The 233,219-nt window shown below is 54.7% G+C and overlaps 7 protein-coding genes, 1 non-coding gene and 1 pseudogene across 36 annotated transcripts; 5 read left to right on the top strand and 4 right to left on the bottom strand.

The window, feature by feature from the left end:
* Nucleotides 1-21,665: 21,665 nt before the first annotated feature.
* Nucleotides 21,666-37,966, top strand: TPD52L2 (TPD52 like 2). Of its 15 annotated transcripts, none has more exons than XM_074920563.1 (11): nucleotides 21,666-21,772; nucleotides 22,244-22,389; nucleotides 23,456-23,604; nucleotides 24,466-24,525; nucleotides 26,023-26,082; nucleotides 30,122-30,223; nucleotides 31,210-31,248; nucleotides 34,195-34,221; nucleotides 34,609-34,650; nucleotides 35,906-35,954; nucleotides 36,169-37,966. In XM_074920563.1, exons 1-11 carry the CDS (start codon nucleotides 21,754-21,756, stop codon nucleotides 36,262-36,264), a joined length of 789 nt encoding a protein of 262 aa, XP_074776664.1. In that variant the 5' UTR covers nucleotides 21,666-21,753; the 3' UTR covers nucleotides 36,265-37,966. The 15 variants fall into 15 exon arrangements, with proteins under 15 accessions (XP_074776664.1, XP_074776669.1, XP_074776668.1 ...); XM_074920564.1 differs by having other exon boundaries at nucleotides 21,673-21,772; nucleotides 22,271-22,389; XM_074920568.1 differs by lacking the exon at nucleotides 24,466-24,525.
* A 4,249-nt stretch (nucleotides 37,967-42,215) lies between these two features.
* Nucleotides 42,216-42,287, top strand: TRNAE-CUC (transfer RNA glutamic acid (anticodon CUC)). Its single transcript has one exon. It is a non-coding gene; the product is annotated as a tRNA-Glu (tRNA).
* Nucleotides 42,288-42,453: 166 nt separating this feature from the next.
* Nucleotides 42,454-77,072, top strand: DNAJC5 (DnaJ heat shock protein family (Hsp40) member C5). Of its 2 annotated transcripts, XM_074919864.1 has the most exons (7): nucleotides 42,454-42,624; nucleotides 59,350-59,419; nucleotides 59,637-59,698; nucleotides 64,535-64,671; nucleotides 67,028-67,241; nucleotides 69,191-69,362; nucleotides 70,090-77,072. In XM_074919864.1, exons 4-7 carry the CDS (start codon nucleotides 64,565-64,567, stop codon nucleotides 70,191-70,193), a joined length of 597 nt encoding a protein of 198 aa, XP_074775965.1. In that variant the 5' UTR covers nucleotides 42,454-42,624; nucleotides 59,350-59,419; nucleotides 59,637-59,698; nucleotides 64,535-64,564; the 3' UTR covers nucleotides 70,194-77,072. The 2 variants fall into 2 exon arrangements, with proteins under 2 accessions (XP_074775965.1, XP_074775964.1); XM_074919863.1 differs by lacking the exon at nucleotides 59,637-59,698.
* Nucleotides 77,073-93,759: 16,687 nt separating this feature from the next.
* UCKL1 (uridine-cytidine kinase 1 like 1) lies at nucleotides 93,760-116,110 on the bottom strand. Of its 5 annotated transcripts, none has more exons than XM_074920515.1 (15): nucleotides 116,018-116,110; nucleotides 107,994-108,187; nucleotides 107,268-107,374; nucleotides 106,883-107,053; nucleotides 106,651-106,722; nucleotides 105,259-105,448; nucleotides 104,716-104,777; nucleotides 99,317-99,336; nucleotides 96,947-97,045; nucleotides 96,494-96,587; nucleotides 96,114-96,176; nucleotides 95,674-95,796; nucleotides 95,234-95,341; nucleotides 94,706-94,862; nucleotides 93,760-94,132 (listed from the first exon to the last, which is right to left on the bottom strand). In XM_074920515.1, the coding sequence occupies exons 1-15, from the start codon at nucleotides 116,065-116,067 to the stop codon at nucleotides 94,056-94,058; spliced, it is 1,587 nt and encodes a 528-aa protein (XP_074776616.1). In that variant the 5' UTR covers nucleotides 116,068-116,110; the 3' UTR covers nucleotides 93,760-94,055. The 5 variants fall into 5 exon arrangements, with proteins under 5 accessions (XP_074776616.1, XP_074776617.1, XP_074776618.1 ...); XM_074920516.1 differs by lacking the exon at nucleotides 116,018-116,110 and adding an exon at nucleotides 111,648-111,999 and having other exon boundaries at nucleotides 107,994-108,181; XM_074920517.1 differs by lacking the exons at nucleotides 99,317-99,336; nucleotides 116,018-116,110 and adding exons at nucleotides 102,817-102,833; nucleotides 111,648-111,998 and having other exon boundaries at nucleotides 107,994-108,181.
* A 3,314-nt stretch (nucleotides 116,111-119,424) lies between these two features.
* ZNF512B (zinc finger protein 512B) lies at nucleotides 119,425-154,900 on the bottom strand. Of its 7 annotated transcripts, XM_074920112.1 has the most exons (17): nucleotides 154,863-154,900; nucleotides 150,497-150,619; nucleotides 146,763-146,842; nucleotides 145,913-146,041; nucleotides 145,400-145,572; nucleotides 144,979-145,232; nucleotides 144,092-144,163; nucleotides 141,728-141,862; nucleotides 140,248-140,372; nucleotides 137,701-137,793; nucleotides 136,781-136,879; nucleotides 135,346-135,633; nucleotides 134,521-134,712; nucleotides 128,015-128,116; nucleotides 126,963-127,025; nucleotides 124,133-124,231; nucleotides 119,425-123,819 (listed from the first exon to the last, which is right to left on the bottom strand). In XM_074920112.1, exons 2-17 carry the CDS (start codon nucleotides 150,615-150,617, stop codon nucleotides 123,526-123,528), a joined length of 2,319 nt encoding a protein of 772 aa, XP_074776213.1. In that variant the 5' UTR covers nucleotides 150,618-150,619; nucleotides 154,863-154,900; the 3' UTR covers nucleotides 119,425-123,525. The 7 variants fall into 7 exon arrangements, with proteins under 7 accessions (XP_074776213.1, XP_074776212.1, XP_074776216.1 ...); XM_074920111.1 differs by lacking the exon at nucleotides 154,863-154,900 and having other exon boundaries at nucleotides 150,497-150,697; XM_074920115.1 differs by lacking the exon at nucleotides 154,863-154,900 and having other exon boundaries at nucleotides 135,463-135,633; nucleotides 150,497-150,697.
* Nucleotides 154,901-165,503: 10,603 nt separating this feature from the next.
* Nucleotides 165,504-178,079, bottom strand: SAMD10 (sterile alpha motif domain containing 10). 4 transcript variants are annotated; one of them, XM_074920288.1, is made up of 5 exons: nucleotides 178,010-178,079; nucleotides 172,639-172,823; nucleotides 169,127-169,295; nucleotides 167,851-167,991; nucleotides 165,504-166,740 (listed from the first exon to the last, which is right to left on the bottom strand). In XM_074920288.1, the coding sequence occupies exons 1-5, from the start codon at nucleotides 178,038-178,040 to the stop codon at nucleotides 166,676-166,678; spliced, it is 591 nt and encodes a 196-aa protein (XP_074776389.1). In that variant the 5' UTR covers nucleotides 178,041-178,079; the 3' UTR covers nucleotides 165,504-166,675. The 4 variants fall into 4 exon arrangements, with proteins under 4 accessions (XP_074776389.1, XP_074776390.1, XP_074776388.1 ...); XM_074920289.1 differs by lacking the exon at nucleotides 178,010-178,079 and adding an exon at nucleotides 174,887-175,041 and having other exon boundaries at nucleotides 165,504-166,783; XM_074920287.1 differs by lacking the exon at nucleotides 178,010-178,079 and adding an exon at nucleotides 174,887-175,041.
* Nucleotides 178,080-188,143: 10,064 nt separating this feature from the next.
* PRPF6 (pre-mRNA processing factor 6) lies at nucleotides 188,144-214,152 on the top strand. The gene is made up of 21 exons (XM_074920345.1): nucleotides 188,144-188,312; nucleotides 189,201-189,369; nucleotides 190,178-190,296; nucleotides 190,977-191,055; nucleotides 191,967-192,143; nucleotides 192,989-193,144; nucleotides 193,876-193,970; nucleotides 194,699-194,855; nucleotides 195,063-195,225; nucleotides 198,071-198,189; nucleotides 198,858-199,076; nucleotides 200,677-200,799; nucleotides 201,680-201,801; nucleotides 202,913-203,051; nucleotides 203,979-204,098; nucleotides 205,323-205,499; nucleotides 206,346-206,479; nucleotides 206,974-207,065; nucleotides 209,716-209,830; nucleotides 211,835-211,961; nucleotides 212,756-214,152. Exons 1-21 carry the CDS (start codon nucleotides 188,242-188,244, stop codon nucleotides 212,906-212,908), a joined length of 2,826 nt encoding a protein of 941 aa, XP_074776446.1. The 5' UTR covers nucleotides 188,144-188,241; the 3' UTR covers nucleotides 212,909-214,152.
* A 1,897-nt stretch (nucleotides 214,153-216,049) lies between these two features.
* Nucleotides 216,050-220,648, top strand: C16H20orf204 (chromosome 16 C20orf204 homolog). Its single transcript, XM_074920609.1, has 5 exons — nucleotides 216,050-216,238; nucleotides 218,873-219,007; nucleotides 219,243-219,305; nucleotides 219,411-219,563; nucleotides 220,426-220,648. Exons 1-5 carry the CDS (start codon nucleotides 216,050-216,052, stop codon nucleotides 220,579-220,581), a joined length of 696 nt encoding a protein of 231 aa, XP_074776710.1. The 3' UTR covers nucleotides 220,582-220,648.
* Nucleotides 220,649-226,335: 5,687 nt separating this feature from the next.
* Nucleotides 226,336-227,730, bottom strand: LOC141967089 (ammonium transporter Rh type B pseudogene; annotated as a pseudogene).
* Between the last annotated feature and the right edge of the window lie 5,489 nt (nucleotides 227,731-233,219).

Here is a 233,219-nt window from a genome sequence, read left to right as displayed (position 1 = left end):
AGACTTGAAAAGCTTTAATATTCTTTCGCCAATCACACCCCCTCCTCCTTTAATTAGAACTTTGTATCGTATTTGAGGTCAATACTGCAATTGCTCAGCCTGTCCTTAGGAGAGAAGTGGTTTCTCCTCATAAAGAAGGAAAGAACGTGCGTGGAAAAAAAGAAGAGAATAGAAAAAAAGACAAGCCGGAGGAAAAATCGGGGCAGTTTGTGTGATTTTTGGTGTTCAAAGCGCCATAAACAAGATGCGCAAAGGGGAGGTGAAGAGCGTAACGATGCACCTCTTCGGAGAAACGTCAGGGAGGAACAACCACGTGTTTCCAGCCCAAGCCAACGTTCTTCGCACGCCACCACGCCACCGATTTCATCAAGGCAGAGGTGAGGGCTTCAATCGCGCCGCTTAGAGTTTTTAGCCGCTGCGAAAACAGGTAAAAGTCATATTCCTGTAGCACAAGAGCGCTTGGAACCGCCCCGACACGTTCCCTTTGCTTCCTTTCCGAAGAGAATGCGAGAGCTCGGACGCACCCTCCGCTGCCAGGCTGAAGGGCCACACCAGTGCTTAGTGGCCAGTCATTGTCACTGGCCCCGCAAATCAAGCGCACGTGCACTCGCGCGCGTGCCCTTGACCTCTGCCTCCTGCTCGGCGTCCCTGCGCCTCCCTGACTGCTCGCTAGAGAATCTCAGAGACCTGACTGGAGGTGATAAGCCAGCCCTCGCGTGTCCCGTCCTCCCGCTGTCCCCTGTGCCGGGGAGCGGTGACAGGGGAAAGCTGCCTGGGTCCCTGCGTTGTCCCATTTGCAAAATCATCAGTAATGCTGAAGCATTCTCATTCCAGCTCTGCTCTACCTCGCATTCATCAGTTGTAGGAGATTTTACGTTTGATAAGTTGAAATGATTTCTTGCATGTCACAGAATCAATCACAGAACCATTTTGGTTGGAAAAGCCCCTGAAGCTCCTCCAGCCCAACCCTGACCCTCCCCCTGACCGTTCCCAACTCCCCCAGATCCCTCAGCGCTGGCTCAGCCCGACTCTTCAACCCCTCCAGGGATCCCGGGGACTCCCCCCTGCCCTGGGCAGCCCATTCCAACGCCCAACAGCCCCTTCTGCACAGAAATCCTTCCTCAGAGCCAGCCTGACCCTGCCCTGGGCAGCTTGAGGCCATTCCCCCGGGGCCTGGCGCTGGGGCCTTGGCTCCAGAGACTCATCCCCCCTCTCTGCCCCCTCCTGGCAGGGAGTTGCAGAGGGCCAGGAGGTCTCCCCTCAGCCTCCTCTTCTCCAGACTGAACCCCCCCAGTTCCCCCAGCCGCTCCCCAGCAGACCTGTGTCCTTGTCACGTGGTCTGTTTGGAAGCACGTTGAGAAAACCCAAATGCCCTAGTTACTCTGTTTTTTTCCCCTCCAAAAGTTTTGTGCTCTGAAATAGAGGTGCAAGTATTCCTGAGTGACCTGTGATCTGTAAGCTCTGCTCGCAGCGATCCCCATTTCGTTTCCACGTTCTGTACACGGCGGACATGGACCTCCACCGCCAAAGCCTGTCCTTCCCTACCTGCAGCAGGAAGAGAGCCATTCCGCGGGGCCCTGCTCCTACCCCTCACGGCAGCTCTGCATCCCTGAAAATCCTGGGAACATCAACCACATGGAGAGCCGCTCGCTGATGCCGGAGGAAAGGGTTAAAGGACCCACATTCCTGTCCCTATTGCTCCGACCAAAGGTCAGGAGCTTCTTTAGGTGAAGGAAGGGAAGGAGGTGGTGCACAGCCCTGACCAGGTCATTTGAGGAGTAAACCACATCTGAGGCGAGCTAATGAAGCAGTATTTGTCTCTCTCACAGGCACATACTCCCGGTCTGTGCCGGGCAAGTTAGAATTCCTTCTCTAGTGGGAGTGAAGATGTCGATTGTATTTTTTCCATGATGTGTATTGAGGCATTTGCTAGGTTGTGGGAGTAAACACTTGGGGGAATTCTCCATGAGCTAGCAAGGGCAAGTCACAAGCCTACTAAATATGGTGAATGAAGATTACAAAAAAACCCTGGAGAATAAAACTCCCTCTTTCCACCCCATCTCCCCACCACCGCCACCCACGCATATTTTTTCTCATCGTTGTGCACTGCTGTTTCACTGCTTCCCGGGTAAATCCGTTGCCATTTGTGTGACTAAACACGTCGCGCTGCTTTAGTTTTTATTTTCTGCGCTGAAGGCCAGTGCTGGGGTGGTCCTTCACATCTTCACCACGAACCGAGGGCCGCTGCACCATCCTGCTAGAGAAAGCAGAGACACCAAATATTCAACCGGGGGGAACAGCAGGAAATGCTCTCAGGTCTGTAAATACTTGAGGGGGTGAGAGATGATGTTCATGTACAAAGTATTTGACCAGCCGCATCCCACTGACCTCCTTTGGTGCTGCTCTTGAAAGAGATTGGCTGGAGTCGGAAACAGTTGATCTTTAGTGCTCCAAAAATACATTCCCTTTCAAAGCCTCTCAAGTGGAGAAGCATCCAGGCTGCCAAATTCGGTCCCCGCTCCCGAGTCCTCGTGGCCTGGGTGAGCTCAGCTCCGGGGTGTTCGTTTAGGTTCACCCAAGGCTGTAGATGATGGCAAGGATGAAGGTGCCGGGGTGATGGCATGGCTGTGTGTGGGGGGACAGCAGCAAGCTCTGTCCCCAGACCCTCTCCTGGCTGCTCCATCCCCACCGTCCCCGGCTTCCTTCCCGAGCTCTGTCCCGTCTGGCACCTGCCCTCCTGCCTGTGGTGGCCCAGCAGCAGCCAAACTCTGGTTCTGCAGACCCCGTTGGGTGCCCAGAGCCCGCCTGGGGCCCCTTTGACTCCCACCCAGAAGCTGTTGATCATTTCAGTGCCCGTGCAAGCTCAAGCAGATCTCTGTGCGACGCCGACATCGCCCTCCTCCTGCAATAAGGGATCTCTGCTTCCCTTTTTCTGAGCTTAGGCTCTTTCCGAGGTTGCTTTCTGCTGTATTTACATGTAGCGCTCTGGCACTTCATCCCTTTAAGAGGTTTCCTCCTTTCCCAGGTAGGGATCCGGAGCAGCTCACCGCTCTGTGTTTTGCATGGTGCTCTTCAACCAGATCTTCTCCTTTGTCAGCTCTTTGCTGCCATTCACCTCTGTACATCTGGGAAGAACCAGTGCCCAGGCCATGCCTTCTTCTGAGACCAACAGCACAACGTTGACACGTTTACAATAAATTTTGATTCTTCCTTCTCCCAGTCTTTCACGACTGCAACCTTTCCTGGCCGTTACCCAGCCTGGCTCACACCACTCCCTTTAGAAACAGGCAAACCCATTTCTCTTTTTGGTAGGGCAAACCCGTTTCTCTTTTCAGCAGACACAAATAAGGGCATTCCCGTAGTGCCAGCATCCTTCACTGTCTGATCTGGCTCTTAGTTAAGCTTGAGCCTTTTTTGCTACAGTACTTCCAACTACTCAACGCACAAGAGAGGTTTAGCTGAAATAGATCCTTCTGTTCGCAAAAGATTTTGTTTTCTTCGGAACGCAAAGAAATTGCAGGGCTGCACGCGAGTCCTTTGTTTCATGCAATCTTTATAAATAGTGCGTGTAATGGAGCTACGCTTGAAAAAGGCAGAAGCAGCAGTGAAAATATATATAACTACTGAAGTCTGGGAAGTGTGGTTTGGGGTTTAGTCAGGCAATTGGTAGTTTGCCTAACGATCAGGCCACATTCAAGGTTTAGCTGGGTTAAATACGCTAAGTCGAGTTTTGCTCTTGTTTAGGCGGAGCTTGGGCACAGTCTGGCTCTTTTTGGGTGAATTAACCCCACCTCCATTCCCCCCTCAGCTCAGGAGGGCTGTCTTCAATTTTTCAAATTTCAAATTTCAGATCTTCATTTTTCTCCTGCTGTGACGTTTCTTTTTGGTTTTACCTCCGGTGTGGTGAATTTGCTCAGACAGCCCAAATTTTGGGGTCCCACGTGGCTGCGGTGGGGATAGCAGCAGATGTCTGTGATGGCTTCCCATTCTAAAATAAGAACACGAAAAATTAGGAGGACCCTGGCGAAACATTCACAAAATGCTCTTAAATAAATAAGAAGCATTTTGCCCCATATTTGAATTTATATTAAATTGCTTGTCACGAGGAGTGATGAGGCTGTCAATAAATTAGTTTATATTAGAAGCTATTTAAAGGCAGTTAATAACATTTAGCGTCACTGAGCCGTTCTGTGAGCAGCAGTGCTGACCACGACGGGTTCCTACAGGCCTGGGAGTTGCCGGGGTCATGCCGGTGGTTGTGGGTCATGGTGCGCAGCACCATCCCGCTGCGATGCCCACGGCCACCCTCTCCTCCCACCCTTCCCAGCGGGAACGTGGCTCGTATAAATGCCAGAACCCCTCTTGGTGGTATAAATGGCCCGTGTATCCGCCATGGGTGTCCACCCGGGGCACTTTGTGGTGGTCTGCACTCTCTCCTCCTGGGTTTCTCCCTGCTCACCCCAGCTTCTCCCCTCTGCCCGGAGCGGCCTGCCCGGCTGACACGACCTGTAGCCGAGATCCCGGTGCTGCCCAGGTCCCGGGGAGAGCTCGGCCGCTGTTCCCAGCCCTCGGCTCCCGCAGGATTTCCTATCTGGGCAGAGTCAGGGTCGGCAGGGAGGGGTCCCGCCGGGTGCCCCGCAGCCCCCAGCTCTGGCCCTGCTGCAGGAAGCGCTGCCGGGTGCGCGGGGTGGGGTGGGGAAAGGAGGAAAATGGGGAGTCACGGGGGGAGCCGCCAGATAAGGCTGGGGCGGATGCAGCTCTAGGCCGGGGCTCGGACCTGCGCCCCGGTCACTTCCCTCGTGCCGCCCGGCCAGAGCCGTTACAGGAGCCCAGGGATGAAATTACAGCCAGGGAGAGCCAGCACCTGAGCAGGGGCCGGGCCAGCTCCGGCAGCACATGGCAAACAGGCGGCGGAAAATCCCTCCCGGAGCCAGCTGCCCTCGGGAAGATGTTTCCTCTTCTCCTGGCTCTCTTGGACAGCCGGGCAGGCAGGGCAGGGCTGGGGCAGAGCCCGGCCTCGCCGCGGGGCTGTGGCTGGGGGGATAGCGGTGCGGAGGGGAGGCAGCACTCCGTGTCCCCCAGGGCCCCACTCTGTCACCAGCAGCGACGAGTCCAGCTCCCCTCTGCTCACCTCCATCCCTCGCGTGTGCTCAGCCCCATGGAGGAGCCCTCGCGCCCGCCCATCGCGTCTGACCCCATTTCAACCATCGGATGGGAAAATAGTGACTGTCTGCAGGAGCCCTACGTCCATCCTGGGCAGAGCTGTGATGGTGGGGCCGGCGCCCAAGCCCAGGTTTGGGGATGCTCCCAAGCAGAGGCAGAAACATTTTATATCCCCCTGGATTTGATAGTTCCAAATCTCTCCGTGCTCTCTTCTCAGCTCTTCCCTAAACCTAAGCCACTTGATTTCATTACTCCTCGGGGAGTTTATTCCCAGTAACGCATTATCTGCTCCCCACGTTGCCGCACCAACCCGGAGCCGCGATTCCTGCCCTTGGCCCCGCCGTGCCGCCCCGCTCAGCTCCTGCTCCATCCCTGCTTTTCCCGGAGAAGGCAGCGCCAGAGCGGCCGGTGTAACCTCCCCCAGCACCTGCAGCCATATCCCTGTGCCGTGCTCCTTCGCCTCCAGCCTCTGAGGGGTTTTTTGGGGTGAGGGGCGCGGAGCTGCCCCAGCAGCTGTGGGCTCCCGACCCCCGCAGGGTCATGCCGGCCCCCAGGCAGGGTGGGAGCACCCCGGCCTGCACCCCTTCTCCAGGCCCCCCGCGGGTGCACGCAGGGCTGAGGCCTGCGGGGAGCTGGGGAGGTCCTGTGGCACCGGCAGCCCTGGGGGGGTGCAGGCAAACCCCAGACCCGCTCTGTTTTCCCTGCTTGGTTTAGCGCGCAGCAGACGCTGTGTGTTTTTGGTTTAATCTGCAGGGAAATCTTCACACCTTCCTTTGCTCTTTTCCTCGCCAGCCCCTCCGCCTGCCAGCACGTCACCTTCGCGGGGGCAGCTGCCCATCTGCTGGCAGTTGCGGGTTTTTTTTAAACGTTTCCCTCCCTCCCTCTTCCTCCTCCACCCATGCAGCCCCCTCTGCTCCTCCTCTGCTCACCCTCATGGGCACCTTTCTCCCTACATTTATTGCTGGTGCAGCACAGACACTGCTCAGTGGGAGAAGGGAGGATGGAGAGATGCTGTGCCGGTGCCGGGGCCGGCTGGGATTTGACTCTCCCGACCTCCAGCAAGGGCAGTTACACAAGGAGAGCAGCTCCCAGCCTTGCACACGCGCGAGCAAACCCTGCATCAACGCCTGGGGCTGGCGGTGTCTGTCCTAAGGACGGGGTTAAGGCAGCAGACACGTTGCCTCCTCTTTCAGCGAGGGGTTAGAAGGGGTATAGCTGCATCCGTGCAGATGCGAGCTTGTTTATTCTTACCAGATAGTTTGATGGCTTTATCTGATCACAGGTTTTCCTGAGGAAGGAAGGGTGAGTCTGAGTCACTTGAAAATGGGGGCCCTTCATCTCTGGGTATGACTGGTGGGGCTGTGGATCCTCGCAGAGCCCCGGGGTGAGCTGTGCTGGCTCCGCCGTGCTGGGTGGGCATCGCCACGCTCAGCGATAGATGCAAATCCACCGGGAGCACCGGTGGGGGGGAGGGGGGGGGAGGATGCTGCGGTGTGGGTGTCGGGGGAAACACCCAGGACCTGATGCCATCGAGGGAAGAGCGAGATCATTTACTGTGTCCGCACTGTGCAAGGAGGGGAGCTGCTGACATGATGCCCCCAAGTGCAGAAAACACCATTACAAGCAAATTGAAAGCAAGAGATAAAAATCTAGCGGCAATTGATAAATTCAACCGAGAGGCAGGTTCATGCCCTCCTAGAAGAAAACCCAGATAATTAAACTCCCTTGTTCTGCTAATGCCTTCTGTGAGGGGCTGGAGGAACCAGGTGATGCGAGCTCATCTGCGGGGCCCAGAGGGGTGCTGGGGGGGCACCAGAACCCGTCTCCCCGGGAGATGGGGAAGGGCAGTGGGTGGAAACAGCTCCGGCTCCTTGAAACCAGGGAGCTGTAGCGAGCCGGGGCTGTCCTCTGCTCCCCAACCCCACCCGCACACCAGCATCCTTCCCTCTGCGTCTCAGAAAACAAATGAATTTTCCATAAAGTGCCCTCGAAGCACTCACACTCTGCGTTCTGTGGAAACCGGGGGCTTTCAAACCTTTCTGAGCCCAGCCAGGCTCCAGAGAGGGGAGCGGAGCAGGCGACGTCGAGCTGCTGAATGCACACAGAGCCGGGCCCCTGGGGTCCAGAATTAATAGGACAGAGCAGGGGCTGTTCCCTGCATGTTTTATTTATGGGAATCAGGCCAGTGAAGTTCCCTCAGCTCACCGAAATAGTCACATCGCTTCTGCTTTGCGCTGCCCACGGCCGTGACCTTGATAAATGGGTCAGTGCCCGGCCCCCCCCCTGCCTCCACATCCCCGGGAGGATGCTCACCCCATGGGGGCTGGCCGGACTCCCTCCCCGCCACCCCCAAAACTTGGCCGTGCTGTGCCCAAGCACCTCTCACGAGGGCCGGGGCTCCTGCCACGGGCAGCCTGCCTCTGCTGCCTGCGGCTGCTGGCTCTGCCCGCGGCGGGAGCGACCCGTGGGAAAGGACCCACGGGAACTCCGCCGAAAATCCCCCAAACACTGAGCGAGCACCGGGCACCCCCCGCTCCCCCCTTCCGAGAACGGCGCGCACCAGGAGCCGTATCCCTGGCACCGAGGTGACTTTTCCCTCTCGCACCAAACCGAACCCCCGAGGCACCAGGTGGTGGCGAGGCTGGAGACCCCAAAACAGGAACCAAAAGTGGGGCTCTGTTTGGTTTCTTTTTTTTTTTTTTTTAACCTGTATTTTTTAGCCGTTTCCTGATGCCAGATCACAGGCACAGCATCACCACACTCACTGGTCCCACTGGGCAGCCCCAGGCCACCAGAGCCCAGCTCAGCACTCTGCCCGCAGCTGGGGGCCTCATCCTGACCCCCCACCTCCACTGGTCTCTTCCTGATCTCAGACCTACTGGGAAAAATGTAGAGTAAAGCCACGGAGCCCAGTGGAAATGCATTAGACTTGCACCAGCACCGCTCAGGTCAGGATACAGCCGGGCTGGGTGGCTGGGGGGGCCCTGACTGTCCTTAGGGGTGGCCGCCTCCTTTCCTCCGCCCAAGAACATCAATAAAGTAGAAAATGGCACAAAACACACGATGCTTTTTGGGCAGGCGAGGACAGGCTTCGCACCGGGTGTGCGACACCTCCCTGCTCCCGCACGGCCCCGGATTTAACCCGGGTTTAACGAGGCTCAGCACGAGCGCGACGGTTGCTCCGGTCAATCCGTGCGATTGCCGAAAGCCCGTTATCGGTCTCCGTGTTTGGGAATTACGGAGCGAGGTGGCTTTCCCAGGGCTGCCAGTGAGTCAGTGGCGGAGCTGGGAGCAGCACAGTTCCTCTCCCCACCCTCCGGCCCCGGCACAACATCTCCCTCCCCACTTCCTTCCCCCGCCGATAATTAACCAGGGTTGATTCCCCTGCAGCCTTCGGCTCTGCGGATTGATCCCGGCACAACATTTCCCCAGCCAAGTGGTGGGAGGGAGACGTGAGACCTGCACCCATGGCAGCTCCCACCACGGGAAGTGACCACGGGCGCGGGGAACTGGGGAGGCGTTTCCCAAAACTCCCATGGCCGGGAGCGCTCTGGGCCAAGGGGCAGCGATTCCCTTTGCCAGCTCAGGAAATCCTCCCCGGGGCTGCCGAAGCCCAGGGGGCTCGGGGAGCATCTCCCGCCTGCCCGGTGTTTGCTGCTCTGGAGCAAGGGCCGCTCCTGGCCCGGACGGGCCACGGGGAGGGCGCGTGGGGCCGGGGCCATGCGGAGCCCGTCAAGGACCTTCACACGGCTCCTGCCAGCCGAGGCCGACAAAAGGCCGCGGCCGCCCTTCCTGCGGCTCCGGGCCGAGGGGCCCCACCCTGACCCCGACCTCAGCCTCTCCGTGTCCTTCGCGGCTCGGGGTCCCACGCAGCCCCACGACCCCCCGGGCCGGGCTGTGAGATGCCATCGGGCCGCTTTGGGCTCCCGGGCGCTGGTGGGGTTTGCTCTGCCCCGCGCTCCCCCGCAGTGTGGGTCCGCAGCCGGGCTCATCCCGCTGTGTGCAGGGTGCTCCGGGGACGGGCAGAGCCCCTGGGCGTCGCGTCCCACCCAGGAGACACGTGGACATGACCTTGGCCCTGCCACCTCCCTGAAGATCCCCCACACAGCCCTGTGCCCGCAGTGGGGTGAGGACGCCGCAGCCCCTCGCCATCCCCTCCAGAGCTCGGCCACCTCCATCCCCAAAAATCCCTCCAACGTGGCACATCCAGGGCTGGGCACTGCTGCCTGCGGCTCTGCTGGGGCTGGGGACATGTGGAGGGTTTGTCTCCAGCCCTATCAATCCCCCTCGCTTTGCTGGTACCAAATTTCCTTGAAAGATAATCAGCAAAGTGCCCTGAAAAAAAAAAAAAAATTATGGCTGTCGGGGCCAGAAAGGTCTCAGCCTCTGGCAAGGAGGGGGTGAACCACACGACAGCAATTCTGTTCTCAGTCCCTGCACCCACCAGTTCAGGAAGGGTGGGGTGACCCAGGGTGACGGGGGGGGGTGTGTTTTCCACCTCGTCCCTCTGCAGCCTCGCTCCCCCCAGCTCCCTTCGGGTCCGACTCCATCTCGGTTTCACCGCGCAGGTGCAATATCCCCCTTTGGCATCATCTCCGACGGATGCCCAGCGTGTGGTACACAGCACGAGGCTGTTTACCCTTTCCTAAGGAAAAGAAGCATCTGAAAATCTTAAAAAAAAAGGCTAAGAATAAATTAATTAATAAAGGGAGCCATCTCAGAATATGGAAATCATTTACTGAAAGGGGGAATTAGCCACTTATAATAAACCTGGAGCAATTTTTTCTTATCTTCGCTTTGTGGCAGAGGGTGTAATCAGCCGTTTGTTATTTCCAGCAATGACATTTTTGTTCGTTAGTAGCCAGGCAGGGCTCAGATCACTTCCCCCAGCCCCTGATGTGGGGTTTTGCCCTATAACAGCTCCTTCACCACAACGAGAGGTTTGCTGTCCTGCAAGCTGCAGGGGGGGGGGTTGTACGGACCTGGAAGCGTTGTGGAGATGTGTCTGCACAGAAGGGATTTCTCCTTCCCTGCTCCAAGGCAGGGTTACATCCTTCCCCGAGGACTCGAGAGGCTTTACCCGGAGGAACGTGTCCTCCGGCAGCAGCTCTGGGGCTGGGCAGTGAAATCAATAACAGCAATGATGCTCAGCTCCTGCACGGAGCGTTACATCCTCAAAGCCCTTCACTGGCATAAACTCATTAACGACGAGGAATCCAATTCCTAGTCACACAGGTCCCAAGGATGCAGATCTTGGGGGCGATGGACCGGAACGTATTGTAATAAGAAATAGCTGCTGTCGGTGGCCCCACGCACGGGAGGGCCCCGAGGAGCTGGTGAGAGCAGATGGAGAAGGGAGGGCTGCGATGGAGACGGTCATCTGCCAGCATCCTGGCAGCAGAGCTGCTGCCCCTCCTCACACCAGGTTGGGGTAGGGGAGCCGGGCCCCCGCGCTCCCCACAGCCCCCCGGGGTCTCCCAACGCAGCGGAGAAGAGTCCGGCAGCATCTCCTCGGGGGCTCCGCTTCCCTTTGGGAGTTTCCCACCCTTCCGTGCCCGCTCTGCTCCAGCCCACCCCGCGAGATTTGTTTAACACAAACCAGAGCGAATGGAAAATTGGGGATGTTCAACCTAGATCCACTGCGTGGGATGGGGGGGGGGGGGGGCAGGGGGCTGCGAGCAGAGGAGGGAAAGGTGGGGGAGGGCTCCAGTTGTACCCAGCACGTGGTGTTGGGTGGGGGGAAGGTGCCAGCGTGCCCCCCTGGGTATTTATTACAACCTGCTCTTTCTGGGCAGGCTCGCAGCTGGGCCAGGTCTCCTCCACAGCACGGCCCAGCACCCATGGGGTGCTCTCGCCCTGTCCCCACCTCCCTGGATTGGGACCCCCCGGGACCCCTGGCACCCCCAGCACTTCCCGCCCGGCCCATCCCACCCAGACAAGGGCTGCTCAGGGAGGGTGTCCCCTGCCATGGGACTCGGGGCACGCTCCCACCCGTGGCCCTGGCCTCGTGCCCACAGTTGGGTGGGGAACCACAGCTCCTATTTCTGGTTTTCTCCCTGGGAGGTGCTTCAGGAGGGAGGACAGGAACACCCTGACCTGGTCCCTGAGGTCCCCGAGGTCCCGTCTCTGGGATGAGTCGAACACACCCGTGCCCAGGGGACGGCTGTGCTGGGAACGGGGAGGGATGTCCCGCACCTCTCCCCTTCCCCATCCCTCCTCCCTGCGGGCAGCACCTCCCTGTCCCCGTCCCTGTCCCCACCAAGCCCCCGCAGCAGCGAGGCCCCGGGAGGCTCCTTGGTGTGTGGGGGCGCGGAGGGATGCGGGGGCATGGAGGGATGCGGAGGCCGAGCTCATCCGGGGTTACCTTGGAAACGGCGCCCGAGCCACACGTCCCTGTCACCACCGAGGGACTGAGCTGCGGCGGTGGCGAGGCCAAACCCTGCTCGCTGGGTTGGGGTGACAGCAGGGGTGTTGGGAAGCGTGTGTGTCCCCCCCACAGTCCCACTCGGTGGCTGGTGCTGGCCAGGGGGAGAAGCGGCTGCAAAGGGGGCTGCGTCCTCCCCCCGGGCAGGGGGGCATCGCCCAGCCCCGGGGGGGGAGAAGAGCCCCCGTGAGGGTGGCCGGGGGCTCCCCCCGGCAGCCGGATCCCTCCCTGCAGGACAGACGCTCCCCGCAAAGATGGAGCTTTAAATAAATAACGAGCTGCTGACATCTCCCGGCTCTGCTGGCAGCGCCACGCTGGGAGCCCTCCCCGGCGGCCCCCGCGCTCCAAAACGCACTGGGAATGGGGCTGGGGGCTGCTGGGATGGGGGGGGAGAGGGGGAAAGAGGCTGGGGGGGTGTCGGTGGGTGCCCGGGCAGGGTCAGCGCTGGCTGATGTCTCCTCAAAGCCCCCTGTGGTGGAGCATCACAACCTCACATTGAAAATGTGATGTAAAGGCTGAAGGTTGGCGGGGGAAGAAGCCCCCCCGCGCCTGTTCGGGGGTGCTGGGATGGATGTGGGGATGCAGGCAGGGCGTGGGGGTGCAGGCAGGGCGCAGGCAGGGCAGGGGAATGCGACCCATCTCTTTTTCCCTGATGGAAGATGCTTCACTTGCGAAGCAGTTTGCGGAGCGGAGCCCTCCAGCAGCCAGCACAGGCTGGGGGGGGCAGGCAGGGGCCTGCAGGCAGGGTTCAGGCAGAGGCCAGGCAAGCTGAACGAGCAGCGCAGGCAGGGAGGAGAGGGCCGGCGGGCCAAGGAGCCTGGAAGGGCAGCCGCAGGCTTCAATTAGCCAAGGGGCAACGGCAGGATCCTGCCTTCAACAGAGGCTCCGTGCCCAGCCGGCGGGCAGGGGGGAGCCGTGCCCGTGAGCAGCGCGGCCTCGCACCCCGCGCTGCCTGCACCCCGCACCCCATCGCTGGCCAGGCCCTGGGGGGTGTTGAGGGACTGGGGGGTGGCATGAGGGTGCAGGAGGGCAGGGGGCTGGTGCAGCCAGGGTGGGGGCTGCCAGAGGGGGAGTGGGGCCGGACTCTGCTCCGAAAACAGCGGAGAGGAAGGAAGAAGCAGCTAAAATAAGCAGGTGGGTGGACAGGGAGGAAATAATAGTGAGGCTGATAACGAATGGGCTGGGGAAAGGGGAAAAGAACCAAAATGTCCCCAGGAAATAGGAACCGGCCCCCAGGAAGCAGAGGGAGGTCGCAGGGAGCAGTGGCACAGAGAGGGCATCCCGAGGGAGGAGGGATTGGGGGGCAGCCGGCGGGAATTGGGGGTCCTGTGCTCCCCGGGGTGTGGGTGTGGGCAGGGGAAGGGCAGGGTGCTCTGCCCGCAGCGTGGGAAAGGCCGGCCAGGAGCAGGGTCAGCCCCGGTGTGTCCCCCCCTGCTTTAGGCAGGGGGACAGCGGGAGGTGGGTGCGGGCAGAGGCACCGTGAGCATCCTCGGAGGGCGGGTGGGAGCCCGTGGGTGAGCTCCCCAGGAGTGAAACGCCGGGGAGAGGTGGGCAGCACGGAGCTCTCCGGGTGGTTTATGTGCAGGCAGCTGCCGGCTCTGCTCCAGGAATGACCCTGCTCGGTCATGAGGGGGGGACAGGGACCGAAACGAACAGCCCAGCACTCAGAAGGAGCAATTTGGGTTGGACCTGAGGGAGATGGAGCAGGGGGTGGTGGGATGTGAAGTGCTCTCTCAGGCAGGGCCCTTCTTTGGCCTCCCCTGCCCTCCCCTGCCCGCTGCCTGCCTGCAGCCCGGGGTCTCCCGCAGCATCCCCCTCCCCTCTGTCTAACAAAGGGGGGGGACGGGTGCCAGGGAGGGTGTGGGGATGTGGGGCTGGGCTCAGGGCAGACCCAGGCGCTTGTGCAGAGGGATCGGGGTGCTGGGGGTATCCGGGGGGGGGACGGACACCCTGCTTTGGGGAGCAGGAGGAGGCAGCGTGGCCGGAGCGCAGGATGCGCAGGGCCGGCTGCCGCTGCTGCCCTGGGAGTTTCCACATTAACCGCACACTGTTTGCATCTGAGCATTTTCCCCTCGCCAGGGCCGCTGCTGCCCGGGGTTATTTCCTGCCCTTTGCGCTCTCCCCCCACCGCCCCGGCCTGCCCGAGCCCGGCTGCTTCCTCTCGTCCGCCCCGGGGGCTTTCCATGCTGCCAGAAAATAAATCTCATGCTATTTTTAACAGAGGGGAAAACGCCAAGGTCTCCTCCAGCCTGGGCTGCCGCGGCGCTGAGTGCGGCCGGGCACCCCCGGAGAGATGAAGGAGGGCGAGGAATGTGCGGGGAAGGATGTGGGCAGGCAGGGCAGAGCGAGCCCCGCTTTCATCTCCCTGCCTTCGGGCAGGATTTGGGGCAATGCAGGAAGGAGGGTGCTGGGAGGGGGGCACTGGCTGGGTGCTGGGGGACCCCCTTCCCGTCCACCACGGTCCCCCAGGCCAGCACCCTTTATTAATGTCACCCATCACCTCCCTCCAGGCAGGCAGGGAGGCGGGGAGGAGGCGATGCGGGTGGGTCACCCCACATCTGCCCTCACCACCCCAGCTGGGAGTGATGGGGCGACCAGGAGATAACACCCTGGAACGGAGCGGGGGGACACCCACGCAGGGGGGTGGTGACAGTGCCCACCCTGCACCGGGGCCGTGCCAGCGCCCCGAGGGACCTGGGGCCATAGGAGGGTCCCCTGGGGTCAGGGCTGGGACAGTTGCTGTTTTTAACCCCCGTAAGTGCCTTAGGGAGGCTGCGAGCGGGATCAGCTGGCTAATGCCTGGTGGGGGCTGGGGAGAGGATGGAGCTGATGATAACTGGGGGGCACAGAGAGGCCCCCCCACCGCTCCCTGCTCCCTGAGGGTGGCTGTCCCCACTCAATACTGGGACGCTGCCGTCCCCACTCTCACCTCACCAGCATCTTTCTGGTGTAGCAACACGAGTTGGGTGACTTGCACTTTCCCATGACTCCGGGAGCTGGGGATTTATTCTTTGCAAGGCTCCTGCTAAAATCTTTTCACCTGTGCAGACCCCCGCCTGCCCCCACACCCCCCAGCCCCCCCGCCTGGGCAGGAGGAGGTCCCCGCTCTCCTTCTCCCACCGGGAGACGTTGCGCAAAGCCCACAGCCGGCGGAAATGCGGGAAGAAAAGCAGGAGAGAAAGAGGAGCCGTTTCCAAGCGCCGGGTGGGAGGAGAGCAGAAAACAGGAGGTGGAGGTGAAAATGTCAAACCCAGCTCCCACTCCCCTTCCCGGGGCTGCCTGTGCCGGGGCCGCCGCGCTGCCTGGTGGCTTTTGGTCCTCGTCCTTTGTCCCCGAGACCACCTCTGGCTCCGGTCCCTGACATGGCGGGGATGCCAGCAGGCCCCTCGCTGCCCGCGCACCCCGTGGCGTGGCCATCGCCGCCGGCACCGGGGGCTCGGCCCGTGACGGAGCTTTCTGGGAAAAACCTGAGCTCAGTGTTCCCAGGCCGGTGCCCCCGGCTGCCCTCGGTGCCGCTGTGGGGAGGGGCAGCGCGGTGTGGCCGGCGGGAAGGGCTGTTCGACACCCGTCGGTGTCAGGAAAAAGAGGGACGTGTCCCCTCAGTGTCCCCCCCCCGGTCCTGTGGGCATCCTCAGGATGGCTGGCAGATGCCCAGGGCTCGAAGGCCCACGCGGCTCCCGGCCGGGGGCTGCGCGGGGGTTTTTCTACCCGAGCAGGGGGAAGGGGGAATCGTTCTGCTCCAGCTCAGCCCGAGCTCTGTGACAGCCCCGAGCATCCCTGGGGACTCGCCCTGGGAATGGGCGATAACGGGGGTTTGGGGACCATCCCCACCGTGGGGCTCGCTGGGATCACCCGGGGCGGGCCTGATCCTGCCGCAGGGATGGTCCTGAGGGGCTCAGCCCGTGGCCAGATGGCTCCGAGGAGCCCTAAGCTCCCCGTAATGCCCCTAATTGTCCCACAGCGCAGGAGCGGGCAGCCCGGCCCAGCTGGTCCCCCCGCAGCAGTGGCTTTGGGACCTCGGGCTATTTTTAATCCCAGGAAGCTATTTTTGAGGAGAGAGGCTATTTTCCCTGCCCGCGGCTAATCCTGTCTTACTTTTCAATCTTACCCAGCTATTTGCCGGGGCCAGGCCACGGGCAGCTCCCCGCTCGGGGCGATCTGCATCCAGGAGGATTCGGGGCAGGAGGAATTGGGTGGGATGGGGTGATCCTGCCCCCCACCCCCACCCCCGTCCCGCTCTGCCGGGTCCCCACGCCGGGACGGGGCTGCTGGGGGTCTGGCCTCACACTGGGCAATGGCACTGGGAAGGGGAATGTGCCCCATTTGGGGACACAAGGTGATGGTGTGTGTCCCCCCCCAGCCCTCCCCGCGGGAGCTGGGAAGGCCACCAAAGGCTGGGGATGCCAGAGGTGACGGGGCCCCGTGTCCCCTGGGCGTTGTGGGGACCGCGGGGGCCTGGGAGCGCCGGCGAACTGGGAGGGAACTGGGAGGGAACTGGGAGAAGGTGTTGGGCACATCCTGGAGGAAAAGGGCTGGTGCGGAGGAAGGGTGAGGGTTCAGGGGGATGGGGGGGGGGGGCACAGCCCATGGCAGGGAGCGGGGTGCACATCTGGCAGCGGGGGGGTGGCAGGAAGCATCGCGCTGGCTCAGCCCCCCCCTCAGCCCTGTGCTCGGCCGCCTCGGGGTCCTGGGGGGGCCGCGCTGCTGCCAGATGTTGTGCAGCTGTCTCTGGCGCTTCCTCTCCCCCCGCGCCCCGCATCCTCCGGGAAGCTCTTCCCTGTGCTTCCTCGGCAGGGAGAGCGGGGGGGAGACACCCCCCCCACCCCGGCCCCCCACTCCTCCAGCTCCGGCTTCCTGAGCCGCCGGGTCTCTCTGCTCCCCTGTTCGTTTTTTTGCTGCTGGCTCATCTCCCCCCATCTCCTCTCCCACCTCTCCCCACCCCTCGCTCCCTTTTTTCTCCTGCCGCCCACCCCGCATCTCCCAGCCCCAGATCTCGCCCTTCTGCTGCCCCCCCTTCCCAGGCCGCATCCTGCGCTCCAGCCTCCTGCCCTGGGGACGGAGCTCGCCCCGCTCCCTGGGGCAGAGGGTGGCAGGGAGGCGTCGGGCAGCATTTATTGCTTTTCTTCCCTTTTCTCTCCACAGCATTCTGCATTTTCCTGCAGCGCAGCGGCTGGGCTGGCCGGATCCTGCTCAGCACCCACCCAACCCCGGGCCCGTGGGCAGAGGAAAGCTGGGAGAGGCGCAGCGACGGCCGTGGGGAGCCGGGGAGCCGCTGGGCGCTGGCGATTCACACCGACCGCGGGGCGCGGATGGGATTTGGGGATTAGAGCAGCTTAGGGAACGGGGCTTTTCCAAGCGGCAGATGGTGCTGGATGGATCCCAGGGCGAGGTTAGCGGGGTGGGAAGCCGGTCCCCGAGCAGCCCTGGGCAGGGCCGGGGAAAATCAGGCAGGAGTGGGGAGGAGGAGGATTTTTTCCCGGCCAGGAGCACGAGGGAGGGCTGGAGGGCCGGATCCTTCCCCCAGTTACCAAGGACATCCCGGGCTGACACCCAGGGCCGGCCACAGCCACAGTGGCAGCAGCGCAGCTCTTGCACCCTGTGCCCCCAGGAAGCATCAATTGCCCCCCAGCCAGGCTTTGAAGTTCAAGGTCCCGGGGACGGGACGTGGCTCTGTCACCCATTTGGTTCTCTGGCTGCACATGTCCCCTGTCCCCATGAGTGCACGTGTGTGCACATGCACGTGACATCACCCCGGGACCAGAGGCGTCCCCCTGCATCCCCCTGGGGGGCGTTTGGCCATGGGGATGGGGCTCGTGGGTGCTGCCATGGGGTGGGAGCGGGACAATCCCTCCTGCCCCACGGTGCTGGCAGCTCCCCTCGGCTCTGCTGCGACCAAGGAGATGAGCAACTTCACCCCAAAGGCTGCCGAGGGGAATTCCCGATGACGAGGGTGGAAACCAGAGGAGTAAAGTGGTTCAAGAGGTGACGAGGTGGGGACCAGAGAAACCCCACGGCCATGCTGGTGGCTGGCACCGTGTGCTCAGGCAGCCCCAGGAGCTGCTTCAGCGCTGAGAGCAGCCAAACGAGCCAGGGTAACCAAGAAAATAAGGAAGGGACCCATTTCCAGGCAGAGGGGTGCAAGAAGGGCTCCGAAACCGGCCCCAGAGGAAGCGGGAGGAGGCCGGCTGGGTGTGGAGAGGAGGATCGGTCCCCCGGCTCCTGAGGGCGTTTGGGGTGGGAGCAGGGGGATCCCGCTGCGGGGTGCAGGGGGGGAAGCCCAGCCACCAGCCGGGGAGTCACCGACACTTTCCGGGAAAGAGCAGGACCCTGGAGGGAACCCCTCAGGGCTTTCGGCTCAGGGCGGGCAGGTGGGTGCAGGGACCCCCCCGCAGGGGATACGGGGACCCCAACCTGCCCCGGACCGTGTGTCCGCCCCGGGGGGCGATGCGGGTGTGAGGGTGTGGGGTTGGCGCAGGCGGTGAGGCGGGCATCCCGCGGCACATGCTCCGGATCCGGCCCACGGGCCCCACGCCTGACGCGTCCTCCGGCCCCCGCCGCCGCGCCCACGTCGCCTCCGTTCAGCCCCACTCGAGAGTCCCTGTCCCGTCCCCACCGGCGGCGGCTCAGAAAGAGGAAGCGTCGCCCCCGGCGTGTCCCCCCTCCGTGGTCCGGGGGCTATTTTGGGTTTGGAGAAAAGCGGAAGGCAGCACCGGGTGGGCGATGCCCCGCAGCACGCAGGGGACGGCGGCGGACGGGGAAAGAGGAACGTCAACACCACCCCGCGCCCCCCACACCCGCCCGGGGGACGGGGAAAGAGGATCCATCTCACCTGAAACGTCAAAGGGGATTTTGGGGGCGGATGCAAGGGGGGGGCTCGGGCAGCCCCTGGGGTGACGCCTGGGGAGTAACGCTTGTGGGGAACCCCCCCGATGCTCCCAGCTCCCAAATACCACCTTTGCATCCAAAGACCACAGGAGCAAAGGAGGAGGGGAGGGGAGGGCTGGCGTACATGCGATTTTTTAATGCTTTTTTTTTCCTCTTAAGTGTGTGTTTTGTCACCAGTGCCCAGGTAAACGCCATCCTGTGCAGCTGCCCGGCATGGGTCACAGAGAGCGGGCAACAACCCCCCAGGAAGGGTTGGGACTGTAACCATGAGTGGGGTCTGGGTCTGCTGGGGAGCCACGGATGGACGGACGGACAGACATATAGATGGGTGGGTGGGTGGGGGCATGGGTGGGTGGATGGATGGATGGATATAGAGATGGAGAGACAGACGGATGGATGGGCAGACATGTGGATGCATGAACAGATGGAGGGATGGACAGACGGATGAAATGAGGAATGGACAGACAGGCAGCACAGTCACGCTGCACCCCCACTCAGCTGGAGGCCCCCCAGCTGCATCCCCCAGGCAATGCTGTGCCCCCCGAGTCAGCCCAGGGACTGGTGCCGGGCTGGGGCCGAGGGGTGGGACATATTGGGGGCTCAGCGGGGATGGGGGGCACTGCGGTGGGGGGAGCAGGCAGGGCTGGCCGTGGGCCACCACTGCTGCGTCTGGGCACCCGTCTGCAGAGCAGAGATAGCCCCAGCGGCCGCCCCTCCTGCGCGGGGACGCTCCGTTAGCGCCTCGCAGCTGGGAATCGCGCTCGGCTGGGCAAAACGCGATAGGGCTCTATCAGCCAGCGCAGGCCGGCTCCCGACGGGGCTAATAGCCACTGGCTTAACGAGCGGGAGCCAGGACTGCTCTGCTGGGCCCTTTCCAGCCGCAGGGAGGAGCGATGGGGAGAGCAGAGCCCAGCCGGCTTTGCAGCGGGCAGAAATCTAGGTCAGGGCTTGCTTTAAAAGGGGGCACGAAGCCCAGCTCGCGTCGGCTTCCAAGCGAAGCCACAGAGCAGCGGCGCCTGCCCGAGCCCGGCGCGGACGTGAGGAACCGGCGGCAGGGAAACGTCCGTGCTCACCCGGAGCATCCTCGTCGTGGGAGCTGCGGCGGCCGAGGGCGCCCACGGGTGCCGCTTCCCATCTGCGCAGCCGTTCACGAAATTCTGCACTTTGCTGGGAAACAGGCGTGATTTGTAATTTGGGCTGGAAAACAACGCGCTCCCCGGGGACACGGCGCTTTTCAGAGCCACGGAGCGGTGCCCGGGCACAGGGAGACGCCAGTCGTCTCCCAAACGAGATGTCCCCTCGCTCGCCAAAGCTGGCCGCTTCCCTCCCCTCCGCCTCCGCATGGCTGGAAGGGGATCAGCGAAGGGAACCGGCCCCAGGCCTGACATTTCAGCCTTTGCCAGCAAATGGCAAAAAAAAAAAAAAAAAAAAAGCCCCAACCGAGAGAAAAGCCCAGCAGCAGCAAAAGGGGAACTCGGGAGGAAGGTGGAGGGCACGAAGCTGCGGCTGCCAGGGTGAACAAACGCCTCTGCAGACAGCGCACAGACATTTTGCCCCCAAATTATTGCCCAGTGGTTTTGAACAAAAGCAACGATCCTCCACAAAGAGGATTTTTTAAAATATTTTTTTAACGTCCCCAAACGCAGGATCGCCCTCCGCTTCCCAACACCCTTCAAGGGCTTGGGATGGGAAATGATGTAGTTGGCAGCGTGACACGTTTAATTAAAAGCCAGCGCTTGAAGGTAGAGTGAAATCAGGCGCTGGAAGGGTGGATCTCTGGAGGACGATCCTCTGCGTCCCCACGAGGCACAGCCTGATCCCCGGCCGTTCGGCGAGGCTGGACTTGGCAGTGGGGTTTCACGCCTGGCAGAGCTGGCAGAGGCCACCGCAGCTCCCTGTGAGCCGCAGCCCTCCCGGCTCCTCCTGCTGCAGCCACCTCTCAGGGCCAGATTTTCAGAAATCCGGGCTCTGGTGAGGCCAGAAAAATCCAGATTTTTCACGTGGGCTCAGTATTCGGCCACTCCCTGCGTTTCCACTGAGCTCAGCTTCGAAACGAGCCTTGCGCTGAAGCTCCAAACTCCACAATAATCCACCCCCCCAAGCCAAAAACCCCCAAAACAAAAAGCTGAGCTGTTAAAACGCTCCGTGGCCTTCCCAGGACAAGCAGAGGCGCGGGGCAGGCGGCGGTGCCGTGCCCCACAAAGGGCATTTCCCGGAGCGCTGGTGAGCGCCAGCTGCGGACCCTCGGCTCGGGCGGCCGAGGCGGCTGTTGGAAAGGGCTCTGAAAAATTTAAGCCCGTTTCCCCATTTCTATTCGCTTCCCTTTTCACACCTCATCCTGGGCAACTCCAAGAGTGTGGGAAAGGGTCTGAAAACGAAAGTAGCTGGAAAGGAGATTCCAGCCGAGGGGTTTTTCTCAACGAGGCGGGCTGCAAAATTGATGGAAGCGGAGCAGCCCGAGGGGTTCCCCCGTGTCCTGATGAACTTCCCAAAACCGAGGCAAAACCGGAGCCCTCTCCGCTCCCAGCCCCTCTAAAACGTGCGGCCGGGGGCTGTGGAGGGGCAAAACCCTCCTGCCCCGCTATCGCTTCCCCCTTTCGGTGCCGCTGCTGCCAGCCGCAGGTGGGCATCTCGTGAAAAATCTGAGTTTTGAGGCGCATCCGGAGGGAAGTGACAGCCCCGTCCCCGCGGCGCGACACCCGGGGGCGGCCCGGGGGTGCTGGGGAAGGCCCCGGGCACCGCAACGGCCTTCGCATCGACCCGGGAGCCCCGAGCCCTGCAGGCGCTGACGGGCGGGAAGGGTGGGGACGCAGCGCGGGTCATGGCGGCGGTGAGTTATCGGGGTTAACTAAAGAGCTCGGCGGGAGGAGGCTGCCGGCCCCGGCGGCGGCTGATAAGGGCCGGGGGGTGGCGGGGGGGTCGCACGGGGCCCGGCCGGGCCCTGAGGGGCCGGGGCCGGTGGCGCAGGCCGGGGCGGCGGAGCCGGGCCCGGTAGGCCCGTGCGGCCCGTGCTGGTGCTGCCCCCTTCCCTCCGGCCGGGCGCACGGCACGGCGGAGCCCCCGCCCCGTGACGTCACCCCCGCCCCGTGACGTCACCCCCCGGCCTTGCCGCCGTTTCCGGGGGCGGGGCGGGGGAACGTGGCGCCGTCGCCGTAGCGACGCGGCGAGTGACGCAATCTCTCTGCGACCGCTCTCCCCCTCCCCGGAAGCAGCGCGGCGCTGATTGCGTCACGGGAGGGGCGGGGCCGGCGGCGGCGGCTGGTCGGGCCTGGGGCGCCGCCATGGAGAGCGCGAGCCAGGGTAGGGGCGGCGGCGGGGCCGGGCTCCAGCCCCCGGGGACTGCACGGGAGGACCACACTCCTGGTGGCGGGAGGCCCCGGGGACCGCGCGGCCCTGAGCGGGGGGAACCGGCGCGGCCCGGGGCAGCTGCTGTCCTGAGGGGGGATGCGGCGGCCCGGGGGCTGCCGTGAGGGTGGGCCCCGCGGTTCCCGGGCCCCGCTCGTCGCTTCCCCCCGTGCCCCGGGGCCCTGCCGCGGGCCCAGCGGGTGTTAGCAGCGTGGTGCTGGGCAGAGGAGCTATTTTCGACGAGTTTATTTATTCTCCCCGGTGCTTCTGTCGCTTCTGGTAGATGCTCGTGGAGGAAACTCCGCTGGGGGTTTCTCTTCCTCTTTGGGTGAAGCCCCTTTCTTCGCCTTTTCCGTCGGGTTTGCATAACGTGCTTCGCTTGCTGGCTGCTTATTCTGTCTGCCCTCTGCTCCTTGTCTGTGACAGATATCAACCTTAACTCTCCCAACAAAGGTCTGCTCTCGGATGCCATGACAGATGTTCCCGTGGATAGCGCGGCTTCGGCCCAGACCTCAGCTCCCGAAGGCCTGACTCTTGCCGAAGAGGAGGAGTTGAGATCTGAGCTTGCCAAGGTAACGGGGGCTGCGGTTGGGTTCTGCTGGGAAGGAACAAACAGGAGCCACAGGAGTAGGATTTTTTTTTTTTTTAAATTAGTTTTGCAGTGATGTTACATTTGGATCTCTCAGCTAGTTGTTAAAATGCACAAAGCTGGCAGATACTTCAAACACCGTGGTATGTTGTGTTGCTCTTTCCCAGAATGACTTAATTTAGAGCTCTAAGGAAATAAGTGGCTTTTGATGCTATGAGCTTAATCTAGGCTTTTAGCTCCATTTGAAGCGAGAAAACACTTCAGGCAAGTGGGATGCAAAAGAAACTTGCTTTTCCTTAAGAAGCTGAAACAATGGAGCACTTAGGTGCTTTGTTTTTCTACCTTTTCCTCTTAAATATTTATTACACCTTATAGGCAACTCTTTTGGTGCATATCTGTTTTTGAGGAGCTCAGAGTTTGTGATATAATATCCTAAATTTTGGTGACCTCGTAAGGTTTAAAGGTCAGTTTATTATTTCTGTCTGAAATGTAGCTGAAGATAATTCCCGCTGTTCTTCTGTAGTCTTTTGTTTCATTTGAGAATCCCATGGTGCTTCTTTGACTTGCAAGTTTTAGCAAGGGAGGACTTTGCTGCTCTGAGTGGTCACGCAGATCTTGCTGCAGTTAAAAGTAGAAATGAACCTGCTCTGCCTGGGAACAACTCGAGAGTACTTTGAGAATGTTGTAAGAAAGGTCTCTGAGGAAAAGCTCTTTGCTTTAATGACATCAGAGGAGAAGAATCCTAAGATAGAAACCTTATTTAATAAGGTTTGGCAACTGATTTTTATTTGCAGTTAAAATGACGATGCTAGGAATGAGTTCTGTTAATTCTGGTGCCATTAAATCACCACTGAAGTCTGAGCTGTAGGCCTCCCGTTCCAGCAACATTTGTGTCGAGTTGAATTGTTCTGTGTGCACCTGACCTTCCTTCCGAGTCTTTATGTTCATGTTAACAAAATCCTGCTAGTTTTGAGGGAGGTGGAAAGGTGGCTTAACTTTCAAAATTTTACTAAATGGTGATTTAAGACAAACCTCTGCCTTTCTCTAAGGTTGAAGAAGAAATTGGTACTCTCAGGCAAGTTCTGGCTGCTAAAGAGAGGCACTGTGGAGAGCTGAAGAGGAAGCTGGGTTTGACTCCCTTGGATGGGTTAAAGCAAAACCTCTCTAAAAGCTGGCATGATGTCCAAGTCTCCAATGCGTGAGTGTTTCTTGTGATGCACGTTTATTTAAATATGACTCTGTAGTAATTTATTTCCCAGCGGCATATTCCAGGGCTCTTCTGAGCGGCTGGAGGCTTTTGCTCTGATGGGTATATAGAGTAACAGGTACTTAGAAAATATATATTTTATTGGTTTTATATGTCAGTGTCTTTGTCAGCATAAACAGAACGTTCATATCTGTGATCTGGATAAATTGTTGCTCATGCAGTTTCCCATGGTGTTAGAGATCTAGATTGGCACTTAATAGTTCAGTTTGCCCAAATCTGCCCGTTTTTTGAGCTCCTGCTGCCTTGTTCCAGACTCAGGCTCAAAGAGAAGCACAAGAAGTTTCAAAGCTCTACTGCATAGTGCTAGCTCAGAAGCTATTTCCTGAGTCGTATAGCTTGAATTAAAAAGCCTGCACTTCCTAGGAAAAAAATCCGTAATATTAGTGTGCATTCCACGGTCATCTCTGCCTAAAGATCTGAAATTAGACTGTTCCTGAGCAGGCGCTAAGGGGATGGTCCCTGCAGGGCTGGACAGTGCCAGGAGGCGAGTCGGAGCTAAGTGACCCTGCACTTGTGGCCCATGTAAGGGATTCTCTGTGCCCGTAGAGATCCTGTTCAGTCTGAAACGTCTCGTATGACTTAACTGGAATTAGAAGTTCCTGACAGTGCTACTGCAGAGCAGATGGTTGGGCTGTTCATCTCACTGTTTATTCTTTCCCTTTTCCTCATCTTCCCTCCTACATCCCTGCCCAATTTCTGTTATCCCTTTGTAACTGAAATCTGTGTCGTTGTCTTCTAAAAAAAAAAAAAAAAAGTATTAAAGTGATATTCATTAACACTTTCTGTTTCTAGTTATGTGAGAACATCTGAGAAACTTGGAGAGTGGAATGACAAAGTGACACAGTCTGACTTGTGAGTGCCTCGGGCTCCTCAGCAACACCTCCTTGCTCCTTGCTGCGTGCCCCATTTGTGCTGCTCCTTGTTCTCAGGGGTCGATGGGGAGCTGGAGGCGTGGTGCAGCAGGACTGTTGTTAGCAGCATGCCTGGCTTCCAGCTATAAGCATCCCTCGGTTGCGGAGGAGATGAGTAAACATTAACTGCTATCATCTCTCTCATGGTCTTGCTATTGCAGAAGAAAAATTCCAATCAGTTACCAGACCACATTTTATTTAAAAAAAAAAAAAAAAAAAGGCAGAAAATCAACCACTGCTTCCCTTTAGCTGGTCATTGGTAGGTTAGTCTGTTGTTATTGAATGTCTTATTAGTGAACCTCTATCTTTACTGTAAAACTGTTTCTCTTCTTATCATCAGATGTGGTAGGAATCAGTTTGATTATTGCCTTTCTGTAGGGCCAGAGAAGGTGCCTGAAGGCATTTACCCGTAGATGGAAATAGGGGCTGTGCAAATGCAAATATGTACATTAGTTTTTGAGAGCTGCCAGGCAGTGGCTCTTCTGCACCGATGTTTCTGAACCTTTTTGCTGATGTCAGTACTGGAAAGCCATGAATTTTAGTCTTTGCTGTAAATACAAGCAGGTGAGAAATGTGCACAAAGAACATCGGGCTACTTCTGTCTCTAGAATATATTCTTTAATTATGTTAGACCTCCATTTGTGTTAGACATGAATCACTTTGATTCCTGCTGCATAGCTGAACATAAGGAAGCCCTTAAATATTTTTCTGCACTGAAGATTCTTCCCCTTCTGTGCCTTGTGTTGAAGGAGGTGATTATTTAGGAAAGAGGAAATGTGAACTGGGAGTATCCCATCATCGGGCAGGATGGCAGTGATCTAATGGAGGAGAGTTACACTTCTGGGTGAGGTGAACTGCCTGTGATATGGCACCTCTGAGCACTTCTCTGTGTTGTCTGCGCCGATAGCAGACCCTTGTATTTGGTCTGTACCTCCAGTGTTAATTCTCACAACCCCTAAGCTACTGGTTTGTATGTAGAGAAACATGTAAAGATTAGTAAATAAGTTTAACAGTTTGTCCAGGCCGTGCTAGGTTGGTAAAATACAGCTTTGGGTGTGGCGATCAGGTTTTTTTTGGCCTTGAGCTCAGTTCACTGCTCTGGTGCTTTTAAGACTTAGCTGCCACACAGCGTGTAGGAAGGGAGCAGAAGATGCAAAGTCTTTCAATTCCTGACACCTTCTAAACTGCAGGCTTTGTTTCTTTGTGCTCAGTGTTTGAATGTGCATAAATAAGAAGGAAACTGGGGCTTAGGTGTCTCCTGCCTCTCAAACAACAACTCTTTTCCGTCTGGATCTAAGAGAGAAGGGGGGAAGATACTGTCAGAGAAATAAAGCCTATGATACTGTAAGTGTAAAGAGACACTAATAATGTGGAAAGTGTCAAAAGAAGCATCTGTCGTGAATCTTGGCACCGTGTCTAACCTCCGTTGTGTTTGTAGATATCTTTCAGCCAGCAGCACACTGGAGGACTGGAATGAAAAATTAACTCAATCAGAAGCGTGAGTGTCTTAACCTTCAGCGTTAACAAATGCTTTCGTGACAGTCTGCTGCCACTAACATTCTGTGCCCCTGCTCACAGTCCCCTGCTTTGACTAGATCTATTGAAACGTTTCTCTTTTCTAGCTTTCACTTTTTTTTTAACCCAATAAAAGCCTCTTCTGGGAGAGGGAGCTTTTCCTCAGGTCAGTATTTGAATGATTTCGAACGCCTGCCTGCTCTCAGAGAACTGGCTGAAGCCGCTGGGTAGCTGAGACCTGTGTGCCACACGTTCCATCTCCAGCTGGCAAGGTGTGGAATAGCCAGACTGACCTCTTCTCCTTACCCTCAACACGTGCTGCAGGGAGCAGGAGCTTTTCTTCTTGCTCTGGTACCTGATGAGAACAAACAGAGCTGGAGTGTCCAAGGCAGCTGTTCTGGTGTGTCGGGGCCCCACGTGGGCTTGAACAGCTTAAACCTCCAGTTGTCAGCTGCAAAGGTCTCTTAGCCATGTTATTATTGAATGCCTGAAATTAAAATCTCATCTGGACTAAATTATGGAAACATATTATGGAAATTGGCCTTTGTCCTTCTCACTGCATCTTTCCCACAGTATGTAGGGCAATCCTCTACAGTGATGCAGTGGGAGCAGGTAGGCAGTGTCATTGTTTTCTGAACTGATCTAAACTACGGTAAGGCAGCGCTTAGGTAAGCCAGCTTTTCCTGTTCTCTGGAGTGGGTATGAAACCCAGTCCTTTGAGCTGGCTTGTTATTGGCAGTGTGTGTGAGTAAAAGGTTTTCTTCATCAGACAGGTGAAAGATGAGCAGAGATAAAAAGCAGGACTATCAGAAAAAACTTTCAAGTATGCAGGTCTGCTTTCAACGTTCCGTGTATGTTTTCTACATGAAGAAGATGTAAATTGTCACTTATTTCACTTGCTAAATAGAATGACCTTGGTTTTTCATGCTTGCTGACAGTGTGACTCCAGCAGTGTTTTATCAGAGTTCCTCCCTGGGCGTGCCTGCTAGAATAGAAAACTTCTGGTTATATCTGTTTCCTTGTACTTAGTAAGTGCCAGAAATGTGGCGGAAGCGTGCTTTTGTAGAGCACTTAGGCCTGAATAGCTGTGGCATGCTAGTTTTCCTGCTTGCTTTGGCTCTAGACAGAGTGACAATTCATGCTGGCAGGGTAGATGCTGAGTAAAATGGGGAGGTGATGGGGATTGAAGGGTAAGAGTCCAGCAACATTTTGGAAAACAAAGAGAATTTCTATTTGTCTAAAGCTCGGTAAAGGCAAAGAGTCAAGTTCAAGGAATCTAAGGATGAGGTTTTATTCTTGTGTTTTGGGATTCTTATGCAAATGCATCTTCTTTCCTGTTCAAAGCTTCTCTGCATTATTACTAAAAAGCATCCTGACCTGGACTGGAGATGGGCCTGACCCGTGACCTTACGGTGCTTTTGTGCACTGCTGAGTTTCCTGAGAGTTTCCATTCCTGGCCACTCTGCGAGCAGAGCATAGACAGGAGAAAAATCAGCCCAATCTGTCCCTAGCTCCAGTCTCATTGTAACCAGGACACCAGATGACTTAGACCGTTTGTGTACTTAGCCAGACAGCACAAATGGTGATTGCTGGATAAGAGCAAGTGAGAGGAAGCTGGGATTAATGGATAAAGGAGGATTTGAGGGTGCAGGTCTGGCTCCTCCCTGTCGGGATTTATGGGAGAGGGGGGCAGTGAAATATTTGAGTACCACGGGATGAACACCACAGGGCAGAGATCACTTCTGCAGCTTGTGCAGCCAATTGCCTGTTAGCAGAGCAAGGTTTTAATCAGGGCTCATATTTATTACTCCCAGATTTGGATTATTCTGCTGTGCTTTGTGCTGGTGCTAAGGGAAGAAAGCGAGTGATTGTGAATTTAAAGCCGTGGTAAACCTGGTCGTGTCTCTTGCAGAAGAGTAGCTGCAACTTCTAGGTCAGGGCTGAGTGTAGCTCGGATACATTTAAAGTCTTGTATAACCTGATCCCTGCTTGTCACAGATACAGTTCCACATGTGTGTCTGATGGCAGTTCTGGGTTAAAAAGCCGCTGTTCCTGCGCTGTGAGGTGGCGGTGGGCGTGGGCGCTGTGGAGGCAGGACTAGACTGGCCATCTGATCTGGCTGCTGCTGTCTTTGCTGTTCTTCCAAGTCTGTGTTTCAGCCGGATCGTTTCCTTGATCTAGACGGCTGCGTCGGCACAAACCGTTGTGCTGGCATCGTGAGGGAGCACCCAGGCAGAAGGAGCAGCACGTGAGTGCCAGATCTTCAGTTAGCTTAACAGTACTGCTGTTGAGCGTGGAAAACACGGTTGGAAAATCTCAGGCCTTTTTCTAGCTGAATGCTAAGACACGATACCTGGGAGTTTGCGTTGTGTGCGTGGCGTGATGGTGTCCCTTGAACCTGTAAACCATTCCTCTCAGCGCTGCTCTCTGCTCAGTGCTGATCTCAGAGTGGAGTGCCAGCAGCCGTAGAGTCAGCACAACATACTTTGGGGAGTGTGAGGTCTTCAGCGTTTCTGTTAGGCAGCTGTAAATCAAATCCTGTGACAGGACTCAGTGGGCTGGGGAGGAGCCCGACAGCTGAAGGCAGGGATTCAGATCCTTCTCTTCCAAAGCAGCTTGGCTCGAGGGTTCAAACACAGTTACTGCGATGGGAAGGCCCATGTAAGAGCAAGCAGCATTAATGCTGACCAGTTCACTCCTAAATTGTTCTCAGGCAGCTATTTCTTGCAAAAGATTGTGCTGTGTGAAACAGTGTTCAGGCCTTGCTGTTGGGGCACACTCAGGTTCTTCTGGAGTCGCTGAATGCAAGAGGAATTGGTCTAAAACCCATGTAGGTTATAGGAATTTTCTTTCAGGAAGAGGGAAGGTAAAGTTGATGCAGTTTTGCCCTGTTCTGCCTAAGTGTCGTGAATGTTCTTGATTCAGAAATACTTGGCTGTGGTCTTAAACAAAAAACCAACCCAACAAACCAACATGTTATATGTAATTCGGGTGCTGTGGTGCTGTCTCCTGCACTTCTTTCTGGAAAGAATGAGATGTCAGTCAGCTGTCATCGTGGTACTTCCAGCCTTGGGAGCTGAGGCATGAGAGAGAAGCTTAGGCTGTTTATGATGCCCTTCTCCTAAATATCCTAGTCAGGCAAAATGTAATCTCAAACCAAAATATTTGGAATAAGAATATTTGGCTTAAATTGTTGAACTTTCCAGCCTGAGTCTTTTTTTATAACTTGAAGAATGCCGTAAATCTAGATGTTAATCACCAGCTGTGGAGTAGCTTGGAGAAGATGAGTTAATGAAAACGGCTCAAAGAATCTGTTCCTGAGATTAGTCTCATCTGAAGGAGACAAAGGTTCTCATGTGTCTGTCTTCTCCAGCTCTGGTATAAACTCCAATGTAATCAGCTGACAAATACAAGCTGTCAGGCCTCTTAGGTATTGTGGTTAATGGTAACTGATAGGAAGCTTCTCTATCAATTTATTTCTAAACTGCAAGTTGTAGAGATAATGCTGATCGTTTTTTTTCTATACAGCGATGTTAGTCTCCCCTCTTTCCTCCATAACTAATGCTACACCAAACGCTGTAACTTCAAGGCTGCAAGGCTATTATGGGATAAGTTCCTAGACTTATTTTCTCAAGGAGACCAAAAGATAGTTGTAGAGCAAATAGGATATGATTGGTGTTAGACTTTCCACATGGAAAATCAGGGTGGGTTGGTTTGGGTGGTTTTGGTTTGTTTTTTTTTTTTTGTTTTTTTTCCCAAATAATTGTCAGATTTAAGAACACCTGGTCAAAATGGTGTAAAGTGAGTGTATGGAAAGGTTAATCCTACACTTGCTGCTTTTTTAAAACTTCAAGTCTTTGGATATATGGCAGGCTGAAGGGGCTGGTTTGGTGGAGTCAGGGCAGTTCGCTAACCTAACTTCTTTCCTTTAATATGGGTTCCTTGTTCAAAATGGGAGGGGATGCTTCTTGCTTTGAGATCCTACCTGTTAGCTCAGTTTACGATGTTTTTTTTCTATTTAGTTATAAGAAGACCCAGGAAACCCTTTCCCAGGCAGGACAGAAGACTTCAGCAGCCCTTTCCAACGTAGGTTCTGTTATCAGCAGGAAACTTGGTGACATGAGGTAAGATTTCTGTTTTGTGCTCTGGTGCTTTGATGTCGGTTTCAAACAGTAATGAGGCTTTAGACAATAACTAGGCTTTCTTCCATGTTTCTGCTTAGTTGGCAGCACGTTGCTGTTGATGGACTACCTTATTCTGCATGGCCCTGTACACTGTAGTTTAGGACAGAGTAATTATGAAAGCTTATTAAAGACTTGACGGGATAAAACGCATTGTAAGGCATTAAAATTTGATTTGGCTTAGGAGAACTGGCAGAATGTTTTTAGCACCCTTCCCCCTTTTATGGTCATGTGGTTTCACTGCAGCTTTTACATCATAGGTAAGAAACTAGCATTAAAGTTTACCTTTCCCATTCATTACTAGATGATGGAGGTGTGTTTTCTCAGTGTTACTCCTTGGGATTAGAAAGGCGTCATCACCCCAGCGCTCTGTTACGCTTTAAAATGGGACAAAGTCCAGATGCTGCATTTTATGCGGTTTCAAGCCCTGTGTGTCACCTCTCTGCAGAGAAGGGCAGCATGCCTTCCAGGCACAGCTACGTCACGTTGATGGGAAGATAGGAATTGATTCAAGAGATCGTGATAACATTAAAAATTTCTTCTTGTGGTTGGTGATTATCTAGATTCCTTAAGCAGGTGACCGCTGAAGTAATTGCAAATCTAAACCTCTCTGAATGGGAAAGTGGAGGGCTGATTCCCTTGGTTGCTGGCTGAGGTTCTTGCTCTGTGAGTTTCTCAGCTGTACAAAGTTCAAGGTTAGAATCAGTGATTTACCTGATCTCCAGAAATTTAAGCTAAAGTTTATTTCCCCGTTAATGGTGATGTCCATGTTATTCACACAGAGTACCTTGAGCATGTTTTTCTTGGAACTGAAGGCTAATTCCGAATATATATGAACTTTCTAGGCTGCTAAGGTAGTATTCTTAGAGTTTGTGTTTAACATGATGTACCAGACTTTGGACTGAACGGGTAGCTGTCATTCTTTGTAGGGAATTTCCTATTCCACTGTGGCTGGGAATATCCAAGTGGTAAGAACTTGTTGGCCTCTGATTGCACAGTACTGATTTATTCTAGTTCTGTCCTCAGTGAGTTATTTACTGTGTTCCTGGAGGGTAATTTCTGGTGTTTTCAGTAACTCACTTCTCTGAATTTGACAGAGGACTAGCTGGCTGCCTACCCTTCCCAGTATTCAAGCTTTAACTTTTCTTCCGTGGAAACTTCTAGTCATCTGGAAGAAGAGATTTACATGTAATCACAGTAGATTACAGAAACTGGCACGAGCTGTGGTGGTAACACATTTTGCTAAACTGATAAGTGAGGTGAATTTGGCGCCTGATTCCTGCAGTCTGGTCAGCCTGCTGTGGCAGAAGGCTGGGAACTGTGTTTTTTGGACCAAACGAGGAACTCCCCAACCAGTGCTGCCACCAGAAGAAGCCGTGTTGACAGGCTGGGTCCTGCCCGCTGTCTGCTGGTTGGGAGAATCCAGGTCACCGTGTGGCTGCAGAAATGTTTGTGCTGTCCCAGGAGCAGATGATGGGGGGAGGAGGGGGTGCAAGGCCGAGTGCAGAGTGTGCCTGTTCGTCCTGGTGACAGAGCTGGTACCACTCAGAGCAAAAACTGGCCGGGAAGTCAGCTCTACAAACAAGTCAGGCCCCTGCAGCAGTGGCATTGCTCGGCATTAATCACCATTTTAAACATCTGCCTTCCTTTTTATGGCTAATACCTTGAGTGATGTATTATGAAATAGAGGCGGCTTCTCTTCTATCACTTGGGAATCCCTGCCAGAGTTATTTCAGGAGGATTTTCTTTGTGTATGCAGCCCTGTGGGGGAACACAGTAATGACTTTTTTGAAGACTCAGTTTTTCTGTGTGTGTATAAACAGACTTCTGTCTCCTGCGCTGCAGTCAAGTCTTGATATTTCTGGTTCTGAGCAAGGTTTAACTCTGAGCAAAAGTTTCTGCAGGAACTGTCCCGCTTTCTACCCTTGCCAGGTGAAACTGTGAACGGTGCTCTGATACGTGGTCAGAGCTGACGAGGAGGGAAGTCTGTTGTAGCCTTGTGATCACGTGGACAAGCGGGGGTGATCTCTGTCCCCCCAATCTCTGTTACAGGCCTCGCAGCCTACACTGCAACCTCCGTTACTTCCTTTTTTCCTCTTACACTACAAATTCACTTGTAAAAGCAGGTTTATTTTCCATCACTGGAAGTGTTGAGATAACAGAAGGGATTTCCTTGTTTAGTCAGCCTTCACCGGTTGATAAATGCAAGGAAGGCGTGATGTGTGGGACAGACGCCTCCGATACACGAGGGCGTAGTCGTAATTCCATTAAAAATGCTTGGACCCAAACGCAGTGCAATACAAGGAACGTATCCCTGGGTTAATTCTTTAGGGTTGCTGTATTCTGGTCAAAATAATTTTAAGTGTTACAGCTGCAGATTGCAAGGAGACGTTGTGAAGTTAATGCGGTAACTGCGCACTATTAAGCCCGTTGCTCTATTAGCTTGCCTTGCAGGAGAAAATGTGGCTTAATTAGTGGGCAGAGTCTTTTCAAATCTTGAACAATTCAGCTTTTTCTGTTATCTCTGCTTACAGTTAAAAAGTAAATTGGCTTTTAGACGCTCTGTTCCTGCATTTTACTGACCTCAGTAATCTGCAAAATCGGGTGCTTTCATTTTGTTGCTAACATTGCCTTGGGCTTCTGCGTCCCCCAACACACTTCATGTTGTCTGATGAAGTTTGCTGCTGTACGTGATACTGCAAGCAAAATTGATGATGAAATGTTAGCCTGAGCCCCAGATGTCCCCATAAATTCCTGAATTTATGTAAACATTTAAAATCCTTATGAAAGGAGGAAAAGGGTTACTGCTAGGTCCAGGCCAAGATACTGAACAAACGAGCCAGTGCTTGTGGTATTGCATACAGAGTAGCGTGGTGCATGGACATGTGTTATCTGTATTCTCCTTTAAGCAAGAGTAAGTAGGAAGTTAATTTATTTCACATGCAAAGACAGCATTTCCAGGAGTCTTTCCTGCCAAAGATCTGACTTGGATGCACGAGGGAATGAAACCACAAAGCCTAACGTCTTCGCTCTGGCTGTAAGGAAAAGCCCTTGTACTCCTTGCCAAGCACTTCAGATCCAACATGCCGTGCCTGCTTCCTGGTGCAGAGACAAAAATTATGTTTAAGTGGAATAAAACACAGCTTCCGTCAGGAGAAGCTCCTTTAGAGCATCCTGGTAATCTTACGGGTAGAAGTAGGAACCCGTGATCTGTTATTTCAGACCAAATCACACTTGAAAATCTGGTAACCTAGTGGAGGATACTTCGCCTTGAAACCTAAAAATGGGCAACCAGGTTATGAGGTAAACATGATCCCTTTCATCCAGATACTCTTATCTTTATTGTGCTGAGATGTGTTTGTTCTCTGAGCTGTAACTTTGAGATCTGCAGGCTTGGCAAGATAACGTGCAGGTATCCATTGCAGGTTCCTCTTACAGAATTTCTCAACCAGGAGTCCTAGCAATGCTGTCTTTGTACGAGAGCTCGTGGGGTGAAGTGGGGGAAGGAGGTATCTTTATCAAATGAGCTAGTGCTTGGTAAAACTCTCAGTTTAAGAAAACAGGCTCTAAAAAAAAAAAATAATCACGTGGAAACAGTGATGAGGTAGGTAAAATGTTTTGGTTTGTTGTTGCAAGAAGCGTTTCCCTCCCCAGCACCCTGGCTCTAAGTTGCTGTAGGTGCTGTTACTGTTCTCTGAAAAATGTCTTATCTTGGCTTGAGTTAATGAAAAGTAACTGGTTTTTGCTTGCTTCTGTAATTTATTGTGGAAAGCTTCCTCCTGGGTAGTTGACTTTGCTGTCCCGTGCTCCCGTGACCGTGTCCCTGCTTACCTGCCCTGCATTCAGTGTTTAGACCTGCACAAGTGTCTGACTGTTGCTTCCCTTTTCTCTCTGCTGCCTGTGACTTCTCCCAGGGCTCACCCCTTCTCACACTCCTTTAGGTAAGACACTTCAAAGCTGCTAAAAGAGCATTTGTTTCTATGCCAGGCCGTTGCATACGTTCAAGGGGAAGCTGATGATTTCAGCCTTCCTACCCTTTTGGCACAGATTGGGAAACATGCCACAAACCAGTGTGCTGGAATGGGCTTTTTGTGTCACAGCTGCAGTTAAATACTCATGCTTACAGTCCTACATCTGCAAAACTTAAGTCCTGGGCTGCAGCTGTTAAATAAGGGAAGAGAGGGCTGGCTCTTAGCACTCTGGTTGTCCACAGCAGCCTCTGTGTGGACAGTAAGTGTTTAAAACCCAGGGGTTTGCTGCTTTTGCATGGCGTTGGTATCAAATTGTCATTTAACTTTTTCCTCCTTATTCTGAATGCTTCCGAGTAGCAGCTACTCCATTCGCCACTCGATAAGTATGCCAGCGATGAGGTAACGTAGCAAATACCCGCGTCCCCTGAGTGTTACTGGGTTTTTGATTCCGATTTGTACAACCGGTTCCCTTCTTAAGCAGACCCCAGAGTACGGGCTGACCACATCCTGCGGTTTGAGTAATTCACGGTGGGGTTTTTTTTGTTTTATTTTTTTTTTTTTACCCCATCTCTCTGGTTCTTAGCACCTGTGTTGTTCTTGGACTACGGGCAGTGTTGCAACTGTACTAAAGTCTAATAGAAATTTGCAGCTTTCAGAGGTCCCTGAAGGGCAGGGATTCCAGCCCTCCTCTCCCAACGTACAGCGTGGCCGTTGTTAATACCGGGATGACTCTGAACTTGAACCCTCTGTCTCCAGCCTGGAAGCTCAGTGCCCTTGTCCGCGTGCCCTTGTGCTGCCTTAGGTGGTGATCTCCTGGCAGGAGAAACGGCTGCCAGGGCTGGGCGAGGGCAACAGAAGCCTCTGTTCATCCTCCTTCCAGACTGACAGAGGTTATTTTATGGGTGCAAATATAAAGTGATTCTTTGGAACAAAAATAACTGAGCTGAAGCTCGTCGGCTCCCAGCGTGCCCATAGCTGAGCCCGGGGAGAGCAGCTCTGGATGAGGAATTGCCTGCTCGGTACAGAGCACTCCTCTGGAATGGTTTGCAAGCAGAGAAGCTTGTCAGGTTGTCAAACAATTGACCTGGTTTTCTTTGCTGGAAATACAGAATCCTCTGATTAATTTATCACGCTGCGGTTTTCACGAGCGTTTTTTTTATGCTCGCTCCTGTGGTAATAAAACTGCCCACCGGTATGGGCACGTGGCCGTTCCCCTGCCTGCCCACGGGATGTAACATGGGAAACTGAAGCCTTTGTTTTAAACCCTTTTCAGCTTTTCCTTTCCATTATTTAAGACAGCATGCTTTTAGTTGGAAGCTTTGTAAGACTAACAGCTAGCTGCTTCTCTACTTACTATGCATTGACTCCCTAGTGAACTAGGACTTGTTTCCTGCAACACTTTAGCTTGAGCAATGGAGCAGATTGCACGTGGTAAAAAGGTTTTTTCTTCAGAGTTTGTGTGTGGTGTTCTTGTCTGGTGTGCTTGAGAGATTTGTGCCAAAGGCTGAGAGAGGAGCTGGACGTGATCTGGGTGCTGCTGTCCCTGCATGGGAACGGCCAGAGAGCCCAGTCACGCTGCGTGGTTTGATTTAGCTGAGAACTAACTCGTCCTGATTTGTTCTTTGCCTTTTGTTTTTTTTTCCTCTCCTTCAAGGAATTCTGCAACCTTCAAGTCATTTGAAGATAGAGTTGGGACCATAAAGGTAACAATCTGCTTTGTCTTGTGAACGCACAGTGTGAAGCCTTATGCAGAAACTTTAATTTCTGCAATGTTTTTCTTGTAGACTAGTATTCGGGCAAATGGCCTCTCAGATATGTGAAGTCTTTGCTACAGTAGGTGACCTTGACAAGGGGGAATTGGTTTGGTATTCTCAGTGCTGGTTTCTCGTTATCCTAACCTCTCTTCTCTCCTTTCAGTCCCGAGTGGTGGGCAGCAGGGAAAATAGCACTGACAGCCTCCACTCCCCCTCGGGGGCTGGAGACAAGCCTCCGCAAGACAACGCTCCGTTCTAGACCCGCGATGTGGCTTTGCACGGCTGTGCACAACCAGGAGTGAGCCCCCTCCCTCCCAAATCTCCACAACAGCAACAACCCGCGAATCCCAAGAAGGGGCTGAGAGCCAGTCTGGACAGATCCATCGTTCATTCATAGACACTGCTGCTGGATCTAAGTCAAATAAAGAGAATGCAAAGTTTTGTACACAAATAATATTTTACACTAAAGTTTGTAGATTAAATGTATCACTGCTGTCCTTTTAGGAGAGCATGTAAGCTGGAGTTTCCTTAAAGTAGCTCAGAAATGTCACTGGTCTAGATAAAAACAGTTTTCCCTTGTCTGACAAAGCTTGGAACAGATACATGGCCCTGAGCAGCGTGAGGAGGGCAGTTATTGGAGAAGCCAAGTGCACGGGCTTCTTAGCTTCAGCTTCTGGCTGTATTCTCTGTTTGGGACGTGCCACGAAGCTCCCAGGCTTCTCCTGTTACTGTTTTCTCTGGCTCTCGTTGGAGTAGTTTGGTAAATGGGGTAAACAGTTATTTTATTTTTTATTTTTTCTGGGCTCCCAAAAGGGAAACTTCACTTAGTGGCTGCCTCGTTGTTACACTAATGCTCTAGCTTTAACGAAACTAAAAATCTTTATTTTTAAATGCGATGAACTTTAAAGAAATAAAGCTTAAAAAGAACAAAAAAAAAAAAAAAAAAAAAAAAGAGCTTCAGCATCGTATTAGGGAAACGCTCCCTTGGACTCTGAAACTGAATTGCAAGCCTTACATCACCTTACGCTTTACTTGTTTATGGTTTTTATTTTCTATAGAGAAGACTGCAGGGGTTCTAAAGCTGGATGTTGAGCACTGGAGTTTTGCATCATCCAATAGTAGCAGCATGCTTATAAGCCAGTTCTTGTGTTAAAATTTAGTGGCACGCTCCGTTTCCTGAGTGGATGAAACTTGCTTCTCCCTTCTCAGTTTATGCCTTCGTTCTTGGAGGAAGAATTTCTGAAGGCTGCGAGCGCCAGGGCCGGGTTAAAAGGGCCCGAGGTGTCCCTGGCAGCACGGACGCCGTGTCGGGGGGGCTCTGCTCTCCGGGGGCCCCTCGGGCTGGTACATCTGACTGCCCCTGGATGGCTTTTTAGTCGACAGCCCCAGCTCTAATCTAGGTTTACAAAACTGGCAGAGTCACGGAGCTCAACCAGTTCCCCCAGGAACTGGGAGGTTTGCTCTGCTGATGTCCAACTTCATTGCTCAGGAGCTGAAAAATTCCCAGTTTTCTCCTAGAGGCCTGATTTATTATTCTAGGCAAGGTGACTCTGTGTAGAAATACCTGGAGTGAGCAATTCTGTGCCTTAGAGGCCAAGTGGGACCTTACTCAGGTCTTTAGACTTGCTTATGTACATATCTGGGTAGTTTTAGTGGTTTGTCATCCTGGAGGCCCTGAACCCTCTCTGACCTGTCTTTAGAGAAGCAAGTTTTGACACTGCTCTGCTGATGAATCTCTTGTTTCCCTCACCCCTGCTCCCCTCCCTCTGCAGACCTGGGGCCGGGGGGATGAAGTTGCAGCGGGCAGATGTACTGGTGGGGTGTGGAGTGTCGTTTACTGGTGCTGCCTGTTTGCAACTGGCCTCGCTGCGAGGAACGGGGGCTGCTGGAGCTGCCCTGTGGGACTGTTTATACAGATAAATAGCGAGGAGACTTGTCAATAAAGCATTCCTTTGGGAGAAAACGGGGTGAATGTTCTTGTCTCGTTCGAACAGCGCCAAAGTCTGTCTGTAGGTGTGTGTTAGGGACTAAACTCCAGCTGCCTGCGGCGAGAAGCAACTGAAATGTTCTGCTCTATCCCTCCAGCTCGTTTGCCCGTCGCCTCTCCAGATGCTTTCTGTGAAGGAATGTACTAAATAATACAGCTTGCTGTTTCCTTCCCCAGATGCCAAACAGCCCCTGGTTCCTAAGACAGGCCTGTGCTTAACCAAGGGTCGGGGAGTCCCCAGCCCACGTTTATCCTCTAGGTTCCATCACGCCGCCCCCTCCCCGGTGCCGGCCTCCCTCCAGCTTCCTCGTGTTGTTTTCTGAGCTCGGAGCATGGGACTGCGGTCGTGGCCATAACCTGGGCTGTGGGGGCTGAGGCTGGACAAACTTTGAATGTGGAAAAGCAGCAGCTGTGGTGCTGGCTCAGATTTTCGCTGTGGTACCTCGGGGAATCATCTTGGAAGCTCTGGCAGTTGCTACCGATCGAAACAACACGGTGCAGGGGGAGCAGTGAATGGAGTTGGGAGCTGCTCTTCAATCCAAAAGGGAGCGGAACGGGGAAATCGTTTGTGAGAGAGGCCAGCAGAGCTCCGTAGCCGCTTGGGCGCGGTGGTGTCAGAGGAAGGATGCCTGAGTTTGGAACGTCTGCTCGGTGCTGAGGGTTTGGTTTTGGTTTTGTGGGGTTTGGTTTGTTTTGAAGATTGGCGTTGGGTTTGTTTTTTTGCTACTCAACTTCCATGTAAAACTGCATCTCTGCGCCTGGGGGTAAGAGCAGCAGGGTTGGTAATGACACCCGGTCCCCGGGAGGAGAGATGCTGCAGGGATCACCCAGGCTATGAGCTCCCCTGCGGGAGCCCCAGGGGCTTCTCCACCTCCCCAGCACCTTCCAGCCAGGGAGCTCGGGTGCTTTGATGGGAGGTTAATTAAACCTTCCCTTCGGGGTTACAGGCTTGACTGTTTTTGTCATTTCCTGGTTTCTAAGTGTGCTCCGGGAGGGTGCAAAGCCCCAGTTTCCTTCTGGGCTGGGCTATGGGCTGCGGTGTCCTGAGCAAAGGAGAAGGGGGCTGCATCTTCCTTCCCATGAAAAATCGGGGACCAGGAGCCTTGGCAGCCTCATGAGCACCTGCCTGCTCTGTTGTAACCAGGGGAGGAGGCTTTGGCAGGAATATTCCTCTTCTGTTTATCCCCTGCCAGGAGTCTCGGTGGGCCAGGGCTGCTCAGGGGAGCCCGGGGACAGCCCAGTGCCTCCTGCTGCCGTGGAGCCTGGAGAGGGTTTGTCCCGGAGCTTTTTCAGTAACTTCTCTCTCCTCCCTCTTTTTCCTGTTGCTTTCCTTAAATGAAACATCCTGATGTTCAATCTACACTAACGAGGCCAGCACACGAGACCCATCAGAGTTGGGATCTTTGCAGGCAGCGACGGAGCCAACAACCAAAACAGCGTCTCCTCTTTCCCGCTCCTCTGGTTTTACCGCATGATTTTCCTTTTTTTCCTCATCGCTGAGGACTTGCTGGGCCTCTTCTGAAGGCTCCCATGTTTCGGGGGGGTCCATGCTGAGCGGGTGTTATCGATTGGGGATGTGGTAGCTGACAAGAGGCTTTTCCCGGGGAGGTGCCTCCGGTGCTGCCGCCTGCCCGGGAGGATGCTCCCCTCTCCCTGCACCTCCCGTTCCTCTCTGCCAGCTCCCCGGGGCGATGCACGGGGCTGGGTGACATGGGCGGCCCGTTCCCGACGTGTTTCCAAGCCGGGTGCTCACACAGCAGCACGTCTGCATGGCCGGATCCCGCTGCCGGCCTCCGCTGCTGGGGCTGGATGGGTTGGGGGGATAATTTTGGTCTGTAACTGGGCAAGCACCCAGGAAACGGGAGATGAGAGTCACCGGGGAAGGGAGAGCAGCAGGTGCTGCTGAGGAAGCCCGAAGCCACATTTTGGGGTGTGGTGACACATGAAAGCGACTCAGCAGTCACCATCGTCCCCCGCCAGCAAGCACCCAGGGACAGGCTCACCCTCCTGGCTTGAAATGAAAACTTCCCGAGGGGATTTGGGATCTTTTTCTCCTGCCTGTGAGGAAGAGGATGGGAACCCTCATCCCAGCAAAGCACTGACCCCTCGCTCCTGCGTCCCTGGGAGTTTCCCAAACCCCGAAGCACGAGGTGACCCGTGGTGGCCGGGCAGCGCAGTGTCCCCTGCCCTCGCTCTCGGTTTGTGCCGTAACCTCCTGGTTGGAAAGGAGAGTTTGGGGAAGGCCAGAGCAGGCACCGGAATCCCTGAGCTGTCAGAAGGAATCTGTGTGATGTCAAAGGAGGGGGGGTGAGCACCCACGGTCCGGGCAGAGGAGCGCAAGGTGTGGAGGATTCATCGGGAGCGTCGAAGGTGGGGGGAAGCCAGAACGCTCCATCCTGCGAAGTGGGAACAAGGAGATAAACAGAATCAAACACTAACTGAATCAAACAATTACTGACTGCAAAAAGCTGGAAAGAGCCATTTTTCTGTGCTGGCACCACGTCCCAACCCTCAGCCAAAACCACAGCAAGTATTTTTTAAAGAATTTGGCATTTATGCTTGTGAGAGAGGTTGCACAACTGCTCCTGCTCATCCCCCCAGGAAATCAGCCCTGGGGCTGCATCTCCAGCCGGGAAGGCACCATCCAGAGGCAAGTGCTGGCCCAGGGCTCCCAGCCCGTGGCCCACTCACTGCGCCCCTGGGGTGCGAGCATCAGGGCTGGCCTTGTGCGGGTGCTGGGGTGGGTTCAGCATCTCTTCTTGGGTGCAGACTCTGTGCGAAGTGCAAGGTCGGTGCTGGGGAGCCCTGCATGGAGCCGGTGTTTTGGAGGAGGAGAGGTACTGGGTGTCCTCTGGAGGTCGGTGCTGGGGCTGGGCTGGGGCTGGGGACTCGCTGCTGCCGAAGGGATCCGGGGCTGGAGCGAGGAGGGTGTGGGTGTGTGATAAATGGCAATGACTCTGTTGGCAAATGGGATTCATCATCGTTCCTTTCTTTAAAATCTGAGTCAGAGGTTGCAGATGGGAAAGGCCGGAGGTGACACATCAGCAGGGCTGGGCCAGGGCAGGGGGGGATTGTCTCGTCCCATGTGGTGGGTTACGAGGGGGGTGAATCTTTTGGGTTCCCTGAGAACCTGCGTGCAGGTGGAAGGGTCGGTCTCGGCTCGGCAGGGTGGGTTGAGTCACGACAATAATTCAGAGGAACGATGGTGCTGGTGACTTTATTAACTGGCCACTTTGGTGAGTGAGTGAAGAAAATTTGGCAACAATCAGCTGATAACCATTGGGGAACTCCTAATAACCCATCAACGATCAACCCATCCCAATTCATATTTGTACAAAACTTGTATATGTGAATGTATTTAAGAAAGAGAGAGAGAGCAAAAAGAGGAAAAAGAGAGGAGGAGGGGTAGGAAAAGGGGAATCACCACCCTTGGCTCCCGTTTTGTGGCAGAGCAGCCAGCTTGGTCTGTCGGTGGCGGGTTGCCACAGACACACGTGGGGTGTTGCCTCTATAGAGTCTTTCTTACACCTGCAACACGTTGTTCTGGAAGGTTCTCGGTTTCTCTGGCTGGTACCTGCACAGTGGGGCAAGTTCTGTCTCTGCGCAACAACAAGAGGGAGGGAAAAAGAAACATCCCAGTGCCCCAGCTCCGCAGAGCTCGCTGCGCTTGTCCCGCACGGGGCACCCCACCGGAGGTGTCTGGGGCATCCCCTTCACCGACGGCTTCTTGGTTTTGAACGGTCCGTGACCGGGAGGGATGCTCGGGGCGAGCTGCGGTGCCCGGGCAGCCTTCCCACAGCGGCTGCGGGGTCCCGGGACACGCGGGATGGGGGGTGTCGAGCTTTGGCCCCGCCGGTGGGAAACAGCGGTGTTCCTCCGGGAGCGCCGGAAGGTGGAGCAACCGGGAAAAACTGAGCCTTGAGCTTCGAATTCCCGTTTTCCTCGAATTCTGAGCGCTCGTCCGGCCATGAAAGGGAGGCGGCTCCTGGGCGCAGCCCCCCGGGAACAGGCGCCGGCCGTGAAGGTGCCGCACGAACCCGGTTAAGAGCCGAGGGTGGGTGTGCGGGAGCGGGGGGGGCAGCGCCCCGGCACCCCCGAGCGGGAGCGGCGGCACCGACCGCCCCGCCCCGCGGGGCTGGCCCCGCCCCCGGCCCCGCCCCCGCGCCTGGCCCCGCCCCGGCGGCAGCGCGGGAACTGCGGCGGGCGGGAAGCGCCCTCACCGCTCCCTGGTGGTCTAGTGGTTAGGATTCGGCGCTCTCACCGCCGCGGCCCGGGTTCGATTCCCGGTCAGGGAAGCTCTCCTTTTTGCCGCGCTCTGCTTTTCAGCCCTTACTCCCCCCGCCGCGCCGCCGGTTCCCCCCGCCGCGCTGCGCACCCCCGCACCCCCCCCGCATGCCCGCGGCCCGCGCGGGTGGGGGCCGTGCGTGGCGGCCGTGCGCAGGCGCGCTGCGCCGGTCCCTCCCCCGCCCGCCGTCGGCGTCGCCGGGTCCCGCTCGGTGTCTGGCGGCGGCGGCAGCGCCCGAGGAAACGCCGCCGGGAACCGGGGGCCGCTTGACTCCGGGAGGAGCCGCCCGCACCGTGGGGCCGCCCCCGCCCGGGGCTGCCCGGCCCCCGCCCGCCCGCGGGGCGCAGGTGAGCGCGGTGGCGGGGCAGGGCCTCGCCGGGCCCGGCCCGCGGGTGGAGGCCAAGATGGAGCTGGGGCTGCCGGGGGGGCGGGAAAGGGGCGTTTTGGGGTGCGGGGAGATGGAGGGAGAGGGGGGCGGGGGGGCTGTGGGTGGCTCGGCGGAGTGCCCCGGCCTGGCAGGGCGCCGTGTCCCCCCTCAGGGAAGCCCCTGCCCGGGGGGGGGGGTGGAAATCCCCGCGCCCCCCCTTCCACCCACACGCGGGTTTGGGGGGGCTGCGGCCTCTGTCTCGGAGCTGTGAAGATTGAAGGGGGGGGAAAAAAAAACCAACAAACAAAAGGCCTGGAAAGGTGAATTCTAAATGAAAGTCATTTGTGTTCTGTGCGAGCCGTGATTCACGATGACTGTTTTTTTCACTGGAGGGATCTGGGATGATTTTCGCTTCCCCATCCTCACGTTGTTCTGCTTAATTTTTTTTTTTTTTTTTAAAAAAAACCACCCCATTTGTAACTGCTCAGATTATTATGTGCTTAATGAATGACGTATTAGCAACGGGAAGTAAATCCAGCCTTTATAATGAGAAACTTGCAAAGGCAGCATAATTCTGTTTATTTGTGCGGTGTCTTCTGGTTCTCAAATTAAGAATTCTGGTCAGGTTAATTCTGGTGATACGGGCTTGCAACTGGACGAAATGGAGACAACGAATTCGCTGATAACGCCTCGCTTTTGCTTTTATGCTTTATCAGTATCTCCCTGTTATACGCGTAGTGACACAAAGCCGTTGACTTTATTACTGGAGTATATTACACTGATGGAGCTGTTTCTCCCTCGGAGAGCAAGGTGAAAGCTATCCGTTTGACACAGAAAAGAAATCCAAACGTTTTTATCTTTTTTTTTTTTTTTTTCCTGTAGGTTTGTTTTTATTGGGGCATTAATTTTTGTGTGTTGTGAGACCTCGCTGTAGAGCTGTGTGTGCTTAATATTCCCCCTCCTGCGGTAAAGCTTAAAAAAAAAAAAAAGGCATAAATTTGGTACATCATCTGACAGCAGTATGAAATAATATAATTCTCCTAGCTGATGTCTGCCTCATGCCCTCATGCTGGCTTATTTTAAGGAGTTGGAAATGTTATATGTGTGTTTAAATACCGTATTAGTTTGCTGCTATTGAAGCAAAAACTTGTAGGCCGCGTTCACCCAGTGGCTGACCGGTGGTGTTTCACCCATTTCGTTGGGTAGATTAAGCTATCAGAAGTATGCAAATCGGAAAGGATTTCCTTCTGAAATGCGTCAGGATTGTACCTATTGAAATTCTTGAATAGTAGCAGCCACCTTGGAGTGGAATTTATTCCTTTGACCACAATTTCAGTAGAGGGGTTTTCAAGTTCTCAGGCATCTGTTGGTTGCAGGCTGCTTAGGATCAGTGTTTGCATTTTGTTTGCTTTCAGTAAAAAATGAGAGTCCTAATCTGACTAAGAGATCCCGAGAAACAGATGCCAAATTCATTTGCATGAATGAATTAGCTCTAATAATTCAAGTACGCTGTGCTCTGGGAGGGAGAAAAGAGGGGAAGCAAAAGCTGGAGTCGAAGAGAAATTGACTTTAATATATGGAGTGTAGGATGAAAATAAGTTTATTTTTATTGAGCAGCTTCCTGTGGTTTTCTCTAAGGACTGTGGAGAAACCTGTCATGATGCTGGCCGTGCAGAACCTGCTTTGTGGATATCCCTGAGTTTGGAGAGGAGATTTTACTTACATCAAACAGCTTTTTATAAACATGAATAAACGCTTCTTTCCCTCTCTCCTTTATTTCATTTTAGTGATGGTCCACGGCATTTAAATGAAAGGGGAGATGCTGCGACGTGGTCATTTTTCTCCTAAATTTTTGATCCATCGTATTGATAAATTGCAGCTGTAGGTTCAGAGTGATGGTGCGACCGAAGCAGAGATCTCCCAGCTCCACGGGGTGGCTGTGTGCTATATTTAACCACCTTTTACCAGTGAGTTCTTGAAAAAAGCAACATCTTTATAGTATGTTTTGTCTCATAGCGTAGACCACCTATTCATGTTGATTATTCTCAAGGGGTCTGAAGGCTCTTTCAGTCTTCCCAGGCAATCCTCCTCCTGGTCAGTCGTGGTGTGCCTTGTTTTACAGCTGGGTTGCCGTCAGTTGATGTGGTTTGTGGCTGAGGTGGCACAGTCATGGACCTGGCTTCAGTTATGAAGTTACCCAAGACGGTTGGAGCCTGCCAGAGACTCGTTTTGCAGCGGAGGATCAGAGCTGGGGGGTTGGAGTAGAGCTGTGATGTGGACAGGCTTTTCTTATTGTGCTGTATGAAGGCTTCTGTCAAGTCAGCGGGCGTGTTTGGATCTTCGTACTTTGGAAAAAATTGAGTGGTACCAGAATATGACTTGGGTTCCTAACAGTATGAACGTGGATTTTGAGACTTTTGGCCTAGTTTGCAGGTTATGCTGAGGTGGTACTCGTCAGCACTGATGCTGTTAATCATCTTATTTCTTCTCTTTGTGAGCTTCAAGAAGGATTTTTGTCTGTCTTAAACAGTGTTTTGATAGTGAAAGCTTGACTGGATTACTCGAGAAATCATGGTTTAGGTTAAAAGTTGTTGATATGACTTTTTTTTTTTTTTTTTAATTTATGAACTCAGTTGCCAGAATATCCTCTCTGGAAAAGTGAGCACAATTTAAGCCTTGGGAGGTGGTTCTGCAAATCCTCTCTGTCCATTGAATGACCTGACTTGTAACACCAGTGCTGTAATTGGCCTATGATAATTGCTGTATTTCCCTCTTTGATCGGTTTGCCAGTGTTTTCTCTCTTCTTTTTTTTTTTTTTTTTTTTTTTAAGGTATTGTTAATAACCAGATCAAAATATTTTTTTCGGTATGTTTGGGAAGGTAAGGCCTTGGCAGAAGTTTTCTGCAAAGCTTATACATAGGACGGAGCACTCCAGCATCCTCCCCAGAGTGTGCAAAATGGCATCTGCCAGCGCTTTCACTGCTTTCCCGTCAAACACACAAGCACGGGGATTAATTTAAGGTAATTTTAATACACTAACTGATCTCCGCAGCTTGATCTCGAGCCATGCAAGTCCTCTTCGTTTGGCTTTAAACCTCCAGGTTTACCTGTCTGGGTAGGAAACAAAGCAGCGCTGGGGAGGGATTGCCTCTGCCTGGGAAGATTTGGTTCGTCTACTGCCCTCCACCAGCCTGAGGAAAAGACCTTTCCGGGGAGCGGGTGTGTGCGCTTGGCGAGTCGCTTGGTTCCCGTGAGGTGACCCCCAGCTTGTAAGCAGATGGCACAGAGGGCTGCGGTGGGCCCGTCCACGGTCTCAGGAAATAGTTGTGTGGCCACCTGTGCTGTAAGACAGATGGGTCACGGCAAAATACAGAGGGATGAGGAACATGGCTACTGCTGAGGACCAGAGAAAAGCGTAGCACTGCTTTTTTGACATGAAAAAGTTGTTGTCCTTGTGCTCCGGTAACTGAAGTAATTTGAATTAAGCACTGTTGGTTCAGACGTGTCCATGTAAATAATTTTTTTGCATGTTTTAACTCTCTAGCTACCTGTCCTGGCCATCAAAGCCCTTCCACACATTCAGGATGATTTGGAGACTGACTGGACATTTGCGAAAGAAAGGATTTGGAGGTTACAAAGGAAATAGAGGGATGATCTTGGTGCACCTGGTCAGTGTATGCTGTCAGCAGGTGCCAGTGCTTATCATCTCTCAAGAGCTGTTTGTGAATTCTCACCGTTGTTTTAATGTGGTTTTTGTTCTTGGGGTTTTGTTACTATGTCAACTACTATGTGTTGGTGCTGGTTGGTTAACCAGTGAGTGCTTTTAATCTTGAAAGGCAGGACTGTGGTGCTGTATCTGAAGATTTACTTAGGTGGTCTGTTAAAGTGCTTTCTTAATAAAATCATACAAATCACAGTTGTTAGGAAGTATGTGTTTTACCTTCAGGAGACGCTTTGTTTCTTATTTCAGACAGTGTAGACTGATATCAAAGAACTGCATTCCGGAGCAAACATTCCTCAAAACATTGTTGGAATATTTTTAATGAAGTGATAGTACCTACTGAAAAACATACTGTTTTTTTGTGTGCGTAGAATAGCTAAATAATAATAATTATTGGTGTTGGATCACGGGGGTTTTAGTGCATTGTTGATGTGTAGGTTTTGCTTGGGAGAACGTGAATAACATTTCTTTAGCGTATATTCACATTCATTATGTCCTGGCAATTTCTCCTAATTGCACTTACCTTGTATCTGCACTGCACTAAAATGTGCCTTTTTTAAGTCCTTTTCTGCCTTTTTCAATAGTTCTGAAACACTTTCAGTGCCAGCACGTTGGGCCAACTGTAAAATTTCAGTGCCTTTTTCTTCCGGGTGGAAGTTTTTCATCCTCTTGAGCCCACGTTGGTAGGAGGATTGGAAGGAGTGTGGTGCCCAGCGATACAGTTGCTCCCATGTGAACGGAGCGAGTCTTCCAGGCCCCGGTTAACTTAGATTAGCAGCTGCCGTCTCCTCTTTCCTAATGTCCTCGAGAATTTTGTAACGAGAGTGGAGTTTTTCGTCGAAAGGTTGTTGTGTGCCTTTTTCTTTTTAATATACTTCAGTACCATGATTTAAACTTCGTTGGGTGAATGTTTGAACAAACAAAAAACTCATTGGCGTTTAGTCATCTTTCAACAAAGCACTTCTAATGAAGCTTTTCTCTTTTTTTTTTTTTTTTTTAATTTTTTTGGGTGGCATGATACTTTCATTAACGGGTAGTTTTGTGATGGTCTGATGGCTTCTGACAGATAAATGATGCCAGTAGATAGTTCTGTAGATCTGACTGCAACAACGGGCGGTATCTAACAGTATCTAATCCCAGCGGGGAGAAGTTGATAGAAGAGCACAAACTGGTGATCCAGCCAGCACCCCACGCTTCCCCCTGCCTGCCTTCTGGGCTTCCTCTTCCCTCCGAGAACATCTATCTGTGTATCTGTCAAGAACTGTTTTTTAACTGCTTGCTCTAGGAACACTGACTTGCACCATCCTGCTGTTGCTTTTGTCACGCGGGACTTCACAATCCTCGCTTGGTTTCATCTTTGTCTTCCTAAAGTTGTGTCAGGTGGCAGTGGTAGGGATTCTGGAACGGTCGTGGCTTTTACAGGGCAATCTGTAGAAAAAGTGAATATATAAGACCTGTATGTTAATAATATTTTGCAGTGCAGATAGGAAGAGTCCAAAGCTTACTGATCTTACAGTAGCCAAACACACAGTTTAGAAAAAATAGAAACTTGCATAGGCCTTTCTGTTTGCTTTTCCCCTTTTACGTCTTTACATTTTTGGCTGTATTTCAAATGAAAATATTCTTTTTCCCTGCCATCTGTCATTAGATATTTTATGTCTTAACAGGATTTTCTGTTACTGTGATGGTAGTATCTTAGCAATTTTATTTATGCTCAGAAATAGTTTGTAGTTTTGCGTTACAGCTCCAGTGCAAGGTGTTTAACGTGGGCCTTTGCCTCGGCTGGATCAGTCATTAAGGAATTTTCCTTATGAATCTGCTTTGCATGGCAGGAGGATTTAGGGATGCTTACCGTAAAAACATAAAAACCATAATTAGGTTTAAAGCTGCTTGTAGAGAGGAGGGGGACTTGGGAGCCCAGTTCTGAACGTTTTTGTGGGCAGTTACTCATGGCAATGTCTACAGGAATCTTGAATGTGCCAGGTGCAGAAAATTCATTCTACCAAGAGTAGGTTGCATCAAGTGAGATATTTATAATTTCAGGTTGTATCTAGCATTAGAGGATGGTACACAGTTAAGGGAATTTTTTAAAAGATACATTAAGAAATGTCTTAATTTTCCTTTCGTTGTCTGTAGTTATAATGGCTGTCCTGCTTCTGATATTTAGATGTGCAAGAGGGGGGATCAGTGGACAAAATGGGATGTGTTAAGATCTTGTTCAGGTACTGGAGCATGGCAGCGTGTCTTTGGGAGATACGTGACGCCGCAGTAACAGCGGGTAGAAGGGGAATAAAATTAATGAGTGTTCATGTGCTTTTACAACAGGCGTACCGGATCCCTGTGACATCATCCGGTATCTGTGCCGGGAATTGAAGCAGTGCTTGCTTTTTTAAGTTCTGCTCTAGTTCGGGTCCCTCACGGACGGCAGCTATCCGAGTACGGCTCCAGGTCAGAGCAATAACCGCTTTGATCCGAAGCAGCTGGACGGATCCGATGCGCCTCGGCTGGTTTGATCCACGGGACGTTTGGGGCAGGGGACCTCGCTGCGCGGCGCCAGCTCTGGAGGAGGGTGGGGTGGTTCAGCGTGGTCGGTGGGAGCAGTGCTTGCTGCTTTTTCTTCTTGCCTGTGTGGTGTAGCTTCTGCTGCTCCAAGATCCCCGGCTCGTCCCAGCACCCCCCGGCACCTCCTTGAGGAGGAGGGAAGGGACCATGAAATTGTTCGGTGCCTCTACTGGAATCCGAGATGAGCGGTTTCTTGGAAACTATAACCAGACGTATTTCCTATTCTAAATTGAGTTAGAAAACCAGATTCAATTACTGTTCGGAGCAGTGAATTGATTTAAATTCCAGGTTAATTTCTGAGTTGCTGTTCTTTGTGAACTTTAGGAATATTTTCCATCTGATAACTAACGAGCTCTGTTGAGCAGGGATGCTGCTTCTCCACACGTGTATGATCCTGATGTGTTTCTCAAGGTTATTCTGGTCTGAGCGGTGAAAGCAAAATAGAGTTTGAACCGTGTCTTTTCTTTAGAAAATTTCCTCCTTGTTAGGGTTTGGTTTGACAAAGCATTAGTAAGTCAGTCATTCTTTTGAAGGCCCTAACGTTGATGCTGGGAAATAACGCTCTTGCTTTGAGTAGACCATTTTTATCACAGAGCAAAATAAATGCATAATGAACAGAGATGTTTTGCCTGGACAGTAATTAGTGAAAATATTTATCTTCCTTAACGACTGCCTCTTTATTTTTTCCTGCAAAGTTCCCTGTTTCCACACTTGCTCGCTTCATTCTTGTTGTACTTTTAAAAATTGCCTTGGCACGACATTTGCCATTCAGAATTGACTTGGGAAAACCAGGCAAACAGTTAATCAAAAGGTGTTTGGAAGGCGCCTAGTTATAATTTCCCAAGCTTACCTCACTGTTTCACTGAGTGGTTTGGATAACAGTCAGCATGGCTTTAATTTTTTTATTACTGGTCTTGAAATGGAATATAGGTTGGATGAAATAACTTGGATGATGAAAATCCATCGTCTTCCATAGTTGTCCTACAATGCACAACTCCTTACCCCAGTTTCTTGCATCTTCTCTTCAAGCCACGTTTCTTCCAGTGACTCGTTCTGTTGTTGTCTTCCATATGAGGCCCAGTTAGTCCCTCTTGCATGTTAAAAATTCTTTCTATGATGACTTCCACTCTTCCTTTCTTCCTGTTTTGAGGCTGTTTAAATGTGTAGATGTATAAAATACTATTTTAAAATAACACTAAATGAGGAAAGGTGCTATTTCGCAACTAATTCTGTTCCTGTTAAGGATCTTCAGGAAGATGTACTCTTGGTTTGGGGAATGTGTGTAAGAGTAACACGGTTTTAATGTTGTATTAACAGCATCACGTCATGTATACAGGCAGACTGACGAGACATCTGCCGTGCTCTGATGTTAGTTAAGATCAGAGGGAGGAATAGAAGTATCACAGTCACAAAAACGATAAGGTTTTCTGGCTTCGTTCTCAGTTATTACTTTAGGTGGAAAAAAGACTAAATGTGATGATTCTGCACGCTGAAACAAAAAGGCATGTGCGTTTGGAATGGCAGTGATTAAATTACGCATCGGTATAATAGTGGCCTTTTTGTTCTAACTACTCAAAAGTGTGATTCCAGTCTGAAAACTTAGTTTATAAAATCTATATGCGTTCAGACGGTCCATTTCTCATCCCAGTCGTAATGTTAGAAAACTCAGTTACAATTAAAGTCTACAAAGTGTTTTTTCCTTAAGTGCCAGGTTTGCAAACTAAGTCTACGGTCTGAAATTCAAGCTGTGATTTTCCTGTTAATCACGAGTTAGTGGGAAAATCAGTAGGACAAATACCATTCTCAGTTACCTTATTATTTCTAAATTACGGGCTGGCTTTTTTTTTTTTTTAAAGCATCCACAAAATATTTTTGCCAGACTGAATGGCAGAACCGAGGACATCGTTTCTGCGTGCAGATTAAATGTATGCAGAGTGAGGGAACAGTGGAAATAAATATCAGTACTGTTTCTGTAGGAGTAGTATAAAATAAATCTCTTTGTTGGTGAAATCACACTGTATAGTTAGAAAATACCGGAGTTTATCTCCTGTAAGAAAATGTCAGTTTAAATTAAAACCGCTTTTAATCTACCCTGTGATTTCTTTTGACTATTTCTAGCCAAATGAGCTGGGTGGAGACGATGTACCAGGTTTTAGTTCCTGAGCACCTCACAGTCCAGACTGACTGGAATGGAGTTGTTGTACGCTGGTTAATATATTCTGGGAGTATTATAAGAATATAATTTTATTAGCAGCGTGTTCATAGTGACTTTCTTCACTGCCCTGAAAACTTTTGGATGGCCAGGGAATCAATGTGTCATCTCTCCCAAGGTGCTTTCTGCTGTGTCTTGCTGGGTGTTTACCTCTGGACATGGGCTCTGTTTTAGTTAACCTAAGAAGAAACAAAAATATTTGCAGTGAAGGCATGCCCCTCCAGCATTTCCCAGCCTTCAGAAAAGGAATTTTGTATTTTCCTGCCAAAACAACAAGTAAATGTTTGAGTCATATAAGCTGTGCTGATCGGTTCAGATTTTATCATGAAAATCTTAAGTTTTAACTTCTTTTATGCTTCTAAACACCCATGTGCTGGGGATTGGAGCAGGGCAGGTACAAACCTCATCTCCTTGTGCCTTTTAAACTGTTTTCTGTAACATCTGACACTACCCAGTGAGGAGGAATCTGTGGTATGATGATGTCCGAATGTCCAAAAGTTTGTTTGATTTTTTGGAGTGTTGTTTGTATCGATTAGTTTAGTAAATCTGTATTTATGACTTGCCATTTCACTTGCAGTTTTTTCAGTTCTGTCCCGCTACTCGGTGTTTGTGCACTTTGAGGTCTTGTGATCACTGGGGGAGTGTGGGGCCTTGTTTCAGATGACACTGGCTGTGGGAAAAGAAATTTGTGGTTTCTCCGTCAGTTGAGTTGTGTTTGGGGCAGAGATTTACGTGGGGGGCTTGGAGATGATCTGCTTGGGTTTGGGCTCACCCCCTCACCGTAGCACAGTGTTTGACTTCAAAGGGGGTTTATCCTCCAGCCTGTGTCCTGTTTGTAAGAGCACTTATTCCTGGTGATGCCTCGGCTTGGCGTTTTTTTTCAGGCTTAACCGGCTGGTGCAGTTTGGTGGCGGGTGGTACTCAGGCCAGTTTTGCAGCCCTTCAGTTCTTCCACGGAGTCTGGTGATGCCAGAGTGGAAAAGAGCATCATGCTATTTAAAAAATGTTATTGGTGTGATTATAACTTTAATCTGTTGTTTCTTGGAAGCGGTGATTTTGAGGGTGTTCTTGAAAGTTGTCAAAAATATTGTTTTCAAGCTTAAACATCTTTTATTACACTGTTTGCTCTGTCCTGGCATATTTTTCTCAGCTGCAGGACTGCAGGAGCGACTTCCCGTTGTGTTTGTGATGTTTGACTAGCGGGGAACGGGGACAACGGGTGCCTTTACGCCAAGGACCCGTCACCCAAAGTTGCTGTAGCTCTGCTGTGACCTGGATTCCTGAGCTGTTGGCCTGGCTTGGAGTGCCTTAACCTGACGCTGTACTGGCAAATCGCTCGCTTGCCAGCCTTGCAATAAGGAAAGCAAAGAGTGGTGGTTTGGTTTTATTTTGGGGCTGGGGTTTTATTGTTGCTGTTGTTTTTTTAACATTTCTTGTTAGTATTCTATCTTGCCTGAAAAGACAGATTTGTTGTGCTGGTTTTGCTTTTGTTTCTTCATGATCTAATAAAGAAGTCTTTGAATGCATGGTAGAACTAGCCCATGTTTTCTGTTTTTTACAGAAGGAAATTAAAATGTTCTTTTCTCTGGCATTTTCTGTGAGGAAGTGAAATAATGAAATAGTGAAGTCTCCTCTTCACTCTCCACAAAAGCTGGGAAAATACAGTTGAACAATTAGGAGAAGAAAGGATTTTTAGACATGCTTAATTTTTAAACTTTGCAAAAGCCAAAAATCTTTGGAAATGAAGCCTTCACAATTTAACTGAGTGGATACAAGTGTTGCTCGAGTAATTATGCACCTTCTTGGGCTGGGAGGACCCCATCAGATACATGAGGTGAAAGTAAATGGGGGAAAAATGTTTCTTTTCTGCCTGTATTATTAAATAAGCTTCACTTTTAGAGTAAATCTTTTAATTACCAAAAACTGATTACCCTATGAAGTAGAAAGAAAGGTTCTGATATTGTGGAGACAGTTACACTGGATTCCTGGTGGTTGTATAAAGGCATTTTAGTTTTTCCCTTCCTGATCTAGGCCATTTGGTGGGTGGTTTTTTTTTTCTGGAAACTTGGCTTTATAAACTCTGCCATTCAGTTCTGCTTGGTTTGCTTCTTTATTAATAACTTGTTAAGAGGATGACTTGTGTGTTTGGTAGGGAAGAGATAACTATTAAAGAACAAAAAGGCAGAGATTAATAACCTGAAAATAAAGTTTGTCAAAGGGAAACACCAGACTTGATCATTTTAGATCAGGTTGAAGGTATGTGAATTACCTTCTGCTCTTGGTACCGCCTCATCTTCATATTTGCTTTTTTACCCATTAACATAAACTATTCTTTTCAGAGTCGTTAACAAAAACTGTTCATGATTGAAACTGCCAAGAGTGTTTTATTTGACAACAAACCAATTCCAAAAATAAATTAAATGCAAAATAATTTTGGCCTACATTTTGCAATTTGTAGAACCATACTTTTACTTTATTTAAATTTTAAAGAGTGGGAAACTCTTATTTACCTTTTCATCTGCCTCCACAGTTGATAGCAGAAGAAGATAGCTGTGTTTCTTTTCCTGCTACTGTAGATGAGTAGAGAGGATAATCTCCCCCTGCCCTGCCCTTCCAGATTAATTTCTGATAAATATTTTTTTTCTTTCTCTTTCGCGACCAACTCGTAATTTGAAAGATGCATTCATGTCTGGGAAGATCACTGTGTCCTTTCTTTTGCCTCTCAGACTGCTTAGATGGCTTTTTTAGCTGTACTCTGTCACCTGACTTTGTTCCTTCTTTTTGAGCAGGCAAAAACCTGCCCCTGCTGTGAAAAGGCAGTGCTTAGGCCAGCGTTGTGTCCTTGACTTGTTGCTGAAGTGGTTTTGCATTCCTGTGTGTGTGTTGTACAGTTACTGCTTCATGCAATAGAAATCTCATCCTGACCTACGGAGCGGGCTGTCGAGCGGTTGGTGACAATTGATCCAATTTACTGAACCCTTTGTCACATGAAACAATAGGTAATTTTTCTTTCATCGCTGTTTAAAAGCCTGTAGTTGTCTTACCTACAGGTGTGACACAGTAGTCTAAATCCCATCTCTCTGTGAGTAAACCCGTCTGTTTCTTCCAAGACTTTTTCTACAGTTTAAAGGTTTAATGCTTTGACTACATTGGTATAGTCGTGAGCAATATGATTTTTTTTTTTTAATTGATACAGTTATTCAACCCACCTGGCACAAATGGAGCTGTACCTCTGTGTTGACACTTTTGAAGAAGTTTAAAATATTACTTCTCTAGAAAAAATGAGTGGCATCAGTATCACTCCACCCACAGCAGTGAATGTTGTGGGTTTTCTGATTTGTTCTAGTGAACGTGCATGCTATGAGTAGTTAAAGCAATTCAAACACTGCACAGATTTACAGAGAGAAAGAATTAAGGGTAATAATGAAGCAAACAGAATGACCATTTTTTCATGTTTGAAAATAGCTGAGTAAGCAGATGTAGGGTTTTTTGTAGCCTTGTGCAGTTTGTGACACTTGCACTCTGCCATATAAATTACTCTGATGCCACAAACAATAATTTAATTTTGCTGAAGGATTAAATAGTGGCAATGAAATCCTAAGTAGGGAATCCACTAAATAAAACAGGGTTTTAAAGAGTAATTCTTTTAGTTGAGGAGAGAGGATAGGAAACGTAAATCTAATACTTTACATTTTTTTCCCCTAATATAGAAAACATTCTCTAGTAGGTTTGAATCTTACTCTTGTGTAGGGTACAAGGTCACAAGTCTTTATAACAGGTTGGTCAATCAGACTTAAATGGCTAAATTTTAATCTGCTAAGCTTATTAGAGAAACAACACTTGTATCGCTGTAGTTACGTTTGTCACAAGTTTCAGTGTAACCTCTCTTTGCTGTTAATGATGGATGTTACATCAGTTTAGACTTAAATTTAGCAGAGAAGTTGTGTTGTCCCACATTCCATTTATTTAAAAACTCTGTGTTTCTATTTTTGAAAAACCCCCTATACTTAAGAGAATTTAGGGAAGAATTTAGTGTTGCAGTCTTTCACTGTTGGAGACTTATCTTCTGTTCCCAAAGGGAAGTGAATTTGGCCATAGTAAAGTTCTTTTTGTCTGCGAGAAAGATGTATGCATTTGAGTTAATTCCCTGGGTACTAAAGTAGCTTTACATCAGGGTTTGTATGTTAAAACAGAATGTTTTAACGGATATGAAATTTCTCACATGACCTTTAGCAAAAGGCTACAAACTGAATCGTATAATTTAGCTAAAAGGCTTTTTGTACTGTGGTACAAAAAATATAAGGAACACCAGAACACTTCCTCTGGATGCTTTAGTGAAATAGTAAGTGTTAGTGCTTCAGTTAATAGGTTAAAAATGACTATTTCAAGACGGCTAGGGGAGTGTTCACGAAGAGTACTTCAAAACAGGAGTAGTCTTCCGAGCGCACTTACTAGCCAGTTTGTTTCACCTTCAGCATTTTCATATCATTTTTCCAACGCTGATTCATTTGCACATGATGTGAGCAAGTAAGGATGTGAAAGTGAAGACTTGGGAGTTTCTGTTTTGTCTTAATGATTTTTTTTTTTTTTAAATATTTTTATTTGTCTTAATGGCAGCATTATTTCTTTACAAACATGATAACTATGATATAGCTCACGTACATGGCAGAGATGGATTATGAAGCCAGGTATCCTAAAGATACTTCTCTCTTTTTGTTAACAGCATATGGAGCAGGATGATGGCAATTCTGTTAATAGAACTGTTAAATAAAAATGGTTCTGCATCTGTCAGAGGAGGTTAGGGTAGACCGAAGAAACAGATGTGCTTTTTATCAAAAAGCATGGATTTGAGAGCATGTCTGATTTCTGTAAGGAGAAGGTAGTATATAGCTCTGGGTTAGAGGAAGAAAAGGTGCTGAGCACTATGGTCGCAGTGTATGGGGAAAATATTAGATAAATTGGATTCCAATTTGCAGGACAAACGAGTCTAGAAGAGCTGCTTTTGGTATGAGCAAAATGGTTGAAAGAGCAGGCAAACTTCCTAAGCGTGTTTCTTCATTTGTGTTACAAAACTTATCACCATTTTAATGTGTTGCTGCATTTAGTTTGCATTCGTGTAGCTTTGCTTGCTTTTGTTATCTTCATCGTTAATCTTTTTTTCTGATTTTCATACGTGCATATGTATTCTCTGCCTCTTCAACAATTACTTATTCCCTTCCTGAGATTTTTTTTTTTTCTTCTGAGTTTTTGTGGTTTTTGAAACCGGGTAAACATCCATTAATCTTGGTTTTAAACACTTCCGTTTCTTCCAGCATCTGTCCTTTCATTTTCTCGCCTTTTGTTTGTATTGTGAATATCATGTAATAAGGAGGAGAGATATTTGCGAGCAGTTACAAGCAGGGTATTATGTAGAGCTCTGGGTCAGTGGATCTGGCCTGCTGCATAATGAGATTGGATGGGTAGATCAAAACATCCCTGAGTCACTAAATTAGAATTGCCACTCGCACCAGAAACCAGGCGAGCAAAGCCCCGGGAAGGCAGCGTGCTGCGGCGGGAGTGAGGAACAGGGGGTGCGAAGTAGCTGGCACAGGTTGCTCATGTTACTTTGATTTTTATAAGAACTAGTTTCCTTTGGAATTTATTTTGGGTTTGTTTGGTTATTTTCAGCTGTAAATCAGGCTTTCTGCTGTTAATGAGACTTTCTGTTGGCACAGCGGAGAGGCTGAAGAAAATATCGCTGCTTGCATCTATATTAAAATAAAAATACTTATATATTCTAGTTCTGTACATGGCTAGGTATTATGTATATATGCTATAAAAAATAAAGACTTTTCTGATGGAGTTTTGATGAGGCCTGGGCCAGAATATTGTATTTGAACTATCCGAAGCTTCTATCCACCCATCATCGTATTTTCATTCTATGCCGAATGTTGACTTTAGCAGGATGGCTCATTTTGTCGAAGGCAAGCAAGTGTAATCAAATCTCCAACGTACATTTGGACTTTGCTTTCTTCTCCTGTTTCACTGACAAGATTTCCAGCAGTGTACATCCATAAATTGAGCATACTGTAGCTGTTTCTCAGTTTGACTGTCGACATTTTTGAAGCTTGGGTTGCTGACTGAAACAGGATTAGTGGTAAATTTAAAGATGGTCTTCATCTAGGTATGCAGGCAGGGCTTATTTAGGAAAAAAAAAAACAAAACAAAAAAGTGTATATTCTAGCTAGAGATTGAAAGAGAAGATTTAGAGTGACCAGAGGCAGAACGGGTGGACTCGTCCATCTAATTCTGTTCTGGTCCCCAGTGCCCTAAGAGGAGGTTTTTATAGGTTCACAAAAAAGGACATTTTGCATCCGAGTCTAGTGTTTAATGTGGCACGTGGTCCATCCAAGTGGGAAAGGTTAAATTCTGCCTGTAGCTTATGCGCTCCCTGCCTTTTGTTTTTCAGAAAAAGTCCTTTGTCGGTAGCTATCAAATGAACTGAATAGATCCATCAACAATAGGCTGATTATTTTCTTGTTGGTTTGTTCTTATTTATGGTTCTGCTGTGAAGATTGAGCAGCTTCTTACAGGCTGCATTAAATAAATTCAGTGGTCAGTAATGCCAGCAGCTTCCTGGGTGTATTCCCAACATCTCCGTTTGCCACACCAAAACCTTCTAGTTCGTGACAGGCGTGGGTTTTTTTAATTGAATGGGGAGTTTATTTCTCAAGTGCATTCAGAGCTTGTTCTTTGGAATCTGTTGAAAGGGTTTGGATGATGATTAAGCGATGACTTGCCGGGTAAAAGCTGCTCTGAAGTCCCACTTATGAAGTTTATTGTTCGGTAATCTAACGCATAAGTGACTTTGTGATTAATGACATGGATTAGATGCATCTTGTACCTGCTTAATGAGAAAGATATTTTAATCTGTTGCAGTGATTTTTTTTTTTTTTTTTTTTTTTTTTCCCCCTTAAATTTTTCCATAGCAGCATCTAGCATTTATTAGGCTCCTCTTGCCCATTCCTTCTCTTATTTTCATGTGATCAGTGATCTGGACCAACCTGTCTAACTTTGCCTTCACTGCAAAGAAGGGGGGGATGTTGCTGGCTCATCTTGGGTTCTCTTCCTCCTTGTATGCCGAAATGAGACTTGTTTCTTCTTTGGGTAATCTGCTTCAGGGTGAGGGCATGTGAATAGGATAAGAAGGTGGTTTTCTCAATGGAAATTTCTCCTGTGGCCTGGTGGCACTCAGCTACTCCGGGGTGCTCGCACGTCTCCATCGACTTAGTGGCAGCACTGTTATTAACTTGTGAAGAAAGGTGCTGTACAGACAATACTGTTTTTCTATTGAAATTTTAAAAACCCCACGCTTAGTCTTGAAGACATCTGAATGTCTCTAAACCTCTCTGGGCTGGGGCAGAGTCCACCTCTGCCGTGGCTTGGCCTGTGCCGGAGCTGGGCTGGTCCCTCGTAGGGCAGCAGAACCCCTGGGCCAGAGCTTGCAGCTAAGCTGCTTTAGCTGTCTGTAACAACATTACAGATTATCCAGACTTGAAAAACACGCTTCTCTTGTTTTAAGTGTAGATATTTTACAAATGCATGACTTGAAAAAGTCCAAAGTCTTAAACAGATAATGGTTATTAGAGCCTCTGTGTGACTGGTATCTTTATTTTAGGTAAGTGTGTGTCCTTCACATGGTAAAGGGTTTTGGAAGAGAAGCTGAAGCTAAGATAAGAGCATAAAGCCCTTGAATCTATACTTTAAAGTATTTGTAACTTACTTTGACAGCTAATCAATTCTAAAGGTAAGTATTTACACTGTGGAGACTTACGGTAGTATAAAATGTTTTGGACGCTAAAACCACTTGCGTTTTATTCTGGACTTCCACATCAAGGTGGCATTGGAGCGAAAGCATCATGAAAATACTTCAGTGCAGCCTTTACAGTGCATTCTCTGAGGCCAGCTGAGCGTGTCCTGGGAAGGTGGGTGCCTGTTCAACACCTCCAGGCTGCAGCATGCCTCCACGTTCCCACCGGCGTCAAAACTCACCTGCTTTAAGTGGAAGCTTTGTATAAGTATAGAAGGTTACATTTCTGTTATTTCACTTCCATCTTGCCTTTGGCGTATTACAAAGGATTGTTGTAATAAAATGATGTGATGCTAACTCTGCAACATGAGCCCTCAACATGAGGTAGTGAACAATTGATTTGCTTTTGTTTTGTCTTCAGGAGATTCAGTTTTAGAGGTGTGTGTGGAAGCTGTTACCGCTTACCTTAGAATATTGGAACAAGATACCAGGTAAGTGCTGTATTTGCTCATTTCTTGTAGCTAAAAAAATCAATCCACTCATTTAAATGCAAAATAATGCTGAGGAAACAAATTTCAAAGTTTCGTATCGAAATCTCTTAACGCCTGACAAAGCTGAGCTTAAAACACCTCATGTTTTTCTTGGTAATACATTCTTATATATGTTTCTCTCCTCTCCCCTTTAAAAATGATTTTTTTTTCACCCTAGAAAAATACCAGATTGTGAAAACGACTCTAAATGAATCTAAGACAGATGGACAGGATGTGAAGGCCAGTGGTGCTATTTCATTTTTGTGATAAATCAATATTTACTAAAGTACTCTTTGGCTTGGTGTTTTTATTTAGACTTTTACTAGTAAATACTGGTTGAGTTAGAATAATTTAGTTTAAGATTAACACCTGTAGTTAATTTTCTACACTGGAAGTCTTTGAAAAGCTAGTAATCTTAAATTTAACTGACATATTTTACCACGTAGTCAGTAACCAGAAATGCTTTGTAGAACACAAATCTTTCCTAAAGAACTCCAGTGCTTCCTAAAGTTGTATAATAAAGCATCAGCTAGACTTAATTTTTGTAAGAGCTGGCAAAACATCATTTCCAGGCTAGGTTCTTTAATCATCTGCTAATATGCTCTTAAAACTGTAATTGCAGAGGCCTTGACAGCACTGCAGAGAGTTTTGTGTTAAAGACTCTGGCAGGGTTGGTGCCTGGGTGGCGTTGGGCTGTGCTAGGGCAGCTGCTGACCTCCTCTTCTCCTGGCCAGCGCTCCCAGCATGGCTTTGAGCTTGTCTTTCTTAATCCTCTTCTATCTTATCTGCCCCTTTTGGGGATTCCTCTATTCTCTGTGTTGCTGGTGAAGTGTGGAAGGACTCGGAAGCTGTTTTGTTCTGGTTTCAACCAAACTCATTGCAATTTGGATCGAGTATCCATTAAGCTTAGTGATTCTCCACTGTCTCATGTCTAGTGGGTAAGTATCACTTACCATGTCAGGAGGTGGTAGATTTATTCTGTTACAGCAGGATTTTTGGAACAACTGTTGACAGCCAGATTCCCTCCGTGGAAGAAATTTCACTAAAACTGCTGTGAACAACATGTATTTAAAGGTCTGTGCATTGACAGATGCATTCACGACGTGATTTTAAAAAAAAAAAATTTCTGGTAGCTTGAACTTATGACTATACAGGTGTTAAGAAATTCTGTGAAGGCTGTACCCCAGTGTCGTGCTGTGGTAGTATTTTTGAAGTTAATGTGGCTTGGTTTCCTCTGCCCCTTCTAATTTTTATCAGTGGAGCTGAACAGCCATAACTCCTCTAAAAAGCAGTCTGTCCTCCGGTGAGGAAATTCCGAGTAAGCAGCTGTGCCTTTGTGACTTAGATGGAAAAATGCACAAAATCAATTGGATATGTGAAAAGTGGTATTTTAGGCAACTTGGTACTTGACAGTTTCCACAGGTTTGTTCATGAATAAATACTGAATACTTCAGCCTTGAAGTGAAACAAAAGTACTATTGTTAGCCTGCTTTCAGATGCCAAGGACACTGAAATATTGTTGATACTGCGCTCTGGATCGGCCCTCCATCACCACATTGATGCGAGGGGCTCCTTTCTAGCAGGGATCTGACTCCTGCAATTTGCTACAAGTGTCTGCTCCCTGCATGAGCAGTGTCAGTAACCATCGCCCTCCGTCCTGCCACGCAGCTGTAAGCATATTTTCTTGGAAAAGTTGCCCCTCGTTACCCCCTTCCAGTTAAATTCTTTGCAGCATCCTGCAGCGGGGTCAGATGAAGTTTTTATCCTCCCTCCCTGCTTCTGGCCACCTGATCTGCTGTCACCCCTTTTGCACACTGGCATTCATTGGGATGTTCTGTGAGTATTTAATTCCCTAAACTGGCAGAGAACTATTCCTTTTTCTTGGCTGTAATAATGGCTTGCCATTTTGATGAGTTAAATGCAGTTTACAAAAGGGTCAGCAGACCTGGCAGAAACTAAGATATCACAAGTTTCACAGAACTTGATAGGATTCTTTTGGGAAGATAAAATTAGTCTTTCTGAGGTTCTAGTTTACTGTTGATGTATTTAAAATGTTAAAGCTGGCTTCCATATAACCTATCAGGTTTAATTTAAGTCTTTTCAGCAAGGTGGTACCAATGATGCTTACCTGGTCGTGCTTAAAACAGTTGAATTTTCTGGTAAAGCTGACTAGTGCAGGATATTCTGGTACACAGATGGTTAAAAACTGTGCTGTTTAATCCAGGGGATTACCTTTCTTCAGAGCCTAGAGCCTTCTGAGAGAAACCTCTTCAGGGCATCCTGCTTGGTTAGAATACGGAGCAGATGGCTTGTTGCGGCTGCATACAACACTTTTTAAAAATACAGAGCAGCTTTCAGTACTGTGAATTAAAGCCACTTGTAAAAACAGTAGGATAGATAATATCCTGGTTTACGAAGTACTCTGAACTTAAATAACTTGCACCTTTATTGTCCGTTTCATATTTGAAAAGGCAAAGGTTGTGTTCCTCTTAATAATACTCTTCTGTTCCCTTAAATAACAAACTTCCCAGATGAATTCCCATTACCACCTTGTCCTCCACTCTTCTGCCAAAGCCAACGTGTCCACTTCATACTAGTTTTAAAAAACAGACACCCCACTGCAAGGAACTCCAGGTACCCTGAACTGTTCAAACTGGAGCGATTAAAGATTGCAGCAGTGTGGAATTTTATTCCTTTGGCTGTCTTTAGTCTTGACAGGCAGCCTGCAGACTGATAGACATCGCCTGGACCAAATTGAATTCCATTTTTCTTGGACAAATCGGCCACTAATTTAACAGTGGAGATTTTATTAAGCAGAACGTGTGTATACCTGTGATCTGCAGCATCTGGGCATGTTGGATTGATTTTAAAGGAAGCTCGTTACACCTAAATAAAAAATAGAGCTACAGACTTTAAACAACACAAACGTTCATAATGCCCTCGAAGCTCCAGTTGGAAGCAATGCCTTTGGAAGAGCTAAATTAACACATACAATCTCAACCAGGCTGCTTTTTTTTTGCTTTTTTTTTCCCTCCCCCTGATTTTGGATTAATCCCACAGGTCCCTGGCAAAGAGCAGCAGCAGTAAGACACGCTGCCCGGGGCTGGATGCTGCTGCCGGGTGACCGGTGTGAGAGAGCTTCAGGAGAGTGTCCCAGGAGGGCTGTGGTGGTGGTTGGAGAGCAGGAGAAGCTGGTGGGGCAGCCAGGGCAGTGGTTGGAGCAGGCCCGTGTGATTAGCTAGATTACCAGAGAGATGTCAGGATCATCAGTCTTTGACCTCAGCACTGGGACTGCTCGGGCAGAGGGGGCTGGGAGCCTGCAGCCAGGTTGACCCGTAGCTGTGGATGGGAAAAGCTGTCCCTGAGGGTTGTGCCTGGGGTATTTCTGGATGTGGGATTTCATTCCTGAAATACCTTTTTTTTTGGTTTTTTTCCTTTTTTTTTTTCCTTTCGCTGAATCAGATTGTGCCCAAATAAATAAATTATTTGTGCTGTGTCTCACAGGACTCAATAATCTTCCTCTCATACAGAAACCTTTTGGTAGCTGAACAGTGTCCTTCAACAGAAAATAAAATATATTCTCTCCCTGTCCACATATTCACCTGTAAGATTTGGGATGTGTGTTGAATTCTTACAGCATTAGAGTTTAGACCTTTTATTATTATTAATAATAATGTATAGCTTCCATATTAGGTAGCTTTTAATTAAACTCACTAGAACTGCCAAAGACTTCTTGAAGGAAACGAGTTGAGAGTTTGCTAGTCTAGCCAGTGTTTTCCAGGGTTAAACTGATGTAAAGCTGGAGAGGCCAAATGCAGAAGAGTAGTTAACAGTAGGCTCGGAGATGAACAAGAAAGTTATTCAGTGTTTCTGTCCGTGTCCTTGCCACCTCATCACACGCTTGCAGAGGCATGACGATACCCCTGTGTTGGTAGAAGCAGAACTGTTGCTCGGTGAAGTGTGTCAATACTGTGAGGTCGTGCCAAGAACTGGGCAGCACGAGATGTCTGGGAGTTTTTCTTTCAGGCAGCCTTTTAAAAGGTGAAGTGATTAACTTTGCTATGTAAGATAAAGGGTTAAATTAGAAAAGTCTGGTGCTTTAAATATCTTTTTCAAAGACTACATAATCTGATGTAGGCTAACTGTAATGACATAATCCAAAAATAGCCAATAGTCTTCTCTTCGATGCTCATCCTGGTGGCAGTTCTGCAGCTCAAGAACGGCAGATGCTAATCTCCTCAGGGTGTTAGAGGACAAAACCGTACCTGCCCGTGGCATGGCACAGGGGAGACCTCTTGGGTCTTGCACATTTGAATTTGGAGCAGGAGGTTAATCCACATTCAAGTAGCATCATTTTAACTAGAATAGATGTTAAACGTTTGATCCACGACTTTAAATAGTGAGAGGGGAGATCTCTAAGCGGACAGGCATTCCCTCTTGCACAGTGGGATGCAGAGGCCTTGTCAAACTGGGTTTGGCTACAGGATTCTGCTCAACCTGGTGTCTGCGATGGGATGGGAGGCTGGAGTTTTGGGAGGTTTGGGTGGTGTTGGGTTTGGTTTTGTTTTTTGTTTTTTGTTTTTTTTTAAACAAATGAAAATGCAAATGAAATCACCCCTGTGCAAGTGTGGTGCAAAAAATCAGCCTCAATGTAATAGCAAGCTCTCTGATGTCAAATTGTTTTTATAGGTATTACCGTAAATAAATTATCTTAAGACTAATCATGAAGATGAAATAGCTTTAGGGATGTGTTATGTAGTACATACCCATAGCTGTACCTCAGCTGTTGATTTGGGGCTTTTGGAATGAAGAGTTGAGTATATACAGTCGTAATTCTGCGGTGCCTGGTGTGTTGAAAATGGAATAGTTGTTTTCACAGATAATTCACTGAGTTTTGTCACTTTTTAACTTCCAGATATGTAAAGAGCCTTTTCAAAGCCCATCTAAACTTTATAAAAGTTATAAAAGATTATAAAAGATGAATTTTTCATGCACAAAAAATGGTTTTAAGGATGACTTGATTAAGGATGTCTGTGTTCTTCTTTTTTTAAGTATTTCTTAATCTTTTCTTGGCAGGGGCCAGTTCTCTCTTCAGGTTAGTTCAAGATGGCAGACCAGAGGCAACGTTCACTCTCTACCTCTGGAGAATCGTTATACCACGTGCTGGGCTTGGACAAGAACGCCACTTCAGATGATATCAAGAAATCATACAGGTAAAGGTTCAGGTTTTACACCTGTTGCCCAACAGCACTGATAACTTAAGTGTCCGACAGGTGGCCTCTTTATGTACAGGCTAGAGTTGGTTTATTTAAACCTTTTGCGAGAAAAACATGTAAGAAAACCAGGTGAAAACATGGTTGCTTCTTGCAGAAATTGGTGTGAAAACATGCCTAGGTTTTGGATATAAATGCTGTTAAATTTTTACATCTTATTTCCGAGTTAAAGTCTCAAACACGTGGTATCATTCTGAAAGATTTTTATCTAAAGTTGAACAGAGTTTTAAGCCAGTGTGATCAGAGTTAAATTCTTCATGTTACGTAGCCTTGTGTCTGGCTTACAGGGACCACAGATGTGCAGTACAGCCCTTTTGTCCATCATTTCTAATTCTGGCACAGTGAGGCTTAAAAATGCAAATAAGGATGAAAACTAAGTATCAACAATGACTTTTTTCCTAAAAACCCATTCAGAATTTCTTACTCTATGTGGAGCTACTATTTTAAAAGAGGGTCTTTTTTCTTTATTTCTTTTCTTGAAGAGCTAGGCACATGAACAGAGCCAAAAAAAGTCCTGTAACATCCTCCCTTTCCACGTTTCCCCAAAATCTGCTTAAATGTAATTGCTTCTTCACCATAAGCGTGAGCTACGTACTGTTTGACAAGTGGCAATGTGTTTGGCATTACACTAGGGGTCAGTAGTAATCTTTACACGAGGATATTCATTTCTTAAAGTAGTTTTCTTTGAGTCTTTAACATTTACCAGAACTTTTCGCCATTCAAAGTTTCACTTTAATACTGCTGGCAACTACATGGTGAAGTTTATGAAGAAACTGGGGCCACAGATTCTCAAAAATTACCCGTGTCTTCCTAAAAGTGGAAGTTTGAATCGGTAAACTTCAAGCCTTAGCAACTGGAAAATAATTTTACCTTCTTGGAGGAAAAAACTGCAACAAATTTTCCTGGGGAGGAACGACCCGACTAAATCCCGAGGTGAAATGTAGCTGCTTCGTACTTACCTGAACCTTCATCTGATCTTGTCTCCTCTGCTCCTTTACGCAAAGACTGACCACCTCTGGTTTTCACTCCATTTGAACATCCTTTGCTGGCCTGTGGGCTGTGGGGTTTGTGTTCATTTAGGAAGTGGGAAATATATTTATCCGTTGCACCCTGATAGTAGCTAAACCCTCTCCAGGTTTATATAACTTCCCTCTAATTATAAAAACTGTGATGATTTCAGTCCTCACTGAGGCTATGGCATAAGTGGCAGCTGTGGCTGTTATTTAACTGAACAGCATCATTTATAGTTTGAGTGTTTCAAGCCTCAATTTATTGTTTGATCACTGTGATATATTTGCATGCACGTCCAAATGTGTGCTTGCCCAAATCTTTATTTTGTGTTTGTCAGCGTTTCCCCGCTGTAAAGTTGACGTGTAAACATCTGCAGGCTTCTAGTGTATTTCTCAAATAAGGGGCTTTGTGACAATTTCTGTAGGAGAACAAGTACATTTTTTGGTGGAGGAGAACCGTTAGCATACAATTCTCTATCATTTTTCTGCTTGGGAGCACGTTTTTTCTGTTTGTAAGGAGTCGTTTGACCAGTTTTCTACTGATTTCCATAAATAGCCTGGGCCATCTCAGAACTAGCAAATTTATCAGTGCTTAATCTGATTTTTTTTTTGGTGCTATGTTCAGAGACCTCCGAGGACTGTAAAGTGCTGTCATTTAGCTGAAAGATCTGTCGTGACGAGGGGAGGTACAGTGTGATTTCCTGGTAACTCGCAACTCTGAAGCATTTTCTATTCTAGCAAAGCTTGAACTGAAAGATACTTTGTTCCTGCACAGGAATTGGTGAATTAACCACAAAGTGATTGTCTGTTCTATTTTTGTGTTCAGACACTGCAGATCAGCTGTGGCAGTTTGCTTTTATTTGTTCTTTGGTACTCTATCTTAGACTTGTGGTGTGTCTTTTTTCTGTTAGCTTGGTCTTTGCTTTAGCAGAAGCAAAACTTAACTTGTGGAAATTGCTGGATCTGAGGGGTAAAAAAAAAAGAGTACTACTTTTCTTCAATGTCTTTCTTTTTTTCCATTGGATTTCTGAGGGCCGAATCCAACGGTCTGAAGTCCATCCTGTGAACTGAGCTAGACACTGCTGTAGCCTTTTGTTATCATCCAAGGAAGAATCATCAGGGAAGTTGAATCACAGATGAAGGAAACCAACTGGAACTTGAAAGTCTCCTTTGAGTGACAGGCAATGGAATTAAAAAAAAATAAAATCAAAAAACCAGGAACCTAAATCCCAGTTTTTAATCTATAAAGTTCTCTTCTTTTTTTTTTTTTTTTTTTTTTCCTGCAGGAAACTGGCATTGAAATATCATCCTGATAAAAACCCTGATAATCCAGAGGCTGCAGAAAAATTTAAAGAGATCAATAATGCACACGCAATATTGACCGATGCCACAAAGCGAAACATTTATGATAAGTATGGTTCTCTGGGTCTGTATGTAGCAGAGCAGTTTGGTGAAGAAAATGTGAACACATACTTCGTGCTATCCAGCTGGTGGGCAAAGGTAAATAGAGATGCAAAGGGAAGTTACTCTGGGTTGGTATTTAAAATGCTTAAAGAGCTCCATTTGATAATTGTGTCTGGTTTGACTTTTGGAAATCGCTGAATTTCTCACACCTCGTAATTAACCTTCTCTTGCTGTGTTGCAATCTCTAGATCAGAAGTATTTTCATATTCTCTTTCAGTGATACAGCCCTCATAGGCAGGACTTAGATTACTAAGAGAAGCTTGAACCCTTCTAGTGGGTTTCAAAGTGATGAGGATTTGGGGGGTATTCTCTTTGCAGAATGATTTTGCAGAATGAGTCCTGACTCTGACCTTGAGCTCACACAGATCCTGTTTAGAAGTAAGCTTACAAACTTAGAGACCTCCCTGAACAAGTGTCACATCTTCAGCTCTTCTCTCAAATCACTCTGGCCTGAGACTCCGGGTTATTTGTTCACTTGCCCATCCTTGTTTCTCTTGGAGCAGAGAGAGTATCACCACTATACCAAAAGCTGACTGCAAGCTCATGTAAAACTCAATGTGTAGAAGCCTTCTGGGAGTCTTCTGCCAGTACCAAGGAGTTCCTGTATTTTACTGGACTTGAATCATTTTTATGCGTAATATGGTTCTATCTTTTCAAGTAATACATTTTAGAATTGCCACATTGACTCAAAAGTGCAAAAAAACCCCATGTTTTACATTGCACATTTCTCGTACTGCAATTGTCCAGGCTTTTGCATTCTGGAGTTGGTGTGATTGCAGTCCTCTTGCACAGAAAGTAGTAAGTAAAAGACAGCGTGACTATGAAACTGAAGTATGAAACCATAACTGCAGCAGCTTACTTTAGTCACGTGATGTTGTTCACAGTGTTTTATGGCTGATGAAACGCCAAGGGGAGGAGAAGGTTTTCGTTTCATGGGTTTATTTTTCTACCCTTTGCCAGCACTGACTCCATCTCTTGGTTCCCCTGCAGTAAGCGAACGGGAGTATCACTGTGCTGGTTTGCTAGCTTTAGAATTATTTTTTTCAAACAGTTGCCCAGTGGCCTGTTTTGATTTTGCCCGTTGTCACTGTGATAAGCACCTGGCAGGTGGGGCTGGCTTCGAGTTGTGTTGGTGGCATCTCACCTCAGCCTCGCTGTGGTGAGCTTTGTGGCTGTGTCACAGCCTTGAGTAGGTCCAGGTCTCTACTTGTAGGTACATGCTGACCTCTGTGTCAACTAGCTAGCGTAAATCTTTTCCAGGGTTATTTCTGCAAGCTATGATCTGTCCTAAACAGAATCCCAGAACCATCTGGGTTGGAAAAGCCCTTGAGGCTCCTCCAGCCCCACCATGACCCTCCCCCTGACCCTTCCCAACTCCCCCAGATCCCTCAGCGCTGGCTCAGCCCGACTCTTCAACCCCTCCAGGGATCCCGGGGACTCCCCCCTGCCCTGGGCAGCCCATTCCAACGCCCAACAGCCCCTTCTGCACAGAAATCCTTCCTCAGAGCCAGCCTGACCCTGCCCTGGGCAGCTTGAGGCCATTCCCTCGGGGCCTGGCGCTGGCTCCTTGGCTCCAGAGACTCATCCCCCCTCTCTGCCCCCTCCTGGCAGGGAGTTGCAGAGGGCCGGGAGGTCTCCCCTCAGCCTCCTCTGCTCCAGAAACTATTGTACCTCTGGATTTAAGACAGATACACTTCTTAGACCTGCATCTTCTTGCAGATGTAGAATAGTCCATTTAAACCAGGATTGTAGGAATTCTTCAACTAAAGCAGGTTGGCAGTATTCGCCGCAGTGTAAAATGTTGAGAGCTGCAGCCAGTTTTGCACATATTTTTAAACATATCTTGGTGATGAAGCGTAAACCAGTAGTTAGTAAGTTCTGTCTCTACATCGCTGTATTTTTGGTCTCTGGTTTCCATATCAAACTCGGTGGTCACGTGTGGCAGGCAGAGGTTATGAATATTTCTTTGTTTTCTGTCTCTGCAGGCCTTGTTTGTGTTCTGTGGGCTCATCACGGGCTGCTATTGCTGTTGCTGTCTGTGCTGTTGCTGTAATTGTTGCTGTGGGAAGTGTAAACCTAAACCTCCTGAAGGCGAAGAGCAGGAATACTACGTCTCTCCAGAGGACTTGGAGGCACAGTTGCAGTCAGATGAAAGGGGTAGGTAAAAACGCTGTGGGATTTCTGGAATGACCATCAGTCAGTCTCTGACCGGGGCGGTGGTGGAGGAGCAGCACGTGCTGTGCAGAGATCAGGGCAGGTCTGGCTCTGGGGGATACTTGCGGCACAGGAATTGGGTGGGAAACTCCAACACTGGGGGTAGAGTTGTTGAAAACTCCTGGAGGGTCTTCATGGAAGTTGGTGGGGTCAGCTTCCGAGCAGTAGGCATCACGTAGCTCCCTTCCCGTGGCACTGGAGTAACGTCACCACCCAGACACGTGTGATTCCAGAAAGGGGCTTTTTTACCCCAAAGGACTGGGGGTGTTGAGGCAGTTTGTGTCAAGTGTAAAGGTAAAGGATGGCTGCCCTACTAACTGTATCTAACACTGTTTATGATGATCTAGTGCTATTTCTGTGCAGTTAAACCCATCATTTAAGAAACTGTAGAGCCTTGTGCGTGCTCTGGTCGTGTTTTTGAACGGGCACTGCTGGGTGGTGGGCAAGGATCAGCTGCTCTTACCTGAAGAAGGAAATATAATAAACGTCCCACGCGTAGGCTTGACCCAAAGGGTGTTGTGCGTGGACTGAAAAGCAGCAAATTATCATCGTGCTCTTAGAGGAGTGTAAAATCGTGGTATCCAAGTGGCGTAGGGAGGTGTAACTTACCAAAACCTGTGATCCTGCTGGTTTTTCTTGGTGTGCTAAACCTTTTGTCTTCGCTTTGCAGAGGCCTCAGACGCACCTATTGTGATACAGCCAGCATCAGCCACAGAGACGACCCAGCTCACAGCTGACTCTCACCCCAGCTACCACACCGATGGATTTAATTAAGCTAAGGAAACACTGTAATTAGAATGGATTTAAATTTAAAAAAAAACAAAAAAAAACAAAAAAAACAAAAAACAAACCATGGCCAACTCAACACTAGAATCATGAACATTAGAAGTAGAGAATGGGGAGGGGGAATAATTCTGCCACAGTAAGAAGGCAGCTTTCCAACCTGCCGAAAATATTTTGTAATCCCTTCAGCCTTTTGTCACCTTTCAGTGTCGTATCTTGACGATACGTGAAGTGCTGTAGCATGCAGTATTTAAAGCAGTTTAGCTACGGTCTTATTTGTTTCCTCTTTTTTTTTTTTTTCTTTTTTTTCCCCCCCCTTTTTTTTATAGCATGTATGGAGTTATGTTAAATGTCTGTGGTGTAATGTATTGAGTTGTCACAATATAAGTGTGATGGAGACATTCTGCATTTTAAGCAGTGGTACTGGCCTAAAAATGAGATTTAAAAAGTTTCACAGAAGCCACCATTCTTCCGTACAGCTGAGCTGTCGAAGACCTTTAAAAGTTCATGGTTTTCCTTTGAGTGCAACAAACCAATTCTTCTATTCCTCCTTGTATTCCTACGTTGTTATCTAGACAAGTTTACAAAGCCAAGAACCAAAAAATGCCAGTCCTGCAGAGCTGGAGTTCTCTTTAATGCTGGTTTTCAGCTTAAATAAATCTACCTTGAAAAATTAAAAGGGAGAGTTTCCAATCTTTGAACAGAAAATTGATGAACAGCTCTAAGGCGACCTTCAGTGACAGTGTAACCGCAAACTGTCGTTTGCCACAAAACCAACTGTGAACAGGCTTGTTTGGTGGTGGCGGTGGGATTTGAACTTCAAGCACAATTCTGTTTAGTTTGAGTTCAGTTGTTTTCCTGAAATGCTAAAGACCAAATAGCGCAGGTTGTTTTTGGGGTTTTTTTTTGAGTGCATGAGAATCTTAAAGTGAAACTGGTTAATTGGTTTTCACTGAGCAAGTGAGTCAAATGCAGAGACTAAGCGACAGCATAAACATTAAAAAAAAAAAAAAATTGGTTTTTAAAAATTTGGTCTAATAATTTGAGATTTTAATAGACAAATGGGGTATTATGTGTCTTTTTTTAAACAGTTTTTATCACACACTAGCCCTTTAATTTTCTCATGAACATCTTTGTGGAGTACTTTAGTGGTTTTTTAAGAACAAAATACCTTTCTTTGTATTTATATTGTATAATTTGCACATTGTCTTGCATTTAGATTTGTTTACACCACTGTTTTTCTTTTTACTCAGAACAACTATGGGGAGACCATTGACAGGTTCCCTGTACTATCTTGAAACCAAATCATATCGGAATACTGCTCTAGAAACTGGTTTGTTGAGATTTAACTGTCTAAAAAAAAAAAAAAAAGGCATTTTAGGCAGCTGCTGAATTGCCGGGATATTTTGTTGTTAATAATCCTGCTTTAGAGGATACTGAGTCAGGATCTAGAACAGCTACCAGAAGACCTACACTTGGCACTTTTAGCAGTTAATCACAGCCTCTTTAATTTTGATCTTTATGGTTTTATATCGCAATGCCTCTGCTGTCCTTTGTATCCCCCTGTCTCCCCTTTTCAGTTTTCACCTGTTGAGAGGCTATTTACAGCCTTCCACCTGGTATTTGCTGCTCTTTTACAAGATCCAGGTGTTACTTCAGAACGGGTAAAGCACTGTCAGTCTGTAAGAAAACCACCAGAAAAAGAAGGGGACTCTCCTGCCAGAGAATTGTTCTGAAGATATCAGAACGCTATCTTTGCATGAGCTGAAAACGATGGGCCACGCAAAACGTGACATGAAACCGCGTTGAACACGCTGGGTAGAAGAACACGGTCTCGATGCGAAGCGAGGGGGGCGTTTGCAAAATCAGACTTTGCTGTAGCTGTTGGTACAAACACACGCTTGTTGCCTGCATGTGAGCTTGTTGCAGATAAGCACGATCCTGATACCACATCAGGGTCCCCAGAATTCAAAAAGAAATGTGACTTTTAATTGACTGGCTAGATTTCAGTAGCACACTTACATCACTTCTTCCTTGTCGATAGTCCTTTTAGACCTGAAATTGGTGGCTTACTGGAAGATACTTCTGACTTTTTTTAATCTGGAAAACTCTTGGGCGGCCTTGAGGACAGGCATGTATGATTTAGCTTGAGGTCCTTATTTAATTGAAGTCTTTGACCCGTTGGAATGAAATGAAAAGCGATTTTTTAGGCTTAAAAAAAAAAAGGTCATATCAACTGTTCTCGATGTCAAATTGCACACTGGAATATGCCTGAATATCTGCAGGCTTTCTCCTCTAGAAACTCAGTGGTTAAAATCGCCCTTGTCTACGCAAATTATGTTCTTAGTAAAAAAAAAAAATAAAAATTGATAGGGTTGTTTTTTTTTTTTTGGCTTTGTAAACGAGCATAGTTGACCAGGGTGACTCGTTAGAGCGAGGAAGAGGCTGTTCCCTGCGTGCTGTAGTTTGCCATCCTCCATCTCCCCACCTTCACCTAACACAAAGCCAGTCGTTTCGGTCGTTGCTCCACCGCGGAGCAACTGTGACCCCCGATACTGGGGGCTGGTTGTCGGTGTTCATTTGGAATAACACTCTTATTTCTTAACCTCGCTGGGCTGCTTGTACGGAACTTCGAAAGGCTGGTGGGAGGTGGGGGGTTGCTCTGCAGGCTCCAGACATCGGGACTGAAACGTGGGCAGCGAGGGAGGGTTAGAGGCGATGCCGTTACCCGTGTTCTGTGCTGCTTGGGGAAAGGTGACATCCGGGATAAATTTCCTGGCTTAGTTCTTCGCTTAGCAAGGCAGGAGTTTGAGAGGGACTGCTTTCCTTTCAGCTGTGTCTGTGGGCGGTGCGTGAACAGTAATTTAGTCTCTTATATGCCAGAATGATGTTAGATGCTCCAAGGGAAACTACGCTGAGATCCCAGTTACAGGGAATGACAGGAGAACACGTTTTTAGATGAATATTCACTGGCTTTGAAACTCTTTTAAGTTTGCCCGTGTTACGTTAATTTCTGAATTTAAAATCATTGTGTATTAATGTAGATCTTGAAGCAAGCTATTTAAACATGGCTTCTTTAAAACTCGTGTCATCAGAAGGTAGGTTAATGCCCACTTTTTTTTCAGCTCTTGTAGGCCAGGTACAAGAGTATCCAGGCTCTAACATGAGTTGCACTTCAGAATAGCCAAGCTCAATCCTTGTAAACACAAGGACTGAGCGGTTAAAAGCCCGGTGCAGAGGGTCACTCGGGGGTGTGGAGCTGTGCTGTCCCCTCCCGAGCTGCACGGCATTGCAGGCGCTGCAGCCCCTTCCCTGCCTCACATGCAAAATGTTTCCTTCCAAAATTAAACCTGAGCACTGTTGATCTCCGTTCAGCGCTTTGCCAGAATTAAAACTTGAGCTTTGATTATTTTTTTTTTTTATGTGGTTTTCGTTTCTTAAAAATTGTATCATTTTTTACAAGTTGCCTGAGACCTCTGTTTCAGTAGTTGAGCCAATTCCCTCTAGCTCATCAAACCTCTTCAGCACCAATTTTTTTTAGCACTTGTAGCTCCTCCTGACGAGGAGTATCGGGGAGAATCTGCTCTGCAGAGCTTCTGCTGGCTGGCGTTAAGGACCACTGACTATTCCTGAGCTGTACTGTGTGGAGAACAGCTTGTAGCTTGGGGGGGGAGCAGGGAGAGCGACTGGCTGTGGGGAGGGCTCGGGGAAGGCCCTCAGGAGGAGGAAGAGGAGGAGGATGAGGTGGTGGAGGTGCTGGACCTGCCCCGTCCTCCCTGGAGATGGGGAAATCCCCAACGCACTGTCATAGAAACGCTTCACTTGAAGTGAATGAAGGGGCATTGCACCCGTTAAATGCCAGTTTCGTTTTGTTAGTGATGTTTGTAGGAAACTCTGAAATATTTATCTGTATATAAATTTGTTCCCGTAAACCCCGGTGGCGTCCCATAGGGTGTAGATTTCTGCTGATTCCACGCAGTGATGTTTTAGAGCCATGTTACCTTTTTAGTCTTTAATTTTTGAGATTTGTAACATTTTTAAACTGCTTTAGATATTAGCGCTCATAGTGTTCTTAAAAACGTGATGCTCTTCGAGGTTCAGGTGAGCACAGCCTGCAGAAAGAGGCGGGAGGAAGGCTGGAAACACCGAGTCCTGCCGCAGGGCTCTGCTCGGGGGAGTAGAGTTTCCAAAACCCTTCGTGTCAGCCTGTAAACGCGACGGCTGTAACCAGGGCAGGAGCCTGACTGCAGAGAGATTCCTGTCCCATCCGTGAAGCGGTTCTGTGGTGCGGTGTGGAGGGACACCAGCGTGCTTTGGAGATGGGGGGGTGTTAGATCAGAGCATTTGTACCGTGTGTGTTCCCTGAGAGAGGTACCTGCTTTTCTCAACTTTGTCCGCTGCCCTTCGGCGTTCTGGACATTTCCAGATAATTTTGGAGATGTGTTTGTGCTGGCAGGTTTTTCTACCCGATGCGACTGGGCATTGGCGTCACGTTTATCAGGACGCTCTTGCAAGGTGGCCGGGGAGGCTTTTGCATCCCCTGCCTCATGTTAATAATTCTGGATGCTGTTTAAATCCGTGTTAACCTTCGAGCACTGAAACATAACCCCCCCAGCACAAGTGCTTATCGCGTAAGGTCGGTATAAACTTAACATGCTTCATCATTTGATGTCGCTTCTCTGTATCCTAGTGGAAATCATCTAGCTCGCAGTGTATTATCGCGCCGACAGCTGCTTAGAATATCTTGAGCGAAATGTTAACTGATAGGTAACAAGGTGGCAGGAAATCTGTCAGCGTTCAAGTCCTGCAAGAACCGTGGCCCGCTCCGCGTCCTGCCTTGGGAGGCTCACGCGCTCTCTGGGACTCGGCCAGACTGAAATTCCCATTTCCTTCCAAGAAGATGCTTTCTTTACCGGGAGAAACGGCGTGAGGGAAGCGCTGTCTGACGTTTGCACAAGCCAGATGCCATAAACCTGGAAGACAAACCTTCATTCGGAAATCAGATGCCAACGTTACATGCACAGTTAATTTTGTCGTCGAAAGGCTAGATGCTGGGAATTTCTGGTGGTTTTTTATATATATATATATGTATATGTGTAGAGGAAGCTCTTATATAAAGTGGCCATTCATTCTCGAGTGCTGTTGTCTTTGCTCCCTCTGCCCCACAGGCAGCCGTGTGGGTGTTCTCTCGCAGTCTGTCAGCGGTTGCTTGTCATCCCCTTCCAAAAATTCAATGATCTGCTTGCACTCCACGAGCTGCCCCTTGTCCCCAGCCCCTGCGGCCGGCGCTGGGCTCTGCCTGCCCCAACCTTCCCTTGGAGGAAGGAAGGGAGACGCAGTGGTGAGGAGGAGGGCAGGGGCCATCTCTGGAGTGACTTGGCCCGGCGCAGGCCGGGGCGGGGGCTGGTTGCCACGTGGTGGACGTGCTCGTCGCTCGAGGTGTGATAGAACACATTGGTTTGGGGTTTGTTTTTTTTTTCCTTCTTTTTCACTACGTTGTACTTTCCAAAGTGGGACTCGGTGAGCTCACAGAGCAAGGGCCAAACCCGCGCTGGAGGCTTTGGATTGCAACATCATGTGTGTGTATGTATGTATATATGCACATATGTATATATTTATACAACAGGTGTGCACCTAGTACTTGCTGCTGTTTTTTCTTTGGTGGTAAAAACACGAAATTTGGCTCGAAGTACTGCTGTGAACTCTCAGCCAGGTGAGCGGAAGGTGTGAGTTTTGCCTGTCCAGAATTGTGGTTTTTTTTCCTTTTGGCTGCAGGGGGGGAAAAAAAAAAAAACCCAAACAAACAAGGTCTGTCAGGTGAAATGGCTGGTGAAAGAGGCGCTGGAAGGATCCTGTTGTATAAATAAATGGGTGATACAGGTGGGAGAGCTGGGCTGCTGGGGAAGGAAAAGCAACTTGCTGCTGCCAGGCTCTTCCCTCCTCGCTCGTGAGTTCAGGGCTGCGCGGCGCGCTGGCACGCCCGGTCCCGGCCCGCCGCAGGTTGGCCCCGTGAGGACTCGGGGTGGTTGCAGGCCGTAGCAGTGAGGCTGGGCTGTGATCTGGGCGCTCCTGGTTGTGCTGGGCCGAGCCCACAGCCGCCCCCCGCTCCGGCCTTTCGCTCCGGGGGCTGTTGCCTGATGCACAAAACCCCGGGGGTTGCTGCCGGGGAGTATCGGGGGGGGGGGAATTCGTGGATCGCTCGCGCGTTTGGAGTTCTGGTTGTGTCCGTCGGGGTGGATGAACTCTGAGGTTTGCCAAGTCCCAGACGCTCGCTGTTTCCTCGCCTGAGCCGGGCGCTGCCCGTCCTTCCCCTCATCCCACCTGCCCCCGCTTTTCTGGGGCTGGGTGTGGACGCTTTGGTTTGTGTTTTCGCAGACAGCCGAGGCGGTTTATATTCATTTTGCATGTGAGCAAGGCCCTAAACTAAGTAATTCATGGTGGGGTTCGGTTGGATCGGCCTCTTCAGGCAGCCTGAGGGAGCCGAGGGTGCCGGGAGAGGATGCGTTCAGCGTTTGCACTGCACTTGGGGTGGGCTGGGGGGAGCCCATCTTTAAAAAAGTAAAAAAAAAAAAAAAAAAAAAAGTTAAAAAAAAAATCCAACCAACCCACAATCGAAGTATAAATGCATCTGAAAAGCAATTATAATATAGACATATATATATTTTGTTATGTTACTAAAGGACCATACTTTGAATTGTATGTAAGTAGATGTGGCTGTCTGAACCTTGTGGATTGTAACACTCGATACTACTGAGCTCCTGTACATACACGCAGTTACAGCAGAAGGAATTATTTTATGTTTTAGCATGGTAATTTGTGTATTGTATGTCCGAATATAAACTAAAATAAAGATTGCTAAGTTATCGGAAACCACTGTTGTAAAATAAATGTTTTCAACGCGGAAACACGCGTTGGGGTTTGGTTTTTTTTTTTCTTCCCGCCTCTGGGCGCTGGAACTTGTCCCAGGAAGGGCTGTGTGGGGTGTCGGGGGGACGGGGCAGAGCTCCGGGCTCCCCTCGTGTCCCTCCCCAGTACGGGTACGTCACACAGCTCCGGGGGGGTGTGGGGTCCCCGGGGCAGGGACTGCACCTGCTGGAACTGCAGCTGCATCCCTCGCTGAAAGCCGAGGTTTGGCTCCTCGACCGTGAGCTGCTGCAGCCTCGCTTGGAAAAGGTGCTGCTGGGGGGAGGGAGAAGCTGCGGGGACAGAGACCCCGGGGAAAGCGGGGCTGGGGGGTGCAGGGTCCGGCTGGGTTGGGTGCATGAGGCTGAGCCAAAGCTTTTCTCTTGGGGCACGTGTTCCCCCACAGCACCCACCTCCCCTGCCCTCTTGGCACCGGCTGAGCTTTTATCGATTTCTGTCCCCTCTCCCGTGTCCCCGGGGTGCCAGAGGTCCTGTCTGTCCCTGTGCCCACCCCAGGGTGGTCACGCAGGGCCGGGATGGCTGAGCTGGCCGAGGGGGGGGGCACACCGAGGACCCCGCGGGTTGCAGAGGGCTGCGCATGGCACCGGGACGCTTCTCCTCCTTCTCCCGGGGGCTGCCGCAGAGCAAACGCTCCCACCACGATGGTCTGGGAGCTCAGGGAGGGGGCCCGGCCTCCCTGGGGGGGCTGTGATGCTCTTGCTGGTGATGCTCAGTCGGGAAAGCTCTTACACGGATGCTCGTCTCCCCCCGAGAGCCCCCAAGCTCGGGTTTTGTTACACCTCGTCCCAGAGCCCAGCTGTGACACTAAAAGGCTCAGACTTGCTGCCAGGCCGGGAAGCGGCAGCTTTCGGGCCCTTTGCAGCAACACTGGGGGGAGGACAAGCCCCAACCGGGTCTCGGGGTGCAGGTCCCAGCTGGGGGTTGGAGCAAACCCCGTTTGTAAGAGCCGCGGCCGCCCCCAGAGCAGCGTCCCAGAGAGGAATGTCCCCTTCAGCCCCCCACGCACCCGCCTGTCCCCCCTGGTGTCCCAGGCCACTCCCTGAGCACTTGTCCTGCCTGAGGCTGCTGCTGCACCCTGCAAGTAGCAGAAATCCTCCTCCTCCTCCTCCTCCTGCCAGGTCTGGGGGCCTCAGCTCACTGCTCTGAGACCCCCCCTCCCGCCCCAGCAAAGCCCCAGCTTTCTGCAGGGGGTTAAAAAGTGCTTCTGAGCCGCTCCTGCTGCCTGTCATTGCCTCTGGTTTAACAAACTGTTCCTCCCTTTCCTTGCAGTAATTACTGCTTTTATGTATTCCTCACCTTTTCTCCATAATGGGAGAAAATGTAGCTTTACAGAAAAAAAAACCACCAAAAAACCCCAGCCCAGCCCACAAAGCGATCACAGCGCATTAGCGGCGCGAGGAGCTTTGTCCCACGTAACCACCAGCCTCGGAGAGGATCAGCCCTGGGCTGGGAGACCCAGCACGGCTCTCCGGGATGGGTTTGGTGGCTGACACCAAAGCTGCTGCTCGTGCAGCCCTGGGAGGAGGATGAGGGACCTGCGGGTCCCTGCGGGGTGCTGGTGTCTGCCTGTGTGGGTGATGGGTGATCATTTATGGGTGATACTGACGGGTTCATGGGTGATGGTGATCCCTCACGGGTGATGGTGACGGGCTTTTGGGTGATAGGTGATGATTTATGGATCGTGGTGATGGCTTCATGGATGATGTTGATCACTCACGGGTGACGGTGATGGGTTCACGGGTGACAGTGATGGGTTCACGGGTGACAGTGACAACTCATAGGTGATGATGATGGCTTCATGGATGATGTTGATCACTCACAGGTGATGGTGACCCCTCCCAGGCTGACAACAGGCTGCGGTAGGACACAACCCCGGGGGCAGGGTCTGAGCAACCCTGGGAGGGGAAAGGATCCTCGCTCCCCACTTCACTGCAACATCCCTAAGGTCAAAGCATCCCCCCCAAATCCTTTTGTCCGCGTAGGGGATGGATCCAGAGGGCTAAACATCCACGATTTTGGGGTGGAGGAAAGTCACTTTTGCCAACTTTATGTTGGGGGGGGGGGGGGTAGAAACGCAGGAGCACAAAGTGGGGCAGGTGCGAGGGTGACTTTAATTTACAACAGCGAGAGGAACACGCGGGACGTAGCGATGGGGACCCCATGGGGCAAGAGGAGGGGGGGGGGGTCCTTGGGCACAGCTCCAGCCCCCCCCCCAGCCTTCTCCGCTCTGCCCTGGCCGCTCGCTATGGGGTCAGTCTCCTTCTCCCCCTCCTCTCCCCCCCTCCCCACTGCCAAAACGACTCCCCCCCTCCCCTCATTTTCCTATACTCTGGAGCAAGAGCTTATTGCTGAGCGCTTTCTGGGCCAGTCTCTCCTCCCGGGACATCTCCAGGAACTCGCGGAGGAGGTGGAAGGTCAGATCCAGAGAGTTGGGTTTCCCGTCTCGCCTCTTGCCCGTTTGCAAGGCCCGGGGGGTGCGGGGGGCCGCGGGGGGCTTTGCCCCACGGGGATGGCAGAGTCTTTGGGGGAAGGGGCCCGGGGGTCGTGGGGCTCCCGGCCAAGGCTCCCAGGTGGGTTGGGGGGGCAAGGTCAGCCTGCGGGATGGGCCCCGGGGCCACTGCAGGGGCGAGCAGGTCTCCGAGGGCAGGAAGAGCAGGACGAGGACGGAGGCAGCCGAAATCATCCTGACCCGCATGGCAGCCGCTCCGGGGCCAGACGCCTGCAAGAGCCCCCCCGCCAACCCCGCACCCCCACATCCCCCCTGCTGCGCGGTCAGGGGGCACCTGAGGGCCTCTCCCCCCCCCTCCCCGCCCCAAGGATCAGACCCCCTGCGCAGGGACCCCCCCCCCGCGGGCAGGGGACCCCCCCCACTCCCGCAGATGGGTGTCGTGTGTGTGTGTGTGTGTGTGCCCCCCCCCATCCCTGAGACAAGACCCTTCTGGGGACAGGACCCCCCACCCCGGGGAGCTGGGACCCCCCCGCTTCCAGAATGGGACCCCCACCCTTGACCGGGTCTCCCCCCCGCGCATGGGACACCCTTTGCAGCTGGGACGGGACCCCCCCACAAAATTTGGGACACCCCCTCCCCTCCCCTCCCCGGGATCTGGGACCCCCCCTCCCGCGCATCTGGGACCCTCCTTGTCCCCGGGCATGTGACACCCCGCGGGACCCCCATATCCCTGGGACCGGACACCCCCCGTCGGGCCGGGCCCCCCGGGGGTGGGTGGGGGGGTGTGTGTGGGGGGGTGTCCCGGCTCCCCGGCCCCGCTCACCGCTCGCCGCCGCTCCCCCCGCAGGACGCGCCGCTCCGCTCCCGCCGCCCGCCCGGCGCCGCGTTATATAGGGGCGGGACCACGTGACCGCGCTATAGCCGGGGGTGCGGGGGGGTGCGGGGGGGGGGAGCTGTCCGCGGTGCTGAGCGGGCGGGGCGCGGTGGGGGGCAAGAGTCTGGGGGGGCGCATGGGGGGACACGGGGGATCGTGGGGTGCGAATCTGGGGGTACATGGGGTGAGGGTTGGGGGGGACATGGGGGATCGTGGGGGGGAGATTCGGGGGGAGCACATGGGGGTGCGTGGGGGTGTGTGGGGATGAGAGTCTGGGGGGGACACGGGGAATCGTGGGGGACACGGGGGTGAGAGGGGTGAGAATCTGGGGGGGGCACGGGGGTCCGTGGGGGGCGAGAGCCTGGGGGGGCACATGGGGGGGACGCGGGGGATGGTGGCGGTGAGAGGGGTGAGAGTTTGGGGGGGACACGGGAGGATCGTGGGGTGCGAATCTGGGGGGGCCATGCGGGTGAGAGTTGGGGGGGGTCACGGGGGATCATGGGGGGGAGGGGGTTGAGAATCTGGGGGGGACACAGGGATGGGGGGGCGGGGGGGGTGTGAGTGCTTTGGGAGTTATATGGGGAGCCCCGGGGGGGGGGGGGGGGGGGGTGCACACACACGGGCACAAATGGTTTAGGGGTGCGTGTGTGCCGGGGAGGGGGCGGTCGGGAGAGTCGGGGGGACCCAGGAGGTGTGTGGGGAGGGGGGGACACGTGGGGGGGGGGGGTGCAGCAGCACTGGTCAGCCGAGCCCCCCACTCCTGCAACGTGTTTCCAGGCTCTCGGACACGGAGCCACACTCAGTCCCCTGGAACTCCCCCACCCCGGAGTTGGGGGGGTCCCCGCAGCGGGGGGGCCCTCTGGGGTGCACACGCGGGCCTGGGGTGGGCCCTGGTCACTCTTCCCGGCCGGCACCGGCGGCTCCTTCGGAAGTTGCCCGGTAGGAGCAGCCCCGGCTCCAGCCCCGGCTCCTCCGGGCGATCCAGCTCCCGGTACGATGAAAACTCCACTTTGGGAGTGTAAACGCAATTCTGGAGCCCAGTTTTCCCCCTTTAGTGGAGACACGGCCCCATCGCCCAGCACAGACACGTCTGGGTGCAACTCGGGGGCCGAGGTTCACGCGTGTGATGCATTTGCCTTCCCCCCCCCCCGCCTCCCCGCTGGAGCTTCCATCGTTCTGCGCTCGGAGCTCAGCAATCACTTCATCTTGCAAAAAAGTGCTGCTCTCTCTGAAATTAAAATTCCCTCGTGAGGAATAAACATTTCAAGAAACGGGGAAAAAAAAAAAAAAAAAACAAACAACAAAAAAAACCCCAAATCAACAAACCACCAGAACAACCCACATGAAATGGAACTTGAATGAATGGCAAGAACCCCCACGTCCTCCTCTGGGGCAGGAGCTACCCAAAAAACCAAGAGCCTTGCTGCTTTCTGGAGGGGGGAAAAAAAAATTTTAAAAAAATTAAAAAAAAGATGGGATTTGTGGGGGTAGGAAGCTGGGGGCTCCCCCCCAACTGCAAAATAACTCCCAGGAGCAGCCCAGCGGGCGGGGGGAGCATCTGCCTCCCACTTGCTTTGTGCTCCGTGCGTTCCGTACGTCCTTTTCTTTATTGAATCATCGAGAACCGCTATAATTTCCAGCGCTCCACCTGAGCCTCCTTTTCCCTCTGTCCCCCGAAGCCTGACCCCGTGGCACAGCTGTGCGGGGGGGCTGAGCTTTTGTTCCCCCCCCCCTGCCCAGCCCAGCCTTCAGTGCTGAGGGCTGCGGGGTGCCGCTGCCCTGCCTGCAGCTCCCAGGGCATCTCCCAGACCTGGGGGGGTGCTAAGGGCAAGTGTGACCCCCCCCCCCCCCCCCCCCCCGCAAAATCCCAGGAGGAGAAGCAAGTGGCTCCACCAGCAACTGGCGCCCCAGTGCTGGGGATGGGGCTTCCCCCTGCTCTGTGCTGCCCGGCTGCTCGTGGGGGCTCCCGGCATGGTTTTGTGTCTCCTTGAAGTTGGGTCGGGAATCGATGGGTGCTGGTGCCCCCCTGCCTGCCCCCCCCTTCCCCTGCCTGCACCGCTGCTCTCTGCCGTGGGGCAGCACAAATCTGGGTTTATTTTCACGTCGGCCAAGCACGGGGACAGGTGGCCCCGGCTGACTCGGAGCCGTGGTGGCAGAGCTGGGCCCCGGCCGCCAGGCAGCCCGCGCTGAGGGGGTGACCCACATTTTGGGGCGGCTCTGCCCTCCGCCTGCAGTGGCTGTGCCCAGGTGGCCCATTGGCCGTTTTGGCTACCCCCCTGCACGCGGAGCTGGGCTTTCTCTGCAAAACTCATTTTGCCCCAACTCTCAGGGCTGCTCGGCAGAAGCAGCACTCAGGAGGGGTGAGGCGGAGTGGGGGGAGCTGCAGCAGGAGGGGCTGATGCCCAGACTATCGCCCGTGGGGTTTTGGGGGCTACCCTGGCTCGGGAGGAGCGAGCCAACAGCTCTGGGCAAGGGAGAGCTGCTCCTGCACTGACACCCTCACAGCTGGGAGCAGACGTGGGGAGAGCAGCTCGGTTCATGTTACCCCCATGACCAGCACTGGGACTGGTAGCGCTTTAGAACATTTATTCTTTCAGTCCGTGCGCTTCAGGATTAGTCATTTAATTGTAGGAAAAACAGTGAATCCGACAAGTGCGTCTTGTACTCGTGTTTTATTTAGGAAGCTCAACTTGGAAAATCTTTTCAAAAATAATATTTCTTTTCTGCTCCCTTCATAAATTACTGACACATTCAGCGCTGAAGGGCCCCGCATGCTGCCTGGGGATTCATTATCGTCACTTTTAGGGATGTCACTGTCTCTTCCTGTAGTCAGGAGTGCGAGGAGCGACATGTTAATGATGTTTTCAGGGAAGCCAAACTCACCCCTCGGCTGCGCTCGCCGGCTCGCAGAGGCGCGGATCCGGCGGCCTCGCAGCTGGTGGGAGTCAGAGAGGCTCCTAATTAGGCGCTTTCAGCACTCGGAGCCTTCTGTCTCGTGAACACCAAGTCGCACGCGGCAGCCGCTGCTTCGCCAACCGTGACGGCGTCGGCGCCGAAGTGTGGCCGAGCTTCCAGCACTTTCTCCCAGAGAATGGGGAGGATTTGCCGGCCGCCTTCCTCCCTTTGCTCCTTGGGGGCTGGTACCCGCCCTGGTCCTTCCTCACGGTCGCACGGAGCCGTGTCAGGGCTCACCCGTGTGTCGGTGAGAGGCCACGGACAAAGCTGCTCCCCGCTGGGCATCCCTGGGGTGGAGGGGGCGGCTGTGGGGCCGGCGCTGCCCATCCCGCTCTGGAGAAGCATCTCATGGGCTGACGAACCTGAGATTGACCCTTGTATTTCACCATTCTCAGGTTAGACAGTCCTCGAGGTGCCCCTCGCTTGGGCCGCCACCAAACTCCATGCCATGCACCCTGTGCCCCCCCCGTCCCTCCTCACCTTTGAGGAATTTGGAAGAAAAAGCTGAGAAGCAGCCCCTTGGCTCTGCACTTCAGCTTCTCTCCGTCCCAACTCAACCCCTGGGCTCTGCATGGAACAGCCCCTTCCCAAAAACCCGCCGGTGGGAGGCTGTTTGCCCCTGGGGCCGCCTTGATACACAAGGTCAAGGCTGTCGCAGAGGGAAAGGGGCGTCTGGCAGGGCTGAACACCCGCCTGCACACTGCTGGCAGCTCGCCCTCCATGCTTTCCCCTTCGTTTTGGCTCCCACCATTGCACGTGGCTCGCAGCAGCACCCGGGACTGTTTCTGGGCTCGACATCCCCACGCTGGGAGGGGCAGGAGGAGGGACGTGTCCCCCGGCTGGGCACGCGCAGCCGTGGCCCGGCTGAATGGCCGTGCCTGGAGGTTTAACAGCCAGCGGTGGATATTTTTGTCCGTGTTACATGCGGCACTGGGACTCAGAGTTTACAGTAGGGTTACCTGTGGGACCCACCCGATCCTCCTAACATCCCAGCCCCCCAGCCCTGCACGGTCCCACTGAGTCACTTGACTGAAATTCCTGCTCAAGCCAAACCTCCGCAGCACATGGGCATCTCCTGCTGACTCGAACTGGGCAGCCAACGGGCTTTTGCTCCTGTAAGGAACCTGTCGTGGCCCTGCAGGGTTTTTACGGGGCTCAGGCCACGTGTGTAAGACTTGTCCCCCTGCAACCCCCTGGGGTAAATGGCAGGAGGTGCCCAGGGCCTCTGAGCTGTGTCGGGCAGGGACTGCAGTCGGTGCGAACCATCTCCAGTCGAGCCACGTTCATGGACTCAGGAAGGAGGGAAGGAGAAGCAGGGATGGTCGTGATGGCCGGGGCTGTGGCTCTGCTCTGCTCAGCCCACGCCGTGCTCCCAAGCAGCCCAGGCCGTGTGTGATCCTGGGTTCAGCGGTGGAGGAAAACTTCACCCTTTTCGGTGGTGGGCTCAGGGAGGAGGGCAGCGGTGTGAGCCACGTGAAATCTTGGCCCTACTTCTCTCCTGTCTGGATATATTCTTGTTTTTAAAAGAAAGGAGGTGCATGCCTGCGGGTGTGACAGCCTCTTGGTAAGCACGTGGAGGGGCTGTAGGAGCGGGAAGGCTGCGTGTCTGCTCAAACAGGCATTGGCGCCATGTCAACACATGTAACGAGTTGGGGACAGTCTCAGCGAGGGAGCACGTGGAGCAGCCCGGCTGCCCTGGTGCAGAGATCTGTGTCTGGCTGTGTGGGGCAGAACAGCAGCTCCCTGAGCCTGGCGGGGCTGAAATCACCCCGCTGTCAAACAGGGACCCCGGGGCTCAGGGCTGCAGAACCAGGTGTGGGGCTGCAGGGGATCAACGCGCCGGGCTCAGGAGGGGTCCTGCGGGGTTAACTCAGCCTTAACCATTTTTGAGAGCTGCCCGTTCCTAGAAACACCACTAATGGAGACTTTGCCTGCACCCCAGGAAATCCTCCAGCACCTCATTATCTTCGAATTGTCTTCATGCCTAATGCATTTCCCCCGCTGCGATTCCCCGGGCCATCAGATCTCCTTCCCCGCCGCAGCAGCTGCTCCCGTGGCTGCAGACGGCAGCGCCCATGCGAGTGGCAGGAGCGTGTTTCTGCAGGGGCTGCCCTGGATTTTGAAACTCGGTAACACAAAAATCTTCTGCCTGTCTGCAGGTAACGGCAGGCATTTCCCGATTCGGCTTTCTAATGCTATGGGATGCTGAAAATCACTTCTCTGGGGAAGGGGATCTCTGGCTGCTGTTTCTGGCAGCCTCATGGCAGAGTGATTTGCCGTAAGTGCGGAAAAACGGATGTTAAAAGCTCATCAGTTAAAATGAATGAACTAACTACAAAATCAAAGGGAAGGATTTTTCAAGTCTGGCCCTGACAAGCTCCATGAAGAGGTGAGTGGGCCTAGAAAGCTGCCAGGAAAAGGCACAGAGGAACCTGTGATCCATTTTCAGCCCCGTCCTGGATTTCTGGCTTCATCTGGGTCCCAGCACATTCCCACATGTATGGTGTGTGCACCTCTAGGTACCCCATACGCAGCCAAGACTATTTCAATGGAGTGACCCTGGATTTTCCCGGGAGCAAAGGCAAGAAAAATCTTTCAGGCAGGAGCTAAGGGGGTTGCAGAGCCACCGCACAGCTTTAGCTTCTCAAATACCCCTACTGGAAATCCGTCATTGGCTTTTGGGAGTTTTTAAGCTTTGCATTATGGGCTTTCAAAGACCAAAAAAAGGAGAAAAAAGCCAAATAGAATTAGTTTCTTTGAGCAAGGTTAAGTTTTTGTCATTTGGGACAGAGCAATGAAGTAGGGGCAGACTCCTCCCGAACTCCTCCGCTGTGAGAAGGAGCTGAGAAGAAATATGGTGAGGACTTCCAAGAATAATTAAAAATCAATTCTGCAAAAGGGAAAAAAAGAAGGTGCAGGGCAGCGCCTGCCTTACCTGTGAATCCGCGTTGTCCCCGGGGAGGTGAGGCCGAGGTTGGCTCCCCCGCGCCGGCTGCCCGGCCCCGGCCCCTCGCGCCTGCTCTCCTCCACCCTGCCACCCCCACCTCGGCTTTTATGGCCTTTCTTGTCACTCGGCTGAGTTGAGCCGGGCTACAGCGAATTGCCACACTTTCTGCTGGCTTCCTGTTTGTTCATCGCGAGCGTCTGTGGTAAAATTTCCATTACACACTGGACAGACAGGGCGGCAAAGAGAAGTGAAGAAAAAAAAAAACAACAAAAAAACCCCTCCAACGCTGTATTTTAGTGGTTAAAAAATGAGAAAGCACCTGGCTGCTGTTAGAGGGAGGTGAGGAGGGATGGCCTGGCTGTGGGACCTGCAGAGCATCCTCGGGTGCCCGGGTCCAGCCAGGGCACGAAGCTGCTCTGGGTTCCCCCCTCCCTGGCCCTGGGGGGATGGAGAGGTCCTGTTCCTCAGGGCAACAAGCAGAAGACCCTCATTTCCACCCCACCCATCAAAAAATGTGTTTCCTTAATGGTGCCTCCCTGAATGGAGCCAGAGCACAAGGCAAAGCCCTGAGCGAGGGCTGAGGCACGTGTCTGCATCCCTCTCCACCCCGGCTCAGCCAGCAGATCCTCCATCGAGGTCAAACCCGGAGGGGAGAGCAGCTCCCACGTCTCGTGGCTCTGAGAGAGCAGATTTGGAGGGGACTGATTTATTTTCATCTTTTGTTAATCCTTGTTACTCCCAGAAGAGCCGTTTTGGCTGTAGAACAGAGGAAAACAAAGGAAAAGGTGAAAAACTGTCTGCCATGACAATACAGATGCCACCAACGGATCCAGGCAGGTCTGCAGCCGTGCCCCTGGGTCCGGAGGGGCACAGCGCCCTTCTGTGGGACTGGAGCAGGGTGCGCACACGGCAGGACACGTAGCCACGGGGCAAGCCGGGCCATTTCCATCGGCTGTTGCAGAGCCTCCGACAGCTCCTGCTCTGCTCCAGCTCGTTTTTCTCCTTCGGTCCCACTGGGCTGGCCCTGTCCCATCCTGCTGTGTGCTGGGCCCTGCTTTAGAGGGTGAAAACACCCCGTGTGCTGCTTTCCGGGCTGCGCCGGGCCGCACAGGTGAGCAGTGCTAAGGGTGGAGGGAGGGAGTCTGGTGGCTCAAGGACCTGTGTTGGGTGCTGCCTTGGATGGGCCATGGCTTCTTCAGCACCGTTGCCGTGCACGACGGCAGAGGGGTTGTGGAGCTGCAGCCCAGCTCTCCCTGAGCTCTGTGTAACCGCCGTGTTACCCCTGGGCAAAGCTGCCACGCTGGGGGTTTGCTGTGGCCTTGGGGTACATCTGCACGGGATCCCTGTGGTGGGAACCATCAGCGAAGGGGTGGGAGATGCTGCGGCACGAGCACCAGTGGTCGGTGGCAGCCATTTGAGGGGTGTATGTAGCCAACCAGGTGATACCCCACCAACCTGGCTCAGGGGGAGGTGCTGGTGTCGGAGCAGCTCCTGGGCGCAGCAGGCTCAGCGTCCTGCCGTAGCGAGTGGAGGTCTCCGTCTCGCCCCCCTGCAGCCCCCGGGGACGGACGCCTGCAGCGAGGCTGTGAGCCCCTCTCCTCCCCTGCACGCTCTCCTTTCGGGGCTTTAGTTTTCCTCTCCGTTCGTGGCGGGTGAGGGAGTTACCCCAGCCCGGGCTGCTCAGGGACTAAGCGGGACCTGTGACAAATTCATTCCCGTGGCTCAGCGAGCTGCTGGGAAAGGCTGTGCTGCTCAAACCCTCCTTTTCCCACAGCTATTGTTGGCAGGAGAAAGGAAGGGAGAGGGCACTTGCATGTTCTTTGTTTTTTCTTTCAGTTTATTAAGAGCGAAGGAGGAATACTGGGGATCCAAGATTTCTCCCTCTGCTCCGACTGTGTGTGTTTTAACACCCCTGCCTCTCCCAGAGCCCAGCCACCTCCCTCAGAGGTGCCCCAGCTCGGCAGCAGATCCCAGCACAGCAGATCCCGGCAGGGCAGAGACCGGTGCCCTTGGCATGAGTCAATCTGCTACTACCCGGTGGGGAACCCCATGTCTGCAGCCTGCACCCCCGGCTGCTCCGCGCTAAACCTGCCCTTCCCCAGCACACCTTGTGGTGCTACAGAGAAAAAAAATGACCGTCAGTTAAATAACGTGATGCCCTCAGTAGCTACCTGGCTTCCCAGCTGCGGCGTTCAAGCTGCCGCTTTTTGTACCTAGGAGCCTGCAATTTATCCTAATACAAAAATATTATTTCCCATTCATAAATATTAAAACAACTGTGGCAGCAAGGAAGATAGATTTAACTGCATGGTTCTGCAAACGTTTTTGCTGGGCACTGGGAAATAAAACAGCATCTTAAAAACTCCTGAAGCTGTTGCTGCTGCTTTTCAGGGACGTTGTACCGAGTTTCAAGGCGTATTGTAATTTTACTGGCTAATGAACCGTATAAAACACTAGGGATAAGGCTTAGAAAAGAAAGCAGACGAGCTTGGGCTGGCTGCTAAAAGCTCTCAAGTGCGTACGTGCAAAACTCAGTGACAGCCGTTAACCAAACTGTGCACCCCCAACCCACTGCAACCGGCCCCCCCCCGACACGCGGAGCAGCCTCGCGCCGGTGCCGGGCACAGATCCACCGTGGTGGCTTGGCCAAAATTTGGCAGCGAGTGTTTCAGTCACCAGATATTCCTCTCCACCCGCCCAAGGCCAGTGAGAAGGGCAGGGCGATGGCACAAGCCCTGCTCGGGACATGGCTGAGAACCAGGGGGGCTTGTGAAGGACTCCCAAAACAGGGAGAAGCATCCCAAAATGCCGCCCTGTGAAATCCCAATGGCTGGAAGCTTGAGCTGCCAACACCGCGGTGGACTCCAAGTTTCTCCTGTGGTTTGGATGATTTCATTGAACTCTTTCCCAACCCTTTTTCTTCTTGTTGCAATTATTCAGTTCACAGGGCGATGGGGTCAAATCAACCCGATGAAGTCCCTCATCTCGATGAGGTCAGAGAAAGTCTTTTAAATGTATTTGATTTTTATAGATGTCTCTGTGGTGAGTGAGCTTGACCAAGGGATTGCTTTCAGCAAGAGATGGTGTGAATTCAACTTAAGGTGTTGGTGAAAAAGTTTCCAGTGGCACCAGGTGAACACGTTAAGTGTGTTACGTGTCGGATGTATTGTCTTATTGCTCTCTCAAATACTCCTCATACAACAGCCCCCAAATACCCCATTTTCCATTGCTGTTTAGATAACGACTTCTGAAAAACCGCCTCTGTTAACAAAGCAGAGTTTTTAAGGCAAGCCCCGCCAGCGGTTGTTTGCAACAAATTTCCTCATTTATAATACACAGAAATTAAGCGCTTTTTTTTTTTTTGCAGTTGGCCAAGATTGTACCCCGTGGAGCTGTGGGATGGAGCTGCCAGATCCAGAGAGCCGTGGCATGCTGCTCTGCCCAAACCCAGGTGCCTGGAGGTAACAGCGAGGCTGCTGCTCGTGCTTGTCAGCGCAGCCCACTCCTGCAATGAATTGCCAAGTTCTCAGATGAGTGGTGGGACAAGTGTGCAGGTTTCAGCCCACAAGTTCTGCCTCTTTCTGTACCGATAGGAAACAAGCGGGTAGCAAGCTCAAAAGGAAAATGAGTCGTTTATTCTGTCCTGATTGATCACTGGGTTGCTTTCCAGCCCCATCAAGCCCACGAACAGGGCAGGCACCAGCCTCAGGCTGTTACCTCGGGCAGGCAGCAATGAGATATTTCATCTGTTTCAAAGAAAACGGAGCCCATCTGCTGCAGACAGAGAAAACACAACCCGAAAATTCTCCTCTCAGGTGCTCTTGCCTCGAAATGAGTGTTTTCTCTTTGATGGTCAAGCAGATATTGTTCTCAGTTTTGGTGTGTTGTTCTTTTCTTTTTAACAGCTCCGATCTATTTTTAGTGATGACGGGATGGTGCTCAAGAGTCTCTGCTGCTGGTCAGATCAGCGGTGGTTTGGGTTGCTCCAGACACCGGGGAGGAAGTCAAGCAAAGCCGGTCCTGGCGCTGCCGAGACCGGGGTGGGGTGGGACACCCCGACTGAGGCGGGGGAGGCTGCGGCCGAGCCCGTGGGCACATTGTAATAGCAATAAATTAAAATTTTTTGGGAGTTTTTTTGGCTATTGTAATAGGAGAGCTGGAAGCGTGGCATTGCCTGCGTGTGTAATGAGAAAAAAGGGGATTTTGTTTTTTTCTTTTTAAAATTTTTTGTTTTTTCCCTGCTGTCTCCATTACCCCCATGTTTTGGGAGGACGCCGTGGGGATGGAGGCTGTGGCTGCCCCAGGGGGTGTCCCTGTGTGCTGCACGGCCCTGGCCGGGCTGGTCACCGGAGGCAGCACGCTGGAGCTGGAGCGGTGCGTGCCTCTCCCGGTCAGGGTCCACCGGGCACAGCGCTACAGCTTGACAAACCACCATATTCACTCTTTTTTTCCACTTAAAAAAAAAATGGCGTGACCCCGTGGGGCATTTTGGGCTGCGGAGGGCTGTAGCAGTGGCGCGGGCAGCACCGGTAGCCCTGCTGTGACGCAGGCTCATGGTCGGGGCTGCCTCAGAAAAATCTTAGATTGATATCTTTGGCAAAAAATAAGTGAGATTTTTGTTCTTGCTCTCACTGCCCCAGCCTGCGAGCAGCTGGCATGGCCGGCGCTGGGGAGCACACGTGCCTCCTGGCCGGGAGGGCAGACAGGCAGAGATGGGAGGGGAGCTGCCTGCCTCCCACACAGTGTTTCCGACATGACGTGTTTGCCACCAGCAGATTGTCACAAACAAAAGATATTTGATCTGGTAATGGCGGCGTGGGGGAGAGGGGCCTGGCGGACCCTCCGGCCCGCGGCCACGGGAGGCTGAGGGGATCCAAGATGGCGCCGTGGCCCAGGGACAAGGGCCATGGCGGTGGGGACGGGGCTTCCCAACATGGCGCTGACTGCTACCTTTGCCATCACCACCTCAAGCAGGGTGCAGGGAGGGAGGGGAGGGGAAGGCGCCATGTTTTCGAGTGGCGGGAGCAGCCCGTCCTGGTGAAAGCGTTGGTGTGGGTGCGTGGCCAGTTTGCTGAGGTAAAATACGACAAAACCTGGGTTTGCCGGGGTGAAATGTGGACATGTTGAGCGAAAATGTAGACCCGCTGAGGGAAAATGTAGATTTACCAAGGAAGAGTGCAGGTCTGAGATAAAATGTGGATCTGCTGAGGAAAATGCAGACTTTCTGAGGCAAAATAGGGATCTACAAGGGAAAAATGCACATCTGCTGAGGAAAAAATGCAGATCTGAGGAAAAATGTGGACTTGCTGAGGAAAACTGGGGATTTGCTGAGGGAAAGTGCAGATCTTCTCAGGCAAAGTAGGGATCTACTGGGGAAAGATGCGGACCTGCTGAGGAAAAATGTGGATCTGAGGGAAAACGTGGACCTGCTGAGGAGAACTGCACATGTTCTGAGGAAAATTATGGAGGTACTGGATTAAAAGCAAGAGTTGTCCTGGATGCAAAGGTCTCTGGGACCTTCCCCCGCTCCAGGAGCACCTTAGAGTTGTGTGGGTCATGGGACAGGGTGCGGGTCACTTGGACCTTAATGCGGTGGCAGAGGGGGCCGTGCCACGCTCCACCGTGCCATCGTTGGTGTGCCAGCCACCGGCCATGGGTGCTGGAGACTCCCTGGGTGTGTGGGTGGCATTCAGCAGCCTGGAAGTACTGCAAAACAAGACGTGGCAGTCTGAGGCTCTGGTGATGCCTCCTCCTCCCCACACCCTTCACGCCCCAATTTTCGTCTTCCCCCTCCTAGGGCTGAGTATCCTACAGCTGCTGTCTGTGCTGGTCACAGGCTCATTGGGACCATGGGATGGACCATGGGTGCAGAAGACCCTCTGATGCTCTACGTGGTGGGTCACAGCCCCATTGCACCCAGTGCTTCTCCATCCACATGCCTCCCTGGGCCACTTCTTACATGTTACCCATCAGGGGCACAAAGAGGCTGCATCCATGGTGTTTCAAGGAGTTTGGGTGTGTGGATTGGGTTGAAGGATGTTGGGGGAGATGTGCTTTGCCCCGCCAAGGAAGCGTTGTGGGATCTTCACCCCCGTGGTGGACCCGGAGGGCAAACCCTGCCTAAGACCCACACATGGTCTTGTCTCCCTCAAGGAAGCCAATGGCCAAGGTCTGCTGGAGCTTTATGCATGAAGGATGACGGTGGCATTCATTCATGGGGTTGAGCGTGGTCTAGAAAGAAGACACCAGGCTCCTCCAGCACTGAGCTCTTGTGCGGGCGGCTGCAGCCCAGAGGAAGGACTCCGGGTGCAGACATGCTCCTCCACGGGCCTGGCGATGCTGCTGTCCCTTGGCCCACCTCTACTCACCTGGTACCCCAGCCAAAAACCCCTGTGTCTGCCTATCCTCCTGTGTTTGTGCTTATGAGCTCTCCTTCCACCTACGCAAGGAGCTATTTTTAGCAGACACTAATCAAGTGTCAGTGCTGGCTCTGAGCGTGGCTTTCAAGCCGAGGGCTCATGCTTTTGCCGAGCGCTTGCAGGAACTCGGGCGTGTGTTTTCTTTTGAATTTAGTTGAGAATTTATACATGCTGCAGAGTGGTAGCAGTTATTTCGGGCTCATCACACCTGAGCCCACACTGAGTTATCACCAGGACACTCTATTTTGGCAAGGGCCTGGCAGAACATCCCCCTCCCGGCCCCGCTCTCCTCGCTGCCCGGCCTTGCCTAACCCCTCAGGAGCCGGCTCTGAGCCAGGGCCGCCCAGCCGAGGGGCAGGCTTGATCCTCTTGGCCCATTTACCTCCAGCACAAGGATGTTGCTGTGGTACTTTGAATCATTCAGGAAAGGAAAATACTCCGTGTTCAGCCACAGGGGTCACAGCCTCCTCCGACTAAATGCACCTCGTGGGGCTGGCCGGCTCCCCTTCCGCTGAGGTTACTCCGGCCTGCTAACAGCTTCCTGGAGACCGTTACGAGACCTGCTCCTCACCACGTCTTGAGCAGCTCTGATTCAGCAAGCTGGCGTTCGGGTGAGTTGTGTTTCACTTCGGCTGCTGAACTGAAACAGGGGCTGGGTACTTCTTAAGCTGAAGCGTGACATGATCCAAGCTAAACTTTAGCTTCCTTGCAGACACAAAGAACTGGCTCTCCTCTTGGGTCTAGAGCGTGGTATTTCCTCCCTGGTGCACGGCAGCGAGAGGAAGGAGCTGGGGAATGGGAGTGGTGGTTTTTTCTGCAGGTCTGAGGGGGGTTATTACCCTTTCCTTGAAGAGAGGCCGCAGAGCGCTCTCGGTCCCCACCAGCTGCCGTGAGGTGAAGGCTCATGGCATCTCCCCTCCCAGGGCAGCGGTCCCGAAGGGTTGTGAATCCTTCTGGGCCCCCCTGGGGTGTGACAAAGAATGACTCCATTCAAGAAAACCAGAGAAAAAATTTATTATTTTTCTTTATAAAATATCTCCAATAAGTTATATAGGCAAATATTTAAATTAAAATAAATTAACTCCGCTCTATGCTGGGACATGCGACTGCCCACAAAGTCAAACTAGGATTTGTGTTTCTTTGAAAAAATATGCCCTAGATCTCCAATGTAAGATTTGAAAAAAATATCTATGCTTGGTGAGGAGGAAGGAGAAATCTGCAATGGACAGAGGGGTTAAGGTGCGGTGCTGAAGCTGCCTGGTGCCAGTGGCATCTCCACGTCCAGCTAAGTGCTAAGAGCATCTTCATCGTCGCTCCAGTCGGGGGGAGCGTCCGTCCCAAAGTACCGATCACCAAAGTTCCCTGCGGGGAGAAGGAGAGAGACACAGTCCCAGGGCAGCCCTGCAGGGAGCCCTGCGGCCCATCCTCCAGCCTGCCCTTGCCCCAGCAGGCAGGGAAACAAGAGCAGGTTTATTTGACAGTTTGAACGACACTAAAACTCATGTAGCAGCAAAACTGGAGCAGCCCGGAGGCTGTTTTAGCACCCGGTGGCAGGGGTGTTTCCTGGCATGGCAGAGGTGAGGACAGAAGAACAGAGCGAGCTGGTTTTGAATGAGCTTGTTGAAGGTGGCAGCTTAGGGAATGAGGTGGGCACAGGTCTGCTCCAGCTGTCCCAGCCCCGCTTCTCCATCTGGGGCCGGAGGAGGTTCACGGCACCAGGAATGGCTCCCTCTGCCAACAAGGTCACGGCTGCCTGTCGATTCCAACACCCACATGGCAGCAGGACCCAGGAGAGGCAGAGGGTCTCCAGGTAAAATAAGGCCAGACCTAAGGTGCTGCTGACAACCAAGGCTTCATCTCCTCTGGTGAGTGGGCCAGAAGCACTGAAAATCCACCCCTCCACCCCCCCGATTTTATTTGTACCCAGATACTCACCGATGCCGGGGATTATCCGGAAAAGATCATTCACTTTCTTGTCCACAGCTGTGGTGATGATCTTCACGCGGGGGAAAGCATAAGCGACTGAGTGGACACCCATCTCGGCCATAAGCAGAGAGAGGAGGAAGATTTTGTCTTCTGGGACATCATGATCCTACAGGAAAGGCACGGGGACAGCCCGGGGTAAGGGATCTAAGGCATGTTATGGCCCATTCCTCCAGGGAGCAGGACTCTAAGCCCTCAGGGAGCTTCCTGGAGCCCCTTTTTCTCTTCCCCTCTCTGGGGTTACTGGGCACTGCACCAAGAAACCAGCTAAATCCTGGCTGTTACTACACAAGGAAGGGGTGTCTTCGCCAACACCCAGTTACAGAGTCACCCCAGCTTGTGCTGTCCCCACGGCACCTTCCTTCACGAGGAGGAGCCCGTTCCAGCACAAACCCCTTCAGCGTGGCTGTGACCAGTGTTTTGCCCGTTCCCTGGGAGCAAAGCCCCCGTCCTCCGCAGCGTGCCCGACACCCTCCGTACCAGCAGCACCCGCACTGCCATCATGGCTGCCGCGCCCGTGGACACCGTGCAGTCCATCAGGATGACGTGGTCTTCGCTGATGTCCTTCGGCAGCCGCAGGTAGTGGAGCTGGGCAGGGGGAAGAGAGATCAGCTTAGAGGCTGCAGGTGAACGGAGCAAGCTGAGCCCTTCTCTTAGAGGGGTGAAGGGTCTTTCACGCCTCTCTCTCTCTGGGACACCAGCTGTCCGCTGGTGCAAACACTCAGGCAGCTCACCAGCCCCTGCCTGCTCAAGCACGCTGGCAAAGCCCACTTCAAAACCTTTCAAAACACTCGTTTTCTGAGCACTCACCCCCCGCCAAGATCAACGCTGGGATGGCTGAAGAGCTCTCAGGAAATACCTGAGTCACCCCCGCATGCGGGCTCTCGCCGGGAGATGCCCTCGGCAGCCCAGAGCTTTACCTCCGGCTCGCCCGTGTTGCAGTTGGTCTGGATGAGGATGGTCCCGATGCGGACGTCCTTGCAGACCGCTCGCAGCGCCGGCTCCATGGTCTCTCCTGCTCGCAGGATGGACACCCCGGTGATCTGCCGCACACAGCGAGGGGCAAGGGGAAGGCATGGTGTGGGGGGGTGCACACCACCAGCAGGGGGGGCTCTGAATGGGCAACCCCAAAGCACATCCCTTCCAAGAGGGTTGGGAGGGCAACAGCGACGCTGCTGATGGCACCCTTGGCCACCGACCTGTTGCCTGTCCCGATGATACAGGGTATCATGATAGTAGCCACCAAACCCAGGCCTGGTGGAGGCCCTGAGAAGCCAGGGGTGTCCTTCCCCTGCATTCACGGGGTTTTCAACGGAACCCCATGAAGCAGGACTGAAGAGTACTTTTAGCTTCCACTTACTTGCTTCCCGCTGTACGTCCTCCCTTCGTAGTCCTGTCCCTGAGGGGTCTGGACTGTACAACTCTACAAAAATACACGTGAGAAGCATTACCAGGGGCCCTCAGTGAAACTCTGGTACTGGGGAGCCCTGGTACCAAGGAACCAGCCAGCTGTGGGCTGGTCTGGACCCTTAGAAACCGAGGTTGGACGTCATCGCCACATCATCGCTCCACGGCCCAGGGGAGCCCTGCCCCTTCTTAATTGAGGAGGAAAGCTCTGATACACGGGGAAGGTTGGAGGAGCAGATCATGGAGTCCTGGCTCCCTAGCAGTTAGGGGTTAGGAATCAGAGAGAAAACACAGCACCCGCTGCTCACCCACCCAGCCACACCCCCAGCCCACCTGGAATGGGAGCAAGGAGAGCGCATGCTCGATCAGCAACCGCATCAGCCTCTTGGAGTAGAAAATGAACTCATCTCTGCTGGTCTCCTTGTTTCTAGAGGGGAGGGAAAGGCAATGTAAGCTGCGGACCAAAGCGTGCCCGAGGAGATGCTGCCAGAGGTCAGAGACTGCGTGGAGGCGGCCAGCCCCTGCCCCTGCCTGGCTCTCAGCGTCTTGTTTGCACAGAGCCCACTGGCTGAGCCTGGAAATGTGGTGGCAGTTTTAAGGTAAAAAGCAGAAAAACTGTTGGCCAGACCACAGAGCAGGGTCCACCACTGTCTAGCCTGTCCCATATCCACAAATCACAAGGACAGAGCACAGGTGGGATTCGGGAGCCCAAAGCAAGCCGAGCCCACCCCAGGCAGCAGCCAAGCCCCATCCCAGCCCAGGAAGCCGCAGTGGCGGGGGCTTTACCTGATGATGGTGTGCATGCCCCTCACCTGAGGGGTGCTCTTCAGCACGCTGAGGGTCTGAGGAAGGGGGTGGCACTGGTGGGCAGAGGCCAGGGCGGCCCTAAAAACCAAACACAGGCTCAGAAGGTCTCCGGGCAAGGCTGGTGCACAGCACACGGCCGGAGCCATCCTCCCAGATGTCGTCTCACACTGCAAATGCACGCCCAGGCCATCCAGCCAAGCTGAACGAGCGGCCAGCCCTGCCCGCTCCCCCACGACGGGCAAGGGACCTGCTCCCACAGAGGAGGGACCTCACAGCCCAAGGACCTGCCCTTCCTGCTGGGCAGCTGACCCCTGGCTGGCCCATCTTGGTTTCCACTGGTTGGGATGAAAGTGGAAAATACAACCAAAACCTTCTCCGGCTTGAGAGTCTTATCTGGTGGTGGGTCCTGAGCTCATGGGGTGAGGAGGAGCTGCTGCGGTTGTCTCTGTCCTACAGGTGCCAGACGTCACCTGGAAGGGGACAGGCAGCCAGGCCCCCGGCGCTGGCACCCGGCTCGACACGGAGCCGGGCTGCAACCAGACCATTTCGGAGAGCGCCCGGCCCGTTCAGGGACAGATCCACACCAAATCGGGGACAGCTTCAAGACTTCACGGCTTTGTGTGACTCATCTCCACATAACTAATAGGGCTGGGAGCTATTCTTGGATCAAGGGAACACCGCTCATGGGGAAGCACACAATGGAGCCCCGTTAGTCACCTCTCTCTTTGAGAGCGGCAGTAATGAGATGAAGGTCACAAGCTATTTGGCTTCCACTAAGGCTGGGCGGGATGGACAAGCGACTTTGTCTGGGAGGAGGGCTGGGGTCCGAAAGCCACACGTCAGATCACAAACGTGCCAGCGGCTACATCCCGGTCAGAGAGATGTTGGGGAAGAGAAGAGAGCAAACAAATGGAAGCGCCAGGTGATTAAGGCTTCAAATCAAGCAGAAACCTGGATTAATTGCACACGCGTACACACACACGCACACACAGAGGCACACAAGCGCAGAAGAAGACAGAGAAGATGACTGGGTAGGGATGGAGGAGGGCAGAGCCAGCTGACTTGAGGCCTCCATCCACATAGCCATCTCCTGGTCTTGGCCAACCAACACCAAACGAGACATTCCCAAGGCCTGTGGGTACTTAAGGGCTCCTTCTCGCCTTTGCCAGCTCCGGTCCTGCGGAGCAGCGAAGAGCCCCTGCGCAGGGAACGCTCCTGAGAGCTGCCACCGCTGGCGGCCGTGGGGAGGGCGCGGACGGGCTGTGCTGCCATGGCAGGCTCGCCTGCTGTCGGCAGAGCCCGGCTGGGCTGGGGCCATGCCCGGCGTGCTCCCGCTGCCCGCAGACCCCGCTGCCTGTTTGGGACAAGCAGCCCTCAAGGCCCCGGACCTGCTGTCAGTGAAGCGAGCTCAGTTAGTCACCACAACTCGGGTTAGCTGCCTCCGGAGATGCTCCTGGGGGAACAGCCCTGCCTAAACCCCTCCTAAGACTCACGCGGCGGGTGAGGACCTTTGGCAGATGCTGGTGCCTGCCCAGGGGCTGCCTGTTTGCTCGTTTCTGGGGGGGCCGAGATCAGCCCCCCCCCCCAGCACAGAGCCACGCACCCACTCATGGCCCCAGCTGGATTGGCCAAGGTGACGAACTGCTGTCGCCCAAACCGGAGCAGCTGAAGGGGTTGTAGCCCACAGGGTTGTCTCCCACCCAGGGGCACAAGCTGGAGCTTTCCAGGGGCACCTCTCCCCTCCGTCCCTGCCAGGCCCACGTCACAGCACCCCACCACGGCAGCGGGACGGGCAGCCCCTCTCCCGCCCCGGTCCCTGTGGTGTTGCAGGGGAGATGCGATGTGACCCGGCTTCTGCTCCCTGCCCCAGATGCCAGAGAGGGCTCTTAACTCCGAGAGCGGCCCCACGTGCCTGGGAACACCTCCCCTGCACCCCGAGCTGTCAACAGGCCCCCAGGAAATGCTGTCAGCGTTTTGTCACCGACCCTTCCACACCTTCCCACGACACCCGCGCAGGGGCTGCTGCTCAGCGCGGGGACGGGGAGCTCTGGATTCTTGGGGCCCTGTCCCTGACAGCAGGGAAGCTGCTTAGTGCTGGAGGGGGTCCTCACAGTGCTTTCTGGGGGAACAGCGGCCAGTCCCATTTTTGGGGTCGGGATAAAGATGCTCTCTCAAGTCCCCCCACCCCGGTTTGGTCTGCACAGCCCCAGAAAAGCAGGAGCCTGTGAGCTGTTTGCCCAAAGAGCCCCGGCCCATGTTAGTAACGTGGCTCACACTGCCCAGGCCTTGCCCCCCTCCCCGGCGTTAGTGTCACAACCAAAACACCGCCGTTAGCGTTTGTCTCCTCACATATCCCAGCGCAGCTTCCTCTGGTCCCCAGGTGGGAGGGATGTTCAGGGGAGACAAGACAGGAAACACGAGAGTTTAAGGGCAGGGGGACAAACGTGACATGAAACAAAGGAAAAAGCACTGTTATTAGTCAAAGGGGGGGAAAAAAAGACCACTTCATTGAGCTACGGCTTTTGGACCTGCGTGGTGCCCAGGCCATCGCCGTACAGACCCCAGTGCTCCTCCCTCGGTGACCGTCATGTCATGGCTGCTCTCCACGGGGGGAAAGCTCCGTCCGCTCTCACCGCCCCGGAGTCCCAGCAGGGACATTGTCCCATCCCCGTCCCGGGTGGTACCACACTGCAACACCAGCTGCAGCTCTCGGAGCCCGGAGGGACATGCGCAGCCCTCGCCCAGGGCTCTGCTGCAATCCCAGAGCAAGCGCAGGCTCTCGAGGCCAGGCTTGCAAAAACCTTCGTCCAACCTGCCCCGCACCCACCCAAACTGCTGGTGGGCTCAGATGGGTGCCCACCTCCTGGCACCCTGCAGAGATGATCTGCTCAAGCTTTGGAGAGCTTGGAAAGCCAAGCGCACCGGGAAGACAGGGAGAAACCCAGCTCTGAGCATCACCACCCGCCGGGAAGATCTTCCTTCCCCCGAGTTGACCTGGACCTGCCCTGGGATCACCATCCCTTGGAGGGGCTGAGAGGAGAGCTCAGCCTCTCCGGCAGCCGCCCTGCTACCACCGTGTCACCTGCAGTGAAACCCCTTGGCCAGCCCTGCCGGGAGGGACGGAGGGACGGGTCTCTGCTTGCCACGACCTGCAGGCAGCCTGCCCGCGAGAGCAATGCTTCCTGTCCCTCCCCCTGCCAGGCAGGACCGCGGCGGAAAATTCAGATGGGCAGCCATGAACACGTCAAGAAAACGTCTCACTTTGGAAACTTATTTCCCCCCCCCCCCCGAACAAAAGCTTTAAAGGAAAAAAAAAAAAAAAAGAAGAAAGAAAGAAAGAGAGAGAGAAAGGGGTGACCATCTCTCAGGAAGGCTTCAGGGAACATCCTCCGCTCTTTGTTGAGCATGCTATCAAGCAGGAAGCAGACAAGAGACATCCAGCTACAAAGGAGCTAATGCAGTCAAGGCATTTCAAACACGTACAGCGGCTGCCTTTCACGGCTGACATTTCAAACAAGGGCTGTTAAACTGCGCCACGGGTTGATATTTAAAGACACAATTGGCAAAGGGCATGCCAAGCTGATCGAGACATTGGGGGTGGGGAATATTGATTGGTGAGGAGAATTCAGCTGAAAAGAGCACTGGCTCCGAGAGCTGGGCTGCTCGCTGGAAGAGAATGGCAGAAGGGATGGGAAACAGGCTCGGCTGAGAGCACGGCGCCTCGGCGGGCACGGGCTCGCTGGGCCGGCTCCTGCTGCTGGGCTCGAGCAGGAATATTCACCTGGGAGTGCCTGCAGGTAGCGAGACCTCCAGCACACGCCTGGTTAAACAGGTGGGAAGCTGGACAAGAGAGAGCCCAGCTGCAAGGATGCTCAGGTCTGACCTGCGCTCTGAGGGAGTACAGAGGAAAGCAGCGATGCTCCTCAGCAGGCAGAAGTTACAGGAGGAAAACAAGGCTGGCAGCTCCAGGGAACGGCACCGATTTCTTTAAACTCCTCAGAATTCACCCATTTGATCGGCTGAGAGCTGGGGAGAGGCGCTCCTTGCCCGTCCCAGCCACCCTCTGCGGCAGGAGAGGCAGCTCGGGGCCAGCCTGAGCACAAGGACTGAAGAAATACCTCGCCTTGGGGCCAGTCTAAGCGTCCAGGTTTTATTCTACCAGCTACAAAGGCCTCGCTGCGTCCCCACGGCTGCCAAAAGGCTGCGACATCAAAACAACCACGGTGACATTTAGATGAAGCCATTCAAGACAGGACAGGGAACGGTTTTCGCTGAAAAGCCCCGTATTTGCCAAGCACCTCTCGCCTGACACGCGTCTCTCCATCCACCTCGCTCCTCCTGCGAGCGCGGAGCCGCAGAGGAGCTGAAGGGAAACCGCAGCAGCAGTAAAAGCACTGGGACTCCAGGAGTGTAAACAGATTTTGTCGCAGGAAATTTTTTCCAGACTTTCTGGCGAAGGTATAAATTGAAACCATGAGCCTTAAACAGAACATAAAAATGTCTGTGGCTGTGGTTATCACAGAGTTGTTTCTGCAGGTCAGAGTTACCTTTCCAGACTTGCTATCATAAAGCTACCAACACTTTCCTGACATATTATTCAATTCCTGATTTTGAAGGTGCACAAAAAAGATCACCTGTCCTGAGCCACTGATTGAAGAGGAGAATCCCTGGAGAGAAAAGCAATTTTATATGTGTGTGTATATATGTATGTACACATATACACATGGGCATATATACACATATACATAAACACCCATTAATCTACCCTCTGAAGTTATTCCTGCAATTTTTTAAAGCAACAGACTTCATGCTGAAGAGCACCTTCCCACCCGGACCTCCGGCCACACAGGGAAGCTTACGCTGTCGGTGTGGAAATGTCAGGCCCCACGGTGTTAAACAAGCAAACAGAAATAAAATAAAACATCCAGTTGCCTAGTCTAGGAAATGAATGGCTTAAGCAGAAATAAGCAATGTGGTGGGTTTTTTCCTGTTCATCTTAGGTATTTTAAAAGCTTGTTGTATGCTGAAGGTAAATTTGAGGGTTACTGAAGTTAAGAGTCTCCATGCAATGATGGAGATCTAAATGGAAACCCATCTGTGGTAACGCATCCCCTCTGCTTCCTACAAAAATCCCTGGAAACTTAGCCAGCTGCTTAATGGAAGCAAGAGAGCTAAAGTCCCATCTGGATCCACACGCTGGAGAGGTTAAGTAAATCACTTTACAGCATCCACCTGCGGATACTGAGAAATCAGAAATCCTGCTGTATTAGGGCAGCATTTTCTTAGTCCCCAGGTAGTTGCTGCGTATCTTTAGACCCTGCCGGGCAGTGGGTGCCTCTCGCCACGCCGAAGGGGCCACGCTCCCTCCAAGTGCCACCAGGCTTGTGGCTGAGAGCCCCCGTGAGGGATCCGGGGCCCCCACCGCCCTCGAGCCGCTTTCGTTAATCAAATAATTGACATTTAATGATGTTTGATGATGCTTAACCATCAGGGATGGGGAGTGGCTCTGAACAACTGTTCATCTTAGAGGATGAAGGGAAATAAGAGAGACTCCCAGGGCGCAAAGCTTTCCCTCTTGCAGAGACTGGGGGTCCCCAGTGATCAAACCTGGCCCTGCCCCAGCCTCAGGCTGGCGGTGCCCTCGCAGGATGAATCCATCCCTGGGGAGCAGCCCTGGCCCTGCCAGTCCCAAGGCCAAGGCCAAGGCGGCCTTTCGCCAGCTTCCAGCGTGACGAGGCCGCGCGTTAACGAGCTGTCGGTCTCGGCTGCAGGTCAGGGTTAGGCCAAGCAGTGCCTGGCATTGGAAATGCCTCGGGCTGCACAGACAGGACAGAGTTAGGGGCTCTTACCTGACACTGAGTTCACGCTGCGGCAGCAACACAAAGACACAATGCAACCGGTATTAAGCATTGTCAACACCAGGGTCGTTTCAAGATAAAAGAAAAGGAAAAATAGGAATATTTTCCTGCATTCACATGTAGCTTTTTCCCCGTCTTCCCCTCCCCAGGTAAATGAAAGCCCCCCCCACAAAGCCAAGCCTTCGCCTGGCTCGCAGCAGCACCCTGGGGAGGAGCTGCCGTGTTTGCTCACTGCAGCATCTAGCACCAGCTTTACTGGCCAGAGCCCCGGGCTGGCAGAAACAGCCACTTCCCTCCTCCTGGCCTGTGCCCCGCAGCTGCGTGCCCTCCTCAACCTGGTGCAAGTGACGCTACCAGGGCTCTGCTCCTTGCTCCTCTGACCTAGGGCTTAGCCACCGACTTCCCGACTTCTGGGCCCCTCACCCCAAAAAGGCCATTGAATGACTCGAGCGTGGCCAGAGGAGGGCAACGGAGCTGGGGCAGGGTCTGGAGCACAGGTCTGCTGGGGAGCGGCTGGGGGAACTGGGGGGGTTCAGTCTGGAGAAGAGGAGGCTGAGGGGAGACCTCCTGGCCCTCTGCAACTCCCTGCCAGGAGGGGGCAGAGAGGGGGGATGAGTCTCTGGAGCCAAGGCCCCAGCGCCAGGCCCCGAGGGAATGGCCTCAAGCTGCCCAGGGCAGGGTCAGGCTGGCTCTGAGGAAGGATTTCTGTGCAGAAGGGGCTGTTGGGCGTTGGAATGGGCTGCCCAGGGCAGGGGGGAGTCCCCGGGATCCCTGGAGGGGTTGAAGAGTCGGGCTGAGCCAGCGCTGAGGGATCTGGGGGAGTTGGGAACGGTCAGGGGGAGGGTCATGGTTGGGCTGGAGGAGCTTCAGGGGCTTTTCCAAACCAGATGATTCTGGGATTCTGTGACCTGCCAGAGCTTAGTGATGTAAATCTGGGCAGTCAGAAAGCCCCGACTGCCGTCCGCAGCCCTGCAGAGAGCAGAGTGTTCCGGGAGGGGGGATGTTCCATCAGGTTTTTGCGTCAGAGCGGTCCTGGGCGCGGGAGGCATGATCCATCGTGTCCCAGCTCACATCCAGGGCCTGAGCGGCTCCTGCCATGCGGGAGCTCAGAAAGGCCTCTGGGAATCGAGCTCTTTACTTTCAGGTGCATCCACCTCCAGGTCACACTTCTTCCCCCTCCCAGGACATCGCTCTGAGCATCTCCACAACATCAAAGCTACAAACATGGCAGAGGAGGCGGCTGTGCTGCTCAGGGAACAGCGACACACGACAAGATCATTTGATCAAAGGGTCTCAGGCTCAAACCACTGGTCAGGACTGGCCCAGGACACGCAGAAGATGACTTGTTAAAGCCAGTGATGGGGAAGTGATGGAGCATCTGCCTGGAACGGGGCTCAGGTGTCAAACCTGACAAGACTTTGGGTTTTGAAACCCATAGGCTGCACCCAACACCAAAGTGGAGAAGTGAGCTCTTGGCCGTGCAGCGGTGTCTGCGAGAGGGTGAAGAGAAGAAGCCAGAGAGCTGAAGTACTGTGGGTGTGGGGTGATGCTGGCCCCGGGAGGGCTGCAGGCCAGGAGGCCACATCGCTCCGGTCACTGGAGATGGTTGGTTTGTCCCCAGGTGACCCAGCTCGCCCAGGGAGGGAAGGAAGCTGCTGCAGGACCACAGCTGCAGAGAGCCTTGCCCTGACCAGAGCACAAGGACGAGGCAGCCTCCTTCGCTGAAGCGGAGGGAGCAGGGCTGGGAGGAGATCACGGGGACAGCCCCACGGCCCACACGCCTGGAGCACGGAGGGAAGCGCCCAGAGCACCGCTCCCTGCAGTGCCACCGCTGCACGGGCAAGGCCGACCCCCTCCCCGTCAACACCCGGGGCACCGGGCAGCTCTTACCTCTTCCAGCTGGCTGTGGACGTGCTGCACGATCAGGTCGATAGCCACAGTGTTTCCGCTCCCTGAGGCCAACCAAAAACAAAAGAGAGAGGCAGCCTGCTCAGGACCACAGCGCTAGCAGGGCCTCCTGAAACTTTTCTTCCTCGAGCAGCCCAATACGTTAAAAATTACACCGTATCCCTGCTTCCCCAAACAACCCTTCCCAGCAAAGCAGGAGACATCCCTCCTTTTATTAAATTCTTATTTAGTCCTGTATTACTGAGGATCTCAAAGTCACCTCTAGTTCTAAATCGCTAAGCTGCAGGAGCTGGTAGGGCAGGACAACGGTGGAGGGAAAACTGCAGACTTTCTCCCAGGAATCTGCTTTTGGCCACTGTTTGGAGACACTCAGCTGGAGGGAGCTTTGCTTTGCCACGGGACAGCCCCTCTCCTGCTGGCGGGCGGGGGGACTGGCCAGTAGAGCTGAGGGTGGAGGGACGGGGTGACCCCGGTCCCACTCAGGACGGAGCCCTGTGGCAGCTGGGGGCAGCCCAGGGCAGGTACCTCGGGGGACGACGATGTCGGCCAGCCGCATGGTGGGCTGGATGTACTGGTCGAAGGCAGGCTTGACAAACTTGTTGTACTGCTTGATGACACCCTCGATGTCACGGCCACGCTCGCTGATGTCCCTGCGCAGGCGACGAACCAAGCGGATGTCTGAGTCTGTGTCCACAAATATCTTCAGATCGAGGAGCTGAAACGATTGGGGAGGGAACAAACCCCGCCGGGTTAGGTGTGTAATTCAAACCGACCTCCACCAGCCACAGCCAGAAGGCTGAGCCCTGTGCACAGCTCAACACCAGTTTAGCAGAGCTCAGCCCAGCTCTGCTTCAGCCTGGAGGGAGCTTTGTCTCTGCAGCCCCTGAACTTGAACCTGGCTGGCTGTGCAGATGCTTCCGTGAGCCCCTTGCTGCCAACTGCCCCTTCCTTTCATGCCCCCTGAGACCTGTCCTGCTCTAAACCTTGTCTCTGCTTCTAAGCAGCTCCAACACTGCGGCTGGATGTTCCTCAAGAGCGAGGAGGAGACGGGAGAAGTTAATGCCCACGACACAGACCAAGAGGCCTGTCCCAGGAGCTGGAGGGAGCCAAACACAGCGGGTCAGCTCACGACCCTGCTCTTAACTGCAAGAGAAGGCGCAGGGATGCTCCGAGGAACCTCCTGGGGGATTCACCCAGCCGTCCACTGGAGGTCATCGTTGCTCCAGGAAAGTGCAGCCCAAACACTCGCTTGGCAGGGAAGGAAACTTTTTAGACCGAGCTTGGCCAAGTTTGTGCAACAGCTCACTCCCTCCTATAGCATTTTTCATGTAGCTAAATAATTCCCAAGGAAGCCTGAAGTGCTGTGTGAGGAAGACCAGGCTTTGTGCAGTAGAAATACAGCAGACTTTGCTTCTGGCTGCGCGAGCCGCGGCGTGTGGCGTGGAGGTGGGCTACTGCTGGTGGGCTACTGCTAGTCCCATTGATGCACCACCACCGCCAGCGACCAGCTCAGCCCTCGGCTCCTGGGAACGAAGGGCTGAGATCAAGGTCTCTGCTGAAACGCTTGATCTCAGCCGGGGGCTCTTCCCCCGCCGCTGCAGGAGTCGAGGCCCATCTCTCCTGCACAGTGAAGTGCCACAGCGGCCGGTGGGACCTGGCAGAGGTGGTCACCTCCCTGCTGCGGAGCCGCGGGGGGAAGCACGCTCCCACCGCCTCCCCCAGCCGGCTACGGGGCGCAGGGCGGGTTTGAGGGGTGACGCTGAAGCACTGTGGGAGGACAGGGTCCCATTCAGCAGGGCACAGCAGCCCCGGGCACCTGGAACTCTCTCAGTGCTGAGATATAAGGCTGCAGGAGAGGAGGCTGCAGCACTTGCGCCTGTCAGGCTTCCCCAGAACCGGTTCTAAACCCTTTCTCACCTTCAGGAGCTCCTTGTCCGCAAATGCCATGATGCCTTCAAAGATAATCACATTGGCGCCATAAAGGGTTTTCTGTGGAGTCAAAATGGAGGTGGTGAGACACAGAACACGTGCTCAGGGATCCCCCATCCTGGGGAATCTCTCTGGGCTGTTAGCGAGCGCGAAGGGGCTGGAGGGGTCCAGCCAGCACCCCCTCCCCTGCCTTGGTGGTCCCCCCCTCAGCGCCCCGTACCCATTCCTTCTTCCGGCTGTGGGTGGTGAAGTCGTAGATGGGGATCTTCACGCTCTTGCCTTGCTTCAGCTTCTTCAGAGTGGCGATGATGAGGTCAAAGTCGAAGGCGTCGGGGTGGTCAAAGTTGAAGTCGTTGCTGGCTGCCTGCTCCTGCTGCTGCTTGGTCAACACCTGCCCACAGAGAAGAGCTCAGCGCACGTGGCCGCCCCACCAGCAGCCTTCCCCCGCTCCGCTGTGCCCAGAAACCTCTCCTTCTGCCCCAAGAACCATCCGAAGGGGGAACCATGACCCTGTCACTAAACCCACCCTGCGTTTCCCCATCGGGGGGTTACGCCGAGGGCCACGGCAGCCCAAGGAGCCTGGCCAGGCCGACGCGCAGCCTCACCTTGTAGAAGGAGTCCATGGACAGCAGAACCACCCAAGGGACATCAAGAGCCTCGATGATCATGGTGGCCACCGTGGTCTTCCCAGAGGCGCTGCCCCCTCCCAGGCCTGCCAGGGAAAAGGGGATGAAGCCACCGACCCCACAGTCTGCCTTTCCAACCACGGGCTAGAGCCCAGGTCCTGCTCTGTTGCACTAAGTTGGAGGAAGCTCCAAAGAGGGAGATCGATGGGCACTACTAGAGAGACTATCCTTGAAAATGTCAAATGGCACGTACTGTAACTGCCAGCAGTGTCCACGGCAAGAGCTGGGAAAGCCTTCGTTAGGTGGTTGTGTAACAAGGGGAGAGACGGCATGAGAACCAGCCTGGACTAAATCCCTGGGAACCCGTGACAACCCAGGCAACAACAAGTGAAGATCGTGGTCTGCTCAGTGCCTGCTATAATCCACCCCCCCACACCTGCGAGGTCTCAGCTGCTGCCCAATCCTACAGCTCACCCAGTCAACGCTGGCCTAACTGTGGGGACCCTCCCTGTTCCCTCCCGGGCTGAGCAGCTCACAACCTGGAGTCTGGAGCCAACCTCATGTTTCCAAGGAGGCTGTGGGGCAGGAATCCCCCTGTGATCTCCTGGAGAGCCAGCGGACAGGCAGCACCAACGCTGCCGGGCTAACCCGCACCGGCGGAAGGGCTGGGGTGGGACAGAGCCCGGACACGCTGCCCTCACCTACCTATCACAAAGGCCTCTTTGGACTGGGTCCCGTGCTCGTTGTACCACGGCGGCCGGCCAGCTGTGTAGATGGTCCTCTTGCTGGTCCGCAGCAGGGGGGGCTCAGACTTGCACTGGCTAGTGGTCCGCTTTCGGGGTGGCTTGGTGGAGCCCACGGCAGGGTACAGCCGGTCTAAGGATTCGGCGCTGCTGTTGCTGGGGATGGGGAGGGGAAGGAGCTCGGTTACTGGTGGTGGGGAAGGGCCCGTGGTCAGATCTCGGGGGGATCCCAAGCTGTACAGGGGAGGGTAAAACGGAGGAGGGGGAGAGGCAACCACAGCCCTGCTGTGGCACCACCAGCACCCCCACGTCTGCCACCCCACGCCACGGTCAGCGATGAGGAATTCTCACACAGGACCACGTTTTAACCTGGAAAAGGCGCAGCGCACGCGCCGCTTCCTAGGGCTTTACTACCTGGGGAATGTCTACGTTAAATAAACCTGCCGGCGAGCTCTCAGAAGCACTGAGGGGTGTCACTGCAGAGGGCAACCACCTGTCCTGACCGGCCCAGGGACCTTTTGGGTTCCATTTGCATCTGCTTTGCCGCTCGGGCTGAGCGAGCACTGCCAGAGCCCTGGAGCTGCTAAATGCCTCTTATCTCTCCTCCCACCGCAGTCCTGGGGAGGGAGAGAAAAAGAAAACACCCTCTGGAGCCCTTTTGAGCTTGGCAGTGGAAGAGCAGCGGCTGGGAGGCGATAAGTGGCCTCTGGCCAGGAGATAAGCTGCAGCCGCGCTGCCCAGCCAGCACGGGGATGGGGAGGATTATTTATACCAGCTCCCGCTCCTCCCCGCTTGCTGTTTCACCGCCTCGGGAGGGATGTCTCCTCCCTGTGAGAAGGTGCAAAGGGCTCTCCCTGCTCCCGCTGGCTCCTCTCTCCAGCTGTGTCAGGTCTGGAAATGAAACCTCTGCAAGGTCAGACAGCCCCGGGCACCCAACGCTCCAAACGCGGCCCCGTCTGGGACAGCGCAGCCGGGCTGGCGGGGCTTGCCTGCCTCTCTGTTATTTTTTGCTCTTGAAAGGGCTTAAACTGCAGGGCTTTACAGATTTTTGGTTTGATTTTAAGCTGGTTTGGTATGAAGATTAATTCCCTTCCCTCCCCCAGCCCTTTTTAGAACAATTTTAGATCAAGATCAAAATTTGAGACCGGCCATCTGGGCGTAAAGTGACTGAGCAAGCACCCCTGCGCGAGGTGGGATCCCCCCACGGCACCACCGCTACCTCCCGCAGCTCCTGCCCCTGCTCCAGGGCCTCTCACACCGCTGCCCACCCTACAAGGCTGCACCTACAGCGTCCCCCCGCCAGCGCCTCGAGCCCCCGACACCCAACAGGAGCCCATCGGCACAGCCAGGCCCGAGCGGCGCCGGCCTCCGCCTCACCCCGGAGCCACAAACACCCCAACTGCCGCTTTTAAACAGCAACATCAGGAGGTGAGACCCATCGGGAGAGTCTTCTGCGGTTTCTTTCTGTGGAAAGATGGCTCCTTCCACCGGAGAGGCAAACCCAGACGGGGGATTTTGGTTTCCTCTCCCACCGGTGACGCTGCAGCAGCAATGAGGCCCCGCTCGCTATTCCCAGAGCGGGGCTGACATCAGCCGAAGATGCCGGCGCATAAACAAAGTCGTTTTGGCTTGATAAAAGCAGAGATGACAAAAACACAGTTGTTTACCAGAAAATAAACCAGTTCCTTTCATCTGCGTCCCAGCCCCTCTCCCGGGAGCGTGGTTACTCCAGAGCCCTGCCGCCGGCGCTGCCGCCCAGGGCTGCTCAGCCGTTTTCCTCCGGGGACACACGCCAGCGTCCCCGCGCCGGGCGGGATTCGGGATGCTCTGCAAATCGGGGTAACGCAGCGCCCGGCCCTGCCGCGCCACCCTCAGCCTGCAGATGCCACGGGCCAAGCCCAGGACCCGCACGCCACGATGCTGAGCGAGCCCACGATTCCCAAAGCGACTCCGAGTTGGCCAAAACTCTGTTTTTTGGGGCCGGAGCGGAGCCTCTGCAAAGCCTGGTGCCAGCATCTGTGATTAGTACCAACATAACCCTGCTCCCGGCTGAGGTTTGCACCCCGATGGCTCCGGCTGTGCCCGGGGTTCCAGGCTGCAGTCACAGCCGACACGCTGCTTTCCCGTGTGTCACCCGCTGCTCCCCTGAGGGGACCCACCCAGCAGCCGGGGCACGGCCACGGGACACAGGGACACGCGTGGGGACGGGACGGCCGGAGCAGAGCTGTCCTCCCCCCCCAGCACGCCTGGGGCTGCTCTTGGAGGCAGCATTTTAATCCTGTTCCAAGAGTTGGCCTGCTTTGCCTCCTCTCATCCAAATACTCTTGGACTTCCACCCGAATCTGTATCTATAGATACAGAATTCTCTCTATCTAGACAAGAGATCTATTCTACACATGTATATCCTATATATATTCTACACCTCTTAAATCAGCGTTCCCCGTGATTTATCTCGGAGAAGCATGGCCGTGGGGAGGGCTGTGGGACTGCCCTGGAGTTCTGCAAAGGTCACACATTTTCTCCTAATGTTACACTTCAAGTTTTGTAGATGTTTTCCGCCGCTGCCTTTGCCAGGAAGGGACTCCCCTCCCCACCGAAGGAACGGCTGCTCCCAGCCCTCCCGCACCTCTCCCGCTTGGCCGTTTTCTTCCTATCACTTTTTTAAAAATTCCCCGCAGCAGCACTAAAGCCTGTGCAATGCCCCTCCCCGCGAGGCAAAGCCCCCAGAGGAAGGGGAATCTCGATTTAGCTCTGAAGTTAGTGCCACTGCTCTAACCCAGGGACAGTCCTTGTCCCACGCAGCCCCTCCCCAGCAGAATGTGTCCCCCCCGCCTCGGTTTCAGCCTCACGATGCCACAGCGAAGGGAATACGAAAGGAACCACCGCCCTGGGCTCGGTAACCCCTCTCCTGCAAAGCCTTCCCGGAGGACTCGGCTGTCCCCAGCTCTCCGCAGCCTGTCCCCAGCCCTCGGGGACGCTTTGCCTTCCCTGGAGCTGGGGCATCTTCTGCCAGGAGGAAGCCTGACCCTGTGGGGAGGTCTGGCCTGGGGAGGGGGGGTGTCTGCTCCCCAAAAGGGTTCTCCAGCACGAAGGCTGGCACAAAGAAGGAAGCTTTTTGGTCCCGCTTACCCCAAGCAAGGATTTAGTGGGGTGAGAGGGGCCCCCCTCTCCCTTCCTCACCCGCTGCTGCTTTCCCTGTGCCCTGGGTGCAAAGCTCTTTGCATCCCGCTGCCCTCTGAGCCCCCTGACCATCCCGGCTCTGGGGGGGAGGCAGCAGGTCCCCACAGCCCCCAGCATGGAAAACTGGCAAAGCCTCAAACCTGAACCTGCAAACAAACAGGAGCCCCGTAAACACCCCAACACCCCAACTGATCCAGCACTCAGCCCTCCAAATCCACCGGCCCAGCGGCGCCCGGCCGGCTTCATCCCGCGTCCCCCGGGAAGCTGATCCTCCCCCCGGCTGCTGCCTGTGCTCTCACAGCCCTCGGCCAGCTGGGAGACGGGGACCGGGCCACCGGGCCACCACGGGTTTGCTCCAGCAAGCAGGGACGGAAGGCGAACAGGTGGAAAAAAAAAGTAAAAACCCACCGAAAAATGAAGCAAAGGAGGAACTCACCCGCCATCGGGCCCCAGGGCCCAGCAGCCCGATATGCGGACGCTGGAGAAGGCTGGGGGGCTGCTCATCTCCCCCCCGGGCGTGGAGCAGAAGGTGATTCTGGGCAGAGGGTGTCACCCCCCCGTCCCCCCAAAACCGGCGGCCGTGCCAGAGGGGAGAGCCCCGGTTCCAGGAGCCATGCACGGGGGAGGTCCCCCCGGCACAGGGACTGCGGACTCCCGAGGGGCCGGGGCAATGCGGACCCCCCCCCAGCAGATCTGGGAAAGGGGGTGCTCAGGGCTGGAAGATGGAGGAAGGAGAAAAGAGTGCTGCCGGGGGAGTGTCTTTTGCTGGGAGCCGTGGAGCGGTCAGCGCGCCTAAGAGGATAGCTTAACCTAGAGATTACGTTCATTACCTGATATTAATAGCACTGGCTTGATTAAAGAAAAAGCGGGGGGGTCGGGGGGGGCGAAGTGACACCTCCCCTCACCACTCCCTGCACAGGCAATAAACACTGGCCCCCCCCGCCGTGCCTCTGCTCCCCGGGATCGGGGCTCGCGCGGCTGCCTCGGAGGTGGGGGGCTCGCCGGGGCGGGGGGGCAGCGCTGTCGCCCACCCGGTAAGTGCGTGGCCGTGAGCTCCCGGCACCGGTGGGGAGGAGGCTGGGGGGGGCAGGAGGGGCTGGCTCCGGGGTAGGGGTGGAGGGGGGTACCCAGCCAGCACCCCCCTTCCAGGCGATGGAGCGGGCTGGGGCTGGGGGCCGGGGTGCTGCTGGCCGTGCTGGGGTTTTGGGGTGCAGGATTCATTCCCCTCCTTCAGCTCCCAGAGGCGGGAGGTCCCGCTGTGAGCCCCCCCCCGCCCAGTGCTCCCCAGGGAAGAGCTGCCCCTCCCCGTCCCCTCGCCCGGGAATAAACAAGTGGGTGAAACTCAACACCCCGGGGCTGCGGGTGGCTAAGAATAACGTCCCGCCGGCTGCCGGGGCCTGCAATCTGCTCTCTCAGCCTTCCCCCTGCCAGCTGCCCCACGGCCCCCCCAGCCATTTCGGGTCCTCTCCCAGCACCAGCCTCACCAGGGAGGGCAGGAGCCCCCAGACCCCGCAGGGCTCGGGGGAAGCCAGGCGGGGCAGGACACCCCACACAGGGTGGGAGACGGCCGGGCACCGCGGCAGAAGGGTCTTGGGGCTCCGGGACGGATCTTGGGGCTCGGGGACGGGGGCAGAGCAGCACCCGCCACACTGCTGAGAACGGGCGGAGGGAGCGGGGGGAAGCGTTGGCTCTGCCAGGGAGGCAGCTCATCACCACGAGCTCCTGCCGTCACCAAACGAGCCCCCGGCCCTCCCCGGCACGGCGAGACAGAGCTCGGCTTCGCACACCCACCTCCGAGGGGGTGCGGGGAGGATGCTCCCCCCAAGTTAGCATCAAGCGGGGCTGGATGTCTGGAGATGGGACTGGAGGTGGGGAGAAGACCCCTTCCTCCTCCTCCTCCTCCTCCTCCCTGCAGCCATCCCCGAGGCGAGGGGACACGAGCTGCACCCCCAGGCCCTCAGCAAAGCCCTGTGGAACATGGGGGGGGCACCGGGCACAGCCGCACCGACCCCCTGCAGCAACAGGTCCCACAGAGGAGAGCAGCACCCCGAAAGACACCTCGAGTAACTAAAGCGCTGCTGGAAACCAGGGCCAAGGGCCTGGTCCCCGAGCAGGGGCTGCGGGAGGAGTGGGATGGGGACGGGAAGGTTTCAGAGGCAACTTGTCCCCAACCGGAGCCGCAGCTGCTGCCCCACCGCCGCCGGTGAAGTGAGCGATGATCAAAGGAACATTTCCCATCCTGTGATTTCAGCCCGGGCTCCCCTTTTTCTGTAAAAGCTCTTTCAGAAGTTTAAAAATAAAATTCTCTTCCGCCACAATTTCTATTCTTTTCTCATTAAAGAAGCAAAAAATGAAAAGGGACAAGGAACTTGGCGGTGAGGAGCCCTCGCCCTCGCCAAGGCGACATTGTTCCTTATCGCACGCTCCCCGGTGCCTTTTTTCCTGCCTTTGTTTAAAAAGTCCAAGCGAGGGGAGCAGCTCTCCCCGCGGCTCACCCGCCATCCCAGCCGGGCTCCCAGGTGGGACGGGAATCGCCGGCGCCGACCCCCGGCAGCGGCCGAGCCTTCCTCCCAGCACACGCTCCTCCTCAACCCGCCTCCGCTTCCCAATTCCCTTCCCGCTTTCTGGGCTCTTGCACAGGCCAAACCTCCCGGGTTTGGGACTTTTTTTCTCTTCTAGATGCTTTTTAAGCACAAATCCCTCCTCTGTAATAGCAGCCTCCAGGAGCTGGATTTAAAATTGGATTAAAATCCCCTTTTTCCTTCCAGGGGTGGAGTTTTCCTTGGGATTTAAGGACAGGAGCCAAATTGCACGTGGCTTTTCCTGGTTTGGTGGCTGTCACCCAAATAGTGTCACTGGAGCCATGTAAAAACACACCAAGCCCATGGCAGAGGGGTGCTTGGCCCCACGGGAGAGGGGCCCTCTCCCAGGTCCCCCCCCTGTGAGCAGCACCTGTGGGTGTGCAAAGGCCAAACCTGCTTCCCTCCATCTTTGAGCGTGGTCTTTGTTGGGCCTGACTTGCATAGGCCAGCCCTGAGCTGGGCCTTTCCTGTCCAACTGTGTCTTTAACTTAAGCCGAAGGCAGTCGCATCGCAACAGCCTGGTGCAAAACCTGGGGCTCCACAGCAGGAACCCCTCCGTCCAGGGACAAGGGTGACATGGGGTTGGATCCCACCACCCCGCGAGCAAGACAGGCCCAAGGACGAGTTTTGTTCAGGGAGCACCCAAGGAAAGGCGCCAGGAAGCCCCAAACGTTGCGATGGAGGAACTTGCCCAAGAGATGGAGAAACCTGCTCAAGGGATGGAGAAACCTGCTCAAGGGATGGAGAAACCTGCTCAAGGGATGGAGGAACCTGCTCAAGGGACGGAAGAATCTGCTCAGGGGATGGAGGAACCTACCCAAGGGATGGAGGAACCTGCTCAAGGGACGGAAGAATCTGCTCAAGGGATGGAAGAACCTACCCAAGGGATGGAGGCATCCATCCAAGGGACAGAGGGACTTGCCCAAGGGATGGAGGGACATCCATGGGATTGGAGAGACCCTCCTGCCACCCCACTGCCAGCAGCTCCAGAAGTGCCGGGCAGCTGCCCGTCAGCCCCGCCGCGCCGTGCCCGCGCCGTGTCCCTCCTGCAAACCCACCCAACGTCCCACCCGCCTCTCCCCGGCCCGTCGCCACGTTCCGCCGCCATCCTGGCCCGGGCAGAGCCACCCCGGAGCAGCTCAGCCCACACACGCTCTCTCCCAGCTCTATTAAGGCCTCCGATTCCTAACGACAAAAGGACAAACATTTCCCTCTTCAAACCCAATTATCTCGCTGCTATTTATACCCAAGGAGGGCCGCGGGAACCGGTCACCCCCGCCCCAGCGCCTCGCTCCGCGCTGGAAGGGGCTCGGTTATACAACCCGGTTACTCATTCCTCGGGGCGGCTCCTTCCTCCCCTCCTCATCCTCAGCCTCCCTGCGACCCGCCACTGACTCACAGGAAGGGCAAAGGCGACGCCGTCGCAGGCAGCTGCCAGATTCGTTATTTAAGGCGCTGAAAAATCCCCGGGGTTGGTTCGGCGCAAGCTGCAGGGCTGGTATCCTCGAAGCCAGGATGTTCACATCCCTAAAACCAGGTTTATCCCCGCTCTGGTGACATTCCAAAGCTGGTTATTTGGCGTTTGGGAGCGGTGTCGCTCCTCCACGCTTGAGGATTGTGTTGAAAATGGGAGCGGGGAGGGGGGAAAAAAAATAACCTGAATCCGTCACGGTTGGGGGTTTTGGTTTTGTGGTTTTTTTTTTTTTTCGGTAGCAAACTCAGTTTTTCCCGCTCCGCCAGCACCTTGTGCTCGTTGGAGCGGAGGCATGCGGCAGCTCGTTTGCAAATTAAATGAGATTAAGGTAATTAAAAATTTTTTTTAAAAAATTAAAAAACAAAAAGGGGGGTGGTTAGGAAAAACCGAGCGATGGAAACGAGCCCGGTTTGGAAATGATTTTTTTTTTGGGGGGGGGGGGCTATTTGCAGCGGGAAGCATCCGTAGTGGTGTTTGCTGGGATGGGGAGAGGCAAAGGGGTTGTTTGTTGGGTTTTTTTCTGGTTTTTTTTTTTTTTCGAGAGGGAGGGAGGTGAGAGGGAAAGGAGCGATGGGATCGGGGAGGCCCCACTCGCGGAAGTGGGACGGGACCGGGATCGCAACGCCCCGGAGCCGCCGGTTCCCGGCGGCTCCGGGGCGTTGCGATCCCGGTCCCGTCGCGGGTGGGGTTGTAACGGGGAGTGGGGGGGGGGGGGGAGAGGATGCCGGGTGCGGGGGGGGGGGTTCTTACCTGTCGTGCGGCTCCACCGGAGCCCCCTCGGCCACCGGGGCCGCGGCCATGGTGCTGCCGGGGAGAGGCGGGAGCGGGCGGGGAAGCGGCGGGGACCGGGGCGGTGCAGCCGCGGGGCTCCCCGGGACTTGTAGTGCGGGACCGGGGAACGGAGAGAGGCGGCGGGGGGGGGGGGAGTGAGGGTGCAGGTGGGTGCTGTGGGTGCAGGGGGGTGCTTTAGGGGGGCAGATGGGTGCTGTGGGTGCTTTAGCGGGGCAGGTGGGTGCTTTAGGGGGGCAGATGGGTGCTGTGGGTGCTTTAGGGGGGCAGGTGGGTGCTTTAGGGGGGCAGATGGGTGCTGTGGGTGCTTTAGGGGGCAGGTGGGTGCTTTAGGGGGGCAGATGGGTGCTGTGGGTGCAGGTGGGTGCTTTAGGGGGGCAGATGGATGCTGTGGGTGCTTTAGGGGGCAGGTGGGTGCTTTAGCGGGGCAGATGGGTGCTTTAGGGGGGCAGATGGGTGCTGTGGGTGCAGGTGGGTGCTTTAGGGGGGCAGATGGATGCTGTGGGTGCTTTAGGGGGCAGGTGGGTGCTTTAGCGGGGCAGATGGGTGCTTTAGGGGGGCAGATGGGTGCTGTGGGTGCTTTAGGGGGCAGGTGGGTGCTTTAGCGGGGCAGATGGGTGCTTTAGGGGGGCAGATGGGTGCTGTGGGGTGCAGGGGGGTGCTTTAGGGGGGCAGATGGGTGCTGTGGGTGCTTTAGGGGGGCAGGTGGGTGCTTTAGGGGGGCAGATGGGTGCTGTGGGTGCTTTAGGGGGCAGGTGGGTGCTTTAGGGGGGCAGATGGGTGCTGTGGGTGCTTTAGGGGGGCAGATGGGTGCTGTGGGTGCAGGTGGGTGCTTTAGGGGGGCAGATGGATGCTGTGGGTGCTTTAGGGGGCAGGTGGGTGCTTTAGCGGGGCAGATGGGTGCTTTAGGGGGGCAGATGGGTGCTGTGGGTGCAGGTGGGTGCTTTAGGGGGGCAGATGGATGCTGTGGGTGCTTTAGGGGGCAGGTGGGTGCTTTAGCGGGGCAGATGGGTGCTTTAGGGGGGCAGATGGGTGCTGTGGGTGCTTTAGGGGGGCAGGTGGGTGCTTTAGCGGGGCAGATGGGTGCTTTAGGGGGGCAGATGGGTGCTGTGGGTGCTTTAGGGGGCAGGTGGGTGCTTTAGGGGGGGCAGATGGGTGCTGTGGGGTGCAGGGGGGTGCTTTAGGGGGGCAGATGGGTGCTGTGGGTGCTTTAGGGGGGCAGGTGGGTGCTTTAGGGGGGCAGATGGGTGCTGTGGGTGCTTTAGGGGGCAGGTGGGTGCTTTAGGGGGGCAGATGGGTGCTGTGGGTGCTTTAGGGGGGCAGGTGGGTGCTTTAGGGGGGCAGATGGGTGCTGTGGGTGCTTTAGGGGGCAGGTGGGTGCTTTAGGGGGGCAGATGGGTGCTGTGGGGTGCAGGTGGGTGCTTTAGGGGGGCAGATGGGTGCTGTGGGTGCTTTAGGGGGCAGGTGGGTGCTTTAGGGGGCAGGTGGGTGCTTTAGGGGGGCAGATGGGTGCTGTGGGTGCTTTAGGGGGCAGGTGGGTGCTTTAGGGGGGCAGATGGGTGCTGTGGGGTGCAGGTGGGTGCTTTAGGGGGGCAGATGGGTGCTGTGGGTGCTTTAGGGGGCAGGTGGGTGCTTTAGGGGGGCAGATGGGTGCTTTAGGGGGGCCGGTGGGTGCTGTGGGGTGTGGGTGGGTGCTGTGGGTGCTGTGGGGCAGCCGCGCAGGAGCACCCAGCGCCCACACAGCACCCCGCAGCCCAGCAGAGCTGGGGGGCAGCGGGGGGATCTGGGTGGCCCCGCGCCCTGAACAGGTCACTGGGTGCTGGGGAGCAAAGGGCCGGGTCCCCCCCAGCCCCGCGGGGGCCTCGGGCACAGGACGGGACCTGCTCGGCCTCACGCTCCCTTCTCCCACCCGGGACCCCCGGGGCTGCGCTTTGTGGTGCCACTTTTTGGGGGGGCCGGGGCAAGCACCACTCCCACGGTCCCCGTCAGGCCCTGGGGGAGCCACCGGGAACCGGGGCGGGGGGGTTAGTGGTCAGCGACGGGGAGCTCGGCCTAAATCTGGCGCTCATTTGGGTTCGGTGCCAAAAAAAGATATTAGGAAGCGGAAGGCGATTTATTTATTCCCACGCTGGGGAGGGCCGGGGGGTTCCCCGGGGAGGGCAGAGGGGCCCGTGCTGGATGCGGCTCCCGGGGGGGCTCTGTGTGTGTGTGTGTGTGTGTGTAATTTTTGCCGTGGGAGCGGGGGGGGCTCCTGGCACCGGGAATTGTGTCACACAGGCTAAAATGATTTCACCAGAAATATCAATAAATGAAGTTGAAATGAGATTAAATGTGGTCAACTGACGGTTATTCCCCAGCTTGCGGGGAAACAGAAGTTTGTAATAAGCTTCTGACCCGACCCTTTTCTAATTTTTTGATATATATAGTTAAAAAATTTAGACAGACACCTAAAACATCCTTTTAGTTCCTTTCTGTGGCACCCACGGCAGGGGACGGCGTGGGAGAAATCTCCTTTTCTAAGGTACAGAACATTCGGGTCCCTTTGAAATTGTTAAAACCCTTTTACACTTCTCCGTCAGAGACTTTTATCGTATCGTCTCCACAATTTTTCTGCGTTAAAAAGAATTTATTTTAAAGAGGCATCATCGATCCTTTCAAATCATCCCCAACACAAGGTAAAGCGGAGTTTTATTTTATGACAGTTTGTCCTTTTCTTTTAGAAACCATATTCAAATTTCAAGTGATTCGTGGTTTTTGATTATCCCTCACAAAGACTCCTTACAAAGTTTTACACATCGTTTGGGTAATAACGATTTGAATTACGAAAAGTAACGTCTGCCAGGAAAAAAAAAAAAACGTAAAAAATTGAATTTATTTCACGTTTGAGAGAAATAATTGTGTTTGAAATTTATTTTTCTTTTTTAATGTTACTTAACATTAAAATTTAGTTAAAATTAGAATTACTAAACATTAAAATTAAAATTACTTTAATGTTACTTAAACACCTGACAAACTGGTCCTCGGCCCAGTCCTCCCTCACTGCCCCATCCTGGTTTTTGGGGGGGCACCGTGGGGATGGAAACCCCCTGGTCCATCCCCAACATGAGGCTGGAGGGGCCGGGGGGTTCCCTCGGCCACCACGAAGGGAAGAAAAACCTTCCCCTGTCACCTCCTCCCGCCAAACTGCAAAATAACGATGATGATAATAATAATAATAAAAAATCAATAAACATTTATTCGATACAGCTGTTTTTAATACATACAGTACATTGAGTTGCCCCTCCGCGGTGCTCGGCGGCGCGGCTGTTAGAGCTGCTGTTACAGTACTCTCCAACTGAGGATTTGTCAATGATTAACAAAAGAACAGATCGTCACAAATCGGGAGTTTATTATAAGATAGTTTACTGTTAAAACAATTTTTTATTTTTTGCAAATAAACACTTTTTAATATATATATTTATATATTTATATATATGGTTACAAGTGATAAATTGAAAATTTTTTTTTAATTTATTTTTCTTTTTTTCCGTTTTCTTTTTTTTTTTTTTTCCCCAAAATACACTTATGCACTAATAACTGGCATCGACGAGAAACATTCGGATATGCCGTGGGATGGGTGTCACGAGGAGAGAAAGAAAAGAACAAAACGCTCCCAGCGTTCGCGGGCGCCAGCGACGCTCCGGGCCAGGGCGACTCCAGGGGGGCTGGACTTGGCCCCCCACTCCCGGCCCGGGGGGTTCCCTGCCCCAGGCAGCCCCCCCACAATTGAGGTTTTGGGGGTTGGCCCTCGTGGGGTCACAGCCCGCCTGTCCCCCACCCCACAGAGGTTTCAGCCCTTTCCTCGGGGACGAGGGCAGCGGGACGGGGGGTCCCCGTGCTCCGAGCCCCTGTGCTCCCCATTCCCGTACCGTGAGTGACCCCCCAAGCACCCCGGGAGCAGGGCAGGACCGTAGGGGTGCCACCACGCTGCCGCCCCCCAGCACCCCTCCCTCCCCTTCACTGGATTTTCCATTAACGTAACGTAACAGGACGATGCTGTGGCTCAGGCCCCTGGCACAGAGGGTGCGGGAGGGGGGGGCCAGGCCTGGGGGTCCCATGCTGCCGGACCCAGGGGTCTCCAAACCCCCGTGGGTGAGGGGATGGAAGTGGAGAGGACGCGCTCATCCCCTGTCTTGCCCCGCAGCCTCCACCTGTCCCTCCGGGTTATGGCGAGTTCCTCCCCCCAGGCGCTGCCTTGCCAGGAGCACCCGAATGGGCACAACCCAATGGGCACAACTCAACGGGCACAACCCACCCAACAGGCACAACCCAATAGGTACAACCCAATGGGTACAACCCACCCAATGGGAACAACCCAACGGGCACAACGCAACCCAACAGGCACAACCCAACGGGCACAACGCAACCCAACAGGCACAACCCAATGGGTACAACCAACCCAACGGGCACAACCTAACGGGTACAACCAACCCAACAGGCACAACCTAACAGGCACAACCCATCAGGTACAACCCGCCAGGTCCCTGCCAGCTCACGCGCCGCGGGGCGGGCAGGCAGCTGCCGGTATCCCTGGTGCTGCCCTGGAGCCTTCCCCAGGCAGGAGAGCAAAGGATGCCTCATGGAGAAGGCGGTGGTGGGAGAACATATTCCTTTTGAGTGATGACTAGTGGGGGAAAAAATACCTTTTAAGGGGGAAAAAAAAAAAAACCTGAAGATTTCACTTTCTCGTGAACACTGCCGTTTGACCAAGGCGCTGCTTTCACGGGAGCTGAGGCGTGTCTCCCAGCTCCGAGGGTGACGGGGGACCCAGGACCACCATCCCCCCCACCCTGAGCCCATCGCCCACCCCGAGACCCCAGATTGTCCCCAGGGTCCCCGCTGGGACGCTGTCCCCGCCGTGAGGCCACCCAGTCCCCGCTCCTGCCCCTCGCTCCTCCCGGGATGCTCGTTGCTGACGCAGCGGGACGGGTTTCGAGCTGGACCCCACAACGTCCTCACCCCCCGGCCCCTCCCCAGATCTCCCCCACCCTGAGCAGCTCCCGGCTGAGCTCCTATCCCACAGCACAGCGCTGGCTGTTGATTTAATCAATAAGAAGCCAATTAATTGCACATTAATGAGAATGGAGCCCTGCACTACCCCCAAGGGCAGGCAGCGGGGATGACAAGGTGACATCTGAGCCAGCAGCCGGGGCCACCCAGGTGCCCCTCCCTGGGTCAGGAGCTTTGCCGGGGGCATTTCCCCACGCTGGGACACGATTTTGAGACACGATTTTGGGATCCAGCAGCTCCCTCCAACCCTTGGTGGAGATTTTGGCACCAAACTCTGTGCCAGGTCCCCAGCTCTGCCCGCTCTCCCCTTCCTGCTGCTGTCTGCACCCCCCAACAGCTGCGACATGCCCCCCAAGCACCCTCCTCAGGCATGGGGGTCCCTCCTCGCCGGCCCTTATCGCCTCAGCGAGCAGAACGCCCAGGACAGTGTCCCCAGGGCCTCGTCGTGACAAAGACCGCGACAGCTCGGAGCGCGTGGGCCCTACGGCTCCTTGACCCCCCGTCCCCTCCCCGCGGAGGCAGGATTTGAGCCGGTGACACCATCACAACAAAGACTGGATGAAGCCCGAGCGGCAAACAGGCTGAGCCGCAGTGACTAATTAAGCTTTCTCACTAATTGCTTCGAAGCCCCGGCGCAACCAGCAGCGCTCAGGCGGGTTCCCCGGCCCGCAGGCACGTGGCTGAACGCGCCGGGCGATGCCGATGGTGGAACCGGCTGCCGGGAGCTGCGGGCGGGGCGGGAGCTCCAGACCCCGCCGTCCCCTCCCTCTCCCCGCGGCTGTAATAACCTGCTGGCAGAGATGGACGTTAATTATTACTGAGCAGCTCCTCGGAGCAGAGAAACGATACCGAGCCTCCGGCGGGCGGCGAAGAGCAGTGAAGGCAACGGAGGGTTGAGGTTTTAATTGTTTAAAGTAAAAGCAGAAGCTCTCCTCCTGCCCCCCCCGCCCCGACGCCACCTTCCCGGCTCTGCACAGGGGAAAAAAAAAAAAAAAATCGAATTAAGGTTTTCTGTTCTGAGAGAAAACATGCCCGTTTCCCAAGGACCGAGGTAGCCTGGTTTTTGTCTGGAGACAGACACATCCCGGTCCGGGGATGGTTCCCTCCAGGCCGGCGCGAGGTGTTACGCCGGTGTCAGCACAGAGGCAAAGCAAAGCCCGGAGAAAGAGCAGGAGCGAGGGACAGTGTGGGATGTGGGGTCTCCTGCCCCCGAGGAAGATGGTTGGGGCTTGGATGCGTCTTAGGGGAGCCGAGAGTCACCCCACGGTGGGTCCCACCCCGGGGGACGAGGCGAGGGCAGCACACCCGAGAGCAGGAGCCATGATTGTCACTTGGTGCTGCCCCCCTGTCCCCGGCACACCCCTCCCGCGGCCGCAGCTGGTGACCGAAAGCCCCTTCCTCCTTCTTGGGCAACTAGCCCCTTTGGGCTGGGGTGCGATGGGGACCCCAAATCGCCTTTTCCACCGGCCGCACCCCCCCTGGTCGGGCCCTCACCGCCCACCGGCTCACCCTGACCTGGCGTCTGCGATGACAACCGGAGCTCCGGGACGGGGCTCCCCCCATCGCTGCCCCCCCCGGCGCTCGCAGCGTTCCCGCAACTTTCGGTTCCACCCTCCAACCTGACCTGTCCTCCAGCAACCCCCCCCTCACCCATCGACTTCCCAGGGGTGCTCACACCCCCCGCCCCCCCCCTCACAGCCACAGGCTCCTTCCTCGCGTCACCGAGACAAACCCCTCCGCCCAGCCGGCCACGACACCGCAGAACCCATCCCTGCCCAACCAGGCCTCTCTCAGCCCGAGGCTGCAGGAAAAACACAACCAGGACCCCCCCGATATCAATCACCAGACCCCCCCATCCCTCTGCCCCTGCACGGCCGCTCGCCCGGGTCAAACATCTTTGGAAACACCGTCCCGGGAGCAGGGAGGAAGGTGCTGCCCGCGCCGGGGGGCTGGAGCCCACCGGGGCTGCCACCCCGGCACGCAGCCGCAGAGAGACCCCGGCCCAGGGGATCCCACCACTATTGCACTTTTCTTTCGCTCAAGCGTCGCCAGTTTGGCGCAGGGGGGAAGGAGGGAAGGTGTGGGCAGGGCGGGGGGAGGCAGCAGGGTCCCGCCGGGCAGAGGGGTATGTACACGGGCAGGGGTGGAGAACGGTCCAGCCTGCTTGATCCTGTTTGTTTTCCAGTGTGAAACAAGGTCCGTGACTTGTTTTAAAGTGGTTAATTGGTATTTTCGGTCTCTTTTTTTTTTTTTTTCCTTTTTTTTTTTGGTTTTTTTTTGTTTTTTTTTTTAAAAAGGGGGTGAGTGGAGGGTGGGGGGCGGGGGAAAAAGTGGGATGGGGAGGACAGAAAACTGGGAGAGACCCCCACCCTGTTACCCTGGGCTGTAAACAAATCCTCGGAGACGAGTCTCTGAGCTGCTCATTTCTCGGGCATCTTACTGGCTCCCCCCTTCCGCTGGCTCGGGGGCTTGGGGACACGCTCCTCCCCGTCGGGGCTGCCTCGGGAGCCTTCCCAGTGCTCGAGGGTTTTCTTGTGATTAGTCTTTGCTGCCACGCTCTCTCTGACCTTCGGGGACATTTCCGGAGGCCTCTCCTTGGGTTTCCTCCCCCTTTTCTTCCCGCTTGTGCTTTTCTTTTTTTCCTCTTTGCTGGAAGAAAGCTGTTCCCTGCTTTTCTTTTTCCGGCTGGCCTCTGCGGAGGTTCGGAACCAGTTCTGTGTCCGTGGGGTGACACGGGGGTTAGTGACCATCCTGGGGCCGGGTACCGGCAAGCACAACCCCCGCCTGGACCAACCCACGTCCCCGAGGACAAGCTGGCCAGCACTGAGCCACTGCAACCAGCCTGGGGGTGTCGGGGACACAAACAGGGACGGGGATGTCCCCCTCGAGACTATCACAGCGTTGCTGATGCTGCTGGGAGCTGCTGTGCTCCGCTCCCAGCAGACAGGGATGGAAGGGGCAGGGCAGGCCGAGGAGGGGAGCGTTGGAGCAGGGACCAGCCCCGACCAGCCCCAGCAGTTCCCTTACCTCTGAGTGAGCCTTGATGATGTGGTACTTGACGCCGCTTTCGGAGCTGAACTCCTTCTGGCACAGGAGGCAGCGGTACTTGCCCACTGAGTGGTCCCCCTGCAAGACAGAGCATCCTCCTGCAGCCCCAAGCAGAGCCAAAAGCACCCGGGGGGGTGGTGGTGGCTCCCCCCTGCCCTGCTCCCCTCTGCCAAGGGACGTTCATGCTTGAACCCTGAAGCAACAGAAAATAAATACTCATTGCTAAACCACCAGATCTCTGCTGGCCCTCGGTCCCAGGCCAGGAGCTCACACATCTTCTGCTCTGAATTTCAGGCCGTGCTGGCTGTCGTGGCACCGCCGCCAGGCAAAGTGCTGGGTCCCAGGAGCTCAGGGGGGCAGCGAGTGAGTGTTTTTCTGCCTGAGCATCCCCGACACCGTGTGTGTCCCCGGGCGTGCGGGAGGCCGATCGCCTCATTTCCTCACTGTCAGCAGATTTGTGACCTCCCGGGACTGAATCGTCATCTAATTTATGTCCAACGGCCTCACCTAATTTTCCTTTTACGCTGTCAAAGAGACGCAGGGACTGCTGGATTTCTGTCACTCGGGCCCTTGTGGGCATGACTGATCTCCCGGCTCTGCCGCAGTTCACGGCACAGGGGAGATAATGTGCTCTTGATTGACGAGGGGTTTATGGATAGGCCCCTCCAGGCGATATATCTGTTCCCTGGGAGTTTCTCCATAGCCGGCTCCGTGCTGTAAATCTGGAGTTAAGACAGGGCTTTCATTTCAGGGACAGGCAGGACACGGGCAGGCCTGGCCCCACTGCAGGCTGGCTTCAGAAATATCCATGCAAAAATCACCTCGGGGCATCAATCCCTGCTGAGGACAGGGCTCTGCCTGGGAGCATCCTCCACTCTCAGTAAGGCTTTGATGCGTTTCAACCAATTCTGCAGGATTTTACAGCAGAAATCACAGGCCAGCTCAGGAGGGGCCGTGATTTAAGCCAGATTTGGTGGCACGTGCATCCTCTGCAAAACTAAACCCTCTGCGAGGGCGGGAGTCCCGCTGATGACAGCACACGGGGGACATGAAGCAGCAAATCCCCCCCCAGTGCTGCCCCCCAACACTCAGCCCCAGCTATGCCGGCCTCGCCGGACCTGCAGGGTGCAGCTCTGCCCTTAAAGAAAACGCCCATGCGAACGCCTGGCTGCTTTCTGAGCACAGAACCAGCCAGAAAAATGGCTCCATTTTCTCCCAGAGACCGTTTGCTGGTGGGCTGCCTGGTGCTGCAGGCTAGCAGAGGAACTGCCCTGGTCTCCTGTGTTGGCACTTTTATCCTGCATAAATACAGCTTCTTCTGCCGGATCTCTGCAGCCCATTTCCTAAATGATCTCATTAAGGGTTGATGTTCCAGCTAGCGTTGGAGGAGCGCAGGAGTTTGTGTTTTTAATAACCACGGGGTATGTATTGGAGCTGCCTCCTGGAAGCTCCATTCAATGGAAGCTGCAGCTGGAAATGTTTCAGGGTATAAAGCTTTACCAGCTCTTACTCAGTTCCAATTTGAGGGACCTACACTGAGCTCCCGATCCCTCCCCCGTGGCGGCTGCGGGCCACTGGAGCTCGCTGCAGCCGGCAGCGTTGCTGCTTTGTCGAGCCAGAGGGCACTGGTCTCTGCTCTCTTCCAGCCTCCACTCCACCAGCTCCTGCTGGGCTTCCCGAGGGGCTGCAGGGCTGCCCAGATCCTGATTCCCACCTGCCTCAGGAAACATCCAGCTTCCAACGCCCAGCTCCCTGGCTCTGAGCTGCCGCGGTCGATGCGCAGCTGCGTGCATGGTGCTGGCCATGCGGTAGCCAAGGGCTTGTGAGCAACTCGGGGGCTGCAGGCTCCTCACCCCAAAAAGGCCATTGAATGACTCGAGCGTGGCCAGAGAAGGGCAACGGAGCTGGGGCAGGGTCTGGAGCACAGGTCTGCTGGGGAGCGGCTGGGGGCACTGGGGGGGTTCAGTCTGGAGCAGAGGAGGCTGAGGGGAGACCTCCTGGCCCTCTGCAACTCCCTGCCAGGAGGGGGCAGAGAGGGGGGATGAGTCTCTGGAGCCAAGGCCCCAGCGCCAGGCCCCGAGGGAATGGCCTCAAGCTGCCCAGGGCAGGGTCAGGCTGGCTCTGAGGAAGGATTTCTGTGCAGAAGGGGCTGTTGGGCGTTGGAATGGGCTGCCCAGGGCAGGGGGGAGTCCCCGGGATCCCTGGAGGGGTTGAAGAGTCGGGCTGAGCCAGCGCTGAGGGATCCGGGGGAGTTGGGAAGGGTCAGGGGGAGGGTCATGGTTGGGCTGGAGGATCTTGTCAAGGGCTTTTCCAACCCAGATGATTCTGGGATTGATTCTGTGAACACAGCTGGGCCAGGGCTGCTGCGGGCCGGGGATGCTGAGGCAGAAGGATGTGAGGCAGGCAGGCTTGCTCCCGCAGCCCTGTCTCTCAGGCGCTCAGTGTGACAGAAATCCGGGCTCTCGGGTGAGACATTTGCTTTGCAAGACCTCTCTTCCAAGGCTGGGGCAGCAGCTAAATCCCCTCCATTGCATTGGCTCAGCTCGAGCTTCTCTGCCCGTGGCTGTGGGTTTGATCCTGCCCAGGAGGACGGTGCTGAGGGTGAGCTGCCAGAGCGGGATGGTGTGACAACCGGGCTGAGTGGTGACGAAGTGCAGAGGCACTGCTCGGCCAGCCCTCGTGGCAGCCACGATCTGTTAACTTGTGCCATTGTCCCTTGGCCTGTTGCTTTCAGACGAGCCGGGGAGGGGAGAGCAAACCAAACACCACCCCGCTGCTCTGAGCTGAGGCTGTACAAGGAGGGACTTACCTTGTTGCAGTTGGCCAGGTGAGCTTTCAGCCCCGAGACGCTGGAGTAAATGGCTTCACAGCACTGTGGGAAGAAACAAAGCAGGGTTTGTCACCATCCCCTCTCATCTCTGTGCCTTTGCCAGGGCCAGGAGGCCACTGAGCCAGCAAGGCCACCAGCCCAGGCTAAGCAGCATGAGGTTACCACTCTGCGAGACACGGAGGGCTCTGGTCACACGTTTCCTATTAGTGCTAATGGGAGTCATGTGGCCGCATCCCTCTGCAACAGGCTGAAAAATGTCTCCCCTCAATGTCTCCGTGGAAAACGTACATTTGTGAGCAAGCAGGAGGTCCCGCTGGGCTACAGGAGTTCTTGGAGCCACAGCAGACGCTTAACGGAGAAGAGAAATCACCCGGGCAGCAGCATGACCAGTTTCTGAGCAACGTCTTTTCAAAGCGCCTGTGTATGACATTAATTAGGCAGCGCATCTCCCCCGGCCTTGCGGTAACAGCCTCGTTCAAAACTCCCATTAGCAAGGCTTTGTTTCAGATGATAAATCAACGGCCCAGCACCAGGGTGGAGTTCACCTCCACGCCAGCTCAGGCCAAGGCTGCATTTTCCAGCAGGATGAAGCGCACGCACCACGTCCCTGAGGTCTTTGCCTGTCACAGGGCTTTAGAAGAATGACTTAAAACCAGCCCCGGCTTTACTCGGGGAAAAGCAGGTTCTCTGCATAAAAAGGCTCTCGAGGACAGAGCGTGCAGCCCTCACCCCCGTCCAGATCTTGGGAGCTTCTCAAAGGCAGCTCCAGCGCTGAATCGTCAGCTCCAGGGCACCCGGGGAGGGGGTGGCCCTGTCCCCAAAGCCTGGTGGCTCGAGCGCACCAGGAGGGTCCCAAAGGCAGGACACGCTTCCACCAGGCACGGCAGCAAGTGAGGGTCTGAGCATCGCCGCCAGCTTCATCTGGGGCCCACCAACAATCTGGCTTTCATGGGTTTCTGCCCCCAAACCTCCCCCCTTCCTGTGGCAGACCAAGACCAGCCGGCTCGGAGGAGAACAGACACAATCCTTACGTTGTTGGGACAGTTGATGCGGCCCTTCTCCTTCACTTCGTTCTTCCAGTTTTCCAGCAGCCTCGGATTGAGCTTTGGAAGCCCCGGCCGGGTGTAATTGAGCTGCAAACAATAGGAGACGATTAGCAGAGCGGCACACACCAGTCCGGTCCTTGGTGGAGTCCTCGCTCTTCACATGGGTCTTGTTCCCCCCCAGGAGAAGTGAATCGGGGCTGAAAACTAGTTGGGAGGCTTCCCCCAGAGATGTCACCTCCCTGGGGGTGGCTCTGCCCGCTGCCGTGCCGCCGGCGAGGCGGCAACCGGGCTGGGGCGAGGACGAGGAGCGGGGCAGGACCCCTGGCAAACGGGAGAGGGGAGGCTCCTGCTCCCAGGTCCGTGTCCCATGGCGGGGCCAGGCCTGGAGCCGGCTTTTTTGGGGCATCGTGTCGGCGTGGCCCCGCTGCCGCGTTTCATAACCGGGAGGATAAACAACCCCGCACGCTGGGCAGAGGGGACGGACGCCAAGAGCCTCCGTGGCTGCCTTCCACCAACGAATGGGCACAACCCGTTAAACAATGAAAGGCTCTTGTGTCTCTGCCTCTCCTTCTGGCAGGGCTGCTCTTTCCAAGTGCTTTTAATTACCGCTTTATTAGCGACTTTGAGGTTTAGCATAGCGGACCGGCCTTCCCAACTCCGTTTCTGCATGTTCAGCACAAGCATCTCCGGGCCTGCCGGCGGCTGTGCTTGGCCCTACCTATGGGGTTGGTCTCTGCCTGTCACCGTGACACCGTAGCAAGGGGACACAGGGGCTGCTCTGCCTGCAGTCTGAGCTGCCTGCCTGCCTCCCTGCCTGCTGCACGACCACATCAGCCCAACTCCCAGCCCTACCGCGCGAGCTCTGCTAGGACCGATGAGTCTTGCTTGGGTCCCGAGCCCCACGCTTGCCCCGAGTGGACAGGGCGGGGTGAGCTCACCCAAACACGTGCTGCTCTCCCTGAGCATCTCCGAGCGTGAGGCACGGCTGCCTCAACACTCCCGGGGAGGATGAACAGACAAAATCAGGTGCAAACCCAGACTCTGGGTTTGAAATGTGCCCCCCTAGGACCTGGAGCTCGCGGTTCCGAGGCGACTGGCTGATAAAAGTGCGAATCTGCCTTCGTGCAGCTCTCCCCAACAAGCTGCTCCCCAACTTCCCTGCAGAAGGGGAGCTCTCACCGAGGGCTCAGACACCAACTGCTTGTTTCCACTCAAATTCAAGCCCCCGCAGTCCCCACCTTGGCACGCGGAGGGGCCCAGCCGGAGGAGAAGGGAGCCCGGGGAGAGATGGGCTCTGCGAGAAGGGCAGGGGCAAAGGGCCCCGTGAAACGGCGCTACGAAGGCTGGTAAGGACGGATGTGGAAAAATCCCCCGAGCCCCAGCGTGCTGCTATTCTGTCGTGCTTTGCGGCTGGGGGAGATGCCAGCAGAGCTCTTTGAAGCTCTGGGATGGTGCATCTACCAACCGCTTGGTCCCCCGCCCGGGGAAGGCAATGCCACCTCCGGGGGAGAACACAGGAGTCCCTTTTTGTCATTGATACTGAGAGCCAGGATGCCAAACGGCCTCCTTAATTAAAAACCAATCAATCCCATGAACAAGCAAACATTAACGGTAACCGCACACAGCCCCAGCAACAACCTCTCCCTCCACATGTCCCCGGGGAGGAGACAAGAGGGGGATGTTCAGAGATGGGGACTCTGCTGCTCCGGCTTCCCACTCCAGAAAAAAATCCCTCCCCGCTCTCCTCCAACAGCCCTGCACAATAACATGCAAATCCCGAGTCTTCCTGGGGCGCTGCGGCTCTGGGAATGTCAAAATCATCTTTATGTCTCTATTAAGAGGGAGCCCCAGGCATGGAACTTTTTTTTTTTTTTTTTTTTTCCATTTATTTTCCTCAAACAGCCTATAAGTGAAAATCTTCATGGCCAAATCATTAAACGACTACAACTGGTTTTGGCCGCAGCCCATCTCCTCTGAACAGTCGAAGGATGCTGGGGTGGGAAGGCTTTTCTTTGACTGACGGTTTTATTTAATTAACTTTCATATTTCAATCCTCTCCGCTCCCCAGACAGCTCTCCCCTTCCCCAAAATATATCGCAGTAAATGAGAACCATGCAGGCTGCCTCAGCCCTGGCCAACAAAGTCCCCTGGAAGCGTTACCGAGGTCCCCAGCACACACCCCAGCTCTCCCCTCGCCCCGTGGAAACCGCGGCCGATGCCATCCGGGGGGGCGAAGCCAAAACACACCCAGGGGCACTGGCTGGCAGCCGGGCCCCGTCCGTGGCCCCGGGTGGCTGGGTCACACCACGCTGGGGGCAGGAAGGATGGACTCGGCCCTGCCAAGCTCTGGGTCTGGGTCTGGGATCCGGTTTGGCCCACCAGTGACATGAGTCCGCAGGGCTCAGCCTGGCTCCCGCCCGGATTGCAGGGCCATTGTTTTAGGGGACAAACCCAAGCCAGGCTCTTCTGCTCTGGAATTTATCCTGGTTCCAGGATGGAGTTTGCTTAAAAACTCAAAGCCTGGGGATGACTTTTCCCCTCTAGCTTTTCCCTCTGGAGCCCCGTCACCCCACCACCCAGGCTCCACGGGGATGTCTAACCTCGACGGCTGCCCCCCGCCCCGCAGCAACACTCAGACCCTGAGCCGTGGGGAGGCAAAGGGGGTGCCCTTGCACCCCACCGAGGAGCTCTGCATCCCTCCCCATGCACCACGGCAGCTGCCCAGGCCGCAGGAGCCCACCACCACCTCCGGCACAAAGCTCGTGGCACCTTGAAACAAGCAAGCCCACCTCGAGCTCTACGGGGAAAACATCACACCAGGGAACTGTGGCATTTCCAGGGCGTTTTCTCCCCTCTCAGACGCCTCTTCTCTCTGCCTGAGGAGGCCGTTTCTTTCAGCTCAGCCTCCAAAACGGGTATGGGCATCATCCCCCACCAGATCCCAGAGCCCACCGAGCTGGGAACCTGCCGGCCTCTCGCTCCTTCCCCGGCAGCCCCGAGGCTGCTCCTGGGCAGGCGATGGCCCCAGGGAAGGCCAGAGGAGGGAGGAGGGTCGGAGGTTCAGCAGCGTCTTCACAGAGCTTCTGGAAAGGGGATTTTTTTTCCCAGAAAAGCAGCAGGGGTGTGCCCTTCCCCATCTGACATCCCCAGCAAGCGGCTGTTGTGAAACACCCCATCTGTTTCAGCTTATCCAGAGGCAAATAAAGATCGGAGCGAGAAAATAAGACTCCAGTGTATATTTAGAAATGCTGGATTTGGTTAGCGCAGAATGAAGGCAGCGCAGGGCCTGGGATCGAGCAGCAATCGTTTATTCTAATGCCATTGCTTTGGTGCGAAGGAATCCATCCTCCTGGGGAAAGGCAAATGCATCCCACCACGGGCCACCAACAGGATCCAAACCCAACGTCCCTCTCCCCGGCTGGGACCGGTTGCCACGTGGCCAGGCCACAGGGCAGGGGCTGCAGCGGGGCTGTGCCTCGGCCACACCATCAGCTTGCTGAGGAGCTGTTTGCCTTCCCCTGGGGAAGAGCTTTGCTGCCTGGAAAAAGGATGAAGAGGAGGGGTAGCTTTCTTCATCAGCTCCCCTGAAATCCACCTTGACTGCGGGGACCGGGTCCTGTGCTGCAGCCAGCCTGGGTGCATCCAGCCATCACTGGTCACAGACCAGAGCGGGGAAGCGTCCATCCCTCCGGGACCCTGGAAATCCCCAAGCCTTGCTGAGATGGGGCAGGAGCAGCTGAAATCTGCCGCCGATCCCTGACAACCCGCCTCTCCCCAGGCCCAGGCCAGCGAGGCAGGGGGGTGGGTCTGCAGCCTGGTTGTGTTCTCCCGATGCCTGGATACGGCCCATGGCATGAAGCGGTGGCGTGGTGGCACTTCTGGGAACCATCGGTCCTATCGCCCCGGTCACGGTTAACCGGAGTTTGTCTTTCTGCCGCGCCGATGGCTCTGGGTTGTCAACTCCCTCGGAGGAAGGGCCACCACGGGCTCGGCGGGGCGGTGGCACCGCTGCCCGCTCCGCCGGGCCTCCCGCCCCTGCCTGGGGCAGGACCCGCCACAGAGCTCTCCTGCCAGCACGGCTGAAGCCAGTTCTGAGGGAAAGGCTATTTTTGGGGCTGTAACAGGGTTAAACTGGGCGCTTGCTGGCTTGTTTTGAGCCGTGCTCGCAGTTGGGAGGTTTTGTTTGTTGTTTTTTTTTTTTTCCACACCCTGAACTGAGGCAACTTGTGAACGCAGAGCAGTCCTGAGCGAGGCAAGATGCCGCGCAGCGGAGCGGCACAAAGCGTGCTGAAGTCAGCAAGCTCCCACCAGCCTCCCACCTCCTTCCAGCACCGCTCAAGAAAAAATGTCATAGACTGAACAGATCATATTTTAGAGTGTTGTCAAGGGAACGTGACAGGCACTGCAAGACGTACCTGCAGGCACAGCCGCAGCTACATCCGTACTCGCCCACTGCCCTGCCCTCCTCCGAGATCTGTCCGTGCCACACGCAGCCAGCACAGCGGGGGACTGCAGCCCGTGCAGGGCCCCAAGGTCCCGATTCTCCAGCCCAACAACCTTGTTTTGTCACCTGGGAGCTGGTCCAGCTCCCCCCTCGCTCATCTTTGAGGCAAACCTGCTTCCACCAACCTCACAGCAATGCTCTTTGCTTTTTAGCGCCGAGGTGGGGCTCAATTAAACTTCCACAATTAAGACTCTCAGCACAAGAAATGTCTCATAAAACGACACTCCACCACAAACAGAATTTCACAGAGCAATTACGCCAGCGGCTGAGACCTTTACGATGCCTTTGTATGGCAGCTTGCACATGGGCCCCTTGTCCAGGCCTGGGACTCTTGGCTGCTCCCTCAATTCAAACAAAAAATACCCCAAGTCAAGAGTGAGGGGAGCAATTGAAGGAGGAAAGAGAGGAATGCAAGCGCTGAGGCTGGAATGGGGAGAAGAGAGCACCGCACCTCTCCTCCCACAGTATTTTAAATGAAACAGCTACTTTGGGCTTGTTTTTTTTACGTTATAAATGCATCGCAGCTGAAGTCATCTGGAAACCAACAACGACAACACTGAGTGTCGGGGAAAGAAAGAAGTTTGCGACCAGTTCTGGCCCTACAGCCCCCAGCTCTGCTCCAAGGTGGTGGCAGCAGCGTGGCCGGGTCCCCCTCTGCGTCAGCTGCCTCCCTGGGATGCCAAGGTGGGTAAAGAAGACGCTGGTTTGTTTGTGTTCTGGTTTTTCACCTGCCCACTGCGTGCAGGCTGGGAGCTGGGTCAGGCTGAGCTCCTCCAGGTCTCTGCAGGACAATGTCCTTCTGGCTGAGGCTCTGTTGTGCCACTTGTTTTCCTGGGGCGAGCTGCATCGCTTCTCCAGGCTGGCTCGGGGACTTGGGCTGTTTTCTTGGCTTGAGGAAGGTCCTTTAGGCTTTAACCTGCTGCCCTCCACTCCTCACTCACATCTCCGTGACATGCCCGACATTCTGCCCAGGGTGAATTTTGGAGCACTGGACAGGAGATGCAAAACTTCACAGCAAGGAGAAGACCTGGCACCTAACTGCAGAGTTCTTGCTCAGGTAACAGGCTGCAGCTTGTGCAGAGACTTGCAGGATGGCTCTGCATTGAGTCCTGGTGCTGATCAAAAAGTATCGACCACAGGATTAAAAACCCTCTGACTTCCTCTCTTTATTCCCTGTTACACTGAAAAGGTTTATGATTTGCTGCTGCTTCATTCCTTTTACAGTCCAGGAGTGTTCCTGGAGGGAATTTCAGCTTTGGGACATGCCCAGGAATCACCTTCTCCCACGGCCAGGAGGGATGTTGGATCGAACACACAACTCGATGCCTCCACGAGGCTCACAGCTGCCAGGGCACCGACTTTCTCTGCGCAGACCCCACAGCACCAGGCCCTGTGTGACTCACTGCTGGAGAGCCACAGGGCTCAGCCCTGCTCCGCGCTCCGGCCTCCTCTGCTCGCAGGAGACCCACGCCCGCGATGGGGCAGGCCCTTTGCCTCCGGGAAAGCATTTCCCAGAAATTAAGGAAGAGACGTGGAAGAGGGCGAAATTCCGCCTGGGGCACCCTTGCTCTCTGACAGTGCAAGGGAGCTCTGTTCAGATCCCACCTCTGCTCTTCCCGGGCTCCTCGTGGGTGCCAGCCCCTGCTTCACTCAGCACGGGCCAGGACCGACCTCCCTCCACACCACCCTCTGGGCTGGGCTCTGATCTCTCCACTGCTCACAAAGCATCACCTTTTGCTCCAATTCGATTTGGGTTCTGGCGGTGGAAAGGGCAAAGCTGCCGGGTTTGTAGGGAACCTCCAGACCACTGAGGCTCAGCCTGAGCTGGGTGGGCTCTTTAGCAATAAATTTGCCATCGCAGCTAATTGATTTAAGGCGCAGAGAATGAGACACATGAGCCCTCAGCCAGCTGGGGCCAGGCTAGCAGCCCAGGATCTTCATGTACAGCTAGTATAAAAAAAAAAAAGAAGAAATAAAGGCTTCTCACCCGCTTTGTTTCAGGCACCAGGTCGTCCTTCATCCTCCGCTTGGTCCAATCCTTGGCGAGCTCGTCCTCTGCTATCTCCTGAAGGTGGAAAACGGCTACTTGGGCTGACGTCCGACGGATGCGGCCACTTGGGGTCCTTTCAAAATCTTCTACGGGGCTAGGCTCTGGCTTCACCTCTGGCTCCTCCGGAGGCTGCAACAGAGACAGAGTCAGGAAGGGCATGACGTGGGGTGAAGCAGCGAGCGCTCCCGCCCCAGGACAGGGCTGCTGGGGTGTAGGCTGTGTGCTTGCAGCCCTGATGTTGAGCTAAAGAGTTAGACCCATTCTACAGATTGTGAAGGCTCGTGTGTGCAGGCGGGGGCCCGTGCACCCAAGCACGGAACCAAGGGGAGCCCCCCCCCGACTCCCTCAGCCCAGCAGACAGCCATGCCTCAGACTGACTGCGTCCTTCCGCGCTCCCACGTGTATAAACGTCTCCGTTTATTAGAGTGAGAGAGTTATTAGCGTCAGATGCACTGTCAGTAGGGATCAACAGAACAGAAAAGGATGGTCCCCAGGGATGGATCCTGCCACCCCAGCGCTGGCAAGGAGCCGGCGCTCGCTGGCTGCCAAGGGAGAGGCCTGAGCTCTGTTTTTGTTTTTTTTTTTTTTCCCTGCAGAGCAGGGATGCAGGGTGGGCTGCCCAGCTCCCCAAAACACAGCTGTTTCAGAGGTGGGGGGAGGCAGGGGGCTGTAGCCCATTTCACACCCCGACACCGCATGGTACAACGCACGCGCATGGTGACGTGAGGGAGAAAACAACACCGGTCCGATGTCTGCACCTGCCTTGCCCGGCCCGGCCCTGCCCGGCTCTGTCCTGCCCACAGGCTCTGCAGCTCTGCAGTCACCCCCGGGGGGGGATGGCCCCGCTCCTCGGGCTGCGGAGGCGTCCGGGGGGCTCACCGAGGCCGCGTGTTCTGACCGCACATGGTAGTCGTGGCCAGCCTTGGATTTATACTTCTTGCCGCAGTGTGGACAGCTGAAGATGGGCTTATCAGCCTCGGCAAGCTGCTTCCCGCACCGCTTCTGGTGGTACTGGTAGCCCATCAGGCTGGAGAAGTTGGCCACGCAGCCCTAGGGAGATGGGGAGGAGGGGAGGGTTAACAAGGGCTGAGGCTTCATGTGCCCACGTCGAAACCGTCGGGGTGTTGTCGCTCCAGGGAGGAATGTGTCCCGAGGAGCGCCCGCTCCTCATAGCAGCTCCCTCAGTCTGTTCCCTCAGAGCAATGGGGCACCACCAGCTGGCCCCTCTCCCCGCAGGAGCCACGCACACACGACAGTGTCACAGAACCATCTGGGTTGGAAAAGCCCTTGACAAGATCCTCCAGCCCAACCATGACCCTCCCCCTGACCCTTCCCAACTCCCCCAGATCCCTCAGCGCTGGCTCAGCCCGACTCTTCAACCCCTCCAGGGATCCCGGGGACTCCCCCCTGCCCTGGGCAGCCCATTCCAACGCCCAACAGCCCCTTCTGCACAGAAATCCTTCCTCAGAGCCAGCCTGACCCTGCCCTGGGCAGCTTGAGGCCATTCCCTCGGGGCCTGGCGCTGGGGCCTTGGCTCCAGAGACTCATCCCCCCTCTCTGCCCCCTCCTGGCAGGGAGTTGCAGAGGGCCAGGAGGTCTCCCCTCAGCCTCCTCTGCTCCAGACTGAACCCCCCCAGTTCCCCCAGCCGCTCCCCAGCAGACCTGTGCTCCAGACCCTGCCCCAGCTCCGTTGCCCTTCTCTGGCCACGCTCGAGTCATTCAATGGCCTTTTTGGGGTGAGGGGCCCAAAGCTGAACCCAGGAATCGAGGTGTCGCAGAGGGACGGCGGGAGCAGCCCCCATCCCCGGTGCTATGGGCCCCGACACAGCGACAGAGCTCCCCGGACAGACAGGCAGCGGGAGGGGAAAGCAGCGGGGAGGCACTGCCTGCGCAGAGAGCAAAGCGTCCACGGGGACAAACCTCTGCCACACGCCCCCGTTACCTGTTCGTGACTTGTCTGCCACCGGCTCGCGACCGTTTTTCGGCGCGGTTTGGTTTAGTTTTACACTGTGCCCAGGACAGCGCCGGCTGTGCCCCTTCCTGAGTTCAGGAGGCAGAACCTGCCCTTCAGCGCTCCTCAACCTGCCCTACACCCACCGTCCTGCCGTCTCCTGCCGGAGAGCGCTCGTCTCCCTCTGCATCGGGTCTCACTCCTTCCATCTTTGCACAGAACGAGAAACAGGAATCGTTCTCGTACCTCATTGGGGCATTTCAGTTTTCCCATCTGCTTTAGCACTTTCCTCAGCCTTTCCCGCTCTTCCTGTTCACCAAGTCCAGCGTTTTCCACAGGAACAGGCTGGAAACAAGGAAGTAACAGAAGCGACCGAGTCAACCATTTACTCATCTCCTCTGTGCCAGGAGTGGGTGGTAAATCTCTGCCCCCCTTGGCTGGGGGGCACCTCTCGTGAGAAGAGCTGCATCTCCCACTGTTTACCGTGTGTCAACGCCTTCATCGTTTGGTGCCAGATCTGCTCGTGTGTTTGTGCCCCAAGGGCCAACTGAGAAACCCAGGAGCAGATCCTGCACGGAGGATTCACAGGCCAGACTGAAGAGCAGGAGATTAATGCACAGGTAAAAGACAAGTCACAACTGGTAAGCACGGGACATGGGGTTATGCCTTGCCCTGGTACCTTGGAGATGTACACAAGAAGATTTTTAAGAACGGCATCTAAATTGGTGCCTGCCAGATTTTAGTCACGACAAATTTTGCGGCTATTTCTCACATGCACGGCGGAGCATTACAGACTGGATTTTGTGATTTGTGCAAGGCAGAACCCATCAGTCCTGGATTTGCGGGCGCAGTTTTGGAGGCAGAGCTTTGCCACTCAAAATCCACCTTGCCATACTCACTGAATCTTCCCCCTTTCTGGGATCTGAAATCCTGAGGATTTTTTCAGCCCTCTGCTCTATTCCCCAGGATCAGCGTGAACCTAAAACTAGCTGCCTGGGAAGGAATGGCTTTGCTCAGCAGGGAAAGGGGGAAGGCCACCGTCTGGAGTGAGCAGTAAGTGAAATGCTGGGAATTCTTTACAAAGACAAAGGAAAGTGGACGGCTGACGGCTTCATCTTCTGCCTCGAGAAACGAGGCGCGAGACGAGAGCAGCCCAGCTCTCTTACCTTGCTGACGTGTTCAGCCATGGTGTGGTAATTCAGCCCAGCTTTGGACTTGAACTGCTTTTTGCAGTGCTGACACTTCAAGGCATCCTGCAGCTGAAGGAATTAAAGGCAAGTCACCGCGGAGGCTGCAGTCCACCGCTTGGTTTTCCCGGGGCTGCTGCTGCCTGTCAGTAAGCCCCACGGGTAGCTGTTGCTGCAGCAGAACCCAGCGGTGGGACTCAGCAGGCCCTGTTCCCCACCCCAACCTCAGCCTGTTGTCCTGGATACTGTTATCAAATACACATGTCCCAATTTTTGGAAAAAATTCCTTTCTGGATGTAGATTTAAAGCCCCACTGGCTGGAAACATCTGGACCTGGTGTCTTAGTCTTCCTGTTAAAGGGTTAGAAAAGAGAAGACGCTTTGATCTACCAATATGTTAGTGGACTGTGCTCTGCAGCCCTGTTAACTACGGCAGATGCTGGCGTACAACGCGCTTGCTGGGCGCCTGGGCTGTTTGAAATTTGGACGCTGCTGGACACGATCACAGCAGAATCCTTCCCGCCTCACACTGCTCTGCTGTTTGACCCGACTTGGCCTCCTGAGTGACTGGGGAGATGCATTAAATCCACACGCCAGCCTACCAGGGGAGCTTGTAAAGTGAAAAAGCAGATCGTGACTTTTGCTGGGGCAGGTACCAGAATCTATTGACTCAGGAGGTGAATGCTCTGGGCACCAAGAGACAGGATGTCTCGACAGGGAGCTGGTGCCTGGACAGCCGGGGCCGTTCCTGCTCTTTCAGCCTGCCTGATACTCCACCTTCACCACTTCAGTCAAGCCTGGGCTTGAAGCTGGAGAGGGAATGAAGATGGAGCTGCAAACCTCATCCTGGAGCTCTGGGGAAATGAAGAATAAACTCACTCCAGCCAGTTGGAAACAACTCACTTGTACCTGTGCTCCCATCAGTTAATCTTGTTCCAGACCTAAGTGCTTGATCCTAACCAGGTGGATGCTAAAAGCTCCTTGACCAGCCCATTTGGGCTTTGCTCCTCTGGTCAACACCGAAGAACATGCCACGTCCATACTCCAACGAGCCCTCCCACCCGGGACGCTGCGAGGACATACCTGCCCTCATCTCCTTCAGGCCCAAGCGTGTTGCAACCGTCCCCAGCCCTTATTTCCTTTCCAAAACCAAAGGAAATGGGGCAGACTGCTTAGTGACAAGGAAGGAACGGAGAAACCAATTTCCGTTGTTTTATAAGAGTTTCGGGAGCCTGCACATCCTTTTCCCATGGTCCAGCTAAGAAATACTTCAGGCATTAAAGCAGAGAGTGAGCTGAGAGGCTGCCTGCACTCCAGGGTCACTTTTGATGTATTCTGACGATACCCTGAGCCTGTAGCAGCGCGGCCTCGCTAAGGACGTGCCACAGCTTCACCTCACAGATGAAATGCTGAGAGCTGGACCTGTGGTCACACTCTCCAGAGCTCGGGGACTGTCCCCCCTGGGCCACAAGCTGCTCTGGCAGGGACGCTGCAAAGCACCTCAGCTCCTGCAGCAGCGCAGCCAGCCCTGGCAAGGATTGTCCCTCCTAGGGAAGGGTGACAAAACACCCGCTCCTTGGGCTGGAGCCCTGATTCCTCAGCTGAACACCCACTGGCCTATTTATAGCGGGGAAGACACGCCTGACTGCTCTGGCAGAGTCACGCTCGCAGGCCGGCCGGCCGTGCAGCCCGCGTGGAACCTGCCTGGCTCCAGAGATGCTCCAAAGCACGGGAGATCTGAGCGGCGGTGGCCAAGATCCTCATCCACTGAAGCCAGGCGGACGTCAGAGGAGGCAGGATTCTGCCCAGCATCGATGTAGTAGGAGGTCTGAAAGGGAGAGTAGCCTCCCACTGGTGTATAAATAGCGAGGCAAAGGCTGAGGAGGCATTTACAGAAAAATGAATGTGGAATCAAAGCCGAGCCACATATTTTCAAAGCAGGAGGCATCGATCCCGCGTTGGCTTTCCGTGGCGATGGCTCTGCACCTCACCAGGTGACGGATGAGGATGGAATCCTGTGCTCTGATGGATGGCGGTGTGCCAGAGAGACAATTCTTCACTGCACCATTACTGAACTCCTGCGTCTTGACAGCCTGCCTGAGCACAGCCCAGCTCGGTGTCTCCCCGAGACGTGCTCTCATTCACCCACAATTTATCTGGCCTGATGCAAGGCATGGCACACACTGAGATGCCACAGCCAGGACTCTGGGGGAGGCCAGATTAGAGACAAGCCCAACAATCTCTCCAGCCTTAAAACTATTCATTTAGCTACTAGAAACACTTGACTCTGCTGGAGACACTGGGGCAAAGGGCCCAGACCACAAAGGGATTCAGAATAGCTGAGAATTATGTGTCCAAATCCCTCTGAATCGATGCGAGGCAGCCAGCAATCTGAGGATGACGAGCAAGTGCTCTATCAAACGCAGCCCAGAACTGGTTTTAGGAGCACTGATACACATTTCTGAGCAGCACACGTACACATCCATTCCCCTCACAAAATGCCTGATTGAATAAAGCAAGTCCTTACTTTCTGGCAGACGTCCATGTGCTTTTTGAGCCCCACAACAGTTTTTCTGGTTATAACGCTGCAGGTTGGACAGGCGACTTCTCCCTTCTCGCTGATCTCCCGCTGCCACTGGTCCTCAGGGGTTGCTGGTGAGGGAGAGGGGAGAGGTGTTACACCTGGCTGCAGAGACCACAACCTGCCTGGGCTGCTCGGCAGAGGACAGCCCTGTCGTAAGCCTTGATTTGCTACTCTGAAAAGCAGTGAAGTCGGGAAAATTCCTGATGTTAAAAAAAAAAAAAAGATAAATACTCTCCCAGGCATGGGCCAAGCCAAAACTGAACACAAACCATGCAGGAATTTGCAGCTCTGCCTGTCCCATGGCTCCTGCCATGAGCAAATTGGGTCACTGGGCCACTTTACACGGAGTTACCTGACCTGTCAGCATTTCATGGGGAAAAAGAGGTTCACCTTTCCAACCCCGCTGGTATCCTGCATGCTGGGAGTTAAAACATGATGATGCCCTCAGCCACTTGATCTTCCCTGTGTGGAATAACTCCCCTCTGCAAACAGTTAGCCGGAGTGAGACAAAGGTGAGAGGCTCAGCTCCATCCAGACGTGTGCCTGGAAAGCTTCCCTGGCAATCCTCCTCCCGGCAGACACATAGGCAGCGAGGGGAGTGCGAGCTTCCAGGCATCTGTTTATTTGAATGGCTGTGACCGGCTTAAAAAACACCTGAAATAAGACATATGTGAGGCCAAAACCTGCTCCCAGGTCCAGAGTTCACGCCGTGTTCTCAGCAGAACAGCGCTGGGCTTCCAGCACGGGAAGCCTGGGCCGAATATAATCCACCGAGTCTGTTTATTTGGATGCTTTTGCACGGCTGTGAGATCAGAGAGTCGTTTATTCGAATTTGAAAGCAGTGCAAGGCACTGCAGCTGTGTTTATCTTGCACATCCTGCGTTCCTCCTGCTGTCAGAGCTCCCAGGGAACGTCAGCAACCTGTGCTAGGGAGTAGGCTGCACCTCGGAGCCTTGGGAAGACATAACCCTGCCCAGAGCGGTGCACTGGTGTCCTTCAGGGAGATGACGTTAGGGAAGTGCCATCATCCCAGAGGCTGACCCAAACGGTGGTTGCAGTGAAGCCAGGTGGAACCAGGATTTGGCTATCGACTCCCAAGATTTGCAGCAGTCTGTCCTGGCAGTGAAGCCAAGGTAAGGTACCCCTCTAGGGATGTCAACTGGGGCTGTATCAATATTTTACAAGCAGCGGCTGCTCCCTGTGCTACACCTCAAAAAGGCGGGAGCTGCATGCTCCTACTTCTGATTTTGTGCCCCTTTTGCTCGCAAACCTGCTAGAAAACTCCCCAGCAAACAGCCCGCTGGGCCAGGAGGTGAGCAGGGAGCCCTAGCTGCAGGTGAAGGAGGGACCGTGCAGGCTTGGAGCAGAGCAGAGGATAAACTGCACACAGCTGCTGCCTGCACTTTGCCTCCACCAGCCTCACCTGCTGGCAGATGCACAGCCGTTTCCTTCTTCACACCAGCTCCTGGGAGTTTCTTTTTCAGCTCCTCCGTGTTGGTGTTCCCTTCCAACTTTTTGGCTCGATGGGCTTTCGCCTTGTCCTCTGCTTTGACGAGACCTGGAGAGAAAGAGGATTTTTATTCAGCACTCACTTTAACACCCTCAGACCAACTCGCATTTAGCAGATTAAAAAATCTCTACCTCTAACCCAGGGACACTGGCTGCAGATCTGCCAAGGCTGTGTGTGGGGGGATCAGGTATATAATTAGGACAAACTATCATAACAGCTAAACTTTTACAAGCAGAATCATTTCCCCCAACCCAGACAGTTTATGAACTATGAAAACATCCCGGCAAAGTGGGGTTGGAGGCTTCTAGCAAGGCAGAGTGTGTGGAAGACAGGCTGGGGTGCAGGCAAAAGGACATTTTGCAGAAAACTGAAAGGGGGAATTGGAACAGCAAATTCAGGAAATAAAAGTGATGTTCCTGCACTGGAAAGGCTGTCTCACTGCTGATGCCAAGGAGCTGGGGTCCTTAGAAAACTGGGCAAACACTGGAATCCCAGACACCAGATCCCACAGGACCATTCGTCCCTGGATCTCTATGCAACTGTCACCACGAACACAGGTCTCTCCCGGTCCCGCTGGGTGCTGGGAAGGGTGAGGAAGGAACAGGAGAGGAGGGTGACCGGGTGACAGGCGCATGGGGAAGAGGAAACCTGGCGCAGCTCCCCCGGGCTGCTGGCGACTGTCACCGAACCTGCCTGCAAAGTGGAGAGAGGCTTGAAGGCCAGGCTCTGCGTGCAGGCAGTGTGCCAGGCTCTGAGCCAGCTTCTCCCCAAAGCATCCACCCTCCCGCCTTGTCTGTGCCTCGTCCCTGTGTGGCTGCAGACCCACAGAACCTGCTAAGGGCATCGCTGCCAACTGCCGAGGAGAGTGGGGCCGAACGAGCAGGAGGAGGCTCATCCCGTGGGGCCAAACGAGCAGGAGGAGGCTCGGCAGGTGCTGAGAGCATGCCAGCAGCAGCAGCACTGCCCAATCCCCCCAGCATTCAGAATCCTTCAGCAGTTCCTGGGCTGATGTAATAAATGGAAAACACAACTTGCAAACGATGCTTTGGAAAGGCTGGTGGAGAGGAGGGGGGCTCTTCCTTGCATTCAGCCCCCCTAAATCCACGGGCAGTTCAGCTGCATTTCCACCGAAGGTGCTGGAGGCAACACAGTGAGTGCCGGGTCAGATCCACACCTGCCTCGTGAGGGTCCACATCCCCCTGAAGTTGTGGGTTGGGACTTTTGTAAACTCAGGGTCTGAACGGAGACATCACCCCCCGAGGGGCTGGTGGCACCCTTGTCTTTGGGGAGTGAACTGCCACGCTGAACCCGGGGGATGTAGACAAACGCCTGCCCCGTCCTCACTCTGTTTGAGGCAGCGGGTCAGCGAGGGGACCAGCTTATTCTTGAGGAACCCACAGCAGTCGTTTCAGGCTACAGCAGTGCCTCTGTGGGGAAGGGAAACAACTCCCGGCTTCCCAGGAGCCAGGAAAGCACAGAGAACACATCCAGCCTGCTCTCCAGTGTTTAATTCCTTCAAAGCCATTAGTGCCTCTCCCCCGAGTGTCTCCTGTACTGGAAGGTGCTGCCTCCTGCACTGCCTGGAAATCCGCTTTTAATTTCCCTGATTGAATGAATTCCAGAGCCAGTTGCTCTCATGCCAGGGATGCTCCAGGTTTCTTCCTTTCCAGCTCAGCCAGGTGTATTTATGGAGCATGACCACCGTCCCTCTCGCTCATGCTTTGTCAGGTTGAAGCAGCCAACTTCAGAGCCTCCTCTCAGAAAACATCCCAGTAAAACATCTCTTTTCCCTTGAATTCATTTTCTTGAATGTGGGCGACCAACATTGGAGACAATGTCTGAGGGACAGATGCGTCACCCAGCCCTTGCACGCAGCAGCAATCCTTCTCGACGCCTTTGGAAACACTGCGACACCCCAGGACGGTGGGATGACGATGAGATGAGGTTTCTCACATCTCACTGGTGTCAGCAGCTCGTTACTCTCGTGTTACAGCTGGACATACCCGGCTGCTCTCCTCAATTCCCTCATTTCCCAGGCACAGGCTCCTGAGCAGAGCAGTCAGGGTTGTTCTCAGTGCCAGCTCCGCCTTCCATTCCCCTTACAACACTCTTACGGTAAAAGGCACCAGCTCCTCTGGTGTGACATCCCCAGGCTCCAGGCGGCTGTCACGTATCCCCAGCACGGGGTGGGGGGGCCCCTGGGGAAGGGGTTTCCCTGAAACACCTCATGGAGAAGCTATACAACCCTACAGCTGACCAGAGTCATCCCTGTATTACCTTTCAGTCCAAACGTCCCCGAGATGGACGGCTGCTCCCCCGTAAATTTCTTAGGAGTTTTCTGTTTCCTTCCTGACTCAAAAGAGAGAAACAGAGAGATTTGGTCAAATAACTGTACTGCCAGGAGGGCTTCAGCAATCCCAGGGACCAGGGTGGGCGCATGCTCTGTGTCAGGAGCGGATCACCTTGAGGGGGGCCTTTACCACCACAAAATACAGGGGCTGTTGAATGAGGCCCCTACCCCACAAAGCCAGGAGCAATAACAGCACCCGGGGCTAATTCAACGAGCGGAAGTGGTGGCTCTGCCTTACGCCACAAGCTGCGTGGTTTCCAGAGCCTCAGCAGCTCAGGTGGCTGGGGGGTGGCTCCCGTGGGCGCTGCAAGCAGCGTAAACCCACGCCACGATGGGGACAGCCAGGGCCCTGCCTGCCAGCCCCGCAGTGGCAGGGGACAGAGGGAGCCTCCTCACCCTGCCCCAACACCTCAGGATGATGGGTTTGCCACCACCACCCTGGTTTAAACTGCCACACTGAGCGAGGACAGACGGGCTGACACAGCAGCTTGCTGTGCTGCAGGGAATTCAATGCATTTCCAATCCTATTCCTACAGAATCCCATTTCCAAACATATTGCTACAGAATCCCATTTCCAATCCATTTCCAATCCTATTTCCAATCCATTTTTTTACAAAAATACCTCTTCCACAGCAGTAACCCATTTTTAACTCCCAGTGGAGCTGCAAGAAACTGGGGGTGCAAATTATCAGGATGCTGGAACGAGGTCTGGATACAGAGAACTCGCAGCAGCCTTGGCTGGAGCAGAGCCCCTCCCCGCAGCACCCCCCTCTCTGAGCTCCTGAACCAGCGTAGCCCCGGGCTCTAATCTTACTGTGCTTCATCCTCTCGGGGTCTTCCTCCTGCAGCGAGGCCTGGCTGCCCCCCTGCTGCACGGCATCCTTGCCGCTCGAGGACTTCGCCGTGGGGGTGGCTGCTGCCATGGCCTCAGCTGCCGCGATCTGAAACTCCTTGCTCTCTCGGCTCTCCGCCAGGCACTCGCCATTCTCGGCGTGGTCCTGGGCCACGGCTTTTTCCGTCTTTGCCTGTTTGGGATGGATGGTGGGGCAAGCTGAACTCTCAGCAGCTCTAGGGCAAAGCACAGAGGGCTTGTTTAAAGAGGGATTGTTAGATAAATGTCCTGACACTTCTCCCCCCTCACCAGCCCAGATCACGGGAATGGAGGGGGGCACGTTCCCCTTCTCCCAACCGTCCCTACACCACCATCACCACGCAGCCCAGCCACAGCCTGGTACCTTTTCTTGCCACTGCTCTTCCCAATGGCCTTCGGCACTTTGTTTTCTGCTTTGCTGGTTGGCACTGGCCGGTCCAAGTGATTCCAGAGCCGGTGTTTTTCTAGCTGGGTTTTGGAGGTGAAGGCAGCTTCGCAGTAGGAGCATGAATACGTCAGCTTCTCTGAGATCGCACCCTGTGTGGAGCAGGGAGGGACAGGTGAGCACATACACTAGACCCTCAAGAGGACAGGCTTTTTCTGACACAGGCACAAACACAAATGGTGTGTAATGCCCTTCTGCCCCTCCAAACGGTTGCCAGTGGTCCATGATCCCCACCACGAGACCTCACATTCAGCTGGAAGGGCCCCAGTCCCTCTCATAGACACCTCACGAACTGCCCCGGCCCATTTGTGCCCTCCCCGTTTTAATCTCACGTTTCTCCTGGGGTTTAAGGCCTCAGAGGGCCCTCACCCTGTAGACGGTACTGTAAGAGCTGGCCACTGGGAAGGCCAGACAGCCCTCGGGTCTCCTTACCCCCTGGCAGCGCTGATAGTGGTACTTCAAGCCATAAATACTGGGGAACTCCAGCCAGCAGCCTGAATTGGGACATTTCACCCTGGAGTGGGCTTTGAATTCATCCTTCCATTGGTTCATCAGGGGGAGCTGGGAACAGGAGAGACAAGAGACACAGCTGAGCGAAGAGCATCGCATGCCCGGGTTCATCCCAAGGGGGCTCGGGGGGGCACACGGGATCTCTGATCATTCCTGTCCCCCCTTCCCAGCGCGCAGCTGCAGAGCTGACCCCAGGGCTGTGTTTCAGTGCAGTGGTGCTCCCTCCAGCAAGAGGTGCCAGGACAGATGCTGCAGGCTCTACAGGCTCATGATTCCCCTCGAGAATTTAGCTCGCTGTGCCTCCCAGAGCACACACATGCTCCCAGCCAGGCTGGGAAGTAAATCAGGCCAGAAGTCACCTGGGTGATTTAACCACCCCACATTTCATCCAGTCAGTAAATCACCCCATGCCCATGCTCTCATGAAAAACTGCTTTGTGTGTTGTCCACGCTACTGTGCAGGAATTAAACTGCACAACTCTGTAGGGAATAAATCAGTCCTTTGCTGGTGCTGCCGGTGATATCATTAGCCAAACCTGAGGTGGCTGTGAAAAGAATCAGTTCCTCTGGGAAGGGGAGGCTGGAGGGGGGTACTGTTTCCTAACTAGGATTTTGGAGGATGCTGGTTGCTGCGTGGAGGGGTTAAGCTCTTGCTGAGCCCAAGACAAGGCTGCTCTGAAGATTAAACCACCAGGAAGGCAGGTTTAGCCCTGGGTAAGTCAGAGAGAGCGATGCAGGGAGGGCACCGGGGATCGGAGCGCGTGGGGTCTTACGGGGATGTCTTTCAGCGCCTGGTTCTCAGCCTTGGGTCGTCCTTTCTTCCTGCCTTCGGTTTTGTCACTGGTTGCATTTCCTGCGAACAGACACAGCACATGTCACCCACCGTCCCGGCAATCCCGCCCTTGCTTCGCACGGGGCCTGCCTCGTCCCTGCCCTGGCGAGGACGGAGGTTCCCCTTTGGAAGGCAGCTCCTGTGCAGTTCAGCACACAGCCCCTACACCTGCAGGTACCTGTAGGGCAGACAGCTGCTCCTCCTGGGGTTTTCTGACCCCTCTCCTTTCACTTACACAGAAATCCCCCATCCCCTTTGCACAGCCGGTGTGGCTGAGCAGCCCCAGGGCTGCAGGAGGACACTGGATGCAACGAGCACATGGGGAGCAGCAGGGATGGGGATGGCCGGGGAGGGAGGACGGGGCAAGGCAAGAGCTTGGGGGACTCGGGTGGGGAGGAGAAGCCATGGGGATGCTTTTGCGAGGGGTTGTGGCTCTGCGTGTGCTCAGAGCAGACTCTTGCGGCATCCTGAGCATGAGCTGAATGGCAACAGGGCAGAAACGAGCCCAGTTCAACCAGACACTGCAACCAGGGGAGACGACGAAGTCTCTGATGTCGCGTGATGGGGCACGCCAAGTGCAAACAGGTTGAACTGCCAAGGTCCAGAGCAGACACTTGGGCTCACAACAGCAGCAAACTCCCCGATTTCACCTACTTCACACCCAGAATGGGTTGAGCAAAGCGGCACAAACACCACAACAACTTTTATCAGGGTCTGTACGCAGGGGCTGAGGGCAGTTCACCAAATCAATCCACTTCTACATCCCACCTCTCATCTTTCCAAGAAGGAACAGAGCACCGTGGTCACCCCACGGGTCTGGGGAGCGTCGGGGGGTCGGCAAGACCCCGCTTCCTTCACCCAGTGCCGTCCCCCCAGCTCTGCACTCCCAGCAGGTCTCTTGAGGGCTAACCTGTAATTTTAAGCGATGCTGGGAGTCAGCGTTAACCCAAAGATGAACTGGACAGATGTGAGCAGCCAACAGGAAATGCTGTGTACAGAAAACTGAGACTGAGATCTGGGAGGGTTTCGTGAACAGGACTGGGAATAAAAGCCATTGGCCACGAGAACAGGAACAAATCAAAAACCATCCCTGAGAAGGAAACCCCCGAACAGCCGGGAGAGCATAACTGAGACTAAAATAACTAAACTCAACCTGTAAAACACCCTTCTCTGGTGAAAATCAGGTAAGAAGAGGCTGGAAGCCGAGCCAGCAATCCCTTGGAGGATCCCTGGCACTTGCTGTACTCAGAAGCCAATCCAGGATTTTTTTTGGAACAAGGGAAAGAGATCAAACAGAAAGCCAACTAGTTACCTACAAAGGCACTGCCAAAACCACACACACTCTCCCTTTCCATGCCTTCTGCCCCAGCAGCCAGGGGAAAATAGCAGACAAGACAGTTGGCTCATTTATTTCTAGTCCCCTGAAGTCACGCCAGCTGGTTTGCTCTGCTTTGATACCCGTAAAAGCCTCCCTTGGTGACGCAGCATCCTCTGGGAATCCTCTAGCCCAGGCAGCCTCGTCTGCGGGAGGTGGTAACCTTTATGAACTATAAGAAAAAGTCCCTAAAAAGCCACCTACCTGTCCACCCTGCAAGGCTAAACTGTCCTGAAAACACCTCGTTCGGTTTGGTCTCCCACCTGCCCGGCTCCTGCCCCAAAACGGCTCGTGGCCCTAAGGAGAGGGGGAGGTTTGCAAGTCTGGCCTCAAACCATGCTGGTTCTGGAGCAACAGTGCAGTCTTCACTCCAAAACTCTTGGTGAGTGTCCAAGAAAGATGCCTGCGCATCGCAGCCGCCCTCTGCATTTTTTATTTTCTCCAGTGCTCCTAAGTGCATACTTAGGCTCGGCTTTTCCTCCACACTCGTGTAAGCGAGGGCCTCACCCTACACATGAAAGCAAGCTATGGTTCTTGCACATCAAGGGACAGAATGAGCTGGGAGTTTATGAAAAACCACCAAATTATCCCGGATTTGCAGCAAAAGCTCACAACACTGCGGTTACCTACTTATTGCTTTGTCTCCTAAACACTTGAAAATATTCCAAATTCGAAACATCCCACAGCAGCACGTCCCTGCCCCTCCAGGCAGCTCTCCCCGGGAGCCCAGCATGCCCAGGGTCACGGCTCGCACAGAAGCGCGGGTGAAAGCTCTCCTCTCCCTTTCACAACTCGCACACATATCCAAACTTTTGGGGACATTTCTCGCCAAACGCAAGAGCTCCCCGTCTAACCGCCCCTCACGGATCAGCTGCTGGCTGGGGACAGCGAGGACAGGGACAGGAGGGGCAGAAAACACGTCTCCTCTCCTCACATCCCACTCCGGGGTACCAAGCACCAGCGCTCACAGGAGACACGAGCCCGTCGGTGCTCAGCGTTACGGCCAGCACCGTGGCTGCACGCCCCTGCAGCAGGTTACCACAATTTTGGGCTGTCAGCTGGGTGGAAACGTCCTGTTCTTTAGACATGGGGACTGGGGGTGCCCTGATCATGGACTCAGGGCTTCTCTGGAGCAAGACCTGGCTCAGAAAAGAGGCAGGATGCTCCCTGTGCCAACCAGGCCACTGCAGCTAAGGGGGGAGAGGGCCCTGTCTCCCCAGTCCACATCAAACCAAATTCACCCCAACAAAGTGAACCCTGGCAGACATTTCCACCTCCAGCACCTCCCCAGGGAGAGCAATGAAATATCTTCATCACAGAGCATCCTTCATTCAGAATCATTCACAGAATCATTCAGGTTGGAAAAGACCCTTGGGATCACTGAGTCCAACCATAATGGAGTCCACTCCATTTAAACCAGAAGGAAGAGCTAAAAAAAAAAAAAGGTCTTTTCTACTTTTGAAGGTGCCGATAAGGAAAAAAACGCTCTCCCGAATGCAGGTACGTTCATCCTGCAGACAGCTGGAGCTCAGGCCCCTTAGCAAGAAGTTACACCCCTCTGCTAGCCATTATGGCTTCAACCCCCTCGAGGAGGAGTGGCATTTGGGAAACATTTAGGGCACACGCGTTGCCCAGCGAGGCCACTGATTTTGGGTGCCTGGTCTGAGATAAACCTCTGGGGTCTGAGCCTTGCCTGGCGTGCAGGCACCCCTCGGCATCCAGGGCTGCTGTTAGCAAAGAGAAGGCAGCAAGAGCCTCTCCGCGCCCGCAGAGGGGATCTGCCCAGCATTAAGCAGACAGGAGAAAAATCTCCTTGGGCCTGGTGATTCCTGGATAGAGAAATCAGCTATCCATCAGAGTGACAGCCCTTAGCAAGCGGGTCCCCCGGGGCTCGTACGCTCGCAAGCCTCCATCCCGGGGGCCGCGACACGGGAGACAGCAGATGGTCTGAACTCATTTAAGCCTTTCCATCCTTTGATGTAACACTTAGCTACCAACACGATCCATAGGCGGCGAGACACCCATCTCGTTAAGCCAGACGCACGCCTCTCTGAAGGGAGAGACCGCCGCCATCCCTTCCCTCCCGCTCCCAGGGACTGGCTCTCCGCAGCTCCCAGGGTTTGGGGTTTTTTCAGCCCAGCACAGCCCTCACCGGTGGGTCGAAGCGAGGAGCAGAGGCACACTGAGACCCGCGGCACCTGCACCCCCTCATTTTAGCAGCCGCCCCCCCCAACCCCTGCCCCTGGGCTCATCCCCTCTGCCCCATCCACCTCCGTGGAAAGAAAAAAACGGTTCCTTACCGAGCTTGGGCAGCTCTGCGGGAGGGTTTATCCTTGTCTCTGTCCTGCTTTCTTTGCTGGCAGCGGGTTTGTTAGAGCCTGCAGTTTTCCTTCCACCTTTACAGGTATAGGAATCCGCCATCTCTGAAAGAAGCAGGGGAGGCATTAAAATTCACTCCTCGGAGCTGTGAGCAACACATGCTGGAAGCAAGGAGAGCTGCCGGGGAGGGAGGGAAATTAGAAAACTATCACGCAGCTTAAAGGTTCCCGCAAAGAGAAGAAACGGGACGTGTTTCCGAGTATTTGTTCTACAGTCGTGCGACGCCACAGACATGGCTGAAAAGCTGCTTTCGTTATAGGCTGGTTTCCCCCCTCCACATGTAATGGCAAAGACTTTATTAAAAATTATGGGCTGACTTTGCCCAGAGAAGTAGTGAATAAATGGCTTTTCCTCTTCGTTTATTTCTCTGCTTTCATTTAAGACACCAAAAGGAAAAAAAAAAAAAAAAAAGTGAGTTTTAATGAGCAGATGTAGTGATAAATTTCCAATTTTCCTTATTAATGGGAAACTGTTATAAACTGAGAATTGTTAATGTTATCTGAATTTTCCGTATTAATAATTCAATTTGGCTTCTCTATAAATAATGAACACCAGGAATTATCGCAGAGGGCCCAGTCTCGCTCCCGATGGGAGCGGGCGGCAAGACACCCCTCCAAACTCTGCCCCGCTTGGTTTCAGGTACCTTCCTCCCCTCCCGGCAGCACAAGCAAAGACATGTCAGAGGATGGGGGCCGCACCGAGAGGGCCCCGGGGGGAAAGGAGCCCCCCGAGCCCCCCCAACGAGAGCATCGAGTCCTTGGGAGGTGATTCCCCAGACCAGAGCGACGCTCAGCCCGGCACCAGCAGCGTGACTCAGGGAAGCGCCAACCGGTGCCTTCTTCACCTTCGCTCAACACTTCTCTCCCCCACACACACGTTTTTTAAAACACAGATTTGACTCGTCACCCCCAATTCCTCCCACGAGATCGCGTTTAGCATGGTTTAACTCAACGCCCCGAGCAGCCAGACTCATCCCGCCTGTCCTTGCGCCCAGAGGGACGGGGCAGGTCAGGGGAGCATCTTCCGTGTGCGCGGATCGCTGGCCGTGCCATCGACACGTGGGACACGAGGGTCCAACAGGCCTTTCTGAGGTGCCCCCGGGGACTTTCCACACGACAATCGGGCACTGCGCATCGCGTGCGGCCCAGATGCTCTGAGAAGAGCTGGCAAAAAGCTTCCAGCGCATGTTCAGCTGGTGACACATATGTGGTGGTTCGCACAGACACAAAGGTTAATCGGATCAAGTGAGAAATTCCTGCCTTGGCAACAGGTTCTCTGGCATTTGGTGCTGAACACAGAGATTATTTATTCAGCTAATTTGGGCTCTTTTGGTGGGAGACCTGGGTAGGAACTGCCTGGGCTCCTTCCCGGGGCTGGCTGGTCTCCGGAGCAGGCACAGAGAGGGGTCCCTGCGGCTCCTTCCCAAATCGTGGCTCCACGCTCACCCGCGTGGGTGTTCCTACTGTCCCCAACCCTCCAGGGACAAACATGCCAGTCCCCTTCCTTCCTCTGCTGCCTCCTGACACCTCTGCGCCATCCCCAGTCAAGTTGCTCAAAGTAAAAAAACCAAACCCATGCTCGCGAAAGACCAGAGAGCTGAAGGCTGAAGACGACACAACCTCTGCACTTTACAACAGGGTGAAAACCAAAAGGAAACCCCCACAACCGATGCGTTTATCCAACCCCACGCTGCGGCTTTGCCCCTTGGGCCGGGCGCAGAGAGGGGAGGGAGGCCCAGCGCCAGGGCCCCCCACGCTGAACGCTGCCCACCGGCACAACCGCAGCCCGAGCGGCGAGAGACACCCGGGGCAGGGCTACCATCAGATGGGCGATGGACCACAAAACCTCTGTGTCTGCCTTGCTGGGCAGCTCAAGGACAACTCCTGAGGGGCAGCGCACAGGGCAGCCCTCACCAACAGCCGGGTCGCCCACCCCCTGCTCGCTGCACATCCCCGGCAGTGCACACCAAACCCTGGGAGCCGGGGCTGGTGCTGAGCATCCCTTCTGCAACCACCGCCATGGTCAAGGTGCCCGGCTCAGCCCTGCTCCCCGACACTTCTTGTTCCCCTTAACACATCTGTCCCCTCAAAGGGATCCTTTGGCCAGCTTAGAAGGTTTTGAACGTCTTTTGTTTTCCCACACCAAATACTTCTTTGAATTTTTTCCCACTTTTTGGCTAAATGAAAAATAAAAATCCCATAAACCACTTAGCGAGAGCCAAACTCCGCTCCCTGGCCACTGATACAACCCCAGGGATCCCAGAGGAATTGCCCCGGAGCCAGAGAGCACGAATCAGCCCATTGTTTTGGGGTTTTTTTTGTAATATCCAAACTTCTCGCTCATTTTTGAGTAACACATGCTGAAACCGGACAACAGCCCATGCCCTACCACGCTTTCGTTACATTTTTGGTGAAAACCCTTTTGCAACCGGCAGCGGAAGGAGGAGATATCGGCAGGTCCTGCCTGCGAGCGGGGCAAGGATGTGGCACAGGAAGGTCGGGGCTGGCGGCGTCTTTGCTGATAAAGCCTCCAGCTCAGCTTTAGGTACCGTTTTAGAAGTTTGCGGAAGTATTTTTGAAGCGTCCAACTCCAGGAAAAAAAACCTGTGACAACACAGGAGCCGGTGTGGGATGAGCACAGGCTGAGTCGGCGGTGCAGGGAGCAGGGGTGAGGAAGAAGCCTGTGGCCACGGGAAAGAGGGAGCAAAACCTGGGGACCCACCATGCCATAGACCTTTTGACATGGGACAGCAACATCCCAGCCACCCGCCGCCCCGACAGGTTCTTTTCCTCTGTGACAGATCCCCCTGCAGAGCTGTCCGGCTGGGCACAGCCTGGAAATTGGACATAAACTGGGAAAAGGGGAAATAATTCACATATAAATGCCCATCTGTGACCTTGGATCGGGTCCGCAGGAGCACGTAAGGAGCCAGGGATGGCCGTGACCCCTCTCAGCCCCACGACGTCCTTATGGCTACACAGGGAAAATCACCCCACAGGTTCTGACCCCAAATTCTCCTGCCGGGACTCCCGCCCCGGTCCCATCGCTACGGATGCATCGTGCCACGCAACGACCGGCCCGATCACCCGTCAACCCGCTCTGCTTATCCTTAATAATTTACCAACGGCTCCAGATGGAGGCAACACCAAAAAGCCAAGCGAGCTGCCCGGCCCTGCCCGCGCGGCAGAAGGGATGTGCCAGGCGGAACGCGGGGAGAGACACGACGAGGCCAAGGCGACGACAGGGCACTGCCGGAGGGGCCGTGCTCCCTCCCGTTAACTCGAGGGCAAACCCGCGGCTGCGTCCACGCGCTGGGAGAAACTTTTTGGGAATAAAGACGAGGAAGCGGCGGGAGAAGCTTCCTCAGGAGCGGAATCGCCGGAGGTTTCCCGAGAGGGAACCACGTGGCGGGTGAAGCCCCGCGAGCCCCTCTGCTGTCCTCGGGCACGGCTGGCTCCCTCGTTGTCCCCCGCGCCGAGCGAAGCCCCGACGCAGGTGGGTGCTCCCGGCGAGGGTCTTCTGGAAGGAACAACTCGCCCCGCGGTGCGAGGCCGCCGTGCTCCCGCCGAGCAGCATTGTGCGGGCACCCGGCGAGGCTTTTTGGAGGGCGTAAAGTTTCTGTTTGAAGCACGTTAGCCAGTCCCTCCCCCTTCCCCCGTCCCCAGGCACAAAAGCAAAGGGGGGAAAAAACCACAACGCACACGCACACGCCCCGCAAGACAATGAGGCCGAGGTGGGGACCAGGGTGTCCCCCTGTCCCCGGCATCCCCGGGGTGAGCGGACACGGGGACCTCTGCCCTGCCCGCTCCTGCTGTCACACCCCCCCACACACACCAACCGGGCTCTGCCATCCCCCTGTCCCCTCCTCTGCCCCCCACCCGCCGCTGTCACCCCTTGCCCCCGCCCGCCACCCTTCGGGCAGGGCCGCCCCGGGGCCTGTCACCTCCCCGGGCCTCAGCGGGGGCCGCCTCGCCGCCTGTCACCCGGCCGGGCCGCCCCGCGGCCTGTCGCCTCCCCGGGCCCGGCCGCCCCATCCCCGGGAGGTTGCTCGGGGCTCACCCCCGCGGGGCCGGGGCCCACCGAGGGCTGGCGGGGAGGGCCCGGCCCGGCCGCGCCGCCGGGAGGGGAAGAGCGAGCGGCAAAATGGCGACGCGGCGGCGGGCGGAGCGGAGCGGGGCGGGGGGGTGTGAGTGTGAGTGTGTGTGTGTGTGAGTGTGTGTGTGTGTGTGTGTGTGTCGGGGGGGCCCCGCCGCGGCGGGTGTTACCGGGCCGGGGCTCGGTGCTTACCTCGGCGGGCCGCGGTGCGGGGCGCGCAGGGCCGGGCCCCCCCCCGGCCGGCGAGGCGGTGGCGGCCGCCGCCCCCGGCTGCGGGCCGCGGTGCGGGGCTCCCCGGCGCGCCCACACCCGCGGCGGCCCCGCCGCGCTCCGCTGCCGCGCTCCCGCCCGCCCGTCGCCGCCGCCGCCGCGGCTCATGCGCGCTCCCCGGCCCGGCCCCGCCCGGCCCGGCCCGCCCCGCGCCCCGCCACCGCCGCCGGCCCCGCGCCGGCCCCGCGCCGCGCGGATCTCGCGTGGCTCCGCCGACGGGGCCGGGACCGGGCGGGAGCGCGGAAAGGGCGGGGGGGGGGGGACGGGGGCGCCGCCCCGGGAGGGCGGGACCGGGCAGCGCCCCCCCGGCCCGGTACGGGCAGGTGCGGGCAGGGCGGGCCGGGCCCCGGCACGGGCAGGGCTGGCGGCGCTCCCGGCGGCTCCCCCCGACCGCTCACGGGGCAGAGAGGGTGCCCTGCCTGTCCGGGGTGCGGGCAGGGCGCCCTGCCCGTCCTCCTGCTCTGCCGGGTGCAGGCAGGATGCCCTGCCTGTCCTCCTGCCCTCCAAGGTGCCCTGCCTGTCCTCCTGCCCTCCGGGGTGTACGCAGGATACATTCTACCTGTCATCCTGCTCTGCAGGGCGCAGGCAGGGTGCCCTGCCTGTCATCCTGCCCTACTGAGTGCCCTGCCTGTCATCCTCCCCTCCAGGGCGCAGGCAGGGTGCCCTGCCTGTCATCCTCCCCTCTAGGGCGCAGGCAGGGTGCCCTGCCTGTCATCCTGCCCTCGGTGTTGCCCTGCCTGTCATCCTGCCTTCGGTGTTGCCCTGCCTGTCATCCTGCCCTCGGTGTTGCCCTGCCTGTCATCCTCCCCTCTAGGGCGCAGGCAGGGTGCCCTGCCTGTCATCCTGCCTTCGGTGTTGCCCTGCCTGTCATCCTGCCTTCGGTGTTGCCCTGCCTGTCATCCTGCCCTCGGTGTTGCCCTGCCTGTCATCCTCCCCTCCAGGGCGCAGGCAGGGTGTCCTGCCCATCCATCCCTCTAACCCCGGGGTACAGGCAGCTGGAAGGAGGCTCGGGGTCCCCTTGCGAACCACCCTGGCTCCCGGGGACGAGGCTGGGTGTGAGGCCGGCGCGGTGCCTGTGGGATGATCCGGTTTTCCCAGCTCCTGGGCTCGGGGTGTCACCCCCGCAGAGCTGCTGGCACCCGGGAAGTTACCGGCCTCCGTTACTGGCCTCACCGGGAGCACACAACCGCTCCGGGATCCAGCACCACCATCCGAGTGGCCGCAGCAGCCCAGAAATTCAGGAAAAACAGACAAATTTTGCCATGTGAGAGCAAAATCCAGAGCAACCGTCGCTGTCAGGGCCACCTGGCACCATCGCTGGCGCGTGGCTCACACGAGAATCAAGAGGCCCCGTGGCGTGGGCCACGCCAAATCAAAGTGAAAAAAAAAAAAAACCAAACCCCAACCCAAGTTGGGAGTTTCCCCGCGGTTCCCCTCTTTGTCTCCATCGTGGGGAAAGAGCTTAATTAATGTCTGTGGAGAGCAGGGAAAGCTTTGTGTAATTGCTAGGTATTATTATCGGCGGAGCGGAGGGTGATCAGCGGGGTGGGAGGGACAGGCACAGCCCACCTTCTTTGTATAAAATGAGGCATATCCGAGGCGGTTTTGCTTCCCAGCCAACGAGCTGCCTGCCGGGAGAGCTGTTAACTTGCAGCAGGCGAGGGCTGTCAGGCAGCTTCACATCCCCGCTGGGACCAGGCAGCATCTTCAGCACCTTCAGAGTCTCCTCCTCTCTATAAGGCTGCAAACGGTGCCCACTTTGTCTTTGCTCGTCCCAGTAATGTCGCAAACGGCCACCCCGGGCACGTGTGAATTCACGCACACGCGTGTGCAGAAGTGGCACCGCATTCATTTTCTGCATCTGCAAAGCACAATTTTGCATCTTGAGGAGCAGGTTGAGGGTGAGAGGGAGATGCTGAGGAGCCTGGCCAGCCAGGGGGTTATACAGAGGCTTGGAGAGCGGCCGGCCGCGGCCTGGTTGAAGTACAGAAACTTTGAAATAATGCAAATATAAAGGCAACCACAGTTGCTATTTTCAGGCCCTGCTGAGCAGAGGGGAGGGGGCCAAGGAATGGACTTGAAAAGAACAGCAAATGTGGAACAGATGCGGTGGAGCGCTTCGTTTCACGTGCAGAGCTGTACCGGTGTGGAAGAGCTGTGCTGGGAAGGGCAGGAGGAGGAGGAGGAGGAGGAGGAAGAGCGGTGGGGGCTCACAGGAAACCATCACATCTCCTGCTGCATCGCGGCTTCGTCACAGAGGTGGGTTGTGGATGAGAACTTGTCTTCTCAGACCGGCTCGATACCACTGGGGGAACAGGGCCACATGTGCCGAGAGGTGATTCCCCAGTGCTCTGGCCCTTGGGTCACCATTCCCACCGTTCCCAGTGTTCCCAGTGTTCCCACCGTTCCCACTGCTCAAGGCAGGAGCAGGCAGCGGAGAGGCAGCCTGGTGCCCACCGCGGCTGTAAATGCCAGAGAAGGTGTTTGAGGATGAAGCAGTCCAAGCCATTGAGCGTGTAAATTAAATTGATACAGACCCCAGGAGGAGGAGAGGGGGGAGAAAAACAATTATATAGTCAGGATCAGACAGACCTGGGGGCGCAGACTGCCTTACCGGGCTTCCCACGGAGACCGTTTCATTTGGCACGGCTGCTCTTTGCATCACCTCTGCCCCGTTCCTGCAGAGGGCAGGGGCTGCAGGCAGCGGTGCGGGCAGGGTGGGAGCCTCTGCCTTCTCAAGAGGGCAGGGAAAAGTCAAGGCAGCCTTTAGCAGGGCTGGCAACCCTGGGCTCACCCCCCCGCGATGGGCGAGGGTGAAAAGGGGTGACCCAGCGGGGTGTCACCTGGGACAGACACACATATCCCTTCCCTCCTTCTTTGCTCCTCGGCTCAGTGGGGACTGCCGCGTGTCACCGTGGAGCCACATCCCTGTGGCTCTGTGCCCCCAGAGAGGCACAGACCGGGCTCCACATCCCCCCAGGCACCCCGGCCCTCTTGAAGCCCCCACTGCTGCCATCAGAGCGGTCCCCGGCCGGGCCGTGTGCGCAGCGAGGTGCTGCCATCCTACGTGCGCTCCCGACATCGCTTCTCCGGCCTGAAGTGCTGGTGTTGGGAAGAAAATCTACCCAGAGCTGCCCTGGGTCTCCCCGGAGCTGCCCCTGTGTCTGCCAGGATGCGGCCAGCGTGGTGACCCCCACCCATGACCCGGCATTGGCCTCGGGTACCCTCAGGGAGGGTCAGCGCTGGCTCGAAAAGACACCTGGGCTCGTTAAAAACACCAGGAATGAGCAAAAAAAAAAAACCCTTCTAAGAGGAAAAGCAGAAAATCATCTGTTTTTCTGACTGCAGATCCTCGCAGGGATGTTGGGACCACTTTGCTTGTCCTGTGGGTTGTTCATCCCTGAATCCAGGAGCGTGCCCCTTGCCCAGATCAGGGCTGGTGGATCAGACTCTTGCACAGCGAGTAACTTTAAAACACGTATTAACCCAGCTGGCTGCAGCAGCACCTCTCCAACTGCCGACGCTATTAGAATAAAATGGATGCTGGGTTTGCAGAGCCTCTCCCACGTGCCGCTGGCTCTGGAGACTTCTCAAAACCTCCTGTTAAATGCTGTGCGCATGGGGCTGTGTGGGGCCAGCACCAGCATCTCCTGCGGGGGGGTGGTGGGATGCTCAGTGCACAGGACTGGGAGCGACTGGGAGGGACTGGGAGCCACTCTGCACAAAGACAGGCAAGGGAAAGAGCACAACGGTGATGCCCAGGGTGGGAAACCCAGCACTTCCACGGGCTTTATGCTGGGATAAAGGATGGCAGCTGGGTCCGGAGCCTGCAAACCCCCGCGGCAGCTGCTCCATCCCCTATTATCCTGGGAGTCGGGGTGGACAAAGCCCCTCGGACCAGCTCAGCGCTCCTGAATCCGCAGGACGGGCTGTGTGGGGGCTCTTTTGGCTGGAGCAGAGCGATCCCAGAACAAAGAGAGAATCGCTGCTGGTTTGTGAAGCAGCATCCGGGCCAGCCCCAGCCCTCCTCCCCGCGCGCTGGCTCCGCAGCCGGGCCTCTGATTGGAAACTGGAGCCTGCGATGACTGTGAGAGCCATGAATTATGCTGATGGCTTTTTGTATTATTTTTTTTTTTTTCCCCTCCCCGTGCTTGAACGCACTCAGCAAATATAAGCAAAAGGAGGGGAGGGGGGGGGAAGAGTGAGAGAAAATCTTAACAGATTTAATTTTAGATATGGCGAGAAAGCAAAATGGCTGCAGCGCAAAGAGGGAAGAAGGTTAACAGAGGAAACGCTTTTGACTGCAGAGAGAAACGAAGCTCCCAGCAGCCCTGAGGCTGCTATTTATTATTTACAGGGTCCTGTTGGTGTGGGGAGCATCTCCTGCAGCGAGCCAGGGGGGTCGGGTCCCTGGGACACCCACGGCCCCATGGAGGGCAGCGGGAGATGCAGGGGCGCGGGGTGGGACTGGGGGACCGCAGGTTGCTGATGAAGCTGTGTGGCTGCACAACCCCCAAATCCCTGCTTCGTTTTTAAAAAAAGCATCTTCTGACGGGAAGCGAAGCAGCTCATTTTGTTTGGGGTGTTTGAAAGTTTTTACTGGAGCCCCCTGCTAACAGCCCGTGCAGACACAGAGCCTGGAAATGTTGTGCCAGAACTTTCTCTTCCAAAAAAGGCCCAAGTGAAATGCTGCGAATATTTCGACAGGTTTCTGCAGGGCTTGTTTTCACAGCAAAGCTGTTTGTGCATCCAGGTTTGGAAACAGCACCGGTCGACCCGAATGAGATGGGGGGGGCTCCAAATAAGAGGAGGCCACGAAGATGCTTGGGGGGCTGGAGCACCCCCCTGTGGGGACAGGCTGAGAGAGTTGGGGGGTTCAGCTGGAGAAGGGAAGGCTCCGGGGAGACCTTAGAGCAGCCCCCCAGGGCTGAAAGGGGCTGCAGGAAAGGGGGGGGGACTCTGGATCAGGGAGTGCAGTGACAGGACAAGGGGTAACGGGTTTAAACTGACAGAGGGAAGATTTAGATCAGATCCAAGGAAGAAATTCTCCCTGTGAGGGGGGTGAGGCCCTGGCACAGGCTGCCCAGAGAAGCTGTGGCTGCCCCCTCCTGGAAGGGTTCAAGGCCAGGTTGGACGGGGCTTTGAGCAACCTGGGCTGGGGGAAGGTGGCCCTGCCCGGTGCAGGGGGGTGGGAACTGGATAATCTTTAAGATCCCTTCCAACCCAAACCATTCTGTGATTCTATTCTGTAGTTCTATATTCATTTCAGGACAAATTATTTCTCTCAGCCCCACTGCCTACCCTGGGCCGAGGTTCGAGTGGTTGCTGCTGCCCTGTGGGGCTGCCCCACTCCTGCCGCTGGCTGCCTGCACTGACTGCCCTCCCTGGGCTCATCACTTGGAGGTTCCCTGCCTGCAAATGCTGTCTCCCCCCTTCCTCCAGCCCTGCCAGACCCCTGGCCCTACACCAGACTGTCCCATGTGTCACCGATCCCGGTGTGACCCTGCCTGGGTGCTGCCTGCGCCTGGCCTTGCTGCAAAGGTGGCACTGCCACGGTGAAAACGGCAGCTCTGCAGCTGTACCTGCGCCCACCCCGCTCCACCCTTCCCGGCTCCCTGCCGTGCCCGCTGGGCTCGGGAGCGTTTCTGGCTCTGGGGAGGCAGGACCCCGGCGGGCATCCAGGAGCTGAGAATGAGGACCCAAAAATGAAGGAAGTAATATAGGGGGGAGAAAAAAAAGAAATGAAGCAATTATTCCTGCTCTGATACTTTCTAATTAAGGGAACTGTCACCCTTATTAAGAGGCCATTAATTCATTGTCATAAGTCACCACCAGAGTGCGAGTACCAAAAGAGTGCCTGGGTGATCGGGAGCGGAGCAGCATCCCCTCCTCCCCGCGCCGCCGGCTCCAGCGCCGTGTGAGAGCTGATCCTCGAGGCCGCAGGGCTGCTCGCAGCTGTCTGCTCCCCGCGCCGTGGCTGGTGCTTTAGGGAGCTGTAAGCTCTGCCGTGGTGCTCAGTCCTGGGCAGGGATAAGCCCATCCATCTCCACCTGCATCCCCGTGCTTGTGCGCTTCGCCTTGCGCCGTCCAAGTGCATTTGTGGTGCAAAGGATGCGGTGATTTCTCAGCAGAGATCAACTTTTGGCCACCCTGGAGGAACCAAATCCCCAGAGAGCTGCCAAAATATCCCCAGCCTTGTGGTTAAGGCCAGCATTTCCCCCAGCATCACCTCCCACTAATAGCCAGCTCTGTCTCCGGCAGCCTCTCATTATGCATTCCGCATGGAGGGCCCCGCATCAGCTTAATTAACAAGGTAAGAAAGACGGGACCTTTGAGGAAATCTTAATTATATTATCCATCTCACCCTGAGTGGCACCTGATCCATCCCAACACTGTTCTCAAGTTCATTAGCAATGAATCAAGATTGATTAGTCCTGGATGTGCAGTACGGATGCGCTGGGGCAGAAGGCTTCTGCTGAGATCACCGCGAGACCCTGCCTGTCCCCAAGCCCCATCCTGTCCCCCGGTGCCAGGCTGGGATGGGGACCAGGGCTCCGGGATAAGGCAGCTGGAGGTTTGCCAGGGCTGGGATGAGGCTGTTGGAGCATCCCAGGAGCAGCCGTTTCGCTGCGCCCCCGCCACGCACCGGTGTGTCCCCCAGCTCACACCTCCCCGGGATGTTCTGATTCACCTGAGCCCCCCGACCAGGCTGCTGTGCCCCCACTATCCACACCCTGCTCTCCTTCCCCGGGGCTTGTGTGGCCCTGACATGTGGCACGTGCCACCAGCGACTGGGATTCCTCCTTTTTTTTCTGGCTGCGACGCATTCAGGTGCGCACAAGTCTCCAGTGCAAGAAACCTCATAAGGAGCTGCCTGAGAGCCCCAAAAAGGCGACAATTCGAGGCCGTTTTTAATCCCCCCTGGATGCCTGATGGGAGGACAGACTCCTAATTAAATCAAGCGTGTAATCTGCCGGGGACTGGTGTTCGGATCCAAACTGGCCTCGGTTCAGCAGAGCCCGTGGCAGGCGCTGCCGTCCCTCTCTGCTCAGCAAATCGTGTCCTGGAGCTCTGTGCAGCCGGGGAAATCGGAGGCTGCGCTCGCAGCCGAGCACGAATTTCTATGTTGGGGGAACAGGGATCGTTTCCTGAATCAGAGATGCAATCAGCAGCGTTTCAGAGCTGGAGGTATCTGTATCATCAAGCCAGGCTCAGTAATTACTTGGACAAATTAGGCATGCATTTTCTTTGTGCAAATGTGTTGGCTTTTTTTTTTATTTTTCTTGGAAACTTGCTATAATTTACCCCTCTACCACTGGGGAGGGATTGCTGGATTTTTTCTTTATAAGACAAAAAGGTGCTGGCCATTATTTCTGATGCTGGTAGCTCATTGTCCTGCTTGTAGCAAAAAAAAAAATCACCACAAGCAGAAAAAGTTAATCAGAGACAACAAAGACGCGCGCTCTCCGATAGCTGCCACCACCGGCCCCTTCGCCCCGGTGCCGTGGCTCGTAGCCTCCTGCCTGCTGCATGGGATTGATTTATGCTTGCTGGTGTCTTCTGTTTAATTGTTGTCTGGTTTTAATATTGCATGAATCTGCACCCGATTCATCTGTGTTTCATTGTCTGGCGCTGTTTGTTTTGGGGCATTGCCTGGAATACACTGGCAGATAAGTGCTACACAAATATAAGGTATTTTTCTTGTTCGGTAAAAGCTGAGGAGTGACTGTGCTGTCTCTTGGCCCGGAGAGGAGCCCGAGCACCCGTCTCCCTTCAGCACCCGAGGGTCCTGGTGCAGCACCTGCCAGCCCAGGTGCTCGCCCAGGACCCCATGGGGAGGACGGTGCTTCCTCGGGGCCACCGTGCAGGTGGATTTTGCTGCGTGCCCAGAGCCACTGAAGGCAAAGCTGAGCTCAGGGCTGGCCTGGATGGTCCCTGCTGCCCTGGGCACACCCTGGCCCTGTGTGCCCCTCGGACACTGGTCCAGAGCCAGAGCAGTGGCCCAGAGCCAGCCTGGAAGGATGCCCCACTCTCATCATCACCATCCTCACCAGGATGAAGGCACAGCCAGCACAGACCCCAGTGGGGCAGGGGGCTGGGGGGCAGGATGGCATCCTCCTGCCTGCCCCATGGACATCGTTCCACCCATCCTGATGGGTCTTGGCAACCTCAGGTGGATCTCGGAGGGTCTCAGAGGACACAGAGCTGCGCTCTGGGCTCCGTCCGGGCAGGCTGGTGGGGTTTCTGCTTTCTTCTGTGCCTCCTTCCTCCTGTGAGGATGAGGAGCCGGAGGGAGCAGGGGCACAGCCCAGCACGGGTGGACATGGCACACGGGGGGGGGTCCCACAGCCACACACCCCCTCAGGAGCACAGCAAGGGGCAGCTGGACTTCGGGGGAGGACATTGAGGGACCGCTGCCTTTGCAGGGGGGGTCAGGGACAGCCCCAGCGCCTCTCCCTGCACCCCGGTTGCATTTCAAACAAACCCACCACCGACTCTGCGTGAGCACAGCCCGGAGCTGGAGCCTGGAGGAGCCGTTTCTCCCCCGCGCAGCTCCGAAGCTCTGGAGAGAAGCTCAGCATCTCCCTCTAACGATGCACCTCACCCGCAGCCCGACTCCCAGCAGCCGTCCCTCTGCTCCTGGGGATGCTCCCCTGCTCCCCGGCCACCCCACAACCCCACCTGCCCCCACCACTGCTCCTGCTGCCCCCCCCCGGCACCCACCGCTGGGGCAGGAACTCAACCCATGGTGGGGGAATCAACCCTGCTCTTGGCCACGGGTTGTCTTGTTTGGGCTTTAATTAGCACTGATCCATCCCGGCGTGAAGGTTTCGTAGTTTCCTATAGGGCTGCGTCAGGAGGGGACGGGGCCGCATCCTGCGCGGGGCTCTGCTCTCCACGTAATGGGGTAACAAGGATGAAATGTGGGTCCTGCACCGGCTGGGACGGGCGCGTGGCTCCATCGCGGCCGTCGGCACAGAGCCCACAGCTCAGACTGCTGCGGCTGCAGAGGCCAAGTGGTTTTCTTTTTTTTAATTTTTTTTTTCTCCTGGTTGTTTTATTTCATTTTCTTAAAATTCAATAAATCCCCCCACCTTTGCTTCTCGTGAAGTTCCAGCGAGGTGAGAAGAGCCAATTTCACTGAATTTTTGAAAAGGTCAATACGGACGAAATTCTGATTTGTGTGTCTTCGGGGGGGGGCTGTGCACAGTGAAATCCCAAAGCTGGTTCCTTGCAGACAGAGCTCAGGGGTCGCGGCCCCCCCTCTGTCCCCACCACAGCGAAGCTCAAACAGGAACTGCCACTGTTGAGGTCCGGCCGACACACAGAGACAGGAGAGGGTGGCGCCGTGGTCTGGGTCACCCCGTTGCAGGCACCAGTCGGGTGATGCCTTTCTCTGAGTTGAAAAAAATCTGGATTAAATATGGATTTGGGAAATTTGGAGTCTTTGCCTTCAGCCCCACACCAAACCCCTCCTCTGAGGGTGACAGACGTGAGTTATAAACTCCTCCAGCAGTGTCGTGGAAATCATCCTGGGGCAGGAGAGTGAATTCACCTGCTTGGATACAAGTAGCATTTGGTGAATCCGTTATCCAAAATGGTTTGGGAATAAAGTTTTGTTTCTGAGACCTTTCCATCACCTGGGCCTTGTACAACCCCCCTGGGGACCCAGCACGGGCACTGCAGCCAGAGCCTGAGGATGCTCCGTGCGTCCCACACCCTGCCCAGGCCCCGCCACCTCCTCCCCTGAGCCAGGCGTGAGCTGCAAACCCCCCATCCAGCTTCAGCCAGTGCTCAGGGCTCCGAGCTCTGCGGGGTTCCTGCCCCCCAAATCCTGGAGGGAAATCCCTGGGGCTTTGCATCTCCTCCTGCCCCCCCCCTTACACCTTGAGACAGCCTGGAGGGCTCTGGGGACACCTTTCCTTGGGGATTTCGTGGGGGAGACAAAAAAACCTGTGGGTGCAATCCTGATTTTTGCTAGCCGTGGGCAAACAACTTGTTTTCAGATCCTCTTTGATCCCACCCCCGTGGAAATCTCCCGGCTCCTTCACCGAGGAGCAGTGTCACCACAATGGGACAGGGATGGGGCAGGGGTGACACTGGGCTGCCCCCCCTGCCCGCAGCCCCATGCCGCTCACAGACGAGCTTTGGAGACCTTCACCTGGCCACCAGCCCTTACCTGTGCCGCAGTGGGAACTACAACCACAAATCCCGCCGCTGCCCCCCGTCCAGCTGCCTACCAGCAAAGATTAGCAGCTTCTTCACTCTGTGGAGCTGAGGGGGGATTTAAATACCGGCAAACTCCCCTGGCTGAGGCTTGTTCCTATCTGTTGGGACCCCTGTCCCCTGTGGGGGAGCTTCTCCTGGGAGATTTAGGGCTGCAGATATCTCCTGAGCATCCCCGGGAAGGGCTGGAGGGGCTAAACCCACGGCGCAGGTCCAGGCGTGGGAAGAGTCAGAAGAGCAGCGAGTTAAAATAACAGTCTCTTATTTTATTACCAGCAGAGGAGCAGGTGGGTGGCGGGTGGGCGCCCGGCCAGGGGGGCCACCACGACCTGCCTCCACATCCCTGCCAGCTGCGATGCCCCAGGAGCTTTGGGGTGCTGCCGTTTTGGGACCCCCCTGGCCCCACAGCCCTGCCCTCATCACGGGAGGGGGGGATGTGGAGAGGTGACAGCGTCCACCCTGCCCCTAAATCCTCGATTGTTCCTTACCTGCCCGCATGAGTGGTCTGTGGCTCTGGACAGGGGGGGGTTGGGTGTGTGTGGGGGTGTAACAGTAAATGTTGCTTCACCCTAATGATGAGCTGGGTCATCGGGAGGGTGCCTGGGCTGGGTGGCACCATCGCCAGCCCCTGGGCAGGAGGTTGGGACCAACATTTCTAACACCTGGAGGAGAAGAGCTCTGCAAAGAGCTGGTGGGGGCACAGAGGGCGCGGGAGGGAGCACGGCTGGACACGGAGGCTGGGGGGAGGACACACCTGACCCCCAGGAACCCCCAGCCTCACCCCGGGGCAGCACCCAGCACTGCCCGGCAGCATCCCCGCCTGCTCCCCCCCACCCCTGCTCCGGCCGCCCCGTCTGCCGGCAAACGAGGACGGATGAAGGACGAGCTCCTGGCAGAGCTTCCTCAGGGCCGCAGCACCCTCCCAGCGCATCCACCCTGCCTCTGCGCCCGGATTTTCCAGCTCCGATGACTCAGCTCCCTTTTTAACTCACCGAGTGGAGCCGAGTGCTGGTGGCTTGGCCCCGCTTTTAATTTTTTTTATTATTTTTGGCGGGTTGGGTCGTTTTATTTGCTACTGATAACGTTACCTCCTAGGACGCTGGAAGACAGCCCAGTCTGAAGAGAAAACTAAAGCTCCCTAAATAAGCTCCGAGGTGTGGACAAGCCACTGGGTGCTGGGATGTCGCCCATGTGCATAAGGCTTCACCTTCCTGTGCATGGCTCTGAGCCGTCCTGGGAATAACCACACTCGGTTTGTCCACAACGCTGAGCCCTGCCTGCTGTCGCCTCCTTTTTGCCATCTCTTTCCCTGTGAACGCTCAGGCTCAGGTGGGCAAAAGTTTGTCTGTCCCAGCGGATGTTTTGCTAATTTTCTTCCAGCCAAGAGCCACGTTTGCTGGAGGAAACCTCCCATCTCTGCACAGAAATGTGTTCATAAAAAAGGAAGAAGAAGGAGAGAAGCCCCGGAGTGGCTGGGAAGCAGTCTCTTCGTATTCCAAGCGTGCGGTTCAGGTCTCGTATCGGCGGAGCACAGCCCATCCCAGAGGTGCTCGGTTCACAGTGTTGGTGCAATCTGCCAAACAGACGGATCAGCTAGGAGACATTGCCAAAAGAAGCTGGAACAAGGCGGGAGAGGAAGGAATAAACAGCCTGCAGGGCGGTGTGTTCCAGTTCACCCACTGCCGGCCACGGAGAATCTCACCCTTTCCACGCAAAATGCCACTGATGGATTTTGGGCTGTGCACCACAACTTCTCCCTGTGCCCCACAGCCTGTCTCTGTGCACCACAACTCATCCCTGTGCCCCACAAACTCTGCACCACAGCCTGTCCAAGTGCACCGCAACCTGTGCACCACAAATACCAGAAAGTACCAGCACATGGCCAGCAGGGACAGGGAAGGGATCTGAGCCCTGTGCTGGGCACTGGGGAGGCCGCCCCTCGATTCCTGGGTTCAGTGTTGGGCCCCTCGCCCCAAAAAGGCCATTGAATGACTCGAGCGTGGCCAGAGAAGGGCAACGGAGCTGGGGCAGGGTCTGGAGCACAGGTCTGCTGGGGAGCGGCTGGGGGAACTGGGGGGGTTCAGTCTGGAGAAGAGGAGGCTGAGGGGAGACCTCCTGGCCCTCTGCAACTCCCTGCCAGGAGGGGGCAGAGAGGGGGGATGAGTCTCTGGAGCCAAGGCCCCAGCGCCAGGCCCCGAGGGAATGGCCTCAAGCTGCCCAGGGCAGGGTCAGGCTGGCTCTGAGGAAGGATTTCTGTGCAGAAGGGGCTGTTGGGCGTTGGAATGGGCTGCCCAGGGCAGGGGGGAGTCCCCGGGATCCCTGGGGGGGTTGAAGAGTCGGGCTGAGCCAGCGCTGAGGGATCTGGGGGAGTTGGGAAGGGTCAGGGGGAGGGTCATGGTTGGGCTGGAGGAGCTTCAGGGGCTTTTCCAACCCAGATGGTTCTGGGATTCTGTGAAAACCTGTGCACCTCATCCCCTCCTGTGCACCCCAACCCGTGCTCTGCACCCCACCCCAGCCATGGTGGGGGCTACATTTGCCCCAGTGACGTGCAGGGGGGTGCCTCTGGCTTTGGCAGCCCCTCAGCCACCTCTCTGCTCACCCGGCCGGCTGCAGGAAGGGCAAAACCCCCCCAGGGTTGGGGCTTTGGGGCTTCTCTCCCCGCTCAGCCTCTCGCCGGCCCTACCTTGGCTGAGAAGCTGCAGGTTTCGGACCTCCTCGCGCACCTGGAGCTGCAGGACCTGCTGCAGGACCTCCTGCCGCTGCGCCTCGGGAGCGATGCCCATGCGCTGCAGCTTCTCCCCGTTCAGCCGCAGCAGTGCCCGACCTGCAAACACGGCGTTGCTCAGTGCCCGGCGTGGCAGGGACACCGTGGAAGCGCAACTCAAACGGGAGCCCATCTTCACGTGGGGACAAGGAAGGGGAAAAGGAAGAAATCCTAAAATGCTCTTTCACCACCTGGACCCACAGGGATGGAGGAGGCTCTGAGGTGGCCCCGTTTTTGGGGAGCAGCGGGTGGCAGCTTGAGGTCCCCAGCCTCAGGACAGGAAGGTCCTGGCTCCAGCCATCACGTAACCCATCCCCGCAGGCAGGAGCTTTCCATTTCTCCACTCTACCTCCTGCATCAGGAGATTTTTTTCCGAGCTCACGGTCCCCGCGCAGGCTGCCCATCCCCGAGGAATGGGGGTACCCATCAAAACACATTAGTGTCGCCGCCACTGTCCCCAGCAAGCCACTCTCCTCCAGTCCGGGGGCTATTAGACGAGGGATTTACAACCAGCTTTTGTCCTTGTTTCCCAGCGTACATTTGCTAATGCTGCCTTTGTTTCCCATGCAAGGGCTGGCTGAGCTCTTGCATTAGGGCTTTGCATCCCTCCCGGGCAGGTCCAGCGCTCCCTTCCCCGCTCCCTTCTCCTGGCCCTGGCCACGCAAACGTCACGGTCAGAGCGGGACGATGCTCATACGTAGAGGTCAAAGCCTCTGTCCCCGAGGGGCAAAGGGGAGGGAGCAAGTCCTAGAGGTAAGTGTCCTCCAAGAACTTGGCTGAGAGTTGGATTCGGACCTGGACAAACACCAGAAGACCAACTTGGACTCCAGCTGGTCAGAGATCTTTCCTCCTTCGGGAAAAATTTCAGTATTTAAAATATTCTTATTAGATTAATCTAGGCGAGAAGACTCATCCCCATTTTATAAACCACAATCTCCCCTGTGCTCACTGTAAACTACCTCCAGCCTGTCCCGGAGCTCCCCCCAGTGCCGGATTCCTCCTGCCCAGCCTGGTGGGTGTCCCCATGCCGGGTGCCGTGGGGCAGCTCTCACCCTGGCTGTGTCTCCATGGATAGAGGGGGCAGAAATGGGGGGTACATCTGTCTTCCAAACCACAAACCTCCAAACAGCTATTTCTCAGGAGCACGTGCTAATGGCAATTAGTACCGATGAGTAAGCGGCGGTGTTGACTGTACCTGTGATGGCGTGGTGGGAGAACGCCTCCACGTAGATGAGATAATTATGTGGGCAGTGTTTCTTCAGCCATTTGCACACATCCTGCTGGGTCCAGAGCACCACCGGCTTAGCCAGGCTGCCCAGCGTGGGGCTGGTGTGGTAGATGCCATAGTGGTCACAGGCACGGCCCTGGGGGGAGCAGGAGGAGACCGGGTTAGTGACATTCGGCCCCACGAAGTGGAAAATGTCTCGGCCAGGACTGGCTCTGAGGAAGGATTTCTGTGCAGAAGGGGCTGTTGGGCGTTGGAATGGGCTGCCCAGGGCAGGGGGGAGTCCCTGGGATCCCTGGAGGGGTTGAAGAGTCGGGCTGAGCCAGCGCTGAGGGATCTGGGGGAGTTGGGAAGGGTCAGGGGGAGGGTCATGGTTGGGCTGGAGGAGCTTCAAGGGCTTTTCCAACTCAGATGATTCGGTGACTCTGTCAGCCCACGGGGATGGGGAGGTGCTGAGCAGTGTCAGCAGATTTTGGCTTTGTACCCTCTGGAGTCCCTGCGCTCGTCCCGAAATAGCAGCAGAAGAAGAACCGGTGAGGGAGGTGGGGGGAGAGGAGAGGTGAGGGTCCTGCCCTACATAGACCCCACACCGGCGGGCTCCCCAGCCCTCCTCCTGCAGGCAGGAGCCCCCTCCCTCTCCCCTAGCATCTCCCAGCCCAGCAGAGCATCGCACAAGCTCAGGAGGTTCTGGGGGTCCCCAGGGTCCCCCTCTCACCAGGCACAGAAAGGTGCTTGCTGGCAGCTCAGTGGGGATGGAGCCAGCAAGGTCCTGGGGGGACAGCAGGTACCAGGAGAAGTGTTGTCCCGCCTGAGATGGGGCTTGTCTGCCAGCATCCCTCCCTCCCCTCCCTCCCTGCTGCGGTGGTCGGTCTCCCCCCAAGCCGCCCGGTATCTCCATTTCCTCTCCCACATCACGGTGACTCCAGCCTTGCGTTGCCACCTGCATTTACCCCAGTACGGAGCAAATCAAAGACCTTGGTGTGTAACAGCCCTGGGATGCAGAAATTCACCTTTTCTGGTTTTAGCACCCGGGGGGACTGGTGAACTCTCCACTGCTGGCGATGCTGATTCTTCAGCCACGAGCAGCACCAGCAAACATCGCTTAGGTCCCTGTGCCTGAGCTGCTGGGACTGTCCTGGGCTGGACTACAGGCAGGTGGAGATGGAAAAAAGTTCCCTGATGTGATGCCCACGGCAGGAGGGGGCTGGATTGCCAGGGACCCTGCCAGCACAGCCCTCACCCACGGCCAGGACATGGCAGGGCAAGGCCGAGGCAGCAGCAGGAAGGTGTTGGCCTGGGAGAGGTCAACATTGCTCGGACCATGGTATGGCAATGTCGACCTTCGCGCACAAGCATTGACTAATTAAGCATGCCCGATAGAGGAGCAGAGATAATTGGTGTAACGGGGACTCCAGACCTGCCACAGTTACTGACACTGATGACACGTCCCTGAGGGATGTCAAAGAGGAGGTGGCGGGGGGCAGAGGGGTCTGGGACATCTCCCCTGGCCCTGTGCTGGGCTCTGCTCACCCCTCAGAGCCCAGCCAGCCTGGCAGGGGCTGCTGATGCATCCAGGTGAGAATTTGGGCTTGGAAAGGGATTTTTCCTCAAGCAGAGCTTGCCTGCAGCAGCTGGGGACATTCAAGCAAGAGGGATGAAGGCAAAGTTGGGAGGCTGTTCGTTAATAACCAAGGAGTCCCTCTCCAAAGCAGATGGAAAATGCGATAGGCAATGTGCACAGGTTGGTTTCCCAGCCAACCCAACCTCCACATTTGGGGGGACCCCTGGCAGCTGCCTTCCCCCCGCTCCCTCTCCAGTCACAATCCCAGGAGCCGCTTGCCCGCGGGAGCAGCCCCAGCCTGCGCCGGCCGCTTGGCTCCTTCACACTCGGCTGAGCGTGCTGGAGAGCGTGCGTGGGGAGGAGGAGGAGGAGATTTATTCTGGATGCACTAACGAGTGATGATGAGAAGCAGAGGGGCCGGGGGAAATAACAGCGAGCTTCCCATGAGCTTCCCGTGAGCTTCCCGTGAGCTTCCCGTGAGCTTCCCATGAGCTTCCTGCATCTATTATCCAACTAACCCTCCAAGGCACGGGGGAAGAGGTGACAAACAACCTGAAATTTCCCTGGGCACGCTCGTGTCTGCAAACACTTCCCCCATCAGACACAGCCCGGCTCTAGGGACCCATCTCAGCATCCCTAAACCCTGCGCCGCTGGCTCGGGGTGCATCACCCACCGTGGCAAGCAGAGCTCCCCCCCCACTGGCAGGTCCCCGGGTGGGCAGGGGAGGTGTAATGAATCACAGGCTCGTTTTCCAGCCGGTTGAGCTGCGCTGTCTCTCTGATAAACCCTCAGCCGTGAATATCAAGCACCGGTGTTGAGGAAAGAGGGCTGGAGGGCTCCGGGGCTGCTCCTGGGGGAAGGCAGGAGGTGGCTGGGGGGGGGAGACGGATGGTAGGAGCCCTCCCCTGGGAGCTGCAAGTAGAGACTTGCCTCACCTCCTTTTTCTTGGGCATTTTTCCTTGCTTATGGCAAAATTAAAGCCTTTCTCCCGGCCAAATCCCTCTGCAAGGCACATAGAGGCAGACGGGGGAGAGCCATGCTGAAGGCAGCTGGCACCCAGAGAGCGGCTGGCGTGTCCCTGTGCAGGCAGCGTTGTGCAGGCAGCGTTGTGCAGGCAGCGCTCTCCCCATGCTTTTTGCAGAGGTGTAAGAGGAAAGGAGCCACCCTGATGCCTGGAGGGGTGACGGGGACGGTGCCACCAGGACACTGCTGGGAGCAGCACAGGGGGACGGTGGGACTGGACCCTCCTCCCCTCTGATGCTGAACCAGCCAGGCCCTTAAGATGCAAAAGCATCTCCATGTTGGAGGCTGGAAGCTGGGCAGTTTTAATTTCCCCCATTTTCTTTCCAGCGGTCACCGGCTGGATGTGCTGCCTCTGAATGCCACTCCCGGGGCGTTACGAAGGGGCTGGGAAGCACCAGGAGCTGCTCACTGGGGAGATGCTCCTTCCCACGGCTGTGCAGAGGGAGGGCAGCAGGCCAACGGCTGGAAACCTTTGGCTCACACCCTCCTCAGTGCAAGAAAGTTCAGAATTTTAGAAGGAGAATGACCCAAACCTGGCTAAGAGACATACCCAAGCGCTCAGGGATTTTAAGGTGTTAATAATAAGGAATTTGGTTCTGGCACATTTATATTAAGTCCCAGCTCCAGGTGAGGAGTGGAGGTGGTGTACAGAGCTCACCCCAGCACAGCCCCCAGCCTGATGATAATGCTTAAATTATTATATTTATATATATTACTATAATTAAATGCCAAATAATCACAAGGACTTTCAGTAAAACGGGATCTGAAGGCCTGATCCTGCAGAAAAAAGAGAAATGCTCCAGCAGGCAATTGATGGGATGGGGGACACGAGGAGCCACGTTGTCCTGGGCAGCCCCAGGGTGCGGGCCGGGGGGTGTGGAGGGGCCCGGCGGGTACCTGTGAGCCCTCGGTGCCCGGTTGCCGCAGGAGCTTGACGGTGCGGCCGCCGTCGGGCCGCTGGCTCCGGCCGTCGTGCCAGGTGAGGCTGCTGCCCGGGTTCCTCTGCAGGCGGTAGCTGAGGTTTTCGGCCGAGACCGTGTGCTCCAGGAGGCTGCGGCAGAAGCTGAAGTGAGCGGCGGTGGCTGCGGAGGGAAGGAGGGTGAGAGATGGCCACCGTGCCCCTCCACCATGCGCCTGGGCACCCACAAACGCCTCTTCTACCCCACGGGACCTGCCGAGCTCAGCTGTACCCCCCACCGCCAAAATCTGCCTGCTCCTCCCTCCTTCTCTTCCCAATGCCAGGGAGAAAACCTGTCAGCCCACGAACCCGCCGGAGCCGGCAGGCGCCAACGAGATGTTTGCCTACACAAAGCCCTGGCGAGCGACGCTTGTTTTGACACCCGCCTGCCGAGCAGACGTGGGGACCCCGCAACTGATCTTCCCGGCGGGGTTATAACCTCCCGCCGGGAGGGGGCAAAGGGGAAGAGCCACTTTCCATGGGCCAGGCTGACATTAAACTGCCACCAACCGAGGGGTGGGCAGCAGGTAAACCCCACCCTGGGCAGCCGGATGGAAAAGGGGATGCAGGTTGGTGTCCCCTCCCCAGCACAGACCACAGCTGCTGTCAAACACACACCATCCCATCCCTGTCAACCCCCAAAGAGCCATTTACCCACAAGGAGTAGTTTTTGTCCCCCACCCTTTGTGTTTTAATAAGCTGAGGGTCCTGGGGTTGCAATGAGGATGCAAAGCTTGTTTTTAGGGGGGCTGAAGGGACACGGCTGCTGTGGGAGGGGGACACGTGGGTATTATTAGGGGCTCATGTGCTCATCTATGCGGGATAAAAGCCAGACGGCTCGATATAAGCAGCGCTGATCCATAGGAGCAAAGACCAGAGCATCCCCCAGCTCACCCGCTCCCACCACAGCAAATGGGCAAGTTGTGAAACCCCCGAAAGGAGAGCAGCGCCCGAAGGAAATCCGCCTCTGGGGACACCCCACCCCGCGGGAGCTGGAGAAAACCTGCTGCAGCTCATTGTCATCGTTAGTGGGTTTGAAGAGGGAAGAGGTTGTGACGAGGTCTCTCGAGGATGCCTTCATGTAAGAGGAGAGCGACTGGCCAAAAGGAGTCAAAATGGAGCAGGAAATGGTTGTCAATGTGTCTGTGTGTCCCAGGTTATCCAGACCACATCACACCACCTTAAACACACCCAGCGACAAGCGCTGCCATGGGGAAACTGAGGCAGGGGACCTGCCCCACGGCTGGGAAAGCGAGGGGGTTTATGGAAAACACGCTGATCCATGGAGGGGCTCAGTGTCGAGCAGGGGCAGGGCTGGCGGTGGGTGTCTCTGTGCCCGTCTCGGGTGATGGGGACGTCTCCGATGGCTTCCGACAGTCTCAGACACCCAGTGGGCGAGGGGTGTGCTTCCTCCAGCCGAGGATGCCTGGGGTACCCCTGGCACCCCGAGAGCCCAGCCCTGCCACAGCCGTGCTGGGCTACCCCGAGCTGAAAACGGTCCGTCCCGCCGGGCGCGGGGGGCAGATACGGACCCGGCCGGTGTGGAGGGGCTGTGCAGAGCTGTGTCCTACGGCTGGGCCGGGGCTTCCCCAGGGCTCGCGGCGGGGAAGGGGGCTCTGGCCATCATCAGGACCTGTATCCATGGGGGCTACAGAGCATCTGCCAGCAGCAGCAGGATGGGGGCATCTACGTGCCCCCAGCAAACGCGGCCGGAGGCAAGTGAGCCCGAGTGAGAGCAGATGGGAGAGGGGGGAAAGAGGAAGGGAAAAACAAGCCAAGAAGAAAGGCAGGGCTGAGAATGCTGGCAGCACCACTCCAGTCAGGAGCAGGCAGCTGCTGCCCTGGACCCCAGAGCCCCCCCGGCAGCTCCCCTGCAGCCTCCCGCTCCCCCAGTCCGGCCCTTGGGTCCCAACTTTCCCATCGCCCGGCAGCACTCGACACGGGTGAGGGCGAGCGAGGGCACGCGGGAGCGTTCCGGACACGGGGGTGGCCTCGGACACGGGCTCTCCTCTCCTTCCCGTGCCCTGCTCAGGAACAACCACAGCATCGCCACGAGCACCCGGCTGCCCTCCATCCCCTCCGCTCCTCTTTCTGCCGAGCCAGAGGCTGTGCCTGCCAGCCCCCCAGCTTCACCCCAACGCTGCTGGCCCCACAGCCCCCCGGCCGTGCCCTGCAGCCCCCCCTCACCTGGCTCGGGTGGTCCCTGCGAGCTGCGGATGGTGGAGATGCAGCAGAGGGATGGCCGGCCCTGCTGCATCTCGGCGGGAGGAGGGATGCGTGCGAGCGCTCGGCAGCACCGGCTGTCACCAGCGCGGCTCCATCCCTGCCTCCTCTCATACCTCGTCCACACCTGACTGACTCCCCCGATCGCCTCCCTCCTGCTGCTAATAAATGGTGGCCGCACGCTCACCCTGGCTCCGGCGCTGGGCAGCCCCCAGCCGGCCTCACTCGGGAGGAGGGGGTGAATTACACCCCCTCCCTGCTGCCCTGGGGGTGTTTGATCCGGAAAGATGCTCAGCGTTTTCCTCGCGTGCTCCCGCCTAATCCCGCGGCAGGGCCAGCTGGCACCAGGATGGACACAAAGCCCGGGGGGCTGCTGTGGGGGGGACACATCACCCTGCGATGGACACACCACCCTGGGGCTGAGCGGAGCCGTGGCAGCACCGGGGTCACGGGTGGTTTGGGGCATTTGGGGTGCAGGAGGAAAAGATAAGAGGGAGCGTGGTGCTGAGCATCCTTCCCGGGCAGGGGCTGCGGGGCTCGGCATGGCCTGTGCCCACACCCGGGCCAAGCCAGCGTGGTCACGGCCGTGTCTGGGGTCTGGGCAGAGTTGGGGTGTCCATGCTGAACCTTGAAACGGGGCTGCAGGAGCCTCCCGGCCGGCCGAGCCCCAGCTGGAGCAGAGAGACGAGAGCTTGGCTCTGGTCCCCCAACAGCCACCGTGCCCCCATCTTACTGGGTCCCCACAAGCCAGCCCATGGCCTGGCAGCCCCGTGCGATGGACACCCCACCGCCTGCTCGCGGGCTGGGGAGTCGCTGCCGGCTTGTTTTCTCTTGGTGGCTCTTTGGTGCGTTTTGGGCACCTCTCCAGCCACAGGGCAAGTGGTGGGGGGAGGCCAGTGGCCAGGTCACCGCAGGGAGACCAGCAGCTGCCTGTCCCGGGTGCTGGGATGGGGTCTGCGGCAGCAGCAGGGCCAGACACGGCTCCCTCCGCTCGCCCGGCACGCCGCCACTCCTTTTCCTTCTCCAGACACTTTTATAGCTGGTGAAACGTGAGCGTTGGAGAGGCTCAGAGCAGCAGCAGTCACTGCCGAGGAGAGGGACAGGGAAACCTCCCGGGGATGGAGGCCTCAGGGCAGGACGTGGCAGAACACGCCGGCAAAAACATCCCAGGGTCAGTGCCAAGGTTGGGCATGGGGGGACTGTGACCAGCAAACCCCCTTCGAGCTGAGTTTCCTGCTCGTGAGGGTCCAGCACCTGCCCCGGGGGCAGCAGCAGGCAGCCAAGGAGCAGGAGGAGCAGGCAGGGGTGCAGGGAGGGGAGCCCAGTCCCTGGACAGGCAACACGCTGCCTGCATCCAGCTCCCTCCTCTGCCACCGCTGCCCCGCGTGGCCTCGGGGACGTCCCTGCATCTTTCCACACATGCGGGTGTTCCAGAGACCTGCCCTCCCGCTGGGGACGTGTCTGCGGGCAGCTGCTGCGGGGGACAGCCAGGCTTCCCGGGGTCAGTCAGGCTTCCTGGGATTAACGACGGGCCCTGGGAGAAGCTTGGAACAAGATTTGCAAGGAATAAAATCCCTTTGTCGGTTTGCCCGGCACCAAATGGGGCGAGAGATTTGCCTGCAGTTGGAGAAGGATTCGCGGGGGGGCTGGTTGTCCCTCTCGTCTTCCTCCAGGCAGGTGAAGGGTGGATGAGACCAGAGCTCTCCTAGGACGGGGAATCCACGCTGCTTTGCGAGGGACTCATCTCGCTTTCAGCGGCGGCTGCGCCAGCCCCGAGCCCGCCTGGCATCGCCGTTGCCCTGGTCCCCTCCGCCTCTTCCACGTGGCTTCACCCCGGTGCAGGGCAGAGCTGCTGCTTGCGCTGGCGGAGCCCCCAGGGGGGTGGCGATGCTCGCTGGGACCCCCAAGGCACTTTGAAGCCGTACCCCTACGACGTCCTTACGGACCAGATACTACCCCGAGCCATTCCCTAAGACCTGCTGGCCCCGAGGAGGACGAGACCCCATTCAGAGAGGACTGACACCCCCTCAAGCCTCTCCAGATCCCCCCAGAGTCGTACCTGGGCCAGGCCCGGGGTTCCGGGAGCATCACCCCAGCGCTCCCCTCCGAATTCTCCGCTCGCGGAGGGGAGCTGGGAGCCCTGCGCAGGGACGGAGCTCAGGCCGGCGGCTGCTCACCGCTGGTGCCTCCCGAGGAAGGAGGAGGAAGGGAACAAAAGGCAGATGCCCTTTCCATCCTCCCCGTGCCCTGGGTGCACATCGGGGGGCGTGCATGGGTGCTGCCTGCCTGCCTGCACGGAGGGACAGGCAGCCCTGAGCCAGGGGACCCTGCGGTGCAGCCTTTGGGGGGACTGTGCGTGGGTTTTTGGGGTGTCTGTGCTCCTGAGCCCTCCGTGGGTGCTGCCAGGAGGTCCCCGCGCATCCCAGGACAGGGGAATCTCTGTCGGGTTGGGCACCCAAAAGCGTGTGGGGTGAGGGAAGCAGGCAGGACCTCGGGGGGGCTCTGGGCAGCGTCTCCTGGCAGGAGGCAGGGACAGTCCTGCCTGCAGCGAGCCCCCTCCCACCTTGACAGGCTCTTCCCGGGGGTCCTGCCCGGCTCCAGCACCCCCAGGCCTGCCCTGCCCTCACATTTGCACACCCCTCCCTCGCTCCAGCCAAATTTCGCAGCCCTTTTCACTGACACCCCATAATTTTGGGGGGGTAGGGGATGGAGACAGACCATCCCCGGGATGCTGAGGGCAGCAAAGGGGGGATGTGAGGAGGGGGAGACCCCCGGGATGGAGGGGGCAGCACGATGGGGGGGGGTGTGATGTAAGAAAGGGGAGACCCCGGGATGGAGGGGCAACACCGGGGGAGAGGGGGGTATGTAAGGAGGGGGAGACCCCCGCGCTGGAGGGGGCAGCACCGGGGAGGGATGGAGGGCGGGCAGATCCCCGGGATGGAAGGGGCAGCACCGGGGGGGGATGTAAGGAGGGGGAGAGCCCCGGGATGGAGGGGGCAGCCCCCCAGGGACGTGCCGGCCGCGTTCGGGGCTGGGGGAGGCGCGTCCCGCCGTGCACCTGAGCCCACCCCCACCCGTGCCCGGTACCTTCCATGTCCTTGGGCCGCCCGCAGCTCATCCTCCGCGCAGCGGGGCCGCGCTCAGGCGGGGACGGAGCCCCGCGACCCCCCCCCAGCGCCGCCGCCGGCACCGGGCGCTCCCGGCCCGCCCCGCCCCGCCCCGGTGTCCGCGCCGGGGGCGGCGCCGCGCTCCGCTACCCCCGGGCGCTCCGCCCCGTGCTGCCGCCCTCTCCCTTCCCCAGGGTGCCCCAGCATCCCCCCGATCCCTGCCCGGGGACCACCGGGCATCATCCCCCCCCGATCCCTGCCCGGGGACCACCGGGCATCATCCCCCCCCGGTCCCTGCCCGGGGACCACCGGGCATCATCCCCCCCCGATCCCTGCCCGGGGACCACCGGGCATCATCCCCTCCTGGATCCTTGCCCAGAGACCACTGGGCTCTACCCCCTCTCCCTGGATTCCCTCCTGGAGACCACCAGGCATCACCCCCCGCCCTGGATCCCTGCCTGGAGACCACTGGACATCAACCCCCCCCCGATCCTTCCCCAGCCGGGGGGGCAGGTCCCGGGGACACCAGGGTGCAGCGGGCACCGTGCACAGGTTTTGGTCATGTTTGCTCTGGGCACAGGGCAGAAAACAACACCTGGTTGTTCCCTCCTCCCCAAATTTCCCTTCTCCCCCTGACCTGCAGCGCCCCGGATGGGTGCCACGGGCTGGGTGCTCATCCCCCAGTGTGTAACATGGGTGCTGGTGGGCGGCCTCAGCAGGACTGGGCACCCACCAAACCTCACTGGAGCACGGTGTGCCAGCACGGAGCGGCACGGCGTTGCCAGCACCCGTCACTCCCCGGGGTGGCAACCCCAACAGTATTTTTGGCTACGGCACCTGAGTGCCAGCCAGGGACCGTCACTGCCAGCCCCCGGGACAGGGACATCGCTGGGTGCCCAGGGTGAGGACAAGCGGGTGCCTGTGCCGTGATGCTTCACCTTTGCAGGGTGTTCCCTGTCACAAACCCGCCGCAGCACCGGGCAGCAGCCTCACCCTTGATTTAAGGTGAGAAAAACTCAAGCTTGCGGGATGCTGCTTCCAAACCCACGCTCCCTTCCCAGCGGACAGCTCCGGCAGGGTTAAGCTGGGATCCCAGTTAGTGGGTAGTAGTGACCTTGCATGTGCCCTTGTGCAGGGGATTGTGTGGCTGTTCACGACACTTGTATAGCGACGATGTAAAACCCACCCAGACCCGGGCTACGCAGCTGTGTGTGTGTGTGCAGCCCTTGCAAAAATTAAATTCAGCTCCCCAAATCAATACGAGCTTTCCACGATTTCGGATGCTCGCTCAGGAGCTGCTTCAGGCGGGGCTCAAGCCCCTGACCAGGCTCAGCTCTGCACCCTGAGCCAGCTGGTGCTGGCGTGTGGGTCCATCGGGCCACGACCTGTGTGTGTCCCTCAAAGGTTCTACTGCTAAAATACCCCCAGCCCTGATGCCAGCGATCCTCCTCCTCCTCTTACTGCTGCAAGAGAGCGCTCAGAGCACTGCTGCTCGTTGCAGGCATCCGACTCCATCAAATAAAGAAAGAACCTATTTCCCATTACTCTGAAATTCCCAGTTCTCCCTCAGTCTGTCTACACACGGAGCTTTCAAGCCGTGGCAGAAATCTTCCAAGAGAAATATGGTTAAAGACGGGCCTTGGCAGGAAAAGGCTAACGGCGCTTGAAAAATGTGTGCAGATTACGCCAAGCTGTTATTAAAAATAAGTGCTGCACTGTTTCCAGCCTTTGCTTTCCTTGATTTTTCTGGTAGTAATTGCACTTCTCCAGGAAAGGTTTCATGTGTCCAGGGGAAGGAATTTGCTCCTTCATCATCATTTGCAAACAGGTTCAGTGCCAACCTCGCTTCCTGACGATGCCCGATGACGCTGCAATGGGGTCTGGGTGTGTCGGGACGCCCAGAACACTCACCCGACTGTAATTCCAAAAGATTTTCAGGAAAACCCTGTGACTCAGGGCTGCCCAGGTCCACCACGCCGTGTCCCCACGCATCCCCATGCCTGCTCCACGCTCCAGCCATCCTTGGCTCTTACAGCATCCAGCATCATTCTTGGGGTGTCAAACTCAAACCCTCCCAAGCTGGAGCATCGCTTCACCAGCCCCAGTGACCCTGTCTTGGGTTTTGGTCTGCCTTTGGGTTTTTTTAGGTCTGATTGAGGGTTTTCTGATGTAAAATAACAGGAGGGAAAAGCCTGTGCATTGAACTTAAACCCAGAATATAGCGCAGGAGGCTCAAAGCACCGGTCAGGGCCCCCTTTCCCCACACACTGGGGGGTGGGACGGGGACAAGCTGGGGACACCAGCTCCAGCGAGCCCCAGACCTGCAGGTTTCCCCTCCGTGTGTGCATGGATTTGCGTAGGGAGAGCACCAACATCACCGTGAGCCCCGTCCCTCCCTTCTTCCAGCCTCCGGCGAGGGTGCAAGGATGGGATGATTCAGCGCGTTCGTTTTTCAGAGAATAAAGGAAGTAATTAAACATCAGCTTTCCTCCCGCCGCAGCCCTGCGTGGATGAGAGGGAGAAGATAAAAAGCCTTCAGACGGAAGTTATTTGTCTAAGGAGAAAAGTGGCTAATTTCTCTGTTGCTTTGCTTGTCTGCTCGTTAATGAAAACCTCTCATCAGCAGGAAAAGGGAGCACCCAGCGAGGGGGGAGGAACCGCACCAGCCATCGGTGGCCGGGCAACTGGCTGTCGGTGGCCTTGGGACATCCCATCCCTGTTGGGGTGTCACATTCCCAAAGCCCCCCATGGCATCCAGACTCAGAGTTTGGGGCTGTGGGTGCAGCTGGGTGTCGGGGAGCCCCCCCTCACCGCAGCCCCATGGGCTGGGGACCAGTGCTTGCAAGCCAAACGCCACAGAAGGGTTTTCCCAATTCCCCCCCTGCCCTGAATTTTTGTGCAAAGAGTTTAAAACGAGTTTGTTACGGCACTTCCAGGGAGACAGAATAGAAAACAGCTTCATGCCTGAAGCCTCCTGCCTGGCAAGGGGTGATGGATGGTGCTTAGCTCGACTGGGCATGGAAATATTTAGTGTTATGAAAATCTCTCCCTGAAAAGAATTTATTTTTGCGCTGATAAGAAAGCACCAAACCTCATTGTTGTGGGTTGCTTCAGGTGGCACTGGAGCTCCGGCTCGCAAAGCCAAGGGGGTGCCCGTGGTCTCTGTTCGTCCCCGGCCATGCAGGACACCCATGTGTGAGGTCTGCACCTTCCCGAGGGTGATGATTTACTGGCAGAGGACGTTGGAGGCATCGCTCCCTGTTTTCTGTTCCCTGGGACACGGAGGGGGGCTTCAGACTGTGGAAGCTCTTTCATTTGGAGGTTTATATAGATATATTTCTAATTGGATTCTGGCACGTCACGGTTATTTTCAAGGCAGCCTGTAATTATTTGAGAGTGTAGCTCAGATCGCCTCCTTTCTCTCAGCACAGAGGGTTTTTTAATATTGTTTCCCGAAATGAAATTGTGAATTTGCAGCGTAATCCAATGAGAGGACACACGCGATGCCATCATCTGCAAGGGCACAGCGAGGCAGCCTGATTCACGTTTCCCAGCTTCGTCATCAATTCACAGCAAGAATAAAAAAGAAAATGCGATGTTTTAATTCTTCCCAGTAAAAAGAAAAAAAAAAAAAAACCACAAATAAATGTTTTAAGAAGTTGCTCTGCGCTCGTGGATATTTTCTGAGCTGGGGAGGTCCTGCTGTATCTCAGCCCACCCCTGCAGATGCTGAGGGTCACGCAGCCGGGCTCAGGGCAGCTCAGGCACCGTCCTGGCACGGCCGAACCTCCCGGCAAACCCGTGGCCGTGGCCGAGGAGGGCGGTCAGATGCTGTTTTCAAGCTTTTTCTCACCCAACTGAAACTTGATGAAATTCCCATTAGCTTTTGTTGTTGTTTTTTGTTTTTTGTTTTTTTTTTTACGTGTCGTAATTTTGGGGGACCAAAATAATTTCATCCAACCCCATCTGCTCCCCATTAGGTAACTGAAGCCCGAGCAGGTCGGATCCTGCCGTCCTCACCAGTGATAACCCCCCAGGCCAGGCACTGCCATCACCCCAGCGCTCCAGTTGTGATTTCAGCGCCCAGAACAGGCACAAATAAAACCCATCATGTAAGCAAAGTTTTCCAGCATCTAGCAGCTAACCAGCATGAGCCAGTTAATGACTGTACCGCGGCCCCGCTACACCTCAGCAGCCTGAAGCTCTTGGTTTTCTCCAAGCCCGATTTCAGGGCTCGCTAGTTGTATTCAGTTGCTTACAGAATCCGATTTATTATTTACATTGCAGGGTACAGCCGGGCTTGAATTGATTTGCCGTGCTCTGATTGCCACTGCATGCTGCGGGGGGGGGGGGTGGATCTGGAAACTGGTTGCACGTGCAGTCAGGCTGCAAAATCAAGGATTCAAATATTAGGGAATACCAGGCTTAAAACTGCCTGGGCATCCTGGTTTTGCTGCCGCCTTCGGTTCATCTCCTGGGATGAAGGAAGAGCTGGTCCTGGGGAGGGCAGCAGGATGGATTAGCTGGTGTCTCCTCGAGGGTTGTGACCCCTGATCAAAGCAGCCCAGGTCCGGGGAACAGGAGGGCACAATGTGATGTTGTTTTTTTGGAAGGAGCAGCGGATGGGAGCACAGAGCAAAAGCGATGGGAAATCCCAGAACTGGGAATACTGGGAGACCTGGTGTTTTGGGGGATGCTTAGCAGGTCTTTGCCCTCACCTTCGCCCTCATCTTCACTGAAACACAGAATCAGAATCATTCAGATTGGAAAAGATCCTTGGGATCCTTGAGTCCAACCATCAATTCACCTTCACCCTCACCTTCACCTTCACCCTCCTTCCTTACACTGCCCATGGTCAGCGCTTGCAAAGCCTCAGGTGGCAGGAAAGAGCAAAAACCCCCCAAACCTGCCCCCATTGCTCTGGGGCAGTGGAGATCAGAGGCAGGAGGGGCTCAGGCAGCTTCCCTGATGGCTGATCCCCTGGAGATGGACCAGCAGGCTGGTGGGCAGGACCCTGGGCACGCTGCCCTTGGCGTGGGGACCCTCCGCACCCACCTCATCCAACTGCCCAAATCACCGGGCACTCTGGGAAACGCTGGCCCATCTCTGAGAGCTCTTGACTTCAGACATCCATGGATTAAAAGGTGGTTTGAAGATGTGCTGTTTGGGCAGCATCATTAGCATGCTGCTGGCAAGCAACCCGCGCCCTTGAGCTTTCTCCCACGTGGGGATTATTCCCAGCACACCTCCAGCTGATGCCAGCTCTGCTCTCTCCATCACCAAGGGTGAGAGCTCCATGTTGAAGACCCTTCAGCAACCTCTGCTAATTGTCTTAGAGATCTAAAATGGCTTCAGGGGAGCTGTTCAAAGGCACCTTGCTCCCGCCCAGCTGTGGTGGGAGCTCGGCACCTGCCCGCTGCCGGCTCCGGCAAAGCTCCCCGCAGTGCGTTGGTGCTCGGCTTGGGTCTCAGAGGGGAGCAGATGCTGCAGATGCGTCCTCAGGGCCGCTCCACATCGTTGCATGGGACTAATTAAAATTTCAGGAAGTATATTTACCTAATGCCGAGTTGATTTCACTAAGTAGGACATCCTGTCTTCAGAGGATTTCACTGCACGGGGTGATAATCAAGTGAGAACAGGCTCCAAAAGTGTTAATTTAGTAGCTGAGCCGACAGGGATTAAAAACAAGCCCCTGTTTTACTCTTTTCTCACACTTCCATGTCTGAAATCCAAGTAATCATCCCATTTGGGACCACAAAGCAGCAGCACCTCCGCCCAGCAAGCGCCGTGCTGGCTGCAGGTGCAAACGTGCCGCTGGCTGCGGGGCCAAATTCAGTCTTTTACCTCCTGAGGCTCAGCCGAGGAGCTTGCACTGCTCTGGGTACCCCCCAGCGTCCCCGGGTACCCCCAGGATGGCCTGTCCCCGTGCATGGCACTGGCACAAGGGCAGGTGATGCTGGCGTGGGGCTGGGTTTCTGCTCTGGGCTTGCAGGCAGGAGTTTTGCAGGCAGGCACCGGGAAATGCTGCTTGGGAATGGGCTCCGCCATCAATCCTGCCCCGCGGATGCACTCTTGCTGCGCTATGTGATATTTAAAAACATGAATTTCCAGCTTTGGGAGAGCCCTGGGGTTTTTTTTCCCGTTGTCCCGGGAGAAGCTGCCGCCGCCTCCGCTCTTGCTGGGGACACAGAGGTGGCTTTGTGTGAACGAAGGGGCCGCAGCGACCCCGCCGCAGCACCCCCAGCCACGGGCTGGGCAGCTCCTCGCTCAGCTCTGGGCCAGATCCTGAGCTCTCTGGTCCCCATCGGGATCAGCAGTAGAAGAGCTCGGCCTCACTCTCCCATCTCAGTGATTATTTTTCACTTTCAAGCCTTGTGAGTGATTACTCGTTTGTCCGTGCTGACGTGCCCAGCATCCCCTGCCTACCTTGGCTTTTCTTAGCAAAGTGTGCAGAAACCGAGCTCGGAAAGCCCCAAACCAGAAGCGAGGTGACTCTCTGCACCCAGGGGAGCGGAGCGACCAGCAGCAGCTGTCGTTGAGTGGCTCCGTTCCTCCGGGGATTTATTCCCCATCCACAAAAACACTGTCGAGGGGGATACGCAGACCCGGCAGCCGGTCCGTGCGGGTGGTGCAGCATATTTGTGCATTTAACAGGTGCCGTTACCTCTTCACCCCTTCAGATTTTGTTGCGCCAGGGAGAAAGCATCTCCTCCTCTCTTCTTGCCCCGTTTCAGCGTGTTTTGGGGGGGCAGAGCGATGCTGGCACCACACACCCCGCAGACTCCCCATCCCTTCGCCTCGCAGCACCGCAGGGACCGACAATCTCTTTCTTGACACCCGCAGCCACTTTGCCGTGACCCGAGGAGGAGCTCAGGGCTTTGTCCCCCGCCTCGCTTCCCACCCCACCACCCCCCGGCTGCATTAATCAGAGTAACTGCTCATTAATAATCCCACGGGTCTTTCAGCCACGTCCCTGCAGTAGCCTGGTGCCAGGGCTCGGGGAGCAAAGGGAGACCCAAGGAGAAAGCCCTGGGGGTGTCCAACGAGCAAGAGCTAGGCTGGCGAGGATGCTCAAGGGCCGGATCCTGAACTGCTCATCCTCGCTGTGCTCCAGCACCGCTGGAGGATCAAACCAGAGCTCCCAGTCAGTGGGATGCGCCGTGGCTTGGGGCCACGCTGGGGCCCAGCTGCTGGCTCTCCTCAGCACTCGCTAGTACATAACAAACCCCGGGTCCGTGCACAGAGATGATTAAAAATCATTTAGGATTGATTTTACTCAACCTATAAATTATTCTGAGTTTTCTCCTTGGTTGGAGCGTGTGTGTGCTGCGAACACGGGCCAGCAGTGGGAGAGGGGAAACCTTCCTGCATATGGAAAGGCTGGATTTGTGCCGGCGTTGTGTAAAGAGAGAAGATTTTACAGCCCTAACACCAGCCCCGTGCTGGGGTCACGCTGCCGCCGTCCCTCACCTCAGCTCCGTTTTTCAGAAAATACCCCCAAAAGTGACATTCCTGCGGCTTCCACAGCCCCAGCGGGGTTTGGGTGCTTCTCTGCTCTCCCCATCGCTGCCACAGCTTCTCTCCTCGGGTCGGGGAGGTTCCTGGTGGCTGCTGCCAGGTGGGATGGGCCCCCCTTTGTCCCCCATCCCATGGCAGGGACAGGGATTTATCCCCCCTCCCAGTGAAAACCCACTGGGTTTCACTCGGTGCTCAGTGACACGGCGTGTGCTGGAGCACAGATGCAGCATAAAATCGCTCTGGGTGTGTAGAGGAGGCCAGACTTGCTGGGCCAGCAAGATCTTTTATTAGCCCCACCATAAAAGCCGCAAGAGCTGGTGAGGGCTGACGGGCCCTTCTTCGGGGGCCAAATCCTGCCCCAGCGGGGAAACGGTGCCCAGCTGCATGGGTGCCTGGAGGGGGTTGCAGAGCCGGCGATGTTGGGGTTCCCTGCAGTGGGGAGCGTTTGCAGAGCAGCCGCCCGGGGCAGCCCCTGTGGGGTTCAGGGGGGTCAGGGGGATCCCCGCACCCCTCCCTGGTGCTGAGGATGCTCCTGTGAGCTTTGCCCTCATTCCAGAGTGCCCGGCCAGGCCAGGGGAGCTGGGACGCTGATCTTCCCCCTCTGCCCCCCCAACTGTTTGGCGAAAGTGATTTTTTTTTTTTTAAGTTTTTTTTTTTTTTCTCCAGCAAAACCCAAAAATAGATTGATGGGAAGCGGCTGGGGGCTGGGTTGCCATTAGCATGCAAAATGGGGCTATTTGTCTTCCCCGCAGCTGGTTTCTGCTCTAAGGTTTTGGAGCGAGGAAACCTGGCAGGGGCTGGCAGGGGGGGGCTGGGAGGGGGCTGCAGGATGGGGACAGCCCCCAGACTGACCCCGGCACCTTCACACCCCTCTCTCTCCCCTTCGCCCTTGTGATCCGTGACCCTGAGCCTCCCCCAGGGACAAGGCCCCTTTGGTTCTCCAGCTGGGCACGGATCTCAGCCGGCTTTGATGAGCGGCAGCGAATTAATCCTGACACCCCCAGTGAGACTGGGCGAGAGAAACCTGCCCGGTGCTGCCAGCTGGGGAAACTGAGGCAGGAGCCCCCCAGGGACATGCTGGGGTCCCCTGGGAGGATGGATGGGGCAGGCAGAGGGGTTCCCCGCACCCCACGGGGATGGATCCCTGCACTCTGTCCTCACGGGGAGCCTCAGCCCCCCCCCGGCATGGCTGTCCCTGCTGCCGCCGCACGAAGGGACGAGCACAAAAAGCAGCTGGTGCTGGCAGAGATAATTCCGCTTGGAAATCGTTAGCGGGCGGGAAGCGGAGGGGAGCGGGGGCAAAGCAAGGCTCACGCGTGCGAGTGCTGGCGGCTTCGTCCAGCTCTGGACCCTGCTGGGTCATTCCTGGCCCCTTTTTTTCCCCTTTTTTCTCCCCAGTCTGGCTGGGGGTTGCTAAATACGGGGCGTCAGCTTCACTCCCCGCAGAGACTCCCTTCCTGGGGGTGTTCTGAGCCATCCTCAACCCGCTTCATTCCTAATAATGACAATAACAGCCATAAATTTTAAATAGCACAGCCTCAGCATCCCCCTCATCCCCCTCATCCCCCTCAGACCCCGCTGCAGGCAGAGCCCCCCCCCGGGCCGAGGAGCCACCGGCGTTACGGCCACACCATCTGCTCCGCTGATCGCAGGCGCAGGACGGGAGGGAGCGCGGGTGTAATTAAGCGGCAAAAAAGGTCGTTTAAGGCCCGCGTGGGCCTTGGGCCTGGGTGTTCTTGTTCCTCAAGGGAAATCAGGAGGGAAAGGGGGGAAATCGGGAGGGAAAGGGGGGAAATCGGGAGGGAAAGGGGTGGTGCAGGGGCTGGCGTGTCCGGGGGTGCCTGTGCAGGTGGCCATGTCCGTGCCGTCGCGGCTGCGTGTGTGACGGTGCGTGTGTGGTTGCGCGCGTGGGTGTGCACGGGTGAGGGGTGTGCAAACGGAGGGCGGGTGGGGGTACGGGGGTGCGGGAAGGGAGGTGGATCCTTGCACACGTGTGTGGAAGCGGTGGGCACGGACCAGGGGGGTGTTTGACATGTGAAGGGAGATGTGTGTGTGTGTGTGCTGGCGTGCAACGCGCAGGTACGTGTGTGCAGGTGGGTGTGCACATGGGCAGGGGTGTGGGGAGAGCCGCAGGTGGGGGTGTGCGGGGATGCCGGAGGGGGGTGTGGGTGCAAAGGCTCCGGCAGGGTGCAAGGAGCGAGCCCAGGGGTGACCAGTTCACACACACACACACAGACACACGCACACACACAGACACACGCACACAGACACAGAGACACACACTCACAGTCTCTCACACACTCACACACACACTCAGACACACTCACAGACACACTTACAGACACACTCAGACACGGACACACACACACGGACACTGACACACTCAATCACACACACACACACGCACAGTCACACGCACACACACACACTCACGCTCTCACTCACATACACACTCACACACACACTCTCACACACTCACTCACACACACTCTCACTCACACTCCCCCTCACTCCCGCAGCTCCCCCGCGCCGCCAGGGGGCGCTCTGTCTCCCCGCGGGAGCGGAAGGGACGCGCTGCGCTCCCGGACCGCCCCGCCCCGTGCCGCCGCTCCGCTCGCCGCCGCTTCCGTCGCTGCCGCCGCTTCCCCGGCCGTTCTCAGCGGCCCCGGCTCCGCTCCCGCCGCCGCCGGCACCATGAACAAGAAGAAGAAGCCGTTCCTGGGCATGCCCGCGCCTCTGGGCTACGTGCCGGGGCTGGGCCGCGGGTGAGGCGCCGCCCGGGCTCCCCCCGGCACCCCCGCGGGCCCGGCCTAGGCCTTCCCCGCCCCGGGCCCCCCTCCCGCCTCCCTCGCCGGGCCCCCCGCGCCCCGTTTCTGTCCTGGGTGCCCGTCTCCCTGCCGGCTTCCTCCCCGTCGCCTCGGGGCGGGCCGGAGGCCCCGCGCGGCCTGCTCGGTGTCGTTCCCGCGCCATGGTCCGCGTCTGCTCGTTGGAGGGGCGGGTTTGTGTTTCCGTGCGAGCCGGGGGTGCGCTCCTGGGTGCTTTGGATGCCGCTGGCTGGGAGGGGATTGCGCCCCTCCTGGTTTTGTAACCCCGTGTGTACGTGCGGCCCTCTTAAAAATCATTAAACCTGCCTGCGTTTGTGCTGGGAACAGCGAGGGGCAGGTTCCTGCGGTGGGTGGGCGCCAGGAATTGCCCTTTGCTGGGTCTGAATTAACGTTTGTCCTCCGCCGATCTGGTGCCCTCCCACCGCGGGGATTATATTGACTGTGCTCGGGGCGACGCTGGCTGGTTAAAATGGGGTTTTTCATGAGTCCCAGTCGCCCAGGCCCCCACCCTGTAGTGCCCCCCAGCCTGCAGGATCAGCTTTGTGTCTGAGACACAGTTTAGAAGAGAAATTGGTGCCAGTGGCTCGGTACCAGGCGGATGGTAGAGCTGGGTGATTGTGTCTTTGCAGATAAAGCTCTCCCCTATAAGAGGACAGTTCCACCCCCTGCCCCAGGCTTCATGAACTGTAGGGATGGGGACTGGCTGATGCTATTCTTTGCAAAAGAATGATCTTGTTGTTGTCTAAGTAATAATTCTGACAGACTGCCTGGGTAACAAATAGTGGGGTCGAAGTGTGCTAAACAGCTGCTCCTGGTTTATCAACGCAGAGCCACAGGTTTCACCACCCGCTCTGATATTGGCCCTGCCCGTGATGCCAATGACCCCGTGGATGATCGTCATGCTCCGCCGGGGAAGAGAACGGTTGGGGATCAAATGAAAAAGAACCAGACGGCGGATGATGATGATGAAGATTTGAACGACACCAATTACGATGAGGTGATGAGATTTTCATCGTCCTGGAGATGTTTTTCCCAAGTGGAAGAGGAGTAGCTCCCTGCCCTCTTGCTGTGAAATCCCATCTTAGCTGAGGTTTCAAGGCCAAAATTTCCTGTTGTTTGCTGGCACCACTTCCTCTTTCTGTTTGTGTTTTTGGTTTTTTGTTTTGTTAAATTGAGACCTCGTTATACCTAATGGCATAGTGCTTGCAGGTTTATGTTGTGGTGTTGCTCCACGTATTGTGGTTTAATTATCTATACAGAGCCCTGAGAGTTTTGGGTAGAGATCCATAAATAAAATATTAGTTTAAGTACTTTGGGATATGTTTTGTATTCTCCTGCACAAATGAAATCTAAGCTCTTGTTCTATGACATAGCATCTTTATGGGGCCCGTGTTATCTTTTCTGTTTAAATCCCACTTTGGTTAATTAAATGTGTTATTCTTTGTGTTTGCTTTCAGTAGTCAAAAAAAAAAAAAAGTGGTTAATAGAAGAAAATGGCCTTTCTATACTGGGATCTCATTTATTGCTTAATAGAAGTGATTTTGAAAGAGAAGCAATTTTGCTTTTGAAGTGGTGTGGGAGAATAAATACCAGGGGTGGTAGAAGAAAGCTGCTTTTATTTAGGGATGTGTTAGTCTGATGCAATGTTGTTAGAAATAGCCTGCTTGTGCATTTTTGTTGTTCTGGATGGCTGTTGGCTGTAGCAGGAACATAGCAAGAGCTTTAAATTAAAGATACTGTGGGTTTTTTTCTTTATTTCCTTCCTTTTTTTTTTTTTTTCCCTTGCTCTCTCTCCAAATTCCTAGTTCAATGGATATGCTGGGAGCCTGTTCTCAAGTGGTCCCTATGAAAAGGATGACGAGGAAGCAGATGCTATTTATGCAGCTTTGGATAAGAGGATGGATGAACGCAGGAAAGAAAGAAGGTGGGATAAACTGCAACGCTGGCACGGGGTGTTTCCTAGTTAGATTGTGTTTCAGAGTTCTCCTCTGCCTCTTCCACTTTCCAGTTCAGATTCTGCCCTTGTCTTCTGGGTACATTTTCAGAAGCATATGCAGTTTTTATCAGTTTTAATGCTGTACCTTTGACCCTGTGGCTCCAAGTTTTAAGGATGAGAGCTCTTCTGCACGACTCGCTCTGAGAGTTGATGTGGTTGAATTTCTTCACTGTAGTTAATTAAGTCTTGCTGTAGTTCATTAAGATGATGTGGGGAGGTGCTGACTGACTTTGACGCATCACATACTGCACAGCACACTGGAAATGGTTAGAAGAGTCACGTAATGCGGGTCTCTTGTAAACTGGTGAGTGTTATCTGTAGACCAAGTAGTGAGTTTAACAAGTAAGAGCAGGTTAAAGCCTGAAGTTCACTTGGAGATGCCTGTTACATCTACAATACACTACAGTATAGTGTAGATACACTACGATAAATACACTACAATATTCTCTTAATTGATAAGACATCTCTGTCATTATGTTGATAATCTAAGCTTGGAAAAAATGCTTTTTTTTAATACCTTATCTCTGATCAAAAAAATTTTTCTGTAATATCAACACTTTGTTTAAAGTTGTTACTTTGAGCATAACCTCAGTACTCCTTTTCCTAAGGGAACAACGAGAAAAAGAAGAAATAGAAAAATACCGTATGGAACGACCCAAAATTCAGCAGCAGTTCTCAGACTTGAAAGTAAGGAGAAAAAAAAAAAATGTCTGAAATGTGACTTTTATCTTTATGACTTCTGAGAGGTGAATTTATGTTCTGCATTTCTTTGCTCAGGTTTTGTGTGTTAGCAAACAAGCACTTAGTTATTCTCGAGATTAGAATTACTTTCTATTGGAAAAATAAGGAATATGAAGCTGGAAGTATGGAAGATTGTCTTGCTTGGAAACTCAAGTACTGCAGTATAATTTTCAGGCAGCTGCAGAGTTAGAGGCAGGAGGATTGGTAGTGCAGGTTTAACTCAAAAGTGGTGACAGAATCTGCAATAAGTGATAAAACAGTGTCTCGACTGGCAGTGGCCCTCAGAGCTGCACGTGGCTGGTGGATGTGGGTGTCCATAAGCTGCTTTGTAGGGCTGTGGGGGAAACCAGCGATTCTGCCTGTTGAGCATTTTTCTTGTGGATGCACAAGGTAGTGAAGTTTATGCAAATTTTGATACCAGGCTTTTGTTTTGTGCTTTATTGCGACTTCACATCCGTTCTTGAGAAGGTGCTGCACTTCTGTCTTTGAGGGATTGGCATTGAAGTAGTTGAGCAGAATGTCCTCACTTTCAAGCTGCTTTTAAACAAAATATATTTTTTAAGCTATTGTTTAATGATCAGTAATTAAACACTCTGATGCCGACACTGAGATTAACCTGAATATTTGTAGCACTGAGTTTAATAGCAAAATTGATTTGAAGTCTCAGTCTGGACTAAAACCAAATTCTAATAAAATGCATCTAATTCATTTGTACATTGGTATGGAAAAAGTCTGACCTTTGACCTTTAAGTGCTTAATCTTGAATTCTTTCAAGAAAAAAAATTATTAAGGAATTAGAGCAGTTAAAAAGAACACATTTCTACAGCAAATAATGATGACAACTCCTGTTTGAACAGCGGAAGCTGGCAGAGGTCACGGAAGAAGAGTGGCTCAGTATTCCAGAAGTTGGTGATGCCAGGAACAAGCGTCAGAGAAATCCTCGTTACGAGAAGCTGACTCCTGTACCCGACAGCTTCTTTGCAAAGCATTTACAGTCGGGGGAGAATCACACCTCTGTGGACCCACGCCAGACGGTGAGTACCAGGCAAACCTGATGAAGATGTGATCCGTGTTTTATAATTAGAGACAAGGGTTAAACTGTGCATTCGTTAGTGGCATTTGGGGGGAAAAAAAAAAAGATACTTGACCAAAAAACTTGGCTTAGTCTGTGAGTCTGTCAAAGGAATTGCTAGATGTTCATCTCCTGTGCTCGCTGGAGTCTTTCAGTGGACAACCCGTTGCCGGAGAAAACTTGAGGACAGGCAGGGAGAACCTGGTTCTTGTGTTAAAAATGGAAGAAAGTGTTTCTCTTCCTTTTCTCTGGCTGTCAAATGGTGATAATGAGTTTTGGTGAGCATAACCAACATCCGTTTCAGTGGTAACAATTGCAAAAATGGAACAGAAATGTTCAGTTTCACCTAATGGTTTGCCCAGTGCTGGAGCAATTGTGTTAAAAATATTTGCCTTGTTGTCAACTGAAAATTAAGTAATTTAGCTTGTTGCTACATGTCTGCAGGCTGCTATGGTCATGCAGTCACAGGAGAAACTGGCCCTGAATTGGCACCAGATGGCCATGGGACTTCTCTGTAGATATTCTTGTTTCAATGTGCTACATTTAGATGCTTGTGCTGAAATTTTTCACGTACTTTCTCGTTGATTATTTCACGGACTTGACTAAACTTATGTAATTACAGATTTGCAAAGCCTGTATGAGAAATGTTTTGTGATTCAGGGAAGCCACGGTTTCAGAGACACTTGCAGGATTTGGGCATCTCTGCCCTGTAGCCACTGGAGAAGAGCAGATCAGGCAACAGCCTGAATCATCTTTGCAATCTCAGAAGAGATTTTAAGAATGTATTTCTCTCACTCTTGTTTTTAGCAATTTGGTGGATTGAATACACCATATCCAGGGGGCTTGAATACTCCGTACCCTGGAGGAATGACACCAGGCTTAATGACACCAGGGACAGGTGAATTGGATATGAGAAAGATTGGCCAAGCCAGGAACACCTTGATGGATATGAGGCTAAGCCAGGTAAGGATCCTGAAAGGGAGGATCTCTCACGATTTTACCCTGTGTTGGTGTTTGCTGCTATTTAGGACCTGGTTTTAGAAAAGCCTTTCATTCTCTTGAGTGTTGGAGAGAAGAAATAGCTCAGCTGTGACTAGAAAGAATTTTGCACTCCTCCTTGCATTGCATACCCTTTGCACTAGTAGAATTTCCTGGGAAATAACAGTTTTTCCCTGGAAGTGTTGGTCGTTATGGGAGAACAGAGTGCCCTGTTGTATCAGAGGTGAACTGCAGACAAACAGCACTGTAATTTAACCAAGGGAAGCATCTCTTCTATCCTGTGTAGGGATGCAGCACAAAATGCTGGAAAATACTACTCTTAAATTATTATTGACTTCTTTTTCATTGATTTTTTTTTTTTTTTTTTTTCCCATCTAGATCTGGTTTAAACTAAAAAGATGGGCTTTAGCTGGCAGGGCTGCAAGACCTTTTGGTGACTGAAAGCCAAGCTGCTTGCGTTCTGCATTTCCAGTGGTACTATGTTTTTAGCATTAAAGTCATGTAGTTTAGAAGTGGAAAAAAAGCTCATCTGCAAAACTTTGTTTTCCTCCTTCCTTTTTTTTTTTTTTTTTTTAAGAGATAAGTGTCTAGGGTTGGTTTGTGTAGCAGCAGTGTCTTCTCCAGGCTTTAGTGTGTGCAGGCAGACTGGGGGGCTCTGAATGGTCATTTCAGTAGTGCTGACTTGACTTTCCCAGGTGTCGGACTCTGTGAGTGGCCAGACTGTAGTGGACCCGAAAGGATATTTGACAGATTTGAATTCAATGATTCCCACGCATGGAGGAGATATCAAGTAAGTTTCAGAAGGATTAACTGATTTATCCTCTTAGTAATGGCTGTGATCCTGCATATAAATGGAAATCTGTCTGAGCAGGTGGCTTCTGGCTAACACTTAATCTGTAAAAGATGCTAGGTGAGGTTTTGAGGCTGAATTCTTTTAACATGAGATCTGATATAGTCTTTCAACTGATGTCTTTAGCATCTGACCTAGATGCATCAATTGTGGGGATTGTTTCTATTTGATCCCTGGGCTAACATGCCAGAGTGATGGCAGTGTGTGGCTGCCTGCCAGCCAGGAAATAACCTGGTTAGTTGGACCTGTGTACTGCTAATTTAGGCTTGATTGATGACCTCTGAAATCCTCTTTAACCTGAAGTTTGACACCTGTTTCATGAAGAGTTGCCATTTAAGTCAAAGTCATATGTGCAAATGTTGATGTTAATACTTGACTTAAATCAATGCTTGTGCTTAGCAGCTCCCAGCTGCAAGTGCCCAGCTGTAATTCCTAAGAATCTTACTTAAATACTTAATTGGTTTTCACTGTGATCTTGCTGTGTTAGTGGATATTTGTAAGCTTGTTTGGTAGTATATAATTTGTGTCACCAGTATGGAAACGCTTGAGGTCACAGTCACTGTGCATCTGAGCGTGGCTGCGAAGAACCGACTGTAAAGCACTTACTGATTCAGGAGAATTGTTTGGTAGCATGCTGAAAACTTTCCTGCCTGTCTTTCCTCCTCCAGTGATATCAAGAAAGCCCGTTTGCTCCTGAAATCTGTACGAGAGACCAATCCTCATCATCCACCAGCCTGGATAGCGTCAGCCCGACTGGAGGAGGTCACTGGCAAACTCCAAGTGGCTCGAAACCTCATCATGAAGGGAACGGAGATGTGCCCCAAGGTCAGAACTGCTTTGCTTCCCTGCTGATCCTTGCAGGACAGTAGGAAAAGGTTGTGCTTACAAGCAGCAGCATCTGTTAAGCTGGTATCAGGCTACGCCTCATCCAGCTTCACTACCTGCAGTATTAAAAGAACAGATATTTAGCTAGAAGCTCTAATTTTAAATTCCTGTTTTATGTAAAGGAAGATCGTTTCTCTTTCCTGACAGAGTGAAGATGTTTGGTTAGAAGCTGCTCGGCTTCAGCCTGGGGATACAGCCAAGGCTGTTGTGGCCCAAGCTGTCCGCCACCTTCCACAGTCTGTCCGAATCTACATCAGAGCAGCAGAGCTGGAGACGGATATCCGTGCGAAGAAACGCGTCCTTAGGAAAGGTGAGAGCTTCTGCAGGGCTGGGGAGCAAAGTCCGAGTCCCCCTCTGGAGCATTGTAAGTCGTTCAAGATGTGTCCATAAGTTTAAGTGCTTTTTTTAGCATCCTTGGTGAGGATACAGTTGTGAATGTGTGCCTTAATGGTGGGACGTGCCGCTGCCGAGTCGGAGAGTAGAGTTGTTGAAGTATTTGTAAAACATCCTTCAACAAAAAGCTGCTGTTTCTGAGCAATTGCAAAATGACATTTCACTTGCCAAAGCCAATTCCAACTTGATCAAAGTTAGATAAATAGGTAAAAGCAATTTAAAAATGATGCTTGAAGGAGAAAAGAGTGTTTTAACCGTCACCTTGTGATACATTTTGGAAAAGATACCGGGGTTTGTGTTTGAGTTCCGACGTGTCTGTAACCCGTTAGAGACCCAAGTGATTCCTGGTGGAGGAGTTTTAGAGGCCTTGGGGTTGATTTACTGTAGCAAGTTCTGTGTTCTTGGCAAACAGCTTCTCTGTGGTGCTTACCTAATGCACTTGGAGGTTTTCCTCTTTTGTGGAATCACTGTCTTTTCCAAACAATGATGTCTGTAACAGCAGTTTGTTGTCTTTTTGTGAACCCAGGTCTTACTCGCAGGTTCGTAGTATTAATTCTTTGATTACTTTAAGTTACTGTGCCTGTATCAGTAGAGATTAGGTCCTTCGTGGCTATTGAATTGTATCAATTACATCTCCTGACTTTAGACAGGGAAAAGGGTCTGGCTTTAATACATTTACTAAATCACTAAGAAACAGTCTGTGGCATTGAATGGCTTGGCTTCAAAGGAAATTAATTGCCTCCTACCTCTTCTTATTGCATGTAAAATTGCACATCTCTGGTGAAATGACCTCTTAACTGCATATGGTTGAAAGGCACTTAAAGGTTCCTGGGTTTGAAGTTGTAAGACTTCAGATATTAACTATTCAGTAGCTTTTTTTAATTTTCATTAGCTAAACAGCGTGGCGTGCTGTGAAGCGTCACTCCTGTGACACTGTTCTTGAGAAGGACACACAGTAAGAGATGCTGAACAGAAAAACACTTTTACCTGAGCACAAATAGATTTCTGAGTGCAGCTCGGGTAGGAGAGCATCTTGTGTGAAAGCAGTGACTTATGCATTAAGTACTGAGTTTTGCTTTAAACAGAAAGAACATCTTGCTTCGGTTTTTGGAACCACCTACCTGATCTCTGATACAAAGCTGTTAGTGGAATGGAATGTGATTTATCATTCTCTTTCCAATTACTGCCTGTTCACAGCTTCACAGTGCTCCTCTGCTACCTAGGGAACATCAGTAACACGATGCTTGAAGCTGTTTGTATATACAGCCTTAAGATAAGTGGCAGTTTTACTCGTTATTTCTCCTGAAATAAGTCTGACTGCGAGGGAATGTCACTGAAGTGTGTTCCTTCATAAAGTGTTTCTCTTGTCTGTTGGCTGTGTGTGTTCCTACCAGCCAGCAGAACCTTGAGAGTTTTTAAGGCCTTTCTGACTGGAGAGCCAGCAAGCTGAGTGTTTAAATTACATCTGGAGGTGTAAAAATCGAATGCTCTGTCTATGAAAACATGTTCTGTCCTGCTGAGTGATGCTCTCAGCTCTTGCAAGCTGATATTAGTCACTTAAAATGCTTCAGAAAAATCTCCTGCAGCTGCAGACTCGAGAAGTGGTTAATGCCCAAACCCCTCCGTGCGTTGCTACTTGGAAATGCTCTGGGTATTTCTGTAGGGCTGGGGCGTGCTCTGAAGTTGAGGCTCAGCAGTGTGCCTCTGCCTTTGCAGGAATGCTGAAAGGAGCAGCCTTGCCTAGAAGGCCAGCTGGGTTCAAAGTAGGTTTAGATGCCTCTTCCCACCCGTTTCTGTGGTCCTGCAGTCATGCTGGCTTTATTGAAGAGGGGTGTGCTCTGTCCTATAGCACGTTTGTGTGCAATCAGCATGGAAGCAATGAAACTCCTACTGTAATGCAGCTAATAGGAGTAATCTGTGGTGTAAGTTGTAGTGACAAAAGGCTAAAAAAACCCCATTGTTTCTCAATATATCTTTAAGATAGAAGCTTATGAAGAGACAGGCAGAGAAAAGTTGTTGTGTAGACTTGAATGTTTCAGACAGCACATCTAGAACAATCTGCAGAGAATGCAGGTTCTACCAGCAGTAACCAACTCTTGCACAAGACTAAGGAAGCCTCAGAGACTCTTAATTAGATGGAGCCCATATTGGATTGCTGGAAGAACTCTACAGATTCAGTGGCTTAGGGTGTTGCTGTCAGTAATAGCTTTAAGCTTTTATGCATCTTCCTGGTTTATTTTTGCATAGCAGGCCAGTAACTTTTTGGGAAGCTAAACTGGGATCCCTTAAGCTGTTGGGAGATGCCTGTGGGAAAAGTAAATTGTGAAGGGACGGTTTCAACATCTAAGGAACGAGGCTGTGTTACTGGTTCATAGTGAAGATGCTCCTTTTTTATAAAGGGAGGGCCAGCATGGTTAGGCTACCCAGTTCTGGAGATCCTACAGATGCTCATTTGCTGAGACTGGAGGCTTTGCTCAGCTAGGTGTTTTACTGAAGAGGGTGCAATTACAGCTTGTACAAGGAAAAAGCCCTTGGCTCTCCAAAACTTGTTTCCAGTTAAAATTAAGTAAGTTTTTTTTAGTTTCTGATTTTAAGTTCTCATTGTTGAAGCAAGAACTAAGACAAGTACAGTTCCCTCCCTCCTTTCTTTCAGGAAATTTCATTTGTAATAGGACAAAGCCTTTAACGTATCATCTTTAAAAAATGCAGTTCTCTTGGTAAGCTACTTTGTCATGATTGACATGATTGTTTTGCCTCTCCAGCCCTTGAGCATGTTCCAAATTCGGTGCGTTTGTGGAAGGCAGCTGTGGAGTTAGAAGAACCTGAGGATGCCAGGATCATGCTGAGTCGGGCTGTGGAGTGCTGTCCGACTAGCGTTGAAGTAAGTTTTTAAAAAAGTAAAATAAAATAAAGCAACCCGCTACACACCACTTTAGGTTGGCAGCAGAGCTTTGAAAAGAAAAAGCAGAGTGAGTGCAGTGTGAGGTTTCTACCACGCACTTTACGCCACAGTGAGAAGGATGTGGTGAGTAGTGGACTGTGCTTTTTTTTTTTTCCTCCAGAGTTAATTGTCTGGTGGTCATTATATGCCTCATTCTCCTGTGTAATTGTTATGTTAGTTATGCCAGTGTACTGCTGTGCCTGCTGTAGCCAATTAGCCGTGTTCGCCTTTCTGCTTAGTGCCTCGACAATTGTGAAAACAAGCATACGTACAATCTGGGGAATCTAAAACAAAGTTCCTCGTGTCTGGAATGCTGAACCAGAGCGTAACATTCTGCTGTTTCAAAGGTGACGTGGACAGAAAATATGAGCGCAGCAGCCCAGCAGAGGTGGTATCCTGAGGTGATTAGGACTGAGCTCTAAGGACAGCAGTAGATTCTGTTTCTACTATTCCTCCGTTGGTATTCTGCAGCTTGCTTGTACTGCTGGAGGACAATTGCCAACCAGTAGCAAACGGCATAAAGCTGCTTATCTCTTTGGGCCGGCACTGCAGTACGGCAGCCTTGTCATCTCCTTGTTCTAATCTAAAAATCTTCTGTTGCTCCACAGCTGTGGCTTGCGCTGGCGAGGCTGGAGACATATGAGAATGCTCGTAAAGTCCTTAACAAAGCCCGTGAGAATATTCCGACGGATCGTCACATCTGGATTACTGCTGCCAAACTGGAGGAAGCCAATGGAAACACCCAGATGGTGGAGAAAATCATCGACAGAGCCATCACGTCTCTGAGGGCTAACGGTGTGGAAATCAACAGGGAGCAGTGGATACAGGTATTGGCTTGGTCTGGGTTAGAGACCCAGATGAACTCTTCAGGTTCTGATTTGAAGGCTGTTGATGCAAGATATTGTAGGGTAATTTTGCACTAGACTTAGCGGTGGAGATTCCCGTGAAGACACAAAAAAAGCTGAGCAGGGTCAAGGCCACAAGTGATTACACCGGGGTAACACTGCGTGTGCTGAGCTGAGGAATGTCTGGTTTACTTCTGTCTTGGAAGGTAACCAGCTTCAAGTTGAAGCAGCTGCTGCCTTAAGCAGGAGAGAGGCTTTAAGCCTCCAGTGCAGGATTTATGTGTTTTTTGCACATGTCTCTTTTGGCTTAAAAGGTATCTGTTTGCCAAAGGAGTCTTTGTCAGAAGTCAATTGAAATACTGCATATGCAGCAGGCAGGAAATCCTCTGTTAGTTCTTTACTGGCTCCTAGTCCTGAGGCTGTGCAAAGTGCTCACAGCTGACACGTGGAACCGCGTTGTACTGTGACATTTAGAAAAAACAACCTCTGGGCAGGTTCATTCCAGAACGTCCCATTTTTGATGTTCTGTACTAGAAAAGTTGCAAAAAATTGTGGAGGTTTCTAGTGTTTTGATCACACTCAAAAGCTGTGCTGCTTGAGTTTCTTGAGACGCTTCAGAGACTATTGCCATCTAAATGGCTTCGTGTTCAGGTTAAGAGAACCTCTTTCCTCCTCAACGTGCTGTCCTTTGTTTAAGCGTAAGTCTTTAAACCAGTTTGCTACTAAAATCACTTACAGTGGGTCAAGGCAGCAAAAATCTTCTTGGCACGCTGCCTAAGAGTATTGATAATGAACAAAGTATTTAATGGTAAATGGATATCCTTGTTAACATCTAAAGAGAATTACAACTTTCTTTACAGCGGTAAACCAATTAAAGGTTAACTTCAACTTCTGTTTAAAAAAAAAAAAAACCTCAACACCAGAGCCTCTGCATCGCTGTGTTCTCGAGTTCCTTGTCAGTACTACAGCTGTTCCATTTCTGTTATCTGATCACTGGTCTTTTTAACAAGTTTAAGCAAGACGTGCTTGGCTTTCTGAAAGCTTTGTATGTCAGAAAACTCCACTTTTCCATACATGCTGTGGTGAGAGAGCCTTCACGTCTTTAACTTCACACTGGTTGAGGTCTATTCATTCAAATTCAGTTGTTGCTTAGCCCTTATTGAGACTTAAGAATCAACTCAAAGCTGAAAGAAGGTCAGTGGTTTTGATGTTACAATTTTTCCTTCTCAGATTCTTGAATTTTTTTATTGACCAGGTCCCTGCTCAGCCTGGCCCAGGGCAGGTCAGTGGAGCTGTAAGAGGAGACTTTTCCAGCTGGAAAGGTCACACACTGTCACACTTACTCCTTTCCAGTGGATGCAGTTGATGTGCTCTGTTTCTTAACTAACTTCTGATTGATTCTGTGTGCAACTATAGCACCTTCCTTGTGGGTGTGGGCTCACTAGCGTGTGTCATGATATGTTTTGAGTAATAAGATATTTTTAATGCCGCAGTGACCCACAATGTCTCTGTGTTTGAACTTGAGTTGCTGGCCTCTTGTTCTGAGTTCTCAAAATGAGCAGGGCTTTCCTCTGGTTCCTAGGATGCTGAGGAATGTGATAAAGCTGGAAGTGTGGCCACGTGCCAGGCAATCATGCGAGCTGTGATTGGGATTGGGATTGAGGAAGAAGATCGGAAACATACCTGGATGGAAGACGCAGACAGTGTATGTCCAGCTGTGATGCTGATTTTTCTTGGTTTGGGTTTTATTTTAATTGGGGGAAATTGAGCTGGAGCCTGAGAAATGACTTTTTTTTTATCAGTGAAAGTGGATGTGATTCCCTGACACCTGCCTGTGTTTGGGCAGTCTGTCTCTTGTGGGATTATTGTATTGTAGAGTTTTTTTGAGATTTGAATCTTTATTAAGCGAAAAGTTGGTATTGTGATAGATTGTTTGCTGGGTTTGGTGTGGTGTTGTTTTTTTTTTTTTCTGTGTGGGGGACATCAACAGAGATTGAGGGTCTGGTTAAAGGAACTGGGAGTTGAGTTTCAAGGCGTAAACGTTGTAACTCAGGAGTTAATGCAAGACTGGATGGGGGTGTGGGTAAAAGTTTTACCAGGCTTTCTTTGCTTTAGGGGAGTAGCTTGAGCATGCATTAAAAACTAAATTATATTTCAGCATGAGAAGCGTCCACTTTGCTGGCCTTGAATTGGACTTTCAGCAGTAAGAGGACATATGCTGTGGTGCTTACAGTTTTGCCTGTTAAAAAAAAAAAAAGGGCAAATAAGAGAGCAATATACGAGTATATACAAATACGAGTAAGGCAATTTACAATGCCTTACTAATGTTTCAAGCTGGCCTCTGTGTGTCAGTCCCACTGAAAGGCCAGTGATACTTGGGCTCTGATAGACAGACGCTTGAAAATTTCCTCCCTGCTTCCTTTTAAAAAGCTGATAATAACTGTTCTGTTATATATATAAAGCCCCAATTCATGTATTACTCTGAGTTATTGAGTTCTGTGTTGAATTATGCATGTGTAATTCATTCTTGCACTTGATTTCAATGCAACCCTAAACTGACGTCGTTCTGATCTGTTTTTCCTTAGTGTGTGGCTCACAATGCTCTGGAGTGTGCCCGAGCAATTTATGCTTATGCCTTGCAAGTTTTCCCCAGCAAGAAGAGCGTGTGGCTGCGAGCTGCCTACTTTGAAAAGAACCATGGAACGAGGTAGGTGTGCTGCATAATCCTTGGGTGGAGGGTTCATCCTTGCTGCAGGGTGAGGGACTAGGGAAAGAAGAAAAGCTGCAAGATGATCCCTGAAGTGGTGTGTGGCACGTGCAGAGTTAATTCAGCTGGTAGAAACTCACTGGTGTTGCTTGCAGGTCTGACTTTCTTTGTTATTGCTGTGGTCAGAACATCTTTGGTTTTTATGAAGTCGTAAAAAGTTTTTTGGCGATGGGGATTACTTGGTAAAAATAGCTATGAATAGGCAAGGTAGGGACAGTTGTCTCTGAGAAGGCTTTTCTAGGAAAAAAAAAAAAAGGGAATATAAATCAACTAAAAATACAGCATGTGTTTAATTTTCCTAGATAAACTACTTCATTGCTGAAGTTGGCCAAGCATCCCTGGCACTTTCTGATTAAACACCCTGTGAGTGTGTATCACGTTCTGAATTAAGATTGGTGTTATACTGTCACAGCTCAGGCCTCGCTTTAAGTTTATCCATAAAGATATTTAGAATAAAACAATCTATGCGGTAGACCATTTATGCATGTGGAATCATTCCTGTTAAAGACAACAGGACTATAGTGTGGAAGTGACTAGATGCTGAGTTCTGCCTCATTCAAGCCTGCTGGTTTTATTTTTTTTAACAAGTATATGTCTGCTTTTGATGTTGTTTTCCCATGTTTCCCAGTGGTGGCTGGTTTTTCAGCCCCTTATTCTACCTGAGAAGTATATTTTCCAGAGGAGAAAAATAATTTCAATAAGATCAAGCCAGCTTCATCTAATAATTCTGAAAAACTTCCTGTCTCAGTTTCTACTAAGGTTTGTTAAGAATGGCTCTTTCCAAGACAAATGAGCTGTTTGTGTGCAGGGTCTTTCCGCAGAGGCTATCAAACAAAGGTGTCTGAACAATGAGCCGTTTGTGGAGTGCTGATTTCAGAATGCTTGTGAAAAAAAGACCTCACCCTTTCCTTGTTATGAAACAACTTATCAAGGTTTACAACGTTGGACTTTGCAACAATATTTATAACACTGAGTGATAGTGGAAATGGTGTGTGAGAGCTCGCCTTTGGCAGGATTTCGAGTGATTGTAACTTGCTCTTTCTTGCCTCAGAGAATCCTTGGAGGCTCTTCTGCAGAGAGCTGTGGCTCACTGCCCCAAAGCAGAAGTGCTCTGGCTCATGGGAGCCAAATCGAAGTGGCTGGCGGGAGATGTGCCAGCAGCCAGAAGCATTTTGGCCCTGGCTTTCCAGGTGGGTATATTACACTTGTGTGATGTGTTAAGTATGACTGGTAAAGAATAGAGAGAAGGCTTTTTCTGTCAACGCCTTATTCCTGCTGCCTTTCAAAATGATGGGGGCTTCCGCTGTTCTTTGGTTGTTTTCTGTGGCAAAATGTTCTGAGCGCACAAACCATTAATTTTACTACTATGGCTCCCACCAACCCCAGTCACGGATCAGAATCCCCTTGGGTTTGAGTCATTTGTCTCCTCAGTAAAAAGGGTGGTGGTCTGCCCTGGTCAGTGAGGTTACTGCATGCCTTATGGCTGGGACCAAACCCACTGAGCCACTGCGAAACAAAGGGAATTGTCTGCTGAACGCTGAAAGAAAAACTGGGCAGAATGGTACAGTTCTAACTCTGGGATTGAGACTTAAAAGGTAAGAGATAGCAAAACCAAATGACAGGTCCTAAGATGGAAGGTAGAAGATATTTACTTTCTAAATTTATTCTTGGTGCTTTCTGTTACCATCCTGAAGACTTCTTGACATGGTTGCCACTGAAATGGCTTTTACTGGAGGAGTGTTCACAGACCTCAACTGGGAATTCAAGCTTCAGTTTTTTTTTTTGCTCAGGGATAATAAAATGAGGGTCTTACTGTGGCAAACCCTATGATCTTTTCAGTATTTAAACTGGAAGTTCAGAAGATCAAGCATTAATGCTTTTCAACAATTGAGAAGCATCCAGCTTCTAAACTGACATACATCTTTGTATTGTGCGTCTGTTTTGGAGAATTTCTATAAACTTCAAAGGTCAAAGAAGATTGGGAGGAGCTTGAACTGAAAAAAATCCTAGTGTGGATTGACAAAGCTCTGATTTCAATTTTAATCTGGATCAAACGAAGGATTAAATCTGCTGTTGATTCACTGTATGCATTTGTCTGTCATTTTATGTTCTTGCAGGCCAACCCCAACAGCGAGGAGATCTGGCTGGCTGCCGTGAAGCTCGAGTCAGAAAACAATGAATATGAAAGAGCGAGGAGGCTGCTGGCAAAAGCTCGCAGCAGTGCCCCCACTGCAAGGGTAAGGATGTGTGAAGGGTGGAGAGGCTGAGACCTCTCTGGGCCACGGGGGAGTTGAGTCGGAAGGAGAAGTTCCTTCAGTTCTGCGGCCTTAGTGACTGACCAGATGGCTCCCTGCCATCGCCTTTTGCAGGCATGTGGCCGCTTTGCTGCAGCGCTCCTCCAGCGAATTGCGACACAGAACCGTGGCATGATGGGAAAAAAAGGCTAAGATCAAGTGAAGGGTTTCAGGTTTTTTGTACAAATGGCAAAAGTCAGGAAATTCCCAGTTTACAGCTGTTTGTGTAATGTTCGTGTTGCATAAAAGTGTCTCTTGGAATAAAGAGAGAAAATACTTTCACAGAAGACTCACTTATGCTTGTGGTGCTAAAGACAGCTCTGAGTTTGTTGTTTAAAGTTACACTCTTGTGTTTATCTCTAGAGTTACTTCTGGTATGATAAACTTTGTCAATTTTCAGCTGTTCATACAGAAGCATTTTAACTTGTCCCAAGTAAAAGAAGAATTGGTTTGGTGCCTGTCCCCTGTTGTCCTACTCCCCAATTTGTGCTTCATCCTAGATCTTTCACGCTGTCCTCTTCTTCTTTTGTCAGTCAGGGAGCTTCTCTCCAGCTGGCAGTGAGGCTGAAGCTCTGCTCTCAGGCTTAATGCCTCTCTTGTGAAGTCATGGTGGGGAGAGTTTGGGAATGGGAAGACAGGAATCAGAGTTGTGAATCAGCCTTTGGTCTGTAATGTATTTCTCGCAGCTGTAACTTTCATGCGTAACTAAAAGAAAGGCATTTGGGGGCAGAAGAGCCTAGGTAGCAGTTTGTAATTAGCAGGACAACAGTTGGAACTTGAAGGTGTAAGTAAGAATAGGTGGTCTTGGTGGCTGGGATTTAAGGAGATCAGATTGTGCTGATGAAGCAGGCTCAAATTTGTTAATTGGTTGTGCTCCTAAAGCTGTGCTCTTTGTACAAATATTATACAAATGTCAACTCTATGCTAATAGGTAATGTATAAGTTGATCACGCTGTTCCAACTCCTTTAATATTTGCATTTGCCTTTCTCATTGTTATCTGTTTCCACTATTTAACCCTGGTATTTATTTTATTTTATTATTTTACTTCAAACCGTAGCTAATCAATAACATTCTGATGGATGTATGAAAGTGGGAACCCACCGCGTTGACGGACTAATGTTTTTTTCAGTGGCTGCTAGTGATAAACAGCTCTGGTTCGCCCTCAGGTCTTCATGAAGTCCGTGAAGTTAGAATGGGTGCTTGGGAACATTGCTGCAGCCCAGGAGCTTTGTGAGGAAGCCCTGAAGCACTACGAGGACTTCCCCAAACTGTGGATGATGAAAGGACAAATCGAGGAACAAAAGGAGCTGGTAGAGAAAGCGCGGGAGGCTTATAATCAAGGGGTAAGATTTATGTTATTGCAAGTTTGCTTTGTGCTTCTGGCGTGGAGAGATTCTGTCTTTGAATCAAAATGGAGAGGGCTCTGTCCCAGACTAACTGAAGAGATGGTTTCTGTTCTCTCTGTCATTGGTTAAAACAGTAACAAAACAAAAAAATAGGACATGGAAATAAGCAGCAAGCACTTCTCTTACCCCAGTATCCATGTGCAAAATTAATTTTCTTGCTTGAGAGTTTGCTTTATTCTTGACTCCTCACTGGTAGGAGAAAAATTATTGCCCAATAATTCTTCAAGACCTGTAAAGGCTGAAAGCAGAACTCGTAAAAGAAAAGCCTCCTAACAAGTTCTTAAATACACACTGTACGAGGAGGTGGCCTACAGAGCACTGGTGTCTCTTAAAAGGTAATCAGTGGGTACAAATGCTTCTGAAGCTCCTCAGCCACGAAAGGAATATGGGGGCAGGTTTGTGCCAGTGTCTGTATCCCAACGGCTTCCTGGGGTCCAAAGGCACTTCTGTTCCTGCGGGCCCTGTTGCTGTGGTGTGGGTATGTGTAAGAGCCCTCTGTTTGCACGTGGAGCACAAGCTGCAGATGTATTATTAAGGGAGGTGTAGTCTTTCTCTTGCTGCTCAGTCATAGTTGGTGTACCCGACTGGTTGGGATGGAGGAGAAACTTGATTTCTGTACTTCTGTAAGACTGACTAGGAGAAATTTGAGTGATATAATCAACTTTGTCTCTCTCTTAAACTCTCCAGGAGGATGTAGGGAGGGAGTTTGTTTTCTGTAGGGGTTATAAGATAATTTTTTTTCAAATCTACATATTACCGTATGTATATATTTTTTTTAAACAGTTGAAAAAGTGCCCCCATTCCATACCCCTGTGGCTTTTGCTGTCCAGGCTGGAGGAGAAAGTGGGGCAGTTGACTAGAGCAAGAGCCATCTTGGAAAAGTCTCGCCTAAAGAATCCAAAGAATCCAGATCTCTGGTGAGTTGTGTGAGATCAACTCAATTTGGGCTACAGAGCCAATGAATTCTTCAGGTCAGATATTTTACGTTGTTTTAGCCATTTGAGCCTGGAACCTTATGACCATGCCCATCCTAGAGTGTTTTCTGGGCTAAGAACTCTTCCCGAATACCAGAGATGCTTTGGTGATCCTAATTAGTATGCAGCTACTCTAGGGAGCTGGGGACTAGTTATTTCTTTACTGATGGCTGTAGTGCGTACAGAGTATGAAGCCCCAGGGATCTTTCATTTCTGCTACAGTCCCTTTTTCAGAGTGTTTTTGATCTAGGCCATTATAGAATAAAGGTCATGTTTATTTTTAGATGGAGAGGAATGGGAGGGTGTCAGCTACCTACACACATTCAGAATGTGGGCAGATGTTTGCAATTTCCAGTGACCTTCATGTGACTTGCTGTTTGTTTCTGCATAGTGAATAGGTTGTCATAAATATCATCACTGAGTCTCTTTCTTACCAGGTTGGAGTCTGTACGATTAGAGTACAGAGCTGGGCTAAAGAACATTGCAAACACTCTGATGGCCAAGGCATTGCAAGAATGTCCCAATTCAGGTGAGCTGGATCTCAGTTTTTATCTTAAACACAGTTGTTTTGCCCAGTTGATAAAGGCACATCTTTTCCCAAGACATCCTTTCTGGCCAGGTCTCAAAATGCTGTGTTTTGGAGAGGTGTCAGTCATCCTTCTGCAAATGAAATGTTGAGGGTCTTTGTGAATAATCCCAGTTGCTTTGTGCTGTGTCTCACCAGAGATGTCGTGGGTTGGTGTTGGTGCTGTTTTGCTGCAGTATCCAGGATATTACTGGGTCTGTGGTCCACAGTTTGTTACCAGGTTTCCTGGGAAAGCATCTTGGATATGAGGAGCTTCTCTGTGAAGCTTTTAGAAGTCTGCCAAGGTTGCGAATTGAAGAAAGACTCTCAAGTGTTTGTAGTTAGGAAGTTCAGTGGAAAAGAAATCCCTGTCTCGGAGTACAGCTGGCTGTAGGAGATTTGCCTGCACGGGTTGCACTACTAATTCCGTGCTTAATAACTTGTGCTGGCAGCAGATATCAATCACAGTCGATTAGGGGATCACGGACTATAAAAGTTTAGTCCTGGGTTTTGATTATTTTAACTCATTTAAGAAAAGGCAGATGGGTTATAATGTGAGTCAATTGGTTCTAACCAGCAGTGGAAGCATTCACCTCATGGGATGGGAGGAGAAAGTGCATAATTCTTCCCTATTTTTTTGGTAGAATTGTGGAAAGACTTAATTATTTAAACATGTTGACGTTTTCGGAGAGAAGATGTCACATAACTACAAAGCGTAGTAGTTGACTACAAGCCTTGTTAGCTCACCTTCAGGCTAGGTTTTGAAAGGTGTTTAACTGAAAGGTGTTTAACTGGCAGCTGCTAAAGACCCAGTGAAATAATTGGAAATTAAGTGACTCGTTGCAAGGTGCTCGCTGTGTGAGTGGGTCAACAGAGCAATACCACCCAAATCCCACTTCGTTTTGTGAGTGACCTAATACTAATGAGTGTTTGCCACCACCGGCTTCTTTACAGAATCTGCCTGTTGCTATGGAAATGGGCAGCAGGATCTCAGGTTTTGTTTAAATAAAAATGCTTCCGACTCTATCCTAAAACTCTACAAGCCATAATTAAAGCCTGCAGGAATTAGCTTTTTGGACACCTACAGTTGTGTAAACCAGAGACTTGGGTCCATCGATTGCTAAACTGCTTTCTGGTTGCTTATGGCTGACGTAGGCAGGCTGCACAAGGTTAAATTGAAATACAGTGGTGTTTGTGTCCTCAGCAGGCCTGAAAGAGGCCTGAAAAATGTGCCTTGACCCTGTATATAAAGAGCAAGAAGAGTTCTGCTCCGGTCTGTCACTGCAGCCATCAAAGCTTGTGTATATTCCCGTGGTGTGGTTTATGGGAAGCGAGAGCACTTTGATAGAGTCCTGGCAGACAGGAGCTTTCAGGCTTTGCTTTGAAGTGATCAGCAGGTATGGTTGGCTGACATCAGAAACTGAAGATTTCATGCTCCTCTGAGCATATTTCCTTTCTCACTTTTGGCAGCGAAAGGAACTAGGGATTAAACCCGGCTTTCCTGGACCTGCCCTGTCCTTCATCATATGTGTGGAGAGCCAGCATCAATAAGACTGTGGTGTTCTCTGGCACCCTTGAAACTGCTTCCAAACAGTGTCTGTTGCCCCTTCTGGGACTTACTCTGCCCCTGCAGTTTCCTGCTCAGACAAATGGGTATCTTTCGCTTTTGAAACACTGAGTTGCCCTCCCCTGTTCCACTGCCTGCAGTGTCTCACCCGAAAGGCACGAGCTCTGGCTTAGCACAGGGAGCGCTGAAGCTGCAGCAGGGTTGTGCTGCAGAGATGTTCAGAACTGAAGGTCCAGCGTGGTGCAAGCGATAGCTAAAAATTCAGAGTACTGAATGAAGTATCTGTGCAGAAAGAGTGGTCTGGGGTGAGGTTGGGGCTTGGAAATCAGGAATATCAAAATATTGTACCAGCAATAGCGTGGCCAGCAGGGACAGGGAAGGGATCTGAGCCCTGGGCTCGGCACTGGTGAGGCCACCCCTCGATTCCTGGGTTCAGGTTTGGGCCCCTCACCCCAAAAAGGCCATTGAATGACTCGAGCGTGGCCAGAGAAGGGCAACGGAGCTGGGGCAGGGTCTGGAGCACAGGTCTGCTGGGGAGCGGCTGGGGGAACTGGGGGGGTTCAGTCTGGAGAAGAGGAGGCTGAGGGGAGACCTCCTGGCCCTCTGCAACTCCCTGCCAGGAGGGGGCAGAGAGGGGGGATGAGTCTCTGGTGCCAAGGCCCCAGCGCCAGGCCCCGAGGGAATGGCCTCAAGCTGCCCAGGGCAGGGTCAGGCTGGCTCTGAGGAAGGATTTCTGTGCAGAAGGGGCTGTTGGGCGTTGGAATGGGCTGCCCAGGGCAGGGGGGAGTCCCTGGGATCCCTGGAGGGGTTGAAGAGTCGGGCTGAGCCAGCGCTGAGGGATCTGGGGGAGTTGGGAACGGTCAGGGGGAGGGTCATGGTGGGGCTGGAGGAGCTGCAAGGGCTTTTCCAACTGTGATGGTTCTGTGAAAACCACCAGGGAGGGGGCAGTAACGCTGCTTGTGTTGGAGAGCACTGGCCTGGCGACAGGATGGGGAGGGTTAATCTCAGAAATAACACCAAACAATCTTCCTACTTGACTTCATTAAGGAATCCTGTGGTCAGAGGCGATTTTCCTTGAAGCGCGACCGCAACGAAAGACCAAGAGCGTGGATGCTCTCAAGAAGTGTGAACATGACCCACACGTCCTGCTGGCTGTAGCCAAGTGAGTTCCTGTGCTTGATGTATTAAAACCACCCGTTTCTCTGTGGGGCTGGATCCATGATGAAACACTGCGCTCGAGCACGACCATGTGATTCTGGCTGCAGCAGCCCTAATAAGCCCCAAAGCGAGTCACAGCTCTCAAGCTGTCTCCTAGTAACGGTGCAGTTCTCTCCCTTGATTCCAAGCAGGGGATGTCAACCTGCCCTCGAGCTCTTCGGCTGGGGCTGGGGCTGTGGCACAGGCAGCAATTCAGTCACACAGAGCCCTTCTCCAGTGCTGAGTATTGACACTCTGACAATTGCCCTTTCTGTCCCTTAAAAGGGATTTTGGTGTGCTTTCAGATGAACTAGGCTTAATTAAGTTTTGTAGGTTGTGTTTTATGTATTTGTGAAACTAGGGATGATTTTTGTTGGGTATTTTTCAACTTATATTTGGCTGACTGTATTCTTCATTGTTTCTCTCTATCGTAGGCCTATCAGACTTTTTTTAATCCTGAGCTAAATTCTGTGCAGTTGTCTTCTCCCCTCCTGAATTTCTGCAGTGTCAGTTTTATTCAGCTGTGGCCCTTCCTGGAACGCAGACTATCAGTCATACTGTAGTTTGCTTCTCTGAAACGGGAAGATAATCTACTAAGAATTGTTGTCTTGTCTAGATCCAGTTTTGAGGTTTCCTTTGATGAAAAACCACCATTAGAATTGACTCACGCCACGTCCTTTCTGATCTGATGGGTGAGCGACTACAGCAGTCGTGATTGGGACAAACTTTTTTTCCTTTGTGAATACCAGAAGAGGTTAACGCGGGAAGCATTTTGCCCAAACAGTTGCCCAATTCTTTCACAACTCTTTTTTATAAGCCAAAGAAAACTGTAGGATACACTCCAGTGACTGCAACACTGGGTTCTGCCAGATAATGACAGCTGACTTGTTCAGCTCTAGCAGCAAGTGAGAAAAATGTTAACTTTTGCTTTATAGAAACTGCTTCCAGGCGCCTTCTGGTGCAACCTCAGACAGTTTAGCAGCTAATCCCAATACAAACAGCTTCCACCTTCCATCACGACTTGCATGTAGGTACAGTAATACCGTAGTGTCACACAGATGTGAAACACTTTTGTTAAACGTGTTGCTGAAAATGGCCACTACTTGCAGGTGTTGAGCCTCTGCTATCATTGTTCGTGTTCTTTTAAATCACAGTTTATTTAACATGGAACAATCAAGAGTATTATAGGGCTTAAAAACAATCACATAAGCTGTATAATTTTATGACTGGCTAAGCTCTTTATGAGGGATGGCTGTCTCATTTGATAAAGACCTTACTAGCTCAGATGAACCCTTTAATGCAAAGGAGTGAAACCAAGAGACTATTGACTCAGCTGGTTAATTACTGGGGAGAAATTTCAGAATTCACAAGTACCTTTTTGAAATGGCAGCAGGTTGGGCTGGGTGCCAGGCTGGGATTTGAGCGCGGAAGCTTATGTGCTCGCTTTTCCCCGTAAAGTGGAGCTGACAGGGGGGCTCTGCTCCACTTAGAGCACGCTTCGTGGATGAGAACGTGTGACCACACGCAGCCATGGCTCCAGGAACGTGCTGCAGCTTTCAGCTTTTGGAAATTATTGAATTGTTACGTGCTAAAATCGACTTGAAATATTAAGAAATTGGAGGAGGGGGAAATAGATGTAGGCATATGCTCCTGTCTCTTTCTACACCAAATCTAGAACAGCAAAATTAAGCAATTGAGTTAGCGATTGAGCTCAGAGTAACACTGCCTGTCTCCTCCTGGGGCTAAGTAACCCGCTTCGCTGCGGGGAGAGCAAAGAGGAATGTTCTTTTGGTCCTTGTATCTCGTCCCTTCCCAGGGGAAGTCAGCAGATGCCTGCAAAATCTGCTGTTTCTTTCTTGGGAGACCAAAGAATTGAAATATCTGTAGAGCCTTCAAGGTGGAGTGCTTTCAGATTGGCATGTTCCTCTAAAGAGGCTGTTTGTCATCTGGCTCTTGCTTTTCTCAACAGGCTGTTCTGGAGCGAGCGGAAAATAACCAAGGCCAGAGAATGGTTCCACCGAACCGTGAAGATAGACTCCGACCTGGGGGATGCCTGGGCTTTCTTTTACAAATTTGAGCTCCAGCATGGCACGGAGGTGAGTGTGTGCCTGGGAACAGGGAGCTGGGGAAGGCAGCTGTTGGTTACCAGCTCCCGGGGATTGCTGCGGCGCTGGGCTGAGCGCGCTGCCGCCGCCTGTGTGGCTCACATGAGGCTGTAGCTGTCACGCCTGGTCATGAATGAGCATGAACAGGCCTGTGTGGTGCTTTTGAAAAGGCTCTGCCATTAGCTGAGCTGTCTTTCAGGCTGCTTTGCTGTCCACAGTCATGCTAGTTCGTGCAAAAATCTATGAAATCAATCTTCCCTCTGTGAAACGCAAGCGTTCTCATAGATTTTTCTGTAATTGCGATGCTGGGTTTGTGTAACTCGTCCCGTTTCTTCACAAGTGTCAAGTACAGGTTGCACATGAACTCGGCCGGAGGAACAGTCTGTTCTAATCTCTTATGGTAGTTTTTACTGCCTGATATTACTGAAATGATGGGAGTGTTTATCTTCTGACTTCAGAGAAACCTCTCACTTGACATCTCGTGCAGGTGGTAACGCAAAGGAAGTTTCTGCTGCAGTTTCTCTGGTGCAGACAAAACTCCCTTGGCTCTAATTTGGCCAGTTTGTTCAGCAAGGCAAGAAAGTTGCTGCCTCTGCGTTTTGAGTCAGGCTTCCACAATGCCTTTAAAAAAAACCCCAAACCCAAAAAACCCCATTAAAAAAGCCCCCACTATAAGCTTTGGAAGAGTATTTGAATCAGGGAGGGAATTGTTAAAATTTTGGCTCTGTGCTGGAAAAATACAGGGCATTAAGAGACTTGCAAACTGTTGTTTCTCCTTCTTGTAGGAACAACAAGAAGAGGTGAGGAAGCGCTGTGAGAATGCTGAACCTCGCCACGGAGAGCTCTGGTGTGATGTCTCCAAGGACATAGAGAATTGGCAGAAAAAGATCGGAGAGATTCTCATGCTTGTAGCAGCCAAGCTTAAAAATACCTTCTAGAGTACGCTGGCTCCAGCTGCCTTAGTCGTCTCTGTAGGACTTGTCTGCTTTTACCTGCTTTCAGTGCATTCGTCCTTCTGGTGGCACAGATTTTGGAGGACAGGAGATCGGGGGTGATGTGAAAAATCTTTCTTCCAAAAAAGAAAAGCTGCTTCCTTCTCTTCCCAGTGATAGTGCCCTGGGCTCACACGGTGTGGGCATCCCCTCCTGCAGCACACCTGAACGTCACCGCTGGTGTCCCCTTGAACGGGGGAGCGGTCGTGTGAGGCTCCCTTGGCCTTTTCAGTTTGATGCCTGAATGCCCCCCCCTCCCCCCCCCCCCCGTAAATACAAGCTTTAATTAGTATTTGTATGGATTCTGGCGTTTAGCAGTTCCTCTGGTTTCTTCCCCAGCATGCACTGCCATCCCATCCCGCCCCCTTCGTGCAGTTCCTTTAGTGTTTGGCTCATCTGGTGCTGGTTCCTTGTCAGCAGATCTGGTTTGTTGCTGTTTGAATACACTGAATGTCCTTGAAGGAGGCGTGTGGAGTTCTGGAGGACCAGCAGCCGAGGGGAAGGGCTGGGCTGGCCTCTCTTCCTTTTTTTTTTTTTTTTTTTTTTTTTTTTTTTTTTTTTTAAGTCTTATTTGCCACAAGCCTGGTTTAGTTTGGTTTCCTCTGTTGGCAAGCTGCAGCACAGCTCGGAAGTGTTCCCCAAACCTGAGCGGATGGAGCATTCTGTGAAATTCAAGAGTGTATTTTTAGAGCCCTTTTTCCTCAATTTTTAAATGTATATAGTAAAACCTTATTCTTTTAGGTGTCGGATTTCATTAAGCACAGTGGTATTTTAAAGTAACAAGGCAAAACCCAGCAATTCCTGAAGGGCCATCTGAAGGAACGACCTTTGCTTAGAGGCGTTGAGAGACTTTTACAGTGGCGTCTGCTTTTGCTTGGGATGTTTGGGATGACTCTCTTCAAATGGAAAAAAACAAATTCATGAGAGGAAAAGCTTTGTGTTTGGGACCCTTTATAAACTGTCTTCAATCTTCTACCCTTGTCATCTCTCTCTTATTTTCACCCCAAAAACCTGACTTTTGTGTGATCGTTGAATGGAAAGCTGTAATGTCTTACACATTAGGTTGTAGCAGAAGTTATCCAGGTCTGTGTATGTGCATTATATAATGTATTTAGTTAGAGGAGAAAACCCTTTATCACTTGTTTGGGTAATATGTATAAAATACAGCTTGTTTTTTTGTTTTCTTTGAATGTGGTCTTGCCCTTTGACTGACTGGGAAGAGTGGGTCTGATAGCAGAAACCTTTAAACTTATCAGGCTCCCACCACTCCAGGAACATCTCTGCCAGCGGTGGTTACACTGAGCTGGCTGCAGCCTTTTGCCAAAAAGGATGAGAAGCTGGTCTTAACACCGAAGTAGAAACGGTTGGTCTTGAAGCAAAAGCCTGTTTTTCTTTGGGTTTGTAACGGAAACTCTTGTGCTTTCTCTTGAATAGCTGGTGAAAGTGTGTGAAGCCGCGTTTGCATTAGGAGGGTGTAAGATCACGGATGTCCTGTGGAGTTGTAGTTTCCCAAAGGTGAGTGAGAGGCGCTGGGAGTTGAGAGACTCTTGCTCGGGGGTTTCACACCATCACTGGTGTCCTTCCTGTATCTGGGCTCATGCAGAGGGACGAGAGTTGGGGGAGGAGAAGGAGACATCACTCTTGTGAAAAGGAGCGGGTAGACGTGTAGGAAGGGAGCACGGCTGGACAAGGATTTGAAGTCTGAGCCAGAAACTGCAGGAGAGAAAAAAAAAAAAGTTGAAAAATAGCTTTCAGCATGTGCTGTCCTTCTCGCATGGCTCTTGCTCTTCCTTTGTCGGATCTTGTGGAAGTGCTGGGACACAGGGCCTGTGTCCCACTCCTTGGGGAAGGGAACCTGCCATTTTGGGTGCTGTGGCACTTCCCAGCGTAGGAAGAGCTGGGGGCCAGCGGTACATCGACCCCTGTGCCCTGCAGTGCTCTCGTCTGGTGACGGGGGAGTTGAGGTGCCATAGGAACCGCAGTGGGGGGGCTTTTCTTTCTGGAGAAACTCCCAAGTGTTTGCAGCATCTCCCTGGAGCCAGGTGTGTGTGCCCAGTGCCCGGCATCCCTGCGCCTCCCCTGCCTCTCGCTCGGGTGGCAGCGCCACATCCCTGAAGGATTTGTTGGGAAGGGAGCCCTGGGATTGAGACAACGCACAGGAAGGACTTGCTGGAGGAGCATTTGCTCTTTGTGGGTGGTGAGAGGAAAGACTGTTCCCCAGAGATGTGCTGGGCTGCGTCCTCACACCCCCAAGCTCCTTTTGCCACCAGCTCTGCCTCTCCCCCTGACCAGGGGGTTACATTCTTTGCTTTTGGGATTTTTTTTTTTTTTTTTTTTGATAAAAAGGGTCATCAGTCTTGCAGCCTTTTAAAGTTTGTAGATGTCTTTGTGTTGTTAAATGGATTATGGCACCTACAAATTTTAACTATATATAGAACTCCATAAAGAAGTTATATGGCCCTGTCCCCAGCGGTATGTTGTATACGCTGTGGTTCCCACTTCGCATGCAGGAACTTTGTTCCTAAACGGAGCAGAGCAGGATTGTTCAACCATTTCTTTTTACCTCTTACCAAAACACACGTGCTCCGCTCCTCAGTGGACCATTCTTGCTGCCGGTTCGTTATTTTTTTCCCCGTCCAAAAGCAACTGAAATGGAGTCGGAGCCCTTTTCCGTGCCGATACGCTGATGTTGGTTGGAGGTGGCTTTGTGCTCGGGGGTGTTTTAGGGGTCTTGCTCAGGACAGTCCCTTCTGCTGGCTGGGCCTCCAGGCTGGCAGCCTGTGTGAGCGTTAACAGAAATCAAAACTCGGCCTGGTCTGCGTCCCTCAGCTCGCACCCACCTTTGCAGCACGGAATGCAGCCCCGTGCCCGCCTGCAGCAGCGCTTGGGCTCTCCGGGGGGGCTGTGTCGGCCCCTTGGGGCTCCCCCCTGCCCCTCCAGCCACGACTGAGCGCCGGGAGCAGGACCCTCATCCTCTGGGGACCCCTCCCTGCCCCCCGGGCCCCGTCTCCCCCTTTCACTGCCCCCCCGGCCTCTGCTCGCCCGGGGGCAGCAGCCGGTGGCCCGCGGAGGGGTGGCCCGGAGGCGATGCCGGGGCAGCACTTCCCCCGCGGGGGCCGGGGCTGGGCTGGCGGCGGTGTTGGCCGCCGTGTCCCGTCCCACCACCCCGTTCCCCCCCTCCCGCCGCGGCCGGGCCCGTCCCCTCCCACCGTGGAGCCAAGTTCAAACGGCGGGACGCGGCGCGGGGGCCGGGCCGGGCTCCCCGGGAGCTCCATGGTGAGTGCGCCGGGGCCGCTGCCCCTTCCCCGCCGGGATGGGGGCGGCTGGGCCGGGTGGGACTCGCAGGACCCGGGATGGGGCTTGGGAACCGTCGGGACGCGGCCGGTTCTCCGGGGATGGGGCTTGGACCGGCCGGGAAGGGGCTGGTCCAGCCGGGAAAGGGCTTGGACCAGTGGGAATGGCACTGGGCTGGGATCGGGATGGGGCTGGCAGTCGGCGGGGAAGGGGCTCTGGCCCGCCTGGGGAGGGCTGGGCCGGAGGGACCGGGCTGCTGGGGCTGGGAATGGGGCTTGGATTTGTCTTGGGATGGGGCTTGGATTTGTCTGGGAATGGAGCTTGGACCTGGCTGGTCCCGAGGGGGAGGACGGAGGGTCGGTCCCTGCCCGGGGCCGCAGCAGGTGACAGTGTCCCTTTGGCTAGGAGGAGGATGGGAACAGGGTTTATCCTCCCTGGAAGGATTTGGGGGGACCCCAGGGGGGGTCCCGGGCGGGTGCAGACATGGCCCTTGGCCGGGGGTGGCTGGGGCTAGCGCCAGTGCTGCCAGGAGCTGCCCTATCAATAATGGTGATTTCCCTTATCTCCCCGTATTTGCTGGAGGATTAGAGCCGAGGAAGAGATTAGCTTCCCCTGCCTGACAGAGCCGGCTGTGACCGTCCCGCAGCCACGCTCCCCTGCCTGCTCCTTCCCTGCCAGCCCTCCTGCCCGCACCTTGCTGCTGTGGGGACGGGACTAAAGGGAGAAGGAATAACCCCCAAATCACCCGCTGAATTTATCTCCCTCCATCCTCAGGGATAGGAGGCAACAGCCAAGACTGGGGTTTGCTGGCGGTGTCTCTCTCTGCATCCCCCTCTCGTCACCGCCGCTTCCCCGCTCTGTGGGGTGCTGGGAGCACCCGCTGCCCGCTCCGAGCTCCACTCCCGGCTGCTCGCTGAGCTTTTCTAACTGCAGGCTCTGCTTCCTCCCGTGCAAGAGGACTGAGAGACCAGTGCCAGGCTCGGCTGCCTGGAAATGCTGTAAATGGTGAGATTTCTCCTGGAATTTGGTCCCAGTTGTTTAATAAGCCACTTCAGGGAAGTCATTCCCAGTTTAGTGGTAAAATGGCATGGCCTTGTCTTCCTGGCGGAGGAGGCTTCCTGAGAGCAACCCTTAGACTTTGGACAGGGTGTCCTCATGGAAGCTGCACTCTCCTTTGCTATCCCTGAGGATTATACCCTCGGTTCTCTGCTGAATCACCTCTGGGGTGAGATCTTGCTGGGGGTTTGCAGAGAGGCTCTTCCCTGCCCTCCCTGGCCCCCAGCTGGGGCCCAGCACAGCTCTGCTGGAAGGCGTGTGGTGACTAAGGAAGCTGAAGAGCCCGGTGGGATTTGCGCTGCTTGCTCGTGGATTTGCTCATCTCCTCGCATGCGCTTCTGCTCCAAGGTGGCCCCTGTGTCCGTGGGTCCCCAGACTTGCGGCGTGTTGGGTTTCACCTCCGCTGAGCTGTGGGAGCAAGGGGTGGGGGGAAGATTTCCTCACCCTTTTGGAGCTGGGACCAGCGCGTGGGGAGCACGGAGCAGTTGGAAAAAAACCCTCCAGATTCCCACCAAAGGACAGGACGGACGGCGTCGGCGTGGGCTCTGACTTCAGCAAGAGAACTCCTTCCTTCTGGCTTCTCTGAGCAAAAAGCTGAGCCCGAGAGCCGGACGGGGCTGGGGTGGCAGCGAACCCACTGAGATGCGAGCTGGGGCTTGGGGCCGGCAGATGCTGGCAGCAGGCAGAGCTGCCTGCTCCTTCCTCCTCGCTTGTGCTTTGGCTGCAGCGCAGGGGTTGCATATTTGGAAGGAGCTGAGCTGCTTTTTGCCTGCCCAGACCTGACACCCAGGACGGGGGAGTTGGGGGGGGGTTTCTGGGGGGGGGCTTTTCCTGCAGGATGGGGCCCCAGGGCCGTGCCATCGCTCAGCAATGAGATGTGAGCTGTTGGGCTCCTTTCCTGGCAGATGCTGTGTGTGGATCAGGCTTCCCATCCTCGCCCCGCTGCTGTGGAACTGCTCAAATATTCCCGGTCACCTGAGGTTGCGTTGGCTTTTCTTCAAAAAAACTTCATCCCTTGAAGGGTCCGGCCGCCCCCTCCCCGTGCTCCCCGCCAGCTCGGATGTCAGCGCTTGGGTTTCCCCGCTCCGCCGGGGCCGGCTCGGGGCCAGGAGCTGGGTCACGCTGGCGAGAGCAGGCGCTTGTGCTGCTGCTGCTGGCTCTGGTGTGAGGGCACCCGAGGCCCGGGACGAGCCAGGGCTGTGTGGGAGCTGGAAAAATGCTGAATAACTGCGTCCGTGCTGCGGGGTTTGCAGAGAGCATCCTCCCGGGAGTGCCCCAAACCATTCACGGGGAGGTTTGCTGGCTCCCTGCCTCCAGCCCCTCTCTGAAGAGCAGGGCACGTCCTTTTCTGCTCCTCTTGATCTTTTTGGTGGTTGTTGAGGGTCTGGCCTTGAAATGCCACAAGCTGGGAACCTGCTGGGGACCCTGTTGAGGCAGAGAGCTTAGGGACCAGCCTGATGGAGGCTTGTGGCCAGGGCCTGAAGGAGGAGCCCGGAGCATCCCTTCACCCCCAGCTTCTCCCCCCGACCCCCGGCTGATGCTGAGCCCTTCCCTGTGCAGATTCTCCCCCGGGCTCTCTCCTGTGCTGTTCTGCTCCTCCTGCTCGTGGCCGTGCTGAGCAGAGGCAAGAGGTGCAGCATCGCCAAAATCCTCCGGCAGTACCGTGCTGTCATCTTCCACGAGATCCAGAACCTGGTGAGCAGGGACGGGGGGGTCTGCCCAGGGCCCCCGCGCAGGGGGATGCTGCTGAGCTGGATGCGGCCCTGCCGCAGGACGTGGGTGGGAGGGATGAGCCTGGGAAAAGCTCGGTATGGGGTTGGCTCCTTTGCTGGTGTTTTTGGGGAGTGTTGTGTTTAAATAGGGGGTTCCCTCATGGGGGAGGCACAGATGATTTAGGATGCCTGATCCTTTTTTTGCTTGATTTCTCCAGAAAAACCTGAGCGGATCAGCAGACAGGAGCAGAAGGGTTGGGCTGGCTTGTCGTTCGGACAAGGTGAGCAGCAAGGGACCCTGGGCTGGTGTCTTGTGTGGGCTGAGCCCCCGGGGAGCTGTCGAGCCCCTCTCCCTGCCCGGGCCCGTGTGCTTCTCCCCTCTCCAGGACCAGAAGATCCTGCTCTCCATCTACAACATCAGCATGTCCCTGCGGGAGGTGGCGGCTGGCACCCTGCGCAGCCCTGAGGAGCTGGCCGTGTGGAAGGTGGCCAGAAACACCGACTTTGTGCTCAGGGAGAACTGCAGGAAAATCAGCCAGGTGGGAGCCTTGTCCCTTCCCAGTCACCCCAGTGGCTCCCAGTTCCCCAGCACGCAGGCTGTGGGCAGCACCTGCCCTGTTGCACACTCCTGCCTGCACATGAGGAGTCTCCAGGCTCTGCCTGCAGCATCCTGGGGCGGGGGGAAGCTCTGTGCGGTGTTTGATGGCACATCCTAGTGAGCTTTAAGCTGGCCAGGGTGGGAAATCCGGCTGTGGCGTTGTGGGACAAACTGGCAGGGTTTTACCACCAGCTCCCAAGTGGATTTGTCCGCCCAGTGCCACAGCTGGTGGGAACACAAACCCTCGTACCCGTGGGATGCTCTCCCGGAGGGTGGGTGCACCCAGTCCTGCTCTGCCTCCTGGGTACTCGTAGGTGAGATTTCTCCCCGAAGGGCTGGTCTGGGCTCCCCTGGCATCCCCGGGGCTCTTCCGGGGAAACCCCGGCCGGGAGGATCCTCTACAGCAGCCGCCAGCAACTCATTAACTCACGGGGAAACCCCAGGGCAGCGGAGCTCCAGCTCAGCCTGGCTCTGGCGTGGTGCTGGTGTTGTGTCCCCCCCTCCATTGCTGGGCAAATCAGCCGGGACTAACGCTGCCCGGGGTTTGTGGCTGTGGGGCGGAGATGCTGCTGGCCTGGAAAAGCACCTGCAGACCTGACCTGGCCCTCTGCCCTCTGGGTGATGTGCTGGGGGACAGGGACAGCACCTTTGGGGACCCTTGGGCACCCAAGAGCACGGCCACGGGTGGTTTGGCCACTCCAGCCTGCACACGGACCCCACGGTGGGTGGCTTTTTTCCCCCCTAACGCCTGCGTGATGGCGGGGGGGGGGCTTATTTCTGTTCCCTTGGCACGCCAACCGCAGAGCCCAGCACCTGTCCTGGCACAGCCCCGGCACAGGGGACCCGGCCGCAGGAGGAAGCAGCTGCGGGAGATCGGGAGGAAGGCGGAGAGGCTGGCGACCTGCTGGGAGAAGCTTTATGCCCTGCACGCACCCCACCGTGCCCCCCGGGACTCGTAGGGACACCCTCACCAGGCACCGGAGGGACAGGCTGCTCCTGCACCGCGGCTGCTGGAGTCTTTTTGGGAAACTTGGGGCAAATTCAACCCTGAAGGCAGCGGAGTCGCTACCGGCGGGTGTCAAAGTTGAATTCATCCCCCTGCTTCAACCTTGGGATGGGCCCCATCGCACGTGGCGGGGGCTGGCAGGTTGGTTTGCCCTGGGATGGCTGCGGCAGGAAGCTGGAGCACCAGAACCGTGGGGGAGAAGGGAATGTGCTGGAAAAAGGAGGTGAGGCGTTGGATTTCTGCGATGCTCCTGGCCCTGCATCACCTGCTGCTTTCTTGGGGACAATGGTTGCTTTTTGGGGCAGAAAGAGGATGGGTGGGGTTGTGACTCGTAGGGCTCTGGTGGAAGTGGGACCACCACGCAGCCGCAGGGCTCTGAGGGGGGCCGGGCTGTGGGGAGGGACACGCAGAGCACACGGGGAAGCTGGGGTGTGTCCCTGGGCGCTTGGGGATCAACAGCAAAACCCCGGGTAGCTGCGGGGGCTCGAGGCCAAGGCTCAGCCTCTGGGACGGGCAGCACTGTGGGGGGACCCGGCTGCTTGGTGCTGCAGGTGCCCCGGCACCCCCCCTGGGGGATGTGGGGTGCAGTGAGATGAGGAGCAGCATCTACCAGCACCCTGGCCGGGCTTCCTCCTCCCCTGTTGGGTGATAAACAGTCTCTGGGAAGCCCGAAATAAAACTTCTCCTTCCCTGGAAGCCCTTTGGGTGCTTTATGGGGTGACCCAGGGGCTGCTGGGCACAGGGTCCGGGCAGGGCGCAGGGGCTGTGCGGCCCCAGGAAGGAGCGGGCAGGGGCAGTGGGCACCGTGGTATCCCCTCGCTGCCCCCCCACCTCCATCCCTGGCCCCCGGGGCCCCATCCTGCACGCTGGGGCTGGTGCCTGGGCGGTGGAGGACAGGGCTCTGCTGCAGGAGCTGCTTTTGGGGGAGGCTAATTCCTCTCCCTGAGCCGCGGGCAGGGCTGGGGAGGGCGGGCTGGCGTTGTGCCCCTGCCTCAGTTTCCCCAGGCCCTCTCCAGCTGGCGGATGCTGTCCCAGCGCTGGCGGGGGGCTGGGTGGCTGCGGGGACGTCTGTCGAGGACACGAGATGGCAGCAGTGGGCTGCGTGTGCCGAGCGGAGCCGGACGGCTGCCCACGGCCCTGCGTGTCCCACAGCCGCGCCAGCATCCCCCGGCCACAGCCCTGCCGGGACTTCGGCCACCTCCCGGGTGCCGGTGGGGTGCTGCTGGCGAGCGGGCACCCCTCACCTCTACGCCTTGGGGGCCACAATTCCCCCGGGGGGTTCGTCTGCCTGAGGGGGGGAGGGCAGGAGATGCTCGGGGGGGTCCTTGCTCACCCCCTGTCTCTGGGAGAGGATCCTTCAGGGGGGGCTGCATTGCTGGGGGTGGGTAGGAGAGGCCCCCCCCACCTCCCCGGGCACACCACAGCCCCCCGGGTTTAGCAGGACGGGGGCAGCACGGGGACACTGGTTTGGGGGGGTACAGGCTGCTCCCGTGGGGTCCCGGGTGCGGCCGTCTGCGTGGCACGGGGCAGGCTGGCGCCGGCGGGGGGGCCCATCTGGGGAGCCACGGTTTGGCACATCCCCATGCCAGCGGCCTCCCCGAGCTGCGCCTCCCCACCGTGGCCTTCCTCCCAGCTCCATCCTCCTCCTCGGGGTACCCGGAGAGGGGGGATGAGGCTCCAGCGCTGCCTTTTCTTCCTCCTGCCCTTTCTGCTGCCTCCTCGGGGCGGGGGGGTTACAGTAGCTTAGATTTGGGTTTTCTTTCTTATTCCCCCCTTCATCCCAACCACCCCCCTAAATATAAGTGTGTCATGTGTTTCCCCCCCCCCAGCCTCCTGCCAGCATCCCAAAATAGCCCTGTTGATGCTTTATAGCCCCCAGATGGGGCCGGGGGTCCCGTGGGGGCCCCGGTGGCTCGTGCAGCGGCGTGAGCAGGCCGGTGGCTGGGGACAGGGTGACTCACGGCCCTTTGCTGCGTCAAGGCTGGAGCAAAGTTCCCCCCCCCCTCCCCGGCTCCACCAAACCAGATAAAACAGAGCAATAACCGGCCCCATTCGTTACCCTTCCCTCTGCGGGCAGGAATAGGGGAGGTTGTGCCCAGTGCTGCCAGTTTGGCATCTGAGGGGGGGCAGTGGGAGGCGTGGGCCGGCGCTCCCGGGGGGGTTGCGGGCGTTGGTGAGCTCACCGCGAGCACCGGCTGCGGGGACGGGGGAGAGGCAGCCCGCTGCGGCGGCAGGAATGAGTGCATGGAAAGGAAGGAAAGAGTGAAGGAAGAGGCAAAAGGGAGGGAGGGGAAAAGCGAGGTCGAAGCGATGGTGGAATCAGAGCAAAAACAGCCGGAAAAAGGAAACGGGCCCTGAAAAGTCAAATAAAAATAGCAGCGAGGCGAACCCAAGTGTGCAGCACATGGGAGTGAGCGCATTTCCTTCGAGGGCAGCACCGCACGCTCCCGGCTGCTCTGGGGGGGGCTGCTCTGATGTGGCTCCAGCTGCTGCTGTGCCCCCCACCCTCCCCTCCTTGCACCCCCTCCCACCCCGTGCCAGCCGGTCGGTGCCCTGCCGGCTCCCCCCCGCCTCGCCATGGCCCACGCGCGCTTCCCGGAGCCACCCCGATGGCTTTGGGGGTGGGATGCGCTCGGGCACGCGTGGGTTAGAGCACGTGGGGGTGCGCGGGGTTGGGATTGGGGTGTTGGGGGGGGCTCGCTGGCCGTGCCCCCGCACCGGGCCGTGGGCCGCCGGCGCGTCGCCTCGCCAGCTGCATCCGAGCGCCGCGCAAACAGCGCAAGCAGCGGCTTCCTCCCCTCGCCGCTTGTTTTGCAATCACGGCGGGGGCCGCTGGGAGGGGGGGGTCGGCGACGAGTGCTGCTGGGATGACGGGGACTGGGATAGGGACAGGGACTGGGACGGGGATGGGGACTTGGTGCTTCTTGCCAGGACCAGTGTGCTGCATCCCAGCCCGGCTGCAGGCTGCGCGTGGAGGCAGCAGCAGCCCCCGGTGTGCCCAGGACCGTGCCGGGGGGGGCTGTGCTGTGGTTCCGTGCCCGCGGACTCTGCCGGGGAACGCTCACTGCTTCGCTTCCACAGATTCCACGCCAGAGGCACGTTTCACCCCTTTGCCCCATCCCCGTCCCCCCGAAACGCAGCTGCCCCTGGGCTGGAGCAGAGCCATCGCTATCCCGGGGTGCCAGCAGCCCCCCTGGCTGGTGTCCCCCCTGCTGCTCACCCGCAGGAGCCCCCCACTTCGGTCCTCATCCCCCTCCCAAGCGGGGCTGGGGGCCCGTCCCCGGGCAGCCCCAGTGCTGGGGGCACTGGCACACGCAGGCTGTGCCTGACGAAGCAGAGCAGCGTTTTGTTCTCTCCCTTCTCCCCGCAGCATCGTAAAGCTGCTGAAAGCCCAGATTTACGGTGTGATAAACGCTGGGGGCTCTGCTGAATATTTTACTGCTTCATCCTTTGGAGAGCGGCTGGTTTTGGAGGAGCGGGGAGAGCCGGGCGCGGGGCGGCAGCGGCACACCCAGCGGCATCGCTGCCCGGTTCCAGCTGGAGGACAGCGGGCCCTGGGGGACGGGGACGGCTGGGAGTGGGGCTGCGTGGAGCCGTGCCACGGCCCCCGAGGGTCCCGGCACCCCCCGGCTGTGCCATATGGGCTGCCTGAGCTCCTCTGGGCAGTGGGAAAGTGCTGACCTGCTCCCCCCCCCTCCCCTCCCCACCATTTCTTGGTGCCTGTTGCTGCTTTTCAAGGCATCTGCTGACCAGATTGTGCCCTGGAGTGCTGGGGGGCGTGTGCCAGGATGTGCCAGCTGAGAGCTGGGGTGCTCCCAGGCTCAGCTTTGGGTGCTGTCACCCCCCCCGCTGTGCCCCCGTGGCCCGCTCACCCCGCTGGGAGGCTGAGGCCTCACTGGGAAGGGCTGGGTGATGCTGGAAAGTGGCTCCACCGCCAGCAAGAGGTCGGTGGCCTCGGGGGCTGCACCCGCCCGTGAGCGTGCACGCGGGTGTTCACGTGCTCGTGAACGTCTGCGCACACGCGTGGGACGGTGGGCGCGCGAAGGGACGTGTACACGCCATTTGGGTCTGCACGTGGGGGTCTGCACGCGGTTCCTCTCCACAGCCACTTCCCGAGGTGGCCCCAGCCTCGTGCACCCTTGTCCCCGCTGCCGGAGCCGGGCGTTGGAGCCGGCGGGGAAGGCAGCGGGACTGGGATACCGGGCTCAGCGGGGGCCGAGGCTGGGTGTTGCCCACCCGGGTCCCGGTGCCATCGCGGCTCTCGACGCCCAGCGGGAACCAGGCAGCAGCGAGGGGCCCGTCGGACCCTGTCCCTGCTCCGGGCACGCGATGGCTCTGACACCGGGCACGGGGCACAGCCATGCCGGGATGTCCGAGGGTCGCTGGGGCTCAGCTGGGGGCTGAGGAGGGGACCGGGCTGCCCCTGTCCCCACTGCTCGGCCCACGACATCCTGCACCGGGGCCCATTGTTCGGCCGCGCCGGGCTGCGGGGCAGGATTCCTTTGTCAGAGCTCGGCAATATTTTATTCTAACAATTAACCGAACACTCCCGGGCCCCCGAGCCTGTTTGTGATTATTGGAGGGCGAATTCCCCAGCCTCGCTCCCTCTTGGTGTCGGCTCCGCCTGGGGCCACACCGGGCGGAGGGGATCCAGCCCCGCTCCCACCAGCTCAGGATTGGGGACCCCCAGCTGAGCTGAGAGCCCCCCACTCCTGCGGACAACACTGGGGGATGGCGGGGGGGTCGGTTTGGTTGCCTGGACCCCCCTCGGGAGCCCGCGAGCATCGCCGACATTGTCTCTGCAGCAGCGGGATCCGTGGCGGCGCAGGGGCAGTGGTGACTCATGGGGGGGATGTGAATCACAGCCCTCGCTCTCCGGGCAGGATGCGGCCCCGCGTTCGCAGCTTGCCGCATGCCAGCGCTGGACCGCAAGCTTTGTCCTCCACGGGGTGGAAGCGGCTCGTTGCCCGGGGTGGGATGGGATGAGGCCGCTGCTCTTCCTCAGGGCCCCCCCCAGCACCCTGGAATGCCGGCACAGCTTTCCAAGCCCCAGATTCGGGGTGGGATGAGGGTGCTGTGGGTTGTAGGTCCCTCCTGCATCCCAGCTCTCTCCGAGGCTCTTCGCCGTGCCTGGGCTGCGTCCTCATCGCCGCTTGCTGCACCGGTGGTAAAATAAGGTGACACCTCCCTTTGCGATGTGTCCAAATCCCTCTGAAATCCCTCGCTTGGGGCCAGCTCAGCTCAGCTCAGCTCACCCGGCCGCTGCGTTTCCACCCTCCAGGCAGTAGTTGTGGAGTTCCCGGCCCGGTGCTGCGGCCGGAGCCGGCAGCCAGCCAACAGCCCTCGCTGGGTGCTGCCCATCCTGGGCAGGGGAGTCCCGAGCAGGAGCTGAGGGTCGGGGTGGGCACCGCGGGGTGACGCTGCCTGCTGAGCACAAAGCAGCTGGTGCTGGTGCCCTGCGGCGGGGCCGTCCGGGCTACCCGGGGGTTTTTAGCCATCCTGGGGCTGACACTCTGAGCAGGTTGTTTCTCCAGTTGTTGCTGGGAACGGAGGGATCCTGGGAGCAGCCGTAGGGTGGGAGGATGGAGGAGGCACCCGCGCTGCAGTGCTGCTCCGGCCCCTCCAGCATCCTCGGTGCTGGGGCCGGGCGTGGGGCCGGGAGCGGGTGCAGGCAGCTCCAGTGGGCGCAGGCAGCACATGCCAGTGCCTAAACCCGCTCCTTCAGAGCCAGGGCTCCTTCCTCGACCGTGCCACCCAGCCCCGGGCTCTCAGCCTCATCCTGGATCTTAAAATACAACAAGTCGTCGAAGCTGAGCTGCTCGGGTGGCCGGGCCAGGCAGGGCAGCCGGAGCGCGGCACCGGCAAGCAACCCGGCAAGCAGCGAGCCACCGATGGCCACTGCCAGCCCTGCCACCTGGCACAGCGCCTGCCTGCCCGCCCTGCCGTCTCCCCACCGTCCCCACGCCACCTCGCTGGCATTGGCCCCGGCAGGGGACACCTGCGAGAAGCGGGACCCAGAGGTGTCCTCAGATGCCACCAGGATGGCCACGGCGCTGGCCACAGCTCCGAGGATGCCGGGCAAGCCATGGAGGTTGTGGATGCCACACTGGTCCTGGAGCGCGAGCTTCCTCGCCAGGAGCGGGGTGAGGAACCTGAAGCCGAGGACACACACCACGGCCGAGAGGCTGCCCAGGGCGAGGGCGGCCACTGGTGGCACGGCCATGTCGGCCACCGCGCCAATGGCCACCCCGCCAGCCAGGCTGCCGTTCTGCAAGTGGCCGGGGCTGAGCTTGCCATCTCTCTCCAGCAGGCTGGAGGCCACCACGGTGGTCACGGCGCTGGCGCTCATGGCCAGGAGGGTGTTCAGGATGGCACGGTGCTGGGCGTCTCCTGGTTGGCAGAGGACGGCCACAAAGCTGGGCCAGAAGACCCAAAGGATGAACGTCCCCACCAGGGACAGGAGGTCGGAGCGGGGTGTCGGGGTCTCCTTGGGGTGCACCGGCCGCCGCGCTGCCCCAAACAGAGCCTTGGACATGCCGAGGCCGAAATAGCAGGAGAAGACATGGATTGTGATGGTGCCCCCCACGTCCAGGACGCCCAGATGGGTGATGATGGCCCACTCGCTGGCGAGGTACACGGGGACTTCGCAGGTGGCCACGAGGAGGAGCTGGCAGGGGCTGGTCCTCCCCAGCACAGCCCCCACGGAGATGAGCACCGTCACGGCGGCGAACTCGGCGGTGAGGAAGTTGTGGAGGTCCAGGTGGACCTGGCCGTGGTGGAAGTGATGGAGCAAGCCCTGCAGCACCAGCGCCCATTGCGTGGAGAAGTTGAGCAGGAGGAAGTTGTGGGTGAGGACGCTGAGCCCATAGCGGGGCAGGAAGGTCAACAGGAGCCCCAGCCCCACCACCAGCATCACCTGGATGTCCTGGAAGAAGGGGAAGATGCCGTAGAGCTGGTTGGCCACCACCTTGGCATCCTCTGCCCGTGCCAAGGGCTCATCGTAGGTGACGAAGAGGGCGAAGAAGAGGAGCAGGGCACCCTGGAAGAGCCCCAGGGAGAGGGGTAGGAGGCGGCGGGGGTGGGTGGGGGGTGGCACGGCCATCCCGGGTTGGACAGGAGGGGACACTGACCGGCGGGGCGGCAGCCTGGCAGCACTTGCAGGGTGAGCTCTGCTCGCTCCTAGATCGGGGGTTTTATGGCCACGGTTAATTTTTAACCAGAGATATGTTTACATGCCAGAAGAGGAGATTTTTCCCCCTCCCTTCTTTAAACAAAACGCCCATAAATTACCCACGTGCTCTTGTTTGGCCGCCATAAAGAGTGGACATGAGGGGGGTGATGATTTTGAAGGGAAACCAGAAAAACCTGCCATGGGATAGAGGGGGGAGAAGGACAATCTGTGAGGAGCCAGCCAGGGATGAGGGTACCACTGCACCCACCCCCATTTAACCCCTCCCCACCCAGTGGGACCATGCCACTGAAACCCCAGGAGTGATGGTGGGAGATTAAATTCCCCCCAGCTCCTGGTCTGGCTCTGCCACATCCCACCCAGGGACGGCTCCGGCACCGCCACCACCCCACGCTGCGGGATGATGCACGTTTTGCTCGGCAACTGCCCGCATTTTGCGAAGCGCCATACAGCTCCGAAATCAGGGCTGAAAAGATCATTTTCTCACAGGTTTGCGTTGGTTTGAATGGCTGGAAATTCATTAACAATTAGCGCGCGAGAAAAACAAAGCCCAGAGCAGCCAAGCAGCTACCCCGAAGTTTCTGGGTTGCTGCTTAGTGTGACATTTTGCCAGTGAATGTCTGGAAAAAAAAAAAAAAAATTAAAAAAAAAATATATGAGAACCACAAGAACAAAAGGCAGAAGGGTTGGTAAATATTTGTTCCAGAGAGAAGATATTTTTGTGCTGTCCCTGATCTCAACACCCCTGCCGCGGGCGCTGGCTCCGCGCCGCTCTTCGTCATTGTTACTGGAGGATGAGGCAGGCGAGGGCGCAAAATGGGAAACAATTGTTGAATAATCTGCGCGAGGCTCCTCTGCCAAACCCTCCCCGGCCATTTTTCAACCCAAAGATGCTGGAAATGGGGGCAACGTATAGGAGGAGGAGGAGCTGTGAAGGCAGCGCCCTTGGGGGTTGAGGAGGGGTTGTGCTGTGCCCAAGCCATGGCCAACGGCAGCAGAGGGGTGGTGGGAGCTGCAGGGGGTTGCAGGATGGGACCCAGGATGCCTTGTCCACCCGTAACATGTCCCTGCCCAAGGAAATGTGGGGCTGGGGTCCCCACGGAGCCCTTTGGTGTCGCCGGGGTGGCTGGGGATGGGATGAGTGGGCAGGATTCTGAGGGCACGGCCCGTCCCACCGCCCGCGGCTGCTGCTGGCTCCCACCTCCACCAGCCCTGGGGACAAGGGGACACAGGCAGAGCCTCCCCCTCCATTTGCTGCTATAAAAAAGGCAAAGAAAGGCAATTTCAGCCCCCCAACCCTTCACCTGTAACCCTTCCCATGCCACTCCAGCCCTCCAAAGGGATTTTCAAGGGGACGGCCCAGAGCAGTGAAACCTCTTGAGTTGATTGTGGGTGAGGTGTAACCCCCGGGTGATGTTTGGAGCAGGTAACGCTCCTGAAATGGAAGAGCTGGGCTGCTCTTAAAGAGCTGGGGGAAGCGTTTCTGCCCCGGCTGAGCAAGGGAGCTGCAGGCGAGCACGGATCTGGCTCTCTTTGGTGAGACACGGGGATGCTCGCTGCTGCCTGCGTGGTGCTGCTCGCTTGCTCCCCTCCTGCTGCCCCAGAGCGGCTCAGCCCTTCCCGCTTCGATCTGGGGCTTTTTTAAGGTGAGGTTAAATAAAATATTAAAAGAAAAAGCTTTTGAACAGGTCTTCTAAAAAGTAGAGTCTTCAAAGGTTGCAAGGTTACGGCACGGTGCCTCCTGTGAGGTGGAGGAGGGAGATGCTGCAGGAGACACACCCCAGCGCTGCCAGATCTGCCGGAGCATCGCGTTGGGAGGTTTGGGATGTAAAATCCCTCCTGGATCCGGCTGTCACCTCTGGGAAGGGGCAGAGGTGCAGGGACAGTGCCAGGCTTGGTGCTCGGGGTGCTCGGGGTTGGGGCTGTTTCGGGAGGTGACACGACTCCTTATCTCGGTCGGCGGGCGATAGGGAGTTGCAGGCTCAGCGGGATGTCCTTGGACACGTGCTCTTTTTCCATCCGGAAATCTTGGTCTGGCAGCACGTCGTGATATGGGGTGCTCAACCAGCTCCCAGAGAAGCCAACGGAGGGGCTCCCCCTGTGACCCGCATCCCTCCCACCAGCACCCCCGGCCCCGCTGCCTCCGCCGCGGCGCTGAGCCACACCGGCACCCAGGCACACACGGAGACCGGGGCCAACCTCCACCGCGCTCCTCTGCCGAGCCGTTGGGCACCTCCATCCCATTCCCTTGGGAAAAAGGCCATCCCGTTCAGCCTCCCCGCTTCCCAAACTGGACGAGGTGCAATCAGCAGCGATGCCCAAATGCTCCCCGGACCAAAGACCCCGCTGCAGGGAGGGGGGGAACCCCGCCAGGGCACAGATTAACAAATAACCTTTATGGCACCCATAAAAGAAGGTCGAAGTTTCAAGAGGTCGCTGGGAAGGTGAAAGTCCCCCCTGGCCCCGGAGCACCCCCAAGAGCGACGAATGATTAACCCCGCGGTGCAGGGTGTGCCGGAGGGATGCCACGGTCCTTGTGGGGAGAAGCCAGTGCTGGGGGGGGGGGGAGAGGGAAGGTCCAGTCCCTGCAGTAACATTTTCCAGGCACGGAGAATTTTCTTTCGGCACCGAAGGAGCGGGGATGGAGGAAGCATCTGGTGAGAGCCGGGGCGGCGGGGAGGGGAGCATTGAATTCCACCCCCCACGTCCCCCTTTCACTGTGTGGGCAGTTGTTTTATGGCAGGAGGACTGGGGAACCATTTTAGCATGATCCACGCTGAGACTGCTAGAGGAGTTCCCCGCTGAGGGCTGGATACAAAGAAAAGCTGAATTAACCGAGGGTCATATAAGGCAACAGGATCTGACAGATCCGAGCCAATATATGCTGGCAACAGCCAGTCCATGGCACTGTGAGAAAACACTCCTGCAAATTTAACAAATCCCTATGGTCTAGAAAGTCATGTACAAGAAATTACTAATGAAGGGATCTAGTCATATCTGGATTTCCAGACGTTGGTCATGCTCCCACCGCGTTTTGCAGGCCATATAAGTACATGGATCTGAATCCCGGGTGCTGGAGACCAGGAGGATTGTTCCGATCGTCTTGTCTGACCTCCTGCGTCAGACGAGGGCTCCCGGCGAGGAGGGGATGCTCAGCCCAGCCGGGCGGCGGCGGCCGGATCCCGTGGCCGTGCCGGGCTGGGGTTGGCCGGGGAAGGTTTGGGAATGCCGTGGTGGCACTGGGGGTGGCTGGGTGCCCCTACGCTGTGGCGATGCGCTGGCACCCGGGGATGGGTGCTGGGCAGCCAGGGCAGGGGGGAGCGGGAGATCTGGCTTCATCCCCACAGGGCAGCAAGCGGATGCTCGGCCGAGGCATCACGTGGTGGGGAGGAACTGTCGACGGCACCCCGCAGCCTCAGGAGCACCCCAAAATTCCTTAAAGATCCTGCCTGGCTCCTGCTCTGGCACCTCTGTGGGTCCTACATAAACACCCGGCTGGTGTCTAAGCGAGCTGGGAGCGAGCACTGCGAGCGTTTTAAAAGCCCTGGTCCAGCTCTGACCCCAGGAGCCCTGATGCTGGCTGTCAGGCAGTGGGCAAGGGGCCAGCCCCCCCCGCCCCCCCGCCTCCATCCACCCCAGCCCCTCGCAGCCGGGTTCTACCAGGGGGTGGGGGGGAAAAAGGCGAACAGACGTCACAGCAGCATCACGCGGTCCGAGTGGCCTTCTCCATCTTGTTAGCACATTGTGTAACACAACATGTGGAGGCGCTGGGACCGCACACGCATGCACTCCCCGACAGCCCAACCGGGGGGAAAAGAAGGAGAAAAAAAAAAAAAAAAGAAAAAGAAAAAGAAAAAAAAAAAAAAAGGAAGCAATTTAAGCTTTGAATCTTTCTCTTTAAAATGTTCTCATGGCTTCATTAGAATTTGCAGCCACAGAGGCTTTGAAGAGCATGGTATAAGGAGTGAAACATCTGGAAAAATTAGGATTAATGAAAACATAATTCCCAAGACTAAAGGAAAGATTAATCCTGCGTTACCACTTGTGTGTTCCACAGCTTTTCCCCAGCTCGTAACGCTGAACTTATTAAATCGCCCTGAGCTGAGTTTTCCTTTTTCTCTCTCCCTCCCCTATTGAGCCCAATGGAAGCGCCTGATGCCAAATGTAACGATAACCAACTGTGCCGAGCAGCGCAGCGCGAGCGCGCCGCCCCCTGCACCCAGGTGGGCACCCACGGCCCGCAGCACCCATGGCTGGGAGCCCTTGGGTGGCCACCCCGCTGGAAGGGGGTCCTGTGGGTGCTGGGGTGGGGGCTCTTTGCTGCGGCGATGGGTGTTGTACCCCGGCGGGGCTGCACCTGCTCCCACACGTGCTCCTGAGCGGGATCAGGCCCGACCCGCTCATGAGATAAGGGGGCAACGCTGGTGAATTAAAAAAATAAATTAATAAACCGCCCTGCTCGGGTTTCAGGTGCGCGGTTGGGTTGGGACCGCAGCGGCCCCGAGGTGCTGGGGTCTCTGGGGGGCATCTCTGGTGCTGTGCTTGGGCTCGGGGGCTGCGGCGAGTACCAGGGGCTCGCGTTGGCCGTGCCAACCCCTGCCCGGGTTACCCCGCGCCGCGCTCAGCTGTGCCAAGGGAAGATGCTCTTGGGCGACAGACCCTTTTTCCCTGTAAACCATGGCAGAAATTTCCTCTTTATTCGGGGCAGCGATGCCACCAGCGAGCGCACGTGAGCGCCAGCACCCGTTTTGGGGGGGTCGCATCAGACATTTGTCCCTGCAGCTTCGTCACCGCGGACACTAATTTGCCCAAACCGGACAGAGTTGGGGTCGGAGCGTGTCTCCCCCCGGCTCAGGCTGCGGCACAGCCCCCCGTAGCCTGATGCTTCTCCAGGAGAATGAAAGAAAGCAGATTCCGCTTCATTGCGCCTTCATCCGCCCCACGCTGGGTGCAGCGTGGGGGGGTGGCAGTGCCAGCTCCTCGCCGAGTTGCCCACCCCGGCTCTCCTGGCAGCCAGAGCCGGCAAACAGCCGCCCCGAGGGGCTGCCGGCCCCGGGGGGACCGCGGGGTGCTCCGGAGAGCCCGGGGAGCAGCACCCCCTCTGCCCGTCCCTCGCTGGGGTTTGGGGGGGCTCTGGCCCACTCCCCGAGACTTCGGGGTGTGGGGATTAGAGATGGTCGGCACCCCCCGCCTCGCCTGCTGCCCCCGCTGCGGCCAGGGCTGGAGCTGGACGGGGCCGAAGGAGTGTTTGCCCCCAAACTGGGGGAAAAGGGCTCATTTACCCCCCACACAGGGCAAAAGGGCTCATTTACCCCACACACAGGGCAAAAGGGGTCTTTTGCCCTCAAAATAGGGGTAAAGGGCTCATTTACACCCCAGACAGGGGGAAAGAGTTTATTTAC

Source organism: Athene noctua, chromosome 16, assembly GCF_965140245.1.
Source record: "Athene noctua chromosome 16, bAthNoc1.hap1.1, whole genome shotgun sequence".
Lineage (NCBI taxonomy): Eukaryota > Metazoa > Chordata > Aves > Strigiformes > Strigidae > Athene > Athene noctua.
Note: the sequence above shows the minus strand (reverse complement) of the source record. Positions and strands in the feature narration are given on the sequence as shown.

Coding starts and splice junctions, on each gene's coding strand:
- TPD52L2 (XM_074920563.1), top strand. Junction 24,526..26,022: donor AAAGTGACACAGTCTGACTT/GTGAGTGCCTCG, acceptor TTGTGTTTGTAG/ATATCTTTCAGCCAGCAGCA. Junction 34,651..35,905: donor ATAAGTATGCCAGCGATGAG/GTAACGTAGCAA, acceptor CTCTCCTTCAAG/GAATTCTGCAACCTTCAAGT.
- DNAJC5 (XM_074919863.1), top strand. CDS start 64,565: ATGGCAGACCAGAGGCAACGTTCACTCTCTACCTCTGGAGAATCGTTA. Junction 64,672..67,027: donor GATATCAAGAAATCATACAG/GTAAAGGTTCAG, acceptor TTTTTCCTGCAG/GAAACTGGCATTGAAATATC. Junction 67,242..69,190: donor TATCCAGCTGGTGGGCAAAG/GTAAATAGAGAT, acceptor CTGTCTCTGCAG/GCCTTGTTTGTGTTCTGTGG.
- UCKL1 (XM_074920513.1), bottom strand. CDS start 111,715: ATGAGCAGCCCCCCAGCCTTCTCCAGCGTCCGCATATCGGGCTGCTGG. Junction 108,188..111,647: donor GCCCTGGGGCCCGATGGCGG/GTGAGTTCCTCC, acceptor CCCCATCCCCAG/CAACAGCAGCGCCGAATCCT. Junction 107,375..107,993: donor CAAAGAGGCCTTTGTGATAG/GTAGGTGAGGGC, acceptor TTTCCCTGGCAG/GCCTGGGAGGGGGCAGCGCC.
- ZNF512B (XM_074920111.1), bottom strand. CDS start 150,641: ATGCCTCCCCTGCTTCTTTCAGAGATGGCGGATTCCTATACCTGTAAA. Junction 146,042..146,762: donor AGGCGCTGAAAGACATCCCC/GTAAGACCCCAC, acceptor TCCTGTTCCCAG/CTCCCCCTGATGAACCAATG. Junction 137,794..140,247: donor ACATGGACGTCTGCCAGAAA/GTAAGGACTTGC, acceptor TAATTCCTTCAG/CTGCAGGATGCCTTGAAGTG.
- SAMD10 (XM_074920287.1), bottom strand. CDS start 174,956: ATGCAGCAGGGCCGGCCATCCCTCTGCTGCATCTCCACCATCCGCAGC. Junction 172,824..174,886: donor GCAGGGACCACCCGAGCCAG/GTGAGGGGGGGC, acceptor TTCCCTCCGCAG/CCACCGCCGCTCACTTCAGC. Junction 167,992..169,126: donor CTCCCACCACGCCATCACAG/GTACAGTCAACA, acceptor CCGTGTTTGCAG/GTCGGGCACTGCTGCGGCTG.
- PRPF6 (XM_074920345.1), top strand. CDS start 188,242: ATGAACAAGAAGAAGAAGCCGTTCCTGGGCATGCCCGCGCCTCTGGGC. Junction 195,226..198,070: donor GAAACGCGTCCTTAGGAAAG/GTGAGAGCTTCT, acceptor TTGCCTCTCCAG/CCCTTGAGCATGTTCCAAAT. Junction 205,500..206,345: donor GGGAGGCTTATAATCAAGGG/GTAAGATTTATG, acceptor TTTTTTAAACAG/TTGAAAAAGTGCCCCCATTC.
- C16H20orf204 (XM_074920609.1), top strand. CDS start 216,050: ATGCCGGGGCAGCACTTCCCCCGCGGGGGCCGGGGCTGGGCTGGCGGC. Junction 219,008..219,242: donor TCCACGAGATCCAGAACCTG/GTGAGCAGGGAC, acceptor TGATTTCTCCAG/AAAAACCTGAGCGGATCAGC. Junction 219,306..219,410: donor TGGCTTGTCGTTCGGACAAG/GTGAGCAGCAAG, acceptor TCCCCTCTCCAG/GACCAGAAGATCCTGCTCTC.